General features: G+C 41.8%; 1 protein-coding gene and 1 pseudogene across 4 annotated transcripts; both read left to right on the forward strand.

Annotated features, from left to right (window-relative positions):
* The first annotated feature begins 593 nt into the window (after positions 1-593).
* LYPD6 (LY6/PLAUR domain containing 6) lies at positions 594-124,958 on the forward strand. Of its 4 annotated transcripts, XM_059166825.1 has the most exons (7): positions 594-813; positions 19,033-19,123; positions 91,725-91,779; positions 97,068-97,256; positions 105,793-105,891; positions 119,884-120,014; positions 121,953-124,958. In XM_059166825.1, exons 4-7 carry the CDS (start codon positions 97,139-97,141, stop codon positions 122,118-122,120), a joined length of 516 nt encoding a protein of 171 aa, XP_059022808.1. In that variant the 5' UTR covers positions 594-813; positions 19,033-19,123; positions 91,725-91,779; positions 97,068-97,138; the 3' UTR covers positions 122,121-124,958. The 4 variants fall into 4 exon arrangements, with proteins under 4 accessions (XP_059022808.1, XP_059022809.1, XP_059022810.1 ...); XM_059166826.1 differs by lacking the exon at positions 91,725-91,779; XM_059166827.1 differs by lacking the exon at positions 19,033-19,123.
* A 109,499-nt stretch (positions 124,959-234,457) lies between these two features.
* Positions 234,458-247,311, forward strand: LOC131827917 (tRNA selenocysteine 1-associated protein 1-like; annotated as a pseudogene).
* Positions 247,312-250,475: the final 3,164 nt, after the last annotated feature.

Here is a 250,475-nt window from a genome sequence, read left to right on the forward strand (position 1 = left end):
TGCCTCCCAGGCTTTCTCCCACCGCTCCATCACCCACCCCGCGGTCTCGTCTTCTATTGCAAACGTCAAGCGGTCTAGATCTGCCCTGGGTTCGGAAAGGGACTTGATTTTCAGCTCTTTAGGTGCTGAAAATGCGGCCCTGGGGATGGCCAGGAGTAGGATTTGGCTGGGGCCATTTCACAATGCCAGGTTTCCACCACTCAATTGCTAGCCAGGGTGCAGCGAGCCGCCTAGGGGGTCGCTCACAGGAAGGGATCGGTGCAACCTGAGCAAACACTGCTGGTTTGGAACGCTCACTGGGAACGGGCTTCAACGGCAGGTCTCAAATCCTCTCTGTTCCGCCCGCCGAACGCGGACCCCACTGCCCGCCGGAGCGCGGAGCTGGGAGCCCCACCTGCAACCGGCGGTCTGCTCCTGCGGGCTGGAGTTTGCAGACTTGGCGCTCAGGCCGACTCTCCCGGAGTTGGGTCGAGCGCGCCCGGCCAATAAGCGCGCCCCGCGGAGGGCTCGGCTCCCCCCGCGCGCGTTGATTGGTCCCGCGGCCCGCGAGGCAGGGCTGGCCGGCCCGGGCTGCGGGCGAAGGCGAGTGCCCGGCGCGAGTGGGAGTGGCGCGCGCGCCCCCCGCCGACCCCCGCCCCTCCCCGCCGCGTTCTCTCTCCTTCCTCCTCCCTCCCTCCCTTGCTTCCTCCCCGCACTCCCCGGCTCCGGCCGTGCGCTGGTGGGGCTCCGCATTGCACACTCTGGGGGCGCCGCAGTGTTCGTGGGATGGGGAAGCGGGCTGCCGCTGGCGGCCGGAATCCGCGCGCAGCCCGGGTGAGTAGAGGCGGGCTTCCCGGGAGAGCACAAAAGGAGACTGGGTTGGTGCCAGCGGCCCTAACTAATGCGGGTTCTGGGCGCCCCAGCAGTGGGCTTAGTCCCCGGAACTACCCAGTGCTAAGACACCCATCCCCACCCCTTCCCGGGGCCCGCGGAACTGGGGTCCTCGCCTCTGCATCCCGCTCCGGTATTCTGTCCCCGAGTGGGCAGCCAGTACTGAGCGCAGCCTGGGCAGGTCTAGAGGGGCGTGTGCGTGCGAGTGTGTAGTGCGGGCGCACAGGGGGTGGCATGGAAATATGTCAGTAGCTGCCAAGTTCAACGCCGGAGGAATCTTTCCCAAGAGTAATTCAGCACCTTCTCAGGGCCAAGTGTACGTCCACCAGGAACTCCAGCTGGAGGGAGTTCCTGCGGCGGAGTGGCAGCGCCCCACATGTTGCTGCGGAGGGTGGGGGGGTGTCGATGGCCTGGCTGCGCCCACCCGGGGCCGCTGCCCAAGATGCGGTAAGCTGGGGCGCCTCCAGCCTTTGCGGGAATTCTCCAGGCCCTCCGACCACCCACCCGGGCGACCCGCAGAAGGGGCCGTCCACCCACAGAGCCAGGGCTTCGCCTGGGCTTGACTTGGCGATGTGTTTTTCTCTCTGGTAACAGCAGTTCAGTTGATTTACATTTGGCTAAATAGTCAGTTTTAGCCTAAAGCTCTCTATCTGTGGGTCTGTCTGACCGGTTCCGACCCCCACCACAGTATCATTATCTCCCCCCCGCCCCCCCCCCCGCCCCGGGCATCTACCCCTCTCCTCACTTGGCCGTACAAAACTTGATGTTTCTACATGATGGCATCTGGCGTGGTCTCAGGTATCTTAAGTGTCACAATCATTTGCCATTTCCTTGGGACTACGAACACTCGTATAATTTGGGGGGGGGTGCTGTTGAGCGGGCAGCAGATCTTAGGTAGCGATTTGTTGGTAGGATAGCACTGACCTCCCAGAGCATATGACAAAAAGAATGTTAAGCTTCTCCCTCTGGTAACCTACCCAAAGTGTGACCTCCAAAATTCAATTTTCTTTGTGGGAGACTAGGGAGTTTAGATTCTCCAGGGAGCAGCTTATTTCTTGTTAAATTGAACTATGGTGACATACACTCTGTTCTGCTCTGCTCTGGCCAGCCATTGCAGATGCCATGATATTATTAGAGCAATTCCCTTAAAGCCATTACATTTTCTTTCGAGTGAGAGGACTCAAGATAGCTGCTTAAAATTTTGGATCTGCACCTTATTTCTCTGGAAGACATTAATGGTTACTGTATATGTGCTCACGTGTACCAAGTTTGCAAAAGATATTTGTGCAATCGTCCATGAAATGGCTTAATGCACATTTATGTTAAACCCATTTAAATGTAAAACATCTATCTGTTTTCAATTTTAGTTTCCACCTTGACCAAAGGCATCAGACTGAAACAGGACTTAGAAGAGGCTTCCTTGTTTAAACAGAGATTGTAGAGAACTCTAGTCCTTAGAGCACACAATAAGCTCTTTGAGCTTGTAGGTATACAAAGGCTGTAAAGATTGTGAACTGGTTCTTTGGGTTAAAAATATCAGAAATGTATCCAGACCAAAAAAATGTAGATAGGATTCTTGGGTCTACATTTTGAAGCTGTTGACAATCTTTTGAAGATGAATGTTTATATTACAGAATGCATAAATGGAGCTGATTACAGGCAAATAATGTCAAGGTATCATGGTATACAGTTTACATAGCACACTGAGATCTGCTATTGAAGTGTCTGTGAGGAGGTTGTATTTTTGTCACCCCCATTTTACAGGTAGGGTAGCTAAGGCTGTTGGAGATTATGATTTTTCCAAGGTGAATAGTAGAGTTCATGTTTTTTCCTACCTTCTTACTTTCATTGCTCCCTCCCTTCCTTCATGTGGGCTACTTCTTCAGTGTCTTCCTAGTTCTAATTTCTGCATCTCTTTTTATTATTCAACCCATGGCTTTAGGACCATTGTGTACCAGTTCCAAAAAACTTTGCTCTCTGCTAAATATCATTTAAGTCCCACTAAGATGTAGGCTGATAAGGATTTAAGGAGAAAGCTAATGTTTTTAAGGAACTATCCTCTTCAAAGTGTTATATAATTTTTGTTAATGAATAGTTAAATATACAAGTAATCAAATCCCTAAAGAATGATGTCCTGATGGTAGTGTTTCAGGAAAATCATGGGACCGGTAGTGATAAAGATGTTTGTAATAGTGACAGAAATATGTAAGTCTTCCATTTTATAAGCAGAAGCTCCTCATAAACTCTATAGACTATTACAAGGAAACCCTAATAAATGATTATTTCATTAGTGCCATTCTTATGTTAAAAAGAATTGACAAAACAGATTACTTAAATAAACCCAAAACCAGTCAGGGAAAAAAAACCAAAAACGCATTTATCAAGAAGTCCCAAAATCCTCATTAACGAGTGCACAAATGCAACAGAAGTATTGATTAGAAGGAAATCCTATTTTTAATTGCATGGTTAGCAATAAGGAACATAGAGATGCCTATCTGCCTATCTGATTATTATTAAAAACCCATCATTTTCAAATCTTTTTTTGGGAAATTATTGCTCACAATATTGATTTGTAACATTGTATAATATTTGTTAAGATAAATAGAATTAATTTTGTTTGCCTTAATGTAGAATGTAGGTAGGTATTGAGTTTCCAAGTAATAAGTCCTAGTTAAGTATCTGGGCTTTGGAAGTGAGTCTTGGCTTCACATACTAACTGTGGGACCTCAGAAAGCAATCGAACCTCTCTGTGCTTCAGAGAGGCACGTAGGAAAATATATACGTTTTCTTGTGTGTAAAACATGTATAGTAATGACACCTATCTCATGCAGTTTTTGAGTTTATCTTTATGGCAACATTCAGTGAGCATCTACTAAATGCCAACACTGCTGTAGGTGCTAGGGATACATGGACAGACTCCTCGCCCCTGTTTACAGTCTAATGCCTGAGAATTAATGACACGATGCTTGTCAGATACTTAGTGTGGAACGTGACACCCAGTAAATGTCCCATGATTGTTACCTGTTGGTATCTTATGTTCATCCTGGAAATGTTCACTGAGTGAGTACTTTGCAGATGCGATGCAGATTGGAGCACATAATAAGGAATATATATATTTCAATTTAATTCGATACTCTAATGGGAGAGAGGACTCCAAAGAAAGACATCAAGTACGTAATCAGTTCTCTGAAAGATAATTCAATGCAGACATGTAAGAGGAAAAAATGGAGATAAATACTTAATTAAATTATCCATAAGAAAGTGGGGAGTAGAATTTCTTTATGATAACTTATGATTAAAAAAAGGGCTTGTTTTCAAGCTATTTGAAAAACTGATTACAAAGGAAAAAAAAACTAAAATGAGCTCTTACTTAGATATATGTAATGAAAAAGAAAATTTTGAAGAGTCAGATTACTGATTCAAGCTTGCAAAAGGTGACAAATCCCAGGCACACAAAAATAAGAAAGCCAATCATGAATTTGAAAAAATCCTTGCAGTGGATTCCTAAAACAATAGGGAAAGATTCTTAAATACTGTGAAATGAGAATTGTGGAAGCACCTGGCCTACATCGTACCAAGTATATACTCACAGATTTAAAAAAAACAAAAAACAAAAAACGGTGTAAATGAAATCCTTGCTTCACCTTTCACTGAGTAATATTCTTACACCCAGACTTTCCCAAGCAATAATCATATAGGAGGAAACAGACAAAATGATAAATGCTCAGGACATTACAGACCTAATCCACAGACTAGATAAAGAGAAATCACTAAGACCAGGTGGCCGTTACTTTAATTTGTTGATGAATTTAGTGTGGAAGTGACAGCTCTCTGGGGCTTTGGCTGGTAACCTTAGGATTCCTGTCAGCAGAAAGGTTGACTTTTTTTTTTTTTTTTTACCCTTATCAGGTTTCTATAAAAGAAGAGCTAGACGGATACTGGAAGTCAAATTCTCAGGCACACATTACACATAGAGTGAGCAGATTGTTTTTCATGAAAGTGGAAACATAGAACTAGAAAACATCTATTGACATTTGAAAGTAAGAGACTTGGGACAGAAAGTAATAAGCCCAAAGACTATGTAATTCCCCTAACCCCCCAACCCCCCACCTGCTCAGCCTCATTCTCTCTCTTGCCAAGAAGGCATGCAGGCTAAAATTAAAAATAGGTTCAAGAAATGTGTAGGTATATGTGTGAGTGATTGCCACATAATAGGTTTTTAGGGGAGACAGAAGTACTAGGCAAGGAATTCTCATCTTTTGACAGACCTTTCAGAAGCCATAGATGTAAGAGTTCTTAAACCCAGGATTGTCCTGCCGTCTCTGCCATGAAGAAGAAAATCAAGATTGTTACCTGAATTATCAAAACAAGTATCTTTAAGCAATTCTAAATGATTAACAATATAGTTATTATGTTTGAGCGGCAGGATATTGGGTGACTATTTTCTTTCCTTTTTTTTTTTTCCAAGATTTTTAATTTATTTATTTTACAGACAGAGATAACAAGTAGGCAGAGAGGCAGGCAGAGAGAGAGAGGGAAGCGGGCTCCCTGCCGAGTAGAGAGCCTAATGCGGGGCTCAACCCCAGGACCCTGAGACCACAATCTGAGCCAAAGGCAGAGGCCCAACCCACTGAGCCACACAGGTGCTCCATGGGAGACCATTTTCCAAAAATGTATTTCTTAATGTTTTTATGCATAGAAGGTAGGAGAAATAAAGATTGCATTATTCTCATCTCACTTTTTCCTTTTCAGTACTGAGTTGTATAGTAAGTTAGAAATGTATTTAAGTTTCCATCAAGACATCTAGAAATACTAGTTCCTTTATGCCATTAAAGCAATTTAAATAATTATACATTTACTTGCACTTACAATAATGGCATTTATTACCCTCTACTTTTGTTTATATGGCTTTTTATCTACTGCGCTCTATGTACTTGGCAGGATTATGTTAATGGTCCATTGGCAGAGAAGCAGAGCCCAGTAAAGTTTAGGGGTCTAGGTTCTCCTGGGTTGTAATTCTGCCCCACCAGTTTCCAACTCTGTGACCTTGGGAAAGTTATTTAGTTTCCTCCAGTTTAACTGGTTGCCATTAACTAGCTGGGTGACCTTTAGCAAGTTAGTCCCCCACTGTCTGGACTTCATTTGCTTCAACTATAAAATCAAGGGGCTGCTCAAATTAAACTTTAAATTCCCAGGTGAGTAGGTGAGTAGGAACCAACACTTTTTTTTTTTTTTTCCATTTAAAACTACCCATTAATGCTGACCTACTAAAATAGTTTTGAGCAACTGAAAGTGTGGCATAATGTTGGTATTTAAACCAAACAAAGTTAAACAGAGTTTTTGGCTTCTGAGAGCTGAAATCTATAATCAATAATTTAAAAGATACAGCACATCTTCCTGGAATTTGTTCTTTTCTTGCTTTGTAGATCTTCACTGTTCTTTGACTTGATTATTCATGCAGAATACATTCAATTTCTTAGAATTTTTCTATCTGGAAGAGGAAAAAATCCCACTTTCAAGTGTTCAAAAAATATTACTACTTAAAAATACTGGCTTTAATAGAAGTAATACTCTGCATTTATGTAGTATCTTTCCATGTAAGATCAAAGGACTGGTATTAGAAGTACATGGTTTTTCTTTTATGTATAACTTCATAGAAGAATTTTCTTTTATGAAATTCTTTTAATTCATATTCCCAATCACCCAACTGAGTGAATTTCCAGAAACTTTTGTAGCAGTCTGACTCTTGGTCACACATGTCCTTGGTTAGGATGTCCTTATATCCATTACTTCCCAACTGACAATCTTTTCACCCTTCAGGTCCTAGTTCAATGCATGCTTCCAACAGACGCCTTTTCTCCTGATTGTCCTCTCCTCAGTAAAAATTTTACTCTTTTACTTATGCTTGTATTTCAAACCGACATGTTTCTTACATGTAGCTTATTATTTTCATAATGTCTTATTTCTCTTGAATGCCAGCAGAAGCATATTGTCTTACACAGAGTAATCCCTCAAAAGTATATGGAGGAGAATTAGGACTTTCATAGAGAAGAAGCTGTAAAGATTGGATGGGAGCATCACAAAAGATTGGTTGAGATGGAAGGGATGGATTGGTTTGCTAACCTTTACTTGGCTTCACTTCTCTGCCAATGGAAAATCTAGTCTCTGGATGTCCATGAAGAACAAATACTACAAGCCATGACTGTTCTCTTCAGAGACGCTTCCCTACTTTTGTTTCCCAGAAACACCTTCTAGTATTGAGGTTTATATGGAACAGACTCCAAGCTGCTAGTCACCATGACGGAAGGCTTGGGAAAGATAGGTATGCCATCTTCACAGGTGGATATAAAAAACTGGCTGATCACACTTTCATACTAAGATGTACTGTGCTTTTTAAAGTTCACAGATCATTTCAGTTCAACAAAAACAACAGAAATACTGACAGAAGAAAATAATCATTCTCCTTCCTATCACCCAGATTTATTATCCATATGTCATTTCTTAACCCCTCAATGGTGTTGTCTTTAGGTTACATGGTGGCTCCCTAACTATGCATATCGCATATGTTCAGTGTGTTTGAGTCTTATTCTAGTAGAATAAACTAGGGGACAATATATCACATGTGCTATATATAGCTAAAGATATACAAAATCATTCTACGCTATTGAAAAACTCTTTTACAAACCATCTCCCATATGGCCTGCTTCTCACCAGAGACCGTCACTTGCATAGTTAGGGCTGCCACTTTAAAACGGAGACCTAGACAAGGCAAGATTCAATCTCTGATAGCCACTCTTCTTCTTTCCTGTTCCATTGTCATAGATTGGAATCACAGCCAGCTGATTTACAATGTTGTTTTAAGGAGCCCCAGGTGAGATGTGGCAGGATCAACATCGACTCCACCCAGTTCTGAGAAACAACTGTGGGTTCATCTTGCACTGTTGCTGGTGTTTGTTCTGTGGCATAGCCAAGCCGGTAAAGGGATGAGCAACAGGATGCAAAAGATATTTTTCCCACCAAAGCTATTTAGAGGCACAGCTTTCTAAATGAAGGCCAATAGGTAGCATCTGATGGAATAGCATTAAAACAAAGATACATTTTGTAATGGTACTTTCTTCTCAGTGTGGGAACTCTCTGAGAAGGACCTTTGCCAGAATGGGTTATTTCTAGCTAGGCTGAGCAAATTCAGGAAATGCTGAGTGCTATATAGCAAGCCTGTGGGGGAACTCATCTCCCCCAAGGTCACTCTGACACAGCAGGAGGGTTGCTGAGCTCTCTAAGGTTGACTATGGAAGAGGAAAAAGGAAGAGTGAAGAAAAGGAGCCAAAGGACTGAACAATAAGGAAAGGGTCACCTACTTTATGATCAGTTTGAGAAGATGTTCCCTAGCTGGTCTGATTCTAGTCTTATCTGGGGAATCCCTAGAATAAATGTGAATAAATTTGAGGAGAAACACAAAGCCCTATCTGCCTTAAATTATATGCTGTGTTCCTGCCATGGCCTCCATGAAAGCCGCTCCCTGGTAAGTCTTTGTTAAAAGGCTTGGGTGGGGGGGTTGGGAAGGACACAGTCACTAATGAATGAATCTGAGCCCGTTAACAGCTACACACATTGGTCAAGTAGACAAGCAGAAGTTGAGGGAATGTAAGGGGAATCTGAGGGGAATGAGATAGAGACTCAGGAGAGGCGACCATTTTGCAGTGAGATCTGAGTGGAAAGCAAAGGTGCTGGGCTCTGTGCTTGTTTCCCCGTATTACCTAGACTCCAGTCATGCTATTCTGGCTTATCAACCACGAATTAATTACCGGATCTGGGCCAAACAAGTTAACTTTGAATGTCTGTTTCCTCATCTGTGAAATTATTATACAAGATCAGCACTTCTCGAACAGGATCTGCAAGAAGAGTCACCCGTTCTGTGGAATGTTGAAGGCAGAAAAAGGGGAGTGATGGCGCACTATGTTTGGGAAACAGTGGGTTGAATTGTAATTTTTTTTTTTTTTTTAAGTTGCAAGACTTTGGAACATTAGTGGCTGAATATCATCCGAAATGTCTGAAAGGAAATGTACTACTCAGTGAACCCCAAACCTCGTTGACAATAGCACCCCTTTTGAAGGCATATCTTGAGGGTCAGTGTTTGTTATGACATACTCTATTGGATTAGCTGATGTCTGAGCTTGTTCTGGGTTTTCGATTCTCTGAATCTATAGTTAGTTTGTCTCTCTTCTGTTTCTTTTCTAGCTAGCCCCTTGCTTCTTACCTAGAAGAGTTTGTGTGTTGTTTATAAACCTTTTGATAAAAAATGTACTCTGTTAGAAAATCCCTGCATCTAGTTTAAGAGTGGAGCACACTGAGAGAGTGCAAAGCTGCAAGGTATGCAATTTCCTCTTTCCTTTTATATTTTAGACTACATAAAATCACCAGCAGTCAAAACACAAATAACGACTTTCCCAAACACACCCATACCTACACCCACACACCCTTAACAAAAATATTGAAACATTTATGCTAATAGAGGGGATAAGATTTCAGAAAAGCACAATTTGCACAAGACCCAGATTTTATTCTGGCAGAGGAATTTCTGAGCAAAGCAATGCAATTAATCACAGAGCTGTAACAGCGAGTGAAAGGCAAATACTGAATGTATACAAAATGTGCACTGCTCTTCCCTTCATCTTCGGGATTCCAGAAGATGTTTATCTTACCTTGCCCCACCAATACCAATCTTAGATTTTATTTTATTTTTTTTTTAAATTTGGCTCCTGCCAGATTCACCCTTTGGTTGATGAGGACCTGATAAAGAAGCTGCAGTGTTCTGAGGAGGGTGGGGCAGCCCTTACGGATGTCCACGGGATAGCATGGCTTGGTCTGGATTTCCGCCTTTCCCTACTGAAAACTACCACCTGCAGAGGTGGTAGAGGGCGGAGGAATAGAGGGTGGCCATTGTAATCTCTTGCGCAGGAAGAGTAAGGATTCCCACTGGTTGTTTTTCACATTGTAATCACTGCACTTTGTGAATTCTCTAACATTAGGCTAATCTGAATCTCTGTATGTTACCGTCTAGGTAATTTACAGCAGATGATTTACAGTGGCCTATGCGTTGGATTTCCTTCAGATTTTTTTTTTTAAGATTTTTTATTTATTTGTTAGAGAGAGGGAACACAAGCAGGGAGAGTAGGAGAGGGAGAAGCAGGCTTCCCGCTGAGCAGGGAGCCCGATGTGGGGCATGATCCCACGACCCTGGGATCACCCCCTGAGCCGAAGGCTCAACTGACTGAGTCACCAAGGCACCCCTTCAGATCTTTAAAAAAAAAAAAATTATGAGGCAGTGTTAGGATATAAAGGCCAAAATCTGATACCAGTTTCACTTTACAATTGAATTTACATTTTCTGCTATTTCTAAGTGTTAGTTATGTGTCCTCCTCCATTCTAAATTTTTAAGAATCTTCGTCAAATGTTCTGTTGTTTGAACCCAAGCTTATCTCTGAGGAATCATCGATATTCCCATTTAATTATTCCTGTCTTGTTTAAAAAAAAAAAAATTGGGATTAGCTGTATCCATTTAATTATATTTTTAAACTCTAAATCTAATTTTGAAATCGGGTGGACAATTGGTAAGTATTTCTGTTGCCAAATGATAAAAGGCATAACAATATTGGCTTAATGTGGAGGGCTCATGTTTCCTCACCTCGAGTTGTCTTGACAAGGATTCCAAGCCACGCTGTGCTCTGGTTTTTTAATTCAACACTCATTTTTTAGAAGCCACCTTTCCTGTTCACTTAAACATATGCATGGCTCCTTAGTTCATCAGTCATTGCAAGCCCTGGCACAAAGTACATAGATACTCACTAGATTTTTGATGGGCAGAGACTCTCCCTACTCTGTTTGCCGAATAAATGAGCAGATCCACTCATGAATAGTGCTCTCTGTAATTGTCACCACTGTCCCAGTCATGTAATCATTATGTGACATACAACCCTGTGTTTGTTAACAATTGAAAGTACATTTTTATAACCTGCAAATAGGATACTAGTGTCTAATGTTTATTTTCTGTTTTTAAACAAATACACAGGTAAGAGAATTCTACTTAGTGGTTCCCATAGAAAACAGAAGCATTGTATCTGAGCAGTTGATTCAGTTCTTCAGCAGCTCAGTGAATTTTGGAGGAGATGCAGGTCCTCTCACGTAGGGGTGAGATGCTCCCTATGGGCCCGAACCTCAGTGCCGTAAAAACGTTAGGTAGGGTTTGTTTTGGCATGTGATAGCATTCCCCTTTTGGGATGCTCAATCATTTTATGGATGAAAGATTTCCATAAAATTCTATGCTTAGTCTTCAAATTATCTTATGTGAAAAAGAATCTAGTGTGTAGTTGGTCTGTAGTTGGTTATTGATGTTTTTATAGGAAACGCTCTGGATGTGTAGAAAGATTGAACCATTCCTGAGACTTACTGACTAGTCAGTCTCCCTTGTTAAAGGCTAGTTGTTCAGGAGATGACAGGGTGTGTGCAGGGGAGGGGAAAGTCTCTTCCTTTCTCTGTTGAACTGACCCAGTTTTGTAATTCCCTAACAGTTCCTCTCCGTCATCACCATTCTCATTGCTTGGCATTGTTGATTTATTAAAAGCACCTGTCCATTTTAATAACCAACCTAAGGGAGAAAACCCCCCCAAAACCAAATAGCTTGTTTTGGGGGTTGGCACTGAAATTTTATGTGCTGTAATTTACCTGATAAATTATAGCATTGAGATTTCCTCCTCCCGTCTTTTTTGGGCAGGTAGTTGTATCGGTATTTTGGCAGCACTTAGGAAACTGTCTCTTATTGGTGATTTTGAGAATTGTTCATACTTGAATAGAGATTATGAGCTTAAGTTTAAATAGCTTTGAAATCTTTTAAAAATGGTTACATCTTAATATTGCATCACCACCGTCTACATTTAACATGTCCAACACTTTGAATGACCTAACATTTTACATTTGCCAATGTAAACATAGCAGTAATCAGGCAACAAGTACTTTTCTCTGGGCCCTATCCAGGGATATAAAAAGGAACGGTAAGGCATGGCAACTGTCCTTACAGGACTTGTAATTGGTTTCTGTCTTTCGCTTTAAATATTTGAGGATCAATTTGTGTCAGTCACAGTTCAAGGTGGAAACACAATGGCGAATTAAACATGCAAAATCTCTGGGGAGAAAGCAGTGACTAACGCTCACAGAATCCCTGTCCCCTTAGAGCTTACATATTACAAGGGCGGAGGCAGAAAGTAAAGAAATAAATAAGAAAATATGCAGTATGTTAGATGGTCATAAGAGCCTCGGAGCAACTAAAGAGGGGAGGAGGGAGTGTCTGAGGTGGACAGGAAGCAGTTGGTAACTTGGAATATCGTGGTCGTAGGAGACCTGATGGGGAAAGCTTTACATAGCACCTGGAGCAGGGAAGGGAGGGAGCCTTGGGCACCTCGGCAGGAAGAGCCTTCCAGGCAGAAATGCAAAAGTGCTGCCTTAGCATCATGCCTCACCCTCAAAACAGCAAGCAGACCTGTGTCAGGAATGAAGTAAGCCAGAGGGAGAGTAGTAAAAGCTCAAAAGCCTAAGGTGGCAGGCCGCCCATAGTGCAGGGCCTTAGTGGTTCTGGAAAGATGTTCCCTCCTCCTCTCCCTCCCTCTCTCCGTCCCTTTCTTTCCTCTTTCTTTCTTTCTTTTTTTCTTTTTCTCTCTTTTGGGACTGCGTCAGTTGAGCTATTAGAAGAATTTACATCAAGGAATGACCTGATTAATTGTATGATTTTAAAAATCACTGGCTACTGTTGGAATAAATAATAGAAGGGAGGGGAGGGGAGGCTGGAAGGAGGCTGTTGCAATCCAGATGAGGTTGGCTTAGATCCACATGGTTGCAGTGGAGGTGGTGAAAGGGCCTCTCTGTTTGGAAAGAGTGCAGGAGGTAGGATTTACTGTGGGTAGGATGCAGCGCATGAGTCAGAGAGCAGAGTCAGATGGCTGATACCTGGAAGGGCAGGGCTGTCATTTACTGAGATAGGAAACTTGAGGAGGAACAGATTCGGAAAAGGATCGGGTCAGCTTTAGACATCTTACATTCGAGATACCTGTTAGGCTTCCAAGTGGAGATATGGAATAGGTGTTGGGAATATGGATGAGTTCTGGGGAGAGGTAACTGGGAGCATCACTGTCACTGTAAGAGCCAGGAAATGGGAGCAGATCCGTGCACATGAAGGGATTAGATCAGAGTGTCAGAGCAGAAGGAGGGCAATTAAGTTGCAGATGTATGATCCTTTATTATGTGCTGTAAGTACAGAGAGAAGTAGGAATTTGTGGACTAGAAGGCATGAAGCCACTGTCATAGAAAGTGTGAGAATTGAACTGATCTGTGAAAATGGGCAATATTTGGATGGATAGGAGAATGAGGGGAGGGCATTTTGGTTAAGAGTCTCCAGAATTAGCAAACTGAAACCACAATAAAATACCACTTCACACCAGTCACCATGGCTTGTATCAAAAAGACAGCAAGTGTTGGCAAGGCTGTGGAGAAAAGGGAACCCTTGTGCACTGTTGGTAGGAGGGTAAATTGGTACAGCCATCATGGGAAACAGTATGGAAGGTCCCCCCAAAACGAAAAATAGAAATAGCATGTCATCTAGTCATTCCACAACTGGATATTTACCTAAAGAAAATGAAAACAGTAATTTGAAAAGATATATGCACCTTTCTGTTTATTGCAGCATTATTTACAATAGTCAAGATATGGAAGCAGCCCGTGTCCATCAATAGATGAATGGATAAAGAAGAAATTGCTATAGATAGATAGGTAGATAGAAATCTATCTATATCCATCTGTATCTATTTTACCTATGTATCTGTCTATCTATAAAATGGAATATTACTCAGCCATAAAAATGAAAGCTTGCCATTTGCAAGGACATGGATCGACCTAGAGGGTATTATGCTAAGTAAAATGAGTCAGAGAAAGACAAATACCATGTCTTTCAGATACCACAATTTCACTTACATGTGGAACGTAAAAAAAGACAAAGAGACAGAGCCATAAATATAGAGAACAAACTGGTGGTTGCCAAAGGGGAATGGGGTAGGAGGGATGGGCAAAATGGGTGAAAGGGAGTGGACGGTACAGGCTTTAGGTTATGGAATGAATAAGTCACAGGGATGAAAGGTACAGCACAGGAGATGTAACGGATGGTATTGTAACAGTGTTGTGTGCTGACAGATGGTAGCTATGCTAAAGGTGAGCACAGCATCACATATAAACTTGTCAAATCCTTAGGTTGTACACCTGAGACTAATGTAACATTGTGTGTCAATTACACTTCAATTTAAAAAAGGGTACCAGAATTAAACACATCGTAGTTCCTTAATAGGAATGTAATAAGGGAAAACATACCAAGATCACAGTAGAATTTTCTCTTGTGGAGAAAGTGGAAGGGGTAGGATTTCTAGTCTCTGGTCTGTTTCCTAGGATCGTGATATGCAAATGGTAAAGAGACTTGGTCCCAATTAAAATCTTGAACATTTCCTGGCACTTTGCTAACAGCTTTTCCTCCTTATCCCTGCAGCTGGTGCTGCCTTATATTTTGTAGTAACTTGAAACTGACATGTGGGGAATTTTAAGTACATATGTTATCAAAACAGATGTTCCCCAGACTTTATAGACTATCAGGAGGTCATCTCATCTTTCAGAAAGCAGCCTGGAATTTGAATTTAGTTACTCTCATAATTTTACATTCTCCAAAGTAACTATGTGGGAAATTTAAAATTTATTAGCAAGGTTCTCTTGTTCTTAGATTTTAGAGATATGGCAATTTCAGTAAACCTGAGAAAAATTATATGCTGTGCCAACCAGAGGCAGATTATTGACTGACTTCCCCTTGCCTGGTGATAAATCTAAGCCACATAAGTATTTTTTTTTTTTTTTAAACAGTGGAATGAACCAAGGTTCAGACTCTTTTTTTTTTTGTTTGTTTGTTAAAGATTTTATTTATTCATTTGACAGACAGAGATCACAAGTAGGCAGAGACAGAGAGAAGCAGGCTCTCTGCAGAGCAGAGAGCCCGATGCGGGACTCGATCCCAGGACCCTGAGATCACGACCCGAGCCGAAGGCAGCGGCTTAACCCACTGAGCCACCCAGGTGCCCCCTAAGCCACATAAGTATTTTAATGCTTTCTCAGGAACTTTGGAGTCCTACTTTATAAATGAAAGATGTCCCACTCCCTTTTCCATGCAAAATGATAATTAAACCAAAAATGAACTTCATAAAATAATAAAAGGATGCTGAGTTCAGAACAAGTAGAGACATTTTGATCCTGGTCCCTGTCCCCTACTTTTTATTAGACTCCAGATGAGACTCTGGCTTCTTTTTTATTCTGTGTACAAGTTTCTCATGGATTGCAAAGGCTGGGGACTTTGGCAGAACTCCCTGAGATAAGAAAAATTATGTATTTCTTTTTATTTTATTTATTATTTTTTTAAAGATTTTATTTATTTATTTGACAGACAGAGATCACAAGTAGAGAGGCAGGCAGAGAGAGAGGGAGAGAAGCAGGCTTTCCACTCAGCAGAGAGCCCAATGCAGGGGTTGATCCCAGAATCCTGAGATCATAACCTGAGCTGAAGGGAGAGGCTTTAACCCACTGAGCCACCCAGGCACCCCATCTTCTTATTTTTAATTTTACTTAAAGAATACCTTCACAAAAATGTGGTGTTAATTATTTGGCACTACCAGGTGTGATATTTCCAGACCCCACTTTTTCCTTTGGGTTTCAAGGAGGTACAGAGTACAGCTCCAGGAGGCCTTGACCGTTTACCAGCCAAGCCTCATACGTGTTGGCTAGAGAGCGGCAATCACTGAGAAGTGCACTGGACCCACTAGTGCTGTCCAGTAGAACTCTCTAGTCTCTTCTGGGGTGACAGACATCCTCTATCTGCACTGGCCAACATGGTGGTTGCTAGCCACATGTGGCTTCTGAGTACTTGAAAGGTGGCTAGTGTAGTTGAGGAACTAGATTTTAAATTGTATTTATTTTTAACTAACTCAGATTTAAGTGGCCACAAATGGCTGGTGTCCACTGTCCAATACAGTAGACCTGATGGTTTGTCTTGGGCTTTCTGGAGCGTGGAATGGGTAGGTACCTAGCGTCCCCTTGCTGCGGCGTCTCTACCCCTAAACGAGTGCCCCCAAGTAGGTCTTTCATGGAGAGACTCCACATCTGGTATTACTGCTGAAGAGTGCACGTGAGACAGGACTTTGTGAAGTATCTCCTTCCTGTTCTTCACAGGGGTGGGGGGAAGGAACATGAAAAGGTAAAGTGACATTAAATGAAACGAGATATTTGTCCTGGTCTTAAAGACTCTTTTCTCACTAAGATATTTAGGGTGGTGGGTATTATGGAGGGCACATTGTATTGCATGGAGCATTGGGTGTGGTGCATAAACAATGAATTCTGAAACACTGAAAAGAAATAATAAAAAAAAAAAAGATAGCCTATTTGAATATTTTACGATTGATTGTGAAAGAGAGTGATCCTGGGGAGTAGAGTTTAGAGGTAACATAGTGAGAAACTTGTTTTACTTGTGCCTTGAAGAATTCTGTGAGGGACCCAGTTTCTTACCCCGAGGAGAATTCCTTGTTTATAAGAAGCACTCTCAAGATTCTTATTGATTTCTTGAGTTTGAGAGTGGAATACCGAAGGCCTACTGTGTGCTTGTGCATAAATACTGACAGTATAAGTGTGGCTCTGGGGTAGTGATTATTAAGGAGAGGGATAAAAGCACAGGATATGAAAATGACTGAGATAAGGCTGCTGTAAGGTGGGGGACCAGGACAGACAGTGGGCCTGGCCTCCCAATGCTCAGCTGGGATGTTGGTGTTACAGTGTGCCACGTTACAGTGTACCACACCAGAGGGTGCCTGGGTGGCTCAGTGGGTTAAGCCTCTGCCTTCAGCTCAGGTCATGATCTCAGGGTCCTGGGATCGAGTCCCGTGTTGGGCTCTCTGCTCAGCGGGGAGCCTGTTCCTCCTCTCTCTCTCTCTGCCTGCCTCTCTGCCTACTTGTGATCTCTCTCTGTAAAATAAATAAAAAATAAAACCTAAAAAAAAAAAAAAAAAGAATTTCCTTCAACATTTCTTTAAAAAAAAAAAAATTCACACCAGAATCCTGGTGGGTGGTAGAAGGTAGAGAGAGGAGGCCTTCTGCGTCTCAGAGATCAGTCTTTATATCTGAGGAAGCTTGACACACCAGCAGTCTTGCAGCGGCTGTGGTGAGGGGGCCACCTCCTACATGGGAAGCCGTCCCCGCTGAATTTGCGGAGAAAGGTGTTTAAAAAGATTTGTTGATTGATATTTCTGTGGTCATTCTGCCACTCTCACTCATAAAACTAAATGGAGCTTATGTGCCAGGGACTATGCTCCACTTGCCGTCTAAATGAAGAGGAAAAAATGTGTACATGGAAGAAGAAAACTAACAATAAAAGCCTCGTGAGATGGATCCCACGTGAGTGGGGCAGACCGTAAATGCCGTATCCCACAGTTGTCTTCCAAAACAGAGGCCCTTCAGGTGGGAGAGGTATTAGGCTTCCTCTCTGGGGCTCCAGAAGGCAACACTGGTGGTATTGTCTTTAGTTAAAGAAAAGGGGTTTTGGAAGGTCTGTTTCTGCAGGGCACTGTGGGGTGGGAGAATGGTTGAGGAGTGGGCAGGTGCCCAGAAGATGAAGGTGTGACGGTGACTGCTGGTTACGGAGGGATTCCTTGCAGCCAGTGGAAGGGAAATCTTCACAAAAATGGAAGAGGCTGCTCTGAGGGGACTAGCCTTCTTCACGGGAAACGTCGCCAAAGAGGTTCCCTGGACCCTGTGTGGGAATAGGGGACTCACACTGGTAGAGCAGGGGTCAGAGAATTACCAACTGTGGGTCAAACCCAGCTTCCTGCTTCCCTTCGTAAATATTTTTATCAGCGTCCAGCCATGCCCATTTGCTTAAATCTGGTGCAGGCTGCTTTCCCACTACAGTGGTAGAGGTGGGTGGGTGTGATGACATCCTATGGCCCACAAAGCCCGAATTATTTACTATCTGGGCCTTGGAAGAAAAAGTTAGCAGGGCTCTAGAAAGGATTGGGTCCAGTGATACATAAATCCTTTCTAATTTTCTGACTGTAAGGGATTGGGAACAGAAGCAAGCCTCATGGGAAGTGTGAAGGGTGCCTTGGAAGAGATGAACTTCAGTTGGACCTTGACGAAAACTGGCAGGTCCTAGCAGAGGATGCCCATCCAACATGACCCCAGGGCCAATCTCATGGGGATTGAGTCAATGTTCCTTGGATGCCGAGGACAGACTCATTCCAACATTCATCCGTTCATTCATTTATTCTTCATGCCTTCAGTGTATCCTTGGCCAATATAGACAATGCTCTAAAACACTTCTCTAGTGTTTACTGGTAAAGTAAGCCCAAATTCTGGCACGAGCTATTGGCACTTCGAGAATAACTTCGCTACTATGGAAATGCTCCTTCAGTTCAATGTTTATAATTGAGTTTTATGGACTTACTTTATTTTAAGTATAATGGTCTCACCTAGACACAACTTAGAATTTATGCACGTGTTCAGCTTAATTGTAGGACATAAGAAATGATCGTTTCAAAATGAAAACCTCACTGTATTTGCGGGCGATGCAGCTCGCTGTGTTAAGGGTAGGATGCACATTACTATTCATGCCTTTTTAATTGATTAGCCTTTAAGGCTTCTGAAAGCCTTTAAAAGTTGTTTTGTCAACATTAGACCAGCTGCTGTGTAATTACGGTAGCTCTTCTTGCAGTTAAATTCTTTTAATAACGTGTTCCATCTGCCCATGCCGAAGTGCTTTGAACCTGTGATATATACTATGGAGAGCTTTTGTTTTTACTTACAGATGGTTGGTGCCGTTTTCTGGGCAACTCTGTAGAAATTTCACAGAAATTTCAAAGATGAATTACTTCAAAATGGGAGGCAAATGAATTTGAACATCAGGTTACTCCTCCTCCTATAAAAATTGTTCATATGTGACTCGAATTTTGAACTTGACTCGTAACAGCCTAAATATGCTCATTAAAAAGGAAAAGAAATCTCCACCCTGAAACCATTTTAAGGCTCTTTTCTCTCACTCTCCAGCTTATAAATCAAAACTTCCTGGCACCGGTCAGACGGTGGTGAAAGCAGTGGGGCTGTGATAAAGATCGCTGCTTAATGAGGAGCCGGACAGGTAGGTCTGCCCTCTGTGCAGGGGCTGCTGAAGGTCTGCTCGGAAAACTGAATGCGACCTTGGCGGTATAGTTTGCTATATTTCAAAGGAGACTTGTCCTGAAGTCGGCCGTAAAAAATTATAACTAGGGACAGGAACTGGTGTCAGAAAGAGGCAAACAGGAGATCCTCTCTGTCCTTCCTTCCCGTCTCCCCACTCCCCAAGCCCCTCCGTGCGCATAGTCGTGTCTACGTGCACAGTTGGCGCAGCTTTTCTATGGACAGGCTGCACAGTGATGAAGGTAGATAAGAGGTGGGAGCGGTGGCCATGGCGGCTGTGGAGGCTGCTCCTGGTAGCTCCGTGACTTAGCTGACTTCTTCCCTAGAGCATCTCAAGAGAGAAAGGCAAGGCCGTTCAAAGTAGAGGCACAGAACATGGGGCACCTGGAGGAGCAAGAGACTAGATGCGGCCTCAGCGGGCTCTCTCTGGCCCTTGTCCAACTTGTAATTAAGAAATGCATCTATGTTGCTGGGAAACCATGAAGGGACACTGTCAACTGCTTGTGCTCACCTTTGCTCTCCGTTTTGTGGCGTATAAGGAGGTTGGGAGAGAAATGGACTTTTTCCTCATGAGGAAGCCAGTCTATTTCAAGTTTGAATAGAAGCTCGAATATCAATGATCTGCAAAATCTGGGGAAGAAGCTAACCTTGACGGTGTTGGCAGGGCGGGCTGAAAACGGTGCCTCTTACACCTGCTAACTCCCAAAGTACAGATCTATGTGCCTTGGAAGCTCTTGGGCCCTAAGAATTGGGCATTTGGGAGGAAACATGGACTTGTCGGCATCTACTTGTGGTGCTTACTAAGTGGTCTTTAAGACACGGATATGAAGAGAATAAGAATTTATTTAAATAAAAGATACCTAAATTAGTTAATATTTTATTCTAAAATATTACATGAAGTTATATAATTTATCTTAAAACTTATATGAAAATCTTCTACATAAAATTAATAATATATTTTTCCCTGTGGGACAAACTTGTTCCTGGTAAATGGCTTAATCTTTACAAAGTTATATTGAATGTTAATTCAGATGTTTTTAATATTTCAGGCTGGTAGAACTGTCTACTTGGATAAGGCCAAAAAAACTAGCATGAATCTCGATGTTTGGTAACCAAATATCAAAACCTGTTAATACTATCATACAATTCTTGGGACCATCACCTTTTGCTCAGGTGCATTCTTTACATTGATATGATAGAAATTTCTACCTTCAGGTGTCAATTATAAATGCTTGCATGAGACCTGGTCTTCTAATCAATCTTATAATATAAACTTTATATATGCTTTCACATATAATGCTTATCACATTGGCATTTTATATGCTTTCTCAAAGTCTTGCATATAGTTTTAGAAGATTGGAAACTGTCAAAACTTCTCTGAGGACTGCAAAATTGTCTTTATCACTCCCCCACAATAATCTTACATTATTTTGAGATGTACTGAATCAGGGAGAGGACATATTGATCTTAACCTCTGGTGCTAAGCAAAGGCCCAATAGCCATAAACTTATGTATACATGTATGTACATATATCAATGTATATGAGGAATCAGTTTCCAAAGAACTCCAGGACCAACAAGGTGAAGGACTGGTGCACACTCAGATGGCAAATGTCATGGAGGTCTTTGCTTCTCAAACAAATCATCCGCTAAATCCCCTATTATATTGGCAGGGACTTAGGTATAGCATCTTTTTAAAAAATCAAGTATTTAGATTTTCTTGTCTATAAACAGCCAAAACCCAACTCAAATTAACTTAGGAAAATTTATTTTTAAAGGATTATCTCATGTGTGGCACAGAATTTATCTTTTTCTTGACCCTAATTTCTGTATTCTATAAAGATTGGCCTTTGCACGCTGGGTCTGTGTACTTAACTAAGAGTAAATTCCTTTTTAAATTTTTAATTTATTTATTTTTTATTATCTTTTAAAGATTTTACTTATTTATTTGACAGACAGAGATCACAAGTAGGTAGAGAGATAGGCAGATAGAGAGGGGGAAGCAGGCTCCCTGCTGAGCAGAGAGCCCGATGCAGGGCTCGATCCTATGACCCTGGGATCATGGCCTGAGCTAGAGGTAGAGGCTTTAACCCACTGAGCCACCCAGGCGCCCCAAGAGTAAATTCTTATAGTGCTGGACTGCACCACCCTTCTCTTACATGATTATATGTAGAATAATTGAAGGAAGAGTTAGACAGTAAACTGCTAGAAGACCAGGGTCATAGCTGGGCCTCACTATGAAGGACTTGAATGCATCTGATAGTGTCTCCCTATCTCTTGATTTCTCTCAGCTTGTCAGTTTAATTTTTGCTTATTGCAGACCAGGTACAGATAAACTGAGAAAGATGACTTCCAATCCTCCTGAGATTTATACATCTTACAGTTTATGCCACTGCACAGGACTGACTCAGGCTCTTTGGTCCCAGACCAACAGTCCTGGGAAAGAGAGCTGATTGACTCAGCCCAGGACAGATATCAGCTTGGACCAGTCAGTTGTGAGGGTAGAACAACATGTACTTGTCTTTGGTGGTCCTTTTTCTGGATATCAACAAAAGGAGAACTAGTGTGGGTTAGAGAAGGTTGATACTGGTGAAATGTTTTTATTTCTCATACATGAACACATCATGTTTCTCTTCCCAACCGTGATTACCTGGCCTCTGCCAGATACCTTCTTTCTGCCCCTCCTTTCTACTTTGCTTGCTATTGCTTTTGATGGTTTGGTAAATAAATGTCTTGCCCCAAGTTGCTAGGTCAGCAATATAGAGCAGGTCACTTCTGGTCTTTTCCCTTGAACCCCAGTGATGCTCATTTTCCTTTTTATAATTTAGGGAGCAGTGGCAGCTCAAGAGAAGGCAAATGAAAAGGTCAAATGATGAAGCTCACAATTTGCTTTAGGTCCGGGAGATAATGCCCTTTTCTAAAGGCTAAATATTTTCTTGGGATGAATGGATTAGTCATGAGTCCAAAATTTCATGACTGCCTTAGGAGATATTTGATCCTTTATGTATGTATAACATGTATAATAGCTGGAAGAAATGCACTTTTGATTTTTCTTATTTTCTAATTTGTTTTCACTATCCAGACTCATTTGCACATACTTTTTAGGTGAAGAAAAATTTCCAAACTCATTTAACCTGTAACTCTTCAAAGCTTTACTGGGATTCTATAGGTGGTTCAAGGCAGTGTAGGAAGATTATGAATTCCCCTCCTCCAAAGGGCACAACAAATCTACAGCTACATGTGAGAATACTTTCCCTGGAAAAGGTACTAAAAACTAAATGAATTGTGTCCCCACAACAAGGGATAAAAGAGCCATATCAAGATGGTTAGAAGAGGCAGAAATGTGCTCTTGCCAAGAACCCCTTCCCAGGCACAGCAGAACACAACCAGGAGGGATCTCCACAATATGAATTTTTTCCTGAGCAGTGAGTGATTTGTGCTCATATCAGGAACTCTAACTCTTGGTTCTTCACTGGACAGACCAGCCCCCAAAACATAAAACCATTAGGGTTCCCTCATCCCTTCCCTCACCCCTGCACTAAACAAAAAAAAAATATTTTTTTTTTTTTTTTTTTTTTTTTTTTTTTTTTTAAAGAGAGCATCTTAAAAGCAGCAAGAGGAAACCAAAGTTACCTACAAGGGAAAAACTCCCATAAGGCTATCAGTAGATTTTCCAGCAGAAACCTTAAAGGTCTGAGGGGACTGTTATGACATATTTAAAGTGCTGAAAGGAAAAAACTTTCAACCAAGACAATTCTACCCAGCATGATTATCATTCAGAATAAGAGTGGTAAAGAGTTTTTCAGATAAGCAAAAGCTAATGGAGTTAATCACCACTAAACCAGCCTCCCAAGAAATGTTAAAGGAACATCTTTAAGCTGAAAATAAGTAGCACTAATTAAAGATAAGAAAACATATGAAAATAAGAATCTCATTAGAAAAGGTAAATATTTAGTAATGGTAGTGGATTAATCACTTATAAACCTAGTATGAAGGTAAAAAAAATATTTAATTACAAAATAAACTAAAACTACAACAGTTACTTAAGGGATCCATAAAAAAAAAAGATATAAAATGTGACATCAAAAACAAAACATGGGGGGGCGCCTGGGTGGCTCAGTGGGTTAAGCCTCTGCCTTCAGCTCAGGTCACGGTCTCAGGGTCCTGGGATCAAGCCCTGCATCGAGCTCTCTGCTCAGCAGGGAGCCTGCTCTCTCCACCCCCAGCCTGCTGCTCTGCCTACTCGTGATCTCTCTCTCTGTGTTGAATAAATAAAAAACAAAAATCTTTTAAAAAATGGGGTGGGTGATTAAAAATGCAGAGTTTTATAATGTATTTAAATTTAAGTTGCTATCAACTTAAACTAGACTATTATATACAAAAGTTGTTATATGTGATCCTCATGGTAACTCCAAAGCAAAAAATTATAATAAATACACAAAACAAAATGATAAAGAAATATATAAAAAAAAAACTAAAGAAAATTATCAAACCATAAGGGAAGAGAGAAAGAAGAGAAAGTAATAGAAACTATAAAAACAACCAGAAAACAATAAAATGGCAAAAGTACATACCTATCAATATTACTTTAAATGCAAATTTATTAAATTCTCCAGTCAGAAGACAGTAGCTGTCTTTGGATTAAAAAAACAAGAGTCATATATATGTTACCTAAAAGAAACTCATTTCAGAAGGACTCATACAGACTGAGAATGAAGGGATAGAGAAAGATATTGCATGCAAATGAAAACAGAAAGCTTGTGTAACTGTACTCATGTCAGGCAAAATAGACTTTAAAACAAAGACTGTAACAAAAGACAAAGAAGGGCTGTACCTAATGATAAAGGGCTTATCCAGCAATATAGGATATTTATAAATATCTATGCACTGAACATATAAGCACCAAAATATATCAAGCCGCTATTAACAGGTAACAAGGGAGAAATTGACAACAATGCAAAAATAGTATGAGACTTTAACACCCTGCTTATATTAATGGGTAGATCATGCAGACAGAAAATTGATAAGGAAACAGCAGCCTAAATGACACATTAGACCAGATGGACTTGATATTTACAAAACATTCCATCCAAAGGCATCAAAATACATGTTCTTCTCAAGTGCACAAGGAACATTCTCCATGATAGATCCCATGTTGAGCCACAAAATGAGTTTTACTATGTTCAAGAAGATTGAAACTGTATCAAGCATGTTTTCTAACCACAATGTTATGACACTAGAACTCAATTACAAGGAAAAAACCTGGGAAAACCACAAAAATGTGGAAATTAAACAGCATGCTCTTGCTCCTGAACAACCAGTGAGTTAATGTAGATAATCAAAGAAGAAATTTAAAAAATTGAGACAAATAAAAATGGAAATATACCATACCAAAATTTATGGGATGCAGCAAAGACAATTCTAAGAAGGAAGTTCATAGAAATAAAAGCCTGCATCAAGAAACAAGAAAAACTCAGGGTACCTTGGTGGCTCAGTGGGTTAAGCCTCTGCCTTTGGCTCAGGTCATGGTCTCAGGGTCCTGGGTTCGAGCCTCACATTGGGCTCTCTGCTCAGCAGGGAGCTGGTTTCCTCCTCTCTCTCTGCCTATCTCTCTGCCTACTTATGATCTCCATCAAATAAATAAATAAAAACCTTAAAAAAAAAAGAAAGAAGAAAAACTCAAACAACATAAATCTACATCTCAAGGAATAGGAAAAAGAACAAAAAAGCTAAAAGTTCGAGGAAGGAAAAAAATAACAGAGATCAGAATGGAAAGAAATACAGACTAAAAAGATAATAGAAAAGATCAATGCAGCTGAAGAGCTGGTTTTTTGAAAAGATCAACAAAACTGACAAAACTTTAGCTAGACTCACCTCACCAAGAAAAAAATGAAAACTCAACTAAATAAAATCAGAAATGAAGAGGAGACATTACAAGTGATATCACAGAAATACAAAGGCTCTTGAGAGACTACTAGGAATGATTACATGCCAACAAATTTGACAACCTAGAAGAAATGGATAACTTACTAGAAACATACAACTTACCAAGACTAAATCATGAATAAAGAAAAAATCTGAACAAATTCATCACTGGTAGGGAGATTGAATCAGTAATCAAAAACCTACCAATAAAAAAAGTTCAGGACCAGACTGTTTCACTGGTGAATTCTACCAAACATTCAAAGAAGAATCAGTACCAATCCTTTTCAAACTCTTCCAAAAAATAGAATGTGAGGGAATGCTTTCAAATTCATTTTATGAAGCCAGCATAACTCTGAAACCAAAACCAGACAAGGAAACCACAACAAAAGAAAATGATGGAACAATTCCTATGACGAATGTAGATGGAAAAATCCTCAACAAAATATTAGCAAACTGAATTCAACAATACATTAAAAAGGTCACACACCTTAATCAAATGGGATTTGTTCTAGATATGAAAGGATGGCTCTAAATCCACAAATCAATCAATGTGATATACTACACAAAACAAGCAATAAAAAGCATATGATCATTCCAGTAGACATAGGAAAAGCTCTTATCAAAATTCAATGTCCATTTATGATAAAAACCCAGATAAGTGTGTTGTGAGGGAATGTACCTTGACATAATAAAGCCATGAGTGGCAACCCTATAACTAGCATCATACTTAGTGGTGAAAAGCCAAACACTTGTCCTTTAAATCAGGAAGAAGACAAGGATGTGTACTCTCTCACTTTTAGTCAACATAGTACTGGAAGTCCTAGCCACAGCAATTAGGGGGAAAAAAAGAAAAGTAAAGGGATAGAAAGCTGTGGAACGTCTTCAAAAACCCTTTCTGGAATGGCGGTTCTCGACTGGACGCTGGGTGGGCTCTTGGGGGACTTTTGCCCAACCCCAGGCTTCACTTCCCTTGGCTCTCCTGAATCAGAATTCCAAAGGATGACAAGAGATGGAGTACCCCACTACACACACACACACACACACACACACACACACACACACACACACAGTGATGAGACAGAAAGAATGGCTGTTCTCCACACAGCAAGAAGTAAAACTGACACTCTGTGTAGATGACATGATATTATATATAGAAGACTCCATTAAAAAAAAAACTGTTAGAACTATTAAAAAATACAGTAAAATTGCAGGATAAAAAATTAATACACAGAAATTTGTTGTGTTTCTATATGCTGATAATGAACTACCAGAATGAGAAGTTAAGAAAACAATCCCACTTACACTTGCATTAAAATCTAGGAATAAATTTAACCAAGGAGGTGAAACTTAAAAATAGAAAACCATAAGATATTAGTGAAAGAGATTGAAGAAGACACCAATAAATGGAAAGATATTTCATAGTCCTACACTGAAAGATTTAATATTGTTAAAATATCCATACTGCCCAAAGCTATCTAGAGATTCAGTGCAATCCCTATCAAAGTTCCAATGGCACTTTTTGCAGAACCAGAACAACCACTCCTAAAATGTATATGGAACCACAGAAATCCAGACTAGAAAAGCAATCTTAAGAAAGAGCAAAGCTGGAGGCATCATGCTCCCTGATTTCAAGCTGTATTGCAAAGCTATCATATTCAAAATAGTATAGTTTTAATATAAAACAGACACAAAGATCAATGGAACAGAAGAGAGCCCAGTAACAAACCCACACATGTATGGTCAGTTAATGTACTACAAAGAAGACAAAAATACACAATGGGGGAAGGACATTCTCTTCAATAAATGATGTTGGATAAACTGGACAGCTATATGTAAAAGAATTAAACTGGACCAGTGTCTTGTACCATATACAAAAATCAACTCAAATAGGATTAAAGACTTGAATTTAAGACCTGAAACCATAAAACTCCTAGAAGAAAACAAGTAGTAAGCTCCTTGACATTGGTTTTAGTGATTCTTTATTTTTCTGATCTGACGCCAAAGGCAAGGGCAACAAAAGCAGAAATAAACAAATGGGTATGTTAAACTGAAAAGCTTGTGTACGGTTAAGGAAAACACCAATGAAATGAAATGGCAACCTACTGAGTGGGGAAGGCTTTGCAGTTCATATATCTGATAAGGATTTAATATTCAAAATATATACAGAATTCATGCAATTCAACAACAACCTAACATATGAGCAGATCTGAATAGACATTTTTCCAAAGAAAACAGATGACCAACAGGCACATGAAAAGATACCAGCCATCACTCATCATCAGGGTAATGCAAATCAAAACCACAATGAGATAGTACCTTATGCCCATCAGAATGAACTATTATCAGAAAGACAAAAAATACCAAGTGTTGGCAAGGATGTGGAGAAAAGGGAACCCTCCCACACTCGAGGCGGGAATGTGCATTGGCGCAATCGCGATGGAAAACAGTGTGGAGGTTCCTCAAAAAATTAAAAATAGAACGAATATACCGTGCAGCAATTCTAATTCTAAATCTGAAGAAAATGAAAATATTAACTTGAAAAGATACATGCACCCCCTATATTCACTATAGCATTATTTATAATAACCAAGATAAGGAAACAACTTTAGTGTGCATTGAATGGATAAATGTGTGTACATTCACACACACACACACACACGACTACTTAACCATAAAAAGAATGAAATCTTGCCATTTCTGACAACATGGATGCATCTTGAAGGTATTATGCTAAATGAAATAGGTAAAAGAAGACAAATACTATATGATTTCACTTATACATGGAATCTAAAAAACAAAAACAAAAAAGGAAAACAAAACCCCGGCTCATAGATACAGAGAACAGAGTATTGGTTGCCAGATGGGGTGGAAGTTGGAAGGCAAAATGGGTAAAGGGGATTAAGAGTTACATACATACTTTCGGGGTGCCTGGGTGGCTCAGTTGGTTAATGTTAAGCTTTTGCCTTTGGCTCAGGTCATAATCCCAGGGTCCTGGGATCAAGCCCCGCATCGGGCTCCCTGTTTAGTGGAGAGCTTGCTTCTCTCTCTTCCTCTGCCACTCCCTTGCTTGTGCTCTCTCTAGCTCTTGCTCAATCTCAAATAAATAAAATCTTTAAAAAAAAGAATTACATACTTAAAATTATAAAAGAAATAATGTGTGGGGAACATGTCCAGTAAAATTGCATTAACTTTGTATGGTTGCAGTAAGCAATTAGACATTGTGGCAATCAGTTTGCAGCACCTACAAGTGGCAAGTCACTATGTTGTACACATGAAACTAATATAATATTGTATATTTATTATTGTTCAGGAAAATAAACATAAAAATGTACTGGGATTCTATCTGTGTTCACTGAAACAGGAGTCATTCTTTTTTTCCCAAGTTAATGGTGCTAACTCACTTAGTTCTGCTCTGACAGCCATTCGGTAGTAATGCATTCCCAAAGGAGTTGCGGTTGATTTTTAAAATCTTGTATTTTCAGCTGCTGCCTTGTTATCCCACTGTGATTGGCATTTGACCATTGAGTTAGATTTTTCTCTGCTAAAGAGGGCTTTATGAGCTTTAACTTCAAGTGCCTGTATCACAGTCTGATGTTTGCATTATAATTGACATGAGTAAGCACTTTTTGCTGGAAAAGGCATTGTCTCCTAGGATTGAGGGAGGATTTGGGCAGAGTTACTGGACATTCTTTTTTAGGGTTCAATTTAGTGTCCTTCTGGGTGGCTGCATAGGTGAGCACATTTATAAGAATCTCACCTGGCTCATGTTAACATGCTTATTTTATTTCTGCCGTTAGTGGTGATTATATTCCCTAAGAGCTTTTTCTCTGGGCTTATTGACAGATATGGCCATAAATATATCCCTGAAGGGGAAAACTGTAGCTGCTTCAGCACAGATGGAACAAAAATAAATGTCCCACTGCTTTAGCATTACAAATGGTAATCCCACTGCAGCGTGAAATTTAAGGTGGTGATCGTTCAATTTCTGTTGTGGTTTTTTTTCTTTTTTTTGACATAATGGCAGAATAAATCGAATTTAAACAAAATTAATCAAGCAGTTTTTTGCTAAACATACTGTGTGCATGGTTCATCCTCTGGCCCCTTGGTTGATGTATTATATTTCGAAAATAGATCTGATATTCTTAACCCACTGAGCCACCCAGGCGCCCCTTAAATCTGATATTCTTTTGTTATGTTCTTTAATTACTGAAAATAAAGAAACAAAAATTGTCATTTCTAGGACCCTGTGGGGGTGTCCAGGCCAAGAGGGAGAAGCAAGTGGAAGAGAGTATGGCGGGCATGGTTCCTGGTGCATAGTAGGCATGCAGTCCTTGTTAATATGCACTTGCCCTTCCTTTTCTAGCTCTTGCCCTTTTGTTAGAAAATCAGGACCTGTCGGATTTTCTGTTAGTGGCTGGATGAAGCGATTGACACTTCTGAGAAGGAAATAATGACTCTGATATTAGACCCATGTGATGTTAGAATGGGAGAGGAATCTCATGATTATTTGATACCCCCTCCTTCTCGATTCACAGATGGGGAAACTAAGACCCCAAGGGGTTGAGCAACTTCTCCAATAATCACAAAGCCAATAAATGTCAGAAAAGGACCTGAGCTCGGGTCTTCTGACTTCAGATATTAGTTCTATTTGGATTCGCAGACACACAGATGTCATTTTTGCATGCTTTTCCAATTTGCTAAACAATCAGAGTTAGTACCCTTAAGGGCTCTAATGAGCGTATTCAAACACATCCCTCCCTAACCCACCCCCTCTTTCTCTGTTCTGGGTATCAGTTAGTGGCATCAGCAAACACCAGTTGCCTGAGGTAGGCATCTCAGCATCACTTTTGTCTCCCTCTTGTATTCAGTCAGTCACTTGGTCCCATTGATTCCACTTTGGAAATGTATCTCAAATCCATCTTTGTTTTCATTTCCTGCATTTCTTTCTCAATTTAGTCTTTCTTCCTTTTTTCCTTGCACTATTGAAGTAGCTCTTAAATTGGGTTCTGCCTTCTGCCATTCATTTTCCTCACTGCCTCTGGAGTTTTCTTTGTAAGGCATAAATCTGAATGACCAGTTCAACAGCCTTTGGTGGCTTTTCAGTCTGTCAAGTCCCTCTCGCCTATTGTGGTTCTTCATGATATGAACTTAACATCCCTCTTCAACATTCTCTTCTGTTGTTGGCTCCTCCCTTTGTCTCCCTGGTTGTAGTCATAGCCACCCATTGGGTACTCCCAACCTCTCCTTGTGCTTTCCCAGGCCAGCCTTCATCACCGCCAGTTTAAGCACACACCAATGACCGGTTCTCTGCACGTCATATCTTGTTCTTCATGAGGCTTCTATTCCTTTTCTGCTTGAGAGAAATGGATCCTTCCTCTGTTACCCTAGAGTACTTTGGTGATATTTCTCTAACAGCCCTGAGTGGTGTAGTCTGATGTGCACTACAATTAGTTCTCTTAAAAAAAAAAGTCTATTTTACTCACTGGTCTGTGAACTTCTTGAGCTCAGTGGTTTTATCAAATTCATTTTTGGATCCTTGGCACCTGTGGGAGACTGAATTATGCCCCCAGCAAAGATGTCCATGTCCTAATCCCTGGAACCTACAAATAGTACCTTAGATGGCAAAAGGGATTTTGTAGGTATGATTAAGTTAGGGATCCTCAGATGGAGATTATTCTGATTATCCTGGTGGGCCCAGTGCAATCACCAGGGTCCTTTAAAAGGGAGGCAGAAGGGTCAGGGGCAGAGAATGTGATGTGATGAGGGAAGCAGGGGGCAAGAGGAGATAATCCATAGATGAAGAGATTGGAATGATGTGCTTGAAGGGGGAGGAAGAAGTCATCAGCCAAGGCCTGGCAGGGGGCCACAAGACACTAAAAAAGGGAAAGATCCTCCCTCAGAGCATCCAGAAGGCACACAGCTCTGCTAACATTTGATTTTAGCGCAGTTCAGACTTCCGACCTCCCGAACTATGAAATAATAGAGTTATGCCATTTGATGCTACTCAATTTGTGATTTGTTACAATAGCAATGGGAATCTAATACAGCACCTAACACACACCTGACATGAAGAAGGAGTCAGTATGTCTGCGTCTTAACTTGAGTAAGCAGAGAATTGCTCCCGATCTCAGTCAGTGCCCTTCATTAGCATGGTGGCTAACAGTTCTTGAACCTTTTGCTATGTGCTGGTCACTGTGCTAACCCTTTATACAAGAGCCTCGTGGTCACCCAATGGCGGAGTGCTGGGACTATCCCTCCCTAGCAGGAAAGGAAACTGACACACAGGGTGCTTTTATTAATCTGCCCCAAATCCTGCTGCTACAGATGATGGCGCTGGGACTTGAAGTGAGCAGCTAGGCTCCTGGATCTTGGTTACAAGACCTCTATCTTGTCTGATCATGTACTGAAATCACATATGTAGCATCTGTGTGTGCTAGCCCCAGTGTGAGGAAAACTGGAAGAGCTAGATCTGAGCATTGGTGCCTTCAGCAGTCAGTTGTCTCTGTGAATGCGCTCAAGTCAGCTCACTTAGAGCTGCACCCGTCTTTTTCAAATCTTTGCTTTTCTGCTTACTTCCCGGAGTTAATGCAAGGATCAAATGCTAAACCATATGCTCTGGGAAGTATCAGATGAGACAAACATGCTACTTACCCATGTATATACACTCACCTGTCACCAAAAGATTCTCTGTATCAGGGCTACTTGGCTGATAAGCTATGATGTCTGACTCATTTGGTAAGTAGGTGCTTAATAATACCTGATAAATGCATTTGATAAAGATGCTCTTTGGCTGTCTTGGTTCTCATTCTTATATTTTGGATCACTGATGCTAAAAATTGGAGCTACAATTGGGTCTTCTGCATAGAACTTCACTTTCTCACCTTTTATAATGAATCCTTTTCATTGCCCTCTGGAGAGAATATTTGTATCTTGTAGCTCTCAAAAAGGTAGGACTTGTAGTGGACTTATAGTGATTTCAGCACCTTTTCAGTAGGATTTTTTGGGATAAGGGAACAATTAGTCCCTTGAGAATGCTTGTTGTTTGTGGTGGAGACTTAGGCTGGTGATGAGTTACAAATCTGGAAAGTCCTGACTCAGGAAGATAGGGAGTTTGAAAAGAAAGCCAGTAAGATGAGTTGTATTCTCTTTCTCCCTGCCCTGCCTTAGCCAGCAACGTTACTTCTTCCTTTAAGATGCTTTAATTGCTAATTGTCTGCCGTTTTGATTTTGAGATTAGTTGAGATCACCAGGATGATGGGAGGCTAAGATCTGACATGACTGAACCTGAAATGGTTGGCAGGTTCTCAACTTTTTGAAATATTAATAAGCTGCAGGGTAGCTGGCTCTGGTTAAGATGCTACCTGATTTTTTGTAGTATCTTGTTTTGATTTATTGTTTCTTTTGTTTACTTGTCAGATATCCCCACCCATAACATACAGTCTACTGAACACAAGTGTTTTAAGCCTGTTCAATGCAAGTGGAGCTATCTGGAATTGTATAACATCCAAACATAAAATGATACTGTGATAGGAATCCTTGTGGTAATGTTTCTGTTTCTCTTTTGGATTATTTCCTTGGGATGGGTTCTTGGACATAGAATTAGGTGACCAAAGGCATGAACTTAAAAACAGAATTTTTTATTTTTTATTTTTTATTTATTCGTTTGAGAGAGAGAGAGTGCATGAGAGAGAGAGAGAGAAAGAGAAAGAACACAAGCAGTGGGGAGGTGCAGAGGCAAAGGGAGAAGCAGACTCCCCGCTGAGCAGGGACACCCCCTGCAAGGGGAACTCAACCCTAGGACCCTGGGACCATGACCTGAGCTGAAGGCAGATGCTTCACCAACCAAGCCACCCAGGTGCCCAAAACAAAAACGAAATTAAAAACCAAACCAAACAAAAAGTGGAGATACATATCTGTAATAATAATAATAGACTGCTTTCTCTGAAGATGTACTAACTTCCACTCCCATAGTCCTCTATGGGATTACTTACCTCACTGCAATCTTGTCTGTGCTCATTTATTCAATAAATATTTATGGAATTCTCCCAATCTTCCAGGTTTAGATATTTTTCAGAAGTTTCTAAAAGCATGCTGGGTGATTCAAAGTGTGTCTGGCTGAGAATCACTGGTTTAGTTGGGAGAAAGATAAGAAAAAAAGGTTTTCTCTCATACTACTTTTCTGTGGTCTGAGTATCTCTTATTATCCCCTTAGACTAGATAGTCACATTAGGTCACTCCTGTATTTTTTGTTTTGTTTACATAGGATGCTCATTCTTAGTGAGCAGTCCCTATATACTGAGTCTACTACCATTGCCATCTTGAAGCAGCAATTCATAGTAGTATCAGCCGTAGGCTTATTAAAGCAATCCTGTGCCCATGCAGTGTTTTCCAAGGTTCAAGTAATTCTGCCTGTGCTGTCACCTTTTAACTGAACAGTGTGTTCTTTTTTGCAAAGTTCTTAACTAATATTATCTCATTTAACTATTGCAGTAACCTTGAGAATCTGACATTTTCATTCTTTTTACAGAAAAGGAAAAAGAGAATAATAAATGACTTTTCTCTAAGGCTGCACAGCTAGTAATCATGGATTAGGAGCTGACTCAGATCAGCTCTTCTGATTTCAAGGTCAAAGTTTCTAATTCTGTGTTGTAACCTGCCTTTGGGATTTCTCTAGTTCTGCTCCTGTTATAATACACAAGTGCATCCGGTTCTTAGATTGTTATTAAGGCTATTTCATTTAGTGTCTGCTGGTTTTACTGTGCCTATCTTATGTTCATTTTATGCTCATCTAGAATTCTAACCACCTAGAATAGCATTTCTGAACTTCTTTTTTCATTATCTCTTCCTCCCCAAGGGAAAAAAATAATTTAATTTAAATTCTTCCTAATGAGAGAAATTAAATACAGAGGAATAAGATCTTGTCAAGTAGGATGAGCTTTGGGGAGTCACAAATTAGTGGTATGTATAAGATTTTTGTGTGTGTCCTAACAAGCAATTTTCATCTTGGGCCTCAAAAATACTGTTAATGGGCAAACCAGCTGAGGTGACCTTGCCCCGGCAGTGCAGAGAGTTGGGTTGTAGAACTTACAGGTGGAGCTGGCACATATGTGTAGCTAGTGGTACACATATGAAACTGACATTGCTCTTTAGCTGAAGGCTATTTAGAAAGCCAGAAACCAATAGCTACTTGCAAAGAATCAGTGCTTTGATGTGAATTGCTAATCATTTAAATATGCATTCCACATGATTGAACCACTGGGAATTTCCATCTTATTTTTGTTTTCCCTATACTGTATGGGTCATATAGATTATGTCTTTCCCTTCCACCCACTGACTGTTTTGTTTGTTTGTTTATTTAAAAAAAAAATTTTTTTTTTTAATGAGCTTTGTATGGAATCCTATCTAATTGTCACAACTCTGGGCTGAACTTTTAGATTTACTAGTATCAGATTTGTGTCAGTTATACATTTCCATTTATAATTTTAGAGAAATAAATGCTGGCATGTTGAGAGATAGAAAAACACTGCATTGGTAGATAAGCGCTGTCCCATGCTGGGTTTGACTGGCTGCCACCAACTCTGACATCCTCTGACCCTTGGCACAGAAAGAATGTAAATGAGCAGGAATCAGGGGCCCCAGGTAGCTTCTGTTTGTTTTTGCAAGAGAGCCAGATATAAGTGATTTGAGAGGATGCCAGATTTTATGGATGTGGAGCCAAAGAAAAAAACAAGGGTGACAGGAAGGGGCCCAGGAATTGGGGGGAGGGGAGTACTTTCAGGGAACAGAGGACAGTGGACAAGGAGGCTTTCATTCATTTCTAGGGGCAGAATTTTTAAGATTAACATGCTAATTTCTTTATTGAAGTCAAACAAGATTTTAAGTCATTTATCAGAGCTCATAGAGTGCCTATTTATAGAAGTCAGAATAAAAGTAAATGAACCATGAATGCTAACATGCATCTAGCAAATTTAATAAGATTTAAAAGTTAAATAAACCAATGGAGCCTGCAGTTTTCTCCAAAGCCCCTTTACGAGTTTTAGCATTGTTTCCTTCCCCACCCCCACTTCATTTTACACAGTGTTTTGTGTGGATTCTTTTAGCTTCATCTTATAGAATGCTAAAGCTTGTTTTTAGAGGGTATTTCAATTTTAGTTAAACATTTATTTGATGACGGAATTCTATTCAACCTGTTAAAAAATGGAATCCCCCCCCCAGGTATCTGTATTTCAGTAACGATAAAGAATATTGTATTAGTTATCCTTCATTTCATAACCATCTGCCACATGTGGGTGACTTCAATCATTTTCTGTGGGGTATGACTTGGAAGGGTTTCAGGATCTCTTATGAGGCGGCTATTGATTGTTCAGCAGGGCTGGAATCTTATCAGAAGGCTCAGCTGGGGAGAGATCCACTTCTAAGCTCCCATAATTCAGGTTTTTCAGAATTTTTGGACTGAGAACTTCAGTTCCTACCTGCTTTGGAGGCAACCTTCAGTTCCTTATTACTTGGGCCTCCCCAACTTTTCAATGTGTTTCATCAAAGCCAGCAAGAGATACATTCTACTAAAAAGACATCCCAGCATCTTTGTCATATTTGGTTGGTTGGAAACACACCACTAGTAGTCCTGCCCACACTAAGGGAAAGAGATTACATGGGACATTAAAATGGATGGGGCCACCTTAGGATACTCTGACAAGAGATATATTGCTCCATTCAACAACTCTTTAAGATCTTGGGTTCCTTTTTCTTGAGGGAAGGGACTTTGTCCTTTCTGAGTTAAACAGAACCTTTACTAGGTGGTGACCAGCACTTTCTGCTGAACCAAGTTTTGCAGCCTTTGGCCAGCACTGTGCATGTAGGACAAGACCACTCTTGAAATAAATGTATCTAGAGAACTACCCCCTTGAGATATCTCAAGCAGGGGAAAGAAAAAGCCCCATAGCTTTTTCAAAAACAATGGCAGAAAACATACCCTCATCTTTTCCATCTTCATTTCAAAGCTGTAACAGAAAGAGGACAATGTATTCTGGTTCTGGAGAGTCTCTGTCTCTCTCTCTCTCTCTCTCTCTCTTTTTTTTAATCTCTCACTGATTCCCTGCTGGGTGCTCTAGAACAGGATACCCAGAAAATGTGTCTTGAATGGCAGCACTGTGAATACAAATATAAGAAAGACATTGTTTCTTCCCTTAAGGAACTTACAGTGTTGTGGACAAGTTACAGATAGACCACCAGATTACCATTACAGATTACCAAATGGCCTATGGAAAAGTTATGCACAAGGAGCTGTGGGAGCCCAGAGGCTGTAAACCTGATCCCACAGCACAAGTAGGTGGATATTAAGCAACATTCAAAGAAGTCTTCCTGGAAGAGGTGGTGCTGAATTTAATTAGTTGTTAGGCTTTAAAGAAATGTGGACAGGCTTTGCAGGGCAGGGGACATTGGGTGTGAAGGCTCAGTGGTTGGGGGAAGTTTGGGACTTCAGGAAACTGCAAGTTACTCAGTTTGACAGAGTTTAGGTGCCCACTGGAAAGTGATAAAAGGTGTAGCTGACAAAGTAGGCAGGAGTCAAATCATCATTAGGGTTCTTGGAGGTTTTTTCAAGGAATTTGGACTTTACCTAAGGAATCAGGGTATAATCCAACCAGGTAGAGTATAAAAGGGATATTGGGTGATAAGAAGTCCAAATAGAATGAAGTATGGGAATCTAAAATACAGTGAAGTCAGAATGGAGGGAGAGGGTATTGGAAGAAATGCTAAGGGTATGGAATTGCTAAAAGACAGGGATTGAGTCAATTGTAGAGGGTGACTCAGAGGGAGAAGTGGTTGCCTCCTCTTGTTGGCTTAGGTGACTGGGTGGATGATGGAAGTGATTCATCAGTCTAGAAAAATTGAGAAAAACCATAGGTTTGAGCTCAGTTTTATAAATATTCATTGTAAGGGGCCTATGGGATATTCCCCTGCTTCCCCCTGCCCCAGAGATGAGCAGTGTTTCAGGATATATAGGTCAGGAACTCAGAAAAGAGGTCTAGCTGGGTGACAGATTTCAGAGTTATCTGCCCAGAGGTGGCAGTCTAAGCTGAGTGTATAGAGGAAATCACCAGGAGAGAGTATACAGACTCAGAAGAGAGCTGAGAGTGGGATCCTTTGACACCTGCCATTAGGGGAAAGGGGAAACCATAAGAGAGGAGGCATTCAAGGAGGTGGAGCTAGGGACCACAAAATTGCAAGGAGTCCAGCAGGACTCTGTCACTCTTAGTTTCTGGTATCTCAGCAAGGCTGTTTCTTTTTTCTATATAAACACCATCTTCTTCTGCTCTTCTGTGCACTTGAGAAACCCATAGCTCCCAAGGTTAATTAAACCTCCCCTAGAGAGGAGATCACCAATCTGATTAACTGCTCCTCACCCCCAGTGCCAGTTTTGTGGGAGAGTTAACCTAGTTTCTCTTTCTATCTGGGGAATGTATCCATGATGCAATAGAGTACAAACATGGCTAACAAAGGCCCACTCCTGCTGGGACCAGCCTCTAGAGAAATGGGAGTGTGGTAAAAATGGTATGCATTGTGAAGTGCCCCAAAGACAGGAAGACAACTTGAAGAGGGTAGGGGCAGAAGGGCCACAACAGGACAAAGCTCTGAGGAGAAGTGATGGTCCCTGGTCTTTGATGCCATTGATCCCATAAAAAGGTAGAACTGAGGAGGAGTGAGGACAGGGAGTTGGTGACATTGAGAAGCTAAATTTGTGAAAATAAGGGATGAATCTTCTGTTGGCTGGCTGGTGTTTGTTTAGATGAGGAAGGTATAAATGTACTTATCCATGGAAGAAGAGGGAAAAACCATCAATGAGGTTGAGAAGATACAGCTGGAAAAGGGTTGAGGTTCTTGAGGAAGTGGGAGCAGATGGAGCATTGAACCCAGACAGGGAGGAGACCATAGTCTCACCAAGGTAGGAGGGAAAGAGGGGTACAATGTAGATAATTTGGATTGTGGGGGGAAGAGGATGAGCTGCCAAGAAATTAAGTCCAGGAATTATTCACACTCTACAAAATAGGTTCTTCTCTCACGCCTTAAATATATAACAAAAATTTTGGTGTTCCATACACCAGGGGACTGACACAGGGAGCTGCAGCTAAGACTGGGGTGCCTTATAGGAGTTTCCAGTTGGTTCCAGGGTCCCTGTCCAATGTAAATGCTTCTACATTCCTCTGCAAACCCAAGAACATCTTATGAGGAGCAAACATAAAAATGTTAGTCAACTAATGAACTATCAGTCAAGGGTCTATTGGAATTGTACAAGTTAAAAACCTTAAAGTGTGTATTTCTCCTATCTCCACACCATGGTTTTTCCTCCTCACTGGGCTGATTTTGGGTTGTGTGAGGGCAACTGAGGGTTGGGATCCTGTCTTAGGTCGCCTTGCTGAAGAACATAGCTGAGTATGTCTGCCCTGCCTGGGACCCCCACCCCACCTCCCAATCATCACTTTATTTAGCAAAGGATCTTGGGAGGCTTTTTCCATGCATCTTCAACCAGGCTGGATGACATTTACTTGCATAGGGTTCAAGGAAAATTTAGGCAGATAAAGGAAGAGAAAGTAGGTTTATGCTATATGACATAACGTATTTTAAAGAAATATATATTTTTCATCCTCTGGAAAGTCTTCTGCTCATCAAAAAGAGAATGGGCTTATGGTGATTTTACCAAGATTGTTGACTTATCCTCTACCACCCTCCACCCTCTCAAGACTTCAACTGAATAATGAGCAGTTCTTTTTCTCTTTTATGTTTACGAAGCCAAACTATGGTTTGTAGGAATTCCTTCATGGTAACAGTCCCGATATTTTTTAAGTGCCTTGCGTGTACCAGGAATTGCACCATCACAAACCATGCCTGCCACGTGGCCAGCCAGCATCAACAAGCGTCACCAGCCAGTATGCTTAGCAGATATCTAACTGTGTTGCCAAAGGGTGCAGAGAGCAAGACTCTCTAGGAACAGAGATGCTTAGTGAGACCTGTTTTGTGAATTCTTCTAGACTTTGGTAAAATCTCCCAGTTGATTCTAATTTTATATTTAGGATTTCTTTTCTTGATGCTAGGGAGGGGGTATTGGACCATCAAGAGAGCAGAATAAGTCCCTGGGCTCCTGCCTCTGTCCACCCCTACCCCCCCCCCCCCCCACCAAGCCCCACGCCCCTGGCCCAACATAGGCTCAGAAATTCCAAACCCTGGGGAGATGTCTGTCTGGATTTCAGGTAACAGAGTAAGCTCTCAGAAACGGCTGATGCATTCCAGGGGCTGGACTTCCCTCGGCTCTTTATTGGAACTGACCCTTATTCTGGACAGAGGGACATAATCAGGGACTGTACTTTGAAAATAGAGACTCGATGGCCTTCTTCCAGGGTGAGGTTATAATGGTGAATGGGTGCAGGTGAGGCTTTATCCAGCTTTAAGCTGGTCCCCCACAGCCCATCATTAATTCCTAATACTTGGAACTCAACTCTCCTGGTAAGACCTTAATCCTCATAAAGTCTCATTCCTCTATTAAGTCGGTAACTATATACTTTGCTCATGCTGTCACTTCTTTGTCACCTTGAAGCCTTTGTTTGAATCGAAAGAGTCCTTTCCTTGAATTTGCCTGGAAGATTAGTTCTCCAGATTGGTTCAAAGTCTGTGAGCAGAAGTAGTAGTCCCTGTGTCCTCTTAAATATTTAGGAAAAATTCATGGGAACAACTTAATCTGGAGTGTTATGGGGATTTTGTTCTCACTTGTTAATTAACAAACTCTTTTGGGGAGTTGAGACCTGAACACCTGATTTCAGATGACTCCAGGATGTTATTAAACTTAAAGCTGGTTTAATCATTAATTTGCAGGAACATTTGAAGAGTTTGGTTTCGTTGAAGTGTGTAAACCTGGTGATTCACAGACCTGTACCCCTGGGGATAAAAATATATGTTTATAAAAAATTAAAAAATTTTAAAAAAGAGAAAAAAAATGTATTCATTTCTATAAGCCAATTTATATGATGATCAAGAACAGACAAAACTCATTCACTATAATAAAGTCCAGAAGAGTGTTTACCTCAGGAGAGGGTGGGTCAGGGCAGAGGCATGGATTTCCTGGAGTACTAGAAATGTTTCATATCTTGTTCAGGGTAGGAGTTGCATAGGGGCAACATTCACAGAACTCTACATCAATGAGAAAGAAAAAAATTCTTATCTAGTTTATATTGTCATTTTTCAAGATTATAGACTTTGTTTTAAATCCTTGGTGTAAACCTTTGGAGGGTTTTAAGACAAAATGGGGAATCACATGGTCAGATTTGAACTTTGAAGAGCTCTCTCTGGAGGTTCCTAGAGAAAGGATGGGCAGGGACAGGATTGAGACAATGACAAAGGTTCTGGAGACTGATGCAGTGGTCCCGGGAGAGAGAGTGTGCCCTTAGGAGAGAAGACAAAGGGTGGGTGGGCTATCGGAGAGGAGGTGTCGAGGATGACTCCCCAGAGTTCAGTTGTGTGGATGGAGGGGCCATTGCCTGGAGATCAAGAAGCCAGCTACAGACAAGGTAATTTTCAGATGCTTGTGAACCAGCCTTAGTGATGACAGTGGGTAATTAAATTAATGAGTCTGGAGTTAAAAAATAGGTCTGGGCTGATGTTATAAATTTGGGAGTTGCTGGTGTGGTAGTTAAGGAAGTGGGAGTGCATGAGGTCACTTTGGGCGAGAGCACAGAGTTGGAAGACGACAGATTCCAAGACTACCCCCCTGGGAGGTGCTACTTTTTGCTGTCAGGCAGGCAGAAGTTGGAACAGGAGGCCACAAAGGATTGGAAGAGAGGTAGAAGGACAGCAAGGACACTGCAATGCCGTGATGCCACGGTGTCCAAGGGAAGAGCGGGTCTAGAAGCAGAGTACTCAACTGTGGTGAATGTTGCGGTAAGTCAAGTCAGTTGAGGACTGAACTCCTCAGGTGGAATGAACAGCATGGAGGCCGTTGGTCACCTCAGCCCAAATGGTTTATGTGGAGGTGTGGTGGTAGAAACCACACCAGTGTGAGACAAAAGCAGTTTTTTTTTTTTTTTTTTTTTTCCTCTGCAGGGTATTTATTGCTTTAGCTGTATATTCGGAACATCAGTTCTTTATGTAACTTTTAATTGTGTAACAACATTTAAATTGATGTTTAATTCTACAGCACAGTGCAAAAGGGATTAATTGGGGTCCCAGTTTCTTTGTTGTTCTCATCAAAGAAATCGAATTTAGAAAATGCTGTGGGAAATTATTTTCAAGTCCATATATTTACTCTGTAGGATTTTTAAAAAGATTTTTTTCATGGTCCCTTCCTGTTCCGATGCAGAAATGAGCCACATGATACTTGATTCATGTTGCTTTAAAGGGCAAAGTATTGAATGAACTTTCTGGGGAAATTTAGAATTTCTCTAGCCAATATTGAGACTAAGTATCCCTCTAGGCTAAAAGACCAGCATCTTTTCTTAAATGTATTACAGGAATCCCAATAATGGGCAGGCAGCGCTCATGTCATGTTTTTCAGAAATCAAATATACTGTTTTTTGTTGACTTAAATACATAGGTTGGAAAAAGGTACAGGGGGTGGGGGGAAGTCTCACAATTATGCTCAGCTCTTTGGTGTATGAAGAGTTTTGTGATTATGATTCATCGTGTTGTTTTGGTCAACAGCACTGGAAGTACACAGTGGAAGTGTGACTTTTATTTGCTGGAGAGTAGTGGTGACCCCCAGATCCTGAGTGCTCCACTGGCCTGGGAATGAAGGGGCTATCTGAGTCCTACCTAGAGCCCAGCAAGTAGTGGATGCCCAAAGGATGTTGAGTAATACTATATTGAATGGAAAATCCATCCCTGATAATCTCCTTTTTCTTGCTTGCTTTCTGAGTCTTAGGCTCTTAAGGGAAATGATCTGTATTAAATTTCTTATTCCACTTAGGAGATTCTGCTGAGAATTGCAAGGTCAGATCCATAGTGAGGTTCTTTACACAGTCATGTCAAGGGGAAGATGGTTAACATCTGCTTAATGGAAAGGTGGCACACATGAGACTTTTATTATAGGAGGTTAATATTTTAGGATCAAATTTGATTGCGTGACATAGACATGTTTAAAAAATACTGTATATACATTTGTTTTTTCTTTTTAGCAAGTGCTGGGATGACCAAAGAGGGGAAATAATGAAGAGCTTCCTTATTTCTGGCACTCTGCCAAAGTCTCCGGGAAGGTTGGATATTCAGGTTGGTCCATGCCAACTGGAGGCTTCAAGGGTCTAGAGAGACTTGGGGGAGTGTTTATGACCCATTAGAGAGCTGTTTTCCAGACTGAATTTAGGGTTTGCTTTAGATTAGCATCAGAGGGGTCCTTTGCACATTTTTTTAAAAATGGGGATGAGATAGGTGTGGATTTATTTTAGAGGTGGTCAAAACAGCACTTGCCTTGATTTCTTGAGAATTTTTCATCAGTGTGAACGAACCTTGTACATAAGTGTCCGTGTATTTAGTGTGTGTATTTTCGTGTATTTTTTACATAGAGGTGGTGTCAAACTGAATTTTTCTGAGACTTGCAAGGCTGAGTCCTGGAGCTATTGGAGGTAGAGGTGTCTGTGAGTGGGGAGAAAGTTGAGTGAGAGGTTTCTTTTCCTCTGAAGGTTTGTCGATGAGGAGAAATGAGGAGTCCTGGGTTTGGGGCACCTGCTGAAATGGGGGCCTGCTCTCTGTCTTGGCATGAGAAACATCAAGCCCAGAAAATCCATGTGTTCTTGACTCCAGAGTCCCAACAATCTCAAATGAGATGTAGATTGTATCTTTTCTAACCAGGATCAGGAAGGTGGAGTTCTCCTGTTTGTTTTCTTACGCTCTTTTGTTTCCCTGTCTCTTGCCCCTTGCTCTCTTGTAGTGTCATGGTTGTAACAGATCCAACACACTGAAATTTCCTCCCAAGGGCCCTGAAGGGACCATTTTGTTACTATTATTGCTGTTGTTATTATTACTATTACTATTGTTGCCGAGGGGCAAGGAATTAGCTTTGGCAGGTGGCGAGGGGGACCCCAACAAGAGAGTGTGGCTGGGCTGATGGGAAGCCCTTGCTCTGAGATACGAGAGCATTATATAGGATATTACTAATGAGAACAATGTCATAAACATGCAAAGCATGTGGAATTGGGTGTTTAGTTCCAAAAACGCTTCCACTGCAAAATTACAGTGACAGTGTTTTCTTAGTGCAGAAGCCTAGTGTTATTTTAGTCTGAGAGGAGGCAGCTGAGCTGGAGATATTGAGCACACCTAAACAAATGTGACCCTGGACAGAGCTGCAAAAACACAAAAGGGCTGCTTGCAGGCGTGGAAATCCCCTCAGGGCTGAAACAACAGAAACTGAGGTTGAGCTCCGCCTGCCCTAGTGTGTGGCTTGCCCTGGGTCTGTTTTTGGAGGCCTTGGGAAAACAGCCCTACAGACGGACTCTGGATTTGGGATCCAAAACCCACAGAGAACAGCTCTCCTTAACATCACAACATTGAAGAGCTTTCTGGCTGTGAGCTTACATTATGCAATGTAGTTGTATGCCCCGTCTTTCATGTGAATACTAGCAAAATAAATAGAGGTAGTGAGTCTTACCAGCCCCCCCCCCCCGGCTTTTTCCTCCACTGCCTCGGACCTTCTCCTCAGTTCGTGCAGCCCTTCTAATCTGGAAAAACCATTATAGGAACGGGGAGAGAACAAAGCTTTGGGGCCTTGGAACCCACACACCCATCTGTAAAAGGCTGCTAATCCTACTACTGGGCAATATTGTTGTAAGAAGTAAGTGCAACTAATTTAAATGCAATGTAAACATGTATTAGTCTCAGATGCCATTCATATGTAAAGGGTCTAATAATAGTACATGACTCCACTTACTGTGTCCTACCTACTGTCCTACGGGCCTTATATGCAGTATCTCGTTGTGGTAAGCAACTTGATCCAAGTTCTCACAGCTCGTCAGGAGCAGAACTGAGATCTGAAACCCTTAGAAGTGACATAGAGCCTCTGTGTAACCAGTGCTACTGTCTCTAATATTTAATATACTTGTTTGATAGGTGCAATACTGAGTAAATTCATTTAATTAAATACAGAACAGTCCAAAGCTTGTGTGTTCTCTTGGTTTTATGGAAACTGTCCGCTGTGCTTACTTACTTACTCTCTTGGTTTTGTGCAAACTGTCCTTACCTTCCATCTCCTTTGTCACACTGATGCCAGGAGAGGGCATTAAATCAGACCTCTCCTGTGTGTGGTCATGTGGGTAAGAGCCATCTACTCTAGGATTCCACTGTTTTAACCAGGTTTTAGACCACTGCTGCTAAGAGAAATGGTGGCCCCTTGTTTACGGCTTTGCCTACAAGAAAGATGAGGAGTCTATTCTGCTTCGATTTAGGCAAATGATTTTTCTGTGGCAAAGTAGATGATTTGCTGTTTCTTTCTTTCTTTTTTCCTTTTTTGGGGAAATATGCTGAAACATGGGGGCTCTTGGGTTTGGTGTAAGTTTCGGTGCATGGGGACATGCAGGAATCTGCCTCCTTTGCTTAATGACTTGAGAAATCTGCAGTTTCTTTCTTTCTTTCTTTCTTTCTTTTTTAAGATTTTATTTATTTATTTGACAGACAGAGATCCAAGTAGTCAGAGAGGCAGGCAGAGAGAGAGACAGGAGAAAGCAGACTCCCCGCTGAGCAGAGAGCCTGATGTGGGGCTCGATCCCACCCTGAGATCATGACCTGAGACGAAGGCTGGGGTCTCAACCCACTGAGCCACCCAGGCGCCCCGAAAGCTGCAGTTTCTAACCAAGTCCTAGGCTGCAGTGGATACCATCAGACTTTGAGCTGCTCTCTCAGACTTTGAGGAGCCCAGCAGGAGGTGAGAGCACGGTTCTCAGGCTCATTCCAGGCTCTTTCTTTCTTTCTTTCTTTTTTTTTTTTTAATATAATTTTTTATTTTTTATAAACATATATTTTTATCCCCAGGGGTACAGGTCTGTGAATCACCAGGTTTACACACTTCACAGCACTCACCAAAGCACATACCCTCCCCAATGTCCATAATACCACCCCCTTCTCCCAAACCCCCTCCCCCCAGCAACCCTCACTTTGTTTTGTGAGATTAAGAGTCACTTATGGTTTGTCTCCCTCCCAATCCCATCTTCTTTCATTTATTCTTCTCGTACCCACTTAAGACCCATGTTGCAACACCACTTCCTCATATCAGGGAGATCATATGATAGTTGTCTTTCTCCGCTTGACTTATTTCGCTAAGCATGATATGCTCTAGTTCCATCCATGTTGTCGCAAATGGCAAGATTTCATTTCTTTTGATGGCTGCATAGTATTCCATTGTGTATATATACCACATCTTCTTGATCCATTCATCTGTTGATGGACATCTAGGTTCTTTCCATAGTTTGGCTATTGTGGACATTGCTGCTATAAACATTCGAGTACACGTGCCCCTTTGGATCACTACGTTTGTATCTTTAGGGTAAATGCCCAATAGTGCAATTGCTGGGTCATAGGGCAGTTCTATTTTCAACATTTTGAGGAACCTCCATGCTGTTTTCCAGAGAGGTTGCACCAGCTTGCATTCCCACCAACAGTGTAGGAGGGTTCCCCTTTCTCCGCATCCTCGCCAGCATCTGTCATTTCCTGACTGGTTGATTTTAGCCATTCTGACTGGTGTGAGGTGATATCTCATTGTGGTTTTGATTTGTATTTCCCTGATGCCGAGTGATATGGAGCACTTTTTCATGTGTCTGTTGGCCATCTGGATGTCTTCTTTGCAGAAATGTCTGTTCATGTCCTCTGCCCATTTCTTGATTGGATTATTTGTTCTTTGGGTGTTGAGTTTGCTAAGTTCTTTATAGATTCTGGACACTAGTCCTTTATCTGATATGTCGTTTGCAAATATTTTCTCCCATTCTGTCAGTTGTCTTTTGATTTTGTTAACTGTTTCCTTTGCTGTGCAAAAGCTTTTGATCTTGATGAAATCCCAATAGTTCATTTTTGCCCTTGCTTCCCTTGCCTTTTGCGTTGTTCCTAGGAAGATGTTGCTGCGGCTGAGTTCGAAGAGGTTGCTGCCTGTGTTCTCCTCAAGGATTTTGATGGATTCCTTTCGCACATTGAGGTCCTTCATCCATTTTGAGTCTATTTTCGTGTGTGGTGTAAGGAAATGGTCCAATTTCATTTTTCTGCATGTGGCTGTCCAATTTTCCCAGCACCATTTATTGAAGAGGCTGTCTTTTTTCCATTGGACATTCTTTCCTGCTTTGTCGAAGATGAGTTGACCATAGAGTTGAGAGTCTATTTCTGGGCTCTCTATTCTGTTCCATTGATCTATGGGTCTGTTTTTGTGCCAGTACCATGCTGTCTTGATGATGACAGCTTTGTAATAGAGCTTGAAGTCCGGGATTGTGATGCCACCAACGTTGGCTTTCTTTTTCAATATCCCTTTAGCTATTCAAGGTCTTTTCTGGTTCCATATAAATTTTAGAATTATTTGTTCCATTTCTTTGAAAAAGATGGATGGTACTTTGATAGGAATTGCATTAAATGTGTAGATTGCTTTAGGTAGCATAGACATTTTCACAATATTTATTCTTCCAATCCAGGAGCATGGAACATTTTTCCATTTCTTTGTGTCTTCCTCAATTTCTTTCATGAGTACTTTATAGTTTTCTGAGTATAGATTCTGTGTCTCTTTGGTTAGGTTTATTCCTAGGTATCTTATGGTTTTGGGTGCAATTGTAAATGGGATTGACTCCTTAATTTCCCTTTCTTCTGTCTTGCTGTTGGTGTAGAGAAATGCAACTGATTTCTGTGCATTGATTTTATATCCTGACACTTTACTGAATTCCTGTGTGTCCTAGCCTCAGCAATCAGACAACAAAAGGAAATTAAAGGCATCCAAATCGGCAAAGAAGAAGTCAAATTATCACTCTTCGCAGATGATATGATACTATATGTGGAAAACCCAAAAGACTCCACTCCAAAATTGCTAGAACTTATATAGGCTCTTTCTTTAATGCTCTGACCTTGAAGGCCCAGTGGCTCTCATGGGCCATGCAAGAATGTGAGTGTAGAAAAGCCAAGCAAGGAAGCTCTGCTAGGGCCCCTCTTGTGCTTCCAGTCTTCCCACCCTCATCTTTGCTCACTGGCTCAGTCTTATTCTTGCCCCGGAGCCTCCCTCGGCCTCTGCCTCCATTTTTCACACATGCCCAAAGCCTCCCGTGTGCCCGGCCCTGGGCGGGAGCCAGGGGTCTGGTAGCACACCGCTCCTGTCTACATGTACCGTGCACCTTCTGAAGCTGGTGATACCGGTTTTACCCATTCTTGGAAATGACTTCCCTAGCTGGACCTAATTCATAGGCAGAATCAAGGGAGCTTCTATGATCAAACTTTCAATAATAGTACTTGTGCAGTCTCTTTGCTTTAGTTCTCTTGTTTTTAAGTAGTCAGTTGAGCTTCATTCTTCTCTACTTTTTCTAGTAGTTACTAACTTATCAACAACTATTATTTGAAAGCCTATTATCTGCAAGATACACTATGGATACCATTATTGATGAGTGGTTATTTTCAGTGGTACAGAACCTTTTGCAGAAGGTAGAAGGGAAGTCTTGCATTCAGCAACTTAATTTAATAAGCTGGCAGCTCTTCTGGGTTTCATAGCTCCTCAGCTCACCCCACAGCTGCAACGCGAGACCATGTGGGACGAGCCCCATAGAGAGAGATGCAGCCGCCTCCATCCCTCAGACTTGCTCTCCCCACCTCTGCATTATTGGTTTGTCTTGCAGCGGATGTGTGTCCTATTGCCTCATGTAAGAATCTCGTGCCTATGCTTGGTTTTCCCCACAGTATTTACCACAGTGTCTTGCAGAGAATATAGAGACACATAAAATACCGATTGCACGATGAGCTGATTTTTGTAAGAGAGTGATTTTATTTGGGCATCCTTGTTATCAGCAGACAGTTTTTCTGATGATCTTGGGCTATTTGAGGAAGATATTTGATCATTGAATTGACTGAAACCTGCTCTCTCAGGAACCTTGGGGGTGTCATCAAGAAGTTTGTGTTGGGTTGCACAGGTGGGAGGATGAGCGAGTGTGGAACTGGGGCTCCTTCAACTCAAGAGTCAGTATCATCAGAGAACATACTCAGGCTATGGCTGGTTTGGTATCAGAGAAGCAGCTGGAAATCGGGAGTGGGTGGGAACTAGAGGACTTCAGCCTGAGAGGAAGAGGAGGGTGAATGAAGCAGAGACCATCGGAGATGCTTGGGACCTTCGGGAAACTGGTGAGCCATCAGAAACCTTGTCTTTACAAACTGATTACTGTAAATGTTTGGCAGTAAGAGTATGGGAATAAAAAAATATCTTACCAAAGGCTGCCCAGTGCCTGGTGGGCTAGAATAGACCTCCATTTGAAAATTAATATTTGGCACCTGGGTGGCTCACTTTGGCTCAGGTCATGATCTCAAGGTCCTGAGAGCAGCCCCCTGCTCAGCTGGGAGTCTGCTCCTGCCTCTCCCTCTGCCCCTTCCCCTGTTTGTGCTCTCTCACATGCTTTCCTTCAAATAAATAAATAAATAAATAAAATCTTTAAAATTTGTTTAAAAAATAAAAATTGATATTTGAAAGAATTCTGGATTGGCTTCATATCAGGCTTAACCCCAATCAGCGGCAGGAGAGTTTATGCTCATATGCACGATTAAGCTTCCTTGTACTGCATGTCTGAATTTCCTCTGTTTGAGGAGGACACCCCCCCACTCTCCCAACCCCCCTCCCCCATCAGCTGTTCTCCCAAGCCCTCCACCCCCATCAGCTGTGCTCCTTTAGAAGTAGGAGTACCCTCTTGAGGTCAGTTATGTCTTCTAGAATACAGGAATTCTGTCTTTTTACCTACCTCAAAATAAGAGAATTAACCAGATATCTGAAATTTATGGCTAATATCTGTGATTCAATAATTTATTAATTCAATACATATTTATCAAGCAGAGACTACAAAGTGCCAAATACTGTTTAAGTGTCAGGTATGTAGCAGGAAACAGACTCCCTACCCTTGAGAAGCTTATATTATATGCAGGATAAGGGGAGACAGACAATAAGCAAAATAAATCTGTAAATGATACTGTATATTAGAAGGTGAAAAGGAAGTAATATGAGGTATACCTAGAAATAAAGCAGAGCAGAGGAATGGGGAGAGATTTGCACTTTTAAATAATGTCAGAAAAGACATCACTGGAAAGGGGACTGAACAAATACTTGGCAGAGGTGAGGAGCAAACTGTATGGATCTCTGGGAAAGAGCATGCCTCACAGAGGAAGGAGCAAGGGCAAATGTCCTGAGGCAGGAGTTGTTGGCAGCTTTGAGAGACAACAAGCAGTGGTGCGATCAGGGGAGAGTGACAGGAGATTATATAAGATCAGAAAAGTAATGGGAGCTTTTGCAACACCTCTGGATTTTACTCTGAGTGAGAAATAGAGCCACAGAAGGTTCTAAACAGAGGGGAGGACTTTAAGCGATGCATCCTTTATAAGAATCACTGCCTTTTGTGCTGAGAAGAAACCAGAGGGGCCAGAGAGGAAGCAGGGAGAACTGGTGGGAGGTTATTGCAATATTCCAGGTAAGAGGGGGCACTGGAGTCCTGAGAAGAGGTCAGGATCTGGATGTATTGTGAAGATTTATAGATGGATAAGGTATAAGTGTGAGACCAAGAGTGGGGTGAAGGCAGCACAGAGTCTAGCTGGTGGGTAGAGGTGATAGGAGAGTGTGTGGAAGTTCTTTTCTGATTTCTTCAGATTTCTCAGTGCAGTGAGAAAACAGATCACCAACAGAGAGTGACGCTAGGGTAGAGAATGGTAGAAGTTTGAGGAGAAGAGAAAAGGAAGATATAATCTTGTCATCCAGGAGAACAGGGAGCATGAATGACTTAATGTCTAATGCTGTGGACCAATGTCTTGGACCAATGTCTAAAGCTGCTATTGGTCTTTATTATCGGTAGGCATGTCCCTTCGTCAGTGCTATTCCATTTATTAAGTGCTTTCTTGTAAGCTGATGGTCCCAGGAAACCTGCAAGGTATCAGAGAGTGGATGTTCTAATATCCCACGGCTTGAAGTCAAAGTGTGGTTCTCAAACCCAGGGCCTCTGAACTGCAGTCTAGAATTACCTCTGTCAGGCTTCTCTTTTTTAATGAGCATTAATTAGCAATGATTTCCAGTATTAAAGTACTTCATGGACTCTTCTTTACCTGTCCATGTTTTGCTGCTCTGAATAGTCCCCATAGAGAGATCAGACTTCGTGTTCCTTTTCTATCAAGTGTTGAGTTCTATCGTTTTAGGTCACAGTCCAGGGGAAAGCAAGTTTAATGGTGAGAAAATCCTTGCAGAGCTTAAAAATGAAATCTACTTAACTTAATAGGAAAAACATGGCCTTGTTAATGGAAATTCTGGTTGTTTTCCAGACCATAAATACATTTTTAGAAATACTTTTGTTAACATGGGAAGTTATAAGTTCCTTAAGTGTACAGTTTTATAAATAGGAATTAAGTATGAAATTATTCTTCTTACTCTGCAATCACATCTCCTATGATCCTAATTGTACCATATGCATAGTAATATTAGGGTAAAATATCTCTCATTTTCCCTTAGGTATGGATAGAATTTCTAAGGTTGAATTGATTATTTTCCTATTGCATTAGAAATGGCTTAATCATTTTCAATTGCTATATCTCTTCCTTAAAAATTCCAGCTCTTTCAAGGAACACTTCACCATACTGTAGCTTCTGAATTTTACTCACTGCTTTTCACCCTCCTTGAGACCCGATTCTGTGGCCCTAAATCGTGTTTGTGAAACTCATGTCAACAGCAGTCAGCATCTTGGTTCGGTGTTACTGACTATACCATAAATCGCTGGAGTTTCTAAATCTTTCAACAACTTGATTCAAATCTTGTATAAAATTTAGTTAGTGTCAGAACAACTTAACTATGCACAAATTTTGGCCACACATATAAACTCTAGGAACTGGAATCATTTCAGAATGTCTACAGAAAGGTAGTAGATACCTAAATCGATAGATAGCCTGGTGTAATGCTGCTACTTCGTTAGTTTAAGAGGAAGGTATAGAAATGTTGTGGCATGACCTCCTCTAGAATTCTTTAAGATATACTGCTAACATTTTACATATGGTTTTGCCTGGATATGAGGCAATGGCTTTAACTAGAGAGTCTGTGATGATCTTTCAGGACATTTTCAAGGAAATGGTAAGAAAAAAAATTTTTGAATGTTAATACCTGGTTTACAAAGAAAATATTTCAGTGAGTGCTTTGGGGATACTTTTTATTGTGGTAAAATATGCATAACAAGAAATTGACCATTTTAACCATTTTAAAGTGTACAATTTAGTAACATTAATTACATCTACAGTGTTGTACAATCATCGCTACTATTCAATTTCCAAAGTTTATTATTATCCCAAGCCCAGTAAGTGCTTTTTAAATTATGTGAAAGTACTAAAAATTTTCTGTACCAGCTGACTCACCTTGAATATTGCCTCAAGTTTTAATAGGTCAGTAAGTGAGTTTTGGGTCAGAAACTGTTCAATCTGAGTGTTCGTTTTGTAATGTGATCATTTTTTATTAGGCTGAACTTAACCACATCTTTGGACTCATTGATAATTGTTAAAATTCAGTTTCTCAAGTAAAGTGATTGCTTTCATGAGCATTCCCTTAATCCTTTTATCAAAGTGCCACAAAATTAAACTCGACATCTGTTAGTTTCACATCAAAGAGATTTGATGATCATGTGTATTGCTGCATGTACAGTCCAAAGATTAAAGTCAGTTCAGTTTAAAGAGACCCCAAATAACAGAGGACTAAAGGAAGCCATACAGGGAAACTAGAATGAAAGAGAACTAATCTCACTAAGGTATTGTGCGTCAGAACCTTCCATGAGCTGCATAACACCATAGGAAGGATCGGTTTGGCAAGTTACGATGAACTGAGTATATACTTTGAGCAAATTTAGAACTTTTCTATTTAAAGCCTTGATGCATTTGATTTTAGGTAACAGTGGTAATGATTAGGTCCTGGGACCTAAATATGTACATCAGTAAATAATATAACTGAGTTTCCCTGCTTATGTTGTGTTTACTCTGACCTGGCACTTCTTTCTCCATCTATAAAACGTGTATTCATCTTTATGGATTTAAATTAAATGCCATCTCTTTTGTGAAGACTTTCCAGCTCCCATAGACAGTCATTGACTCTTCCTTTATGGCCCAGTGATACTCACCAAAAAAAAAAAAAAAAAAAAGAAAAAAAATCCATATTATAACAAACATGACATTACATTCTCATTTCTTCTACCCCGTAAGCTTCTTGGGATAGAAGCTGTGGTTTATTCCTACTTGTATTCCCACGGCAGTTCCCAGCATAAAATGGAAACCCATTGAATATTTGTTAACTAAATGTGTGAACTAAACAATCTAAATGTATGACTAAGTGTATGAACAACTCAATCGAAGCACCCATACTAGAATTTTCATTTTTTGACGGCACCTCAATGATAAGATATTTGCATTTTACTTACTGAAGGAATTGGCAAGATATATGTGGGGTCTAGTTTGATTCACTGAAGTAGCAGGCATTTCCATTTGTGACATAAACTGAAGACGAAGCATTTTGATCACAAACTCTTGGATATTTGCCCTTGGATGTAGAAAACTCAAGATGACATTCCCCATAGGAATTCCTAGATGATTGTGTTCATTTGTCATGGGAACTGAGAAGTTTGGGGGACATATCTCCTTCAAGTCCTTTGTGCCAGAGTGTGACATCTCCATCATCTGCTTTGTTCTGGGTAAAGGTCCAACATTGGTCCCAGTCACGGGTGTTGGTCGGACAAACATTCCACTTGACATGGCACTTGCCAAAGTTGGGTGCTGGGAAGAGCACAAAGAGAACAGCCTCTCTCCAGGTGTCACTATGGATTTCTGTGAGGAGACTAAGGGACTTCCCTCACCCCTTATATAGCTCTGTCCAGGTGCAAATACAGCGACCTTCTACCTTCAAGTGGCTTCCTAGGACCCATCCTTTAATTTTCTCTCCGTTTTGCTTCTCTTTTGATTCCTCTGCTCTCTGAAGGAGAGCTCATGACATTCTAGGTGGCAAAGTATGAATAAATACCTCATTTTATTCCCCCTGCATAAACCCAACTGACTGATCTCCCTGGCCCTCTCTGCATGCAACATTCAGAGCAGAAGCATCTGAAAGGCACATTTCTTTCCCCAAGCCCCCAGGAGGATAAACCCAGCAAGGACATATTGGATTTATCTGAGTTCAACAGTCTTCATCAGAGATAAGCCCTGACGTGCAAAAGAAATTGGCAATTTGGATAACTAGCAACAGAGTCCTAATATCAGTCATGTCTGCATAGGGCTACCTTGGTGACCTGCTGTTTAACAATCCGGGGACTTAACTGGTCTTCTCAGCCAGGCAATTGAAGAGATTTATTTTCTTGGACTGAAATGCCCAACGAATTCAGTGAAAGCAATTAGACTGGGTCTGTACAGAAATTGAAATGTTTCCTTTTCTCTGATTATCAAATGGAGAAATCAAAGCTTGTTTGTTTGTTCTCTTTCCAGAACAGCTACAAGAAAGGAGGAGGGAAAAGGGTTGATTTTTCTCTGGCACTTAAAAAAAAAAAAAAAAAAAAAAAGGACAGATTTGTCTTTATATGTACAGAGGAGGCAGGGGAGAGGGAGAGAACAGCACTACCTGCTTTGGGGAATGGGGTGAGGTTCAGCTCCCTTTCCAGGAGTTGGACAGTTAAGGCAGTGCTTGGGTCTAGAACATCACCACTATTCCCCAAGTTACTATTTGCCAGGTACAGTGGAATGCCTACGTTTTGGCAAAGGATCAAGAATTTCTTCCCAAACCTGTAATTAACCATTATAATTACCTATGTTTTCCAAAATGAAAATGTCCTTAAAACTTAATCCATATATTTTAACCTTTTGAGTCTTCTGTAAAAAAATAAATAGCATGTGGGCAAACTTACCCCCTCTTGAAGAATGAAGACTAACCTGAATTTCGTTGTAATTATAAGGAAAGGAGAGTCTTCAGATCAGTAATGGGAGGGTAAGAGATTTTGCTTCCTGATGCACTTAGATCTGGAGTATTTTTGTTTCCACTGCAGCTGCCTAGAATTTCCCCCTCTTTGTAAGATGATTTTCCAGATTTCTCATCTACCATGTGCTTTACATTTTAATAATGCTTACTGACATGGAAGGGACTGATTCTCCGCTTCTCACGGATGTCATCCTCTTTCCTTCAGCTGCTAGAAACTCATGTCTCTTGCAATAGCGAGGGTAGAAACGGGTCCTTTGTGATCAGATGCAGAGTCGGACTTGAATACCTGCTTTCCAGGTAGAAACTGTGGGGTTGTGTATGCACCTATTCTGGTGCAAACAAGGAAGCAGATAATGCAGAACCCTGCCTTCTTTTTTAGCAGAGAGCAACAACTCAGAAAATAGACAACTTAGACCACATCTGAAGCCCAAAGGAATTTCTGAAAAGGGAGAGAATGGATGTAAGATGCACTGTAGTCAGCCGTGAATGGAGGGTTCTGGGGGACCAACACTAACGTCCCTCTCTGTAGGTCTGTGTGCAGTGCTGCTGCACTGTGGCTGCCTGTCGAGAATGAGCAATGAAATGCATTGAGAATGTGGGCAGATGTATTTTCTCAAGACTTAGTCTCTTCTAATCACCTTCACATATAATGCACAAAATGGAGGCTTTTCTTGCTTCGGGAACTTATGTGTCCTGGCAAATTTGGGACTGCCGTGGTGAAAGATGAGACCAAGTGGGAAAGTTTCAGTAGACCCAGCATGACAGTGACACTGTCCCTTTAGCAACATTGAAGTGCTCTTCCAGAAAGCCAACCAGTTCTTTAGAGATTCTCTATTTGAAAAAAAAATTAGTTCCAATACAGCTAACATACAATATTGTATTAGTTTCATGTGTACAACTACCAACCTTCCCTTTGGTAACCATCAGTTTGTGCTCTATAGTTAAGAATCTATTTTTCGGCTGGTCTCTTTTTTTCTTTGTTCATTTGTTTTGTTTTTTGAACATCATATATGACTAAAATCATATGGTATTGGCCTTTCTCTGACTGACTTATTTTACATGGCATTGTACTCTCTAGCTCTATCCACGTTGTTGCAAGTGGCAAAATTTCACTCTTTTTTATGTCTGAGTAATACTCCACTGTATATCTACATACATCTTTTTTTAAATTAAGTTTCAAAATTTTAATTTTAATATGACATACAGTGTTATGTCAGTTTCAGGTATACAATATAGTGACAGCTATTCTATACATTGCTCAGTGCTCATCGTGATAAGTACACTCTTAATCTCCTTCCCCTATTTTAATCGTCTCCCGAACCCACCTCCTCTCTGGTAACCGTCAATTTGTTCTCTATCGTTAAGAGTCTGTTTCTTGGTTTGTCCCCCCACCCTTTTTTTTCTTTGCTCATTTGTTTTGTTCCTTCTACTTATGAATGAAATCATATGGTATTTGTCTTTCTCTATCTGGCTTATTTCACTTAGCATTATCCTCTTTAGCTTCATCCAAGTTGTGGCAAATGGTAAGATTTCATTCCTTTTTAGTGGCTGAATAATATTACACTGTATATATACCACTTCTTTATCCGTTCATCTATGGATGAACAGTTGGGTTGCTTTAATAATTTCGCTATTGTAAATAACACTGCAATAAACATGGATTTCATGTATCCCTTTGAATTAATGTTTTTGTATCCTTTAGGTGTACCCTGTAATAGAATCACTGGCTCATATGGTAATTCTATTTTTTGAGACACCTTCATACTGTTTTCCACAGTGGCTACACCAGTTTGCATTCCTATCAACAGTGCATGAGGGGTCCTTTTTCTGCACATGCTCACCAGCCCTTATTGTTTCTTATGATTCTGATTTTGGCCATTCTGACAAGTGTGAGGTGATATCTCCTTGCGGTTTGGATTTGCTTTTCCCTGATGATTAGTGACATTGAGCTGAGATTCTCTATTTTTGCATTAACTTTCAGTTCTAATAGGAGCACCTGAACAAAATGTCTCTTCACAGGAATTGAAACAAGGACCGATATTCGGATTAAGTGTGGTTAGGGGCAGCGGGAAGAAAATGTTTTAATACTTCTGTGAATTTAGTCTTCTCCATGCTCCTCTCTTAGGCCAAATCATTTTGAGTAATAGAGGTCTTTGACTGGGTTGCAGATGGAAGGAAACCAACTGGTATCCATTTCCATTCCTTTTCTCACCTTGCCCTTTATTCAAATAGCTCCGATTAGTTTAAGTTAATTTCACTAATTCAGTCTTTCAATTCCTCAATAAATATTCACTTCAGATTTACTAGCTGGGAGGCACTGTGTTAGATGCTGGTGATGCTGACATAAATAGGCCCGGCTGCCGGCTAGAGGAGCTCCTGGTTGTGTGCTGGGGCAGGCATGCTGGTAGGGACTTCAGCACTGCCTCTCTGAGAATGGTCCTCAAGAAGCTAGCAGGAGGTGAGCAAATCAATGGGAAAAGAGTGAAGGAGAGTTCTCTTGTGGGAACCTGCTGGGGCTGAGATACAAGGATGAACATTCACCAGGCAAATAATGGGAGGAGACACTCCCAGCAAGGGGAACAGGTCAGATAGTAGTAGGTAGATAGAGAATAAAGAGGGAGCTATAAGTACAAATGATGAAGTAAATTGAGAAAATGGGAAGACATCATTTTTCAAGCATCTTTGAAGTGTCTTCCTAGTGATCTTTGCATGCCGTGTACAAGACCGAGGCTCATCCTTTAGTTACCCTTGACCCATGGAAGGTGGAGTCTAGAGGGCAGATGGCCTGCGTGCTACACCAAAGAGTTTGGATTCCTTCTCAGTATTTGATAGGGAGTGTTGAAGGATATGGAGTGAAATCACATATCCATATTTTCATTTTGGAAACTCTAAGTTATAGATGGCTGAACCTAACTTGAACTACCTTATGCCCAAAGAGGATTTTTTCCCTCTCTTAAGTGGGAAGTTCGAGGGGAGCATTCTGGCTTCAGGTACAGTGAAATCTAGGGGTTAAAGTGGTGTCATCAGGGCACTGTCTCTCTGTGCCTTTCTCTCCACATTTCTCCTCTTGATTCTTTTGAGCACCTCTTACACAAATTGGCTTGATTCTTAGGCACCTTCTTTTTGTGTTAACAAAGACGGACACTGATATTTCTTCAGGTATTTCATATATATACACATATAGTGGCAATATAGGGGAAAGAACTCTGAGCAGAATTGCTGGGGAGTTCTCTGGCTTGGCTGAGATGCCCATTCCTAAACCAGTCTTTGTAGCTAAGGAGCTGTGTATTCCATGTAGGTCTGGGTCAGATGCCACCCCATTTATAGGCGGGGGGTGGGGGGGGAAGTAACCTAACCTGTAATTCCCTAAACTACTTGGAATGGGTTTCCCATTTGGCATAGGAATCTGTTAGCTACAGGGGAAAAAAAAAAAAAAGGCAGTAGGACAGTAGCAAAAATTCTACTACTGCATTCCCCTAGAATAAGGAGGAAGAATGGAAGAGGAAAGCGGGAAAAGAATAATATTGAAATACTCTTTCTTCTAGATGTTTCTAAACAATGACTTCAATTTTATTTAAATAATTAAATATGCCAAATTACTTTTCTCTCACCCCCTTGTTTTTAAGCTGCTACACAAAGACAAAGGGGATTAAAAGTTTGAGTGAACTTCTTCGGAAATAGAGGGCATGTAAACTGACAGTGTACCAAACACACAAACAGGATTAACCTGGTGCAGCTCCCTGCAGCATTCGTTTCACATGAGTTCAGACAACACCCTGGCTTGATATGAAAACAGAGGAATATATTAAAAAAATAGAATGAAGTTGACACTTAAAAAAATGAAACGTGATATCAAGGGAATTTAGACTCTCTACTTTGTTCTGGATAGCAGTCCCCCTGCGTAGGCATTTGCTTACTCTACAGTTGAGTTATTTAAGAGGACAAGGTTGAGAAGTCCTGGATTCAGGAAAGCCACCCGTGGATGAAGTCCTCATGCAAATGATGTGTCGGGAGAACATGTCTGGGAGTTGGGTAATGCCCATGGAACTTTCACAGCTCAAGGGAGGGATTAGGGGGTGGGGAGGCGGAGGAGTCAGGGATGTGATGGGAGGGAGAGTCCTGTAATTTTTGCCTGAATGTTTGGGAGTCTTTTTATAAGATGATTGGCTACATTTGAAGTCAAATACTTTTTCTCCTTGTCTGTGTTGTTATTTATTGAGGAGCTCAACTAAATCTGTTTTCAGTAACATTCAAGTTAACGGTGCTATGATTTACATTAAAAGAAAGATTGAAATTTCTCAACAACCTGGTGATGGAGAAAGTTCCAGAAATTTCCTTGCCCAACAGAAAGGGTTAGCACTCTACTGCTTACTTTGTTAAGCTTCACACTGGACGTTGTCAGATCGAGTTACAGCATAGGACTTACAGGTCAATTATGCCATGATTTTAGGGGGAAGGGAGAGTGGCTGAGAGGTTAAAAAAAGAATACCCAAAGCCTTAGCTTTTAAAGACTTATGAAATTGTAGTTGCTTTGTGACATTTGATCCATCACTCTTCTTAATTTTCATTCTGATAACAATCTCCCTAGGCTTTTCCTAAGAAGCTCTTTCATGGCAGAAACACTGTCCTGTGTATGCCTGAGAGAGGCAGAGCCAGTTATCCAGGCTGGGGGACAGTGGTGGGTACCCCTGTCTCTTTGAGTTGACTTGCTAATATTTTCCTAGGTTTACTGAAATCAAGATCCATAAAGTTAAAATTTTAGGGCATAAGAATGTTACAATCACAGCTAGGCATGGAACTGGCTTCAGAAAGAAAGACTGAGTCAGACTTTTGGAGGATGAGAACCAAATTAGAGAAATATGAATATTAGAAATAGAAAAACCAAAATGGCCCCATGCATTAATGAATGGCCTGAGGGAACATCTGTGATTGTCTGCTTCTTGGCTTACAAACTGAATCCAGGCACATTTTCATCACAATGGTTTCATTTGAAAGCAGTGGAGGTTACCAGGATTAAGGGTTTTGACCTGTCACTGCAGTGGGGTTTCAGTTTGGTGTCTTTAGTTTTGGTCTATAAAGTCTTTTGTTCAATGCAAAATTGATCTTTCCCTGAGATGGCCTGGAGTGGAAGTGGACCAGCTTCATGTTTCCAGTGAGTCCCTCCTCTTGTTCCTGACCGCCTCTGTCCTGTCACAATGGGAGCTGGAAGCCCTCTCTCCCAGGCTGCAGTGCAGGGTACCCTCCATTACTGGGTGGGTATATTTTTGAGGGTAGCATAATGGTGTGCTCTCTTGGGATCAAGCTAATGGACCCCCTGCCTATCCTGGGCTCTTGACCATTGAGTATTGAACCTCCTAGTGTTTTCCCAAATCGAGTAGTATATATGTGAACACTCTGAAAGCATTATATCCTGCTTGTTGATTAAATGCAATTGATTAAGATTATTTTGCTTTGAATTCCTTGTCAGGAGTATTCTATCCAGGTAGTTTACTCATACGTTGGACCTTGTGTAATTTTCAAAATGCTCGATACCTTAGATTTGTAAGAAGCTATGGCCAATTTTGAAAATCGGCACCCTTGTAGTCCTGCTGTTTAGTCTAGCTTTCTGACCTCTTTCTCTTATCACCTTCTTATTTCATTTCTACTTTGAATACTTTCTTGTCCAATTCCTGGAAAGGGGAAGAATACCCTTGTCCCTCAGGAGAGACCCAACCCATGTTGTAGCCACGAAGCTATATGCTGTCGCTTCTCACTGCTGTGGGATACTCGGGGCTGCCTGGCTTGTCCTCTCTTCTTGTCTTCAACTCATCTAGTGCTTCCTGTGGCTCTGTTTCATTGCAGGTTTTCATGTTGGCTTGTTCTTACCTTGCTTGGAGGTCCTCTGCCCTAGTCAGAGACGACTTCCTTCTTTTGCCTTTCTGGAGAATCTTGGGGATGTTGCTACTTGGAATTGTTGCAAGAATTCAGCCAGCCAGGCAGACCCTGTCCCTACTGCTCGGTCCAGGACAGCAGGGCATATGTCCCAGCTTATGCTTTAAAATCTCAGGATCTGAAGTCTTATGAAAGCCAATTCTGTCTTCTAAATAACAAGCTGGAAGCCCTCTCTCCCAGGCTGCAGTGCAGGGTACCCTCCATTACTGGGTGGGTATATTTTTGAGGGTAGCATAATGGTGTGCTCTCTTGGGATCAAGCTAATGGACCCCCTGCCTATCCTGGGCTCTTGACCATTGAGTATTGAACCTCCTAGTGTTTTCCCAAATCGAGTAGTATATATGTGAACACTCTGAAAGCATTATATCCTGCTTGTTGATTAAATGCAATTGATTAAGATTATTTTGCTTTGGGGACGCCTGGGTGGCTCAGTTGGTTAAGCAGCTGCCTTCGGCTCAGGTCATGATCCCAGCGTCCTGGGATCGAGTCCCACATCGGGCTCCTTGCTCGGCAGGGAGCCTGCTTCTCCCTCTGCCTCTGCCTGCCACTCTGTCTGCCTGTGCTTGCTTTCTCCCCCTCTCTCTCTGATAAATAAATAAAATTAAAAAAAAAAAAAAAAGATTATTTTGCTTTGAATTCTATGGCTTATTGATATCCAGAAAAAAGTATTACAGTCCCTTAGGTCAGTGGGCAGTAGTTGGATGAAGTATTGATAGAGTGGTTTATAGATGATGAGGGGGTGTGACAGGATGTAGTGAATGCAGTTGAATTCATACATAGACTCCTGTTTGGAGATATTCATCTGTGATAACTACCTTTATTTGCTGAGCACATACAACATATTAGACAGTGCTTTAACTGTCTTAGGTGTATTTTCTCTAACATTCATAGGAAGCCTGTATGGTAAGCATCAGAATTCCCATTTCACAGATGAAAGAATTGAGACACTGGCCCAATGTGAGTGGCAGAATTAGTATCCTTGTGTAGGTGCATTTGATTTCAAAGCCAGAGCTTTCCATTAGGCTGTACTGCTATGTACTGACAAAGAAGAATCCTAGGGTGATCATTAGTAACCCGCTCTCAGCAGGAGAAAACACTTTCGAGGATTCTCTTGAGTGTGGCACCACATTGGTTCACTGAATGATTGATTGATTGATTTTTTCTCTCTTGCTATGTGTCAGGCAACAGAATGGACTCTGGAGTTTTAAAAGTGAGTGAAACTTGACCCTTGTCCCTGAGGATACCACAGTTTAGTGGGGGAACCTCTTGTTCAATGTCATTGAATTTGTGTCTGGAATAGAAACTGTGTTTGAGCTTTCTTTTGTTTCAAACCATTTTTTTCCCCTGATAATGAAGAAAGGTTCTCGCCCTTAATTTAGGGGATGGCATAGACTATTTTGGATCTTTGTATGTTTGTATGGGACTTTATAAACTAATTTTGTTACTGGAACTGTTACTGGCTTTTTGCTAATAATCTGGAAGTTTCATTCCCCAAAATGTGCTAAGACAGCATGAGATGTTTCATATATTTATATGGTCCCTCACAGTCTATAAAATACTTTCCAGGTACATTGATTTGATTCAGGTTGAATCAGGTTGATTTGAAACAGGTTTTGATTCCTGTTTCATAGAATTGATTCTCAGAAGCCACTCCTAGTGTGTGATGAGCCTGATAAGACCCTGTGTTCTCTGCCTGTGCCGTTCCTTACCACTTTGCAAGGGGGAGGAAGAGATTTGCTGGCAGAAAGCTTTCTAAAAGAAGAGAAGGTATGTCAAACAGAAGGAAATGCGGTTATAAATAACCTAACTTTGTGGGGAAGTAGAGAACAAGGAATGTGCATTTAGCAGGACAACAATGGGAATTAGTCAGCAGTTTGACAGACTATAGTCAAGCAACTGAGCAGAGGGAAGCCCTGGGTGGAGGGTGTCCTGTCAGCTTGGGGCTGCCATCCCAAAATACCACAGCCTGGGTGGCTGAACTGACAGAAATGTATCTCTCAAAGTCAGGGCTCAGTGTGTGAGTGTGTAATGTGGACATAAAAGGCACCGTCAATGTGGCTGTGGAAAACAATTTCTTGATGGTCGTCTGGACTGAAGTGGGGGAGAAGAAGAATCTCTGAGGGCTCAGCATACCTCAGCCTTTCTTTCAATGTCTTGGGAATTCACGCAGTGACTATCAGACCCCCTGAGGAAAAGGGAGGTTGTGATTGCACAGCAGTGAGTGTCGTTCCCATTTATATAAGCAGGATGCTGCCATACAGGGGTGGTATATTCCTTCCTTCCTTTCTTCCTTCCTTTTTTCCTCCCTTTCTTCCTTTCTTCTCTACAAAAGTCTTGAATATCTATTTTTTGAAATCCTTCAGATCCAAATTTAACCCCCAGGAAGGTTCTCTGTCAATGAAGACTATCACACTAGGTAGGACCCCACTAGAAAATAATACTCCTTGCACATTGGCTCCAGTGCGTGATGAAAGGTGTAGGGTTTTGTGTTCTTTCACTCTGCCTGCCTCAATCAGGTATAGCTGTGTGTAAGTCTTTTTTTCCTTCTGAAGTTTGGATGATTCAGAGATGACTATAAAGCCCTTTTTCATGGTAATTATAATCAGAGTTCTGAGTACATTTATGCATCTATAGCTTTTCAGTTTTACACTTAAATGGATGCCATCCAAAGTATTTTGAGGGCTGATTTTACTTGAAGAGTTTCCATTTAAAACCCATTCTTGTGTTTCTAGCATTTTCAGCGGCAAGGTGCAGGAGTTGATCTGGTCATAAATGACTGTGGTGAGCAGACGAATTCAAAGCTCTTCACTGTGTGAAGACAGTATTATTTCCTCCTCTCCACTATAGAAGCATAGATTTTCACAATAAATAGCCTCATACTTGCTCCTTGTAGGATATTAGATGGTACTACATAACCAGTGTATCAGGAATGAAGGCTCGCGGAGTTAGCCGGCATAGAGGTTGGAGGGTGGACAGGGAAGGCTCACCAGGAAGAGGTTAGAGCCCAGTGTGGTCCCGTTTGCCTTGTGTGGGCGGCTGTCAGGCTGCAGGCCCAGGGGTGCGGCAGGGAGCCGTCTTTTTGGACACAACATTACTTAAACATCAGAGGGCATTACGTGCAAATCTGAGCAAGATTAAGGGATCGGGGTTGCACTGTACCATGAGAGAAGATGAGATTAGCTTTCCCCAGCTAGAAAGACTGGATACATTTTAAAAAGTATTTTAACTGCAGGGATTTCTAAGTTCTCCTGGAATCTATTACCATCTATTAGCTCCTGGGGCTTTGAAGCACTGACTGCTTGAAGATACGGCTGGAACAGGGTGACCTGCTTTCCTTTGTGGTGGGGTTTGAAGACCAAGGTACCAAAGGGGCCTGGAAAGCCTCCTCCAGACCTGATGATGGAGGTAGGAAGGTATTGCCCAAAGCCACTTGCAAATCAGGTGGCTCGGAGGTCTAGAATAAGTAGTGCCGTAATCAGCTTACACTGTTAGGTTTCTACCCAGATGACAAGAGCACTTAAGACCTTCTGTTTGGAAAGTCAGAAGCAAATGTTTCTGCTTCAGCTCTTAATTCACGATGACGTCATCTCCCCTCGCTACGCAGTTGTATTGAGGAAATCAGCCGATATTCTTTTTCTGCCTGCATGAAGGTGATATTAAAGCCATTAGTGATTCTATGAGCTTCCCTTCACTTGGGTCATACTTTTGCTACAAGACAGATATCAACGGGTTGACCAAGACAGAGGTCAACGGCTGACCTCTAAGTGTCTGGAAATAATGACAGTAGCGGTCATTATTCTGTATGTCACCCATGTGCTATGGGCTTGCATTCTCCACCTTATTTAAAATTCCACACAATAATATGAGGACCCTCTGACTTGACATCCATTGAAAATATATTTTAAAACCAAATTTATACCATAAATTTGTATTTCACAATTTGAACATTTTGTTTCTTTAGTAATGAAAATTACTTTTTCCTGATTATGTAAAGGAAAAATCGCCTGAAATTCATGCCTTTGTGATAACCACCAACAACATTTGGGTGACTATACTTTCATCTCTCTCTCTCTCTCTATGTATCTCTTCCTCTATACAAACACAGTGCGGGGTGTATGTGTGTATGCAAATAATTCTTCATAAATTAGATCCTTATAAATATTCTGCATTTATTGTGGATACCTTTTAAAAAATAATGTTTGTTTCTGCCCTCCCTTCACATCCACAACTCCCCCACTCTACTGTTGAAACTAAATGTTGAACAACCTAGTTGATTTATCTGTGTATCTCCACATTTCTCTTCATATGTTATATAGACATTTACAAATATATATATTTATGTTTTGTTTTGTAAGAAGAGACATCCTCCAAAGCAGTGTTAGTCATCAGAATCCACATTATCCCAAACTCTAAATAGTGGACAAGACATTCCGCAGAAGGCTTGCTGTAATATACTTTGGATCCTCCTTCTCTTACTGAGCAGTACCTCACAGACTTCGTTGTTGAGATGGCTTATCTCACTCATTCTCTTTAGTGACTTCATAATAAGATGGGGGTTAGCAGCTGCACCTCATTCTTATTTTCCATTTGTATGATATCCCACTGTGCATGTGCCATTTATCAGTGAGATGTTCTCTCCACAATGGATCACAATACTCACTTTATCAAATAGAAGCTTCTATCTATGAATATTGCCAGTGATCAATGGTTGGAGGGTTTCCTCCAGAAATGATGCTGGGATTCCTTTCTGGGCTCTCTATTCTGTTCTGTTATTCAGTCCTATGCCATGTTTTTTTTGTTTGTTTTGTTTTCTAACATTTTATTTATTTATTAAAGAGCAAGAGCAAGGGGGAAGTGGCAGAGGGAGAAGCAGACTCCTTGCTTAGCAGGGAGACTGCCACGGGGCTTGATCCTAGGATCCTGAGATCATGACCTGAGCCCAAGGCAAATGCTTAACCAACTGGGCCACGTAGGTGCCCATCCATGCCAGGTTTTGATTTTATTGGATTTAAGTCTGGTATGGCCCTTCCCTCATTATTCTTCCTCAAAAATTTCTTGCTAGTCTTTGGACATTTAATCTTGCCTAAACAGATACTATATCTACTTTAAAAATTTGGGACTCTAATCGACACTGCATTAGATGGCTGTATGAATTTTGAATTTCTGTTTTTATCTCTAATCTTTCTCTGCCTTTTGGATGCTATTATAATGCTATTATATTTTCATTGCAAATATGGAGAAAAGCTCTAAACTTCCAGCCACCTGATCAATCTCCTTCATTGATTCTAGTAGTTTTTATTTTTGAACCAGAGTAGGAATTTCTGGGTATATAAAGGTATCATTGGCAAAAAAAGGAAAATTTTATCTCCCCATCTACTCTGTTTATATAGACTATTTTCTTTTCCTCGGTGCACTGCTGAAGTATAGCAGTAAGAGCAGGTATCCCATCTTATTCCTGGCATTGTTTAGAATGATGTTTGCAGTTGATTTTTGATAAATAGATATTTTTATACTCAAAAGGTTTCTTTCTATTTAATTTTACTCAGAGTTTTATTAAAAATGGCCGTTAGATTTTACCAACTATTTTTTAGAAGCTATTGATGTAACCAGCCACTTTTCCTCCAGCGTTTGTTGCTATCATGAAGGATGTGGATGGATTTGCTGGTGGAAACTCTACTTGATCACTGGTGGTATTCATTTCATCTACTTTGGGATATGCTTGCTAATATTTTACGTAGAATTTTTATAAGTAGGATAACAAATAAGCAAAAATTTCTAAGTGGGATTGCTCTGTGGTTTTCTTGTATTGTACTGCTTTTATCAATTTTGGTTTAAAGGCTAAACTAGTTTTATAAAATGGATTTAAGGGCTTTCTCTAGGTTTCTATAGTCTTGAATAATTTAAATAACATTTTTATTCTTTGTAAGCTATCTGGAACTGACTATAAAATCACCTCTTTCTGCTCTCTCTCTTTTTTTTTTTTTAAGATTTTATTTATTTATTTGACAGAGAGAGATTACAAGTAGGCAGAGAGGCAGGCAGAGAGAGAGAGGAGGAAGCAGGCTCCCTGCTGAGCAAAGAGCCCAATGCGGGACTCAATTCCAGGACCCTGAGATCATGACCTGAGCCGAAGGCAGCGGCTTAACCCACTGAGCCACCCAGGCGCCCTGCTCTCTTTCTTAATATTAGGAATTTAACCACTTGCCCAATTTCTCCTATGATAATTGGTCTATTTGATTTTCTACATGAATCAGTTTTGATTTATGTCTTACAGAAATCCATATCAAGAACTTCAGAATGCATTTGCTTCTCCCCCCCCCCTTCTCTTTCTTTCTTGTTTTCTTTCTTTCTTTCTAAAGGGAGAGAGAGAGAGGGAGGGAGAAGGAGAGGGAGAGAGACAGGTAGGGGCAGAGGAAGAGGGAAAGGGAGAATCTTTAGCAGGCTCCATGCTCAGCATAAGCTTGGTGCGGGGCTTGATCTCTCAACGCCAAGATCATGACCCAAACCAAAATCAAGAGTCGGAGGTCGAATGGACTGAGCCACCAGGTGTCCCTTCTTCTTTTTCTTTTTCCTGCCTCTAGCCTTGCTCCTTCCCAACTCCTGCATTTCCTTTCCTTCTTGACTATGACCGCTACCCTTGCAGTCTGTCTGTTCTTTCAGAAGGCTTTCCCATCTAGTTAACATGCTCTCAGTTATGGTATCCATAGTATCTTAAATTTCACAATATATTTGCAAGATCTACTTCTTGTCGCTATTCTTTCTACTTTCCCTTTTCCTCTCCCTGGAGGTCTCTGCTCTGATGCATTTTTGTTGCATTGGAGTCCTTCCCAATATTTTTTACATATGAAACATGGGGTTTATTTATTTTTGAAACGTTGCAATTCTCCAAGAACTTTCTTTCTATCTGTGTAAGCCTTGGAAAGTTTAACTTACCTGGGATTTTATCTCCTTATCTGTAAAATGGCAGTACCAATAACAGTAGGAATAGTGTAAAGATTAAACACGTTAGTGTCAGTATTCTGGTCATATACTGCTATATAATGAACTACCCCAAAACAGCAGTACACACAACAACTTATTATCTTTTTTTAAGATTTTATTTATTTATCTGAGAGAGAGAGAGAGAGCAAGTGAGAGAGAGAGCATGAGCAGGGGAAGGGACAGAGGGAGAAGCAGGCTCTCACTGAGCAGGAAGCCCAACCCTGGGTGTGATCCTGGGACTCCAGGATCATGACCTGAGCCGAAGGCAGACATTTAACCACCGGAGCCACCCAGGCACCCCAACAACAACATATTATTATCTCCTGTGGTTCTGCAGGTTGGGCTTGGCTGAGCCATTCTTGTGTAGTCAGAATCAAATAGCAGCAGAGGCTGGAATGGTCTGAAGATTCAGCTATGCTTCGTGTCCAACATGACTTTTCTCACCCACATGCCTGTTTTCCTCATACAACCTCTCCCTTCATCAGAGAAGCCTGACTTTCCTACATGGAAACTCCAGGAGGCAGAAAGTGCCAGTCTTCCTGTTTCAGCTCAGAGCTGGTTCAGTGACACTTCTATCAGATTCTGTGAGATGGGAGACTAGACCCCATCCTGAACTGGCATGAATGAGAGGAAGGGAAAGAATTAGTGGGGGCTACCACGTAGACAAACTATCATGGTAAGTGAAATGTATAGAATTGAACCTGGGGCTGAAAAAGTGCTATATGAATGTTAACTCAATGGTACTGTTGTTGTGGTTATTAAATTAATTTCAATATTTCCTGTTACTGTGGGAGGTAAAAAGATATCTTGGATGGTCCCAGAATTCAGGGAATGTGATTCTTACCTCTCGGTAGTGTGCACATGAAGTCTGATGTTAATCCAATTCTCTTTCCCTCATAGGTAACTTGTTATTTTTGTCTAGAAGCTTTTAATATTTTTCATTAAGATCAGAAATAAGCCAGCTATTACTTTTTTTTTTTTTTAGATTTTATTTATTTATTTGACAGAGAAAGATTACAAGTAGGCAGAGAGGCAGGCAGAGAGAGAGGAGGAAGCAGGCTCCCTGCTGAGTAGAGAGCCTGATGCGGGACTCGATCCCAGGACCCCAAGATCATGACACAAGCCGAAGGCAGAGGCTTTAACCCACTGAGCCACCCAGATGCCCAGCTATTACCAATTTTAACAGACTTTTGGGGATTTTAGAAAATATGAGATAAGAAATGACAGGAGGAAATATTAAAAAGGAAAAATAAAATTTCCTCTTTGAGCTCATGATTATTTTTAGAAAACCCAGGAGGCTCTATTAAGAAACACAAACTAGAATTAAAGAGGGAATATAGTAAGATGAGTGATTATGAGAGAAACACATAAAAACCATAGCTTTTCTTTATTCTAGCCAGTACCAGGGTTTGCATTGAAATGTGTCTTTTGTAATCATCCTTAACTTGGGACTGGACAAGCTCTTCCAACCTGCCAGCTGCAGTCTTTTTACAAGGTAGGGGCATTTTCCTCTAAGATTTCTTCAGTGTTTGCCTTTCCTCCATCTGCTCCTTTTTCTCTGCATGTTCTTGTGATTTGTATGACTATGATATGCCAACTTCCTTTTCTTGGGGGGTAGATTTGCCCTTTTACTATAAGGTTCTGAGCTCCCTGTTTTGGAAGACTATCCTCTATTTTATTATAGGATGGGGACGGCTGTGGGTATGTGTGTGTTGGGGGTGGGTCAGCGGTGTTACTTTGTCTCACCGCTCTCCTAGAAGTGCTACCAGTGGAAGAGAGAGAGGCTGCTTTCTTCTACCTTTCTACCTGGGAGGCTGGAGAAGGAGTATGCAGGGAGGTTCTTCTGGGGACCTCAATGGAGGACAGACAGGTGATGTCGGCCCACTGGACAAACCTCAGGCGCATCAAGTTGTAGCTGTTCAAAATGTCCTATAGCTGGACCTGTACTTTCAGGGGTAATAAAGCAATGAATAAGCTACGGACAATCAAGATAAAAGGACCCAGGCACCAAAGAATAGTAAGCAGAAGATTAGAGAAATTTGTCAAATAGAAGAATGGAGGAGAATCCCACTGCAAAATAAAGTTATCTAGGATTTAAAGAAAATGCCTTGTAAATGAACAATTCCATAGACATCAAAGAATTGTTGGCAGTTTCAGTTTTTGCCTCTGGAGTGGGGTCAGGGGGATGGCTGGAAGACCAGGGTGAGATCACTTCCTTTTCCTTGATACTTAGCGCTGCATCACTTTGACACATCCTGTATGAATGTAGTTATATAGTTGGGTGTGGAATGGATTGGGCTATTAAAAAAAAAAAAGTAGTGGTGTTGGGGTAGGTTGGAAATTTTCTGTTTCCAATTTATAGGAGAATATAACATTTAATTTGGAAGGAAAAATGCACCTTTATTTTTATTATCTTCTAATGAAACCACAAGAGGATTAGTGGTGCCTGTGACTCTGTCATCAGTAGAAATCTAAAATATTTTCAGATAGCATTAGAGTGGTTGCACACATCTTAAAATATCATTTACACTCATCACTGCTTGAAATTATGATCATTTTTAGCATCTCCACTAGAGCTTGATATGTAATGTCATAATAAAGAAGCATATGTATTGCTGTATCACAAGTTTGTGTATTTTAATATTTTATATTGATATTTAAATATAATTGGTTTGGTTTGTGATGCTATGTATTTCACTTTATGCATTTAAAAATACTGCCTTGAGGGGTATCTGGGTGGCTTAGTTGGTTAAGCATCTCCCGTTGGCTCAGGTTCTGATCCCAGGGTTCTGGAATCGAGCCCCACATAGGGCTCCCTGCTCAGCAGGAAGTTGGCTTCTGCCTCTGCTTCCCCTCCTCTCTTTCTCTCTCTCCCAAATAAATAAATAAAATCTTTAAAAAAATATAAAAATACTGCTTTGGGAATAGGTCCGTTGGTTTTCACTAGACTGATGAAGGGATCTATGTCCCCGCAAAATTCAAGAACTTTTGGAATTGGGACTGTTGGGATAAACTGGTCTGGACAATCAAGGGGAAAAACATTTCAAAATACAGAGCAAAATATATGAATAAAAGGTAAAAAATCATTTGGAAGATACTAAGAGACTGGGCAGATAGCCTGCCACTTATAAAATGGGCAGAATGGAATCCTTCACCAAAAAAGGATCCATCTGGGATGCCTGGGTGGCTCATTTGGTTAAGCGGTTGCCTTCAGCTCAGGTCATGATCCCAGCGGTGTGGGATCGAGTCCCACATCGGGCTCCTTGCTCAGCAGGGAGCCTGCTTCTCCCTCTGCCTCTGCCGCCACTCTGCCTACCTGTGCTGGCTTTCTCTCTCTCTTTGGCAAATAAATAAATAAAATCTTTAAAAAAAAAAAAAAAAAAGGATCCATCTTCCCAGTAAAGTGTGGTTGGGAACATTATGTCTGTTTTAACTTTTATTGTTGCTTTATTTGTTATGGTCTTATAAAGAAAAATGCAACGTTGGCAAAACATTGTTGCAATGTAGTTTTTTATTCTCAAGTTGAATTTTACTGGTCAACAAAACCCCCTAGAGGTTTAGAATAACTGATACAGGTCAACCCCCTTACTGCCCAGGTAGAGAAGCCCGCGTGATTGTCCATGGGGAACAGTGACTTAGGGAAATAGCCAGGACTGGAGCATCAGCATCCCACACCTTCAGGCCAGTCCTTATCTTCTTCAGCTGAAGAGGGCCTGGAGGTGCTGATAGGGAAGTCCCAGGACAGCCACCTGATGCCTTTAGACCCAAAGGAACGTGGAGTGATCTGTGCTGGGGGTGGGGGTGGGGTGCGGTGTGGGGAGTGCTGTGGTTACTCTGCTTACTCCACCCTCAGAGGGTATCTGGCTCTTAATATATTCCTCCCCTCCCACCCGTAACAAAGAAACAGCCTTTATAATGTTGCAAGGTTTTCTGCTGATGATAGGTTTCAGCTGCTGTTTCTGTAGCAAAAGGAAAGCAAAGTCTGTGTTTGAGACTATGAATTATGTGATTGTGATTGTGTGTAAGAAACCAACAAAAGGCAGCGTGTGTGTGTGTGTGTGTGTGTGTGTGTGTGTGTGTGTGAAAGAGAGAGAGGGAGAGGAAAGAAGGAGGACACGGAGGGAGAAAAATTTCATAGTTCTTTTTCTGGAGGATAAAAGGAAAAAAATCTTGTCTAAACAAATTGTATTTAAGCCCAGGGATTATGTCTTCATGTGATTTTTTTCAAAGGAAACCGCACATGTTATTGGCCATTGAAATCCTGTTTTATTAGCTCTGGATTTAATATCATATTTAAACTTTCTGCTAACACAATTGTTTTTGTTTTTAGAAGGATAGTTTATTTTTCTTTTCTTTTCTTTTTTTTTTTTTTTTTTAAGATTTTATTTATTTATTTGACAGAGATCACAAGTAGGCAGAGAGGCAGGCAGAGAGAGAGCTGAGCAGGGAGCCCGATGCAGGGCTCCATCCCAGGACCCTGGGATCATGATCCGAGCTGAAGGCAGAGGCTTTGACCCACTGAGCCACCCAGGCACCCCTGCTAACAAAATTGTTAATAGTGTTTGCTGCTTCATTATAACAGCACTTTTTTTAAAGTGCCAGGACATCCTTAATTTCATGTTTTGGTAAAAGTGAAGGATTCAGGAAGGTTGCTTTTGAATGTTAGCGTTTTGCTCTAAGATTTGCAAGCAAAACAAATAGTAATGCATCAAGAGTCTTGCCTATGTATATAAAATGGGGTTCTGTTTGCATCCATCTGGATGCATCAACAGTCCAGGGGCTACACCTAACAGGCACTGTCTTTTCTCATTAATAAGAAGACTGGAAGCTGGCAATCCAGGGCAGATGTGACAGCTCTGAGACCACTTTGTTCCATCTTCCTACTCATTCCCCAAATGACACTCACACCTCTGGGCTTCTCCTCTGTATTGCAGGCAGCTAGAAGACCACAGGTGAGGTATCAGCTTTCCTCCAAGCCCTACTGTGGCTGTCATTTGCATCTCATTATCCCAGACTGTGTCACATGATCACCGTGGCTGTAGGAAATTCTGGGAAGTGTATTTCCAGTCCGGCCAGATGCCGCACAGAACAAAATTGAGTTTCTGTTTGTAACAAAGAAGGAGTGATTGGATTTTGGGTATGTAACCTTCAGCCTAGCCCAGGGTCGTTGGCCATTCCCCTCTGTCTTCATTGCACCTGTCTCCTGCTCTCCTGTCAGGTCTCTGTCTGTATCTTCAGCCCCAGGAAGCCCCCTGGGACCCCCCTTGGAGAGGTAAAGTGACCATTCATTCTCTGTGCACTGTTTAGTTATACAGCTAATATTACACCTAAACTATCCCCGTCATCTGGAATGATCTGTTTTATGATGGATCTTGTAAGTATTGTCAGAGTAGGGTTTCTGTACAACTTTTAATCCCAGTTCCTGGAAACAGTACTTGGTGCACATTAGGTGCTTATTTAAAACACCTGAACTGTTGAAAACAAGCTTACTGAAATTTGGGGATCTCAGAGCATTTTTAGTTTTTTAAAAAGTGTTCTTTTTTAAAAAAATTTTTCCCTGGTTGAGGTATAATGTATACATTTATAAGAGAATCTGTTGGATATATTTTTAGGTGTTTTTAATCTTGTCAAACATATTGGTTGTTAGTATCATTGTACATGCAAATGTCTGTGTGCGTGTGCGTGTGCGTGTGTGTGTGTGTGTGTGTGATCTTTATCTGAGTGCAGCTGGTAAGTGCACCAATTATTTCCTAAGGCACTGAGTGCTTTGGGATCCATGAACCAAGTAGGGATCAGAGACAGAGGCCTCAGACATAGAAATCCAGTGCTATAATGAACGCACAGCTTACACACCACTACTACCTGCACTGCCCGCCCCCCCCCCCCAACCCAAGGGTAGTGGAAGATAAATAAGGTTGTTTATCTGAAAAGTATTTTGAACTCTTAACTCTCCAGGAGAAAGGAGAAAGGTCCTATGTTAATTCCTGGTACAGTTAATCCTCTATTCCCTGTGTCAATAGGGGGGAAAAAAAAGAGTGCAGATTGTCTAAAGGTCATTGATTCTTGATTTTGGAATTGAATGATAATATATTTTGGATGTTGGCAGGAGACCAGTCTCCTGTGTGGATAAAATGAAGCTATTGCTAATGCCAGTCATGAATTTGCATTATGAGTTCCTGTCTAAGCCCTATCAGGGGCATGTGATGTGGAATGAATTTGTATTTAGAAGACCCAAGTCATGTGCAATACATTTATGTCTATAGCTGTCTTGATTTCCATCTTTGTTTTCTGATTAGATCATAAGAAACTGGGTGACATTTCAAACTTCCACTGGAATGCTTATGTGAAGAGCATCTCCAGATCCTCAGTAGAACTACTGATGAAGTCATTAACCATTAAGGGCTAATGAATGAAGGGTTGGTCAAAGATCTCTGTGCCCAAAGTACAGTCTTGGAGTTAGCAGCATCAGCATCACCTAAGAAACCTGTTAGAAATGAAAAGTCCCAGGCTCCACCCATACTTACTCAATCAGAAATCCTGTGAGTGAAACCCCGAAATCTGTGTTTTCACAAGTCCTCTGGGTGATTTTGATGCATGGTCAAATTTGAGAAACTAAGGCCATAAAATCCAGATGTTTTCAAAGTGCCTTGGATCATGGCTCTTAAAATTCAGCACTAAGTAAAAAAAAATCTTTGACAAACAGGCATGAAATCTTTTTCCAGGCAATAAGAATGACATCAACCATCGTGTTTCTACTTTGGCCTTTTTCTTTAGGAAATTTGGAGCCATGCTGACTGCTCAGTCATAGTCAATACATTTGCTTGGGCTTTTTATTTCCTCTTCCTTCCCATGAATTTTATTTGCTTCTTTTATTTAATAGCCTTACTATGAGTCTTTTATTATACGCCTTCTCAAATCCATTTTTCTAGTAAGTGGGTTGGCAGCGTGGGTGGGATATAATCTGAAATAAATTGACTCACTCACATAGTGATTGACAGAAGTATTTGACTAAGATATGTGCTAGAGAGTGAGGGAAGCCAGCATGGAATTAAACAGATCTTGCAGAAAACTCCATGCATGCCCTTGATTCTCTGTACGTGGTGAGAAAATACAAACAGTATAGAAACATATAAAATGGAAGTTAAAACTTCCCTCACTTCTCCGGTGGAGTCCCTTCCCCCAAAGATAATTGTCAATAATTTTTTTAGGTATCTTCAGAAAATAAAGACTACATGTAGAGCTCCTGTGTGTGTGTGTGTGTGTGTGTGTGTGTATTTATGCATTTCCTTTTCTGAAAACACAAAAAGGATCACAATGTACATTCTTGTGTGCGTCTTTTTTTTCTTCATAATATAGCATGTAGATCTTCTATTTTTATTAAAAGTCACGCAATATTCCTTTGTATGGTATTACAAAGGAATGTTATTATTAGATATTTAGGTTCTCATGAACATTCTCCCCTATATTATCTTGGCACACTTGAAATATATCTGCTGGGTAAGTTGTTGGAAACGGAATTTTTGGATTAAAGAGGACAAAAAAATTGATAGATACTTTTTAATTACCTTCCAAAAAAAGATAAACTAATTTACTTCTCCAATGAGATTGTCCTTTTCCCATACACCCATTAATAGAGGGTATTATTAAATGAAAGTATTTTTGCCAGTTTTATAGATGAACAAATTATATTGTTTTGAATCATTGTTTTGATTCACTTTTCTTTAAGTCAGGTAAGGTTAAACATTTTAAAAAGATGTATTAGTCCATTTTTATTTCATTTTTTGGGAACTGCTATTTAGGGATGATGTTTATCCATGCTTTTTTTTTTTTAAAGATTTTATTTATTTATTTGATAGAGAATAAGAGAGGGAACACAAGCAAGGGGAGTGGGAGAGGAAGAAGCAGGCTTCTCACTGAGCAGGGAGCCCAATGTGGAGCTCCATCCCAGGTCCCTGGGATCATGACCTGCGCCGAAGGCAGACACTCAACAATTAAGCCACCCAGGGACCCTATCCATGTTTTTCTTGATCTAATCCCAAACCTGAAAATCTTTAAACCCCACAGAATTTGTATTTGGTGCTGTTCTTGTTTTAATACAGATTTTCTGATTTTACCTTAGACTTCCTGAGTTTTTTCTGCAATAGTCTACTTTTTCAGATAATGTTGATGATTGGTCGCATTGGGACCATAGTCTGTAAATGCTATAAACACACTACAGTGTCCAGAGAGATCTCTTAAACCAGCAGTGTCTCTTTTCTTTTTATAAAGTTAACAGGGAATAAATATTCAAGACTGCATTGTGAGCACTGTGATAATTAGGAGCCAAAATATTGTCAACTTTTTCCATTTTTTAATCTAAAAAATTGTGGATAAAAATTCATTTCATATTAGGATCCAAACTGTCTCATGTGGTGGGAATGAAAATGAAAGGTAGGTAATGTAGATAATAAATACTTCCAGGAGAATTTCTATTTGTGAATTACATGCCAGTGAAATTTACTTCTTTCATAAGCATGAACTCATGCTCCCCTTTGATCCAGGAAGCCCAGAACTAAATTTTAAGATGAAACATAGTAACAATATCTTGCTAGGTTTCTGGTATTCTTAATTTCCCTTGCGTTTCATTGTTTTTGACAATGTCACACTCATCTCCAAAGATCTCTCCCGTGGCTTGCATTTTCCTTTCTCTCTGACTTTATAAAAGTTTAACATATCATTAAGCATCATCAAACAGTTGGTTTTCTCTTCACACAAGGCAAACTGAGAATATTTAGGCGATTGTCCAGCAAGGTCCTCCAGATATCCTCTGGTGCCCAGTAATCCTGAACCCAGCATCCTTGCCTGTCCCCTTTCCTTGCTCAGGTAAGCCTGGACTAAGGGAAGGAAGAGGTCAAATTTGCAAGTTCCCGGTACGTTTCCTACCCCCTCATTTATCACATTATACAGGAAAATAGATGAAGAGAATAAACCTGCCCAAATTTTATCATGTATAAAGAAAAATAAAACCTGATTTAAAAAAAAAAAAAAAAAAGAATCAGGAGGAAAAAAGGATTTCCTCTTTCTACTGTGTTACAGACTTACCAAACCATGGTTTCTGTGGCCCGAATTCTTTCAGTTGTTCTATCCCACTTATTTTATTCTCCTTTCCCACTCGTTTCTCTGAGATTTGCACTTTCCATTTGTTCTTGAAATCAGCTAACAGTTAATCTATTCTCTGGCATGAGCATTTCCCCTGGGAGTTTACCATTTGATTGGCCTTTTAATCCAGTTGTTAAAATTCTCCCAGTACTCAGAGACACAGAGCAGCTTCAATTTGTGAGTTTCAAAGTGCTGGCCAGGGTTATTAGGAAAGTGAAGTTCAGATATCTGCTTTGTAGCACTGGACTGGTACTAGGCAATTGATTTGCAGTGTGATTGGGGACTTGAAGGAAAGACGGAAAGAAGTATTTGGAACATTCTTCAGGTTCACTCTAATTTAGGGCTCCATCCATACACCACATCTTACCACATGATGAGAACACAATTTGGACTGGCTGAGTGCAAATGTGCTTAAGTTAGGGACAGGGCCAAGGGTAGCTAGTTTTATCTTTACAATGTGCAGATAGGTCTTCAGCAATCTCAGAATCTATGGCCAAGTCTCCCTGGAACTAGCTGTTGTATTCATGTTTCTTTACAAATTTACATCATTAGAAATAGGATTTAATAAGCAATGGAAACTTGATAGTGTAGATATTCAGTTAAGAAAATTGTATTATACTTTTTGTCTTCTTCCCCAAATTAATTTATATTTTATGCCACTATTCAGAAAAATAAATTTCAGAATGTAAGAGTGAGAAACCGTTTTGAAGTGATTTTATTAAAGCATTTTCTACCAGATATTTATTAATATTTTCTAAATCCTCATTTAGCTTATAAAACTTTAAAATGAAAAGATTTCTCATCCATTAAAATCTTCCAAATAGCGAAGTTATGGTTTAAGATGTTTCTTGAAACACCTTATATACATGTATACATATATACATATATTTGTGTGTGTGTGTATAGTTTTACTTACATATATTTTTAAACATATATTTTCAATATATAATTTGTTTAATTACATATGTAATTTATTTTAAATTTAATTTAATTTTTTAAAAAATTTATTTGACAGACAGAGATCACAAGTAGGCAGAGAGGCAGGCAAAGAGAGAGGAAAGGAAGCAGGCTCCCTGCAGAGCAGAGAACCAGATGTGGGGTTCGATCCCAGGAACCTGGGATCCTGACCTGAGCCAAAGGCAGAGGCTTTACCTCACTGAGCCATCCAGGCGCCCCTATTTTTAACTTTAAATATATATAATTTATTTGAAAAGATAATATTTTAAATATATATTTATATAATAATATAAATATATATTTAAAATATTATATTAAAAATATATATTAATAAAATATATATTAAAAATATATTTATATTATTATATTAAATATATATTTAAATATATATTTTTTATATATTTTCTCTTTTATTTTTTATTTGAAAGATACTAATATTCCTTGAAAGATCAAGATATTTGCCTTTAGTAGAGAATAAATATATCAATAAAATCTCAAACAACAGAACATTGTATCCTCTACATCTCTGTCTCTTCTACTTAATTGTGATTTTTCTCAATGAGAAGGGCTCGATTATTCAGGTCTGAACCTCCAGGCATAGCACAGGGTTTACCCATGTTAAGTCCTCAAATATTCGTAGAGCAAGACAATGAATTAGTTGCCTCTTTGGTGAGGCTAATACAGTCTGCGGTAGCATGAAGTTATGAAATACTCCAGGAATTAAGAGTACAAAATCTAAAATGTACTGGTGAAGTTCCTTAAGAGAGTACTGCAGCTCTTGGAGACATCACTGTGCGCTGAGCCTCCAGCATTCAGACCTACGGGGACCATCCATAAGGGTGATGGTCGCAGTCGTTCTTGTGTTGAAGAGTGGTGGGCAGGAGCCGGCAGGAATAACCATAGCTGTCAGTGGATAGTCTGTGTGTGACCTCCTGTTGGGTTTTGTTTAAATTTTGAATCACTTATAACTTTTAAAATACAGCACTCACAATGAAAATCTGAATTTCAAAGGTTTTTCAGAAACGCAACACATCTTGCCTTATGAGGTCTCATGTCAGCATTCGGCTGGAGCTGAGTAGTGACTGTTCCTTACCAATGGACGCAGTCTGGAGTCGATCACTGTCCAGCAGGAGAGACACTTTGTGGGACGCGTCCCATATGGGATAAATATATGAGGCTCTCCAACTTGGTATAGGATAGGAAGGAAGCTATATTCTGTAGTCAGGCAGATCCCCTTGAACTGGTCATGCAAAACCAGAAGTAGTGAAAACAGGGCCAAGGAGTGTTCCTTATCCTGGCTGCCAAACCTTAGTCCCCTGAGAGAAAGAAAACGGGGAAAGGCAGTCTAGACAAAGAGAGTCGAATAGATTTTCCCAGGTTTGGATGAAGAAAGCAGCATGTTCATTAGTGGTGTCTGTGGAGTGCACAGCGGGCTGGGGGCTTGCTGGGAGCAAGGAGGGGGTGAGCCTAGAGAGATGGTAGAGGCAGATCATGAAGACAGTGAAGCAGGTGCAGAGATGGGATTAGATGTGTAAGAGATTTATTACATACCTGTGAGGGGAAGAGAGAGGGACTGGGGAGGCTGGGAGAGTTGGCAGAAGCAGTTGAAAGGCCCATCCCTTGGGAGGGAGGGAGAGAGGGAAAGATGGAGGACCTTAGCCTGTAGTCCATTCCCAGAAAGTTTAGTGAGGAAGATGGGGCACCCTCCAGCCAAAGTCACTTAATGGAGGAGTCTCCTGTATTCCCAGAAAAGGAGCCAGCTTTAGGATCCCTGCCATGCTCATTGGCTAGGAGGAACTTTCTGGAAGTGTGGCCTCAGTATGAACGTGGTGATAGATTTGGGAGTGCAGCTAGGGCTGTAGGTTAATTGTGCTCCCTACAATCAGAGATTATGAGGTTTATTCTCATGCTGCTACAGTCTGCCTTTCATGCCCCACAGACCTCCTTCTCCATGTAAGTTCAAGGAGGAGCACCCCTCTGGTTCCTGTATGCTGCTTTTCCTGAGAGGAAACTCAGAAGATGAAGGTTGGTTGGACAAATGATACCCCATCCTCGCTGCAATTGATTTGGGGATTGCAATGGGTGCTTACCCTCTCCCTCCTGCAATATCCATTCTGAGTTTCTCACATCCTTGATTATCTCTTTGGTAGGTCTTCGGTCTTCATGGTTTTCCTAGTGGTGTAACCCAAATCTTCATTCGTGGGGGTTTGGAACCTTGATAATCTTCCCTTTTTCAGACTGGGACTGCTGCATGTGTATTTTCACAGCCACACTGGGGTAAGGGAGTGCCAGGAAGCACCTCTAGGAATCACGTAGGTTTCCTGCATTCCTCTCTGCCTTCACAGTGTAAAAGTAGCCTTGCCTCCTCCTCCTATGTGGTACCAGTTATCCCTGCCAGTATGGCATTCTGTTGGTCTCTGGACACAAAGAGTCCCAGGTGCCCAGGTGTGAGCTGAAACTTGTGGTTTGGTGGGGTCTTGCCATGTCCTTTGATAAAATTGTGCCATTTGGTAAATGAGGACTTTGAAGATCTCAGAGCTCAGAGTTGCAGGTGGCAAAGGTCAGAGAGACTGCTCACTTGTGCTTTTACCCCTTGGTCTTTGGACTCATGTATTCTTCCTAATCAGAACACAGCATCATATGGAGGACCCTGACCTGATGTATACGCTGCCTCCTGAGGCTGGCACCCCATCCTTTCAAAGTATTGCCTCTGAGCTGGTGCTTCAGCCCTACCTTCAGCATTTGGTGGGACCAGCTCCATAGTCTTGGGCTCTGTGCCACACCCCTTTTCTGGCAAGTGGGTTCTGGTTAGATGCTGGGTTGTGCAGGATTCCATGCGTGTGCATCAGGCATTTCTTAAGGCCTCAGGTGATGGTGCTGGCTGAGGTTCTGGTAGATAAAATTGCCTTTATGAATGATTAGATCAAATAGAACCCAGTTTATAACAGGCAGTTCTGAATGCATGATCACTTGCTAGCAGACGCAAGCATTCTGCCTCTAGCAGGTCTCAGCAATATGCCAGGGGCTGTTTTTCAGAAGGGGTGCACTTTTCTTGTACAGATGGCCTTAATGCAAAATCCTGGGGCTTATTTTCTCATTTTCCCACTAGAATACTGTATTTCCTCATATGTACTGATAAAAAAAAAAAAAATTCAACTATATCCTGCAAGCAGTGAGAACCATTCAAGGTTTCCAACTGTAGAACTATAGGCTCAGATCTCTGTTTTGGAAAATTGTAAGACAGAAGTATTGAAATGAAAAGAGACCGGAGGCAGGCAGACCAGTTTAGAAGCAATGGCAACATTCCAACCAAAAATTAAGGACCTGAACTGAAGCTCTGGCCATAGGCATGATGAAGAAGATGGGACCGATGTGAAAAGTATTTTGTAAGTAGGATCAAAAAACCTGGGAAGGGACGCCTGGGTGGCTCAGTTGGTTGGACGACTGCCTTCGCCTCAGGTCATGATCCTGGAGTCCCGGGATCGAGTCCCGCATCGGGCTCCCAGCTCCATGGGGAGTCTGCTTCTCTCTCTGACCTTCTCCTCGTTCATGCTCTCTCTCACTGTCTCTCTCTCAAGTAAATAAATAAAATCTTTAAAAAAAAAAAAAAAAAACCTGGGAAGATATTACATATCAGAAAAGAAAAATATCCGGAACAATTCTGGGGTTTCAGGACCTGGTGAGTAACAAAAACAAAAAAAGTTCATGTGTTACATTTTTGTTGTTTCCTTTTGGAGTAGAGAGTTCCCAAGCACTCTATTACTGAAAGAAACTTGAACTGTGCTGAGGTGACAGTGTTAATGAGCTACCTTTAATGAGCTGGATCTTAAATTGAACCTGAGTATTAATTTTTCTTGAATCAGTTTCTTTTTCCAAAAATACTAAGATGGAATAAATCAGAAATATATTGAGCCAGAACATCAAATATTGTTTTCATCTGTTTTCTTTACTCTATAATCCCAGAATGTAGAATACCCAATAAATATTAGACACAGTAAGTATATATTAAATTAATGAATTCTTCCAAATAAACCAGTAATTAATTTGGAGTTTATGACTCTTTCTTTGGCCATATTTAGAGCGTGCATTATTAGTGGGAGATGTTGAATTTGCAGTGTAAATTAAGGTTAGAAAAGATATCTTGTTCACGAGTCTCACATGGTAAAAAGAGATGGGTTGTATTTTCATGGGAAACTCAAATGTTTCCTTATTTTATCTGGACTTGATATTTTTGGCTTAATCAGTCCTGCAGGAGGGAAGGACCAAGAGAGATTCTTTTCTTTCCCTCTTGAGTGAGAGCAGAGAAAAACAAAGGATCCCAGGAAATACTTACATCATAACTTTATGACACAATTCTAGGGAAAGGAAAACCCCACATTCTTTCTGGGCTACGCAGAGGAAGACAAGGTCTTTTCATTTTCTTTTTTTCCTGCGTCTGAGTTTATTCTAAGAAAATAATGGGGAATAGAGCACGTGCTAGAGTAGCAAGGATGCTACCCATGGCATTATTTAGAATACAGAAATCTGGAACCCTATGGAATGAGTAATAATAGGGATTAAAAGTGGGGGATAGCCCATTACAATTACCTACATTTGATTTACAAGGTTAAGATTTTATAGTTCAAGCAAACGGAGTTGGAGACTCTCAACATACAATAGAAGCAGTTTTTTCCTCTAATTCTTTCAAGACTTGCACTATGTTTTACACCTCTATCTGCAGTCTTGCCATTGACTTTAATGACTTGAAAAGAAATCAGTAGATCCAGAGAAGGTCTGAGGGAGAATGGTTGGCAAAGTGAGTCCTGTAAAGCCCCTGGTCTCCCTGTTTGCATCTGTCTCTTCACCCTCTTCCTTCAGTGTCCAGTGTTCCCACACTTCCTATATACTTCTCAAAGTTGAAATGACCACTTCCCCTAAAATGTCACAGTCTTAGGATGTCTGGGATACATTGAGCAAGGCTGCTTCCTTTCAAAGGCATTTCTTCTAGTCGCTCTAACTTCTAAATTACAGATGAGTGTTTGAAACATGATGTATGAATCCAGATGACTGAATTCAAATGTCCACCCCTGTGCTTTCTACCCAGGGGATCTTGGAGCAGTTGACTTATCCCTTCTGTCCCAAACTGGGATTAAAAAATAGTAATAAAAAAATAATAAAGATGGGCAAAACACTTTTGTGCAGTGAAAGAAATAGCACGGGAATGGATATTCATAACCCAAAGCTTTAAACCAGTGTTAACTAAGCAAAGTGTATATATCCTGCTGCAATCTAATGTTGAATGCATGTTTAGTGAGAATGTGGCAAGCAAGATTAGAAGAATTTGGACTTTGGCCTCTCTGTTGTTTTGTTTTGTTTTGTAAAGTACATAGTGCTGATGAGAGAACAACAACAAAAAGTCATATTGACCTCATAAAATAATTGACAGGATCAAATATGAAGCATATAGGATGGGCGCCTGGGTGGCTCCGTCAGTTAAGCGTCTGCCTTTGGCTCAGGTCCTGATCCCAGCGTCCTGGGCTCCAGCTCCACGTCAGGTTCATTGCTCAGAGAGTAGTGTGCTTCTCCTTCTGCCCCTCTCCATGGCTCATGCTCTCTCTCTCTCAAATAAATAAATCTTTTAAAAAATCAAAGCATGTAGGATGATCCTTGTCACATATAATAAGCTAACATTTTCAGGCATCCACTAAAAACAAAATAAAGGTAGGGGCAGAGTGATTGTTTGTGGAACTTCTGAAAAATGATGCCTCAGTGTAGTTAGTTTCCTTTTTATCTCCTTTCCCCCCAGCAATGATGAGCAGACTGAGTACCTTCCACAGAAGCAGTTGCATGATGTTTTCTGGCTTGATTTAATTAACACTGATGTGTTGGTATTTAGCTGGGTAATAATTATGCTACGTCTCCCTAGCCCTAATTGGTCCTGGGGTCATAAGTTGGACTGTTTTCTGTTCACTGATCATTAATGTAGAACTCCACTATCCAGAACTGTAGCCAATGTTCATGTGTCTATTTAGTTTAAATAGTTAGGTAAAACTGAATTCAGTTCCTCAGTCACCTATGTCCTTTGCTCAATAGCCACATGTGGCTAGTGGCCCCCAGCCTGGACAGTGCCAATGTAGAACATCCCATCATTGCCGAAAGACCTAACTGACAGTGTGGGTTTAGACCCTTATGTTTGCTGTATACATAGAATCATTGCAGCATTTTCATCACTATTGACAGGACTTTTGTGCACACACAGGCTGGCCAGAAACTCCAGATCCTTACAAACATGAAAACAGGAAACCGAGCAACCAGTTGTCCTGTATCAAATCCCAGTCCTTTTAGGATCTTTGGTTCAGTTCCTTTGTCTCTTGTAGGATTATTTTCTATTATATATGCATGTTTTCATTTTCATTTTTGTTTTGTAACTTCTATGAAAAAGACCTGGCAGGAGCCAATGCAACTGCATAAAGTATATGGTTTTGATATTGGAACTATGTTACTGTAACTTTACAAAGTGAAATCAGGATGAATGTATTACTACCTTTCCTGTTTATTCCCAGCGATTCTTTTCTTTTTGCTTTATTCTCAGCCCAGCTTTCCTTCTATGAATAACATCAGAATGAGTGACTAGACAGTCAGTTAAGATGGAAAATTTGCCAGCTCTAACGGGACGGAGAGGGTCCCTTCTTGATCAAGGCTCGGCTTCACAACTGTAGTCACAGTGGAAATGGCGGTGTGAGGGTCCTGATGAATTGAAGGCATCCTTGTGTGTCAGAGCAGACAAAGAGACCGAGCCACGGGGAGTGTAGTGTTCTAGTTCACATGGCTCTTTGTAGCATACCGAGAGTTCAAGCTCAAGTCTGTAGTCTGCAAAAGCCATTCCCCTCCCAACACTCCATGCTGCCTCTGAAAATGTTGGTCTGTTTCCTTTCTCAAAAATGTATCCTTCTTTCTGGCTACCTGAAGAGTAATAGTTGTAAGCATTTATTTGTCCCCGGAGAGGCCTCAAGACATTTTCTCTTTTGTTGTAAAATTAAGTGTGCAGGTCGGAAAGGTAGAGTGCACTTTACCCTTGAGTCTTTCAAGAGCAACATGGGACAATCACTTCATCAAGAAGATGAAAACCATTTTGGGGAAGTCATTACCAAAGTGGCCAAGAGAAGACTATCAGGTTTGGAGCCAGAGTACTGGAGAAGCCAGCTTGGAAGTTGTGGTCATTTTATAGATCACAGTCCACTCATTTCCTTTCCCGGGTACTCTGAGGAGCCCAGGAAAGATAGAGAGGAGACCTAGTGGAATACATAACATTATTTGGAGCTTCTTACTAGTTCCTTAATTGAATTCTCTGGGGAACTTTCAGCCCAGTTTGCCTATGCCTTAGAAGAATGGAATGCACCTCAGAGCTGTTTCCTTTCACTAGCACTTGAAAAGGTAGGATAAAGCTTTCCAAATACTGCTGCAAATGAGAATCACCAGGAGTGATATTTTGAGCCTCATTACTGAGGTCACACCCCATACCATTGGCCCTGTAATGCGTGAGAGCCATCGTCAGTCGGATCTTAGGATCCCAACTGATACTAATGTATGGCAAATTTGACAATCTTGGCCCTTCTTTGACTCCTTCCTTCTCTCTTCCTCACCCTCTGTCCACCTACCTTCCCCCTGTTTCTCCTCTCTCGAGGTTTGCACCCGGACTCTTGCTCCCCAGGGGGGCCAGGACCTCTCTTCCTCGGAGTCCCACTCAGCAAGGCCCTTCTTCTGCCCCACCCAGAACACACACCAAAGGGCAAGGTGGTCTTCTATGGGTGGTACCTGCAATTCAGCATCCCCATCTTGGTGTCCTTCCAGTGCTCTCTGGCTGACCCAAACCTTTCCTGGGTTTGGCTCTTCCTCCATCACCCCATCCCCAGGTGCTATATGCCTTGTAGGTCTAGGCTTCCCCAAGTGGCGTCTGCTCGCTCCTGGGCACCTGCCAGTTATGTAGAAGATTAAAAATGTGTGCTTTTTTCATTGGTTCATGCCCCAGTTTTCTCATCTGTAAAATGGGGTAATCATAGTGCCTACTTCACAGTGCTGTGCGGGGCGGGGGGGGGGTGGTGTTTCAAGAAAGGACTTAGAGTGTGCTTTGCACATGGTGGGTTGAACCACACAAGACTGCCATTTCTGTAGGTCAAAAATGATCAAATAGTAGTGATTTCATACTGTTCAGCCCTATATTAAGTGCTCAATAAGTGCTAGTCATTACTGTTATTTTTCATTTTATTTCATTAGTATATTTAATTGGAATGTAATTTTATTTATATTTGGTAATTTTGTTTAGCTTTAAAGCTATTATGTGGGTTTTAAACAAGGGAGCTTCGTTTAGTTTTCTGTGTGTATATAAGAAGCATTATAATTATTATAATTAGGATTAATTATTTGAGAGTAGGGATAAATGAGATGCTGTCCATGAGACTTTTTTCTCTTTAAAGGAGAAAGCGTTTTTCAAATTTGGGAAATCCCTATCTTGGGCCTTCCGGATCTGGCTCACTTAATTCACTTGTCCTGTATTATTATCCCCACCTGAGGCTGCTGCTCTGTGTTGGGATCAGCTAGAAAATCTGGCAAGCAACCTGGACTTTTGATTTCTCCCAGTAGAACACAGGATTCCATAAAAGATTCCTTCCTGGACTGGGGAGCAGAAGGTTCTGAGCCAGCATCTTGCCCCCAACTGACTAACCCGTTGCCTTGTTAGGACCCTCGGGGCTTGTTTTGAGAGTTATCTCAGCTAGCAGGCATGTGCTAGGTATGGTTCAAAGTGCCTTATGTGTATTAACTCCTTTAGTCCTCCTAAAGGCCCTATGGCATAGGCGGTATGATGGCCCCTATTTTGCAGATGAGGAAACTGAGGTGCTGGGATTAAGAAATGGGCCCAAGGTTATGCAACACTCAATGACAGAGTCAGAATGAGAGCCTGGACTGGCTCCAGAACCTGCGCTCCTCAGTCTTTCCAGGCATGATCTGTTTGCTCTCGCAGTAATCCTAGGAGGTAAGGAAAAGGGTCTGGGATTGCCTGGCCCTGGAGCCCGTACTTAATGCCCTTTCTCCTCGATGAGCTGGGGCCTGACCAGCGCTGCCGGGACTGCTGGGTGTGATCTTGTTGCTCCCTTTATAGTGGTCTCCTCTCCAGTCCAGTGATAAGATAAAGTGGCTCCTTTGGCTCTTCTTAAAATAGTTTTAAAAAACTAACCAAACAAAAAACGGGTGTTATCTGAAGGTTGGTGTTTTCTCTCGGCCTTCATTTCTCCTTTGTCTTAGGGGCGCCCTACCTTCCTTCTCCATTCAAGGGTCCTGCGAGATTTGCTCATAGGTGGTGCTGGAGGGGGTCCCGAGGGACAGAGTTATTTGGTTGGTGGATTGTTTTCTCCAGCTATAATTCCGGTTCCCCAGTTTGGATGTTGGCCTTTGTTAATGTGCTTCTTATCTACTTTTTTTTCTTCCTTTCCATGAAAGTAGAATAACAGCATGTATTTCTGTTTATTAACCTAATGCCTTTTGGAGAAAAGGCAAGAATATTATTACTCATAACAAAAATTGTTTTTGCATTACTGTGGCTAGGGATGGCTGATCCAGGTTTTTAGGGAGGAGCTCTTTAAGGAAATCCTGAAGGAATTAATAATCCTAAAGTGAGGAACAGGGCCTTGGGAGGGGCCCCTACAGTCGGGGACCCTGAAGCTTACCTTTCACTACATAGTACCTCCAGCTCTGGCTGTGATACTTTGGAATTTAAACTTCTCTTGTTTCCCCTAATCCCTCGTATCCCTGTCTTATGACTGGTGTAATTATTTGCTAAGTCATAGGTACCTAGATGTTAATTGGGCCTCTATGAAATGTGATGGGTCCTCCCTGTCTCCACTTCTTCTTTTCTTCCTTCTTCCAGATAAGCTGCCCTGGTTGACAGCAAGAACTGTGGCCCTCAGGTTGGGTTTTTTTGGAAACATCTGGTGACCTCCTTGAGGGCCTGTGTAGGGCTGGTGCAGTCACTGTGCTATCTGCCTCTTCTACCTGGCATCTCACAAGTGTGTGGCCTTAGTTGTAAGGGCAGGAGGTCAGCATCGCCCTGAGATCACTCTTGACTAAATGACTCAATGATGTGTCATCTCTCCCTTGCATACAAGGCAAATCGGCCTTTCCTCCCATGTACTTAGCAACCTAAAAAGGATTTTTAAGAATTACATCAATGATTTTAGTTATAGGGTTCAATAATTTGAGCTTCCAGCTGGCACTCTTAATGACAGCATGCATAACAGATAACACTATCTATACCTGCCCTGTAGAGGATGATGAATGAATCAATGAGCTAGTAAGATACACAACAAGGAGGACAACCGGCCAACAGAGATAGGAAAACTCAGTAATGAAGAAGGGCGAGGAATAGACCAATTTCCTGTTGGCTCTTTCAGTATCAGCAGTCAGGGAGTGGAGTCTTCTTAGATATCTACATTTCCTCATCCACAAGAAGCTACTCAGTATTTTGTCTCTAAGAACGCAGTTAATTTAAATGCAAGAATAAAAAGTTTCTATTATCAAGGAAAATGTTCTTTTATTAATAACTCCTACATCTTTTTCTGCCTGGATGAATACTACTACATGAAATCTTATTATATTCTGTTTTGCTACAATAATAGACTTCTTTAATAACCAGTATTTATGGGGGCTTGTAAATGAAGATGGTGCACTACAAAGGAAGAATTCACACCCCAGTGATACTGAGTCAGGAGGTCATCTGAAACATTCCTCTGCCTTCACAACCCAGGGTGAAGAAATAGTCAAGTTATAGTTTAGACCAGGAGTTTTCACAGACTCCTGTACTCTTTCATCAAAATGAAACTGTAATGGTCTTTGCACTCTGATGTGTGTAGCTCAAGGTATTGGTTGATCAGAAATTTGGAGGGTGAGTGCATGGACAGATTTGTTTTGGGAAACATATTCTTCATTACATGAGAAATATCAGTTAAGATTTAGTACTTAGCTAATAAGGAACCCAGTGATTTGAAAAATGATAGCCGTAGAATTTTTAACTAAGCCACTGTTTTGATGTTAGCTATTTGATCTTAATTTTTCATTTTTTCTCTCACGAAGAGAGAGTACAGGCTGGCTTTCCAACCCTGTAAGAAATTTGGAATGGGATCTCCATACCTATAAAACTAGTAACTACAGTTTTCTTGAACTTGAGTTATAAATGGCTAACTGGAAACAACTTGAGGCCTTTGGACAAAAACTTGGTTAGGATTCTTGAAACCATGAGCAAAACCCTACTCCATGCAAAATAAGAAATAATATTTAATGTGAATTGGTTCTTCTCAGTCCTGGGTGAGAATCAAGATTAGGTGGAGTGATTGTTAATAAGTTGGAAATGGGAATTAATAATAATATGTTCAAACAGTTTGAACTTCCAGTTCTTTTGGAAGGTCTCTAGGATGATAATTCCTAGAAAAAATAAAATGAAAATACGACCTTCTTAATCCTATGGAATCATTTAATAAAAGACACTGAAGCAAAAATTTCTCCAAGCCACCACTCCCTTCCAGGTAAATAAAAATGGCAGGCTGGAACTGGAATGTACCTAGTGTTCCATTCCAGCCTGAGTTCTTTGACTCCATCCCCTTGTGGGTCTTTGTACTTCAGAAAGCCTTCTCATCAGTTCTCTAGAAACTTCAAATTGATTGAGGAAGCAAACAAGCAAGTAGCCAACAAGCAGAAGAGAGTTAATATAACATCTTTTAGAAATGGGAATATACTGCTGGGCATACTTGGCCAGACATCATTAATCCTTCAGGAATTGAAGCCTTTTTGATGCAATTGACCTTTAAATCAGATTGGGAAAGGTACAAAGGCAGCTTTTCCCTATAACTCTAGCCTTGTCAAGGGGTTCCAGAAAAAGAAATACACATTTTTTTAAAGCATTGATTTTTATGCAAGTAGATCCTCAATTCATATTGGAATATGATCATGTAACTCCCTATAACTTATGGAAATGCAACATCAGTGTCTAAGAAGTCTAAAAGAGGTAATCTCTGAGTAGTTCTCCATTACTGATATCTTTTAAAACCTTTTTTTTTTTTTTTTTTTTTTCAAGTAGGTTCCACACCCACCATGGAGCCCAGCACAGGGCTTGGACTCATGACCCTGATCTCAAGACCTGTGCTGAGATCAAGAGTCAGATGCTTAACCAACTGCCCCTATTATTAATATTTTTAAAAACTAGCTCTAACCTTTTTTTGATAAGCCTTAAAGAAGTATTAATGTCGGGGCACCTGGGTGGCTCAGTGGGTTAAGCCGCTGCCTTCGGCTCAGGTCATGATCTCAGGGTCCTGGGATCGAGTCCCGCATCGGGCTCTCTGCTCAGCAGGAGCCTGCTTCCTCCTCTCTCTCTCTCTGCCTGCCTCTCTGCCTACTTGTGATCTCTCTCTGTAAAATAAATAAATAAAATCTTTTTAAAAAAAAGAAGTATTAATGTCAAAAGCATATATGTGTTACAAAGAGAAATTTACGCTGGTGACTGGCCCCTTTTAGAAGACTCTTGAACTGGACAGAACTCCTGGTTGCAAGGGGCAGGAAGCCACCTCAGACTAACTTGGGCAAAAATGTTTATTGGAGGTGCCTTATGTTTTGATCTGTAAAGTTGTAATGGCATGGCATTCTAGTTTTAGAGAAGCGAATCCTGTCAACAGGAACTTCCCCCACCTTCTGGCATTTGCAGAAATACTCATTTTGGCATCATTAGCTTCATTTTGCACTTTCAGTTTAATGAGGTTTCTAGAAGTTAGTATTGTTAATTGTAGGGACTTCTGTGTGATTTTGCTGGGCCAGCATTCAGTTCTCCTTCTCATGACAGTAGTACCTAGATTTTCCTTTGGGAAACCAATACATCCCCTATTCTCAAACCATGTGATTTACATGAACTTGACACTATGTGTTTGTCCAAGAGACATGCTAATGACCCAGCTCTGGCCAGTTGGAATGCCACATTCCAGCGCATTCCAAGCATTTCGCCAGTTGTGGTCCAAGGATGGAACACCTTTTTTTTCCCCCCGCTGAAACTGTTGGGAAACAGTCTGGGAATGCTTCTGAAGCTGCTGGTGGCCACAGTGTGGGAAGACCTGAATGAAAATAAATGCAAATGAGAGGAGTAGAGTTGAGGGCTAGAAGTTCCTGAAAAGAGGATTTAAAGTCCAGTCCAAGCTGGACTGTCAGATGAGGCAGTAAAATTCTTTCCCTTCTCCCCTTACCCCTATTTTGGTTACAGTCTGTTTGATTTGGATTTCTGTACCTTGCAACCAATGTGAAAAATGGCATCATCTTCATGAGTGGTGTTATAATTCCTAGTGAGCTCTCCTGCACCAGTCCCTCATATTCCGGATGTCTATTGCTACATAACAGATCACCACAAAATGTAGTAGCATGAAGTAGTTATGATTTTATTGATCTCTCATTGTTTATGTGGGTCCAGAATTGGGAAGGGCTTGGCTAGGCAGATCTCACTTGGAGTCTCCATGCAGTTGTAACTAGACCGTGGGCTGAAGCTGGAAGGGAGCAGGCAGTGGGGCGGGAGGAGCCGGGGGCTAGCAGCACAGCACTGTCTCTTCATGAAGTCTGGGGAGCTCTGTGTCCACTACTTGGGCTTCCTCACTCAAAGTACTCAGATTGCTTACATGGCTGAGTGTTCCAAAACACTGGGTATAAGTTGAAGTACCTCCTATAACCGAGCTTTAAAAGCCACAGGTGTTATTTACACCATACTCTGCTCAGCTGGGGAGACCCAGTGAGACCCTACCTCTCAATGGAGACATGTTAACGAATTTGCAGACATGTTTATAAACCACCACCATGTTATAAGCAATTCTCACATTGTGAGAAGTTACTATAATCGGAATGATGTGTGTAAGTAGTCTTAGTTTTGTGAAGACATGTCTTTAATTTGTACCTTTGGGAGCTAGATTAACTTTCTCAAGTTATTAAGGTGCCACTAAGCCTAGATTATACATATTTAAAATTAAGTCAAGATTTCTTGTGATTTCAGGCTTCAGAATTTCATTTTGTTCCCATATTAGGCACTTCAAACTTCAAAATGAATAGCATTGGAAAATACTTAGATTTGTGTTAATTCTCTACTTCATCATTGTATATTGATTTAGTACTGAGGTGTGGTCATTTTGTAACTGGTAACCTCAGTCATTGTGGCCTCCAGAAGTGCTTAATTGTCTTAGTGACCAGTTTAAGGAGTTGGGAGTATCTTATTTTATGCACTCTATATGAAATAGCAATTGGGGTGTGGATTTGTAAAACCTGACCTGGGTTATGGGTTGATCACTTTGCCTCCCTGACCAGTATTAGAAATCCTCCTCTATGCCAAGTGTTACCATGGAGTAAAAAATCAGAATACAACTCTTTTCAACTTTCTCCCAAGTGGAAGAAGTCAAATAGATCTCAAACTAATTTTTTTTTTTCTGTTTCAGAATGTAGCAAGTAATCCTTTGGAATAAAACCGGCAGTTGAGTAACTCATGCAAAGGTAATTTAGAGCACAAATTAAATCTGTCAGAGTGGTATTAGATTTGCAAAAGCTCATAAATAACAAATGAAAGGTCACAGAGCTGTGAAAATGAGAGTGTACTTCTTCATAAAGAGAACTGTAGTCAGGGATGGGATCCTCAGTGCGTATTCAAATAGCAGCACATAAAATGGAAACGCAACATCTTTTCTAAATGTCTAGGACAGTCCAAAGGCACAGTGGACTCCAGAGAAAAGTGTCAAAGTCTTAGAAAAGACCCTTCATATTATCCAAGCATGTCCAGCATCATATCTGGGAGGCTTAGGGATTAAAGCTCCATTGCCTGCTGAGAATCTGTACAGGAAAAATACATCCCTGTCAGGAGAGCCTGTATTTCAGTAATGGTTAGACTAATTGTGAATGCATGTACTCATCTTTCATATTTTAGTTCCTAGAATATACTAATAGAGTGAGTAGTTTTTCATGATTTATTATAAGAATGTAAGCAATTGGTGGTGATATTAATAAATAGTTTTGCCCATTCTGTTTTTCTTATGGGAAAGAGAGGTGGAAAATATAGCCCTGGCTACTATAAAGTAAACAAACTCTTTTACAGTGCATTGTTTGCAGAATTTTACTTATTTATTTATTTAGTGCTATGTTGGGCCTGACTTGTACAAGGGAAACAAAATCTAGATTTATAAAAAGCAATGTGTGGGCTGCATCAAAATTAAAAATTTTTTATGTTGAAGGGCACCATCAACAAAGTGAAAAGTCAACACAGAGAAAGGGAGAAGATATTTGCAAATCATTTATCTGAAAAGTATCCAGAATCCATAATATAGAAAGAACTCTTATAACTCAACAATAAAAAGACAGTAACCCATTAAAAAATGAGCAAAGAATTTGAATTGATGTCACTCCCAAGAAGATCTACAAATGGCCAGTAAATACATGAAAAGATATTCAGCATCATATCACTTGGGAAATGCAAAACAAAATCATAATGAGATACCACTTCATGCTCACTCAGGTATAATTCAAAAAATTAATCAAAATAAGGATTGGTAAGGATGTGGAGAAATTGGAACACTGGTATTTTACCAATGAGAATGTACTGTGGTGCAGCTACAGTGGAAAACTTTGGCAGTTCCTCAAAAAGTTAAACTCAGAGTTACCCTGAAGCCGAGCAATCCCACTCTTAGGTATATATCCAAGAAAACTGAAGACCTATGTTCACACAAAAGTTGAACATGAATGTTCCAGCAGCATTAATCCCAGTAGTCAAAAAGTGGAAGCCACCCAAATGTTCGTCAGCCAATGAATGAATAAAGAAATGTGTTATATCCGTATCATGAAGTGTTACTCAGCTGCAAAAAGGAAAGCTGTACCCATCCATGCTACCCCATGGATGACTCTTAAAAATGTTATACCAACTGAAAGAAGCCAGACACAGGAGGCAATATGTTGTATGGTTCTGTTGACACAAAATATTCCCAATAGACAAATCCATAGAGACAGGAAGTAGATCAGTGGTTGCAGGTGTTAGGGAGAGAAGGGTATTGGGAATGGCTGCTAATTGTGCAAGAGTTCTGGAGGAGTGCTGGAGAAGTTCTGGACAAGGGGCTGGGTTATTTTTGAGCCTTCAAGTGAAGCAAAAAGAGGAACTTTAAAATTATCAGGAATCCTGGACGCCTGGGTGGCTCAGTGGGTTAAGCCTCTGCCTTCAGCTCAGGTCATGATCTCAGGGTTTTGGGATCAAGCCCCTCATTGGGCTCTCTGCTTCGCAGGAAGCCCGCTTCCGCCCCCCCACCCCCGCTCTGCCTGCCTCTCTGCCTACTTGTGATCTGTCAAATAAATAAATAAATAAATAATCTTAAAAAGAAATTATCAGAAATCCTAAACCACTTTGGTGTCTACCCTTTCAGTCCTTCTTCTAACTATATATAAGCCTAGGAAATACATATTTCCTTTTTTCTTTTCTTTTTTTTTCATATTTCCTTTTTTCTAAAGAAGAAACAATTTCATGAGTAAAATGTGTTGGAGTCTTATAGTTTTAGCTACTTTAAGAATTCAGAAATTGTCCATTAAACACATGTGTGAGGAAACATTTACGGAGACATGCAGCTTCAGAGGGATATAAGATGCTGTGCTCATGACCTGTGCTCTCTCGACATCTTCATAAGTAAAATCTAACGGATTTTGTAAATCCGTTATGTAAATAGTATGTGGATATATAAAGGTAATGGAGATGGAGCACAGGCCTTCCAGGATAGGTTTTGGGTGACATGGACAGAGTGTGGATGGGCATTAGCCATCCATTTGCTTCATTGCCTAAGGATGGCAGGAAGTCACCCAGGTCTGCAGGAGCCTCTGCAACATGAAAATGGCAGTGGCAGGAGATACCCTCGCCCTGTCCCCTCCTGATTTACCCCTGCCTGGCTAGTCATGGGCCGGCTGTTGGGGTCAAAATGTGTGGATTTCCAGTAGTTCTAGATATTGTTATATTTTTTCTGATTTAAGGAAAGGGAGCTGTGTGTTGGACCCGAATTCATGGCACCATATTCACTTTCACTTAGAACACATTTACATCATAGTTACCCTGACTTAGAAAACTATATTGACTCTAAAACTATTTTTTGAACAAAATGATAGTAGTAAAAATATTGGGAAATATTACACAGTATTTTCTATGTGACAGACACTGTTCTTAGTGCTTCACTCTGTTACCTCACATCATTCTCATAATAAACTTTGAGATGGGAAGTATTATGATCCTCTTTTGCAGATGAGAAAACTGAGGCACAGAATGGTTAAGTAACTGGCTCAAGTTTGCATAACAAAAAAGTATTGGAGCAAGGTTTCAAATCCAGGCATCTAGCCATTATCTCTGTACATTACTTACATATAGTAGTACACACGTGCTATTCAATGAAGGCTGGGTTTGTTTAATTTCAGGGGACATGAAATAACATGTACTGCTTAGTGCAAGTACCGTGCAGAGGGAGCTCTTTTGATTGGTAATTGGAAGAAATACGGTGGTTCACAGAGGCTTTGATAAAAGCATGCCCCTTGGATTGTTTGGTGCATGGGAAGTATTGGTGCTGACACTGAATTTCACATTACAAAGAACTTAGTTGACAGCTAGTTGATATTTAATGTTAGGTTGTATCAAAAGAAAACCAGATGGCTTTTCTCACCATCCCTCACACCCTGGGCAGGGCTGCAGACTGTGAGGGGCTGGGGGCTGCGGAAGCAGGGGAGAGTCCTTCCTCAGCTGTGTGTAAAACATAGCACCACTGCATTCACTGAAGATGAGATTATGTTTCTCTCTGTCCCCTGGCAAATGAAAAATATCTTTAACATTGGTCTGTTTCCTCATCATATTTTTTAAACAAGTGCCTAGTACAGTGCCTGGCAGTTGCACTTGTTAAGGGAACAAGCAGCTCATTCCCTTCTCGAATGCACATTTGCCTGGGGAACCAAATGTAAACAGAAGATGGGGAGTGAGCGTGAAATTGGCCAGGCTGGCATCAGCAAGCTGCTACCGGGTGATAAGAATTCCACTCTTATTTCCTAATAGTTTGTCTATTTTAAAAAAATAATGAATGCATCAGTCTATCTGGAGTTAATTGCAGTGTATTGTACATTGGTTTTGCTTAATCTTTCCAGTTTTTAATTAAGTAATCAGAATAGTATTCAGTTAATATTTTCCTGTTCTATAATTTTGAAAAATTATTTATATCGTGTCATTATTTGTGCATATTTCTGAGCTCCTTAGAGTGTTCTATCTTCTGTATTCATTTATATACTTTCTATCCTGCTGTCCTAAATATTAATTAATATCTGATCCATTCATATTGATTTTCTCTATTGATTTTGTTTTGTAATCTATTTACTCTTGATCTATTTATTTTGAAAATAATTTTATAATTATAAATTAATCACATTAATCTATAAAATTAAATATACTATTAATTAACTAATAATTATAAAATTATTTTGCCATGATTTTTAAAAATCTCATTGAATATTCATATTAAAATTTGTAAACAAAATGTCCAACTGGAGTTTTTTCCTGCCAGTTTAAAATAAAGTGACAATCTAATGTGACCCCTTGTGTGGGCAATAGAATGATGGCATTTGCAAAAGAGTAGAACATGAGGAACAGATTCTATGGGAAAGCAGTAAGATGGCAAGCAAATAGCACGTATAAATTAAGATATATATCCACATTCTTAGTGAGCTGGACAGTTCAACCGTAGTAAAAGATTTTATTGCTCTGAATTTTAATTGAAAAGGAGAGAACCAGAATGAAGGGAACAATGATGATTGGTTAGTGCTACCGTGATACTTTTACCTCGTTTTATCAGTTTAAGTTGATACACTTTGAATCAGTCTTTGGAAGAACAGAGTAACACCGAGCATTTACAAACGTGGATTCAGTGGCCAGACTGTCTTGGTTTGAACCAGCTCCTCTCCTTATTTGCTGGACTTCAGTTTACTCAAATGGGGTGGTAATAGTGCTACCTCATAGGGTTGCTGGGGGAATTAATTGACATGTGGAAAGGGCTTCAGCAGCACCCAGCCAATACTGTTAGTTATGTAAAGGAGATTTTGAACTGCAAAGATCCTTTTTCTTTCGGGAGAGGCTAAGTTACCTACATTCATTTCTTTCTTTCTTCCTCCTTCCCTCCCCTCCCCACCTCTCCCCTCTCCTCCCCTCCCCTCCCTTTCCCTTTCCTCCCTTCCTCTTTCTTTCTTTCTTTCTTTCTCTCTCTCTCTCTCTCTCTCTCTCTCTCTCTTTCTTTCTTTTTCTTTCTTTCTTCCTCTCTCTCTTTTTCTTTTTTTCCCAAATCTGAAAGTCTACACTCTATAGGTTTTTGGGGGCACCATGACCCAGGAAGGCTGCACTCTCATACCTGGCCTTCACCATTATCAAGGAAATGCTCTTGAACTCTTGTACCTGACTTGCTCATTGTTGCATTCTGGCAGACATCCCCTGGCCTCCTGGCAAAAGTACCTGGATTTCATTAAAATCCAATCTCTCTTGATACCATCTCTGCTGTATATGAGAAGAGACTCCAGCCCATGGAGCTTTAGCTACTTGATTAAGAATAGATTGGGACTGGACGGTTCTACGTGCTCTAAAATTACCGTGTACAATGTTTCTCTCCGTGTCTACCCACTTCCCGGTGCCTTTGGCTCCCTGTCTGCCCCGAGTCCGTGCTCCCAGCACAGGAGCTCTGCCAAGTCTCCCATGGTTTCCTGGAGTTGGACACTGAGATGAGTCTTGCTTCATATTTCAGGTGCGAATTCCCTCCCGTGGTCCCAAGTTCTGGCTCCCAGGCCCTCTGTATGAGTGACACCTCAGTCTGCCATGGAACCTGGCCCTGCCCTGGCCTGGCTCCTGCTCCTGAGCCTGCTGGCAGATTGTCTAAAAGCTGCTCAGTCAAGAGACTTCACAGTGAAAGACATTGTCTACCTCCATCCTTCAAGTAAGACTCTGTTCTCTTTGCTGCAGAAATGTCATTTTACTTTGAATAAGATGTGAGTTGAGAAAAGGACAGGAGAACTCAGCCTTCTGTCCCCAGCATTCTGCAGGAGAAATATTGGCTGACTTAATTGGGGGGTACAGGTGCTCCCAAAGATGTTGCATGTTTTACCCTCCCCTTTTTATAAGGTTTTGTTTTTTATTTCTAGGCAAATCGTTAAGGCCTGTTTCTCTGTTCCCAGAACAGTTGCTCTGATTCTGAATACTCTTCCCTTTAACTTGTGCCAGCTCTCAAATCAGTTATCAAAGTGAACCGGCATGTCCCAGGACAGAGGTGTTTGTTAAAGATCAGTCCTTTGTAGGCAAGATAATAGCTGGTCTTCCTGTCTGTGCATCTGATTCTCCATTTCAGCGTGATTGGCCTCCCACAACTTCCTAGTCCCTATCCCTTTTGGTTTCCTGTGTTCAAGAATCACCTAGGGAGTGCATAATAATGTCAGTGCCCAGATATCTCGGCGTGTCTGATTGCACATATCTGGGGCTCTACTCATGAATTTTTGCTTTCAGCAAGAATTTCAGCTGCTCCTGTTACTGGTGGTGTTCTAAGGATCACACTTGGGGAAAACAGCAGTTTTACTTCCTCTTTTGGTCTCTGTCTCTGTATTTATCTTCTCTCTTCTATCTGAGTCGTCTTCTGCATGGCCCCTGTGGAGGTGAGAGCTGGGTCTGTTGGGTATATTTTGACCATAGCATTGGCCCTGAGGTATGTAACTCTTTGGAAATGTTTTGTTCAGCAAACATTTTTTGAGTGTCTACTCTGTGTCAAGCATTGTGATAGGCATGGGAGGTATTAAGGCAAAAAAAAAAAAAAAAAACATAGTTCTTGCTTTTGAGGATCTTGATAGCCCAAGTGGAGGCAGATACACGGGCTCCTTCAGCTCCACACAGTACAGTATTTAATGTGTCTGTGTTGTGCTTTAGATGAGAGGTGTTCTGTGGAATGCACAAGGGCTTGGATCTTGGGTGAGTGGCTAATTCAAGTGCTTTGTAGCCTTCTGGCTTACAATAAATTCCCTAATTTTGTGAAGGTTAAATAAAGGGAAGTGTGCAAAGCACTTAGAGTAAATGCTCAATGAATGGTAGAGGCATCTTGTTAAGTGTTGAGTTCTACATTTCTAGAATGGATAAGATAATACACACCCTGTTGCATTATTCTGTGGACCAGAAAGAATAGCCATAAGATACTAGGCACATATATAGTAGGCATTTGGATGTTCATTGCTTATGATGTTGTGGTAATTGACTTAGGTGGTCAACTGAGGTTGCTGAAAATATGTCACTCTAATTTTTGAACTCCAAATATACGTTTTACAGGCAGCAGATAGTTCCTTTGGACTTAATGCTTTTGTACATTCTCACCAGTAAAGGCTGGTGCCTACTGGTTAATTGTGTGGAAAGATTATCTGGCTCCTTGTTTTTGTAGGACTGTTGATTTTTGCAATCATGAAAAGAAGGTGCTTGGATACTTGCTGTGTTTTCTAGGATTGCATTTTGTTCTTTTCCCCAAAGAGTCATGCTTTTTTATTAGACTTGGTGAACAAATACCTAGATTTCAGTCTCGGTTGTGATTGCTAAAACCTTTGGTTTCTATGGGATTCTTTGTTCGCTTCAGTGATAGACTCAGTAGTCACTCGGCCAAAAAAATAGGCCTCCCCTGAGGCTGTCATTGTCCACACAGGGTGGGTAGGAAAATCAAGGGGATTGGATTTAAGTGTGCAAGAATAAAACACACACACCACTCCTGTGCCAGTGTTGTAGTGGGCCAGTGCCTGGGCTGAGTGGACCCCTATCTGAAAAGGCCATTTCAGAATGGGATCTCTGAAGGATGAGCTCTGCCAGGCTAGAGAAGCAATCACTCCCGCTCTCTGGAAGATGGCAAGAAAGTTCTGCTCATGCGGCCTGTTTTAAGTAAATAAGGCCATGGCCTAATTAGAAAGAATTCACCATAGTGAGGTGCCTGAGTGGCTCAGTCGGTTGAGAAGCCAACTCCTGGTTTCAGCTCAGCTCTTGATCTCAGGGTCACAAGATTGAGCCCCACGTTGGGCTCTGTGCTCAACATGGAGTCTGCTTCAGATTCTTTCCCTCTGCCCCTCCCCCGACTCATGCTCTCTCTTTCTCTAAAATAAATAAGTCTTAAGAGAAAAGAATTCCCCATATAGAAAGAATTGGTAGCATTTTCTGATTTGATCTTCAGATATGGAGGCTAGAAGTTGTCTTTTCTAAGCTATATTATACATAAATGATTTACCAACAGCTCTGAGTTGAGTTCTGAGTCTCTGCGACTGGTCACAGAAAGTAAAAATTCTTGCTGGATTGAAGTTACTGCCAACAGTTCCCACTTCACAATTCTCTGCACCATTTCAGAAGTTTCTGATGTTTGTTTGCTTGTTTTTAAACTTTGGTTTTTTAAAAGGTCATATTCTTCTGCCCCTGAGCAGTACCCACTCGATCAGGTTTAGAAAGAGTGATCTCTCTACAAATAAGCTGGTATCTGTAGAACATGAGCATAAAAAATAGAAGGAAGAGTGGGACTATTTTGACTTTGAATTATTAATATAATTGCCTCATTTTGTAGATGGAGGCACAAACAGCTTTCCTGGGGTCGGCAAGTGAGACAGATTCCATCAAGGTTAGATACCGCTCAGAACCTATCCAAGGAGAAATCAGTGATGCCAGAGATGTTGAGAAGACACATGAATTTCCTGCACCGGGCAAACAAACTCATTTCCCATGGGCTGTGAACAGCCCTCAGAGATCATAAGTGGGGTGAGGTTGAAACTCTGGTGGGGAAGGTTCAGCATCCCATGACTAATCTCCTTTGATCTCTGGTTCTCTAATTTTTCTGTTTTCTGTTTGTTTGTTTTTAAAGATTTTATTTTTGAACAATCTCTAAACCCAGCGTGGGGCTAGAACTTGCAGCCCTGAGATCAAGAATTGCATGGTTCACCAGCTGAACTAGCCAGGCACTCCCTGGTTCACTAATTTTTGAAGTTTCTAACCTTTGGGGAAAAAAGAAAATCAACTTTATGGCTTTCAAACTTGAGGCACTGTCCTCAATAGCATTCTTTTCTATAATTTGTATGCTTTTCTTTTCTTTTTCATTTAAAACATGGTGGTGAATTTCTTCCCACCCTATGATTAAAATACCAAAGACCAATAAAACCTTCAAAACAGGGGTTAGCATTCAGAGAAATGGAGTGACTTATTTGGGTTCCAGACGTCAGAAGAGTTAACATTCTGAGTGGTTGCAACCTGTTCTTGGCCTCCATTTCTTTACTCATAATAGAAACCTTTCCTGAGAAATCCAGTTTCCCCTCTGGTTGCATATTCTGAGTCTTAATCACATCTCTGAAGGGGGCTTGCTTATGCCCAGATAGTGAGCCAACCAAGTTTCTTCATAATTCTATGTTATGTAGGTCTTAGGGAGTAAAGGCACTCTCAAGAAAGGTACCAGAAAATGCATTTCTGTCAGAAATATGTTCATAGTCTTCAAGTGATACTGTAAAATTTTGTGGCTAGATGGACTCAGAGGGAAGATCGATTTATTAGAGTTCTAGAAATTTTAAGTTTGCATCCAGTTTCCAAAAACAATGGGAATTGATTTGGCAAGAATAACACAAGTTTGGATGCATTTCGTAGCAGCATGCCTCTTACAACAAGATTCTCTTCTCACCACAGTTTTGATAACTGAAGGCCTTTGTCCAGGCAAAAGTTCCAAGAGATGGAAACAAAGATGAAATCTCTTCCATTGCCTTACGAATGAATTATAGTCGGTTGAGCCACATCTGACCATGGGACTCTAATGGACAGATTAAATTACAGGAAGTAACTAGGCACTTTGACGTTTCTTTTTTTCTTTACAATCACCTACTCTTGAGGGACCAAGGACTTATGCCCTGAAATACAGAATACTAAGCTTATTAACTCTGTGATCAAGAGCCAAATTAGATTCATTCACAGCTGAGCCCACAACGATTTGAAACTCTACTTGCCCTGCAATGCTTTGAAGTAACAAAGAAGAAAATAACACATCTCTTAGGAATCTTTTTCCTTCCTTTTAAAAAAAGAACTTCTTTATCAGATGCAGTATCAGTTAGCAAGTTACTGGAGACAGTTGCTCATCTGTAGACCTCAGTTTGGGTTAAATATTTCCAGAGGGAAGAATTTAACCATTTACTTGGTATTATGCTATAATTAACCACTTAAAAAACGGAGGCTCTTTGAAAAGATTTGTCACTGAAAAGAGTTTGATTATTCACTGATCAGTACTACCAACCAAGATGCAAACACAAGTTCCTATAAGCAAAAATTAGTGATTGAGACACACACAGAAATGAACTTGCAGATTTAAAAGTAAAACTCACTGAAAAAGAGATCATTTAGTTAATCATCAGTGGTATGTGCTGATAAACACGTTCAGAGATAAATGATGTGAAACAAAGTGTCCTTTTGCTACCATAGTGTGTTAGCTCGTATTCCCATTTAGATTTTGATGTACTCTGGGTTAAATTCAGAGTCCAGAACTCCTTGTGTAAGTTATTCCTAATAACTTAGTATTTAATGCAATATGTCACTAGTCTTACAAAAGGTCGTTTTGAAGAGTCTATTAAATAATCCAAATTTGGGAACACTACAACTTATTAGTGCGAGGTTCTCAATAAGTTTATTCTTGCAGTGGCTCGATCACTAATCCTCATTCAGAATTCTTAATTTATCTCTTTGATGGGAAAGTTTCCAGGAATAACTAATCCAACATTCCAGTGAAAAGTTTTACTGGCTGTAGTGACAGATAAAATTGGATGCTCTCGTGAATTAATCATGCAGTTTGAAGGGGAACGGCTAGCTTGCAGTCATAAACTTAGGTGCATATGATGATAATTTTTTGAGAAATACTTTTCTGTGACAAATCATTTACATCTTTTCCCCCAAAACACTTACTTTGATAATTCCTCAAATTTTACAAGCTGTTTTAAAGTTCTTCTTCTTTTTTTTAAATACTTTTTTAAAAAAAGATTGTATTTATTTATTTGACACAGAGAGACACACAGAGAAAGAGGGAACATAAGCAGGGTGACTGGTGAGGGAGAAGCAGGCTCCCTGCTGAGCAGGGAGCCCTATGTGGGGCTCTATCCCAGGACCCTGGGATCATGACCTGAGCTGAAGGCAGATGCTTAACTGAGCCACCCAGGCGCCTCTTAAAGTTGTTCTTCTTTTAAACTGACTTATAGATTACACACTTTTAAATTGATAGTGAAGCTAGTTTTTCCACGTACCCAATAGGACAATTTCCTAAAATACTATGTATGGGTTTTCTCATAACAGTATTTGTCAAAATGAGCTAATTTGAGTGTCCATAAGAATATGGAGTGGCTTTGGAATTTAAGAACCTGTTTGTCAGGGAGCCTAGGTAGCTCAGTTGGATAAGCGGCTGCCTTTGGTGCAGGTCATGATCTCAGGGTCCTGGGATTGAGCCCTGCGTGGGGCTGCCTGCTCAGAGGTTAGGATGTTAACTCTTCTGACATCTGGAACCCAAATAAGTCACTCCATTTCTCTGAATGCTAACTCCTGTTTTGAAGGTTTTATTGGTCTTTGGTATTTTAATCAGAGGTTCTCCCTCTCCCTCTATTCCTCTCTCCACTCATATAAATAAATAAAATCTTAAAAAAAAAAAACAACAACAACAACCCAAACCTGTTTGTTTTAAATTCTTCGGGCATGTACTTATCTAAGTAGCATCTTTCAATTCAAATGTAACTCACCTATCTAGACGGCAAGATGTGGAGATGTAAACATTATTTGTGTGTAGTTTTACAAAATAGTTTACTTCTGTTTTATCATAACTGTACAATGGGGAGAGTGTGTCTCCCTGTGGTGAAATTTCCGTGGTGAAGTGCGGCCATCCGTTGTAAAGTAGTTCATGCACTCACAATCATTGTTTCGGAATTTGAGTCACCAACTACCTGAAGGAATGTAGTTAGCTTCTAAAGAGGTCGAGTTCCTTCTTTTTTAGACAGTTGTGAGTTTGGATCCTGTCAGGTTCTTGGATATTGTCATTCAGCTCCGTGACATGTTGCAAGCAAGTACAAGGATGCAGCCATTCCACGCAAGGTGAAAATCAAAGTTAAAGCTGGCCCATAATTTTGGCCTTAAGCTGCTGCCTCCTCCTTCATTTATTTTTGATAACATACTTAATTGGTTCCATGTGGGCAAAGCAATTTACCCTGAGATGATGATTTCCACCAGGGGGATACGCAGGCTCAGCCATCTGCGAGGGAGAACAGTTGGTCCTGCAGATGAACTGTCTGAACGTCTGTAGTTTTCAAAGAGGCCAGGTAATTTTACAAATTAAAAAAAAATGCAAAAGTTCTGTTTATGAAAGGCAAAACTCTGAGTTGATAAGCAGCAAGGTAAAGCACATCAGTGAAAAGGACAGAGACACCCAGGCGTTCCGGGCACCCTGACACTGGGGAGGCTCGTCCTTAGATGTCCGCTGGGCTCTGCGTGTGCAGGGTACGGTCTGCAGCGTGACTCTCACCAGGCACCTCACTGCCTGAGCGAGCTAAGTGAAGGCAAAGATACTCATACCTAGAGGACAGTCTCTTCAGAAGGTAGGAGGGGGCAATTGGAGGGGGAGGGGAGAGGAAAGGCTAGGAAGGGATTCCTGGAATCACCCGTTCCTCAGGTTCGAGCTAGAGGCCTTTAGTGGCTCCACATCCACCAGGTGCCCTCAGCAGGCTGCCTGTGGATGCTGGAAACGGGCCGAGACAGCCCTTGGGACCATCACCTCTGCACAGCATAGATTTTAGTAAAGAAGATTCTTTTCTTAGCTGATACTTACCATCTCTAAGGGTTTTTTTTAAAATATATATAAGAATTTATTTGATAGAGACAAAGAGAATGAGTGGTGGGAAGGGGCAGAGGTAGAGGGAGAGAGAAAAAAAAAGAGAGAGAGAAGCAGACTCCCGGCTGAGTAGGGAGCCTGATGCAGGACTGATCTCAGGACTCTGGGATCATGACCTGAGCCGAAGGCAGTCGCTTAACGTACTGAGCCTCCCCGACACCCTTTCCATCTCTAGTGATTCTTAACCATGTCAAGTCAACTAGATAAAAATATGAGATTGAACCAGAGATATGGCCAGTTTTATAGTTCAAAAATGGTCAAACCCAAAGAAATTTTTAATGATTCAACCTAATATTTATATATACATATTGACATGTCTATGTAATTGAAACAGAAGAGTGAATCATTGGAAATCTAGAGCAACTAGTTTAAAAAAATTTTTTTTATTAACATATTATATATTATTAGCCCCAGGGGTACAGGTCTGTGAATCGCCAGGTTTATACCCTTCACAGCACTCACCATAGCACATACCCTCCCCAATGTCCATAACCCCACCACTCTCTTCCTACCCCCCTCTCCCAGTCAACCCTCAATTTGTTTTGTGAGATTAAGAGTCTTTTATGGTTTTTCTCCCTCCCAATCCCATCTTGTTTCATTTATTCTTCTCCTACCCCCTAAACCCCCCACGTTGCCTCTCAACCTCCTCCTATCAGGGAGATCATATGATAATTGTTTTTCTCTGATTGACTTATTTTAGAGCGGCTATTTTTAATTGGAATTTTGGGGGGGATAATTGTACATTTATAAGCAGTTCTAAGAAGTAACACAGGGAGATCCCATGTTCACTTCACTCACTTTCCCCCAATGGTAACATTTTGAAAAACTATAGAATAAAATCACAACCAGGTCATTAACATTGACATAATTAACCCGCCTGTCTTATTCTGATTTCCCCAATTTTATTTGTGTTCATGTGTATGTGTGTGTATTTCGTTCTGCACAGTTTTCTCACATGTGTAACTTTGTGTACCTGCCACCAAGTCAAGACACTAAACAGTTTCAGCAGCACAAGAATCCCTCCTGTTGGCCTCCCCTCTAGCTTCTTCTGACCCTGGCCCCAACCACTCCCAGCCCTAACTCCCGGCAATCACCAATCTTTCCTCCTTTTCTAAAATGCTGGCATTTTTAAAATGTTCCATAAATGGAATCATACAGTATATAACCTTTGGGGATTTTTTTTCACTTTGCATAATTCTCTGGAAATTTATCCAAGTTGTCGAATGTATTAATAATTCACTTTTATTGCTAGTATTCCATAATATGGAGGTACCACCGTGTGTTTAACCATGCATTCATTGAAGGACATCTGAATTGTTTCCAGTTTTCAGCTATCACAATCGAAGTTGCTGTGAACATTTTCATAGGGGTGTTGTGTGAATATTAGTTTTCATTTCTCAGAGATAAATGCCCAAGAGTACAATTGCTGAGTAATGGTAGTTACATACTTATTTTTTTTTAAGAAACTGCCAGACAGGCTGTTTTGAGAATACTTTCTGAAAAATAAAAAATGTCTAGTTTCAGTATTTCGTACCCAGTCTAAGAAAAAATTAATCATTTTTCTTGATCCTTTTTCTAGCCACACCATATCCTGGTGGATTTAAGTGTTTCACCTGTGAAAAGGCAGCAGACAATTACGAGTGCAACCGATGGGCTCCAGACATCTACTGTCCTCGAGGTAAACTCTCAGTACACAGACTGGGGTGCCCCGAGCTGCCCATGAGTGAAAAGCCTTGTTGACTTTGACGTATAGATAGAGGCATGCTTGCAATTTCAACCACTTCTCTTGTCTAAGGCTATTAGTAGATCTTTCCTCATCAACTTATCATCAGAGGCTTTTAGAGACATAAACTAATCATAGGCTTGTCCCCTTTCTCAAGAAGCATCACTGGAGTGCCAAAAGAGGTAAGAGATCCTTCCCGCCCCCAGGCTCAGCCAAATGCAGGACAGGAAGAGAACCACCAGCCTGTTGGCCACTCTTGGAAGCATTAGTCATTGCATAGTAACTTCTTTTATGTGAAGTATGAATTGATGTTCATATAAAGATCCCATTTATTACATATCTTGCCAGAGGCACCTATCCTGAGAGTGTATGAAAGCTAGAATTCTAAATGCCATCGTTGCACAAAAAAACCTGAGCTTTTTAAACCATTAAGTTCTTTTTGAAGGATGAGATGGATGCCCAATTAAAGCATGAAATTTTGACCCAGAGGCCCATTTCAAAATGAAGTAGAGGCTTCACATTCACATTTATATCTCTTTTATTCTCTCGAATAAAGAAGACAGTTATATTTGACTATGGAGTGACTATTAACTGGCTGTTTTAATTTTGGAGGAAAGTTCATTTGATGGGGAGATGATGAGAACAGAGCATTTTATTGACAAATGTTTGAGTAGTTAGATGGGTTTCGCTGAGACTTAATCCAGTTGTTAAAATGACTGAATACACCAACACCAAATCTATCATTTTTTAACATAATGCAGGAGTTCTCATGCTCACCCTAGGGAAGGCCCTCTTTCTCCCATGGAGGACTAGACATCAGGAGAAGGTAGAAAATGAAATTAAGACACAGGTGCCCACTGAGTAAGACAGTACTATTTAACCCATCAACTTTCACCTAAGCTGCCCAGTAGAAACACCTGTGGATCTCTTCAAACTCACTGGAACCTGTGTCCTCCCTAGGCCAGTGGTCCTCAAACTCTATCATGATCAGCATCCCCCTGGAGGGCTTATTAAAACAGATTTCTGTGCCCATCCATGCTCCATTCCTGATTCAGTAAGTCTGTGATGGGGGCTGAGAATTTGCATTTCTAAACAATTCCCAGGTGATACAGATGCTGCTGGGCTGGAGACCACATGATAAGAAATGCACGTTTTACAGAACTTGAGCCAGCATCCTTGAGATCGGGGCACTGCACTGGTAGATTCAAATAGCACAGGTGATACTAATGAACAGTCAGGGGCAAGAACCACTGGGAGCTCCTCTCCCCACTAACAGAAAGTGAAATGTACTGTTGTCATTTCCAACCAAGTTCCTCTTGTTTACTTTTACGTAGAGATGCTAATGGGGTCCCAAATGACGGTAGGGAAGAGAAAAGCGTGGAGATGCTGAAGATTAGCTTAATCACAAGCTAGATATCCCACCATCCTGGTAATCAGGGCTAAAAAGTTCTGTCTGCAGTGCCTTCTGCATTCATGTGCTTATTTTTGGACTAAGCCAGTGTTTTTCTAACGTCACCCCTACACTTGGGTAGACTGCTTCTCAAGCTTGGTGGCACATTGAAATCACAGAGGGAGATTTTAAAACACTGAGGCCTGGGTTCGTTCTCAGGGATTCATATTTAAATGGTGTGGGGTGTGGCTGAGCGCAAGGATATTTGAAATTGACCCACGTCCTTCTACTAGGTAGCAAAATTTGAGACCCACTGTAAACAGTGACTTTGGACAAAAACAGGATGGTTTGCTTGTGTAGCCAATAACCTTTGGGATGGTTCCAGCAGGGACAAAGCTGGCAGGTTAGCTTTTGAAACAGCTGCCACGAGTCGGATGTACCACAGGACACGTGGGGATGCTTTCTCAGCATTGCTCTAGCAGAGAGAATGCAGAGGACAAGGAGGGATTGTGAACTGGGCCAGATTTCACAGAGGCCCAGTCCAAGTCTGATGGTGGGCAAGTATATCCCTGCCACAAAGGAAAAACAGGTGACCGGTAGCACTCTGCTTGAATTCCTCTCAGGAAAGGAGAACAATCCCTTTTGATGCTTTCTTCAAAGGTCAAAATCTATTCTTCCAATGTACAGATATCGGAAAGCATCGCAGTGTTCACACAATTTCTTTTTCCCTTCTTTCCTCCCACTTTTATCTTTTTGTCCTTAAATTTATAAGGATAAGTGGAAAGTGATGCCCTGAGTTCATGACACAGAACCACCCTGCCAGGCTTTTTAGGGGATTAGCCAGAGAAAGATAGGAATCTGGTTTCTTCTTTCTGGGAGCACCCAGTTAGCTGGGGAGATCAGATCTGAATGCATCAAATGTCAAAAATATCAGGACAAAAGCAAGTTGCCAAGTGAAGCATGGCATTCAGTGCCCTGAGAGCTCATGGGAACAACTGCTATTTGGGGGCTGAGGAGGTTAGGGACTGCACTGTGAACCAGGAAGAGGCGAAAGCCTACAAGTGGGCAGCCTAAGGGCAATGTGGAGGGGGGCGTGGCTTCTGGAAAGTCACTCACAGCAAAGGTGTGGAGAGGGGATTCGCAGATATGCTCACCGGACAGCAAGAGACCGAAACTGGGCAGAGCAACTAGTTCATGTCGGAGAATAGTGGGACCAAAGAAACGCAGCTTGATTATTTTTGTGGGGCCTTGACCCTTTCAGGGAAGGAGTAGAGACTGAAGCTGTAACCAGAGAAGAGACGGAGCCACACTTAGCTTCCTTCTTAACCACCCCCACTTCCCAGGAGTCATTCTCTTTCCTCCTGGGTTTTCTCCAAATTTTTCTCACGATGGAACAGCGTCATAATTCTTAAATTGAAATCTGAGTTGTGTCTAATGACTAAAAACAACTGACTAACCCTGGACTTATTTTTTTGGTTGATTATTAGTTGAAAGCAGCTGAAGGACTACCAAGAGACTTAGGGAAGGCTCGGTAGCCGCCACGGAAGAAATCCTGGCTTTCTGTGATATTCCTGGGTTTTTGTTTGTTTCATCACATGTTTAGCTAGGTTTTAATTATCACATGATGTGAAAATAACTTGTTGAAAGTGAAAAAAACCATTTCATGTAAGTATTTAATCTTATCTCTATGGAACAACCCCCCATTCCAAATAGCTTAGGGGACCACCTGGGTTTCAAGAATTTTTGAAAACCGAACTCGGTCAAATGGATATACACAGAGATTATTGTATTTTAGCAGTTGAGGTAAGCTTGCTTATAATTAAGCAGACTTGTTATGAATCATCATTTGGCAAAAATAAGCATCAAGAAAGCCTTGTCCTAACTAGAAACACTCTGTCGGGCAATGGTGGCATCAGCCAGTGACCTCTAGCTAACTCAGGTTCCTTATCACTCTTACCTTTGACATGTGTGTTATGTAAGGATTTTCTTCTCTGTCAGTTTGTTATTGCCTCTGGCTCTAACAGATTTGTGCTACCATATAGGAGAATTTAAGAGCCCTCCATGCCTGGCTTCTGTTTAGTCTTTGGTCTCTGAGTACTTCCTGGGCAATAACTAGAGTTGGAAAGAATCTTGAAATCATATTATATGAGGGACCAGTTAAAGGAACTGGCAAAAGAAAACAAGAGTTAATGGTACGCATTCAGATCCAAAGGTTTTGCCTGTGTGCAAGGTTAAAAACTCTTTGAGAGAGGGGCTGTCTTGTATTAAGAGTCTGTGGAATTGAATGTCAAATCAAAAACATGACTGTTTTCATAAAGGCAAATTCTTTTGAGGATGTCTAAGCACCAAAGGCCCTTAGGTTTCTTCTTGAATATGAAGAGCCAGTGCCTCTCTTTAAGGTGAAATCTTTACTTGAAATTACCACCAATGCAAAATCAGACCGGGAGAAATACTGAGATGGAGGAACACACATCCTTTAGGGGCAAGCTTCTATGCTGCTCATGGTTTTTCTGTGGAAGTGAAGAAAAAGCTGGGCATGACACTGAGTGACTCTTTTTATATCCATTACCTGGTATAAGCAGGGAATATACCTGTGGTCCCCAGCATAACTGAAGACAAGCTCCATGGTTACAAATTTTCAGGAAAGACTTCTTTATCATTTACTTCTTTCAGATGGAACCCAGGCTGAGACAGACAGCCTTTCTGTGTTATTTCACCTATGGTGAATTCTTTTTTTCTCTTTTAGGCAATGTTAGGATATAGCCCTTTAAGGTTTCTATCATTTTAAAGGGGTCTTTATTCTAGCTCTAAACCCCATCACGACCCCAGGCTTCACATCTTCTTATGGCCTATTAACATCTCCCAGCCCCCATCTCTATCCTGGGTAGAGAACTCAGAACAGAGCACTGGCCCTTAGAATTTCTCTTAAGTTCAGCAGAGTTCGTTTGGTATGTCTACAGATGGTATTGGCTACGTGTTATCTGACATTCCTGGCTTCTGTGTAATGAAGTGGTGTTTAGCAATCTATCTTGTCATATTGCTAAATGGAAGTCTTAGACTTCCTTTTTCTAAAGTAGAAATTTTAAAATTAAAGTGTAACATCCATGCCAGAAAGTGTATAGATCACAGGTGCTGAGCTCATTGAAATTTTACCATGTGAACAGGCTGTGTGTCTGTCACCCATGTTAAGTAACAGAACTTCATAAGGCCACTAGGGTCCCCCAGTCACTACACCCCATCTCCCGGAGGTAATGCAATTGTGACTACTATCACTGAGCTGTATATAAATGGAATCACAGAATGTATTCCTTTCTTTGTCACATTTTCTGTGTGAGAGTCATCCATGTATTTGAGCCACAGAGTTAGTCTCACGGATATGTATGTACTGAAATTCATCCATTCTACTCTTGATGGACTTTTGGATTGTCTCCAGGTTTTGACTGTCGTGAGCATTCTTGTACATGCGTTTTGGTACATGTATGTCTTCATTTCTGATAGGTCTAGCCCCGGTTGGGGGGTTGTTGGGCACGTGCTATGTGTGCTTTGGCCTTACTGGATTCTGTGTGGCAGTTTTCCAGACTGACTGGACCAATGTATGCTCTCCCCTTGGTGCCTAAGAGTGCCAGCTGCTGCACAACCTTGCCAATGCTTAGTGTTGACAGAAACAGTAGAAGCTCGAGGTTAATGGAATGATATTTTTAAGGCACTGAAAGTAAATACCACCAGCCTTAGAATTCTGTACTCAGACTGCAGCCTAACTTCTCTGCATTTCCCTTCTCTCCCAGATACCCTGCTGCCTCTGATTTTCTGTTCATGCCTCCCTGTTCCGTTGAGAGTAAACAAGGTTCTGTGTAGCTTCCCTACCCCTTAGCAGGATTTTCTGCTTGGTTTCTCAGCTTCTGCGTGTGCAGTTTTGGAGTCCATAAGTGCCTTGAGGGGAGAACAGGTGTAGAATGTCAGGCCCAACTCAACGTGTAGTTCATTTCACTGGTATCGCTCTTCAAATCCTATCTGCCTTAGTAGCACATCGATGCTTCCACATGGATTTCTATTGTTTTAGTTCCATCTGGCTATTGTAATTTTATTTTATTGTTTTTTGGTAAGAAGGTACAAGCTAGTTCATTTCAGCTGACATTTTAATTCCCAGATCTATTCTTTAATTAGAACTTTTTAACCCACGTTCTAATAGCCTAAACAAGATAGGTTTTCTTTTGACAACCTGGATTCATCTAACCTGCTCCATTTTACAGTGGTTTAGCCCAAGTATTTTCTATTAACATAATTGCCTCAGATAGGAAGCATCTGTTTGATGCTTCTTTCTTATCACTTTTATTTTAACTACTGTTCACGGGAAGGTCCTCTTTATCCTTATTACTTTGACATACATTCCCAGCCACATTTTTTGCAATAAGCACATAGCTTTCTGAATTTCAGTGATTTGCCTTAAAAGAGAGTTTCCTCAACTTACCAAGTCACCTGTCCTTAGGAGGTATGGATTTTATTTATTTATTTAATTTTTTTAAAGGCAAGACTAAAACAAAAACCAGTAAAGTATCTGTTTGGCAGTTTCTTCAGGTGGTGTCAACTGTAGGGTAAAAGAGGACATTTATGACTCAGTGAAGTTAATAAGTATTCATTTATTTTTAATTTCTGCCTTGAAGAATTTTTTACTTGGGGCAAGAAAAGAAAAGAGTGTCTTTTAGGGGTCTGTGGAGAGTGATTGATAGGACCAGGAAAGCCAGGAGATTAATCAGATGCCTGGGTATCAGAGACCATGTGATAATTTCTAATTGGGATACACTTTAAATAATTGAGCTTATCTACGACTCAGTTTGTAGCTCGTTCTTTTCATAAGTCTATTTTCTTTTATCTTGGATTCTTTTTTCTTTCACTTTCCATTTCACTGAACTTATAATTGAGATGTAACATACACAGTATAGTGAACAGCGTGATGAATTTCCACAGATTGAACACATTATGGAAGCAGCACCTTGATTAAGAAATTGATTCTTTTCAACAGCCCAGAGTCTTCTTACATGATAGTTTGGTTACTATCTCTTCCACCAAAGATCCTGTTATAGGCAGCTCAGTTGTGTCCTCCCAAAATTCACATGTGAAGTCCTGACATCCAGTACTTCTGAATGTGATTGTGTTTGAAGATAGGGTCCTTAAAGTGGTAAATCAGGTTCGGTGATAAAGGGGAGATTAGGACATAGACACACACAGAGGAAAGAACATGTAAAGATGTTCACAGATGGAAAGTTGCCCATCTGTGAGCCAAGGAGATAGGTCTCAGAAGAAATCAACCCTGCTGACACCTTGAACTTGGACTTTCAGCCTCCAGAATTGTGAAAAATAAATTTCTGCTTAAAGCCACCTAATCTAAGGTATTCTGTTGTGCATTTTATCTAGAATCTATAATTACCCTGAATCTAAAAACCAGACTAAGTACCAAAAACAATAACAACAACAAAAACCTGCAGTCTAATATTCCTTATGAATATAGTCTCAAACATTCTTACTATAATATTAAACAAATAGAATTTATCAATATTTAAAAATAAGCCTGACCAAATGTGACTTATTTCAGGGATGCAGGGCTGGTTCAATATTTAAAATCAATCAGTATAATCCACAGTATTAACAGGCTAAAGATCATAAAGTCACGTGTTAATATCAACTGAGGCAGAAAAAGCATTTGGCAAAATTCAATACCATTCATGTTCAAAAACTTTCAGAAAAAACCAGCATGTGAGAAACTTCCTCAACCTGATAAAGAGTATTTATTTTAAAAAACGGTAGCAAACATTATACCTACTAGTGAAAGACAAAATACTTTTCTGGTAAGATCAAGGTCTGGGCAAGAATGTCTCTTTCACCACTCTTATCCAACATCATGCTGAAAGTTCTACCCAGTGCAATAAAGCAAGAAATGGAAATAAAAGGTGTACAGATTGGAAAGGAAGAAATAAAACTGTCCCTCTCACAGATGACATGATTTTCTAAGTAGGAAATCCCAGCAAATCTACACAAAACTCCTAGAAATAATAAGTTCAGCAAGATTACAAGATACTAAGACTAACACATAAAATTCAATTTTGGCAAAATTCAACTTATATATACTATCAACTAACACGTGGTCATTGGATTTAAAAATATAATACCATTTACAATTGTTCGAAAGAATTAAATACTTCAGTGTAAATCTAATAAAACATGTAAAGACTTGTATGCTAAAATAATAAATGCTAATGAAAGAATTCAGAGAAAATTTAAGTAAATAGATACCATGTTCATGAATTGAAAACTCAGCATAGTAAAGATGTCATTTCCAAACTTATGTGCAGGTTTTACACAATTCCTATCAAAATTCTAACAAAATTGTTTGTAGTTATAGATAAGATTATTATATAATTTATATGGAAAGATAAGAAACTAGAATAGCTAAAATAATTTTGATAAAAATTAAAGTGAGAGGAACCAATCTACCCTCTTTCAAGATTTCTCATATAGTTACAGAAATCAAGACAGTAGTATAATCAGAGGGATAGCAACACAGATTAATAGAACAAACAGAGATCTCAGAAAGAGACTCTCAAAAATATGCCCAACTTATTTCTGACAAGGATATAAAATCTGATTCACTAGAGGAAAGAGCCTTTTCAACAAATGTCCTGGAGAATTTGGACATCCATGAGCAAAAAATGAAATTTAACCTAAGTATAATAACCTTTACAAAAGTTAACTCAAAATTAATCACAGACTTAAATGCCAAATATAAAACTATATGACATTTAGGAAAAAAACACAGGAGAAAATCTCTGAAATCTAGGGGTAGGCAAAGAGTTCTTAGACTTGCTATAAGAAGTGTGATCTATAAAAGGAAAAAGTGGTAAACAGGACTTTATCAAAATTAAAAACCTTTGTTCTACATAAGACCCTATAAAGAGGACAAAAAGACAACAAACTGACATAATTATTTACTAATCAAATATCTGAAAAAGGACTAGGACTAAAATATATAAAGAATTCTCAAAATACAATAGTAAAAAAAATAATTAAGAAAAGGACAAAAAACATAAATAAATATTTCACCAAGGAAGATAAATAGATGGCAAATAAGCACAAGTTCAACATCATTAGCCATCAGGAAAATGCAAATTAAAAACATGAGATATCACTGTACATCTATCAGAATGGCTAAACTTAAAAAAGAAAAATAGGAACACCATCAAATGCCAGTAAGAATTAGGAGAAACTGCATCATGTATATATTGCTGGTGGGAGTATAAAATGGCACAGCTACTCTTGAAAATAGTGTGGCAGTTCCTTAAACAACTAAACAGGCATGTACCATATAACCTAGTAATTCCACTGCTGAACATTTATCCCAAAGAAATGAAAACCTATGTTCACACAAAAGCCTTAACACAGGTGTTGATTGCAGCTTTACTAATAATATCCCAAACCTAGATACCCTTTCAATGGGTGAATGGTTAAACCAACCTTGATACATCCATGGCATGGAATACTACTCAGGATCAAAAATTAGCAAACTGTTGATACAACAATCAACAAACTGTTGATACAACAATCACTTGATAACTTTCAAGTGAATAAGGCTAAGTGAATATGACTAATCCTAAAAGTTTACATACTCTATGAGTCCATTTATACAACATTCTTAAGATGACAAAGTTACAGAAATGGAGCACAGATTAGTAGTTGCCAAGGATGAAGGAGCAGTTGGAGGAAGGTGGATGAGGATGTGAGAATGAAAAGTTGACATGAGTGATCCCTGTAGAGATAGAAATGTTCTGTATCTTGGCTGCATCAATGTCAAAATCCTGGTTGTGACACTGTACCATAGTTTTGCATTATGTTGCCATTTGGGGAAAAGTGGGTGAATTATTAATATAATAAAAGTGGCTGTATTATTTCTTACAAGCTCATGTGAATCTCTAATTATCTCAAAATAATAACACACTAATTAAAAAAAAATCAGTCAGTAAAAACAAACAAAAAAAACAAACTTCAATTGTGCTCATGTTGAGAAACTGATTAGAAGGAAAGCCAGACCTACCAAATGAGGAAGCTAAGAAGGTCTGTGAACCTGGTTGGGAAGAAAATCAAGGAAGGTTCCACAGAATTCATCACATTTAGATTGAACCCTGAAGAACAGGTTTCCAGGAGCAGAAGATGGGGGAAACTTTTTGTTGTGAAGAACAGTCAAAAGCTGTAACGTCCTGTCTCAACCAACTGAGCCATCCAGGTGTCCTGTAATGTTGTGTCTCAAATATCCAGCAAGCATTCATGAGGTAGTCTGGGCCTAGATCAAGGGGAATATTGAATAATAAGAAGTGCTGAGTTTCAAGATGTGAGTTATAAATGTAATCGGTTCCTTTAGCAGTGAAGCAAAGTTACTCTTACACTCTTGACACACAGCTTTAGGAGCAGGGAGAAAACAGTGGACCACCTACTGGCCACTCCAGTAGGCTAAATGAACCTGGCAGTAGGCAGCTGAGGCTCCTCGACAGGTGGGGTTCACTTAGACTCTCATAGGCAGTGAGAGGCATTATCCGACCTTGGTTCCAGTAATATATCTGGTGGTTGTCCAGCATCTGCATTAGAAAGGAGAGAAGTCAGAGACAAAGAAGATAGGAAATGATGTGGTCCCGCACTGGGAAAATGGAACAGGAAGATTAAAAGGATAATGGAGACATTTCAGGGGACTTGAAGACACCCAGCTTGGGAAGAGAATTCTGAGCAGATTCTGAATTTTCTAGTCCAGGATGGAGGTGCCACATCTCAGGATCTCCCTTCCTAAGATAGAAACACAAGAAGACAAACAGCAGGATTTGATTTGTTTGAGATACATGAGGTGTGAGGTGCTGCTGACAATGTGCAGGAGATCACTGGAGATTAGTTCTATAGTTTGCAAGAGAGTATCAGACTGAAGATAATGTCATCAGAGGTTGAATGAAGTCACTTAAGTGAGAAGACGTTCAAGAACAGAACATGGAAGAATATCAATGTTCAGGTTAAGGAAAGTATAGGAAAAAAAGAGACCAGAGATGCAGGAGAAAATCTAGATGACAAAACTCTGAAGCCCAGGGAAATCACGCAGAGGACATTATACAGAGTAGATTCCAGATCTACATTATACAAAGTAGATCCTTTGGGGTCACAAATGGGCAAAGGGCAAACAGTGGGACACTTAGGCAAACAGTCATTGCAGAGGAGGGCCTGGGCTGAGGGCACAGTCAGGAATCAGGCTGGGAGTGGCCAGCAGCTGCTACTAGACTTTTATTTTTTCAATATAATTTGTAATACTATGATTAAAGCTATATTCCTCCTGTTAATTTTCTCACACATGGTGAGTGGTTCTCTAGCATCCCTTTAATCATTATATATGTTTGTAAAAAAAAAAAAAAAAAAAAAGCAGAACTAGTGGACCCATAGGGAATAACTGAGTAGCAAGGAAGTCTTACCAAAGAGTTGGTCATTTTTTAATTCAAGTCATTTGCCGTATATTTTGTTTAAATATAGCTTCTGTTATTAGAAACTGAATATTGGTGGGTAAAATGGAATTGATAGTTTACATTTTAACTTTGAACATTTTTTAAATTTCAGAACTAGGTTATGGAACTTCTGTGTGTGTGTGTGTGTGTGTATTTCACAAAAAATTATATATTTTGTATTTTCCACTCGTTGATTAAGCCCTCTTATATCCAGTTCTGCTGCTTTCAGTTGCATGCCTGTGAGTCTTAAAGTGAAAGACTTTTGTTTCACAACCTCTGGGAATACCTTGCAGTTGCAGAATATGAGATTTTAGAGGCTGAAACTAACCTGGTAGAAATTCAAATCCATCTTTTATCTTTTAGATAAAAGCCTTTGAAATCCTTTTAGTGTGAAGTTATCAGCAGGCTTGATTCTCCTGTAACCTCATTACTAACCCAAGGATTATTCAGAATGCATGGAGAGCAATGCTTTGTGGCTGAAACTCCTTTTTTATCAATTCTACAGCCCCATGATAAGCCACATGTGGTCCACCTCGTCCTGCTTGGGAAATGCTGCCTGCGTGCCCCCCCCCCCCCACCTTGGAGATCACCATACACATTCAAGGCTCTCCTAAGTTGTGTTCTAAAGAAATCTGTTCAATTTTATTTGAATATTTCCAAAACTTATTTAACTGTAGAACCTTTTTTTTTTTAACGTTAACATTTCATAACTCACCTAGGGGGTTTTATAAGATAAGAAGTGGAATGGATTAATGCTTCAGATCTAAGGTAGCTGCTGCTAAAAGTAATGGGGTGTTCTTAAAATATCTTTGTTTCATGGGTTAGATATGGCAAGTGTAAGAAAATTTTTTATCTAGCCTCATCGCTGATCATTTTTCTCTCCCCAGGATGGCAAGAATTAGCTTATTAGGTACTGAGCTTTTGCATATTTCCCTGGAAAAAAAAAAAAGTTCATTAATTATCTCTGCAGTGGAATAAATTTCCAATTAATAAATTAAAAGAGAGTTTATTATGGACACAAAAGTAAGAACAAAAAGTAGTTATATCAAGTTCACTAATTCTTATTCAGGGCTTACTTAAGACAGCAGAATTTAATGCTTGGGGAACAAACCTAATTTCCAAAACTGAAACCATGTAGTGGTTTACTTATTCCATAAATGTTTGATCTTATCTGCTTAGATTTACCTTTGGAGCAATAAAACCTCTGGCAGCTCCTCCTGGTTGTCTGCGTGAAGAGGAGACAGGAGATAAGGGCATTCCTGTCTTTAATGGTTTCATGAACATCTGAAGGTGCGCCGGGTGGGAAAGGTGTACTTGTCATGACCGAAATGTCCAAGTCTGGTTCCAAAGAGGTCAATCAGTCCGCTTCGGGAAATATGGTAAATCTCTTAGGCTACTGGTCTCCATTTGCTAAAACCTATCATGGGCTTAAAAAATCAGAGATCTGCCACCTCCTTGGCATAAAAAAAAAAAAAAACAAAAAAAAACCAGTCACTCCAATTTTAAAATATTGTAGGACTTTGGGAGAATCATTGCCTGGTACAAAACTTCCAACCTTTCCTGTAAGCTCATAGGGTTGCCTTACATACTGCACTCACAAAGAGCTCCCCAGGAGCCTGAGCTAGCTAGGGCTCCTTGAGCTGATTCCCACTGACAAAATTCTGGTCAGGATACACTGTGGGGATAGCATTTGGGGGAGGGCATTGACTAAAGTCAGCCCAGGCACACTCCCCAATAGTGTACCCATCAAGAAAATCTCTGTCCTTGGCAAGACTCAGTCAGAGGTCACTCAGGTTCCTGTCACGTGGGAGTGTTTGGGAAGATTGTTAAAAACCCTGAATTTTCCTAACTCTCAAGATGTGTCAGTGTGGTCTGTATTAGCTCATTCTCAAGGCCTGAAATTCTTAAGTTTCTTTCTTTGGACTTTAGTACTTTGGTTCAAAGCTGCCAAAATTGTGACAGAATCTGGTGGGGGGGATTTTTATTGCCTAATAAATAACATCATAGAAGGTCATAATTCCACATTAGCTACTAAATATCCAAAATGTATAAAGCATGCAAAATTGAGTCCAAGATATGGATGAAAAACAGCTCGGTGACATTTCTTAAGAATTATTCATTTTCTTTTTCCATCTGAAAGTGGAGCAGGAACATTTTCCTAAATCCCAGGCTTAGAAAGCTGAACACTGCCTAGAGGCCTTAAAGAATTACTTTGACAAAGCCATTTTTCTTTGGTCTTTAAATTAGAAGTAGAAAAATTCTCCATGGTAGTTTGGGAGAAATCTTAAGTTTTTGGATTTCTAAGACTTTGAGGGATGTCTAGAAACTTACATCATGATCCGTCTACATCTGCCATCCTAGAAATCATACTAGGGAGAAATGATTCTCCTTCATTTGCACACCTTCACTGTGGGGTTAAATTCTAGGATCCAGCTATGCTTATTGTCAAGAAGTTCTTTCTTTTGGATAAAGTCATTTTCTCAAGATAAAATGAATCTACTTTTAATTGTTCAGCCCTTACTGGGAATAGCTATTTCCAAAACACACACACACACACATACACACACAACACACACACCCAGCTTCTGCTATAGCCTTTTAATTCCTTGAAGACCATTTTTACCTGCCTAACTTCTTTTTTCTTTAACCTGTATTCATTGAACTTTTTCACCCTTTATCTTCCTGAAAATTGCAGACTCTTGCATCCTAATCATCCCTCCAAGCCTCTCATCCCCCAAAATAAAGATCAATACAGTGGGAAAATTTTTTTGAAAGACAAAGAATGACACCATTATATCTTGACTTATGGGGATGATGACAGGCAGAGAGACCAGTGTCCTTCAGAAGGCTCTCCTTCTACCGTGCAGAAGTGCATCTCTCCAAGGACGTCTTTGGGATTGGACAGAAACTCAACACGTCTCATGTGCTATTAAATCTCTTCAAGACTTGTAGTGTTGACACTCCTGTTGTTTCCCTTCCAGGCAGGTTGGGCTAACATTTCCCATCTCAATTGAAACATATTTTCTCTGTTGACAGAGACCAGATACTGCTACACTCAGCATACAATGGAAGTCACAGGAAACAGCATCTCTGTCACCAAACGCTGCGTTCCACTGGAAGACTGCTTGTCCACGGGCTGCAGAGATTCTGAACATGAAGGCCACAAGGTCTGGGCAACAAAGCAAGTGATGGGTACAGCACAGTCAGCCTTCCTCTGCTGCAGATGTGTGTCAGTCAGGGCTCTTGAGCAAATTCTCACTCCGTGATGTAGCCTGGCTTTTGACGGTCTTTATACCATGATGAGAAGATTCTCCTTTCCTGTTTGCTCTAAGAGGATAAATTTATATCAGAGCATAGGAAAGCCCATATAAATTATGTAAACACAACACCAAGAGGGTATTGAAAACTACCATAAGCTCTTTCTTTACTCAGAAGAAAGTAATCAAGTCACCAGAAGGATGAGGAATTAGGGAAGTGTTATGTCCTCAATGGTAAAGCAGATGTAGCAACAATTCATTCTCCTGAGGATGGCCACAGCAGTTTAGCTTTGATAACTATCTGTGAAGTGAGGCTCATGTCTTCATTGGAATGCTGACTTGGGGAAGGCATCCCTGGGTCCTGAATCATTTGAGTAGGTGATCAGAGAACCATCTCCTTGCGGGTTTACTCCCATCTGGTGCCTATACAGAAGCACTGAGTGTTAAATGAACTTCAAGTGCAGCCTTGATGGAGAATATGAAGGACAAGAGGAAGGCAGCCTGACTGTGGTTGGAATGGGGAATGCCCCTGACTCTTCCTGCTGGCTGTTCACATCTGGCTCCACATATAATCTTGTATATCAGGCCTTGGCCTTTATTTGGAGTTGGCTCGCTTCTCCCCTTCAGGCTGTCTTCCTGGTGCTCAGAGGCAACTTCTGCTCTCAAAACTCTGGAACGCCATGTTTAGTAGCATTTAGTAGAAGACACCTGATTTTGAAGCAACTTGTGAAATACACTAGGAATTCAGATTTCAAATATAATCTGTTGACTTGATCCTGGTTTGAAATGTAAAAGGTAAACCAAGGGTTTTATCTCACACTCCACCCCACCACCAGCAAGCTAGGCTCTCAGGCTTTATTGTGGCTAGTTTACCATGGGAAAATTTAAAGATCAGAGAAGTGACATCATATGCTCGGGTCACAGAGCTGGCAATTCTGACAGCATTCAGGCTCACTTCTGACCTTCAGTTTCTCTCCTCAAGATTATCAGTTTCCCTCCTCAAGATGTCCTCCTAGCCCATGTCAACTGTGACCAGCCTCAGATCCTTGCAGGATAATGACTAAATAGGATATTGACCGTCAGAGAATTTTTTGAGTACTACTGTGCATACGGATCAGTTGGGGGTCTTGTTAAAATGCAGATTCTGATTCACTAAATTTGGAGTGAGGTTTGAGATTCTGCATTTCTAAGAGCCTTCCAGGTGATGCTGAAGCTACTGGTCTGCACTTTGTGTAGCCATGGCCCCAAATAATTTCAGCCAACAATCCTTTTAGGTTTCTTTCTTTCCTACAGTCTATGAATAAAATAGTATAAAGCCGGAATAATTCCATTAATGAAAACCCTCCAAATTTTAACTCATGCACAAGAATGGCAGTGGCTATATAGACAATTCTAATGAAAGTAAATAGTTAATTTTAAGTTGGATTTTTTTTCACTTCACTTACACTGTAGAAATTTGACAAGTGAAAGTTTACCCTCTGAATGGTGTCTTCAAGTAGTCAGAAGGGGTTTCTTTGAGATAGTAGGGCATTCTAATCGACATTTCACAGATGGAAAAGCTGAGACCTAGGAAGGTTGTAGAACCATGTAATAACCACCTGGTGGGAGGTCAAAAACAGAACTCGTGTTCCTTGAAGCTTCATCCAGAGGGTTTCCATGTTGATCACATTGCTTCCAGATGAAATTTCATCCCACTTCCTTAAATGCAGGGTTGGTGCCTCTTTAGTGGAACAGGTAGTTCTCGTTTCAGTCTGACTGTGAGAGAGACCATTCCTTCTAAAAATCCTTGCCTCCTTCCAAAATCTGCCAGCTTCTCATCAGCCTTCTGTTTCTCTTCCTTTCTTTCAGGTCTGCACTTCCTGTTGTGAAGGAAATATCTGTAACTTGCCACTCCCCCGAAATGAAACTGATGCCACATTTGCCACAACGTCACCCATAAATCAGACAAATGGGCACCCACACTTCATGTCAGTGATGGTGTCCTGCTTGTGGATGTGGTTGGGACTCACATTATAGCAGCTCCAAGGTGCCATGTATAGTAGCAGTCCATGCAGATTTCCATGGTCCATGGTCCAAGGTCATTGCATGAGTCGTTGGCTTGACAATACTTAGACATGTGAAAACATGACACTCACAGATGTCTTCACAGCCAAACATTTCCACCTACCATGAGGAACAAGCATTGCTTCAGTGTAGTCATTCCAAGCCCAAGACCTCATCAAAGCCAGCCTGCCCCCAAACTGATCCTGAGTCATACCACAAACCTTTCTTTTCACTCCAGGAAATAATTCTGCATTTATTGAGATCTGAGGCTCTTAATTTGGAATACATGCATGATCCATAAGAGGTCCTGGGATCCTCTGAGATGTTAGACAATACATTATACAGACATGCATAGATATGTGTTCTTCAGGAGAAAGGTAAAGGACCACTGGTTTAAATATAATCATGAATTTATTTATAGCTTTAGAATTATAAAACTTTGATTCTGAAATGAATGGACTGTTTCCTTGGAGATTCTGACTGAGTCAGATTCTCTGGAAAAGTAGTAAGCAGTTGTCCAACTTAATTTTCCCAACATTCTTCTCCCAATGGTGGAAATCAAAGCCCCTCTGCTCTGTGCAAGAAATAAAAGCCAATCATAAGTTTGTTGCATAGGGGGAGGGGTAGCTGGAGAAGGTTCTTTCCCAACTTAATGGAACTAGCATCCACAAAGTAACTGTGTATCCTTTCTTTATAATTGGTGAGGTTGGCCTTGATTTGGAACCTCATTGTGCTCCATGAGATCCTGAATTCTACCTGGGCCAAAGGGTATCCAAAGAGTCCTAAAGCAGGATGGGGTTTTCTCTGCTCATGGGGTTCTATTCAGTCATAGCTAAAATGGACATAGGATTTCAGAATGAAAGGATAGAGATATGTGGAGGTTGACCCAAGTTCGCTACGAGGGCCCAGTCAGTGGCTTAGCCAGATCTCCCATCTGCACATCATATTGCCGGAGAGTCCTCCCGGGTTCTTCCTCTTTCAAATCCCCAGTGGCTTTAGGGAGAAGGTCCTGTATCACATTATCTCAAGATTGATAGGGAAAGAAGACATAATATCCTAAGACAAGAAGTAGGTGGCAAGTCAGGTGATGGTGAGACTAGTAGGAAGACCCAGTGGGATTTTTCTTTCATTTGGGTGATTGCTTTTGAAGTAGATGGTAAACTTTTGCCATCCTTCCTATACTTTTGACCTGAGTTACAACTTGTTCTTCTTCCTTGTAAATCATTTATACAATATTTATTTTTGTATGGCATAACTAGAAACTTAAATATATTGTAAAATATTCTTTATTCTGAATGAAAAGACTAAATGAGAATACTTATTTTCAACAGTAGTAGAGCTTATGATGTATGTTTTTTCAAAGTTATCTATAATACTTGTACCAGTGTTGAAAAACAATTAACTTATGTTTGAGTGAGAAGAATGCATTGGCCTTAAGGGTTTTTGCTCATGGTTTCTTCCATGGTATTGTCCCGGAAGTGTTCAGGTAGTGATCATCACTTGGTATGAGTGTCTCTGCAGAGTTATGGAGTATATCTGCATGAAATTCGGTGGAGCCATCATTGTCAGGGTCCATCTGCCCTACATAGGAAAATGTGTGTGGCTTATGAGACCCCCTCAGGGATTACCAGATATAAACTGACAATGGTAACTCTGATATAAAATAATCTAAATTGCATCAAATGGCCTTAAATCAGAGTTTGGTAGGCTTATCAATACATTGCTTATAATTGGGGTGAGGGAAGTAGAGGGAGAGAAAATAAGACACTTACTAAGCACCTTTTATGTGGCAGGCACTATGCTAAGCACTATACATATATAGTGCATATATATATATATATATATATATATATATATATTCATATAAAACCTGCAAGCACCCTCTAGGGAATATTACTAGTATTTTCATGCTACAGATGAAGGTACTAAGGCTCTAAGAAGCTTAAAAAAAGGAAGACTTTTCCTTCCAATTTAGGTCTTCTAGGTTGAAGTGGGGTTGAGGAGGGAGGGGAAGATGGAATTACCACCCCTAGGAAAACTTCCAGACCTGACCACAGAAATCTGTCCATCTGCTCATGTGGAGTTTGCCCAGTCCTGCTTCTAAAGGACACCATTTGTGTGTGTGTCCACTAGATGGTGTTTTTTCTTCCAGGGGTGGAGGGTACAGCTTCCTAGTTCATTCCTCTTGCTAAAAGAGGTGGCAGGTTAACTGCTGTAAATGCTCTAAGACAGTGAAACTTGACGTTGTACATATCTACAAGTACCATTTTTGCACATGACCGTTCTCCACTGATAACTGCCAAGTACTGCATGCAATGCGGCTAAGAGACAAAGGCCAAATGTTGGTTCTTAATGAGAAAGCGACCATGCCAGAGCCTCCCTGTCTGGTGTGAAGGACCAGGTCCCCAGTGATGCGAACTCATCTGCCACCCGAGGGAATCACTACAAACTCTGCACAGATGTGACCACATGCACCTCGTGTGCCTATCACAGTGGTGGGTGTTTCATTCTCTTGAAAGAAAGTGGTTTGCTCACCATCCCCAGCCTCAAGGAGCCAAGGAAGGGCCATTCATGTGGAAGGCCCAGGACTGGTCATCCGTGTAACTTTTCTACTACATTAAACTTTCCATTAAATCCCACGGTTGGTGACGGCTTGAAGCGCAAACAGCCGTGATATGTACATTAACCTATGTGCCACTTATTTATTTTCAGAGTCCCCATTGCATTTGTGTCAATACGGGATGAATGCCTAAACTTTGTAAATATTGTACATTTTGTAAATCAATGAATAAAGGTTTTAAGTGTATCTCACCAGGCTCCTCCCTGCAAATGTTTGTGTCAGCCAGTGATTAAGGCACTCGGGTTATGTATAAGGCGTAGGGCTCGGGATCACAGGGAACTTCCTTCCAAGAGTTCATTTTCTTGTTGTGTAGGCAAGAAATACATGCATGAGAAGATACAAGACAATTCACTCACACCAAATGATACATGTAGGCAGTAAGTGCCCAGAAAATCAAAGAGGGAAAGATTACCAGACTTTCTAATCAGGTCTGCAGTTCCCCTAGAGCATTTTCTTTGTTAAATCAGGAAAAATAAAAGTGTTTGTGCATGTATGTTTCTAAATACTATCCCATTAACTCTTAATTTTTAAATCTCCTTCTGTTCTGTTAGTGATGATAAAAATAGAAAGTATTTTCTGTTGATGGTCTCTTCTGCAACAGGAAACAAACATCTGAATAGTATAAATGTTTATACAGCGAATTCATTTTATTTTTCATAGTAAAATTATAGATATTGAAAGTGACTTTGAAAAACCTCAGTTTGTGGTCTCTGGTCATTCTTATTTATTTATTTATTTATTATTTAAAAATTGAGGCATATTGACATATAACATTTTATTAGTCTCGTGTCTACAATATAATGATTTGACATTTTTATACATTGTGTAATGACCACCATAATTCTAGTTAACATCTATCACCGTACATAGTTAGAAGTGCTTTTTTCTTCTGATAGGAACTTTTAAGATGTTCTCTCTTAGTGTCTTTCAAATGTGCAGTACAGTATTATTAGCTATAGTCACTATGCTGTACAACCCCATGACTTACTTATTCTATAACTAGAATTTTGACCCCCTCCACCCGTTTCCCCATGCCTCTCCACTTTTGGCAACCACATGTCTACTCACTGTACTATGGGCTTGGTTTTTTACTTGTGTGTTTTTCAGATTCCACATATAAGTGAAATCATATGGTCTTTGTCTTTCTCTGATTTATTTCACTTGGCATAATGCCCTCAAGTTCCTATCATGTTGTCACAAACGGTAAGATTTCATTATTTTTATGGGTGGATAATATATATATTTTATATTTATGGGTAAATAATAATATATATTATATATGTATCTTCTTTATCCAGTTACACATTAATGGCCACTGAAGTTGTTTCCATATTTTGGCTATTATAAATAAGGTTTCAGCGATCATGGTGGGGGCAGAGGGAGGAGGCACAAAGTCTTTTGGAGTAAGTGTTTTTATTTTCTTTGGGTAAATACCCAAAAGTCAAATTGCTGAGTCATGGCATTTCTATTTTTAAGTTTTTGAGGAAATTATATACTGGTTTTCCACGTGGCTGTACCAATTTACCTTCCTACCAGCAGTGCGCAAGGGTTCCCTTTTCTCTGCATCCTCGCCAACATGTGTTATTTCTTGTCTTTTTGATAATAGCCATTGTGACATTTACAAGTTGATATCTCATTGTGCTTTTGATTGGCATTTCCCTAATGATTAATGATGTTGAGCATCTTTTCATGTGTTGGTTGATCATCAGTATATTTTTTATGTAAATATGTCTATTTAGGTCCCACCATGCCCCATTTTTAATCAGATAGGCTTTTGGGGATTAAATTGTATAAATTCTTTATATATTTTAGATATTGATACTCCTGATTGGAAGTATCCTTTGCAAGTAACTTCTCCCATTCTGTAGTCTGCCTTTTTATATTTTGATGGTTTTCTTCACTGTGCAGAAGCTTCCTTGTTTGATGTAGTCTCAACTGTTTATTTTTGCTTTTGTTGCCCTTGCCTGAAGAGACTCACCCAAAAATATATTGCTTAGACTGATGTCTAAGAGTTTATTGGCTATGTTTTCTTTTAGGGGTTTTATGGTTTGGTGTCTTACATTAGGTCTTTAATCCATTTTGAGTTTATTTTTGTGTATGGTGTGAGGCAGTGATCCAGTTCCATTCTTTTGCATGTAGCTGTTCAGTTTTCCCCGTATCATTTATTGAAGAGACTGTCTTTTCCCTAGTATATAGTCTCACCCCCTCTGTTGTAGATTAATTGACCATATGGGCATGCATTTGTTTCTGGGCTGTCTTTTCTGTTTCATTGATTTATGTGTGTCTTTTTGTGCCCTTACCATACGATTTTGATTACTATAGCTTTGAAATCAGGGGGCATGATGCCTTCAGCTTTGTTCTCCTTTCTCAAGATTGCTTTTGCTACTCAGCGTCTTTTGTGGTTCCGTATAAATTTTAGGATTGCAGGTTCTATTTCTATGAAGAATGCCACTAGAATTTCGATAGGAATTGCACTGGGTTTCTAGCTTGTTTTGGGTAGTATGGACATTTTAACAATATTAATTTTTCTAATCCATGAGCACAGAATACCTTTTCTTTTTTGTGTGTGTATTCAATTTCTTTTATTAATGTCTTGTAGTTTTCTCTGTATGGGTCTTTCACCTCCTTGGTTAAGTTTATTCCTAGGTATTTTATTCTTTTTGATGCAGTTGTAAGTGGGATTGTTTTCTTAATTTCTCTTTCTGATAGTTCTTTATTAGTGTATGGAAATGTAATAGATTTTCATATGTTGATTTTGTATCCTGCAACTCTATTGTTTTATTCTAAAAGGTTTTTTTGTTTGTTTGTTTGTTTTTTGTTTTTGTTTTTGGTGGAGTCTTTAAGGTTTTCAATATAGTATCATGTCATCTGCAAATAGTGACAATTTTATTTCTTCCTTACCAATTTGGGTGCCTTTTATTTCTTTATCTTGCCTAATTGCTCTAGCGAGGACTTCCAGTACTATGTTGAATAAAAGTGGGGAGAGTGCACATCCCTTTCTTGTTCCTGATCTTAGAAGAAAACCTTTAAGCTTTTCACCAGTGAGTATAATTTTAGCTATTAACTTGTCATATATGGCCCTTATTATGTCAAATTACATTCCCTCTCTACACACTTAGTTGAGAGTTTTTATCATAAATGGATATTAAGTTTTATCAAAAGATTTTTCTGCATCTATTGAGATGGTTATATGAGTTTTATTGTTTATTTATTAATGTGGTATATCACATTGATTGATTTGTGGATATTGAATCATCCATGCATCCTCAGAATAAATCCCACTCAATTGTAGTGTATGTTCCTTTTATTTTATTGCTGAATTTGGTTTGCTAAAACTTTGTTGAGGATTTTTGCATCTCTGGTTCTTCAGAGAAATTGGCCTGTAATTTTCTCTTCTTGTGGTATCCTTGGATCTGATATCTGGATCTGATATTGGGGTAATGCTGGCCTCACAAAATGAATTTGAAAACATTCTTTCTTCTATTCTTTGGAAGAATTTGAGAAGGATTGGTATCAGTTCTTTGAATATTTGGTGGACTTTCCCAGTGAAACTACCTGGTTCTAGATTTTTGTTTGTTGGTAGATTTCTGATTATTGATTTACTCTTCTTACTACTAATTGATCTCTTCAGATTTTCTCTTTCTTTATGATACAGTCTTGGTAGGTCATATGTTTCTAGTAATTTCTCTATTTCTTGTAGATTGTCAAATCTGTATAATTATTCATAGTAGTCTCTTATGATCCCTTGTATGTATGTGTTATCAGTTGTAACTTCTCTTCGTTTCTAAATTTATTTGAATCCTTTCTTTTTTCTTGGTGAGTCTAGCTAAAGTTTTGTCAAAATTGTTTATCTTTCTAAGGAACAGCTCTTGAATTTATTGATCTGTTCTACTGTCCTATTACTCTCAACTTCATTTATTTCTCTCTGATCTTTTTTGTTTCCTTTATTTTCCCAATTTTGGCCTTTTTTGGTTCTTCTTTTTCTAGTTCTTAGAGGTATAGAGTTTTTGTTTTTTCTTGTTTCTTGAAGTAATCACTTATTTCTATGAGTATCCCTTTTAAAACTGCTTTTCTGCATCCCATAAATTTTGGTATATTGAATTTCCATTTTAATTTGTCTTAAGGTATTTTTTATTTCTCCTTTGATTCCTTCTTTGACACATTGGTTGCCCAGTAGCATGTTGTTTCATATATACATTTTTGTGGCCTAATATATTATATATCCTGGAGAATGTTCCATGGGCACTTGAGAAAAATGTATATTCTGTTGCCTTTGGATGAAATGTTCAGGATGTATCTGTTAAGTCTATCTGGTCTAACTTGTTCTTTAAGGCCAATGTTTCCTTATTGATTTTGTCTGAATGATTTATCCATTGATGTAAGTAGAGTATATTGCAGCCCCTACTATTACTTTGTTGTTGTACATTTCTCCCTTTAGGTCTATTGATATTTGTTTTATATATTTAGGAGCTCTTATGCTGAGTGCATAAATATTTACAAATGTCATATCCTCTTGTTGGATTGACCCCTTCATCATTAGGACATGCTCTTCTTTGTCTCTTATTACAGCCTTTGTTTTAAAGACTGTTTTGCCTGATAGAGATACTGCTACCCTAGGTTTCTTCTGGTTTCCATTTGCAAGGAATATCTTTTCCATCTCTTCCTTTTCAGTCTGTGCATTCTTACCTGTGAAGTGAATCCCTTGTTGGTAACATACAGATGGGTCTTGTTTCTTTGTTCATTTTTTAATGATTATTCATTCTACCATTCTATGTCCTTTGATTTCAGAATTTAGTTTATTTACATTTAAAGTAATTATTGATAAGTATGTGCTTCCCGCCATTTAGTTAATTGCTTTCCAGCTGTTTTATAGTTACTTTCTGTAGTTTCTTCTTCTCTTACTCCCTTCCATTGTGGTTTGTGATTTTGTTTGGTGGTAGCTTAGAATCCTTTCTCTTTATCTTTCATGTATCTACAATAGGATTTTGCTTTGTGGTTACCATGAGGCTTACATATTAAAAACTTACATCTATAACTGTATTTTAAGTTGGTGACAACATAAGTTTGATCACATTCTGAAGTTCTACATTTTTACTCCCCTTCACACCATATTTTGTGTTTATTTTTGGTGTCACATTTTACATTTTTTCTTACATTTTTTCTTGTGTATCCCTTAACTAATTTTTGTTGGTTTTTATGCATTAAATGAAATAACTGCCTCTCTTAGTCTTGAAGTAGTGGTCTTGTGTAGGAGATGAACCTTGTTCAACTCTGTTCTAGCTCTTGGCTCTCTCTCTAGCCTCTGATTGTCCACATAGCCTATTATATTTTAAATATCACCCACTTATTGAAGGTATGCCAAGACCTGTCAGTGTCCTAAAGGAGAGGACCTCTGTTAGCATTTAGCTTCCAGCTAATTGGAAGCCAGACGCTCTGGGAAAAGCTTTTATAGTATGAACATATATACACTTCTGTGGGACTACAAGCATAAACCCTACTGTCCCCCAGAGCCAGGTAATCTGGAAGGTTCCCCTAGGTGACAGTCACAAAAATCAGGGAGCAAGGGAAATGCATAAGTTTGTTTTTGGGAAATACCAGTGAGCAGGAACAAGGTAGAGAGAGCACAGAGATGGCATCCCCTGATCCACATTCCTAGCAAATGCCTCTGTAGCCTCTAGATATGTGCAGTCTTGATGCCTTCCCCTTAAGCCAAAATCCAGGACAAGCAAAGAGGTCTCTACAAAAAACTGGGTGGGGATGCCTTAGTTTGATGTCCATACATTGCTCTTGTGGTGTTACCCTGCCGAGAATGGTATTTCTGATTGTTGCACTGCTATGGGATCCAGGAATACAAACTGTGTTTGCCACTAGAGCAAGGTGGTTAAGGGGTGTTCCCTTGGTGGCAGCCCATAAAAACTGGGATACCAGACATGAATCTATGTTCTTTTTCAATACCCCATATTTTGACATTTTCAAGGAAATACATGTTTTCCTTAAAGTTAGAGGTTTTCTATTAGGTTCTATATCAGTGACATGGTTGATACTTTTAAGGTGCCATACTTCCATGAAAATAACTCTTATCACTAACCTCTGTGAATAGCCCTGGGTGTTTAATGTAAACAGAACTGCAGGTAGACTGTACTTTCAGAAAATTTGATTTTTAAAAAATAGACTAATATGATAAGGCAACTTAGTGGTTTAAAAGGATTCTTCACTTTATAAAGGCATTTTATATGTCTAACTCATTTATAAGATTTTATTTACAAACAACATTTAGGGCATACCATGTATGAAAAGCCAGATGTTGTACCTTGGTCACAATATGATAACTTTTATCTAAAATACCTAAAGTACTTTTACAAATGTTTTTAATAAATTACCTTTAACTTACCTACTAGGAGTGAAATGTACAAAAGCTCCTTGAGCATGTAGTATTAATCTACACTGTAACTGGGAGAGCTTAACCTTAGACATTCAGCCATTTTCCTAAGTTTGCCTAGCAACTTGGAAGCACTACTAAGACATGAATATGAAGTATCATGGGTTTAGCCTAGAATGTTCTCCACTAGAATCTACTAGAAAGTAGCTCTCAGATTTTTTTAAATATGAAAATTTCTAACCTAATTTGGTATTGCAAAGCCAATGCAGATTTCCAAAATGTCTTTCAAATCAAGCCTTTATTTTCAGCAGTTGCTCTCCTTAGCTAATTTTAAAAGCATGGATTTTCCCATTAGCAAATTACTATTGTCTTGCTATTCCTTTGGCAAATTTTAACTCCACTGTGGTTGCTGAAGTTGGATGGGGAGTGGCATCTCTGTGTAGCTATATTTTAAGTTGATTAGAGACCTAAAATTCAGAGGCTGGGAAATAATTTCTGAAGGACCTTCTTTGCAGCTTTCCTAATAGCAACCCCTGATTCTTGTATTTGATTTTATTTTCAAAGTACTTTCACATACATTGCTTCAGTTGATCAACATGATCCCATTTATAGTTTTCACAGCTGAAGCTTTGAAGTGGATCCAGGACTCTGTTACACCCCCACCAGGGTGACATGCATGGTGACTCCACCTTTCCTTGACACTTGTATTAAAAAGGCATTTCTCAAGCCACAGAGTTAGAGGTTAATGGGAACTTAGAAAACTTCTAGTCCATCTCCTTTATTTTGTACATAAGGAAAAGGAACCCCAGAAAACCCAGGCCATTTGTCTCTGAGAAAGTACATTGTTTGTGTTAAGAAAAGGCAGAACCATCAAACTCTCCCTTCTTTGATGTTCTACAACATCAGAAATGGACAAGAGTTTACAGGTTTCCTCTTCCTTTGCGCTCATTGTGTGCTTAGCAGTATCACACGGATTGTCAGTATAGGAAAGGGCACACAATAAATGTGGAGAAAGCAAGCCAAGAAAGGAAGCTAGCCTTCAGGGAACATAGTTGTTCATTCTAATTTGAGAAGAAAATCATTCAGGGAAATAAAAATTATCAGAATCGTGGTCTAGAAAGAACAGAATGATTTGTGTAAGTTAGAGGTTATAAACTATTCAGAAATAGTTTTCTCAGGGTTTATGGCTTGTCCATTCTCAGAAGCCAACCTCAAAAGCCAAGTTCAGACCTGGAATTCAGGCTTCCATTTGAAGTACTCCTGTGGTGATGGGGATCATTTTGTCAAAGTCTGGAAGGTATGTATGAAAAGTAACTCTGTTGAGTTTAGGCAAAATGAACAAAATATCACCAGAATACATCCATGATGCAAAAGGAAGCACTTAAAGTAACTTATACCCTCTTAAATCCATTCATCTTTGAGAAGAATTCAAACTGACTCACTGTCTGATCCCTATACTCTCTACAATGAAACCTGGCTGTTTGGCTCATGGAAGGTGTACCCATCCCTTATTCTGCCTGCCTTCCCCCTGGTGTTCACTGGGTGATGGCTACCGGTCCAGCCTCACAGCTGCCCAGCAGCTTAGCTGCTTCTCCACCCCAGCCACTCCCAGCAATAAAACAGGACAGAGTGAGCAACTAGAGACCTGCGTCACACAGTGATATATGAAAATGAATCATTTAAGGACAGGGATCATGCTTGCAGTGTTTAGAGTGAAAAGGTGCTGTGTACTCCATGGTCTGAGGGAAAGGTACTCCATAGTCTGAGAGAACATATTTGGGTTCACTTGTGACTCATTCAGTCAGGCTTGTTCCTGACACCTGTCAGAACTGGGCTTATCCCTACCTTTAAAGACTTTCTATCTGCTTAAAGTGTTGGGTCCAGCTCTGACGTTAATATCATAATTAATTAATTAATTAATTACTCTGTATGTGTTTTGCCACTAACCTGAATACCACATGTGTTGCATAGAGACACACCCTTCTTCATGTGCGACAGACCAAGACCAATGTGAAAATGTGATCAGACCTCCCAGGAACTGTCTCTTAAAAGTCTATTCAGAGTATTGAAAGTGGGAGAAAAGCATAGCTGGTGTGTTTAGGCCAGCCTGGGGTAGAACACGTTGAGAATAGTCAGCTTGAGTATCTAGTCAAATAGCTGGCCTATGGTCACCTTCATTTTATGGGAAGAGGACAGTGAGGACAGTGAGGACCTCTCTGTGTGTCTACCTCAGGAGCTCCAAGCTTTTCAGACTGGTGGCTGGGACACTTTATTCCTGGTACTTACACAAAAGGAACGACCAAGGTGAAGGAACAGAGCAAAGTTTGGAAGGCCTAAGAGACTAGGTTGCATGAGAGACTGTAGATCACTGTAAATAACAAAACTCTTTCAACTTAGGGAGCTGTGGAGAAAGCATCAGCAAGAGAACAGCTGAGGACATACCACCCACCCACCGGGTGGCAAAGGAGACAGTGACAAAGGTCTCTGCAGGGAAAGGAGGAGAGGGGAGGGGTGGAAGGATGGTTGGAGTTCCTATGAATCATGTAGGCAAGGAAATAAAGCCAAAATTACTGAGATCAGTGCAAATCTTACACACACACACACACAAATCTTTCAAACTCAACATATGTAAGAATTAAATCTCTCAGACCTGGTGGAAGCAGAAATGTACTTGAAGGAAGAAGGTAGAGTTGTAAGAGCATTCTAATTCTGCACCCTCACTCTGAGACCTGAGACCTGATGTCCTGAGAACAAACCTTAGCACCCTCGTGGCTCCCAGAGCCCCACAGCAGGGGGTCTCCACACCAAGTACTTATCAGAACTACCTGGGAGCTTTTTAAAACTAATAATGACTAGGTTCCATGTCCAGCAATTCTAATCTACTATTTCTGGGTGCTTTAAAACAGTAGACAGTTAGTAAAACTCCTCCTATCCCAGGTGACTCTAATGGACAGCCATTGAGTAACAAACATGGAAGTCTAAACATGTATCAGGGATGATCAATAATAATCACAGACACAACCTTAGTGAAGACCAATCTAGAAAAATAAATCACGAACTAGTCCATAGGCACCCAAATTTTCAGTTATAGTCATCTACAGCTAATTACCCACTTCTCCCAAAACTGACTTCATAGCTTTCCCCAAATTCGACATTCACAGCCCCTTGATACCATTATACACTAATTCTTTTCATTAGCCAAATACTTACCCAGTTTTCATGTTTGGATTGCATTCATTTTCCCAAGGGAGTCTTCGCTTACCTGTAAAATAAAGTGGAACCCTCTTACTATTAACTGCTACAGAATTCTAAACTTCTCCTTCATGATTATTATCATTTAGAATTATTTACTTAGTTATTGTTATGACTCCCCACTATGCCAAAGCTCCGTGAAGATGGGTAATATCTTTTTTCATCTCTGCTTTATTCTAAATATCTGGTACACAGAGGACACAGAATAAACATTTATTAACTTACAAGACCAAACTAATAGAACAGGACCTTGACTATGTGATATTCCCTGTGGGTGTAATTCCTCCAAAAATGCTAATGTTGGCCAGATTATGTATGAGAGCTGGACAGCTATCCTCCACTAGCTGATCCTGTCCTGTGATTATACTGTGCCCAGAAAGAAGTAACTCATTTAAGCTGAGTTGTTGAACAACAGGTCTAAAAATTAGGCTGGGAATGAGGAGGGGATTAGAAATCTTTCTTTCCCTCTAGTGCAAACTTCTTGACCAAGAGGTCCTTCCCTTACCAGGACCATTCTGAAAACCCATCTCTTTCCTCAGTTTTCACCAGCACTGCTTTATGAGTGCCTTGAACTTGGAAACTGAAGGCACTTTGGTCTGGAGCACTTTACACAGTATTTGATCGAACCCCTTAACTTCACTGTCTTCAAAGCTTGCAAGCCTTCAAACTTTCCCCTCATTCTCCACAAATAGCACTCCTCCTATTTACATGCCATTAGAAATAAGCAAGAGAGAACACTTCAACCTTCTTCTACCAAACCACGTACTAAGGCTGTCTCTCTCGAGACAAGGGTGAGGTTGCTCCCGCCTGTGCACAGGATCCCTTTGCCTCCGCCCTTCTGAGGGACCTCACAGTACCGAAGGCTTCCCACATCTACATTTTCAGCTTCTTCCACTGCCCTCTATCTCTCTCACCCACATTCAAATACCATAAAGGCAAAGCAAAGCAAAACGGACGTGACCCCTAGTTTTCCCCTCCAGCTACCCCCTCGTTATACACTCTGCAACCAAACTTCTTGAACGATATCTATGCTCACCATGCTCATTTCCTCGCCACCCAGTCACTTCCCACCCACTCTGCTCTGCTAAGCCCACAGAAAATTTCCTGAATTCACTAATGACAGACAGGCCACTCAGCCCAGGGTCACTACTCAGTCCTCCTCTCGCCTAACTTGTCACTGTTGGTCTGTACGTGGACTCATCTCTCCACGCTGAATCACTAACCTTGACATCTATGAACCGCCCTCTCCCTTACTACCCTTGCTTTTTCAATCCCCTTAGGTGGATTATCCTTCACTATGAAATTTAAATGTCAAGGTTTCTCAAGGTTTGTCACTAGCCTCTTTCTCACTCTGTAATCTCTCCTAGTTGCTATCTTCATGCCCATTATTTAAATTTCCAGCCATTTCCCAGTAGCTGTCAAATGTCTATCACAGACTCCTGTGAATGTTAGAGAGCTCTCCGCAGATTACCTTCTCAAGATATTATTTGTGTGTCATTCAAATTCAAGAGAGACTAAAACCAAACGTGCTTTCTGCCTCCCTCCAGTGTCTTCTCCATCTCCGTGAACATCACCAATGCCTTTCAGCTGTATAGGCCAAAAACCTAAGGTCATTTTTCATACTCCCAAACTCTACTTTACCTCCCAAATTGAATCCACTGCCAAGTCCTATTAATTTTATCTCTTTCAAGTTCTGTCTGCTTTCCATGTCCACTTGCACTACTATGGCCTAAGCTATGGTCCTAATTTGTCTCTCCCATTTGTTCCCCCCCCATTTTAATCCACTTATCACAACCAGAAATACTTCTAATGTATAAATCTGATTATGTCACCCATGTTCGTAATACTCTTCAAAGATTTCATATTGTTTATGGTGTGGAAAAACAATATCCTCTGCATGGCCTAGAAAGTGTCCCTGAGCTAGTCCTAGCCTTCCCCCTGCCCTCATTCAGGTCTCATTCCCTTTGACTCCCTGCACATCAGCCACTCTGATTTTCTTTTCATTCTTCGAAACATGTGCTCCCTCCAGGTTCGGTTCTTTGCACGGCATTCTTTTCTCTAACACATGCACTCTTCCCTTTCTCTTCCATATCCCAGCTCTATAATACTTACTCAAGGGTTCTCTTCCTTGAAACCCCCAGGTGAGATTAAGTCTCCTTGCTCTCTATAGTCATGGGACACTGAGCTTTTCTGTCACAGTGCTTTTCAGTTTGTCCTTGTGTGAGTTTGTGTGTCATATCCATGCCTATTTATCTCTCTTTCATGGGACAAGGACAATTATGTTTTTCTCACCACTTGTAGTACTGTTGTGATGCACCACCCTGATTTCCCTGCAGGGGATAAAGACTTATGTCCCCAGCTGCTGGGAGCATTGCCACCCACAGCCCTCAGCTTGTACTCCTCCTCGGGAACTGACAGGGCTGAAGACAGTTGCCTCACCCAAGGTCATGTCTGCTTCCTCATGCAACGAGCATCCAGTCTCTGAATAAAGTGAGGACATAAAGACCCTACACTTCACCCCAATTCGGGGTACTTTGGAAGGCATATCTCATCTTCACAGCTGCACATGGGGTTAGCTGTTGCTTCACTGAGACTTTGTGGCAGCGCTCCTCCTCCCTCTGCCCTATCTTGCATTTGTCATTTCCTTTCCATATATGTTGATCGGAAAGCACTCTGTCATCACTCTCTTGCATTGCACTTTCTTGCAATGCACTAATCTCCGTTTCAGAGTCTGCTTCTCAGGGATCCCCAACCTACAACACCAGTATACTCCCAGCCTGAGCACAGTGCCTGGATCCCAGCAAGTATTCAGGAAGAATTTGTTGAATAAATGCAAGAAACAATGAAGAAAGTTTAAGGGAAAAATCTCAGAAGTCACTGCTAGTTAGTGACAGAATAAGAGTTAAAATCAAACTTTCCCTTCTGCCAGCCCTGGCCTACTTCTGATACATTTTTCATATACTAAATTTGCAACAAAAAATTTATAATGTCAAAAGCTGCAAAACTAGGATCTCTTGCTGATTGCAGCATATATGGTTAAAGCTTTTTAGCAAAGCAGTTTGGCATTACCAGTTGAAGGCTATGAGCATAGACATATCTTGACCCATAACCCTACTCTTGTAAATGGCCTGAAATAGGAAACACTGCTAAGAGCATATTTCTTCCCTGCAGCAGTATTTGTAATTAAAAAAAAAAAAAAAAACACCTTAAAATAAATAAAAATTCAAGACAACTAAAGGGTACAAGCATAGGAGAGCAGTTAAATCAATAACAGCATATCTACTTGGTACAGTTTCATCAAAAATGATTGCTCTGAAGACATTTAACAATGTCAAATGAAAATAGCAGCACTAAAGTCATATGTTCAATGTGTCATACTATCTAGGAAGTGAATATATACATTAAAAATGCTTGGAGGAAATAGACTAAAATGCTCTTATTGCATATGTTACAGTAATAACTTTTTCTTTTCAAAATATTTCCCAGTTTTTACATAATGTGCTTATATTGCTTTATAATGAAAATCATAAATATAATAAACAGTTGAGATGATAGATGGTTAAAGTAATGGTTGTTATTAATTTGGAGGTTACTTTTCAGTGTTGTTGCTCACCCAGGGCAGACCTCAGAGTCCTAGAATCTGATTCTCAGCTCTGACCTCCCACTGTGGTCCCTCGGATTCTTTAAAATCTACTGATGCTGGCATCTTTCCTGCAGAGATTTGGATTGTACTGATCTTAGATGAGATCTGGAAAGCATGATTTTTAAAAACTTTTTATTTAGCTGTTTATTTCAAATTAATTCCAAACTTACAGAAAAGTTTCAAGAAGATTCATTAATTTTTAAATTTTGCCCACACTCGGTTTATCATTCTTTCTCTCTAATAATATAATAATTGTTTTATAATCAAACCATTTTAAGGAAGGTTGCATACATACATCATACTTTTTTACCCCTTAATCCTTTAGCATTTCCTAAGAAGATGTTCTCTACTAAAACCACAGTGCAGATATCAAAGTCAAGAAACTTAATATGGATACAGTACTGTATGCATACTCTAATTCTGAATAAGCATGCCACAAAGAAAGGAGTTATGGAGGAATTGGCTGCCTTCTGATTGTAACATGGGCAACAAAATCCAAAAGCTGCAAAGCAAGAGGAGCCAGCTCTGTCCTTTTACTTATTCTTTTTTCTTTTTTTGCTTCCCCATCCTCTCTTCAACCCGTGAGCTCCTCTCTATTCTTTCTAAGCAATTCCCGTTTATTCCAGTAAAGTCCCTACGTTAGCTGAGATCACTTTCTGTTGCTTGCCAACTAGGAATTCTGCTGGGTCAGAATAGTTGAGCTGGGACTGTTTACAGAGTACTTGGGTCCCTTGTTGGTTTCTTTTGGCCTTTATAGGCTATTCTAGGACATTTCTCTCTCTCCTTTTTAAAGACACCAAATGGTCCATAAATAAAGAACAGGTAGAAGACTGTGTTATAAAGAAACTGGTAGAAGGCAAGAGTGATACCTATCCACAGGAGAGCACATCTGACAAATCCTGGCTCAAGAAAAGTCCTGACAGGCTAGGGCTCTGAGTGGGCAGAAAGCATGGCTGAAAGCCTGTTTCTTTCAACACCTGAGGAAGCCATGACCCAGGACTTCCTCCAGACACAGGAACTTTAAAGAGCACTGCACCCATTCCCTGTGCGTGGAGACCTTGCCAGATGGGTAGCATCTGAGAGCCCGGCAGAGAGCTGTCAGATCTAGACCTGTTACTAACAGCCCCTCTGGTCTGAGTTGCAGGGAAAGCAGTGTCTGTGGGCCTGGGGGATGCATCCTGGCCTCCAGGCAAGATGCTGGAGACTGCCAATGTCTGGCATTCTGGCATTTAGGCATTCAGGTTCAGAACTCTTGCCTACTCTGTGATAAGGGAAGATTAGATCAGGGAACTTGTGTCTCAGGATATCTGCTCATCTCCTGGAGTTGTGAGCTGTTTATTTCCCTGGAGAAGGAAAAATGCTTAAAAATTCATTTCTTGCCTCTCTACTTCCCTCTCTCCAACTTATGTGGGTTGGACATACAGGGTTATTGTGTTAAGAAAGAAGGGAGGTTTTAAAGCTCCCATTGAATTCTAAAACATTGGGAGGTTTCTCCCTCCTCTAGACTCCTCCTTCTCTCAAAAGTTTGCAGAGGCACCTTGTTGGCTCAGTAGGTACAGCATGTGACTCTTGATCTCTGGTTATAAGTTTGAGTCCAACACTGAGGGTAGAGATTACTTAAAAATAAAATCTTTTTAAAAATGTTTACAAACCACTGGACAAGAGTGATTCTGAAGATTCATTGAACAGAAAGAAAGAAGGGTTGGACTCAAACTGTACAAATAGAATATAGTTCAAGGGATAAATGCACACTATTTGCAATTGGTTTAGAATGTTATTAAACCAACGGTACATCTTACAGTCATTGCTACAAATCCAGAAACTATAATACATACTGCAGTGAAAGGCAGAATTGTGAAATGGAAAGAGCAATAGCTTTGGGTCAATAGGCTTGGACTTAAGTCCCAGCTCAGCCACCAAAAAGCTAAAGCCTCGGACAAAGTTCTTCACATTGTTTTGAGAATCAAAAGAGATCCTAGAAAGCTCTTAGTGTTAACCTAGCACACAGTGAGCTTACAACACAAGTTATTAGATTTTTGTAGGTGCTGATCTCTCTTAGCTAGCTTCTTGAGGATGGGGAACATCTATCCCTTTGAACCTTCTGCATCTAGCATCTAGCTCAGAGTAACTGCTTATTAACTTTAGTGGACATAAACTGAGTAAACCTATAGTAGTATCATCTGATTTAGGTTTTAAGTTCATCAACTATTTATTTGACTTTTTTCAAAGAGTTGGGAAATGAATTCAAATAGGAGAGAATCTGACCTTTCTCTTCTGCTGTTAAGCGGTTTTAACATTTGTTGCTAACAAAATGATCTGTTGTCAATGCTGATTATCTGCATTGGAGATAGACTGTGGTATATTTAATGTTACACAAGAGTTTTCATGAGCCACAGCTTCTGCCCAATGGGGAATCTTGTTTCAGAGAAGATACCAAACAGAAGTCTAAAATTCCTGGCATGGGCACTGAGAACAGAAAGCTTAGATTTTATGGAAAGACCATTAGTGACAGAAAAATCAGATACAAATACAGAATCGCAATAGATCCACAGCTACTGTATAATCCATGCACACCAACCCTGCAGAACATGGTAAAGCCATCCTTAAAAATCAGTGGATCAAGAGTTTCAGGTTGTTCTTTGAGAAAGTGTATAAGAAAAGGTTGAAAATGGATTTAAAAGTAGATATTCTAAGTCAGGCCAATCCTAATGACACAAGAATAAATTAGGATAAGAAGAATCACATCTAAACCAAACCAGTTACAATGAACAAATGAGTAGTTTATGGGAAAATGTTGTAAACTACAAAAATACTGGTTTTTTAGCATTATTATTTTCCCAGGTTCCTCTACGAATACCTTAGATTGCCCAGACCACACATGTCAGGGATGATAGTGGTAAAAAAGTAAAAGTAGGAAACTCAAAAATCTAGCAATATCTAGTTAACCTCAAAGTCTTATTCTGGTTTGGGGAAAAGGCATATTGTTTTGGGATATCCAATATCCTGCCACAGTGTTTTGTGCCTTGTATCAGATCTATAGGAAGGAGTGTTACTAACTGGATCCTCACTAGGTCCATGAGCTAAAATCCAAAGGGCTCATAGTACAAGTAATCACATTCAAGTAGGGAGAGAGGAAATGCTTGCACCTCGGGCTAGAGAAAAAGAGTGCATTTTTTATGTTCCTGAAGGGAGAAAAACTTGTGATTCTATAATGAAATAGTGAATTGGTAGACTAAAAAAAAGCAACAATTTTCACATAGCACAAAACTGAGTAGGGCGACATTGGGAAAAGCACTTGAATGGGTCTTTTCCTGTGGCTTTAATATACTTATTGAGATGAAATACGTACAGTTGGAGCAAGAATTGTAGTTGAACAAAGAATTGCTTTCAGGTGCCTGGAGGACAGTGATGCTAGATACTCCATAACTACTCATTATCATATCACATGGCTAATGTTAGGCCAGATGCTTCTCTTCCTACCTGTGGTTCATTTATGACTTGGAAACATTCTTGTTAAGACATCAGCCTTGGAATTCTCACTTCCCATGGCAGGAAACCTGCTTTGTTCACCTGATTCCGAGGCAGTGACTTTGGATCTTGCCAGAATTCACAAGCTCATCCTGTATTGATAGCATGGTACATTTTAATGTAGTAATTTAGTAACATGGAAGCTTCCATATTTATACATATATTATCTTCCCTAGTAGCCTTGTCAGAAAGTTGAGCTCAGTAGGATTAATTTTGAAGGATGGTACTATTAAAACACAAAGACTATAGTGGGGAGACACAAGGTGTAGTCAGGTTTTACAGACACAGATGTTATTGTCTTAAAGGAGCTATCTAATCCCTCTAGACCTCAGGGCTGTCACCTGATGAAGGAGATGAAGTTGAATCGATAGTTTTAAAACTTTTCTGGCTGCAATTTATATTAATACTTTGTAGTTCAACTCAATGCATAAATTTCTATGTATATAAAACATAACTGAAATTATGTTTCACAAAAATATGCATTATGTCTGATTTTCCCCCATATTTCATTCTGTTTCAGTTCACTATTTTTAAAGAAAAATCTGAGTTATGACTCACTACATGATTTTAGGATTCACTAATGGTTACAATTTACATTTTGAAAAACAGTGAAAGATGTGATCAAAAAGAATCTTTCCAGTGCTTATTTCTCATTGTATACCTCAAGTCAAGAAATCAGGAGTCAACACCTGATCTAGGACCCACTTCCCCTCTCTTGCTTAGGTGCTGTGAAAGGGTAAGGATTTCTCCCTGAACCATGAGTTCTCTATTCACTGCTGTACCTATCCAGTCTGGTGTTAGTCTTATAATCTTGCTGTGATTCATTCTGTCATTCTTTGATTTGATTAATTTATTCCACAAACCTTTGGGTTTGGGAAGAAAAATCTGGGTTTGAATCCAAGCTTCATTTGTTAAACACCCTCCCTAATCTTCAATCCAAGCTTGTTGTGAGGATCAACAATAAAGGATGTAAACCTGTAGCACAGTGAGGGCACAAAATGCACGTCAGATTAGTGGTACTTTTGAGACAGGTGTGCTGGGTCCTGTGCTGGCACGGATGTTGTAAGAACTCAACCTAGAACATGTCCTTGGGAGACTAACTGTTCTCTCGCTCATCCTCCTGCTCTTTTTGCTTTGTAAACTTCTTTTAAAATTTAGCAATATGTCTTAAATGTTTTTCTGCCAGCAAATATAGTTGTAGGAAATAATTCCTCATGCTTGGTTACTATTACATTTTATAGTTGTATCATCATTTATTTCACATTTTAAAAAGGTATTTCTGGTTTTTTGCTTTGAAAAGGTTTTGTATAAAGGTGAAGGTAATGCATGAGCATTGAAATATGAAGTAATTAAGTAAACAAGTTTTAATTTCTTTTCAATGTTCCAGAATTCATTGAGTAAACAAGTTTTTAATTAGAAAAGCAAAATTCTTCCTTCTACTCCCTCCTCTTTTCCTTCTACACAATAACCTTTATTAATAACTACTTGAATATGCTTTTGTGTTTTCTAATGCTTATATAAACAATTTTAAATATATTCATACAGTGATGTGAATGGTTTCACATACACTTGTAGAAAATGAGTTCTGCAACGTATCTTTCATTTTTTTTACATGTATGATTATGCATTTGTCATATTCTTATGTTAATCAGTTTATTTATGATAAGGATCACTCATCTGAAAATTTCCTGAAGTTCATTTGAGGTGCAGATCATTGCAATGTAGCTTTTATTTACTTTATTTCTTTTTATTTTTTATTTTTTTTGCAATGTGGCTTTTAAAATGAGTATCTTTGGGGTATCTTTTGTTGTCAGAACATGTAGATCTATCATTCTTTAAGTGGCTGTATGCGTTCCATTGTATGGATGGATCATAATTTATTTAACCCATCCCCTATTGATCCACATTCAGCATATCCTAAAAATTGTTTCTAGATTTTGCTGTCATAAACAATTATGCAATGAACACCTGTGTACCCTCTTGAGATAACTCTAGGATAACTAATAGAAGTGGAATGTCTTTATGCATTTAAAATGTTGATCTATATTGCCAATGTTGATCTATATTAAATGTTGATCTATATTCATAACAGTGTTATGAAGAATGTCCAAATCTGTATACCCTTTCCAAAGTTGGTTTATCAATACTTTATTTTTGTGAACTTTTTTCTCATTAGTAAATAGTAACAAGAATGTTTATTTTTTTTTTAAGATTTTATTTATTTATTTGACAGAGAGAGATCATAAGTAGGCAGAGAGGCAGGCAGAGAGAGAGAGAGGGAAGCAGGCTCCCTGCCGAGCAGAGAGTCCGATGCGGGACTCGATCCCAGGACCCTGAGATCACGACCTGAGCCGAAGGCAGCGGCTTAACCCACTGAGCCACCCAGGCGCCCGTAACAAGAATGTTTAAATTAATTCAGTAGAGGAAAGAAGGAGATGTGTGGATAAGAGGAAGTAATGGCCTTGCCAATCCTGGAGTAATTTGGGGAGGGGGATTTGGGGAGTTGCATATGGGACAAGAGAGATTTGACTTCCAGGAGAGATTTGTCTGGCCATTGGCTCTCTGCAGGACAAACTGTTTTGTGAAGGCTTTCAGCATCAACCATGTGTCAGATCATAACTCAAACAGCATAAAACAAGCCTGGTTACCATTTCTCAGCTCTGCTAGACACAAGCTATGTTGACTCTGGTGTGACTGATTTTATTTCTTCTCCTTTATTCCACCAGCTAAGAGGTAAATGTAACACCACCACCTTTTGTTGCCTAGGACTTGGCTTATGAAGCAAAGAACTTTGGGAGTACAAATGGAAATCAACACTTTTGCCTTTTGCAGAGCAGATGCTGGGATTCTATTAAGAGTAGCTTATGGTCCTCTGGCAACTTAGATTAACTCACTTGCCATTTCCTGGCAGAAGAAAATACCCTACGACTTTCTATCCAAGGCTGCAATCCTGTATTCTGGACTTTCTCTTTAAATCTACAAAGTAGGAATATCACATTGAAACAACTGATGTTCCATTTAAATATAAAAGGGAAATGTTGGATAATGCAGAATACCTATTTTCAAAGCCCAAATGTCAGTAATAACAAAAAGAAGTGGCAAAAATGGCTTATGAAAGCTTAAGCAGATTCAAATATCCAACCAGTAAATATCCAAGCAAGAACACCCATATAACTGAAAAATTCATTATGTGGATGAGGACAGAGGGGTACACAGAAAGCTTGTGTGACTTATCTCACATCACTCAGAATGTTGGTGACAGCACTGGAACTCAAACCTAACTCCCATGACTCTAAGTTTAATGCCCCTTCTGCTGCACCACTGTCCCTCTGTTGAGAAGATCAGGTAGATGGTGGAGGTAGGAAATGGATACTGAGAAAGGAGATTGCACTTGTCCAGAGCAGAAGGTGGGGGACAGGAGAGAAGGAAACGAAAGAAGAAAGGTTGGGGTCGGGGGGCAAAATAAAACACTTGGTTGGGAGAAGTTAAAAAGAAAGTTGATACCAAAGGCAGATGATTTACTGCACAAGAACACATCCTACTGTAGCTTCTTAAGAAACCAAGAGGCTGTTTGTTACTAGTATTAGCTAATATTTCAAAAATAAAAAGCCATCATTATAATGGCACCTGAATGACTTAGTTGGTTGGGCATGTGACTCTTGATCTTGGAGTTATGAGTTAGAGCCTCATATTGGGTGCAGAGCTTACTTAAAAAGAAAAAAGCAATTATTGTAGTCATGTGTCCTGTTTTTGTATTAAATACATGTGTAGGACAATAGCTAATAGGAATGGCGTGTTGAAGTCTCAGAAGCATATACATGGCGTTGAGAGTTATTTTCATATGCAGACCGTTCCTATGTGTGCTGAATAAAATGATGGACTGATTCTACTCAATTTAAATGTAGACAAGGTTCAATTCAGTACATGTTTCCAGTATTTATAGAGCATTTTTTTTTATCACCTTCTTTAGTCGATTTGTTTCCTCCAGAACAGCACCCCTGCCAAGGATCATGTTTCTGTGAAACTACTTTTTTTTTCCTCTCTCTTTCACTCTCTCCCTACAAATATAAAATTCCAGTTTAGCTCCTATACAGTGGATGGCCACAGGCAGGCTCTTGGCTACACCCACATCCAAGGAATATTTAATGAAAGGTCTTCTGTCTTCCTGGAGAAACAGGTAAGAGTCATAGTTGTGAAATCAATAGGAGAAAAATTACTGCTGGTTTGGGAAATTCTAGTTTTTCCAACCAGTGATACAGAAAAGATAGAAAACAGTCTGTTCTATTCAATCAGTCATGCTCACTTGCAACCGATGAGAAATTTGTTAAAGCTCTCCCTAGGAATTTAGGTAGAATATTGGAACTTGTTGTGAACTCAGAAGACTCTTAGTCTTTGGGATGAACTGGCGTAAGAAGAAAGGAAGGAAGGAAGAAAAAAGGAAGAGTGGAAGGAAAACGGACGGAAGGAAGGAAAAGGAAGACTGACCTAGGAAGCTTTTTGCCAGTTTTTGTGCCAGAAAGAGAATATTTGCTACAGCTGGCCTTGCAGAAGAAGAGTCTGGCCTAATGGCAAAGTTCCCTTTCACCTTCGACAGATCTCCTGCTCTCAGTGGCAGATAGGAGGCTGACCAGCAACCTGGTGCTGACTGTGTAGAGCGTATTTCCAGTTTAATCTGATTTTAAAAATTCTCTATCAGTCATCTTTCAGTAGGTTATGATACAGTAACCAACAACCTTAAAATACTAATGGCTTCAAAAACAAAGCATTTCTATCTTGTTATGTTTCTCCCCTTGGCTCACATTATGTATCAGCGGCAAGTTAGCTCCATGTATCTGCTTGATTCTGGAATTCAGGCTAAAAGAATCTACTAAGGAGAGAAGTAGATCAAGGATGCTGGGAGAAAATCACCATGCCTCTTTGAACTTTCTGCTGGATAGGGCGACTTTCACTTGCGCTCACATTTCACTGGCCAGAACAAGTCATATGGCCAAGTGCTGCTCCTAGGGAGGGCAGTGCACCCTCCAGCCAGGCTGTGCAGCATCAGGGGCAGGTAGAGTGTGGGAAGGGGCAGAGAACACTCAGCCATGGCTACACAGCCTACCACAGGATCCTTGAATCAGCGGTATGCGTGGATCCTCAAAGATCAGAATGGAGTTCATGTCCTTTGACATGTTCTGACCGATAGCTCTCAAACCAAGGGACAGCAAGCAATATTAAGTTTTGATTTTAAAACTAGGAATGGGTTAAGGTCGAGCTTGATGGGTGTGTGGTTTTCACCACCCATGTTTTACCCAATACTGAACAATGGGTATAGCTGATATGGTTCCTACATATTTAAGAATTTAGCAGAATGGCAAAAACAGGAAAATATCTATAGGATGTTTTCTGTAGGGCCAAGACTTGACTTTTTTATGTAGAAAACTGTAACATGGGGGATTCTGAGTGGAGGTTATAAAAGAAAAAGCCAATTTTGAATCATTTCTGAGCCAACTTTAACTATTTGTGTATTTAAATAAAGCAAGGATGAAAAGCATCAGTGAAGATCAGCTGATTTTTAAACATTGAACCTATCCCCCCGCCCACCTCACCTCATGAAAATCAGCTTCAGACATCAATGATTCTGAAATGCAAAGTCCTGCCCCAGGCAAAGGGCTCTCAGTAGATTGTTTGTCTTGAAAATTTCCTACTGGCATCTTCAGGCCATCAGTACCCTCCTTCTGCCGCTGCCAGCAGAGAGCCCCACTGCAAACCATGTCTGGCTGAATCTGTAAAATTCAGCAGAAATGTGGGAAGCTTGTAGTTAGGGCTGGGAACCAGGCCAGCAAGAGCTCTCACACAGCCTAGGGAGCCAACAGTCTCACAGGGGAGACAAACCGGTAAACAAGAAATTGTAAGAGAGTTATACTGCAAGGAGGAAGCGCACACAGAGAACTTTTCCAGTTCAAGGAAGGGAATTACAACTCATACACTGATACAAGATGGAAAATACTTCCTCCAAAGAAGGATGTGTAAATTAAGAAAGGACATATTTGGTGGAGTCAGCCAGGTGACCTGAAGGAGCGGAAATTCACTCTGGGGCTCAGGTGCAGACTCCTAAGCAGGAATGAAATGGTGAAGGGGCTTAGGGTTCACTCCCTGCCCTGTCCCTGCCCTGGGCATGACTTTATTAAGATTTTTATGATGATAAATGCCACCCTCTTAATGGTCTTTAAAAAACCCAACTTACCTTGTTTTACTATTTTTTTAAATTTAGAAACTGTCATTATTTATTTATTTTTATTATATCCAATTAGCGAACATATAGTACATCATTGTTTTTGATGTAGTGTTCAGCAATTCATTAGATGTGTATTAACACCCAGTGCGCATCATGCCACATGCCCTCCTTATTTTAAAAAATAATTTGAATACCAAAAGTTTTTTAAAAAGATAATAAAATAAGTGCCCATGTAGCTATAACCCAGAATTAACAAGTGTTAATATGATATCATATTTTATTGTCTATATTTATCAATCTTTTAATAAATTATTACCATTAAAGTTGAAGTCTCCTATAAGCATTTCCTGGGTCGCATTTCTCTTCATCAATCTGTTTAGAGTTAAGTGCTAATGTGAATTTTGTGATTCTGCCCTTGTTCTTATGTTTCTAAATATATGTTGATAAACAACATAGATTGTTTATATGTATGTAAATTTTATGTTAATGATTTACTGTGCTATAAATAATCTATAACTGGAATGTTCTTGATATGTCACATATATATAATGGAATAATATGGAATACATATATATGTATGTGTGTATGTATATATATATGTACACACACCACATCTTCTTTATCCATTCATCTATTGATGGATACTTCCATAATTTCGCTATTGTAAATGATACTGCAGTAAACATAGGAGTGTGTATATCTTTTTGAATTAATGTTTTCATTTTCTTTAGGTAAATATCAAGGAGTAAATCATATGGTAATTTTATTTCTAATTTTTTGAGGAATTTTCATATTGTCTTCCACAGTGGCTGCACCAGTTTGCAGTCCCATCAACAGTACCTAAGGGTTCCTTTTTCTCCATATTTTTACGAATATTTGTTGTTCCCTGTGTTTTTGATTTTAGCCTTTCTGACAAGTGTAAGGTGGATCTTATTGTGGTTTTGATTTGCATTTTCCTAACAATTGGTGAGGTAGAGCATCTTTCCATGTGTCTCGTAGCCATCTGTATATTTTCTGGAGATATGTCTTCTCATATCTTCTGCCCAATTTTTAATTAGATTATTTGTTTTTTGGTTTTATGTAAGTTCTCTGTATATTTTGAATACAGACCCTTTATCAGATATGCCATTTGCAAATATCATTGCAATCAATAATTATTCTGGTTTTAGGTCTCACATTTAGGTTTTTAAATCCATTTTGAGTTTATTTTTGTGTATGGTATAAGAAATGGTCTAGTTTTATTCTTTTGCATGTAGTTGTCCAGTGTTCTTAGTACCACTTATTGAAGACACAGTCTTTTTCAAATTGCATATTTTTGCTTCCTTTGTCAAAGATTAATTGACTACATAAGCATGGGTTTATTTCTGGGCTCTCTGTTCTGTTCCATTGATCAATATGTCTATTTTAGTGCCAGGACCATACTTTTTTATTGCTATAGCTTTGTAGTATATTTTGAAATCTGGGGTTGTGATACCTCTGGTTTTGTTCTTTTTCAAAATTGCTTTCTTGATTCAGGGTCTTTTGGGCTTCCGTACAAATTTTGGGATTTTTTTGTTCCAGTTACATGAAAAATGGTTTTGGTATTTTGATAGGGATTGAGTGAAATTTGTAGATTGCTTTAGATAATATGGTCATTTTAACAATATTTGTTCTTCCAAACCATGAGACTGGAATATCTATCATTCCACTTGTTAGTATCATCCTCAATACCTTTCATCAGTGTTTTATACTTTTCAGAGTTTAGGTCTTTCACCTCCTTGGTAAGGTTTATTCCTAAGTATTTTATTATCTTTGGTGCAATTGTAAATGGGATTGCTTTCTTCATTTCTCTTTCTGTTTCTTCATTATTAGTCTATACATATATCACAGATTTCTGTACATGAACTTTGTATCCTGCAACTTTACTGAATTTATTTATCAGTTCTAGTAGTTTTTTGGTATAGTCTTTAGGGTTTTCTGTCTATAGTACCATGTCATCTGCAAATAGTGAAAATTTCATTTCTTCCTTACCAATTTAGATGCCTTTTATTTCTTATTGTCTGATTGCTGTGGCTAAGACTTCCAGTACTATGTTGAATAAAAGTGGTGGGAGACAAGATGGCGGGGAACTAGGAGGAGGCACTGTTTCAAAAAAGTGAGAGCAGATATCCTTGTCTTGTTCCTGAACTTAGGGGAAAAGCTTTCAGTTGTTTTTTTTTTAATTAATTTTTTATTTTTTATAAACATATATTTTTATCCCCAGGGGGTACAGGTCTGTGAATCACCAGGTTTACACACTTCACAGCATTCACCAAAGCACATACCCTCCCCAATGTCCATAATCCCACCCCCTTCTCCCAAACCCCCTCCCCCCAGCAACCCTCAGTTTGTTTTGTGAGATTAAGAGTCACTTATGGTTTGTCTCCCTCCCATTCCCATCTTGTTTCATTTATTCTTCTCCTACCCACTTAAGCCCCTATGTTGCATCACCACTTCGTCATATCAGGGAGATCATATGATAGTTGTCTTTCTCTGCTTGACTTATTTCGTTAAGCATGATACGCTCTAGTTCCATCCATGTTGTCGCAAATGGCAAGATTTCATTTCTTTTGATGGCTGCATAGTATTCCACTGTGTATATATACCACATCTTCGTGATCCATTCATCTGTTGATGGACATCTAGGTTCTTTCCATAGTTTGGCTATTGTGGACATTGCTGCTATAAACATTCGGGTGCACGTGCCCCTTTGGATCACTACGTTTGAAGCTTTCAGTTTTTCTTCACTGAGTGTGTGTTAGCTATGAGTTTTTCATACATGGCCTTTATGTTGTTGAGGTATGTTCCCTCTGAACCTATTTTGTTGAGGTGGGGTTTTTTTTGTTGTTTTTATCATGAATGGTGGTTGTACTTTGTCAAATGCGTTTTCTGCATCTATTGAAATGATCATATGGTTTTTTATCCTTTCTCCCATTGGTATGATGTAGCAAACTGATTGTTTTGCTAATATTGAACCAGCCTTGCATTCCAGAGATAAATCTCACTTGATCATGCTGAATGATTTTTTTTTTTAATCTGACAGAGATAGAGATCACAAGTAGGCAGAGAGGCAGGCAGAGGGAGAGGTGAAAGCAGGCTTCCCACTGAGCAGAGAGCCCAATACAGGGCTCAACCCCAGGACCCTGAGATCATGATCTGAGCTGAAGGCAGAGGCTTAACCCACTGAGCCACCCAGGTGCCCTGCTGAATGATTTTTTTTTATAAGATTTTATTTATTTATTTGACAGACAGAGATCACAAGCAGGCAGAGAGACAGGTAGAGAGAGAGGAAGGGAAGCAGGCTCCCCGCTGAGCAGAGGGCCCGATGCGGGGCTTGATCCCAGGACCCTGGGATCATGACCTGAGCCGAAGGCAGAGGCTTTAACCCACTGAGCCACCCAGGTGCCCCTGAATGATTTTTTTTTAATGTATTATTTGGCTACTGAATTTAGTTTGCTAATATTTTGTTGAGGATTTTTACATTTATGTTTATCAGAGATATTGGACTTTAGTTCTCTCTCTCTCTCTCTCTCTTTGCGGGGGGGGGGGTTTAATGCTGGCTTCATAGAATGAATTTCTCTCAGCTTTCTTTCCTCTTCTCCTTTTTGGCATAGTTTGAGAAGAATAAGTATAAACTCTTCTTGAAATGCCATCTGGTCCTGAACTTTAGTTTGTTGGGAGGGTTTTTTTAATTAATTATTTTTATTAACATATAATGTATTATTTGCCCCAGAGGTACAGGTCTGTGAATCTTCAGGCTTACACACTTCATAGCACTCACCATATCATATACCCTCCCCAGTTTCCATAACCCCTCTCCCCCCAGCAACCCTCAGTTTGTTTTCTGAGACTGAGAGTCTCACAGTTTGTCTCCCTCCTGATCCCATCTTGTTTCATTTTTTCCTTCCCTACCCCCCAAACCTCCCACCCTGCCTCTCAAATTCCTCATATGAGAGAGATCATATGATAATTGTCTTTCTCTGATTGACTTATTTCGCTCAGCATAATACCTTCTAGTTCGATCCATGTCATTGCAAACGGCAAGGTTTCATTTCTTTTAATGGCTGCATAGTATTCCATTTTATGTGCATACCACATCTTCTTTATCCATTCTTCTGTTGATGGACATCTAGATTCTTTCCATAGTTTGGCTATTGTGGACATTGTTGCTATAAACATTCAGATGCATGTGCCCCTTTGGATCATTACATTTGTATCTTTATGGTGAATACCAAGTAGTGTGATTGCTGGGTCATAGAGTAGTTCTATTTTCAACTTTTTGAGGAACCTCCATGTTGTTTTCCAGAGTGGCTGCACCAGCTTGCATTCCCACCAACAGTATAAGAGGGGCCCTCTTTCTCTGCATCCTTGACAACATCTGTCATTTCTTGACTTGTTAATTTTAGCTATACTGACTGGTGTGAAGTGGTATCTCATTGTGGTTTTGATTTATATTTCCCTGATGTCAAATGATGTTGAGCACTTTTTAATGTATCTGTTGGCCTTCTGTATGTCTTCTTTGCAGAAATGTCTGTTCATGTCTTCTCCCCATTTCTTGATTAGATTATTTGTTCTTTGGGTGTTGAGTTTCATAAGTTCCTTTTGGATATTAGCCCTTTATCTGATATGGCATTTGTGAATATCTTCTCCCATTCTGTCAGTTGTCTTTTGGTTTTGTTGACTGTTTCCTTTGCTGTGCAAAAGATTTTGATCTTGATGAAGTCCCAATAGTTCATTTTTGCTCTTGCTTCCCTTGCCTTTGTTGATGTTTCTAGGAAAAAGATGCTGCAGCTGAGGTCAAAGAGGTTGCTGCCTGTGTTCTCCTCAAGGATTTTGATAGATTCCTATCTCATATTGAGGTCTTTCATCCATTTTGAGTTTATTTTTGTGTGTGGTGTAAGGAAATGGTCTAGTTTCATTTTCTGCATGTGGCTGTCCAATTTTCCCAAAACCATTTGTTGAAGAGACTGTCTTTATTCCATTGGACATTCTTTCTTTCTTTGTTGAAAATTAGTTGACCATAGAGTTGAGGGTCTATTTCTGGGCTCTCTATTCTTTCCCATTACTCTATGTGTCTGTTTTTGTGCCAGTTACCATACTGTCTTGATGGTTACAGCTTTGTAATAGAGCTTGAAGTTTGGAAATGTGATACTGCCAACTTTGGCTTTCTTTTCCAACATTCCTCTGGCTATTCAGGGTCTTTTCTGGTTCCATATAAATTATTTTAGGATGATTAGTTCCATTTCTTTGAAAGAAAATGATGGTATTTTGATAGGGATTGAATTAAGTGTGTAGATTGCTTTAGGTAGCATGGATGCTTTCACAATATTTGTTCTTCCAATTCATGAGCACAGAACGTTTTTCCTTTTCTTTGTGTCTTCCTCATTTCTTTTCATGAGTATTTTATAGGTTTTCTGAGTACAGATTCTTTGCCTCTTTGGATAGGTTTATTCCTGGGTATCTCATGATTTGGGTGCAATTGTAAATGTGATTGACTCCTTAATTTCTCTTTCTTCTGTCTTGTTGTTGATGTATAGAAGTACAACTGATTTCTGTGCATTGATTTTATATCCTGACAGTTTACTGAATTCCTATATGAGTTCTAGCATATTTGGAGTGAAGTCTTTTGGGTTTTCCACATAAAGTATCATGTCATCTGCAAAGAGTGGGAGTTTGACTTCTTTGCTGATTCGGATGCGTTTTACTTCTTTTTGTTGTCTGATTGCTGAGGCTCAGACTTTTAATACTGTGTTGATTAGTGGTGATAGTGGACATCCCTGCCCTATTTCTTTCCTTTTTTTAAGATTTTATTTATTTATTTGACAGATGGAGATTACAAGTAGGCAGAGAGGCAGGCAGAGAGGAGGAAGCAGGCTCCCTGCTGAGCAGAGAGCCCAATGCGGGGCTCGATCCCAGGACACTGGGATCATGACCTGAGCTGAAGGCAGAGGCTTTAACCCACTGAGCCACCCAGACACCCCCCTCTGCCCTGTTTCTGACCTCAGGTAAAAAGCTCTCAGTTTTTCCCCATTGAGAATGTTACTTGCTGTGGGGTTTTCATAGATGGCTTTGATGATGTTGAAATATGTACCCTCTATCCCTAAACTTTGAAGAGTTTTGATCAGGAAAGGGTACTGTATTTTGTCAAATGCTTTTTCAGCATCTATTGAGAGTATCATATGTTTCTTGTTCTTTCTTTTATTAATGTATTCTATCACGTTGATTGATTTGTGGATGTTGAACCAAACTTGCAGCCAGGAATGAATCCCACTTGGTCGTGGTGAATAATCCTTTTAATGTATTGTTGGATCCTATTGGCTATTATTTTGGTGAGATTTTCACATCTGTTTCACCAAGGATAATTGTCTGTAATTCTCTGTTTTGATGGGGTCTTTGGTTTTGGGATCAAGGTAATGCTGGCCTCAAAAAATGAGTTTGGAAGTTTTCTTTCCATTTCTATTTTTTTTTTTTTTTGGAACAGTTTCAGGAGAATAGGTATTAATTCTTCTTTAAATGTTTGGTAGAAGTCCCCTGGGAAGCTATCTGGCCCTGGGCTCTTGTTTGTTGAGAGATTTTTTTGATGACTGCTTCAATCTCCTTACTGGTTATGGGTCTGTTCAGGTTTTCTATTTCTTTCTGATTCAGTTTTGATGGTTCAGTTTTGGTCATTTATGTCTCTAGAAATGCACCAGTTTCTTCCAGATTGTCAAATTTGCTGGTGTATAGTTGCTCATAATATGTACTTATAATTGTTTGTATTTCTTTGGTGTTGGTTGTGATCCCTCCTCTTTCATTCATGATTTTATTGATTTGGGTCCTTTTTCTTTTCTTTTTGATAAGTCTGGCCAGGGGGTTATCAATATTATTAATTCTTTCAAAGAACCAGCTCCTAGTTTTGTTGATTTTGTTCCACTGTTCTTTTGGTTTCTATTTCATTGATTCCTGCTCTGATCTTTATTATTTCTCTTCTCTTGCTAAGCTTAAGCTTTCTTTGCTGTTCTTTCTCCTTTAGGTGTAGGGTTAGGTTGTGTACTTGAGACATTTCTTGTTTCTTGAGTAAGGCTTGTATAGCTATATACTTTCCTCTCAAGACTGCCTTTGCTGTGTCCCACAGATTTTGAACAGTTGTGTTTTCATTTTCATTTGTTTCCATGATTTTTTTCAATTCTTCTTTAATTTCCTGGTTTACCCATTCATTCTTTAGTAGGATGCTCTTTAGCCTTCATGTATTTGAATTCTTTCCTCTTGTGATTGAGTTCTAGCTTCAGAGCATTGTGGTCTGAAAATATGCAGGGAATGATCCCAATTGGTTGAAACCTGATTTGTGAACCAGGATGTGATCTATTCTGTATACTACTCCATGTGCACTAGAGAAGAATGTGTATTCTGTTGCTTTGGGATGGAATGTTCTGAATATATCTGTGGTATTCCTCTGGTCCAGTGTGTCATTTAAAGCCTTTAGTTCCTTGTTGATCTTTTCCTTGGATGATCTGTCCATTTCAGTGAGGGGGGGATGTTAAAGTCCCCTACTATTATCATACTATTGCTGATATGTGTCTTTGATTTTGTTATTAATTGGTTTATATAGTTGGCTGCTCCCATGTTAGGGGCATAGATATTTAAAATTGTTAGATCTTCTTGTTGGACAGACTCTTTAAGTATGATATAGTGTCCTTCCTCATCTCTTATTATAGTCTTTGGCTTAAAATCTAATTGATCCGGTATAAGGATTCCCACCCCAGCTTTCTTTTGATGTCCATTAGCATGGTAAATTGGTTTTCACCCCTCATTTTAAATCTGGAGATGTCTTTGGGTCTAAAATTAATTTCTTGTAGACAGCATATTGATGGGTTTTGTTGTTGTTGTTGTTTTTTAATCCATTCTGATACCCTATGTCTTTTGATTCAGGCATTTAGCCCATTTAATTCAGGGTAACTATTAAAAGATATTAATTTGGTGCCATTGTATTGCCTGTAAGGTGACTATTACTGTGTATTGTCTCTTTTCCTTTCTGTTCTACTACTTTTAGGCTCTGTCTTTACTTAGAAGACTCCTTTTAATATTTCCTGTAGTGCTGGTTTGGTGTTTGCAAATTCTTTTAATCAGTGATAGCCTAGCTGGATATAGTATTCTTGGCTGCATGTTTTTCTCATTTAGTGCTCTAAATATATCATGCCAGCTCTTTCTGGCCTGCCAGGTCTCTGTGGATAAGTCTTCTGCCAATCTAATATTTCTACCATTGTATGCTACAGACTTCTTGTCCTGAGCTGCTTTGGGGATTTTCTCTTTGTTACAAAGAAAAATGATTTCTTCTTTGTCACTAAGACTTGTAAGTTTTACTATTAGATGATGGGGTGTGGACCTATTTTTGATTTTGAGGGGGATTCTCTGTGCCTCCTGGATTTTGATGCTTGTTCCCTTTGCCATATTAGGGAAATTCTCTATTATAATTTGCTCCAATATACCTTCAGCCCCCCTCTCTCTTTCTTCTTTTTCTTACTCTTTTGTCTTATATCACTTATCTCTCAAATTCTCCCATTGTGATCTAGTAGTTGTTTGTCTTTCTTTTGCTCAGCTTCTTTATACTCTGTCTTTTGGTCTTCTATATCACTAATTCTTCTGCCTCATTTACTGCCTAGTGGTAAGATCCTCCATTTGATTTGCACCTCATTAATACCTTTTTTTATTTTAACTTAGTTAGATTTTAGTTCTTTTATTTCTCCATAAAGGGATTTTATTTCTCCATAAAGGGATTCTCTAGTATCTTCCATGCCTTTTTAGAGCTCAGCTAGCACCTTAAGAATCATCTTTCTGAACTCTAGTTCTGACATATTACCAATGTCCATATTGATTAGTTCTCTAGCCATTGGAACAGCCTCTTGTTCTTTTTTTTTTTTTTTTTTTTTTTTGGTGGTATGTTTTTCTGCCTTGTCATTTTATCCAGATAAGAATATATGAACAAGAGAATAAAATACTAAAAAGGTGGCAAAGACCCCAGAAAAATGTAAACTAACCAAGTCAGAAGAGACCCAACACTGGAGGGAGAAGATGGGGGGGGGGGATTAAAAAGAAAAAAATAAAAATAAATAAAAAATTTTTAAAAATGTATATATATTAGACTGGTGAATAGAACAGAGCCACCCATTTGATTTTGGGTGTATTCTGGTCTCTTAGAAGAAACCACCTCCCAAAATTTTAAAGAAAGAAAAACTTATTTATATACAAAAATAAGGGTAAACACAATGAAGGGATGGACCATGACTGTAAAGATGAAAAATTTTAAGGAAGATTCTAAAAAAGGAATTGATAAGATGAGTTGGTTGGGGGAAAAAAAAAAGGAGAGAATGTGATCAGGTTGGAGACTGAATCAAAGCCATGTGCTAGATTTGGGGTGTATTTTGATCTATTAGAAGAAATTGTATCCCAAAATTTTAAAGGAAAAAAACCTTATATATACAAAAAATAAGGTTAAATACAATGAACGGATAAGATATGACTATAAAAATGAAAATTTTAAAAGTTTTTTCTTTTTTTTTTCATTATATTTTATTTCTTTTCAGTGTTCCAGCATTCACTGTTTATGCACCACATCCCGTGCTCCATACAATACGTGCCCTCCTAAATACCATCACCAGGCTCACCCAACCCCCCCCCCCCACAAAACCCTCAGTTTGTTTCTCAGAGTCCACAGTCTCTCATGGTTTGTCTCCCCCTCTAATTTCCCCCAACTCACTCTTCTCTCCATCTCCCAATGTCCTCCGTGTTATTCCTTATGCTCCACAAGTAAATGAAACCATATGATAATTATTTCACTCAGCCTAAGGTAGTGTTAAGATAAACTAGTTAAAAAATGTTAAAAGAGGAAAGAGGAAAGGTTAAAAAAATAGAATATGAAAAAAATAAAATTAAAAAATTTAAGTTTACAAGAGTAAAGGATCATAGCTTAAGGTAACCTCGAGCTGAAAAAGCCATGAATTCTATGCATTGCTTTCCCCTAGCTCTGCAGTTCCACCATTATCATTGATTGGTGAACTTGATCTTGGCTGGATGTTATTGCTGACCTTCTGTGGGAGGGATTGCGGCGATTCTCAAATGTCTTTGCCTGAGGTGGAATTGCACCATGCTTGCCAGGGGCCAGGCTAAGTAACCTGCTCAGCTTCTCTCTTGGTAGCTTTTGTTCTCTGAACAATTTCCGTAGAGCTTTGGAGGACAGGAATGAAAATGGTGGCCTCCCAATCTCTGGCCTGGAGAAGTCAAGAGCTCAGGGCTCCACTCATCAGTGCATCTCAGAGAAAAGTAGTCAATCCCTCCATTCTCCCTGGTCTCTGGCCGCACTCTGATCTCACCCAGTCTGTGACTGAGCATTTCTATCTCTGGTGCACGACACTGTTTGGAGTCTCCAAACTGCAGATTCCAGCCATGTGCTCCCGTGCCACTCCTCCCAGAGGAGGAAGGGGAGGGGTTTCCTCTGGATTTGCCACTTGTGGGATCCCTGCTTGAAGAGGAGTGGCCCAATGGTGCCTTGGATCACAGTTTAAGGTAACCCCGAGCTGAGAGCCCACACCACAGCTCTGTCTCTGTAGTCAGCTTCTCTGCTCTGATACCTAGGATCTCTGCCACACTCAGACACTCCTAGTCTTCCTGTGACCCTGTGGGACCTGAGACCACATTGGCTCTGTGAGGGCTCCACCGCCACTTAGCCTCTGGAACGGTGTCCCTCAGTGGAACAGACTTCTAAATATTCTGATTTTGTGCTTTGCTGCTCCACTGCCTGCCAGGAGCCAGCCCCTCCCCCCATGGTCTATCTTCCCATCGCTTTGGATTCACTTTTCTGCATGTCCTATCTTCTAGAAAGTGGTCAATTTTCTGTTCCTAGAAGTGCTGCTCTTCTTCTTCTCTATCTCCTTTTGAGTTTATAGGTGTTGTGAATGGTTTGATAACTATCTAGCAGAACTCCTGGGAGCTGATGTCATTTCAGTCTGCTACTCCTCCACCATCTTGCTTCCTCCCCCACGTTGGAAGTTTTTTGATTACAGATTCAATTTCATTTCTGGTGATCAGCCTGTTCAAATTTTCTATTTCTTCCTGATTCAGTTTTGGGAGGTTGTATATTCCTAGGAATTTATCCATTTCTTCTAGGTTGTCCAATTTGTTGGCACATAATTTTTCATTATATTCCCTTATAATCCTTTATATTTCTATGGTGTTGGTGTTATTTCTCCTCTTTCATTTCTGGCTTTGTTTATTTGAGTACTCTCTCTCTTTCTCTCTCTCTCTCTCTCTTTATGATGAGTCTGCTAAAGGTTTCTCAATTTTGTTAATGTTATCAAAGAATCAGCTTCTGGTTTTATTGATCTGTTCTATTGTTTAAATTTCTATTTTATTTATTTCTGCTCTAATCCCTATTATTTCCTTCCTTCTGCTAGTTTTGGGTTTTGTTTGTTCTTTTTCTAGCTATTTTGGTATACGTTTAGGTTGTTTATTTGAAATTTTTCTTGCTTCTTGAGGTAGGTCTGTATTGCCCTAAACTTTCCTCTTAGAACTGCTTTTGCAGAATCCCAGTGATTTTGTTCTGTTGTGTTTTCATTTTCATTTATCTCCATGTATTTTTTAAATTTCCTCTTTGATTTCTTGGTTGACCCATTCATTGTTTAGTAGCATGCTATTTAACCTCCATGTATTTGGTCTTCTTTTCTCTTGCAACCCTCCATGTATTTGTGTTCTTTCCAGATTTTCTCTTGTGGTTAATTTCTAGTTTCATAATGTTGTGATTTAAAAAGATGCATAGTATGATTTCAATCTTTTTAAATTTGTTGAGACCTGTTTTTTGGCTTAAATATAATCTATTCTAGAGAATGTTCCACGTACACTTGAAAAGAATGCATATCTGCTGTTTTAGGACAGAATGTTCTGAATACACTGCTAGATCCATCTGGTCCAATGTATCTATCAAAGCCACTCTTTTCTTACTGATTTTCTTTTTGGATAATCTATCTCGTGATGTCAGTGGGGTGTTAAAATCCCTTACTATAATTGTATTACTATTGGTTACTTCCTTTATGTTTGTTATTACCTACTTTATTATGTATTTGGATGCTCACATGTTGGTGCATAAATATTTACAATTGCTATATCTTCTTATTAAATTGTTTCTTTTATGATTACATCCTTCTTTGGCTCATTATAGTCTTTGTTTTAAAGTCTGTTTTGTCTTAATAAGTGCTGCTGCCTCAACTTTCTTTCACTTCCATTTGCATGGTAAATACTTTTCCATCCCTTACCTTTCAATCAGTATGGGTGTTTAGGTCTGAAATGAGTCTTGTAGGTAGCGTATGGATGGGTCTTGCTTTTTTATCCATCCTATCACCTTATGTCCTTTCATTAGAGTATTTAGTCCATTTACATTCAAAGTAATTATTTATTGGTGTGTGCTTATTGCCATTTTATTTGTGTTATGTTGGTTTTTTTTTTTTAAATAATTCCTCTCTGTCCATTTCTTCTCTTGCTATCTTCTCTCAAGGTTTGCTGGCTTTCTTTTTATTTTTTGCACATCTACTACTGGTTTTTGATTTGTGGTTACCATTAGGTTTTTATATGACATCTTATGCATATTGCAATTCATATGAAGCTGATGATTGCTTAATTTTGAAATTCTTTAGTTCTTTCCCCTCAGTGTTGCAGTTATTTGGTATCATATTTTACAACCTTTGATTTTGACATATTTTTACAGATATACTTGTTTTTGTATTTGTGCTTCCTATTTTTCTTACTCTTATTTATGATTTTTGTTTTCCACTCATAGATGCCCTTTAACATTTCTTATAGGGTTGGTTTAGTGGTCATGAATTCATTTAACTTTTTTCTGGGGGGGGGTTGTCTCTGTCTCTCCCTCTATTTTGAATGATGGCCTTGCTGGGTAGAGTATTTTTAGCTGCAGGTTTTTCTCTTTAAGCATCATGCAACTTTCTTCTAGCCTATAAACTTTGTGCTGAAAATCAGCTTATAGACTTATGGAATTTCCTTTGTATGTAACTGTCTTTGCTCCTACAACCCTTCAAATTCTTTCTTTATTACTATTTTTCTTTTTTTTTTTTTTTTTTTTTTTTTTGCCAATTTAATTACCATTGCCTTGGTGTGTATCTCCTGGGATTGATTTTGTTGGGGGCTCTGGATCTAGATTTGTGTTTCCTGCTCTAGATTTGGGAAGTTTTCAGCTTTTATTTCTTCAAATAAATTTTCTGCTCCCTTTTTTCTTCTCTTCTGGAATAACTAATGAGAATGTTATTATGCTTGATGGTGTTACTGAATTATCTTAGTCTACTTTAAATTTTTATTATTTTTTTCCTCTCTCCTGTTCAGCTTGATTAGTGCTTTCCACTACTCTGTCTTCCAGGTTGTCGATCTGCTCTTCTGTTTCCTCAGTGTACTATTTTCCATGTAGTGTATTTTTATTTTAAATTATTGAGTTCTTCATTTCTGATTAGTTTTTTTTTCCTATTTCTTTGTTGAGGTCTTTGTTGTTTATTTCTCACTGAAGTCCTACACTCTTCCTCAAGTCCATTGAATATTACCATTACTTTAAATTCTCTATCAGGCATATTACTTATATCTTTTTGCCTTCCTCCCCAACCTCCTCATATCCAGAATCAAGAATTTGAAGGTAATGGGCAATTAAGCAGAGCTTATAATTTTCATTAAGATGTTTGCTTACCCATTTCTTGAAAGCTACTTTCAGAAATGTGAGGTTTTTGTGAAAGTAGGTTAATTCTGAAGTTCACTTATTTTATGATTCCAGGTTTGAACTGAATGTGCTTACATGGTGATAATGTGAAATGGCAGGTAGCACTTTCTGGGGAGACATGCTGTGATCCTGCTTGTTTGTCCCTCCTCACCCCTACCCCCAATTTTAAATATAATGAGTCTGTCCTATGAATATATATGACAAGCAGAGACACAGTCTCTTCTAGGCTTTGACCCTGAGAATTCCTCCAGCAGTGGATGCATTTCTATAGCTGGGGGACCCAGTTGAGAGAGCGGCAACTCATTCAAGGGGAACAAGCTCTGCTCCTATAATGGGTCTGGAATGTAGATGTGGGATCTGTCAAAAGAGCTACTCTCTTCTTCATATTGACAGCTTGTGCTCACTCCATGACACGGGTACTGCAGAAACATGACCTGGAACTGATATATTCTGGCAGAAACAAGCTGGGAGATTTTGGGATTTCTCTTACTTTTTTTCTCTTTCCTGATGGTACTGAATTTTTGAAGCAGGAGGGGGCTTGTAGCTGTCTGAGAGGGTTTCCAGCCTCACCATTGAAGCCAGCTCTGTGGCCCACTAAATCTATGTGGAGACCATTCCTGGGATTCTTGGAAGATGACACTATTATATGCATATGAAATTGTACTATACATTGCATAAAATTCTAAGGTGGGCTATCTGTAAAATAGGGACTAAAAGAATAGAATAAACAAAACCAACTTTTAGACAGGAGAAAATGGAAGTAATATAGAAAAAGGCTATGATGACCTGTTTTTTCAATTCTATATACACAATCAATTTTGATATTGGAATATAAAAAGTCTATTATGATCAGGCTTCATTGCCTACATAAATAAATTTAAACTTTTTCTGTGTAACTTTAAAATTTATTTTTTTGGATGCAGGGCAAATGAAACTTTGCTTTTGAAAATTCTACCCAAGTCGTCAAGCATATGTTAATACATTTATTCAACAAATATTAAATAATATTTACTGTGTGTTAGGTACTAAGGATGCAGTGATGTAGAGGAGAAGGATGATTCCCCCAAGGCTTATCTTTATCAAAGACAAATATCCAAATAAAATATTTACAAAATCTGATAAGCATATGAATCAAACCAAAGAGGGGCTGAGAAAGAGAATATAAGTAAGGATTAAGGAGTATCTTAAGTGGATGTTTAAGATGAGATTCAAAGAATGTGAATGAGATAGTCATGTGGAATGGAGGATGAGCATATCAAGTAGGGGGAAAAGTAAAATCAAAGGCCCTCTCAAGATTTGTTCAAAGAACTGAAAGAAAACATGTGTGGCAGAAGTTGAGAAGGGTGTAGAAGGATAAAGATGGTTGCAAAAATGACCAAGAGAGTAGTAAGGAATTTGGATTTTGTTAAGTGTGACAGGAAGCCCATAAAAAGCTTTTAGCAGGGAAGAGACATAATCCAACACACACACACACACACACACACACACACACACGCTTTTAAAACAATCTCAGTCTTAAAGTACAGCTCTTCCTCCAGAACCAGAGAATAAGTTTAAATTCCTCCAGAGAATAAGTCACTGTATGATACCCTGTGTTTGTTGTTTATTGCTGTGTAACAAATTATCCCACAATTTAGTGGCTTAAAACAGCTTTATAATCTCAAAATTTCTGCAGGTAAGAATCTGGGCATGGCTTAGCTTGTTCCTCTCTCTTGTAGTCTTTCATGGGCTACAATAAAAGTGTTGAGAGGGCCTGTAGTCTTACCTAACACTTGTCTGTAACAATTCCAAGTTTGCTCAGGTGGTTGTTGACAGGATTTGCTTCCTCATATGTTACTGACCCAAGGCCTTGCTGAGGACTCAGTTCCTCACAAGCTACCTTACAGGTCTCCCTCACTTCCCTGCCATGTAGCTCTCTCTCAAGGGCATCTCACAACATGGCAGCTGACCTGTTGCAGGGTGAGTGAGCAAGAAAAGGAGAAAGAGCAGGCAAGGTGGGAGACACAGTCTTGCTATAACCTAATCTATTAAGTGCTATAACCTAATCTATTAAGTGCTATGCTATCACTTCTGTTGTTTTCTAATAATTAGAAGTGAATCCCTGAGCATAAATATACTCGGTGGGAGGTGATTAGGCATGGATATCAAGAGGTGGGTATCATGAGGATCATCTTAGCATCTACCTATCACATGACCCATCACACCAAGCACTTTAAAATAAGGATGTTCTACTAACCAAAATGCAATCAGCAAAATTTAAAAATCAAATCAATACTGGCCTCAGACCCTACTCAAGTTTTACCAGTTATTATAGTAATGTCCTTTATAGCAACATGATCTAGTGCAGAATTGTGCTTTTCTTTTAGTTGTCATGTCACTTTAGTTTCCTTCAATCTGCCTGCTTCCTCAATCCTGTCTTAACAGTCATGGTCTTGACATTTTTGAAGATTTGCAGGCTCGTTACTTTGTAGACAGTCTCTTGGTTTGGGGTTTTCCGATATTATTTTATGGTTGGATTCCAGTTATGCTTCTTTGGCAGCAATATCATAGAAGGGATGCATTGCATCCTATCAGGTGGCACATGGTTTTGATTAACTCATTCATTGTTGGTGATTTTAACTTTGATCTCTTGATTAGGATGATATCAGGTAGGCTTCTCACCTATAAGTTTAGTTACCTTTCTCCCTCCCTTGTAATTAATAAATATTTTGTGAAGAGTGCTTCCCAGCTTTCCCATCCCCATAGAAACATCCAATCTATTCATTTATTGATTTGTATCAGTATAGATTAGTCAGTATAGTTTTCCATCTTATTACTATCATTATTAATTTTGATGCTAAATAGTTTCAGATTTGACCCATGGGAGATCTTTCAAATTAGCTTCTATGTTTTTTGACATGTCCCTATCATTTTTAAGCACTTCCTTAGTTTCTGACATAAAACATGTTCCAGGCTCAGCTTGTACTATCCCTACCCCAGCCTTGGGATTATCCATTTCACTAAGAAGTCCTTTGTTTTTTTTTAGTGGAGAATGGTATTTAGAAACCAAGATATGCATGTATTGCTACTGGGGTGTTATTTCTCCCAGGCTTTCTCAAAGGATAGAGCTAGGGAGGTATACATGTACAGCTATATACATGTGTGTATACATGTGTGTTTACACACATTTATATTTATGTTTATGTTTATGTTTATGTCTATTGATGTATATGGGGAACTGTGAATTCACACTGCTATCTCCAATTCCAATGCAACACTACAAGGCAAATTCTATTTTTCTACCTTTCTGTATTTGTAACCCCTTTTCCCACAGTGAGAAACCTGACTTCCACTATACTTGATATATTTACTTGTTTGAACAGTATCCCTGAAAGCAATCAACCTCCAATTTCTACTACCAATCCCTGCTCCCCTACTTCCCAGTATGGATGATCTCCTGATGACACTCTGGCTCCAACAGCCATGCTGGGTTATTACCGTATCCACCTGTACTGTGTGGATATCCTTCTCACTCATCCAGGCTTGGCAATATGTACCATGACATCACCCCATGTAAATGTTCTCCTCAGCCCTGCTTTGGTTTTGATCCCCAGTTCTAGGCCATTGTGGTTAATTCCCCACTACATGGATGCCTCCTTTATTTAGCACCAATGAATGAGGGGCTGAATTGGGGTTTTTTTTCCCTCCTGTTTTATTAAGATATAATTGACTGATGGTACTGTATAATTTTAAGGTGTACAGTATAATAACTTGATATATGTATATTATAAAATGATTACCACAATAAATTTAGTTAACATCCATTAATTCACGTGGATACAAAAAAAAAGAAATTTTTTTTCTTTGCAACAAGGACTTTCCTAAAAACATTCAAATGTACCATACAACAGTGTTAACCATAGTCATCATGTTATACATTCACCACAATATTTATCTTATAACTGGAAGTTTGTACCTTTTGAGCACTTTTATCCAACATTCCCTACCCTTTGCCTCTGGTAAACACAAATCTGATTTTTTTTTTTTCCTATGAGTTGTTGTTCGGTTTGGTTTGGTTTTTTTAGATTCCACATATAAGTGAAATCTTCCAGTATTTGTCTTTCTCTAACTTATTTCACTTAGTGTAATGCCTTCAAGTTCCATCCACATCATCACAAATGGTAGGATTTCCTTTTTTATGGCTGAACTATATCCAAAGGGCTGAATTTCTGAGGAGAGGTAAGAAAGCAAAATAGAAAAGAAGAGCCACGGTATATTTCAGCCAGTATCTCTTATTGTTTTATGGAGCATAGATGAGAGAAGGCAGGAACTGGAACAAGAAGACCAGTTGAAAAGGTACTCAATGTCTCAATGACTCAACAATGTCAGCTGAGAGATGATGGTGAAAGATTTAAAGGTCAGGTAGTGGAGTGGAAAAAAAAGAAAACCACTGGGGAAGTTGGAATCATTTTCTCTCAGATGACAGTGGGAGGAGCAGGAAAGAAAGAAACCTAGTCATCTTGAGCAACTGATTGAAACATGGTGCCCTCTACTAAGATAGGAAGGAATTGGGGTTGAGAGTATAGTGTCCTGAGAAGAATCAATCATTATTTTTAAACATGTCCAGCTTGAGATATATATGAGACATTTAAGAGGAGATGTTAAGTAGGTACATGGACATAGGAGTGAACTCAAAGCAGAAGTCTGGGCTGGCAATATAAATTTGGGAGACATGAACATAGAGAAGGAGTTGAAAAAGGGAGAGCATCCAGGACTGACCCTCAGAAAGTCCAAAAGTCAAATGCCAGGAAAAAGAGAAGGACCTAGCAATAGAGTTTGAAAAGGAGAGGCCAGTGGGTAAGAGAAAAAACAGAAAAACAAAAGTGTTACTACATAACTAAGAGAGGAGCATGCTTTAAGAAGGCAGAATTAATTGATTATATCAAGTGTGCTGAGAAGACAAACATGAGAATTCAAGTGTCCATAAGCTTTACCTATGAGGACGTCGTTGGTGATTTTTACAGTGTTGCATTCAATGGAATGGCTGGGGAAGAAATCAGATTGTAGTGGATTAAGTAGATAAGGAGATACAAGCACATATAAATGTGGTGGGATGCAATGCTTTTGAGAGGTTTGCTCTGAATGACAGGAAAGATAGTAGCATCACTAGAAGAGTATTTAGGGTTTAGAGCGAATCATTTTAGGATGGGTGATATTGGAATCTGTATTCTAAGGGCAGTAATCTCAGAGGAAGACACTGATAAGGCAGAGCAAAGGGGAAAGCCTGAACAGAGAAATCCTTGAGGTTGGTGAGGGTTGTTGTCATAGGACAATTGGAGGATTGGCCTTTGATATGATTGTTATCAGTGGTAAGGGGGAAAAAAAAAAGAGACTGTGGATTAACAGATCTATCTGTAGTGTAGTAAATTGGATATTTAAAAAACATATCTTGACATATTTTTTCCTTCTTCCTCATCTGGATTTTTCTTCCCTAGCCTTCTACTATAAGTCTAAATCATAAACCTTCTTGCCCCAGGGAAGAAGTGGAGGATATTGCTTTGAATAAAGTGTAAAGAATAGAAGGAAATGATGCAATGGGAGTTCCTGCCTGGCAGACAGGGAAGTAGGAAGTGAGGAGATGCTAGAGAATAGAGGAGATGTGAAAGAAAGAATCCTTTTGAGGTCCAACCTGAGTGTATGTCATGTTGGAAAGTTCCAGATAGATTTGCAAGAAAAGAATCCGGACAGCTGGTATTTACTCTCCTGGGGGCTAGCCTGAGTGGCTGAAATCCTCTCAAATTGCCCTGCATTTGACTTGGCATCATGTCCAGCAAGGTGCAGGGGTGGCAATGAAATCAAACTGAAAGAGATGCATGAGAGCTGCCTCGCAGAGCCTCTCTATCAACACAAACCCACTCATGGGAGTGGGAAAAAGCAGCTATTTCCAGCTCCCTGGAGGGATGGAGGTGCCGAGAGGAACAGAGATTCATAATAAGTTTGAGCTTGTGATGTGACAGGAGAACAGGACATCATCTGTGGACACCACAGGACAGCCAGGAGGTGATTAGAATGAGCCAACCCCTAGCCAGAACTGGTGAAAACTCAAAGGACAGTGCATGGACCAGAAGCTTCTCTTTTATTTCCGTAAATGCATGTGAGCTTTCACTATGTCCAGATGCTTCCAGGGAGAGGATAAAGAAAACAGGAAATGGAAAACACCTTGAAAGATTATTTACAACAAGGAGTATATTTAACCAAAGCCTCTTTTAAATGGCAAGAAACTAAGTTACTTTTAATGAATTTGTTTTCATTTTCCCCATGGAAGTAGGAACACCAGAGAAAGATGAAGTCAATGAGAGAAAATTAAATTCACCATCTCCCCAAACCTGGGCTGCTCTGTCTCTGTGGACAGTGAGTTGGTAGGTTCGTTGGTGTGAAGATAAGAGAGGTTGCATCACAAGGCTTTCATTGTGCCTATGAAATGTGAAGTGAGTGTTGGTTGAGAGTGGTAGTTAAGAAAGAGATCTGGGAATTTGAGAAAAGGAGAGAAGGTATAAAAGTGTTTCAGGGGGATTCCAAATGCACATTAGTATCTTAGAGTGTATCAGAAGTCTTGTTTTAGAAAAGAGACACTTGTTCAAGATTATATACAAGCTAGGATAGGTCCAGTTTTGGTGGTTCCTGAAGTTTATTCAATTTGAAAACCCTTTTAAGAAAAGGAACACAAGGGATGCCTGGGTGGCTCAGTTGGTTAAGCACCTGCCTTGGGCTCCGGTCATGATCCCAGAGACCTGGGATCATGTCCTGCATTGGGCTTGTTGCTCAATGCGCAGCCTGCTTCTCCCTCTGCCTGCTGTCACTCCCCCTGTTCCTGCTCTCTCTCTCTCTCTGACAAATCAATCAATCAATCAATCAGTCTTTTAAAAAAAAAATTGCAAATACAAAATCCAAAACAGCTTGGCAGGGACTCATGGAAACAATGGTTTCTGAAGTTCCAGGTTTAGTAGCTTTACAGTAAATCCACCTCTACTATGCATTAAATGACCATATTTGCATATGAAAAGACTTTTTCACTTCCACACCTACTGATGAGGAGCAGAATAGGCTACTTAAAATCAGGGTAGGATGTGCTGACACAGCCTTTTGTGGATTCTCCAACTTGCCTTCCTTCTCTCATCTGTCACCTTTCTCACCTCAAACATACGGTTGATCCTTGAACAACATGTTAGGGGCGCCAACCCTCCACACAGTTGAAAATCCATATGTAACTTTTGACTCCCCTAAAACTTAACTACTGATAGCCTATTGTTAACCAGAAGTCTTATTGATAATATACACAATCAATTAACATCTGTTTTTGTATGTTGTATGCATTATATATGGTGTTCTGATGATAAAGTAAACTAGAGAAAAGACAATGTTATTAGGTAAAATCACAAGGAAGAGAAAATAGATTACAGTACTGTATTTATTGAAAAAAAATCTGCTTATAAGTGGACCTGTGCAGTTCAAACCCGTGTTGCTCAAGGACCAGCCATACATCACTCCATAGCTGCTTGTTATTTTCCTAAGAACACCAGTGTCATATCCACACCACATCTCTCTACAGCTTAACTCTTCCAACCTCTGTAAATGGGTGCCTTTCAAACTTCTTATCCCACAACCCATAACAAGAAATATATTTTATTTTGTAATCCAACACCCACATATATCACTGAGAAAACTTTCACAAAATGCATCTTATTTTTTTATGTGCAATGTACTGTAATATTTTCTAGTTGATGTCGTGCCTATTTAAAAATAATTCTGGTTTGGGGGCATCCTGGATGGCTCAGTTGTTTAAGTGTCTGACTCTTGGTTTTGGCTGAGGTCATGATCCCAGGGTCATGGGATCAGCCCTGAGCTGGGTTTGCAGTCAGCATGGAGTCTGCTGGAGATTATCTCCCTCTGTCTCTGTTCCTCCCCTGCTTGCACTCTCTCTCAAGTAAATACATGAAATCTTTAAAAAAAATCTGTTTGGGCCACACTAAAATGATCTCACAACCAGCAGATTGAGACATACTCTCTAGCTAGTACTGTACCTCTCTAATGCCATTCTTTGCTCTGTGGCTCCCTTACCCTGGATCACCCTTAACTCCTGCTATGATTTTGGAGATCATTTTCATCTCTCTGGTTTAAAATAACACTTTACAAACTTTTATATAAAGCCATCCACTTAATCCTCTGCACTCTCATGGATTTTGCATTCATATCTGTATGGTAGATATTTTATTCTGCTTTTGATTATAATTAATTATTTAAAATCCAATACTCTTCACTTGATTGTGAATTCCTTCAGGGTGAGATTATATCTGGTTCTGGCATGGTAATTTCTATGACTCCTATAGCATATAGCTCCCAGTACCTTGCAAATTTGTAAAGCTGGAAAAAACAGTAGTGGCTCATAGGGTTGTTATGAGGATTAGATGAGAGAATACATGTCAGAACTAATGGTATGTATAACACCTCCTGTACTTGTTTTATAGCTGAAATAATTGGCTTAGGGTCACACAGGTTGTAATTGGTATAGCCAGGACACAAGCCAAGCTAAGCCCCACATTCCCAGCCTCCATGCTATTCTCCTAGTGAAGTGCTTTACCTGTAGGAAGCACTCAGTAATTGGTGACTACTATTGTCACTTAACAAAAGGGTGTTGGATCAAAACTGAATGAATGATTTGGCAGAAACTGTAGATTATCTGTAATAGCCTTTGTGCCTAGGGATAATTTCATCCATCATTCTGCTATTAGCTCGGTATTTAATCTGCTGTTTTATTTTTCTGTGTGAGTGGCTATGACTATATGATTAAAAATCACCAGATCAGGAAAATGAATTTACTGTCTTTAGTAGTCTTAATGACCACATCAGATTAACTGCAAGACTGATTCAACTATGCACAAATTAGATATTAAGATAGATGAAGAGAATCCAATTTGACCAAAAAATGATTTTGAGACTGCATAGGTCAAACTAATTTTCTTCCTTTGTGCAATTCAGTTCAATTCAGACCTTCAAATATTCAGTGCAAAGCACCACAGGGCATAGCAGGAAAATAAGCATCATCCCCTGTTACCAGGGATTTCACAGTCCAGTAGGGCTGCGGGTAGAAGGAATAAGATGTCTATATAAATAACCCTAATATAAGGCAGGGTAAGATCTGCTTCATGAGGTTTCAAAGAACCCTGAGGTCCCAAGGAAGAATAGATTTTTTCCCCAGGCAGACAGTTGTGGAGTGGAAGAGACATCTTGAAAGATGAGATGGACAAGTGTGATTCTGGTTCTCAAAACGAAGAAGATGTGGGATTTTCCTCATGGCAGACCAGTGGCGATTTCATAGATTTTTAAGTAAAATTCTAGGATTACCTATTAACAGGGTGGTGGGGAGGTCAGGTTTATAACAGGAACCTGGGGATTAGTAAGTATCGTCGAAGAAGTCATATCAAACTAATTTGATTTTCAAGGTGGGGGGGGGGGGTCATGGTTATTTAACTGTTACAAGTGAGAAAAGAGATATATATGAAACAGCCAAATCTCAAGGATAGCCTTGGGGACAAAACAGAAGAAAAATGAGGTACATTAAAATTGATGAATTGAACAATTGTATCCAAAAGATGCTGATTAATAGATAGATGTTATCCTGAAGGACACTCTTTAATGTCTTTTCATAGGCCTCTAACTTGAATACTGTTTGATTTGTATTTAATCAGAAACTTAACTAAAGATATGGAAGACATGTTCATTAATCTGCAGATGAACCAGAGCTGGGAAGGATGGCAAACAAATGGTGACAAAATCAGGACCTAAAACAATCTTCATTAGATTGAAATGATGGCTCAAATCTACCAAGATAAAATTCAGTCTTCCTTGGGGCGCCTGGGTGGCTCGGTGGGTTAAGCCTCTGCCTTCGGCTCAGGTCATGATCTCAGAGTCCTGGGATCGAGTCCCGCATGGGGCCCTCTGCTCAGCAGGGAGCCTGCTTCTTCCTCTTTCTCTCTCTCTCTCTCTGCCTGCCTCTCTACCTACTTGTGATCTCTGTCAAATAAATAAATAAAATCTTAAAAAAAAACAAAACCTCAGTCTTCCTGATCATCATCTAAAAATCTAATAGCACATGAAAAAGATGATAGAGATATGACTTAGTAGCAGCAAAACAGGCTTCTAACTTTAATTAGTTGACTATGATGGACTAGGAATATTACAAGATCAGTGAAACTATCATCTAATAGTGTTTATTCCACTGGGCCTAGGCTGTGGTAGAATGACCAGCATCTGGAGTTATGTGGCTGTTCGTGGTCAGATAGAGACTTAGATGATATCTTGTCCTTTGTCAAATGTGATGTACCCTAACTGAGGGTTTTGGAAGGGAGAAGGGTGGGAGGTTGGGTGAGCCTGGTGATGGGTATTGTGGAGGGCATGAATTGCATGGAGCGCTGGGTGTGGTGCATAAACAATGAATTCTGGAACACTGAAAAGAAATTTTAGAAATAAATAAAAATTTTAAGAAATAAGGAAGAGAACATTAAAAAAAAAAAAAAAAAGTGATGTATCCTAAGGGATACATCTTTTCTCTGCAGTTTCATGGGTGGTGACGTCAGACGGTGAGTCTTTGGGAACTCTCCTCGATGGAGGCTTGCTGGTGGCTTCAAAGGGCTTGGTGTCAGGAACCCTGGGGCGAATTTCTGTAGCTGCTTGCCTGACACTGGGTGAATCAGGTTATCCCACAGGCTTTCCTTTTCCTCCTTAGGAAAGTGCTGGCAGGAAATGTTCTGCTTAAAACACAACCCTCCTGAACTGTCAGTGAGCTTGAGGATTGTTGCAGCCACTCTGGAAGAGTACGGTGGTTCCTCCAAAAGCTAAAAACTGAACAACCCTAGGATCCAGCAATTGCACTCCTAGGTCTCTACCCAAAGGACATAAAAATGCACATTCAGTGGGGTACAAACACCATGATGTTTATAGCAGCATTATCAATAATAATGAAACTATAGAGGGAGTCCCAATGTCCATTCACTGATGAATGGAAAAAGATGATGTGAGATATATATATATTTTTTTTTTTAACATACACAATGGAATAGGACCCAGCTTCAAAAAGAATGAAATCTTACCATCTGCAAAGATGTGGATGGATCTAGAGTGGATTCAGCTCAGCAAAATCAGTAAGAAAAGACCAATACCCCATGACTTGACTCCTGTGGAATTTCAGAAAGAAAACAGATGAACATAGTGAGGGGAGAAAGATCGGTCAATGAGGAAACAGACTCAACCTTAGAGCACAAACCGAGGGTTGCTAGAAGGCAGGGGTGTGGGGGAAAGGGTTAAATGGGTGATGGCTATTAGGGAGGGCCCTTGTTGTGATGAGATCTGGCTATTCTATGCAGGTGGAGAATCCTGAAGTCTTACCCCTGAAGCAAAGGAATTACCACTGCATGGAAATGAATTGGAGTTGAAGTCAATGAAGAAAAGAAGACCACATTCTGCTTCCTGAAGAGTGAGGTTAAAATGGAATGATTTTCGCTCTCCTGTTCTGTGGATGATCATTTTCAAACACACTGTGAAAGGATATGCTAGTTTCTTATTGCTGAGGAGTCCTCAGGAAGCTGCCAGGAAAGATTCAGATGTCAGAGTATGTACATGTTCCATTGATTTGTTACTTACAGTTTGCCCGGGTAGAAAGGAAAGTGGAGAGAAAAATGACAGAAGAGGAAAGGAGGTGTTAACCATTCAGGAGGTAGCCTTCTTCCTTTCTCATGAAAGATCTGGGCCAGAGTAATTTTGGAAGGGGGATGGGGGATCCTAGAGCTGACAGACAAGGGAGTTCCAGGTCTGCCTTGAGCTGACAGGGGTCCCAGAGGAGAGGTGAGCTAGAGGCATGACAGATTCTATCTGCTGACACTTAGGCAGGATCCCAGGGGGGCTGAGTTGAGGGCGGGTGTCAGAAAGCTGGTCAGACTCTGAGTTTATGGCCAAAGGGGCCGTCAAAAGTGTGGGTGGCCTCTGGGGTGGGGGTGGGGGGCGGGGGGCATGCAGGTTTCTCCTGCTGAGAATTCTACACAGCTTGGAGCAGCACAGCTTCCATTTGCATTGCAGGCAGAGTTGTGGGATGTGTCTCAGGGGTCCCCAATCTGAAGGGCTTGGGGGCCAGACCTATGGGGATGGAAGTCTGGAAACCAAACCTGGGGTTAGACTTAAAGACTAGGGGCATGGAAGGCCCGATCTTCCAGGGCTGAGGCAGATGACCGTGGGGGTTGAGTTGAGGGCAGGGGTCATGTGCCAAGTCAGACTCTGGGTTTGTGGCCAGGGGAGCTGCAGAACATGGGGGTGGCCTCTGTGGGAAGGCATGCAGGCTTCTCCCTCTCTGAGTGTTCTGTGCAGCTCCGAACAGCATAATTCCTCCTGGATGCCAGGCAGAGTCCTGGGGTGTGGCCAAGAGGTTCCCAATCTGGAGGGCCTGGGACCAGGTCTCTGGCGATGGAAGCCTGAAAACCCAAGCTAGGGTTAGGCTTAGGGCCTGGGGCATGCAGGCCGGATCTGCTGGCACTGAGGCAGGATCCCTGGGGGGTTGAGCTGAGGAGAGGGGTCATGCGGTGTGTCAGGGTCTGGGTTTGTGGCCAAGGGGACCTCTTTGGGGTGGCCTCAGAGAGGCATTCCAGTTTCTCCCTATCTGAGGGTTCTGCACAGCTCTAAATCACAGTGTCCATCTGGGTGGCAGGCGAACTCCTGGTGTGTGGCTCCAGGGTCCCCAGTCTGGAGGGGCTTGGGGATAGGCCTTTGAGGACCGAAACCTGAAAACCCAATGTAGGGTTAGGGTTAGGGCCAGGGGCATGGCAGGCCTGATCTTCCAGTGCTGAGACAGGTACACCAGGTGGCTGAGTAGAGGGAGTGTTTGGCCATGTGTGAGCCTGGTTTTTGGAGCACTTTCTCTCAGGGTTTGGGCTGAGACCACTCAGGACCATGGGCCAGGACCAGGTGGCTCGTCTGAAGGCCCGCACATCCCAAAGCAAGTTTGCTGGCGTTTTGGGCCAATTCTCACGAGCTTTCTGCCCACATCGATATCAATTTGGCAGAAAGCTCATGAGAACTGTCTGGTGTTGTGGGGCGATGCTGGTTGAGCTCACACCCACTGTTTAGAGCGCTTTCCATGAGTGTTGTGAGCATACGTGAATGTGGACCAGAGCCATGCGGCTCCACTAAGGTCCCTCGTCAAGGGAGCTTTTCGGGGACAGAGTTGAGGAAGGTTGTCAGGGTGAGCATCAGATTCGTGTGTGTGGCCTGGTGAGGTGCCAAAGGTGGGAGTGGCCTCAGGGTGGCATGCGGGTTTCTCCTGCTCTGAGGGTTATGCAGAGCTCCAAAGGGCATGGTTTCCTCCTGGGTGTCGGGAGGAGTCCTGGGATGTGGCTCAGGGGTCCCAAGTCTGGAGGGCTTGGAGGGTCAGACCTCTGGGGACCGAAGCCTGAAAACTCAATCTAGGGTTAGGGTTAGGCCTAGGGTCATGGCAGGCCTGATCTGCCAGTGCTGAGGTGAGATTGCCTGGGCACTGGGTGGAGGGTGGGGGTCTGATGGGGCATCAGGCTCCAGGTTTGTGGCAAGGGGGGGACATAATATATATGTATATTAAACAGCATATTTTTTAAAAATGCATTTATTGGAAGCAAATGTTGGAACAGGACATAAATATTATTAATTCCCATTCAGAGTTAATAATTCTATCAGAGCTAAGTTTAAATATCCCTTTAACATATGAATGAATATACTTTGCCCAAAGTGCTATGATTAGCAGTCTCCGAGCTTTCTGTTATGTTCCATTGATTTGTGTGTCTTTTATGGCAGTAACATACTGTTTTGATGACAACAGCTTTATAATCTAGCTTGAAATTGGAGTGTGGTGACTCCAGATCTCTTAGTCATTTGTACTCTTTCTTTTTTTCTTTCTTTCTTTCTTTCTATCAATGAGATTATTTATTTATTTTTAGTCGGTTTACATTTGTATTCCAAATGTTTTTCTTTCACTTCTTTTTTATTATGATCATATGATCTTTTTGTTTCAGGGGTACAGGCGAGATCCTTCTGTTTTACAGAGCACAAGTGCTCACCACAGCTCGTATTCTCCCCATGCCCATGGCCCAGCCACCCCATTCCCTCACCTTCCTCTCCTTCAGAAACCCTCAGTTTGTTTCCTGAGATTAAGTATCTCTTTTGCTTTGACTCCCTCTCTGGTTTCATCTTGGTTCCTTTTTTTTTTTTTTTCCTCATACCCTGTGATCTTCTGTTTTGTTTCCTAAATTCCACGTATCAGTGGAATCATATGATAATTGTCCTTCTCTGATTGACTTATTTCACTTAGTATAATATCCTCTAGTTCCATCCATGTCATTGCAAATGGCAAGATTTCTTTTTTATTTTTTTAAATATTTTATTTGTTTATTTGACAGACAGAGATCACAAGTAGGCAGAGAGGCAGACGAGAGAGGGGGAAGCAGGCTCCCCGCTAAGCAGAGAGCCCGATGTGGGACTCTATCCCAGGACCCCGAGATCATGACTTGAGCCAAAGGCAGAGGTTTTAACCCACTGAGCCACCCAGGTGCCCCAAGATTTCATTTTTTGATGGCTGCGTAATATTCAATGGTATATATATCCATCTATATACATTCATCTCTGGATGGACGTCTGGGCTCTTTGCATACTTTGGCTCTTGTGGGCATTGCTGCTCTATAGGGTGCAGATGACCTTTGGGCATTGCTGCTCTATTGTGGTGCAGGTGACCCTTCAGATCACTAAATTTGTATCTGGGGTAAATACCCAGCAGTGCAATTGCAAGGTTGTAGGGTAGCTCTATTTTCAATTCTCGAGGAACCTCCACACTGTTTTCCAGGGTGGCTTCACCAGCTGCATTCCCACCAACAGTATAAAAGTGTTCCCCTTTCTCCACATCCTCTCCAACACATGTCATTTCCTGACTTGTTCATTTTAGCCATTTTGACTGGTGCAAGGTGGTATCTCATTATGGATTTGATTTGTATTTTCCTAATGTCGAGGGATGCTTAGCACTTTTTTATAGGTCTGTTGGCCATTTAGATGTCTTCTTTGGAGAAATGCCTGTTCATGTCTGGCCTATTTCTTGACTGGATTATTTGTTCTGTGGGTGTTGAGTTTGGTAAGTTCTTTCTAGATTTTGGATACGAGCCCTTTATCTGATACGTCATTTGAAAATATCTTCTCTCATTCTTTTTGTTGTCTTTTAATTTTGTTAACTGTTTCCTTTGCTGTGTAAAAGCTTGCTATCTTGATGAAATCCCAACAGTTCATTTTTGCTTTTATTTTCCTCACCGTTGGAGATGTGTCTAGCAAGAAGTTGCTGTGGCTGAGGTCAAAGAGTTTGCTGCTTCTGTTCTCCTCAAGGATTTGGGTGAATTCCTGTCTCACATTGAGGTCTTCCATCCACTTGGAGTCCATTTTTTGTGTATGGTGTAAGGAAATGGTCCAGTTTCATTATTCTGCATATGGATGTCCTGTGTTCCCAGCACTATTTATTGAAGGCACTTTTCTCCCCATTGGATATTCCTTCCTGCTTTGAAGAAAATTAGTTGACCCTAAGAGTTGAGGGTCCATTTCTGCTTACTCTATTCTGCTCCATTGATCTGTGTGTCTGTTTTTGTACCAGGACCATCCTGTCTGGATATTACAGCTTTGTAATAGAGCTTGAAGTCTGTAACTGTGTTGCCATAAGCTTTGGTTTTCTTTTTCAACATCCCTTTGGCTATTTGGGGTCTTTTCTGCTTCCATACAAATTGGGGATTCTTTATTCCAGTTCTGTGAAAAATGTGGATGATATTTAGATAGGGGTCACCTTGAATCTGTGGATTGTTCTGGGTAGCATAGACATTTTCACAATATTTGTTCTTCCAATCCATGAGCATGGAACGTTTTTCCATTTCTTTGTGTCTTCCTCCATTTCTTTCATGACTGTGGTATGGTTTTCTGAGTACACATCCTTTGCCTCTTTGCTTAGATGGATTCCTATGTATCTTATGGTTTTGGGTGAAATTATAGACAGGATGGACACTTTAATTTCTCTTTCTTCCATCTCATTGTTGCTGTAGACAAATGCAAGTGATTTCTGTGTATTGATTTTATATTCTGCCACTTTATGGAATTCCTGGATGAGTTCTAGCAATTCTGGGGTGGAGTCATTTGGGTTTCCCACAGAAAGTGTCCTATTGTCTGCAAAGGGTGAGAATTTGGTTTCTTCTTTGCCAATTCAGATGTCTTTTATTTGTTTTTATTGTCTGATGCCTGAGGCTAGGGATTCTAGTACTATGTTGAACAGTAGTGATGAGAATGGGCATCTCTGTCATTTTCCTGACCTGAAGGAGAAAACTCTCAGTTTTTCCCCACTGGGAATGATATTATATGTGGGTTTCCCATAGATGGCCTTTATGATGTGGAGAGATCCCTCCACGGTGAAGAGTTTTGATCAAGAAGGGATGCATTAATTTGTCAAATGCTTTTTCTGCATCTATTGAGAGGATCCTATGGTTCTTGTTCTTTCTTCTACTAAGGTAGTGGATTCCATTGATTGATTAGTGGTTGTCAAATCACCCTTGCAGCACAGGAATAAATACAGATTGTTTGTAGTGAATCATCTTTTTAAAGGGCTGCTGGATCTTATTGGCTGGTGTGTTGGTAAGAATTTTTGCATCCATATTTATCAGGGATAGTGGTCTGTAATTCTTTTGGGTGGGGTCTTTGTCTGGTTTTGGGATCAAGGTAATACTGGTTTTATCAAAGGGTTTGGAAATTTTCCTTCCAGTTCTATTTTTTGGAAAAGTTTCAGAGGAAGAGGCATTAAATCTTCTTTAAATGTTTGGTAGAATTCCCCTGGGAAGCCATCTGGTGCTGGGCTCTTGTTTCCTGGAGGATTTTTGATGCCTGCTTCAACTTTGTTGCTGATTTTGAGTCTCTTCGGGTTCCCTTTTCTTCCTGGTTCAGTTTTGGTCATTCCTGTTTCTGGGAATGTATCCTTTTTTTTTTTTTTTTTTTGAGACTGCCTGATTTGTGGACATAGAGTTGCCATCCTATGTTCTTATAATCATTAGTATTTCTTTAGTGTTGGGTGTGATCTCTCCTTCTTGATTCATGATTTTATTGATTTGGGTCCTTTCTGTTTTCTTTTTGAAAAATCTGGCCGGGAGTGTATCAATCTAATTAATTTTTTCAAAGAAGAAGCTCCTAGTTTCATTGATTTGTTCTACTATTCTTTTGGTTTCTACTTCATTGATTTCTGTTCTAATTTTATTATTTCTCTTCTCCTTCTGGTTTTAGACTTACTATGCTTTTCTTTCTCCAGCACCTTTAGGTGTAGGGTTAGGTTGTGTATTTGACATCTTTCTTGGTTCTTAAGAAAGGCTTGGAGTGCTATATTCTTCCCTCTTAGGACTGCCTTTGCTGCATCCCAAAGGTATTGAATGGTTGTATTTTCATGCTTGTGTGTTCCCATGAATTTTCAAAATTCACCTTGAATTGACTGGTTGGTTGATCCATACATTCTTTAGTAGGATGTTCTCTAGGCTCCATTTATTTGAGTTCTTTCCACCTTTCCTCTTGTGACTGAGTTTCATTTTCAAAACACTGTGGTCTGAATATGCAGGGAATGATCCCAGGCTTTTGGGATGAGAATGAACGTGGCAGCCTCCCTATCTCTGGCCCCAGAGTTGAGAACTTGGGGCCTCACTCCTCAGTGTGCCCTCACCAGAAAGTGGTCAGTCCTTCATGTCTCCCCAGTCTCTGTCTGAACTCTGTGCTCACAGGACCTGTGACCAAGTATTTCTGTCTCTGGCACCCAACCCTAATTGGAGTCTCCAAACCCAGCAGACTCCTGTAGCATACTCAAGCACCACTCCTCCTGGGGGAAGAAGGGGGTTCTCCCCAGTTGTGCTGCTTCTTGGACCCCTTCTCAAAGAACAGTGGCCAGACTGTGCTGTGGATCACAGTTTCTGGCAATCTCCAGCTTAGAGCTCACTCCTGGCCTCACTCTTTGCAGCTGGCTTCCCTGCTCCAATACCTGGGAGCTCTGCTGCCCTCAAGTTCCCCTGGTCTTCCTGGGACCCCAAGGATCCTGAGACCACACTGCCCCATCAAGTGTTCCATTCCCTGCCCAGCTGCCAGAGTGATATCCTTCACCAGAGCAGACTTCTAAAAGTTCTGATTTTGTCCTCTGCTGCTCCTAGCACTTGGCAGTAACTGGCTGACAGAGGTTTCCTCTCCCTAGGGTTTATCTTCCCACCTATAAGCTCACTTTTCTGTACCCCCTACCTTGTGGAAAGTGGTTGCTTTTCTGTTTGTAGAGTTGCTGCTATTCTTTTCTCAGGTCTGTGCTTGAATTTGCAGGTGTTCAGCATGGTTTGGTAGCTATCTAGCTAAATTCCTTGTGCCAGATGAAATGAAGGTGTCCTGCTCCTCTACCATCTTGGACTCTCTCTCATTCTTCTTGTTCCAGATTGCTTTGGGTATGGTGGACATGTTAACATTATTAACTCTTCCAGTTAATGAGCATGGTGTATGCTTCCATTTATTTGCACCTTCTTCCAAATCTTTGGTCCATACATCACCCACCAACACACACATCTTTTCCTTCCTTTTCCACCACGCGTGCAGTATACCAGATCTTTCTCTTTCTTGGCTACTTTTATTCCTAGATTTTTTTTTTCTTGAAGCAATTGTAATGACATTGCTTTCTTAATTTCTCTTTGTGAACTTTGGTCATCCATATATAGAAATACAAGTTGGGGCACTTCGGTGGCTCAGTCGGTTAAGTGTCTACCTTCAGGTCAGGTCATGATCCTGGGGTTCTGGGAATGAATCTGCCATTGGGCTCCCTGCTCAGCAGAGAGTCTGCTTTTCCCTGACTCTCCTCTGATCCCCCTGCATATGCATTCTCTCTCTGTCTCTCTGTCTGTTTCTCTCTGTGTCAAATAAATACATTAAAAAAAAAAAAGAAATGCAACATGTCTCTGTATATTGACTTTGTATCATGCAGCTTTACTGAATTTATTTATTCTAATATATTCAAATTCATTTATTTGTTAATAAAACAATTTAATTTTTTTGTGCGGACTCCTTAGAGATTTCTACATATAATATCATGTCATCTGCAAATAGTGACCATTTTCTTTTCAATTAGATTTCACATCTTTTTTTTTTGTTGTTGTTGTTGTTGTTGTTGTATAAATGGTGTGGGGAGGGCTTTCAATACAAAGATGAGTGAAAGTAGTAAGACTGGGCATCTTTGTCTTGTTCTTGCTAGTAGTGGGAAAGTTTTCAGCATTTCACCCTCAAGTGTAATGTCACCTGTGCGCTTTTCATATAGAGCCTTTGTTTAGTGGAGGTATAATTCCTCAGTACCCAGATGGTTTAGAGTTCTTACCATACATGTATTGAATCTTGTCAAGTGTTCTTTATGCATTTATTGTAACAATCCTAGGGTTTTTGTCTTTTGTTTTGTCAAGGTGGTGTATGCTATTGGTGGATGTGCAGATGTGGAATCATCCCTGCATCCCTGGAATAAATCCCACTGGGTCATGTTGTATGATTCTCCTGATGTATTATTGAATAAATGTTGCCAATAATTTGTTGAGGATTTTTGCATCTCTGTTCATGAGGGATATTGGCCTTTCTTTTTCTTCCTTGTCTTGTTTTGGTAGCAGAATAATGCTGCCTTCATAAAATGAGTTTGGACATATGCCCTTCTCTCCTTTTTTAAAAACAGTTTGTGAAGGGTTGGTATTAATTCTTCTACCTCTGGTTGTACTTGTCAGTGAAATTATCTGGTCTTGGGCATTTGTTTCTTGGGAGGATTTGATTATCGAATCAATCTTTTTACTAGTGATGAGTCTGTTCAGAATTCTTTTTCCCTTCAAGCTTCATTCTAGGTTGTTGTTAGAAACATATCCATTTCTTCTAAGTTGTCCAAGGTGTTGGCCTCTACTTGCTTATAGTACTCTCTAATGATCCTTTGTATTTTTGTGATATTCATTGTAATAGCTTGTGTTTCTTTTTTTTTAAGTTTTTCAAATTTTTCTCTTAAATTCAGTTAGCTAAAGTATAGTTTTTGATGTAATGGTCAATGATTCATTAGTTGCATATAACATCCAGGGCTCATCACCACATGTCCCCTTCTTAATACCCATCACCCAAATACCTCACCACCCCCAACCTACCTCTTCTGCAGTTTGTTTCTTTCATATGATTAAGAGTCTCTCATTGTTTGTCCCCCTTTTTTATATCTTCCCATTTAGTTTTCCCTCCCTTCCCCTGTGATCCTCCACACTATTCCTTGTGTTCCACATATGAGTGACACCATATCATTATTGTCGTTCTCTGCTTGACTAAATTCATTTAGCATTACCCCTTCTAGTTCCATCCATGTCGATGCAAATGGTCGGCATTCATCCCTTCCGGTAGCTAAATACTATTCTATGATATGTATGTACATCTTCTTTATCCATTCCCCTGCTGAAGGACATGTCAGCTTCTTCCACAGTTTAGCTCTTGTGGACATCGCTACTGTGAACATTGGGGAGTGTGTGCCCCTTCTTTTCACTGCATCTGTATCCTTGGGGTAAATACCTAGGAATGCAGTTGCTGGGTCATAGGGCAGCTCTACTTTTAACTTTTTGAGGAACCTCCATGCTGTTTTCCGGAGTGACTGCACCAGCTTGCATTCCCACCAACAGTATAAGAAGGTTCCCCTTTCTCCATATCTTCATCATCTTCATCAACTGTCTTATTAATTTTAGCCATCCTAACTGCTGAAAGGTGGTATCTCATTGTGGTTTTGAATTCCCTGATGACAATTGATGAGAAGCACTTTTTCATGGACTATTAGCTATTTGTGTATCTTCTTTGGAGAAGTGTCTTTTCTTGTCTTCTGCTCATTTCTTGAGTGTTTTCATTGTTTCTTGGGTGTTGAGTTTGAGCAGTTCTTTGTAGATCTTGGATACCAGACCTTTATCTGTCCTGCCATTTTCAAATATCTTCTCCTGTTCTGTAGGTTGCCTTTTCATCTTGTTAACTCTTCCCTTGGCTATGCAGAAGCTTTTTACCTTGATGAAGTCCCAATAGTTCATTTTTGTGTTTGTTTCCCTGGCCTTTAGAGACATGTCTTGCAAGAAGATGCAGTGCCCAAGGTTGAAGAGGTTGTTGTCTGTGTTCTCCTCTAGGATTTTGATGTGAGACAGGAATCATTTATCTTTCTTTCCTGATTGTATTTGAGCCCTCTCTTGTTCTTAGTGAGTCTAGCTAACAGTTAATCAGTTTGGTTTATCTTTCCAAAAACAGCAGCTCATATTTTCATTGATCGTTTGTCTTTTTAGTCTCCTTTGGATTTATTTCAACTTTCCTTTTTTTTTAAGATTTTATTTATTTATTTGACAAACAAAGATCACAAATAGGCAGAGAAGCAGGCAGGGGAGAAGAAGGGAAGCAGGCTCCCTGCTAAGCAGAGAGCCTGATGCAGGACTGGATCCCAGAACCCTGGTATAATCATCTGAGCCCAAGTCAGAGGCTTTAACCCACTGAGCCACCCAGGAGCTCCTCAACTTTCCTTTTTGTTATTTCCTTCTATCTACTGATTTGGGGCTTTGCTTGTTTGTTTGTTTGTTTTTTCCACTTCTTTCCCATGTATATTAGGTTGGCTGCTGGAGAGCTTTCAGATGGATGGATGAGGACCTGAATTTCTATGAACTTCCCCCTTAGAGCTACTTTTGCTGTATCCCATGACTTTTCATAGGTTCTCTTTTCCATTTGTTTCAAGGTACATTTAAATTTTCTTTTGATTTCTTATTTGACTATTTGTTGTTTACTAGCATGTTGGTAAATTTCCACATATTTATGACTGTGCCATTTTCTACTTGTGACTGATTACTATTTTCATACTATTGTGGTTGGACAAGATTTGAACCAGAACATGAAGGGAGCTTCAGTTTAAAGGTTATTTTCCTGGGGTATTTTCTAAGGGCACAACATGACTTCTATGGGGACAGAAGAAGGTTTTGTGAGACTGAGGGGGAGGTGCACAACACTTTTTAATAACTGATTACTACCATGAGAGGTGTACTTCTGTTCACACTGTAGCCCTGATGGACATGTAATTCCTTAGAAACATTTTCCAGGAGGTGCAGGATGGCCTTCTCTAACAGAAGGGTGCCATGTGGGTTTATGGCATGGCCCCAAGTCAGCAATCAGAATTTATGGTAAGTTGGGGGATCAGAACCTGACTTTCTGTAGGAGGTAACAGAAATAGATCATGGTGAGTTTCATAACAATAGCTGAGGTCCCGAGTAACCCAGTGCATTTTTGTCGTGGATGATGTAGTAGGGCCTTTGGATTTGTCTCATCAGAAACTGTAGAATTCAGGGACACACTCCTGTCTGTTGAATTGTGTGGAGATAGGTAGATAGCAGTCTCTGGCCAAGCATGAGGGTCACACTAGACCACCACCAGAGGGGTAGTGTGTGGTGGGAGCCAGTGCTTGGTTTCCATGAAAACCAATTGGGACCTGGTGACTGTGATTCCAGAAGCATGTGGAGAGGAGGAGGGTGGTGGTGTTCACTTCCTAAGGTTGTGGTCAGCAGTAAACTGGAGTCCACTGAAGTGAACTGTGTCTGGCACAGAAGGTGCCCAGTCACTGTAGCTGTGGGCACTGTGCCCATGGCACTTTCATGTCAGAGTCTTTCATGCTGCCACCTCCAGCTTTTTATCATCTGCATGATCATGAGTCTATGCTCTTGCCCCATGGCCCCCTGGGGTGTTTTCCTCTCTCCCTCTGGCCCTCATCCTCTGCCTTGTGCAAGCCAATGCCAAAGTAGCCTTCTCAAGAGGTAGCTCTTTTGATCCCCTGATGGAACACTTCCTTCTGTCCCCTGTGAGGTAAGGATGATGCCCTGTCCTGGAAGGAGGCTACAGGTCCCCAATCAGGAGACCCATGTCTTCCTTTTCAGTTTTGTCAGCCCTCCCCTCAGTCCTCTTCAGGGAAGCTGTGCCCACTTCCTCAGGTGACAGCTCTGACCTTAAAAACCAATATTGTTTTATGTATCTCCATGCCTAAGTTCATCCATGGCATGTCTTTCAAACCTCTCAGTGGGTTTTCAGCAGTCCTGCAGGGCTGTCTGCTCAAAGAGGGGATGACCTCAGAGGGGCAGCCTTCCCTGCCATCTCCCTCAACATGTCACTGAGTCCTGGAGCCAGCTGCCCCACTGAGTGCTGAGGGACCCAAGCCAGCCCATCCTGAACCCAAGCTGTGTCAATAGTGTAGACTGATGTGTGCCAGGAGTGGTGGCCAGGTGGCATGGGCCAGGTGCAGGCAGTTTTTTGTTCTTATTCCTTCCCTCCTCTCCATCCCAGAGGTAGCTCAGAGCAGCCCCCACAACCCATATCACAAGATCCCTTGACCTGTGCCTCCTGCATTCAGCTGGTGTGCTTGGTGGCTTCCCATTGCTTCTGTCTCCCATAGTGACACCCATGGCAGTTCCTGGATCAGGGGAGGGATTATACCCTTGTCTGTACTTGACCCTCTTCCTATCCTGCACTGAGCCCACCCACCTTCGTGTTTCCATGGATGTGCTTGGAAGTAAGCTCATCCACAGGAAATCTATAAGCCAAATGGTCCAGGGAAAGATCACTGAATTAGTGATCCAGGATAGAGAACAAACCTGCTCTGAAACCTGTCCCACACTCTGTGACCATCTCCTGCTAAAACAGAAACAGTAATAGCTTTCTGGATTATGACTTGGCATCTATCTCTACTTACACTCTCTTGAATGCATAGGTGCTGATCCTGGATGAAAAGGGACCATGGCTCCTGTGGGCTGGGATTAACAGGTCAAATATAAGAACTCAGTGAAATTTGAATTCCAGGCATAGAGTGAATAAATATTTTCCAGGAAATACTCCCAAGTAGGGTATATGATCATTGTGTACGAAAGCTTTTTCAAATAGGTTACTGAAAGAAAAATCTTTTTTATTGTTTATTTTAATTCTAGTTGAGTTAACATACAGTGTTATATTAGTTTCATGTGTACAATAGTGTGAGTCAGTAATTTTCTATATACTCAAAGCTCTTCAAGAGAAGTGTACTCTTAGTCTCCTTATTCTGTTTCACTCATCCCTCCATTTGCCTCCCCTTTGGTAACCATCGGTTTGTTTTCTATTATTAAGAATCTTTTTTTCTTTTTTTGGTTTGTCTCTTTTTTCCTCCTTTATTTATGTATGTTTGTTTCTTCAATTCTACGCAAGAGTGACATCATGTGGTATTGTCTTTCTCTGACTGACTGATTTCACTTAGGGTAATCCTCTCTAGATATCCATCCATGTGGCTGCAAATGGCAAGATTTCATTCTTTTTATGGTTGAGTAAATTTCCACTGTGTGTGTGTGTGTGTGTGTGTGTGTGTGTACATCTCTCATCTCATTTAGCACTTTATCAGTGGACACTTGGGTTGCTTCCCTATTGTGATCTTGTATATAATGCAGCAAGAAACATAGGGGCACATGTATCCTTTTGTGTTATTGTTTTTGTATGCTTCAGGTAAATACCCATTAGTGTGGTTGCTGGATCCTAGAGTAGCTCTATTTTTAACGTTTTGAGGACTCTCCATACTGTTTTCCAGAGTGGCTGCGGCAGGTTGCTTTTCCACCAACAGTGCATGAGGGTCCCCTTTTCCCACATCCTCCCAGCACCTGTTGTTCCTTGTGCTGCTGATGGGAGCCATTCTGATAGAATATGCTAATATCTCATTATACCTTTTTTTTTTTAAGATTTTATTTGTTTATTTGACAGAGATAGATCACAAGTAGGCAGAGAGGCAGGCAGAGAGAGAGAGAGAGGGAAGCAGGCTCCCTGCTGAGCTGAGAGCCCGATGTGGGACTCAATCCCAGGACTCTGAGATCATGACCTGAGCCGAAGGCAGAGGCTTAACCCACTGAGCCACCCAGGCATCCTCATTATACCTTTTTTAAAAATATTTTATTTATTTGACAGACAGAGATCATAAGTAGGTAGAGAGACAGGCAGAGAGAGAGAGAGGGAAGCAGACTCCCTGCTGAGCAGAGAGCCCAATGTGGGACTCAATCCCAAGACTCTGAGATCAAGACCTGAGCCAAAGGCAGAGGTTTTAACTCACTGAACCACCTAGGCACCCCTCATTATACTTTTGATTTGCATTTTCCTGAGGTTGGGTATTGGTGAACATCTTTTCATGGGGCCTTTGGCCATCTGTATTTCTTCTTTGGAGAAATGTCTGTTCATATATTCAGACTATTTTTTAACTGGATTTTTTTTGGGGGGGTGGGTGTTGAGTTGTATCCCCTCCACACATTTTGGATGCTATCCCTTTACTGCATAGGATATTTGCAAATATCTTCTCCCTTTTAGTAGGTTGTCTTATTATTATTACTTCTTCCTAGTTCTGCTGTGTGGCAACTTTTTATTTTGATATAGTCCCAGTTGTTTATTTTTGCCTTTAATTCCTTTGCCTCAGGATACAGTCTAGAAAAATGTTGCTTTGGTCCATGTCGAGAAGTTATTGTCCATGCCCTCTTGTGGGATTTTTATGGTTTTAAGTCTTTCATTGAGGTCTTGAAATTGTTTTGAGCTTTTGAGTCTGTAGTGTAAGGAAGGAGAGTAGTTGCATTCTTGTGTGTGTGGCTGTCCAGTCCTCCCAACACCATTTGTTGTACAGATTTTTCCTTTTCGATATTCTTGCTTGCTTTGTGGAAGACTAATGGGCCACACAATTGTGGGTTTATATCTGAGCTTCTCTCCTGTTCCCTAGGTCACTGTGTGTATTTTTGTGCCAGTGCCATCCTGGTAGGATGAATACAGCTTTGAAATATAACTTGAAATCTGGAATTGTGACTCATCCAACTTTGTTTTTCTTTCTCAACATTGCATTGGCAGTTCAGTACCTTTGGTAGTTCCATATAGATTTTTAGAAGTGTTTGCTTGAGTTCTTTTTGTTTAACTGAATGTCAATGAGCCAACTTATAGGACAGGATTAGTTTCAGATGTAGTGTTCAATAATAGATCAGGTGTGTATAACCCCCAGTGCTCAATGCATCACATGCCCTCCTTAATGCCCATCAGCCAGTTACCCCATCCCCAATTCTCTCCCCTCCAGCAACCTTCAGTTTGTTTCTGTAATGAAGACGCTCTTGTGCTTTTTCTTCCTCTTTGATGACTTCCCATTCTGTTTTCCCTCCCTTTCCCTCTGACCCTCTGTGTTGTTTATCTTATTTCACTTATGAGTAAACCCATGTGCTAATTGTTTTTCTCTTATAGACTTATTTTGCTCAGCATAATACCCTCCAGTTCCATCCAGGTGGATGTGATGGTAAGTCTTCATCCTTTCTGATGGCTGAGTAATATTCCATTGTAGTTATGAACTACATTTTCTCTATCCATTCATCTGTCCATGGACATCTGGGCTCTTTCAATAGTTTGGCTGGAGTGGATAATACTGCAATGAACATGGCAGGGTGCTACTACTTTTCACTCAATCTGTATCTTTGGGGTAAATACCTAGTAGTGCAATTGTTGGGTCATAGGGTAGTTCTGTTTTTTAGGATTTATTTATTTGATACAGAGATCACAAGCAGGCAGAGCAACAGGAAGAGAGAGAGGAGGAAACAGGCTCCCCACTGAGCAGAAAGCCCAATGCAGGGCTCGATCCCAGAAGCCCAGGATCATGACCTGAGCTGAAGGCACAGGCTTAACACACTGAACCACCCAGGTACCCTGGGTAGCTCTATTTTTAAGTTCTTGAAGAAACTTAATAACATTTGGCAGAGTGGCTATACAAGCTTGCATTCCCACCAGCAATGTAAGAGTGTTCCCCTTTCACCACATCCTCACCAACATTTGTTGTTTCCTGCCTTGATAATTTTAGCCATGGCAACTGTTGTAAAGTGGTATCTCACTGTGGTTTTGATTTGTATTTCCCTGATAGCTATTGATGTGGAGCATGTTTTTGTGTATCTGTTGGCCTCTTCTATGTCCTTTGGTAGAAAGATGTGTTCATGTTTTCACCTATGTCTTAAGCTAGGATAGGGGTAGTCCCAGGAGCATGGAAGTCATGATGCTTAGGTGTGGAGACCTTAAGAGACATCTGAATTGAGGGCTAGAGTTAAGGAGAGTATCAGGCTCAGGCTTTGTGTTCAGTATGGTATGAAAGTATAAATAGACAGGGACTGGTTCAAGATGCCATTCAGATTTCTCCTGCTCTAAATCCTTTCTGGAGTTCCAAAAGGTATGATTTCTGACTTTGTTGTGGGATGAGCCCTCTGCTTTGCTTAGGTGTCCCCATTCCCTGGGGATTTGGAGCCAAGCCTCTGGGCATGTTCCTTTAAAAAGCCAACCTACAGTTAGGATTGGGGCCTAGGATCATGGCAGGTTCAATCTGCCAGCTGTGTGGTAAGACTCCCAGAGGGCTAAGTTGAGGGCATGGGTCGGGGTGAGTATCAGGCCCCAGGTTTGTGTCTAGTGGACCAATGAATGTGGGGGTGGCCTCAAGTAGGCATACAGATTTCTCCTGCTCTGAATCATTTCCAGAGTTCCAAAGCCCTGGTTTCCTTCTGGGGGGAGGCAGAGTCCTATGGAATTTCTTGGATGTCCCCAGTCCCTGGGGCTGTGCTGCCAGGTCTCTGGGAAAGACCCCCCACCTTGAGGCCAACCTAAGGTCAGGGGTGGGGTCAGGTTTAGGGTCCAGATTTAGGGTCATGGGTTAGGGTCATGGGTTAGGGTTAGGGTTCAGGAGTTTGCTAGGGTTAATTTATTTGCCTTTAATACAAGATATACATGCTTAAATAACGTTTTCTTAGAGTATTTTAATGAATAAAGTTTAGCATACAACACAAATAGTTACAGAGAAGAACCAAATTTTCCAAAGCAACACTTAAGGCAATATTTCTTAATATTTATGTTTTATGGTCAAATAAATAAAAATTGAATTTCTCTGTGACTCTTCTCCTATATGAACTCACTGGCCCTGTCTTTCTGGTCTTGGCTAAAAGCATCTTCTCAGTGGGCTTCCTTAATGGGCCTCTCTGAATACAATGGCTCTCTTAGCCCTTACCCTGCATTCCTTCCAATCATTAATCTATTGATTATATCCTGAGCTCTTTGCAAGCTCCCAGGTGGAACTAGAGCTATATACATTTGCACTAAGTAGATACTCCATAAATATTTATCAATTCAACAAGTATGGCTTTCTTTTTTTTTTTTTTTAAGATTTTATTTATTTATTTGACAGAGAGAGATTACAAGAAGGCAGAGAGGCAGGCAGAGAGAGAGAGGAGGAAGCAGGCTCCCTGCTGATCAGAGAGCCCGATGCGGGACTCGATCCCAGGACTCTGAGATCATGACCTGAGCCGAAGGCAGTGGCTTAACCCACTGAGCCACCCAAGAGCCCCTATGGCTTTCTTTTTAATAAAAAATATCCATGTTTTATCAGTGAATTTTTTTACCATATCAGAATATATTTGGAGAAAGCTATTGCTCCATGAGTATACATCTGTCAAGGCTGTGACTTTATTATGTCCTGTGTCACGCTTCCCTGAGCTAGCCAGGGTGCTCTTGACACACGTATGAATCTCAGCTTCAAAGCTTAGGAGTGAGTTCTGTGAAAACACTAGGGGGGACGTTGGGGTATTGCTCTGCTGGATACCACTGTGTCATGTGGGGCCAGATGTGACATGAGCACCCCCTCTTTCCCTAGCTTTTTCTATCATCTTCTGCCATCTGTCAATATGTGTGTTTCCCATCAGCCATATCTTTGTTGACAAACTATGAGATAACCTATGGCTTGGGACTCCATTGATATTACAGAGTCTCATTATAACTAGTGCCAGAGGTTTCTGTGGCACTGACAGGACTTTGGTTCCCAGAATATGCCCCATGAAAAGTCACATGAGATTCTGGAGGTCCAGAAAAGGTCGATGGATGATTGTGGCTCTAGCTAAAGCCACTCTGGGGGATCATGCTGGAAGCCACCTCCCATCTCAGTCTGGCTCTTTTGATGATTTCCAATACAACCTAGGAGAGTCACTTCATCAGAGCTTGAGGCTCATCATTTCTAAAATGAGGAAATGTTTTTAGATTAATTGATTCATGCAAGATAATGAAATGAACTCCTAGGAAGTTCTGGGCAGTCTCCTAGATGGATTCTACCTCAGGAGTTCTGACTCCCATCCTTCCCACTCCTATTGAGTTCTCCTATTGGACACAGTGGCTGTTCCATGGAAATTCCCCAGGGCAACACTGGACTAGCAAGTGCCTTCAGGGTGTGCCCCCAGGCCATCTGATGTGGCTGTGCTGCTTTACTTGCACAAAATAGCAGTGCCTGAGTCAGGCCTTCACTGCAACAGCGGAGCCGGGTTGGTGAGGACCTTGCCCATGACACTGTGAGGGCTTTGGAGTCTTCAGTTAAGTCATGCAATGCAACAAGTGATTCTACATCAGGTAGATGACGCGAGGTATAGTTTTACAGCAAACATGACAAAAGACATTTAAATGACAGAATAGTAAGTAGTTAAACATAATCTATATTATGGCAGTGATGGGAAAAGTGAACAATGGGGTCAGAAAGGGGGAATGGGAGTTCCAAGAATCAGGCTGGAGTCCTCAGGGGGGAGGGGTGTTTCGTGAAGGAAGGGACCAGGAGACTTGTCACGGGTTGTAACAGTGCAGCATCAGGTTGTGTGCTCTGCTTGACCCACGACCCCCAGGGGCATTGGGGATATTCTAGCTCCAGAAGATCTATGGACTGCAAGTTGGCCTGAGCAGAGCTTCCGTGGTATGCCTTCCTTTTTCCTGGGTGTGCCTATTTTTCTGCTTCTGGAGGCTGTTGATTCTCCTTTTGTTTTCCTCTGAGATGCACTATTTTGTGTGGATTCAGTGCTGTTAGATGACACAAATTCTTCCTGAAGAGAAGTGGAAAAGTAGTCATCCTTGTTTCCTAAATAGACCTGAGTAGATTCAACAGTAATAGCCTTTTCCCAGGCCCCTGGGCTTCATCTGCTCGCCAACACAAAGATTTTTGAAAACATCTACTATTCTTAACAGGTTGAAAGAATTAGTTTTGTTTTTTAAAAATTCAGCAAAGTCACACTTTTCATAATCTATAGCATAATGTGCAAACATTGAATGAACAATGTTTGACAGGATGAAGGAAGAATTGGCTTTGCAGTGCAATTTGGGGCAATGCTTACTCACTGTTGCTCCCGTGTGGCCACTCTCCAGATAGCACGCGGCCTAATGGGTTTGAATTTACCAGACTGGAGGGAGAATAAGACAGAAGAAGGTTGGTCCCTGCATTCCTTAGCTCCTAAAAACTATCCTCTAATTTATGCAAAAAATTCTAAATCAAGTATATCTTAACTAGATACTAGGGTTTGGGCCAGGGTCAAGTTGCATACATTAACTATGGACAAATTTTTTTGTGTGTCAATCTTACCTGCCTAAAGTGTTTTTAAAACATAAATTGGGAGAGGATTTAGTTACCAAAGCACTGAGCAAATTACCTGCACCAGGAAATAGGTAACTAACATAATTATTGTTCATCTTAGCTGAGGCCAGGAGTTGGTCCTACAGGTACTTGGCAGGTAGCATCTGTGGCCAGCTGGCTATCTCCCCCTGACAGCCACACCCAGCTCAGCACATCCTCTGTTCTGCTCAAGGGCAGCAAACAGACAGACCAGATGCAGGTGGGACTCCCTTCTGTCAAGCTTGGCTTGCTTCCGACAGATAGAGAAGTGGGCCAGCTCACATGCACATGACGTGTTCCTTATAATTCCTTGCTATTGGTCTCCCCCTTCTGTCCCCCGGGTCCTGAACCTTTAGCTCCTGTGAGAACTTGGGTTTGCAGATTTCTGTGGACATTTCGAAGTCCGTATCTGTGTTGCCTTTGTTCCATGTCCTTGGGTCAGATATGAAGGCAGGTAAGTCGTCATACTCTGAAAGCAACAAAAAGAAATATCAAGTGTGCTCTGCCTCCCAGCACCTCAGGTTTGAAAGCCATGGCCAATGACTTACTTCATGTTCTACACAATCAGCTTTAGGGATTCATGGATGCATGTGACATGAAATTGTACTGAAAGAAATCTCATTACCAAACTTCTGCTTTGCAGAAGACAGTTTAAGGACACCACTCCTTGCTCACCCTGTCATTTCCGGTCTGGCCAATGCCCAGTCACATTGACACGTGTAGCCATATAAGGGCACAACTGTGACATCCTCCAGGAGCATTCCCGGTCTCCCTGTCCCCTGGTCCCCTGGTCTGGCCACCCAGTCCTCCTGAGCATCCCTCATAGTGACACAGCTCTCATCACTCTCCTGGAGCATTCCTGGTCCCCTTACCTCCAGGTCTGGCCAACCCTGCACACACCCAGTCTTCCTGAGTATCCCCTTTCATGACACTTGTTAAACAAGGCTGTCATTTGTTGTCTCTTGGTCTGTCCTTTCTCCTTGGAGTAGATCTCTCTCACAGATGACAGGGCTAGATGACAGGCAGATGAATGGTTTCAGGATCTTTTGTCCTGGAACAGCAGGCATCCCTCAAAACCCTGATGGGCATGGGGAGTCTCTGTGTGCCTCCAGCCTCAGTGAAACCTGGTGTCCAGCACAAGGGACTTGGGGGTCCTCCCGATGAAGTTTGTTCTATGAAGTTAGCTTCCTTCCAAGATCATTATGGACCCACATAATGGCTGTTCCTGTGGGACAGAAAGCACGCTACTGTATTGTATTCTCCTTGCACACTGTGGCTAACAAAGAGGAAACACATGCTCACACTCATAAGTTCACACTTACACCTACATTTCTGAGCATCAGTACCATGAAAAGGACAATGAATTCCCGTTGGGCTGCAGACATGTAGATGTGCATTTCAAGGTGTAGAGGAGGATGGAGATGGCGTTGTGGTTAAAAGGATGGATGTCTTTGCCTCTGAAGAAATTAAATTTGATCCAGAAGTGCTAATGTTCTACTCAAAGAAGGGACAATCCTAGGATCCATGAGACTAGGGATCAGCACAGACTTTTCTGGAAAGTCTTCTGAAAAGATTTCCTGTGAGGTGTTGCAGTCCATGTGATATCTCTGACAATGACTCCACTCTTGCACTCTGGCTTGATAGCAGCCACAGACTGTCCCTAACTAACGTTCCAGCCACACTAGATTGAGAGAATATGGGAGGAGGTCCTATTTGGCCCATGGGTGGTAGTTTCCCACACCCCAGGTCTGCAACATGATAGATGGTGGGGGAGACGGCTCTTCTTTTCCAGTGGTAGAGTGGGAAGACACTGGGATCTATCCTGCCTGACCCTGGCCCCTCCACTTGAAATGAAAAAAAAAAAAAAAAAAAAAAAGATGATAGTGAGATTGGCCAATTAAGACCTCAGGAATCCCCCCGCCCCCATTTCTCTGTAGGCCTTGAGCTTCCCACAACATGTTTGTCTGTGTAAGTCCCCATTTCCTGGCAGGTATATCTTGCAGGTTATGTACCATACAGATGGTCATCTTGTCCAGGCAAAGACCATGAATACATTTAGGGTTCTTCTGAGTTAGTGGACGATCTAGCATGTGTGGGCTTCAGGTCGAGTCTGATTCAGCTTTAAGCAATGTTGTGGAGTGTCTGGCTTCCTGGGCCATTTGTGGCACTGGCATGGGCCTGGCCTAGGCCACTTCCACAGTCATGATGGGAAAACACCTGGCCTGGGTGTCCACCCCATGCTTGGCTCTGTAGGCTCAGACCAGAGGTTCCTCCCACTTCCTTGGCTGGGACCAAGTCACATGCCCATGGACGAGCCAATCCCTGGAGCCAGGTTGTGGAGCCATGGAGATTGGCACATGTTGTTAGGATCTCTGTTGTAATGACTTTTCTAATGGCCGTGGTAGCAAGATCTTCTGGGATGCATCTGTTAATAAAACAAATATTAATTTCTGATAGTAATTGGGTCCAAGGTGCTGGCTGAGCACCTAGTACCTCAGTTCCTCAGTTCCAGCACATCAGTACTACTTTACAGAGACAATGGCTGAAAATGAGCAAGGTGGATGGAAACTGGTCTGGAGTGCATAAGGGAAGGGTGTGTGTGTGTGTGTGTGTCTGTAGAGGGTTGGGGATAATAGCTCTGGCCAAGCTGTATCTCTAACTTATCTAGGCTCAAGATGATGCAGGGAATCCATGATGTTATACCATCCATCATTTTGTAGATGAAAAATGTGCCTTTTGCATGGAGCAAGCAAGACTTGTTCTAAGTATTCTCAAGTTGGTATGGAAGTCGGGGAGAGCAGCACCTTCCATCTGCTAGTATAGGTGTGAGAGGCTGAGTGCTCTCAAGAAGATGTCTAGGTTTTGCAGGGCTCACTGTGAGCCTGTACACAGGACTGAGGAGGACAGTTCACGGTTTTGTTCTGAGGATGGAGTATTGGAAGAATGTGGTGCCCCGTGTAATCCCGGGAAGGGGACAGACCTGGAATCCACTGTAGAATTACTTCGTGGGAGTGGTGGTGATTTGCAGCATCTGCTTCATGAGATGTCTGTCCTTTATTGAGTTCTGGGTGTGGTTTCTGTGATTTTGTCCTAATGTCTGTGATTTCCAAGGAGTGGGATTTTTTTGGCTTCACTGTAAGAATTGGTCGACTGGGAGTGGGCAAGTCCTGCTCTCATGGAGAGAAGTGTGTCTCTAGTGGTTGGAGTGTGTATTACAAGCCTAGAGTTCAATGGTGAGGTGGTTACATTGGTCAGCAGGCTATTGTTATTGATGATTTTTATGGGTGAATTCTATAGGATGAGATGTTAGATCTTATGGTTAGGGAACCTTATTAAGTGCCCATCAAGGGTGCTTTTTCTGAGCTTCATATTCTATATCTTTTTATTGCTTCTAATAGCCCTCTTTCTAGTTGGTATTCCAATGAGCAGTGCATTACAACATTGCCTGCATTTTACCCATGTGTTGATGAAGATTTGAGAAAGGAAAATGTTGTCAGTGCTTCCACAAATTGTACACTGGAAAAGACAAATAATAAAATTTTGTTTTGACACAACATAGGAAGTATCCTGCTGTGATTCTTAGTTTAAAGCAGGGGAGGGGGCCCTATTTCAGTACTGGTAACAAGTACCATAGGCCTTCCTAGGGAACATACTGTTTTCCATACTCCATACTGTTTTCCAGAGTGGCTGCACCAGCTTGCTTTTCCACCAATAGTGTAGGAAGGTTCCTCTTTCTCCACATCCTCTCCAACATCTGTCATTTCCTGACTTGTTAATTTTGGCCATTCTAACTGGTGTAAGGTGGTGTCTCATTATGGTTTTGATTTGTATTTCCCTGATGGCAAGTGATATTGAACATGTTGCCATGTATCTGTAAGCCATTTGCATGCTTTGGAGAAATGTCTTCTTGTGTCTTCTGCCCATTTATTGGTTGGGTTGTTTCTTTTTTGGGTGTTGAGCTTGAGTTTCTTTATATATCTTCGATACCAGCTATTTACATGACAAGTCATTTCCAAGTATCTCCTATTCCATGGGTTGTCTCTTTGTTTTGTTGACTGTTTCCTTTGATGTGAAGAAGTGTTTATCTTGACTACATCCCAATAGTTCATTTTTGTTATTGTTTCCCTTGCCTTTGGTGATGTGTCTAGGAAGAAGTTGCTGTGGCTGATGTTGAAGAGGAGACTGCTTATGTTCTCCTCTAGGATTTTGATGGATTCCTGTCTCTCATGGAGGTCTTCCATCCATTTTGAGTTTAACTTTGTACACACAAAGTTAAGAGAATGTTTTGTGTTTACTTTTGTACACACAAAAGTAAGAGAATGGTTGAGTTTCAATCTTCTGCATGTGGCTCTCCAATTTCCCCAGCACGATTAATTGGAAAGACTGTCTTTTTTCCATTGTATATTCATTCCTGTTTTGTCAAAGATGAGTAGACCATAGAGATGAGGGTCAATTTCTGGAGTCTCTATTATGTTCCATTGATCTATGTGTCTGTTTTTGTGTGAATACCATGCTGTCACAGCTTTGGAATGTAGCTTGAGGTCAGGCATTGTGATGCCTCCAGCTTTGGTTTTCTTTTTCAACATTTCCCTGGCTGTGTGGCGTCTTTTCTGGTTCCATACAAGTTTTAGGAATGTTTGTTCCAGCTCTATGAGAAATGCCAATGGTATTTTAACAGGGATGGTGTTGAAAGTGTGAAGTGCTCTGGGCAGCATAGACATTTTAACCATGTTTATTCTTCTGATCCATGAGCATGGATTGGTTTTCCATCTTTTGGTGTCTTCCTCCATCTCTTTCATAAGTGTTCTGTAGTTTCTAGAGTATAGATCCTTTGCCTCCTTGGTTAGGTTTATTCCCAGGTATCTTACAGTTTTTGGTGCGATTGTAAATGGAATCAATTCCCTAATTTCTCTTTCTATGGTTACATTGTTAGTGTATAGAAAAGCAACAGATTTCTGTGCATTGATTTTGTATCTTCCACATCACTGAATTGCTGTATGAGTTCTAATAATTTGGGAATGGAGTATTTTGGGTTTTCCACATAAAGTGTCATGTCATCTGGGAAGAGAGAGTTTGACTTCTTTGCCAATTTGAATGCCTTTTATTTCTTTTTGTAGTGTGATAGCTGAGGCTAGGACTTCTAGTACTATGTTGAAAAATAGTGGTGAGAGTGGGTATTGAATATGTATTCCTGATCTTAAGGAAAAGGCCCTCAGCTTTTCCCCATTGAGAATGGTATTCGCTGTGGGCTTTTCATAAATGTTTTTTATGAAACTGAGGAATGTCCCTTCTATCCCTATTTTCCGAAGGTTTTAATCAGGAAAGGGTGCTTTATTTTGTCAAATGTTTTTTCTGCATTAATTGAGAGGATCCTATGTTTCTTGTCTTTTCTTTGATTAATGTGCTCTATCATGTTGATTGATTTGCAGATGTTGAACCACACACTTGCATCCCAGGAATAAATTCCAGCTGGTCATGATGGATAATCCTTTTAATGTACTGTTCGATCCTATTGGTTAGGATATTGTTGAGTGTTTTGGCATCCATGATCATCGGGGATATTGCTCTGTAATTCTCCTTTTTGATGGGGTCTTTGCCTGATTTTAGTATCAAGGTAATGCTGGCCTCATAGAATTAGTTTGGAAGTTTTCCTTCTGTTTCTATTTTTTTAAACAGCTTCAGAAGAATAGATATTATCTCTTCTCTGAACGAGAGCCTTGCTGGATGAGGTATCTTTAGCTGCATGTTCTTCTCATTTAGCATCCTGAATATGTCTTTCCAGCCCTTTCTGGCTTGCCAGGTCTCTGGGGACAAGTCTGACATTATTCTGATGTTCCTCCTTCCATCCATAAGAAATCTCCTCCCCCAGGCTGCTTTGTGGATTGCTTTCTTGGTTCTAAGATTTGCAAGTTTTCCATTTTTAATTCTAGTAGTGTATTTATAGATATTTTATATTTTCTATGTACACCCTAATATTATCTGTGTATAGTCACAATTATCCCCTCAATTCTTATTCTTTTTGTTTCTCTTGCTTTATAACACTTGGTAGATTCTCCAATGCAATGTTGACTAGAGTAGCATTGTTTGAACATTTTAATATATCTTTCTCAATATCTGATAGAAAAAGCAGGTGAAACATCGGTAACAAATGTGACCTAATTGACACATATGGAACATTACACATTAAGTACAGAATATATTATTTTCAAGTGGTCCTAGGATATTTACCCATGTAGATGAAATGTTGGGCCATGAAGCAAGTCTACACATTTTAAAGCCTGAAATTAACTAGATTATATTCTTAGACCACAGGAGAATAGAGCCATAGTCATAATGAAAAGAAAATCATGAAGTCCTTCAGTGTTTAAAAATTAAATGTAACTTTGCTACATATCCTAAGGGTCAGAGAGGGAATCACAAGGGAAATCCTCAACCTTTCCTACATCAGAGCTTGCAGACAATGGCAGAGCAGTATAATTAGATAGACAAGAGTTGAGCCTTGGCTAAAACGACAGGACCCATCCATATATTGTCTACAAGAGACCCATTTTGAACCCAAAGATGCACCCAGACTGAAAGTGAAGGGATGGAGAAGCATCTTTCATGCCAATGGGCCTCAGAAGAAGGCTGGGGTAGCGATTCTCATATCAGAGAAATTAGATTTTAAGCTAAAGACTGTAGTCAGAGATACAGAAGGACACTACATCATTCTTAAAGGGACTATCCACCAAGATGATCTAACAATTGTAAATATCTATGCCCCCAATATGGGAGCAGCCAATTACATAAAAAAACTGTTAATCAAGATAAAGAGTCATATTGATATGAATAGATTAATAGTAGGAGATCTTAACACACCTCTCTCAGAAATAGATCATTGAAACAGAAAATCAATAAAGAAACAAGAGCATTGAATGACACATTGGACCAGATGGACCTCATAGATATATACAGAACATTCCACCCTAAAACAACAGAATACTCATTTTTCTCAAGTGCACATGGAACCTTCTCAAGAATAGACCACTTACTGGGTCACAAATCAGGACTCAACTGATACCAAAAGACTGAAATTATTCCCTGCATATTCTGAGATCACAATGCTTTGAAACTGGAGCTCAATCACAAGAGTTGAGCCTTAAGTCAGAGTTCTGCCTGCCCCAGCCACACCTGGCAGCCTTGGCCTGTGGTCTCCCCACAGCTGCCCTTTTCGGTAGCCCTGACCTAAGAGGTACAACATGGCCATATGGAAATAGGAAGCTCCCACCCCCTAGTGATGATGGTGTTATTGTATTGTCCTCACCAGTCCAACAGCATATTTTCTGAGTGAAATACGACACAGTAACAGGTTCTTGACCTTCCTTAAGGTCTGAAAATCATCTTGTGAGTTATCTATTAGAAATATGGATTCATGGGCGCCTGGGTGGCTCAGTGGGTTAAAGCCTCTGCCTTTGGCTCAGGTCATGATCCCAGAGTCCTGGGATCAAGCTCTGCATCAGGCTCTCTGCTCAGCGGGGAGCCTGCTCCCCCACCCCTGCCCCGCCTTCGTCTCTGCCTACTTGCGATCTCTTTCTGTCAAATAAATAAATAAAAATCTTAAAAAAAAAAAAAAAAAGAAAGAAATATGGATTCAACATGTGTTCTGTCTTCTGGAAAAGAAGTAGACCCCAATAGTAATCATGGCTTCCTGAGCACCTGGTCTTAAGAGCCATCACACCGACTCTGTGGAATTCTCCCTCTCAAACTTCCAAACTATGATGTGGATATTATTAGTCACATTTTCTAGATGGTTATACTGGCGCTCAGAGATGATGTGAGTCACAGAGGATTTTAGTGTCAGAAACCTAAGTGGGATCCCCAAACTGACTCCAAATCCTTTGTCATTCCATACGCGGAACTATTTCCCTCTTATCTCTGGTCTTCTCAATCTGGAAACATCTCAAGTCTTAAGATTTCCTTGTTGTGTGATCAATCAGAATAAATTCAGCTGGCCTTTTTACCTCTGTTAATCATGATCATTAAGCATGGAGGAGCTCTGAGTAAGAGATGCAAAGATCCCTAGGAATAGAGACATTATAATATTTTTCTGATATTAAAGTTACTGAAAGAACTATCTTTTTAAAAATTGATTCAGAGTATGCTGTAAGACAGGTCTGAAATAGTGTTTAAAAACACTCAGCTCAGCCTCTTCTACAAAGTGAGACAATGCTTCTAAACATTCTAAACTATTCCCTTGCCCATGATTACTTACTTCCCAACCATCGTAGTATTTATATGGTATGACCATGACTTGCATTAGTCAACATCTGCAGGGAAAGAACTAAAACAGTGTACCCAAGCTTTAGGGGGCTTCATGTTTTATTTAGCGTTGTGACAATGAGCTACTCTGTTTTATTCTGTAGTCCAAGGGAATGGTGCCAGACATCTCTAAGATGTTGGAAGGTTCTAAAATTCTGACTTTAAATAATCTGTGTGCTTCAGAGATTTGGGCAGGAGAAAGGGAGGAGCCCAGCTTCTGTGAACACCTCTGTTACCTGCGTTGACCATAGAACAGGTAAACTTCTGTAGGCATCATTTTGATTTCTTAGTAGTATTATTAAAAGTGCTTTTGTCTCAATTTCCTCTCTTTAGTAGTAATTAGAATGATAATGGAAATTTTTGCCTTTTACCATCCATGGGTCCAGATCCTGGGCTCCCAGGAAAGCGATCCTTTAACATTCTACCAAGCTCAAAGTGACTGGGAAAAACCTCAGAGCATGGATCCTTTTTCTGCCCCAAGCACATGTTGTACATCTCCTTCAAGAAGAAAAAGAGAAACAAACAAACAAACAAATGCCATTGCAAACACAAAGATGAGAAAAACAAAAGAACCTCTCCTGCTCCCACAAGATTAAAGTCATACTGACTTGCACATAGTGAAAACATAGAAAAAGTCTCTAACTTTCTGGGATGTTTTTCTTCATGGTGATGTGTCACTCTGTATGTAAAACAAAACAGAACAAATATAGAAACCTGCCCCAAATGTTTCTCCCCCAGAGCACTCCTTTCCTTGTGAAGATTCTGTCTTCCAGGCAGTTATCTTGACTTGGGTTTGAATAAAACTCTCTTCTTTTCTCCCTAAAATGTTTAAAAGGGTTTGTTCCTTTAGTGTTGACAATAACAATGTGTTTTCTTTTAAGTGAAAAATCAGTGTTCCCGGCTCGCAACTCCAACAGTACAGAAGGATGGTTGTTCTTGTTCATCCTGGAGCTTCCTGCAGAGCCAAGCATATGTATACATAAGCCCGCACAAGTGGACCCATCCTAGAAGGAGGCTTGGAAGGTCTGAGAAGCACTATCCACTCCATGGGTGAGACCAGAAGATGAAGCTCCTCTCACTTAGAGCATTTCTTTTTGGGGTCTTAAAATTGCCTGGAAGTGTGGGAAACCACTGCATTTCCTTTTCTCCCCCTAAGATTTTATTTGTTATTTGACAGAGAGAGACACAGTGAGAGAGGGAACACAAGCAGGGGAGTGGGAGAGGGAGAAACAGGCTTCCCACTGAGCCCAAAGTCAGATGCGGGGCTCGATCCCAGTACCCGGGGATCATGGTTTGAGCTGAAGGCAGAGGCTTAATGACTGAACCACCAAGGTGCCCCAACCATTGCATTTCCTAAAGCCCAAGCCTGGGAAGATCTGAGAGCAGCAGACCTCGCCAGGAGCCAGGAACAGCTCTACGGGCAGGGCTGGTGAAGGAAGGGAAGGGGCAGGGCTCTGAGGGTGGTCTGCAGCCAGAGGGGTCTCCAGAAGGTGCCAGATGTCTGGGGGAGAGGGGCCTTGCCCACGACCTGCCCATGATTGCCCTGCGGAGCCAGGTGTTTCAGCAAGGAGATGCCACCTCCAGCAATACCTGCAAAAGCAGGGAGGTGCTGGTGTAAGGGGGGCTCACCCAGTACAGGCAGGCACAGCATCCAGTGGGCTCAGGGCACCACCCTCCAACCATCAGCACGTGGGAGTGGAGCTATGTCCCCTGTGGGCAGACCCAGAGCTGCCTTAGGACGCAGAGGCAGGTCAGGCAAAGGGATGCTAGGAGAGATGGGGGGTGGGGTGGGTTGGCAGGTTCTGGCTCGCTGAGTGTGGCCTCTCCACTGTTGTGGGGTTCCCGGGGGTAGGGTCCTTGAAGGGTGCATGAAGCGAGTTCATTGTGAGGACTCAGATGGGTTTTCTTTTCCCCTTGAAAGTCTCTTCTGCCCAAGGTCCATCAACAGGCCCTATCCCCCACACCCCTGAACTCCAGGGAACCTTCTCACCCAAATTTTTGTGGGATGGGTTGCAGACATTTCAGGGTTTCCTGTGTTCCCCAGGAAGAATGCATGTAAAGACAGCACACAGTCCCCAGCTTCAGTGCGTCCCATCCCCTGGCACAGTGCAGGTAATGGACCTTGAGCAGCAAGCACCCAGAGTTCAGCAGGATGTCCCCTGTTCCTCACCCCCCACAGGCACGGTGCTAACAAGCCCCAGAACCATCCCCCAGCTTCAGCATTGTCCCCCGTGTCCCCGGGGATGGTAGTAATGTGCTGTCAGGATGCCGCTGGAGGGTCCCCCAGGTTCCTGCCGCCCACCTCCCCAGCACAGGTGTGGCGGTAGCAGCCCCAGAGCCATCCCCCAATTTTAGCATTGTGCCCCATGTCCCAGAGGATGGTGGTAATGGGCTGTCAGGATCCTGCAGGAGTGTCCTCCAGGTGGGGGCCTGGAAGCTGGAGGAAAACAGATCCCACTCAAGCTGCATGAGGAACAGGTGAGTTGAGGTGTTCATTTGGAAGGATAATTTCACTTTTCCAAAAAAGACAAAGTCATTGGTCCACTTTAGAATGTTGATAATTACTACTTAAGAAAACAAGCATGTGTTTCCAAAAAAGAAAAAAGAAAAATAAAAGAAAACAAACAAGCATGAGTTTTCCCTTCACCCAAGAACAGAAGCAGGTGTGCCGGCCTTAGGTCAGAGGTGCCTTCTCAACCACACCTGACAACGCTTCTCTGATCTGGCTCCACGAGACCCAACATTTTGAACAGCGTCTGAGTCAGTCATGCAGCTTGTCACAGGATGTCAGTGTTCCTGACATCAGGTACAGGTACAGGTACAGAAAACAGCAGGTACATTGGGCGCAATGTCACTTACATTTCAGGACTGGAGGTAAGATTTCTTTTTAACCCAAAACCTCCTGGGCTTTTCTCTTTTCTCTAGTTGAGTCACCAAGTAAAACTGAAGTAGCTGTCTGCATTCTGGATTAGGTGCAGGAGTTACTTAGGTTCCCTGCAGGTAGAACATCACAGGGAATACCATTTTCTCTGTTCATTTCCTGCTTACAAAATGTAACCTGCACAACTGTTTCCCAGGAAATCACTTGTATTAGAGAAGGAAGAAGAGACTTACTCTTTGTGTGTTTTTAACATATAATTTGATCCTTCATCTAACAGTGTTTATTCACTTGGGCCTGGGGTATGGTCGAATGGCCACCATCTAGAGTGAGGTGGCTTTTTGAGGCCTGATAGAGACATGGATGAGTCTTGTCATTTGTCAAAGGTGATGTTTTATAACTGTTTAGTGTCTTCATCTAAAGAGTTATAATTAAGGTATAGGGAAAACTCAAAATTATTCAAAGTAGTCTTTTACTGTTTAAAAGTAAAGCTTGACTTTCTAGTTTACCTAAATGTATCATCTAGATATTTTGATGTGCTGTATTTTCTCTGTAGTTTCTTTGGTTGTGGAGTCAGAAGGAGATTCTTTGGGAATTCTCCGGGATAGAGGCACACTGGTGGCCTCAAGGGACTTGGCAGACTTCAGCCTGGGGTGAATTCTGGAACTGCTTGCCTGATGTTGGGTGAGTCAAGTTATCCTCATGAAATTGCTGGAAGGTAATATCTATGGAAAGGCTTTTTACACAGAAACTTTTGGGCTAATGAAGAGCATCTAACAATGAGGTAATTTGGGCTGTATTATTCTGTAAATAATAGTTTTATAGCCCCTGTCCTAGGCTATGGTATTTCATTGCATAAGGAGTCCTCAGAAGTCTACAATGAAAGACTCAGATCTCAGAGCGTATTCATGTTCCACTGTTTCATTACTTATAGTTAGCCCAGGTAGGAAGGGGAGTTGAAAGAAATATGACACATTTATGAAAGCCTTGGGCCAGTGTAATTTTGACAAGAGGGGGGAATCCTGGAGCTTTGCAGCAGAAGGGGAGTTCCAGGATTGGGTAATACTGGCAGGGGTCCCGGAGGAGAGCAGAATGCATTCTGCAGGAGGGTGTGGGCAGGGCTGGCTTTAGGGGTGGCTGTGTGTCTCCCATGTGACAGTTGTAACAGGTCAGGGCTGTGAGCAGGTTCCTGGTTGAGGACAGGGGAGGTCCAGGAGGAGAGCTGACAGAGCACCTTCTTCTGTGCCACCAGCCTTGGCCAACACACACGAGCCCTTCATCTGTCCCTGTCCCTCCAATTCAGACTTCACCTTGCCAGGCCAAGATGTTGGATTGTGTTTCCTCCTCTTCTTTTTATTTAAATTAAAAAGTTTTGTTTATTTATTTGACAGAGAGATAGAGATCACAAGTAGGCAGAGAGGCAGGCGATGGGGGGTGGGAAGCAGGCTCCCTGCTGAGCAGAGAGCCTGATGTGGGACTTGATCCCAGGACCCTGAGATCATGACCCGAGCTGCAGGGAGAGGCTTAACCCACTGAGCCACCCAAGCGCCCCAGGCTTCTTTCTTTGAGTGTGTGTGGAGTTTCAAAACCTAGATGATGGAAATGATGGGTCATCCGAACATCTGTTCCTCTTGTATTTCCTGCTCTCCTTTAAGTCTCCACAGTGAATTGTATCTGCTAGTGGAAGGGGCTATCTGTGCATTTTTTTTCTTGTTTTAGTTAAACAATGGGAAGCAAATCTTCTGAAATATTAAAAGAATTCTTTGTGGGTGTTCGTGTTTTTCTCTTCATGAACCACATTCCAATATTAGAAAATATTTTTTAAGGTAAAACACAGGCACGGGGCTCAACAGGTCATAGTGGCCTTTGTGAGGAGGACAAATGGAGAAGGAGAATAGGTTGTTGAATAGTTTAGGGAGGGACTCGTTGTGCTCCCAGAGAACATCTACCCTTCCCTCGGTGGGGAGGGGTAGCTGCTTACTTGGTGGCCCATCCTGGGCTCTAAAACCTCACCCAGTGAATCCCTTGTGACTAGAACTGGGGAATTTCTGAAGAAAACAGAATGAACCCTGGAGGGTGCCTGCATCCTTTGCACTCGGACAACTCCATGGAGCAAAGGAACTTATCACTCATGAGGCATGTCAGGATCCCTGAGGGTGTGGGCTTTGTTTCCTGGGAAAAGGTTCTGTCTTCATCCTTATCTGAACCAGAGCCATGTTGTCTGGTTTTGGAGACCCAGACCTTTACGTGACCATGTCACTATTTTTCTTGTTATTTTAAGAGAGCAATATAGACATTGACTTTGAGATCCAAATATCAAAAGGAAAAATACAAAGCCAAATATATATAAGAGGACTGAATTTGTGGTATCTCTCATTAGTATGGGCAATGTAGGGCTGCCCATATGAGAAGGAACACGGAATTCTATTTGGATAGAAGTGTGCTGTGCCCACATAGTGTTTTATTCTATCCTTTCCTGACTTCTCTGAAGGGAAATTAGAGTGGTGACTGGAGCTTGGTTTCTGATTTGAAGAAATGGGAGACAAGAGATTTGAAAGAGCAGTGTTCATGCTGACATGGTACTCCATGCCCAGTGAGGGAGGGTTTGAAGTTTGGACTTGGAAGCGTTGGTGGTCACGGAGGATGTGGAGTTTCCCACACACAGAGTCACTCAGCTGGTCTACCTAAATGGACCCATTCCAGCCTTTTGAATGCCTAATGCGTTTCTGAGCCTGGAGTTTGCTTCTCTGTGAGTAGCATTGCGCTGGGGTGGAAAGCAGTCTCTGGGTCCTAGGAGTCACCATGTCAGCAGATGTGAGCTGGGCAGGGCAGTCTGATCAGATAGCTGTGAGGCTGTGAGGCTGTGAGGCTGTGGCAGTGGCCTTCACTGTTGATACACAGGCCAGCTTGCTCCAGGGACAGGGCTCTGCTCCCCAGCCAGCCCTCCTGCAGATGTGATAGGAAACTTGCTTCCTCTTTGGCTCTCCAGCCCTCATCTCAGCAGGGCCCTTGGTGGGAAGGAGCCCACAGGCAGCATTACGGATTCTTGCCCAGTGTGTCCCTTGCCTCCTCGGATGAGGCACTACAGGTGTCCTCTGCCTGGGGTCTGTGAATTCAGCCAGCAGAAGCTCTTCTTCCAGTACCACACCCCTGAGAAATCCTCCACTTTCCTGTGCTGCGTGGAAGAGGCCAGTGTTCATTTGGAACTCAAATCTCAGCTCCTGCCATTGGGTTCCAAGGCGACACGGCACACCAGTCTCCTTGAATTTCTAGTTCTACACGAGGCCTGATGTGCGAGGCTAAGACTGAACCTGGGGGGCCTGCTGCTGCTGCTGGTTCCTTCCTGAAAACTGTGCAGCAAAGCCTGGTTTGTGATGACATCCCAGGAAAGAGAGACAGGTGCACCATTCTGCCCCAGCATAGGAGGATGCCGGACTTCAATCACTGGTGGTTGGTGCAGGGAAAACAGATGTCTGTTTCCCAGGGCCTTGGCCAGAGGGAGACTTGGACCCTGGGATGCTTCTCTGCTCAGCCTTCTCAGATGAGCACATCAGGCAAGGGGAGGACATGTGTGTGCTCGCCTGGAATCAAGGAAGGTGTCTGGTTTCAGGTTTCATGTGCAAGTGGATTCCTCTTATGGGTCACTTTCCTGATGGTCTTCAGGGTACCATAAGGGGACCCATTGTCCCAGGCATCCTGACTGTGTAAGAGCTCTAGTCATCTGCCCCCCGCCCAGGGCTCTGGACTAGGAAATCGAAAGGAGTCAGCAGTGAAACCATCTGAGTAGGGCTCTGTTTCCTCCTTGCTGAGATGGCTTGGTGATTGTGATAACTGCCCTGGAAATAGAAAGCAGGAGACAGGGCTGGGATGCTGAAGGGGAGGTGGTGGTGGTGCTTGCTATTCACATAGGGGCCAGGTGGGACTTCACTAGGAAGGTGACACTTGAGTCAAGTTCTAAATAAGGTGAGTGATATCACACCAAGAGCCTTATAAATGGCAAGGAAAGCATATGCAAAGGCCCTGGGGCAGGAGCATACCAGGTATGTCCAGGAGCAGCAAGCCCTGTGACCACAGGAGACAGCTTAGGACATGACCTCAAGAAGGTGACAGTAAGGTAACAGAAAGCCATTGCAGGGCTTTGAACCCATGGGACCTTGTTTCACTGAGCTATCCTGGCTACATTGTTGAGAACAGATGACACATGGTTGAGGATGGACAAGGGATGTCAATGATGAAGATTTTCCTGGAACTCAGGCAAGAGATGGGCTCCAGTTTGGGCCAGACAGGTGGCCTTGGAAGGAGGGGTTAATGCTATTCTGGGTACCTATTGAAGATGGAGCTCACAGGATTTGCTGATGGGTTCGATATTGGGTATGGAAGAAAGGAGGAATTGAGGTACCTCCGAGCTCTTGCTGGTTGCCCCAATCAAGGTGAAGGAGGAGGTTTCTGGGGGTAGGAGGTAGTCTTTGTTCCACCTGCTGAGGAAGGTGCCTTTCACAGTGGACCTGCTGATGTTTGTGTCTGGGAAAACTCTGAACTTCTACCCCCTTCAACATCTTTCAAGTACAAGTCTTTCCCACTTTTCTCAAAGTTAATGGTAAGACACTTGACTTTTTCAAAAGATCTATGTTTTTACCCACCTCCAGTAGCAGGAATAAACCTGAAGAGGATTTCTCTCTTATGAAAAAAGTAAAAAAGTGGGCATTTCATTTAGCATCTGTATGGTGAAGAACCACTACACAGGCAGTGTGCACTCCAGCCAGCTCTTTCCTGAACACTGCTCTCTGCGTCTAGCCGCCAGTGCTTTGAATTGTGTCTGTGAGCATCTGCTGTGCTTTATCTCCATTTACTTTGGGCATCCGTTAGGATGTTGTGTCCTGAGGTCCAAGAAGAGCCAAAGAGAAGGAACTTTTGGTGTCTGAACATGCTCACTCATTTTTCTGTAGAAATGAATGGTAATTCCTTTTTCTGTTTACACCACTTCTGCTGTGAAAGGTTTCCTAGGGGCACTGTACTTTCAAGAATGAGGGAGCCTGTACCCCATCCTGCAGGGTTAGCCTTCGTCTCCATGTTGCACAGAACACTCCATGACTTGCTGATTTTACCACTCAAACACGGCACCTTTGACTACCTTCACCCGTTTCTCCTCACCAGCTCCGAATCTGGCAACTAGCCATCTATTCTCATTATCTCTGAGTTCAGTAATTCTTTTTTCCATGTGGAATGTCCATGACAGCCTCTGGTGTTTGTCTTTCTATGTCTGAGCTACTTAACATAATGCTCCCAAGGTCGATGTTTCCATGTTAGGTTATTGTGAATAATGCTGCCATGAACATGGGAATGCATCTTTCTTTTGGAGGGAATGTTTTTGTGTTCACCAAAGAAATACTCAGTAGAGCAATTACCAGGTCATGTGATAGTTCTATTAATTTTTCCTGGAACCTCCACAGCATTTGTCATAGTGGCTGCACCAATTTCCATTCCCACCAACAGTGCACAGGGTCCCCTGATGTACACTACACACCTTTGACCACACCTGGTGTCTGTCTCTGGGACAATTGCCATTTCCACAGTTGTGAGGTGATAGCTGACTACAGCTTTGACTTCTATTTCCCTGATGACAATTAGTGATGTTGAACAACTTTCTCTGTGTCTTTTGGACACATGTATGCCATCTTTTGAAAGATGAAATGAAAGAATATGGCTATTCACATATTCTCCCCAGTTTTTATTCATTTTTTGTTTGGATTTTAAGGAGTGTTTTGTGTATTTTGGATGTTAGCCTCTTCTTACACATAGGCTGTGCAGATATTTTTTCTCATTGAGGAGGTTGCTTTTAAGGGTTTGATGGTTTCTTTTGTCATTCAGAAATTGCAGTTTGATGTCCTTCCACTTGTTTATTTTTGCTTTTGTTGCCTTTGCTTTTGGTGTCTGATGTCAAAGTCTCTTCCCCAAAACCAGTATTGAGAAACTTACTGCCTGTGTTTTCTTTTTGGAGGTTTATAGATTCAGTTCTTATGTTCAAGTCATTCATCCATTCATAATTTGTATTTGAGGTATAAGAAAGTGATCCAGTCACATTCGTCCGCATTTAGTGTCCAGTTTTCCCAGTACTGTTCACTGAAGAGACAATCCTTTCCTCATTGTGTATTTTCTGCTTTGTCATAAGTTAAGACTATACATGTGTGGGTTAGTTTCTGATCTGTTTTCCTTTCTTTCTTTCTTTTCTTTTTTCTCTCTCTCTCCTTTCTTTCTTTCTTTCCTTCCTTCCTTCCTTCTCTTCTTCCTCCCTCCCTCCCTTCCTTCCCTCCTTCTTTCCCTCTTTCTGGTCTTATAGTTTATTTATTGGGAAAATATTTTTCCTGTCAGAATATATGCATTGTAGACTTCAAAGGCGGTGCCTTCATACTCTTTGTTAGAACTTTTCTCTCATATCTGCGTTTTGTAAATGAGTAGCTGGATCTATAGTTTTCAACAGGTTGAACATTTAGGTAGAACTACTTAAATAGTATCTTGTTCTTCCATCAGATACCAGATTGTGTCTGATTGTCTTCTTTGTGATGTTCTCAGTTGTGATGATGGATATCTATATTTCCTTTTCTGTGGTAGGCTTATTAAAGTTAAATTAATTTTTCTTCAAAGTGTGGATTTTAAATCATCTGTATTTTATAATATATGTTTATATAAAACAGTATCATTTAAAAAATGCATTTGTTAGAAGCAAACATTGGAACAGGACATAAATATTAATTCCTGTTCAGAGTTAATAATTCTATCAGGGCTAAGTTTAAATATACCTTTATATATGAATGAATAAACATTGCCAAAAGTAATATGGTTATCAGTTTCTGAGCTGTCTGTTGTGTTCCATTTACCCATATGTCTGTTTTTATGCCAGTACCATACTGTTTTGATGACAACAGTTTTGTAATCTAGCTTGAAATTGGAGTGTGGTGACTCCAGGTGGCTTAGTCACTTGTTGGCTTGCTTGCTTGCTTTCTATCAGGGAGATTATTTATTTATTTATTTTTACATAGTTTACATTATATTCTAATTTCTTTTCTTTCACATCCTTTTTATTATGCTCATATAAAGTACTGATCATTTTAAATGATCATTTAAGTAATTGATCATTTATTATGATCATATAAAGTGTTATTTGTTTCAGGGGTACATGTTTGTACATTTTACACAGCACATGCCCTCCTCATGCCCTTCACTCATCCACCCCATTCGCATCTTCCTCCCCTTCACAAACCCTCAGTTTATTTCCTGGTATAAAGTGTGTCTTTTGCTTTGACTCCCTCTCTGGATTCATCTTCCTTTTTTCTTCTCTTCCCCTATGATCCTCTGTCTTCTTTCTTAAATTCCAATTATCAGTGAGATCGTATGATAATTGTACTTCTCTGATTGACTTATTTCGCTTATCATAATTCTCTTTAGTTCCATCCATATCATTGCAAATGGCAAGATTTCATTTTTTGATCGCTGCAAAATATTCAGTGATATATATACCCATATATATCAATTCATCTGTTGATGGATGTTGGGCTCTTTGCATACTTTGGCTTTTGCAGGCATTGCTGCTATAGACATTGGGGTACAGGTGCCCCTTCAGATCACTACATTTGTACCTTTGGATTAAATACCCAGTAGCACAGTTGCAGTGTTTAGGGTAACTCTATTTTCAACTTCTTGAGGAACCTCCACACTATTTTCCAGGGTGGCTTCACCAGCTTTCATTCACACCAACAGCATAAAAGGGTTCCCCTTTCTCCACATCCATAACAACACCTTTTGTTTCCTGACTTATTCTTTTTAACCATTCTAACTGGTGCAAGGTGGTATCTCATTATGGATTTGTATTTTCCTAATGTCGAGGGACGTGGAGCACTTTGTTATAGGTCTGTTGGCCATTTAGATGTCTTCTTTGGAGAAATGTCTGTTCATGTCTTTGGCCTACTTCTTGACTGGATTATTTGTTCTGTGGGTGTTGAGTTTGGTAAGTTCTTTCTAGATTTTGGATACGAGCCCTTTATCTGATACATCATTTGAAAATATCTTCTTTCATTCTTTTGGTCATCTTTTCATTTTGTTGACTGTTTCTTTTGCTGTGTAAAAGCTTGCTATCTTGATGAAATCCCAACAGTTCATTTATGTTTTTGTTTCCCTCACCTTTGGAGATGTGTCTAGCAAGAAGTTGCTGTGGCTAAAGTGTTGGAGGCTATGGCATGATTGGAGTTGAGGACCAAACCAGGCCCTGACTTGTGTCTCCTTCAAAGTCCGGACACCTTGACAAGGTTAAGGACAGGAAAGTTGAGTGCACTGAGAACAGGGTTTGTGCTATGTGTTATGTGCTCACCTACATGACTTCCCACACACTCTCCCTACAGAAGGGAACAATGTGGCCGGGGTCCTGAAGTCTTAGTTAGTCCTTGTTGTTCTGTACCTCCCATAACCGCCTCCTGGTTGATTGTCTTGCTAATGAGTTTAGCCGAAACTACCTGGCTTCATGAGGTTTGCTTGTAGTTAATGTAGACTTGTTATAGGAACTTGCAGTCATCTGGCTAGGTATTGATGTATTACTCCTTCTATTGTGATCTGCCTTATAAATGCTTGTAAGATGTGAAATAAAATTGGCACCGTTGGACATCATCTTCAGTGTCCCTCCTGCCCCTATTTCTTTGTCTCTTAATTTCTTTTCACCATCCTCTTAGCACTCACGGTTTTCCTGGCCGATTCGTCACGCTGGCCGCGACACTAAGGTCAAAGAGTTTGCTGCCTCTGTTCTCCTCAAGGATTTGGGTGAATTCTTGTCTCACATTGAGGTCTTCCATCCACTTGGAGTCTATTTTTTGTGTATGGTGTAAGGAAATGGTCCAGTTTCATTATTCTGCATATGGCTGTCCCGTGTTCCCAGCACTATTTATTGAAGACACTTCCCCCCCACCCCGATCTTCCTTCCTGCTTTGAAGAAGATTAGTTGACCCTAGAGTTGAGGGTCCATTTCTGGTTACTCTATTCTGTTCCATTGATCTGTGTGTCTCTTTTTGTGCCAGGACCATCCTGTCTGGATATTACAGCTTTGTAATAGAGCGTAAAGTCTGCATCTGTGTTGCCATCAGCTTTGGTTTTCTTTTTCAACATCCTTTTGGCTATTTGGGGTCTTTTCTGCTTCCATACAAATTTGGGTATTCTTTATTCCAGTTCTGTGAAAAATGTGGATGGTATTTAGATAGGGTTCGCCTTGAATCTGTGGACTGTTCTGGGTAGCATAGACATTTTCACAATATTTGTTCTTCCAATCCATGAGCATGGAACATTTTTCCATTTCTTTGTCTTTCTCCACTTCTTTCATGGCTTTGATATGATTTTCTGAGTACAGATCCTTTGCCTCTTTGCTTAGATGGATTCCTAAGTATCTTATGGTTTGGGGTGCAATTATATATGGGATAGACTCCTTAATTTCTCTTTCTTCCATCTCATTGTTGCTGTAGACAAATGCAAGCGATTTCTGTGTATTGATTTTATATTCTGCCACTTTATGGAATTCCTGGAGGGGTTCTAGCAATTCTGAGGTGGAGTCTTTTGGGTTTCCCACAGAAAGTGTCCTATTGTCTGCAAAGGGTGGGAGGTCCAGATATCTTTTACTTCTTTTTGTTAAAGAGAATGGGCATCCCTGTCATTTTCCTGACCTGAAGGGAAAAATTGAGTTTTTCCCCATTGGGAAAGATATTCTCTGTGCATTTCCCCTAGATGGCTTTTATGATGTGGAGGTACCGTCTATCCTCTATCCTTCCATGGTGAAGAGTTCTGATCAAGAAGGGATGCATTAATTTGTCAAATGCTTTTTCTGCATCTATTGAGAGGATCCTATGGTTCTTTTTTCTTCTACTAAGTTAGTGGATTCCATTGATTAATTAGTGGTTGCCAAATCACCCTTGCAGCCCAGGAATAAATTCCATTTGGTCGTGGTGCATCATCCTTTTAATGGGCTGTTGGATTTTATTGGCTAGTATGTTGGTGAGAATTTTTGCATCATATTCATTAGGGATAGTGGTCCATAATTCTCCTTTGGGATGGAGTTTTTGCCTGGTTTTAGGATCAAGGTAATGCTGGCCTTATCAAAAGGGTTTGAAAATTTTCCTTCCAGTTCTATTTTTTGGAAAAGTTTCAGAGGAAGAGGTATTAAAACTTCTTTAAATGTTTGGTAGAATTCCCCTGGGAAGCCATCTGGCACTGGGCTCTAGTTTCCTGGAGGATTTTTGATGCCTGCTTCAACTTTGTTGCTGATTATGAGGCTCTTCAGGTTCCCTTTTCTTCCTGGTTCAGTTTTGGTCGTTCCTATGTTTCTGGGAGTGCATCCATTTTTTTCGAGACTGCCTGATTGGTGGACATAGAGTTGCCATCCTATGTTCTTATAATTGTTTGTATTTCTTTGGTGTTGGGTGTGATCTCTCCTTCTTGATTCATGATTTTATTGATTTGGGTCCTTTCTGTTTTCTTTTTGAGAAATCTGGCCAGTGGTGAATCAATCTAACTAATTCTTTCAAATAAGAAGCTCCTAGTTTCATTGCTTTGTTCTACTATTCTTTTGGTTTCTACTTCATTGATTTCTGCTCCAATCTTTATTTCTCTTCTCCTTCTGGGTTTAGGCTTACTATGCTATTTTTTTTTCCCCAGCTCCTTTAGGTATAGGGTTAGATTGTGTATTTGACATCTTTCTTGGCTCCTGAGAAAGGCTTGTGTTGCTATATACTTCCCTCTTAGGACCACCTTTGCTGCATCCCAAGGATATTGAATGGTTGTGTCTTCACTCTCATGTGTTCCCATGAATTTTCAAAATTCACCTTGAATTAACTGGTTGATCCATACATTCTTTAGTAGGATGCTCTTTAGGCTCTGTTTATTTGAGTTCTTTCCACCTTTCCGCTTGTGACTGAGTTTCATTTTCAAAACATTGTGGTCTGAAAATAGGCAGGGAATGATCCCAGTCTTCTGGGATGAGAATGAACATGGCAGCCTCCCTATCTCTGGCCATAGAGTTGAGAGCTTGGGGCCCCACTTCTCAATGCTCCCTCACAGAAACGTGGTCAATCCTCTGTCTCCCCAGTCTCTGTCCAGACTCTATGCTCACTGCACCTGTGACCAAGTATTTCTGTGTCTGGCACACAACCCTGTTTGGAATCTCCAAACCCAACAGACTCCTGCAACATACACAAGCACCACTCTTCCTGGGGGAGCAAGGGGGCTCTCCCCAGTTGTGCTGCTTCTTGGGCCCCTTCTCAAAGAACAGTGGCCAGACTGTGCTGTGAATCAAAATTTATGGAAACCTCCAGCTTAGAACTCACTCCTTGGCTCACTCTTTGCAGCTGACTTCCCTGCTCCAATACCTGGGAGCTCTGCTGCCCTCAAGTGCCCCTGGTATTCCTGGGACCCCAAGGATCCTGAGACCACACTGTCTCATCGAGGGTTCCACCCCCTGCCCAGCTGCCAGAGTGACATCCCTCACCAGAGCAGACTTCTAAACATTCTGATTTTGTGCTCTGCTTCTCCTAGGACTTGGCAGTAACTGCCTGACAGAGGCTCCCTCCCCCCAGGGTTTATCTTCCCACCTATCAACTTAGACTCACTTTTCTGTACCCCCTACCTTGTGGAAAGTGGTCATCTTTCTGTTTGTAGAGTTGCTGCTATTCTTTTCTCAGGTCTGTGCTTGAATTTGCAGGTGTTCAGCATGGTTTGGTAGCTATCTAGCTAAATTCCTTGTGCCAGATGAAATGAAGGTGTCCTGCTCCTCTGCCATCTTGGACTCTCTCTCATTCTTCTTTCTCCAGATTGCTTTGGGTACGGTGGACCTGATAACATCATTAACTCTTCCAGTTAATGAGCATGGCATATGCTTCCATTTATTTGCCTCATCTTCTAAATCTTTGGTCCATAAATCACTCACCAACATGCACATCTTTTTCTTTCCTTTTCTACCATGTGTGCAGTATACCAGGTCTTTCTCTTCTTTGGTTACTTTTATTCCTAGATTTTTTCTTTTGCCTGATGCAATTGTAATGGCATTACTTTCTTAATTCCTCTTTGTGAACATTGGTCATCAGCATATAGAAATACACGTTGGGGCTCTTGGGTGGCTCTGTCGGTTAAGTGTCTACCTTCAGGTCAGATCATGATCCTGGGGTTCTGGGAATGAGTCTGCCATTGGGCTCCCTGCTCAGGAGAGAGTCTGCATTTCCCTGACCCTCTGCTGCTCCCCTTGCTTTTTCTCTTTGTCTCTCTGTCTCTCTGTCTGTCTCTGTGTCTCTCTCTCTATGTCAAATAAATACATTCTTTAAAGAAAAAAAGAAATGCAACATGTTTCTGTATATTGACTTTGTATCATGCAGCTTTGCTGAATTTATTCTAATTTATTTAAATTCATTTATTTGTTAATAAAAGAATTTAAATTTTTTGCGTGGACCCCTTAGAGAGATTTCTACATATAGTATCATGTCATCTGCAGATAGTGACCATTTTCTTTTCCTATTTCGATTTCATATCTTTTTTGTTTGTTTGTTTTTTGGTTTCTTTTGTCTAAATGGTTTGGCGAGGGCTTTCCATACAATGATGAATGAGAGTGGTAAGACTGGGCATCTTTATCTTGTTCTTGCTGGTAGTGGGAAAGTTTTCAGCATTTCACCCTCAAGTATAATGTCAGCTGTGGGCTTTTTATGCAGGGCCTTTGTTTGGTGGGTATGTTCTGTCAGTACTCAGATGTTTTAGAGTCCTTACCATACATGTATTGAATCTTGTCAAGTGTTCTCTTTGCATTTATTGTAACAATCCTAGGGTTTTGTCTATTGTTTTGTCAGGGTGGTGTATGCTATTGGTGGATGTGCAGATGTGGAATCATCCTTGCATCTCTGGAATAAATCCCACTGGGTCATGTTGTGTGATTCTCCTGATGTATTGTTGAATAAATGTTGCCAACAATTTGTTGAGGATTTTTGCATCTCTGTTCATGAGGGATATTGGCCTTTCCTTTTCGTATAGCATCCTTGTCTTTTTTGGTAGCAGGATAATGCTGCCTTCATAAAATGAGTTTGGACATATGCCTTCTCTCCTTTTTAAAAAACGGTTTGTGAAGGGTTGGTATTAATTCTTCTTCTACCTCTGGTTGAAATTCTCAGTGAAACTATCTGGGCTTGGGTATTTGTTTCTTGGGAGGTTTTGATTATCGAGTCAATCTTTTTACTAGTGATCAGTCTGTTCAGATTTTCTGCCTTTTTCCAACTAAGGTTCATTCTAGGTTGTTTTTAGGAACATATCCATTTCTTCTAGGTTGTTCAAGGTATTGGCCTCTACTTTCTCAAAGTACTCTCTAACAATCCTTTGTATTTTTGTGATATCCATTGTAATTGTAATAGTTCATGTTTCTTTCTTTTTTTTTTTTAGTTTTTCAACTTTTCACTTAAATTCAGTTAGGCAAAGTATAGTTTTTGATGTATTAGTCAATGATCCATTAGTTGCGTATAACCCCCAGGGCTCATCACAACATGTCCCCTCCTTAATACCCATCATCGAATTACCCTGCCCCCCCCAACCTACCTCTCCTCTAGTGGGTTTCCTATGAATAAGAGACTCATGGTTTGTCACCTTCTCTGATTTCTTCCCACTAAGTTTTCCCTCCCTACCCCTGTGGTCCTCCACACTATTCCTTGTGTTCCACATATGAGTGACACCATATGATTGTCATTCTCTGCTTGACTGATTTCATTTAGCATAACCCCCTCCAGTTCCATCCATGTCAATGCAAATGGTGAGCATTCATCCCTTCTGATGGCTGAGTATTATTCCATGGTATGTATGTACCACATCTTCTTTCTCCATTCCTCTGTTGAAGGACATCTGAACTCCTTCCACAGTTAAGCTCTTGTGGACATTGCTGCTATTAACATTGGGGAGTGTATGCCCCTTCTTTTCACTGTATCTGTATCTTTGGGGTAAATACTCAGGAGTGCAATTGCTGGGTCATAGGGCCGCTCTACTTTTAACTTTTTGAGGAATCTCCATGCTGTTTTCCAGAGTGACTGCACCAGTTTGCATTCCCACCAACAGGGTAAGAAGGTTCCCCTTTCTCCATATCCTCATCAACAGTTGTTGTTTCCTGTCCTGTTAATTTTAGCCATTCTAAGTGCCGGGAGGGTATCTCATTGTGGTTTTGGATTTGCTGATGAAAATTGAGGTGAAGCATTTTTTCATGGACTGTTGGCCATTTGTGTGTCCTCTATGGAGAAGTGTCTCTTCCTGTCTTCTGCTCATTTCTTGAGTGTTTTGTTTCTTGGGTGTTGAGTTGAGCAGTTCTTTGTAGATCTTGGATACCAGACATTTATCTGTCATGCCATTTGCAAATATCTTCTCCCATTCTATAGGTTGCCTTTTCGTTTTGTTAATTGTTCCCTTTATGGTGCAGAAGCTTTTTACCTTGATAGAGTCCCAATAGTTCATTTTTGCTTTTGTTCCCCTGGCCTTTAGAGACATGTCTTGCAAGAAGTTGCAGTGCCCAGGTTGAAGTGGCTGTTATCTGTGTTCTCGAGGATGTTGATGTGAAACAGGAATCAGTTATCTTTCTTTCCTGATTGTATTTGAGCCCTCTCTCTTTTTTGGTGAGTCTAGTTAAAAGTTTGTCTGTTTTGTTTTTCTTTCCAAAAAAGGCAGCTTGTATTTTCATTGATCTTTTGTCTTTTTAGTCTCCATTGGATTTATTTCAACTTTTCTTTTTGTTATTTTTTTCTATCTACTGATTGGGGGCTTTGCTTATTTTTTTGTTCTTTCATTTTTTTCCATTTCTTTCTCATGTATATTAGGTTTGTTATTGGAGAGCTTTCAGATGGATGGATGAGGACCTGAATTTCTATGAACTTCCCCCTTAGAGCTATTTATCCTGCATTCCATAACTTTTCATAGGTTCTCTTTTCCATTTGTCTCAAGGTACTTTTAAATTTTCTTTTGATTTCTTACTTGACTTTTGGTTGTTTACCAGCATGTTGTTAAATTTCCACATATTTGTGACTATCTCATTTTCTTCTTGTGACTGATTTCTACTTTCATACTATTGTGGTTAGACAAGATTTGAACCAGAGCATGAAGGGAGCATTCAGTTTAGAGGTTAGTTTCCTGGAATACTTTCTGAGAGCAGACCCGACTTCCATGGGTACAGAGGAAGGTTTTGTGAGACTTGGCGGGGAGGTGCTAAACACTTGTTAGAATTATTTATTACTACCATGCAGGCTGTGTACCACTGTTCACACTGTAGCCCTGACGGGCATGTATGTCCTTAGAAACATTTTCCAGGAGGTGCAGGGTGGCCTTCTCTAACAAGTGTGTCATGTGGGTTCACGGCATGGCCTCAGGTCATAAATCAGGACGTATGGTAAACTGGGGCATCAGAATCTGACTTTCTTTTGAAAGTGACAGAAACAGGGCATGGTGAGTTTCATGACAATTGCTGAGGTCCCAAGTGACCCACTGGGTATTGGTGGTGGGTGGGGTCATGGAGTCTGCGGATCTGTCTCATCAGAACCTGTGGAATTCAGGGACACCCTCTTGTCTGTTGAGTTGTATGGAGACAGGTAGACAGCAGTCTCTTGCCAGGCACGAGAGTCACACTAGACCACCACCAGAGGGGCAGTGTATGATGGGAGCCAGTGCTTGCTTTCCATGAAAACCAATCAGGATCTGGTGACTATTCCTAGCAGCATCTTGGGGAGAGGAGGGCGGTGGTGATGCACAATTCCTAGGGTTATGGTCAGCACTAATCTGGAGTTTGGTGAAGTGAATCATGCCTGGCACAGAAGGCACCCGGTCACTGTAGCTGTGGGCACTGTCCCCATGGCACTTTCATGTCAGAGACTCCCATGCTGCCACTTCCTACTTTTCATCATCTTCATGATCATGAGCCTATGCTCTTGCCCATGGCTCCCCAGGGTATTGCCCTCCGTCAATCTGGCCCGCATCCTTTGTCTTTTGCAACCAGATGCCATGGTAGCCTTCTCAAGAGGCAGCTCTGTCAGTCCTCTGATGGAACACTTGCTTCAATCCCCTGTGAGGTGAGGATGATGCCCTGCCCTGGAGGAGGGCTATAGATCCCCAATCAGGAGAGCCCTGCCTTCCTTTTCAGCTTTGTCAGCCCTCCCCTCAGTCCTCTTCAGGGAAGCTGTCCCCACTTCCTCAGGTGACAGCTCTGACCTTAAAAACCAATATTGTTTTCTGTATCTCCATGCCTAAGTTCATCCATGGCATGTCTTTCAAACCTCTCAGTGGGTCTTCAGCAGTTCTGCAGGGTTGTCTGCTCAGAGGGGATGACCTCAGAGGGGCAGCCTTCCCTGCCACCTCCCTCAACATGTCGCTGAGTCCTGGAGCCAGCTGCCCCACTGAGTGCTGAGGGACCGAAGCCAGCCTATCCTAAGACCAAGCTGTGTCAGTAGTGTAGACTGATGTGTGCCAGAAGCAGTGGGAAGGTGGCATGGGCCAGGTGCAGGCAGTTTCTCTTTCTTATTCCTTCCCCCCCACTCCCAGAAGTAGCTCAGAGCAGCCTCCACAGCCCACATGATGAGATCCCTTTACATGAGCCTCCTGCATTCAGCTGGTGTGCTTGGTGGCTTCCCATTGCTTCTGTCTCCCATAGTGACACCCATGGCAGTTTCTGGATCAGGGGAGGGGTTATACTCTTGTCTGTACTTGACCCTCTTCCTATCCCGCACTGAGCCCACCCACCTTTATGTTTCCATGGATGTGCTTGGAAGCAAGCTCTTCTACAGAAAATGTATTAGCCAAATGAATCCAAGTAATGACCACTGAATTAGTGACCCAGGATAGAGAACAAACCTGCTCTGAAACTTATCCCACACTCTGTGACCATCTCCTACTAAAACAGAAACAGTAATAGCTTTTTGGATTATGACATGGCATATATCTCTACTTACACTCTCTTGAATGCATAGGTACTGATCCAGGATGAAAGGGGACCATGGCTCCTGTGGGCTAGAATTAACAGGTAAGATGTAAGAATTTAGTGAAAATTGAATTTGAGGCATAGAATGAATAAATATTGATGAGGAAATCCTCCCAATAAGGGCATATGAACATTGTGTACCAAAGCTTTTTCAAATAGGTAACTGAAAGAAAAATGTTTTTTATTGTTTATTTTAATTCTAGTCGAGTTAACATACAGTGTTATATTAGTTTCATGTGTACAATAGCATGAGTCAGTAATTCTATATATTAGTCACTGCTCATTAAGAAAATTGTACTCCTAGTCCCCTTTATCTATTTCACTCATCCCTCCATCCACCTTCCCTTTGGTAATCATCAGTTTGTTTTCTATTGTTAAGAACCTGTATTTTGGTTAGTTTCTTTTTTCTCCATTATTTATGTACATTTGTTTCTTCAATTCTACACAAGAGTGACATCATATGGTATTGTCTCTCTCTGACTGATTTCACTTAGGGTAATCCTCTCTAGATATCCATCTGTGTGGCTGCAAATGGCAAGATTTCATTCTTTTTCTGGCTGAGTAATATTCCACTGTGTGTGTGTGTGTGTGTCTCTGTGCGTGTGTGTGTGTGTACACATCTCTCATCTCATTTATCAGTTTATCAACAGACATTTGAGTTGCTTGCATATTGTGATCTTGTATATAATGCTGCAAGAAACATAGGGATGCATGTATCCTTTTGTGTTATCTTTTTCATATACTTTAGGTAAATATCCAATAGTGTGGTTCCTAGCTGGATCCTAGGGTAGCTCTATTTCTAATGTTTTGAGGACCCTCAAAATGTTACTGTTTTCCAGAGTGGCTGCAGCAGGTTGCCTTTCTACCTACAGCGCACGAGGGTCCCCTTTTCCCACATCCTCCCAGCACCTGTTGTTCGTTGTGCTGTTGATGGGAGCCATTCTGATAGTATGTGACAATATCTCATTATACTTTTGATTTGCATTTTCCTGAGGTCGGGTGATGGTGAACATCTTTTCATGGGACCATTGGCCATCTGTATTTCTTCTTTGGAGAAATATCTGTTCATGTCTTCAGACCATTTTTTAATTGGATTGTTTGCTTTTTGGTGTTGAGTTGTATCCACTCCACATATTTTGGACGCTGTCCCTTTACTGCATAGGATATTTGCAAATACCTTCTCCCTTTTAATAGGTTGTCTTATTACTTCTTCCTAGTTCTTCTGCTGTGTGGGAACTTTTTATTTCAATATAGTCCCATTTATTTTTTCTTTTATTCCCTTTGCCTCAGGAGACAGTCTAGAAAAAAGTTGCTTTGGTCCATGTCAAAAAGTTACTGTCTATGCCCTCTTGTAGGATTTTTATGGTTTCAGGTTTTGCATTAAGGTCTTGAAACTGTTTTGAGTTTAAGTGTCTGCATGGTGTAAGGAAGCAAAGTAATTGCATTCTTCTATGAGCAGAGGTCCAGTTTTCCCAACACCATTTGTTGTAGAGACTGTCCTTTTCCTTTTTGATATTCTTCCCTGCTTTGGGGAATGCTAATTGGCCGCACCATTGTGGGTTTATATCTGAGCTTCTCTCTTATTCCCTAGGTCGCTGTGTATATTTTTGTGCAAGTGCCATACTGGTAGGATGACTACAGCTTTGAAATATAACTTGAAATCTGGAATTGTGACTTGTCCAGCTTAGTTTTTCTTTCTCAACATTGCATTGGCAGTTCAGTACCTTTGGTAGTTCCACATAGATTTTTAGAAGTGTTTGCTTGAGTTCTTTTTGTTTAACTGAATGTCAATGAGCCAACCTATAGTACACCATTAGTTTCAGATGTAGTGTCCAATAATAGATCAGGTGTGAATAACACCCAGTGCTCAATGCATCACATGCCCTCCTTAATGCCCATCAGCCAGTTACCCTAATCCTTATCCACCTCCCCTCTAGCAACCCTCAGTTTGTTTCTGTAATGAAAAGTCTCTCATGGTTTTTCTCCCTCTCTGATGACTTCCCATTCAGTTTTCCCTCCCTTACCTTCTGATCCTCTGTGGTGCTTCTCCTATTTCACATATGAGTGAACCCCATGTGCTGATTGTCTTTCTCTGATAGACTTATTTTGCTGGGCATAAGACCCTCCAGTTCCATCCAGGTGGATGTGATGGTAAGTCTTCATCCTCTCTGATGGCTGAATAATATTCCATTGTAGATATGAACCACATCTTCTTTATCCATTCATCTGTCCATGAACATCTGGGCTCTTTCCATAGTTTGGCTAGAGCAGATAATGCTGCAATGAACATTGGGGGGCAGGTGCTACTACTTTTCACCCAATCTGTATCTTTGGTGTAAATACCAAGTAATACAATTGCTGGGTCATAAGGTAGTCTATTTTTAAATGTTTTTAAGTTCTAGAGTATCTCCAAGATGGATTCTCTCTCAGGAGTTCTGACTCCCATCATCCCCACTCCTATGGAGTTTCCCCACTACACACAATGGCTGTTCCATGGAGATTCCCAGGGCAACACTGGACTAGTAAGTGTCTTCAGTGTGTGCCCCCAGGCCATCTGATGTGGCTGAGAGGCCACGAGCAATCCTGAACCGAAACCAAGGTTTTGGCTTTGCTGCCTTACTTGCACACAAATAGCAGTGACTGGGTCAGGCCTTCACTGCAACCGCTGAGCCGGCTTAGTGAGGACCTTGCCTAGAACTCTAGCCTCCTGACACTGTGAGGGCACAGCGACGTCAGGCAATGCGACAAGGGATTCTACATCAGGGTAGACAATGCAAGGTATTGTTTCACAGCAAACATGACCAAAAACATGTAAATGACAGAATAGTAAATAGTTCAATGTACACTATATGAAGGCAGTGATGGGAAAAGTGAAGGATGGGGTCAGAAAGGGAAATAGAAGTCCCAAGAAGCAGGCTGGGGTCATCAGGAGGTAAGGGGTGTCTCACGGAGGAAGGGACCAGGAGGCTTGACACAGGTTCCCACAGGGCAGCATCAGAGTGTGCACTCTGCCTGACCCACGGCCCCCAGGGGCACTGGGGACATTCTAGCTCCAGAGGATCTACAGAAATGCCAATTGGCCTGAGATGAGCTTCGTGGGACATCTTCTTTGTTCCTGGGTGTGCCTCCTTCTCTTCTTCTGGAAGCTGTTGATTCTCCTTTGTGTCCCTCTGAGCTGCACCATTTTTGCATTCTTTTATTGGTGTGGATTCAGTGCTGTTAGTTGACACAAATTCTTCCTGAAAAGAAGTGGAATAGAAGCCTTCCTTGTCTCCTAAGTAGACCTGAATAGATTCCATAGTAATAGCCCTTTCCCAGGCCCCTGGGCTTTCACCTGCTCTCCAAGTCTAAGATTTTAGAAGACATCTTCTATTCTTAATAGGTTGAAAGAATTCATTGGTTTTTTAAAATTTTACCAGAGTCACACTTTTCAGCATCTATGCAATGACCTGTAAACATTGAATGAACAATGTTTGACAGGATGAAGGAAGAATTGACTTTGCAGTGCGATTTGGGGCAATGCTTACTCACTGTTGCCCCCGTGTGGCCACTCTCCAGATAGCACGTGGCCAAATGTGTTCCCACTCACGGGATTCAAGGGAGAGTAAGATTGAAGATTGTTGGTTCTTGAATTCCTTATCTCCTAAAAACCATCCTCTAATTTATGAGCAATATTCTAAATCGAGTATATATTAAGTAGATATTAGGGTTATGGTCAGGGTCAAATTACATATATTAACTATGGACAGCTTTGTGTATGTCAGTTTTACCTGCCTAAGGTGTTTTCTAAAAATACAGTGGGAGAGGATATACTCATCAAAGCACTGAGCACATGACCTGTCCCCAGAAATAGGTCACTACACATAATGATTGTTTCGTCTTAACTGAGGACCAGGAGATGGTCCTATAGGTACTTGGCAGGTAGCATCTGTGGCCAGCAGGCCATTTCCCCCTGACAGCCACACCCAGCTCAGCCCATCTTCTGCTCTGCTCAAGAACAGCAAACAGACAGACCAGGTGCAGGTGGGACTCCCTCCTGTCAGGCATGGCTTGCTTCTGATAGGTAGAGAAGTGAACCAGCTCACATGCACATGACATGTTCCTTTAGTTCCTTGCTATTGGCCTCCCCTTTCTGTCACCCAGGTCCTGAAACTTCAGCTCTTGTGAGAACTTGGGTTTGCAGATTTCTGTTGACATTTCACAGTGTAGATATGTGTTGCCTTTGTTCCCTATCTTGGGGTTGGAGATGAAGGTGGGAAAAGTCTGAAAAGTTGCTGCTCTGAAAGCAACAAAAAGAAATATCAAGTGTGCTCTGCCCCCAGCACCTCAGGTTTGAAAGCCATGGCCAACTACGTACTTCATGTTCTACACAATGAGCTTTAGGGACTCCTGGATGCATGTGACATGAAATCGTACTGAAAGAAATCTCGTTACTGAACTTTTGCCTTGCAGAAGATAGTTCAGGGATACCGCCCCTCACCCGTGCTGGCATTTCCCATCTGGCCAATGCCCAATCACACTGACATGTGTAGCCACCCAAGGGAACAGCTGTGACATCCTCCTGGAGCACCCCTGGCCCCCCTGCACCCCGGTCTGGCCAACCTTGCACAGCCCCAGTCCTCCCGAGCATCCCGTGTCATGACACAGCTGTGATCACCCTCCTAGAGTGTTCCCTGTTCTTCTACCCCCAGGTCTGGCCAACCCTGCACACCCCCAGTCCTCCTGAGTGTCCCTTGTCATAGCACTTGCCACACAAGGCTGTCATTTGTTGTCTCTCGCTCTTTCCTTTCTGCTTGGAGTAGATCTCTGTCACAAATGCCTGGCTGAGTGACAGGCAGATTAATGGTTTCAGGATCTTTTGTCCTGGAACAGCAGGCATCCCTCAAAACTCTGACAGGCATGGAGACTCTCTGTCCCTCTATGTGCCCCCAGCCTCGATGGAACCTAGTGTCCAGGACAAGGGACTTGGGAGTCCTCCCAGATGAAGTTTATTCTCTGAAGGTGATCTCCTTCGAGATCATTATGGAACCATATTGCATGGCTCTTCCTGTGGGACAGAAAGCACACTTCTGTATTGTATTCTCCTTGCACACTGTAGCTAACAAAGAGGAAACACACACTCACAAGTTCACACTTATGCATCCATTTCTGAGCATCAGTACCATGGAAACAATAGTGAATTCCCATTGGGCTGCAGACCTGTAGATGTGCCATTCAAGGTGTCAACCGAGGAGGATGGAGATAGTGTACTCGCTAAAAGGATGGACGTCCTTGCCTCTAGGGGTGAAGAAATTAGATATGACCCAGAAGGTGCTACGTTCTACTCAAAGAAGGGACATGATCCTAGGATCTTTGAGACCAGGGATCAGCACTTTTTCTGGGAAGTCTTCTGTACAGATTTTCTGTGAGGTGTTGCAGTCTATGTGATGTCTCTGGCAATGACTCAACTTTTGCATGTGGCTTAAAAGCAGCCACAAACTATCTATAACTAATGTTCCAGAGACACTTGATTGTAAGAACATGGGGGGAGGTCCATTTGGCCCATGGGCGGTAGCTTTCCACACCCCAGATCTGCACCATGATGGATAATGGGGGAGAGGGCTCTTCTTTTCCAGTGGCAGACCGGGAAGACATTGGGATCTATCCTACCTGACCCCAAGCCCTGCCCATGAAAGGAAAAAAAGATTATAGTGAGAATATTCCCCATGAAGGGTCCCATGAGAGTCTGGGAGTACAGGAAAGATCTGCAGGTGCTGAGGCAGGATCGCTGCGATGCTGAGTGGAGGGCAGCTCTCAGACGGGGCTTCAGGTTCTGAAGGTCAAGGGGCCATGGAAGTTGGCGGTGGCCTCAGGGGGAAGGCTGTTTCTCCCATTCTGTGGGTTCTGCACAGCTACAAATGGCACAGTTTCCTCTTTGGGAGCACATGTTCTCTTGGGGTATGGCTCAAGGGTCCCCGATCTGAAGGGGCTCAGGGCCAAGACTCTGTGGAGTCTCTGTATGAGAACCTAACCCAGGGTTGGGGTTCAGGTCTAGGGGCCTGGCAGGGCCCACCTGTTGCTGCTGAAACAGGCTCCCTGGGGGGCTTAAGTAGAGGGTGGGTTACCCTGGCATTCAAGGAAACCTGGACCACTCCTACAAGTGGCATTTAGAGCACTTTCTGCAGGCTTCCAGCGACACCACACGGGACCACAGGCCAGACCAGGCAGCTGCACCAAAGGCCCCTGCTGCCAGAAACGAGTTTGATGGGACTTTCCAGCCAATTCTCAGGGGGGCTTCTGCCCAAATCGACATCGATTTGGGCAGAAATCCCCCTGATAATTGGCTGGCATTGGTCGGCAATTTGGTCCACACACCATCCCCGTGCTGAGAGCGCTTTCTCTCTAGGAGCGTGTTGCGGCCATGCAAGACAGCAACCCGGGCCCACCTGCTCCTGGAGGCCCTCCACAGAGGCGAGGTCCCTAGGTGCAGAGTTGAGTTAGGTTGTCAGCCTGAGCCTCAGGCTCCAGCTTCTTTTGGCAGAAGGGGACTCCAAAAGTGAGGGCTGCCTGATGTGGGCATGCAGGTTTCTCCCACTCTGAGTATTTCCCGAATCTCCCAATGGCATCTTTCCTCCTGGGTGGCAGGAGCAGTCCTGTGGTATGGCTCAGGGGTCCCCAATCTGGAGGGCTTGAGGGCCAGACCTCTGGGGACGAAAGCCTGAGAACCCAACCGTGCATTATGGTTTGGCCTAAGGGCAGGCCACACCTGCCAGTGATGTGGGCTCCCCAGTGGGCTGGGCAGGCATTCAGAGGGTACCTGGCTTCTGGCTGGCTGTGCATGCACCTAGGGTTTAGAGCACTCTCTTGCAGGCTTTGGGCGCAACCACGCAGGACCCCGGGCAATGCCCAGGCGGCTCCCCCTGAAGGCCCCTGCTGCCGGTAGCGAGTCTGCCGGGGCTTTCCAGCCAATACTTACGAGCTTTCCACCCAAATTGACATCAATTTGGGTGGAAAGCTCGTGAGAATTGGCCGGCGCTGGGCAGTGATTCGGGCTGCAGCTGGTATGGTGTTGGGAGTGCTTTCTTGCTAGATGTGTGTCGGGGCCATGCAGAACTGCAAGTTGGGTCCGCGGGGCTTCATGCTGGCCCCCGCAGAGGAAAGCTCCCCAGGGGCAGATTTGAGGAAGTGGGTGAGCAATAGTGTAGGGCTCCGACAGAAAGGCGTACCGAAGATATAGGTGGCCTGAGGTGGGCATGTAGATTTCTCCAGCTCTGAGTGTTTCCTGCAGCTCCCAAGAGCACGGCTTCCTCCTGGGTGGCAGGCGGAGTCCTGTGGTATGGCTGAGGGTTCCCCAATCTGGAGGGCTTGAGGGCCAGGCCTCTGGGGACAGAAGCCTGAGAACCCCACCCAGGCATAGGGTTGGGGCTAGCGGCATGGTATGCCCCAGCTGCCGGTGCTGAGGCAGCCTCCTGGGGAGCTGAGGGGGGGTGGCCGACATTCATAGGTGACTCAGGCTGCACATGCATGAGGCATGTAGAGCACTTTCTTGCAGCGTTAGGGCCGCGACTACGCGGGACCTCGTACCAGGCCCAGTCAGCTCTCCTGAAGGCCCACGCAGCCAGAAAGGAGTTCACTTGGGGTTTCTGGCCAATTCTCACAAGCTTTCTGCCCAAATCGATATCGATTTGGGCAGAAAGCTTGTGAGAATTGGCCAGCATTGTGCAGCGATTCAGGCCACACTCACACCTGCTGTTGAGATCACTTTCTGGCTAGGTGTGTGTTGCAGCCATCCAGGAACTCAGGCCAGGAACACCCAGTTTTATGGGCGTTGAAATCAGAAGGAGAGTCTTTGGGAATTCTCCTGGATAGAGACATGCTGGTGGCTTCAAGGGGCTTGGTGTCAGGAACCCTGTGGTGAAATTCTTGCCTGATGCTGGGTAAGTCAGGTTATCCCACAGGTTTTCCATTTCCTCCTTAGGAAATTGCTAGCAGGGAATGTTAAATGGCTCAGGGTTCCCCAATCTGGAGGGCTTGGGGACCAGACCTCTTGGGATGGAAGCCTGAAAACTTAGAATTAGGGGCCAGGGACCTGGCAGGCCCAATCTGCCAGCACTGAGGTGGGATCCCCAGTGGGCAATGTTGAGGATAGGTATCACGGGGACCATCAGGCTCCAGGTTGGTGACCAGGGGGGCCACTGAATGTTGGGGTGGCCTCAGGGAGCCATGCAGGTTTCTCCCCATCTGAGAGTTCTGTGCAACTCCAGATGGCAGTTTCCATCTGGGTGGCAGGAGGACACCTGAGGTGTGGGTCTGGGGTCCACAATCTGGAGAGCTTCGGGGACAGGCCCCTGGGGACGGAAGCCTGAATACCCAACATAGGGTTCTGATTAAGGCATGGGGCATGTCAGGCCCGATCTCCTAGCACTGAGCACTCCAGGGGACTGAATAGACGGGGCTTTTGCCCACGTGTGCACATAGTTTTTAGAGTGCCTTCTCGTAGGCTTCTGGCAACACCATGCGGGACCCTGCACTGGGCCCAGGCGGCTCCCCCGAAGCACTCTAAACACTGGGTGCATGCATAGCCCAGGACACTCCAAATGCCTGCCCAACTTGCCCTCGACTCAGCCCCCCATGGATTCCGCCTCAGCACTGGCAGGTGGGGCCTGCCATGTACCTAGGCCTGAACTCTAACCCAGGGCTGGGTTCTCAGGTTTCCGTCCCCAGAAGCCTGGCCCTCAAGCCCTCCAGACTGGGGACCCCTGAGCCATACTGCAGGACTCCTCCTGCCACCAGGAGGAAACCGTGCTCTTGGAAGCTGCAGGAAACACTCAGAGCAGGAGAAACCTGCATGCTCACCTCACCTTCCGTGACCCCTTCTACCAACAAAAGCCAGAGCCCTATGCTAATGCACATCACTTCCCTCAAATTTGCCCTGGGAAAGCCTTCCTCAGCCAGGGCCAGCAGGGAGATAGATGCATGGGCCCTGCTTGCAGTCCCTCATGACCTCAACACACCCCTAATGAGAAAGCGTTCCCAGCATGGAGCCAGTGAGGGACCCAAATTGCTGCCCAGCACCAGCCAATTCTCACTTCTTGCTGCCCAAATCGGTGTTGATTTGGGCAGAAAGCTCATGACAATTGGCTGGAAAACCCCGGCAAACTCTCTTCCAGCAGCGTGTGCCTTTGGGGAACTGCCTGGGCATGGCCCAGGGTCCTGTGTGGTGTTGCCCGAAGACTGCGAGAAATCACTCTAAATGCCCGGTGCACAAGTGGCCCGGTTAGCCTCCAAATGCCGGCCCAACCGGCCTTCTACTCAGTCCCCCAGTGAGCTCACCTCAGTACCAGCAGGTGGGCCTGTTATATCCCTAGGCTTGAACCCTAACCCAGGGCTGGGTTCTCAGGCTTCCATCCCCTGAGGCCTCATCACTGGCAGGTGCTGCAGGAAACTGTTAGAGTGGGAGAAACCTGCATGCCCACCTCAGGCCATAATGCCCTTTGGCACGCCCTGCTGCCAAAAAACCCAGAGGCTGACGCTAATGCTCACACCCTACCTCAACTCTGCCACTGGGGAGCTTTCCTCTGTGGGGACCCTCAGGGAGCATCGTGGCCCCGCTCGCAGTCTCGCAAGGCCACTACATGCAACTAGTGAGAAAGCGCTCCCAGCACGGGGTCGGCGCACCATCTGAATCACCACCCAGCGCTGGCCAATTGGTGCCCAAATCATTGTCCTGTGTGGTGTTGCCCAAACCCTTTGAGAAGGTGCTCTAAAAGCCATGCACACACATGGCCAAACACTCCATCTACTCAGCCCCCTGGAGTGCCCGTCTCATCGCTGGGAGACATTCCCCAGCCTTAAGCCGGCCTGACATGCCCCTATGCCTTAATCAGAACCCTATGGTATTCAGGCTTCTGTCCCCAGGAGCCTGTTCCACAAGCTCTCCAGATTGTGGACCCCAGGCCCACACCTCAGGTGTCCGCCTGCCACCCAGATGGAAACTGCCATCCGGAGTTGCGCTGAACTCCAGAGAGGGAGAAACCTGCATGGCTCCCTCAGGCCACCCCAACCTTCGGCGGCACCCCGGTCACCAACCCGGAGCCTGATGCACCCCGAGATGCCTGTCTTCAAAACCGCCCCTAGGTATCCCACCTCAGCACTGGCAGATTGGATCTTCTATGTCCCTAGCCCCTAACCCTAATTCTAAGTTGGGTTTTCAGGCTTCCGTCCCAAGAGGCCTGGCCCCCAAGCCCTCCAGATTGGGAACCCCTGAGCCACAACCTGGACTCTGCCTGTCACCCAGGAGGATACCATGCTGCACAAAACCTTCAGAGTGGGAGAAAGCAGCATGCCCCCAGAGGCCACCCCTCCTTCAGTGCTGCACCAGGCCACCAACATGGAGCCTGGGGCTTGGTCGGAGCCTATCCCTCAACTCTGGCCCTGGAAAGTTCCCCTCAGCTGTGGCCCTCAGGGGAGTCGAATGGGTCCAGCCTGTGTTCCCAGATGATCGCAACATGCTCCTAGCAAGAAAGCATTCTAGACCACTAGAACCAGCACAGCCCAAATCATCGCCCAATGCCAGCCAATTCTCATGAGATTTCTACCCAAATCAATATCAATTTGTAGAAATCTCATAAGAATTGGCCAGAAATCCCCTGGCGAACTTGCTTCTGGCAGCGTGTAGGGCACCCCCTGGATCTGGCTTAGGACAGGAGAGGTTATGGACCTAACCCTGTGAGAAAGCCCTCTTGAGCCAGGTGCACATGAGGCCAATGGCTTCCACTAATCAGCACCCTAGGGTGTCCGCCCCAGCGCTGATGGACTGGCCCTGTCATGCCCCTAGGCCCTGGCCTTGGCCCTAACCCTCAGCTGGGTTTTCAGGCTTCTGTCCCCAAGGGCTTGTCCCTGAAGTCCTCCAGATTGGGGACCCCTAAGCCATACCCCAGGACTCCACCTGCCAACCACAAGGAGACTGAGCCTTTTGGAGCTCTTTAAAACCCTCAGAGAATCATGCTCCCCAATGCCAACTCTTATCTTTGGAGCCCCAATGGGACACAAACACAGAGGCTGATGCTCAACCAGACCTCCTCCCTCAACTCTGCCCCTGAAAGCTCCCCTGTGGGGACTGAGCCATGTGGGCCCAGCCCGTGTTCCCAGATGGCCATGACACACACCTACCAAGAAAGTGCTCTAGACCACGGGCGCCTGCACCGGAAGACTTGCCACCCATAGCTGGCCAATTCTCATGAGCTTTCTGCCCAAATTGATATTTATTTGGGCTGAAACCTCATGAGAATTGGCTGGAAAAGGCCTGGCCAACTCGCTTCTGGCGGGGCAGGCCCTCCTGGGCCCAGCCCAGGGTCCCAAGTAGTCACAGCATTAACCCTTCAAGAAAGCTTTCTACAAGGTGGGCATACATGAGGACAAATGCCTCCCACTACTCAGCCCCCTGAGTGCCCACCCTGGCACTGGCAGTTCGGGCCTAACATACCATTAAGCCCTGTCCCTAAACCTCAGTTGGGATTTCAAGCTTCGTCCCCAAGAGTCTGTCCTTCAAGCCCTCCAGATTGTGGACCACTGAGACATACCCCAGGACTCTGCCTGCCACCTAGGTGGAAAGTGTGCCGTACGATTCTGCGCAAACCTCACAGAGTGGGAGAAACCTGCATTCTCAGCCTGAGGCCACCCACACCTTCAGTGACCCGCTGGGCTGCAAACACGGAGGTTGACGATCAGCTGGCACCTCTCCATCTTCTCTGCCCGCAGAAAACTGTCCTGTGTGGGGGCCCTTGAGAGAGCCGCGTGGGCCCAGCCCTTGTTCCCGGATGGCCGCAACATGCATGCACCCAGCGAGAAAGCGCTCTAGACCACAGGCTCCAGCAACACGAATTGCCGCCCCAAGCCAGCCAATTCTCAAATCGGTATCGATTTGGGCAGAAAGCTCTTGAGAATTGGTCAGAAAATCCCAGCGAACTCGCTTCCAGAGGCAAGGAACCCCAAGGACTCTGTGTGTGCCTGGCCTGGAGTCCCAAGTGGTAGTGGACCAAACCATGCAAGAAAGCCACCACGTAGGAGAACAATGACTCCCACTACTCAGCCCCTTGGGGTGCCCGTCCCAGTGCTAGCAGATCAGGCCTGCCACGTGCCTAGGCCCTGGCTCTAACCTTTGGTTGGGTCTTCAGGCTTCCGTCCCCAGGAGCCTGTCCCTCAAGCCCTCCAGATTGGGGAACCCTGAGCCACACCCCAGGACTCTGCCTGTGACCCAGGTGGAAAGTGTGCTGTTTTGGATCTGTACACGGCACCCCCCCGAGGCCACCCCCCACATTTGGCACCCCACTCGGCCAAAAACACGGAAGCAGGGGTCCTCACAAGAGACACATGGGCATGGCCCATGTTCCCAAATGGCCATGACACGCACTTGGTGAGAAAGCACTCTAGACCGAGGACACGAGTGCGGCCCAAATCACCATCTAACGCCGGCCAATTCTCATGAACTTTCTGCCCAAATCGATATCAATTTGGGCAGAAAGCTCTTGAGAATTGGCTAGAAAACCCCCTGCGAATTTGCTTCCGGAGCGTGGGCCCACAGGGCTAACACCTGGGTCTGGCCTGGGGTCCCGAGTGGTCACGGTCTATCCCCGCAAGAAAGCCCTCCACGAGCCAGGCACACACCAGGCCGGTGCCTTCCACTACTAAGCCCACTGGGTTGTCCGCACTAGTGCTCACAGATCAGACCTGCCATGCCCCTAGTCCCTGGCTCTAACGCTCGGTTGGGTTTTCAGGGTCCATCCCCAGGGGCCTGTCCCTGGAGTCCTCCAGATTGGGGACCCCTGAGCCACACTCCAGACTCCACCTGCCACCCAGGAGGAAACCAAGCCCTTTGGAGCTGCACAAAACCCTCAGAGTGGGAGGAGCCTGCATCTCCCCCTGAGGCCATCCCCACTTTTGGCACCCAACAGAGCCACAAACACAGAGACTGACACTCAGCTGGACCCCCTCCCTCAAATCTGTACTCGGAAAGCTACTTTCTCGGGGTCCCACATGGGAGCCGCATGGGCCCAACCCGTGTTCCCAGATCGCCGCAACAAGCACCTAGCAAGAAAGTGCTCTAGACTGTGGGCGCCAGCTCAGCCCAAATCGATGCCCAGTGCGGGCTAATTCTCACAAGCTTTCTGCCCAAATAGATATCGATTTGGGCAGAAAGCTCATGAGAATTGGCTGGAAAACCCCCGGTGAACTTGCTTCTGGCAGCGCGGACCCACATGGTTGCCGCCTGGGCCTGGCCCAGGGTCCTGAGCAGTTGCAGCCCAAACCCCGCCATAAAGCATTCTGTGAGGCAGGTGCATGCGAGGCCAATGCCTCCCACTACTCATCCCCTGGGGTGCCCATTCCGCCGCTGCTGGATCAGGCCTCCCATGCCCCTAGGCCCTCACTCCAACCCTAGGTTGGGTTTTCAGCCTTCTGTCCCCAGGGGCCTGTCCCTGAGCCCTCTATATTGGGTACCCCGGAGCCACACCCTAGGAGTCTGCCTGCCACCGAGGAGGAAACTGTGCTGTTTGGAGCTGTGCAGAACTCTCAGACCAGGAGAAATCTTCTTGCCTCCCTAAGGCCACCCCAAAATTCGGCAGCTTTATTGGTCACAAACTCAGAGCATGATGTGCCTCCTGACCCTTGTCCTTGACTCACCCCCGAGGGGAGCCTGCCTCAGCGCCAGCAGATTGGATCTGCTATGCCAATAAACCCTAACCATAACCCTACGTGGCGTGGCCAGACTTCCATTCCCAGAGGCCTGGCCTCAACCCTGCCAGACTGGGGATCCCTAACACTCATGCTGGAACTCTGATGGCCACCTCGGTCACAATGTTGCCATTTGGAACTCTGCAGAATCCTCAGAGAGGGAGAAACCTTCATGCCCCCCCCCCAAAACCACCCCCACCACCCGTGGCCCCCTGGCCACAAAGCCACATCTGGTGCGCTGCTGAACACATGTCCACAACTCAGCCCTGGGGGGAGCCTGCTTCAGCTCCAGCAAATCGGGCCTGCCATGCCCCAAGTGACTAACCCTAACCCTAGGTGGAGTGTACAGGCTTCCTGGCCCACAAGCTTGCCAGATTGGGGACCCCTGAGTCTTACCCCAGGACTCCACCTGCCACCCAGAGTGAAAGGTGCCTTCTGGAGTTGGGCAGGACCCTCAGAGTGGGAGAAACCTGCATGTCGCCTGAGGCATCCCCAGCTTCTGCAGCCGCTCTGGACACAAACCTGGAGTCTGTCGTGCCGCCTGATGCCTGCCCTCAACTCAGCCCACCATGGAACCGGCCTCAGAACCGGCAGATCGGATCTGCCATGGCCCTAGGCCCTAACCCTAACCCTAGTTTGGGTTTTCTGGCTTCAATCCCAAAAGGCCTGGCCACCCAGCCCCACAGATTAAGGACGCATCAGTGATACCCCAAGACTGTGCCCGCCACATGGGAGGAAACTGTGCCATTTGGAGGAGGAAGAAACCTGCATGCCACCCTGAGGCCACCCCCAGCTTCTGTGGACCCCCTGGACACAAACTCAGAGTCAGACATGCTGCCTGATGCCCAGCCTCAAGTCAGCCCACCAGGGAGCCTGCCTAAGTCTAACCCTAAGTCTACCTTCTGTTTTCAGGCTTCTATCCCAAGAGGCCTGGTCCCCAAACTCCCCAGATTAAGGACCCCTGAGTGACACCCCAGGAATCCAACCGCCATGTGGGAGAAAACCGTGCCATTTGGAACTCTGCAGATCCCTCAGAGAGGGAGAAACCTGCATGCCCCCCTAAAGCCACCCCCACCATCAGCGGCCCCCCTGGCCACAAACCCCAATTCTGCCACACCTCTGGATGCATTCCCTCAACTCAACCCCGAGGGAAGCCCGCCTCAGCGCCAGGGGATCAGGCCTACCATGCCCCTAGACCATAACCCTAAGTTGTGTTTTTGGGCTTCCTTCCCAAGGGACCTGTCCCCCAAGCTCTCTAGATCGGGAACCCTGGAGCCACACCATAGGAGTCCGTCTGCCACCCAGCAGGAAACCAGTCCATTTGGAGCTGTGCAGAGCCCTCAAAGCCAGAGAAACCTGCATGCCCCCCCCCCCGAGGTTCCCCCATGTTCTGCAGGCCCCGGCAACAAACCTGGAGCCTGATACACTGCCTGACCCCATCTTCATCTCAGCTCCTCAGGCAACCCACCTCAGCACCAGCAGTTCGGGCCTGCCACATGCCTGGCTCAACTCTCTTCAGGAAACCCTGTAGACTCTAGACAGACCTCTAGACAGACAGGAACTCCCCTGTCTGCCACAAAGTTCTGGGATCCTCCTTCCTTCTTCTAAATTTACACTGGCCCAAGGCTTTCATGAGAAAGGGAGAAGGCTACCTCCTGAATGCTTAACACCGCCTTTCCTCTTCTGTCCTATTTCTCTCCACTTTCCTTTCTACCTGGGCAAACTGTAAGTAACAAATCAATGGAACATGTACATGTTCTGACATCTGAATCTTTTGTGGCAGCTTCCTGAGGACTTCTTAGGCAATCAGAAACTAGTGTATCTACCACAGTGTGTTTGAAAATGATCATCCACAGAACAGGAGAGCGAAAATCACTCCATTTTCACCTCACTCTTCATGAAGTAGAACATGGTCTTCTTTTCTTCATTGACTTCAATTCCAATTCGTTCCCATGCTGTGATAGTTCCTTTGCTTCAGGGGAAGGATTCCATGATTCTTCACCTGCATAGAACACCCAGAGCTCATCATAACAAATACCCTCCCTAGGAGCCATCACACATTTAACATTTCCCCCTACACCCTGCTCTCTAGAGCTTGTGCTCTAAGGTTGAGTCTGTTTCCTCGTTGACCTTTCTCCCCTCACTATGTTCATCTGTTTTCTTTGAGAAATTCCACAGCAGTCAAGTCATAGGGTATTGGTCTTGTCCTACTGATTTTGCTTAGCTTAATCCACCTAGATCCATCCACATCTTTGCAGATGGTAAGATTTCATTCTTTTTGAAGCTGGGTCCTATTCCATTTAGAAGATGTGGGAAATTATATATATATATATATATATATATATATACTCATCAGTGAATGGACATTGGGATTCCCTCCATCGTTTCGCTATGTTTGATAATGGTACTGTAAATATCACAGTGTTTGTACCCCATTGAATGTGCATTTTTGTGCCCTTTGGGAAAATACCTAGGAGGGCAACTGCTAGATCCTAGGGTTGTTCAGTTTTAAGCTTTTGGAGGAACCACAATTCTCTTTTCCAGAGTGGCTGCAATAGCCCGCAAGCCCACCAACAGTGCAGGAGCATTCTGCTTTAAGCAAAACATTCCCTGCCAGCAATTTCCTAAGGAGGAAATGGGAAACCTGTGGGATAACCTGACTCACCCAACGTGAGGCAAGCAGTCACAGAAATTCACCCCAGCTTTCCTGACACCAAGCCCCTTGAAGCCACCAGAATGCCTTTATCCAGGGGAATTCCCAAAGATTCTCCTTCTGACTTCACCACCCATGAAACTGCAGAGAAAAACTGAGTGAAATTAGAAAGTCAAGCTTCCCTTTTAAAGCTCCCAAGGCTCCTTGGAATCCTTTTGAATTTTCCCTCTGCCCTCATTGGAACTCTTTGGAGGAAAAGAAACTATTAGGATACATCACCTCTGACAAAGGACAAGACATCATCCAAGTCTCTATCTGACCACAAACAGCCACCTAATTCTAGATGTCTGCCATTCCACCACAGCCTAGGCCCAATGGAATAAACGTTGTTAGATGAAGAAAACACACACCAAGTCAGTCTCATCTCCCCTTTCTAATCCAAGGGATTGGCTAGGAAAGAGGTGTTCCAAATACCTTTGTAAGCCAGAAATAGAGAAAATGGGATCCCCTGCCATGGGCTCCCTGCAGGGAAACTCAGGAGCTCTGGCACCCACTCTAGATTGCTTCAGTTTGACTTTGTGGCTCCACCGGAGACAAGAAAAAAGCCCAGGAGATTTGGGGTGAAAGAGAAGTTTTACCTCCGGTCCTGGCACGGATGTGACATTGCGCCCATTGCGCCTGCTATTTTCTCTGAACACTGACGTCCTGGGACAAGCTGCACGACTGACTCAGACGCTGATTTCAAAACTTCAGGTCTTGAGGCGCCTGGGTGGCTCAGTGGGTTAAGCTGCTGCCTTCAGCTCAGGTCATGATCTCAGGGTCCTAGGATCGAGTCCCGCATCGGGCTTTCTGCTCGGCAGGGAGCCTGCTTCCTTCTCTCTCTCTCTCTCTCTGCCTGCCTCTCCGTCTACTTGTGATTTCTCTCTGTCAAATAAATAAATAAAATCTTAAAAAAAAAAAACTTCAGGTTTTGTGGAGCCAGAGTGAGGAAGGGTTGTCAGGCGGGGATAAGCAGGCTCCTCCCACGTGAAGCCTGCACACCTGCTCCAATTCCTGGGAGGAGGAGAGACACATGCTTGCTTCTTAAGTGGTCATTAACTCACTTCTAAAGCTGACCAATGCCCTTGTCCTTTTTGGAGAAGCAAAAATACTCTTCCAAACAAACACTCAACTCCTCACTTCCAAACGCTGCATGAGTCGGGTTTGATGCCCCCCTCCCCGCCCCCGGATCCAGAGCCCCACCGGGAGGACCCTCCTGAACCATCCTGACTGCACATTACTTCCAAACCTGGGGAAACAGGGCATAACGCTGAGTGGGGGCCTGGCTCCACGGTTTGTTACCACCACTCCTCAGCCTGGAGAAGCAGAGACTGTATAGCTCACCACTCCCTCCTGTAAATACAAGCTGCAGTGCCTCACCTTTCAGGGTCTTTCACCCAGCACCTCACCACCACCGTCGTCAGACCCGACAAGCTGCACTGACTCCTCTTAAGGCTTGTTTCCCACTGCAGCTCGACACTGCCTCCAGTGGTGGCAAGCAGCATTGCCATGCCGTCCAGGGACTCTCGCACCACAGCTCACCACTCCCTCCAGTGGCCTGAACCGGCACTGCTGGGCCTTCCATAGACTAATGCAGCTCCCAACCCCTCCACAGGTCTAAAGCCACATTGGCACTGTCCCTCCAGATTGGGGAATACTGAGCCACACCCCATGACTCCACTTGTCACCCAGGAGGAAACATGCCATGTCAAGCTTCACAGAACCCACAGCAGAGGAGAAAGCTGCATGACCCCCTGATGACACCCACACTTTGGTGAACACCCTGGCTCTAAATCCGGAGCCTGACACCCAGTCTGACCACTGCTCTTATCTCAGCTACCCTGGAATCCCGCCTCAGCACCAGCAGATTGGGCCTGCCACGTCCCTAGGCCCTAACCTTGCCCTAGCTTGGGTTTCAGGTTCCTGTCCCCAGAAGCCTGGCCCCCAAGCCTTCCAGATTGGGCACCTCTGAGCCACACTCGAGAACTCTGCCTGCCACCCAGGGCAAAACCGTGTCGTTTGGAGGTGCGCAGAACCCTCAGCGTGGAATAAATCAGCATGTGCCATGAGGACACCCCCAACCTCAGCAGACACACTGGCTACAAACCCAGAGTCTGATACTCTATCTGAACCATGCCCTCCCCTCAGCCTCCCAGGATCCCAGTTCGGCACCGGCAGATCCACCAGCTATGCCTCTAGGTCCTAACCCTAACCCTGGGTTGGGTTTTTAGGCTTCCATCCCCAGAGGCCTGGTTCCCAAGCCCCTACTTTGAGGACCACTGAGTCACAGCATAGGAGTCTACCTGCCACTCAAGAAGAAACCATGCTGTTTGGAGCTGAGCAGAACCCTCAGCAGAGGACAAACCTGCATGAGACATGAAGACACCCCCAAATTGATGGACACACTGGCTACAAACCCAGAACCTGATACCCTGTCTGAACCACACCCTCCACTCAGCCCCCCTGGAATCCCACCTCAGCAATGGCAGATCTGGCCTTCTATGGCCCTAGGCCCTAAACTTAACCCTAGGTTGGGTTTTCAGTCTCTGTCCCCAGAGGGCTGGCCCTTAAGCCCTCCATGAGGACCCCTGAGTCACACCCCAGGAGTCTGCCTGCTACCCAGGAAGAAACGGTGCCATTTGGAGCTATACAGATCCCTCAGGTCAGGAGAAACCTGCTTGTACCCCTGAGGCCACCCCCACCTTCAGCAGCTCTCCTGGCTATAAACCCAGGCCTGACACCCCAACTGAAACCCTCCCTCCATTTAGCACTCTTGGGATCCCATTTCAGCACCAACAGATCAGGCCTGCCATGCACCTAGTCACTAACCCTAATAATCCTAGGTTGGGTTTTTAGGCATCCATTCCCTGAGACCTGACCCCCAGGCCCTCCAGTTTGGGATCTCTGAGCCACATCGCAGGATTCCACCTGTCACCAAGGAGGAAACTGTGCTGTTTGGAGCTGCAAGGGAGAAACCTGCATGCCCCCCTGAAGACACCCCCACCTTCAGCAGACACTCTGGCTCTAAATCCAGAACCTGACTACTCCACTGATCACTGCCCTCCACTCAGCCACAGGGGGATACCGCCTCAGCATCATCATATCGGGCCTGCCATGCCTCTATGCCCTAACCCTATCCCTACATTAGGTTTTCAAATTCCATCCCCAGAGACCTGGTCCCCAAGCCCTCCACATTAGGCATGCCTGAGTCACACCCCCAAAGTCAGGCTGCCACTCAGGAGGAAACGGTGCCCTTTGGAGCTAAAAGAAAAAAACACAAAAAACAAAAAACAAACAAACAAACAAAAAACCCAACAACCCTCAGAGTGGGAATCATCTATCTGTATGCCCCCTGAGGACACCCCCACAATCAGTGGTGACTCTGATCATAAACCCGGATCCTGATGCCCCATCTAACCCCGACTTCCACTCACTGCCCCTGGGATGCTGCTTCAGCACCAGCAGAATGGGCTTCCCATGCCCCAGGCACTAACCCTAAGCCTAGGTTGGGTTTTCAGGCTTCCATCCCCTGAGACCTGACCCCCAGGCCCTCCAGTTTGGGGACCTCTGAGCAATACCCCAGGACTCTGCCTGCCACCAGGGAGAAACCATCCCTTTTAGAGTGGCACAAAACACGCAGCGAGGGAGAAATCTGCATGTCCCCCTGAGAACACCCTTCACCTTCGGGAGAAACCCTGGCTCTATATCTGGAGCCTGATGTCCCTTCTGACCCCACTCTCCACTCAATGCCCTGGGGATCCACCTCAGTACCAGCAGATCGGGCCTGCCATGCCCCCAGTCCCTAATCTTACCCTAATTTGTGTTTCAGGCTTCTATCCCCAGAGGCCTGGCTGTGACGCCATCCAGACTGGGGACCTCTGAGCCACACTCCAGAACTCTGCTTGCCACCCAGGAGGAAACTGTGTCATTTGGAGCTGCATGGAACCCTCAGCATGGGAGAAACCTGCATGCTCCCCTGAAGCCACCCCCACAATCGGTGCTACCCCCTGGACCAGTAACCCCAAGCCTAAAGATCAGCCTGACCCCCTCTCTGAACTCTGTCTCTGAGAGCTAGCCTCAGTGGGAGCCCATAGGGCAGCCGCGTGGGCTGGCCCTTGATCCAGGACAGTCGCAAAACACACCTATTGAGAAAGCGCTCCCAACACTTGGTATGCTCCTGGCCTGAATCGCTGCCGAACGCCAGCCAAGTCTCATGAGATTTCTGCCCAGATGGATATTGATTTGACAGAAAGCTTGTGAGAATTGGCCAGAACCAGCAGCAATCTCACTTCCAGTGGTAGGTCCTTCAGGGGAATCGACTGGACCTGGCCCGTGGTCCAGAGTGGTTGCAGGCCAAAGCCCTGTGAGAAAGCAACCTAAACACCAGCCCACACAGGGCCCAGATCGCCTCAAATGCCGACCAACATGCCCTCCGACTAGCCCCCAGGGGAGCCCACCTCAGGGCTGGCAGATCTGGACTGCTATGCCCCTAGACCCTAACGCTAACCCTGGGTTGGGTTTTCAGACTTCCATCCGTTGAGACCTGACCCCAGGCCCTCTAGTTTGGGGACCTCTGAGCCACATCCCAGGACTCCACTTGTCACCCAGGAAGAAATCGTGCCTCCTAGAGATGCACAAAACCCACAGCAAGGGAGAAACCTGCATGACCTCCGAGGAGACCCCCAACTTCGGTGACACCCTGGCTCTAAATCCAGACCCCGATGCCCTGTGAGACAAGCGCCCTCCACTCAGCCACCCCAGGATCCCACCTCAGCACCAGCAGATTGGGCCTCCCACGCCCCTAGGTCTTAACCATAACCCTAAGTTGGTTCAGGCTTTAGTCCCAGAAGCCTGGCCACAAGCCCTCCAGACTGGGGACCTCTGAGCCACAGCAAAGACTCCACATGCCACCCAGGAGGAAACCATGCCCTTTGAAGATGCACATAACCCTCAGCACAGGAGAAACCAGCATGTGCCCTTGAGGACACCCCCAACTCGGTGGACACACTGGCTACAACCCCAGAGCCTGACGCCCTTTCTGAACCACTCCCTCCACTCGCCCCCCTGGAATTCTGCCTCAGCACTGGTAGATTGGGTCTGCTATGCCCTTAGGCCCTAACCCTAACCCTGGGTTGGGTTTTCTGGCTTCTGTCCTCAGATGCCTCCCCAAGCCCTCTAGATTGAGGACCCCTGAATCACACCCGGGAGTCCACCTGCCAAATAAGAAGAAACCATGCCATTTGGAGCTGTGCAGAACCCTCAATGAGGGAGAAATCTGCATGTCCCATGAGGACACCCCCAACTTCAGCAGATGTACTGGCTACAAACCCAGCGCCTGATGCTCTGTCTGAACTATACCCTCAAATCAGCCCCCTGGGGATCCTGTCTCAACACTGGCAGATCAGACCTGTTATGCCCCTAGGCCCTAACCCTAACCCTAGATTGGGTTTTCAGGCTTCCATCCCCTGAGGCTTATTCCCCAAGCCCTCCAGATTGAGGGCCCCTGAGTCACACCCCTGGAGTTTGCCTGCCACACAGGAAGAAACTCTGCCATTCAGAGCTGCGCAGATCCCTCAGTGCAGGAAAAACCTGCATGCACCCCTGAGGCACCCCCACCTTCAGCTGTCCCCCGGCTATAAACGCAGGCCTGACACCCCATTTGAAACCCTCCCTCCACTCAGCACTCCTGGCATCCCACATCAGCACCAACAGAACGGACCTGACATGCCCTAGTCACTAATCCTAAACCTAGCTTGGGTTTTAAGGCTTCCATCCCCTGATACCTGACACCCAAGCCCTCAAGTTTGGGGACCTCTGAACCACACCTCCGGACTCTGCCTGGCACCCAGGAGGAAACCATGCCATTTGGAGCTGCACAAAACCTTCAGCGAGGGAGAAACCTGCATGCCCCCAGAGGACAACCCCAACTTTGGCGGACACCCTGACTCTAAATCTGGACCCTGACACCCCGTCTGACTCCTGCCATCCACTCAGCCCCCCAGGGATACCGCCACAGTATCGGCATATCCAGGCCTGCCATGCCTCTAGGCAATAGCCCTAACCCTTGCTTGGGTTTTAGGCTACCGTCCCCAGAATCCTGACCCACAAGCCCTCCAGGTTGGGGACCTCTGAGCTACACTCCAGGAATCTGCCTGCCACCCAGGAGGAAACCGGGCCATCTGGAGTTGCGCTCAACCTCATTACAGGAGAAACTTGCATGCCCCCCTGACAACACCCCCAAATTCAGTGGATACACTGGCTACAAACCCATAGCCTTACACCCTTTCTGTCCCATGCCCTCCACTCTGCCTCCTGAGGATTCCACCTCAGTACTGCAGATCAGGCCTCCTATCTCCCTAGGCCCTAACCTTAACCCTAGGTTTGGTTTTCAGGTTTCCATCCAGAAGTCCTGGTCCCCAAGCCCTCCAGGTTGAGTACCCCTGAGTCACACCCAAGAGTCTGCCTGCCACCAGCAGAAACCATGCCATTTAGAACTACACAGATCCCTCAGCGCAGGAGAAACCTGCTTGCCCCTTGAGGCCACCCTGCCTTTTGTAGCCCCCCGCTATAAATCCAGGCCTGACTCTCCATCTGAAAACCGCCTTCCACTCAGCGCCCCTGGGATCCTGCTTAAGCACTGACAGAATGGGCCTGTCATGGCCCTAAGCCCTAACCCCAACCCTAGGTTGAATTTACAGACTTCTGTCCCCAGAGACCTGGTCCCCAAGCCTCCAAATTGAGGACCCCTGAACCATACCTCAGGAGTCCACCTGCCACCCAGGAGGAAGCTGTGCCCTTTGGAGCCATGCACAGCCCTCAGCCTGAGAGAAATCTGCATGCCACCCTGAGGCCACCCCCACCTTGGGCACCCCCTGGGGCCACAAACACAGCCTGATGCTCAGCCTGACCCCCTTCCTCAACTCTTGCTGCCTAGGAACTCGCCTCAGCAGGGTCCTCAGGGGAGCTGCGTGGGCCAGCCTGTGGTCACAGAGGGCCAGCCTGTGGTCACAAAACCCAAGGTTGGATTTTCTAGGTCACACGCACCTAGAAAGAAAGAGTGAGTAAAATATCTATCAAAATTCTAGTGGCATTTTTCATAGAAATTTTAAAAATCCTATAATTCATCTGGAACCCCAAAGGAATGTGAATTAGCCAAAACAATCTTGAGGGGGAAAAAAAAGTCCTGGAGACATTATACTACCCGATTTCAAAATACGCTCTAAAGCCGGAGAAGTCAGAACAGTATGGTGTAAAAACAGACACTGGGCAAATGGAACAGAATGAAGAGCCCAGAAATAAATCCAAACATTTATGGTCAATTGATCTTTAGCAAGTTACCAAGAACACACAATGAGAAGGAGAGTTTCTTCAATAAATGCTATTGGGAAAACCAGTTAGCCACATACAGAATTATGAAATCAAACCCTATTGAGAACTCTATAAACAAAATATCAACTCAAAATGGGTTAAAGACGGGCATGTGGGTGACTCAGTCAATTAAGAGGCTGCCTTCAGCTCAGGTCATGATCTCGAGGTCCTGGAGTCCAGCCCTGAGTTAGGCTTCCTTCTCAGTGGGAATCTACTTCTTCTCCCTCTGCCCCTTCCCACCATTCATGCTCTCTCTCGTCCTCTCTTTCAAACAAATAAATAAAATCCAAAATGTGTTAAAGACTTAACTGCACTACCCAAAACTATAAAACTACTGGAAGGAAACATGGGGGAAAACTTCTTGATACCCCTCTTCTCAGTGATGTTTTTGGACATGACACCAAAGCACCAGCATTAGAAGCAAAAAACAAATGAGATTACACCAAACCAAAAGCCTTCACAACAAAGAAAACAATTACCAGAGTGAAGAGACAACCCATCGAATAGGAGAAAATATTTGCAAACCACACATCTTATGAAGGGTTAATATCCAAAATACATAAGGAAGTTAGACAACTCAATAGCAAGAAAACAAATAATCCAATTTTAAAATGGACAAACAAAATAGAGAGCCCAGAAATAGACCATACAAAAATTGACAATTAACTTATGAAAAAGAGACAAGAACATACACTGGGGAAAGGACAGTCTCTTTAGTAAATCGTGTTGGAAAAACTGAGGAGCCACATGCAAAAGAATGAAACGACTACTATTTGACACCATATACAAAAATTAGCTCAAAACAGATTATAGACATGAGGGATAACTGGCTGGCTCAGTTGGTGGAATATGTGACTCTTGATTTCAGGGTTGTGATGTAGAGCCCCATACTGGGTGTAGAGATTGATAGCAAAATCTAAAGAAATGGATTGGAGATTTTTTTTTTTTAGATTTTTTTTTTTTTTTTAATTTGACAGACAGAGATCACAAGTAGGCAGAGAGGCAGGCAGAGAGAGAGGAGGAAGCAGGCTCCCTGCTGAGCAGAGAGCCAGATGCGGGGCTTGTTCCCAGGACCCTGAGATCATGACCTGAGACAAAGGCAGAGGCTTTAACCCACTGAGTCACCCAGGTACCCCTGGATTGAAGATTTGATGTAAGGCTTAAGACTATAAAACTCTGAGAAGAAAACACAGGCAATAAACTCCTAGACATGCATCTCAACAGTGGCAAAAAAGCAAAAATAAAGAAGTGTGAGTGCATCAAACTAAAAAGCTTCTGCACAGGAAAGGAAACCATCAGCAAAATGAAAAGGGAATCTATGGAATGGGAGAAAATATTTGTAAATAATATATCAATAAGGGGTTAATATCAAAATATATAGAGAACACACACAAATAAATAGGAAAAAACTCAAACAATATGATTAAAAAGTGGGTAGAAGATTTGAATAGACATTTTCCAAAGAAGACACATCATTGGCCAACAGGTACATGAAAAGAGGCTCAACATCACTCATCATCAGGGAAACGCAAATCAAAACCTCAAAGAGATCTTACCTCACACCCAAGAAATAACAAGTGTTGGCAGGATATGGAGAAAAGGGAACCCTTGTGCACTGTTGGTGGAGAAGTAAACTGGTATAGCCACTCTGGAAAACAGTATGGAGGGTCTTCTAAATCTAAAAAATAGAACTATCCAACAATTCAGCAATTCTTCTTCTGGACATTTATCCAAAGAAAATGAGAACACTAATTCAAAAAGATAACTGCACTTCTACGTTCTGTGCAGCATCTTTTCAATAGCTAAGATATGGAAACAACATAAGTGTTCTTCAGTGACAAAGAAAATGTGTCTCACACACACACACACACACACACACACACACACGAATACTATTTAACCATAAGAAAGAATGAAATCTTATAATTAGTGACAACATGGATGGATTTTGAGGGTGTCAAGCTAAATGAAATAAGACAGAGAAAGAAATACCTTATGATCTCATTTGTTATGTGAAACTAAATAAAAACAAACCAAGCCTATAGATACAGAGAATGGATAAGTGGTTGCCACAGGCAGGGGGCGGAGTGTGGGAGAAGTAGGTGAGAAGGGCCCAAAGTTACCAATTCCAGTTGTAAAATAAATAAGTTATGGGGGTATAATGTACAGCATGGTGATGATAATGAAATACTGTATAGCATATTTAAAGTTACTAAGAGTCCTTAAATATTTATAAAATTTATAAATATGTTTATAAAATATACATTATAGTAACAATGCATGCTGACAGATGTTTACTAGACTTAGTATGATGATCATTTTGCAATATATACAAGTGTCCAGTCATTATGTTGTACACCTGGAACTAATATAATATAAATGTCAATTATACCTTATTTAAAAAAAAAAAAAGAAACAAGAAAGAAAGAAACCAAATTCATCTACAGAATGAACACAATCCTTACCAGAATCTGAGATGACTTCTTTGTAGAAGTTGACAAACTGATTCTAAAATTCACATGGAGTTGCATGGGACCCCATATAGCCAAAACAGTCTTGAAAAATAAGAATAAAGTAAGTAGATAGCCTCGCTGGCATCCCAGCTGGCTATTGCTCTGTAGAACGCATAGATTTGGTCACAGCTGAAAAAAGTTTGCATGAAACTAATGGGAAACGTATTCTAGGAGACACACCTGCAAAACATTTTAAACTAAACTCTGCCACTTACAGAAATAACCAGATAATAGCCCTGGGTACTCCCATTTTGGGGTGGGGTTGAGGGGGATAGTGGTATGTGGTATGGCTGATCGCCAGCATCCGCCTGTCCTGTTGAAGAGACAATGTGGTTTTGAATCAGACAGGTTATGTCTAAGGGTTTTGGTTTTATGGAGTTCATGGATGAACTTGTACAGAAGCAAACCCCGACAGGATGCCAGGGAACAGTGGGACTGGGGTCCAAACCAGTGCTTCTGAGTGCAGCAGTCACTAAAGGGAGCTATGTGAAGCCAGTGAAATATAATCAGTTGTCCATTTGTAGCTACAACCAGTGTTTCCAGCAGTACCAGACTACCATGCCTAGTGGAGTTATGACTAGAACACAGGCAACAACAGCTACAGTTACTCCTCAAACGACTATCCCCAAAGCTGGACATGGACATAGGAAGAAGTTGAAGGTAATGCCCCCAGTGACCCCAGGCCAGAGCTCAGTGTGGCTGAGGCCAACAAGGAATTCATGGAACAGAGTAAGGAGCAGTGTGTTCACTGGTAGTCTCTGTACAGTGTGTCTTCAGAGACCCCACCATGACATAGCCACGACAAAAGACTAGCCAGAATGAACGATGTAAGGGAGAAGACAGAATCCTTTTCAAATAAATTGTTGTGAGAACTTTTACCTTTTTCAGAAATACAATTTTTGAATAGTCAGTGATCAACTATTCCTTAAATTATGACTATTCCTGCAATACTGCTCTTTTCATTTGATATTGAACCATTTCATTTGAGTTTGAAAGCCAAAGGACCACCCACTATTGAAGAGGACTGAGCAAGGATGATATTTGTATTTTTTAGAACAAGAATTATTTAACCAGATAGGGCTACCCACATTCCTGGGGATAAAGACAGTTTAGGATTATTAGCCAAAATGGATCATGTGATTCAAACAGTTACTAATACTCAGGTTTAGAGCCTTCTCAGGTGACAGGCATTGTAAATCATTAAGATTACCGTCAGAATACCTGGGTTACGTGCCATATGTCAAAGAGTGGGCAATCTCATCTGTGGCATTTCAGGTAACCATCCATGTACAAGCTCCTCCAACCCCACTCTTGTGTTTCTTGTCCTTAATTATATAAATTCATTAAGCAAGTATAAATTTATAAAAAGAGAATTCAGGAAACCAGGACTTGATGATTTGCAAAATTCTCAACATATCTAGATTGTGTGATAAAATAATGAGGCTCATCCGATGACCAAAATTGAATGGACCTAGGAGAGGATGTGGAGTGGGTAAGGTGAAGAACTGAATTTGGAATATTAGAGGTGAGAAGAAGAGCCCATCTCTGTATGGTGGGCAAACCACATTCTCGGGGCTGTTACTGAACCACTGCTCCACTGCAGCTGCTTTAGTGTTCCCTTGGGAGGCTAGAGCTTTCCAGTGGGAATAAGGTGAACTTAATTACCACTATGTCATCTCTGTTACTTAGGAATCACTGAGTACCTGTGGGATGATTGAAGAAAAACCCTTGAGTTTCAATTTGTGCCAGTAATTTAATACCACACAGTGGTGAAATGCTTGGCTTTGGTTTAGTATTAAAGGTTTTAGATAAAGTCAACACTGGTATTACTAAGAAAGTGGAAACTCATTATTCTTTAATAAAGTCTTCCCTTTCATTTCCTCACTAAAGTATGCTGACAAATTCAAAATGATTCACTTGTCTGTCAGGTGATAATATCTCTGAATTTTGAAAGTGCTTATGTCACTTATAATCTCAACTTTGAACTGCACTGTTCAAAGATGAGAAAATTTATAAGATACCAACTTTCTTAAAATGCTCCATATCACTCAGCATCAGGGAAATACAAATCAAAACCACAATGAGATATCACCTCACACCAGTCAGAATGGCTAAAATTGACAAGTCAGGAAATGACAGATGCTAGCGAGGATGTGGAGAAAGGGGAACCCTCCTACACTGTTGGTGGGAATGCAAGCTGGTGCAACCACTCTGGAAAACAGCATGGAGATTGCTCAAATTGTTGAAAATAGAACTACCCTATGACCCAGCAATTGCACTACTGGGTATTTACCCTAAAGATACAAACGTAGTGATCCGAAGGGGCACGTGCACCCGAATGTTTATAGCAGCAATGCCCACAATAGCCAAACTATGGAAAAAACCTAGATGTCCATCAACAGATGAATGGATCAAGAAGATGTGGTATATATACACAATGGAATACTATGCAGCCATCAAAAGAAATGAAATCTTGCCATTTGTGACGACGTGGATGGAACTAGAGGGTATCATGCTTAGCGAAATAAGTTAATCAGAGAAAGACAACTATCATATGATCTCCCTGATATGAGGAAGTGGAGATGCAACATGGGGGATTAAGGGGGTAGGAGAAGAATCAATGAAACAAGATGGGATTGGGAGGGAGACAAACCATAAGTGACTCTTAATCTCACAAAACAGACTGAGGGTTGCTGGGGGAACAGGGGTTGGGAGAGGGGGGTGGGGTTATGGACATTGGGGAGGGTATGTGCTATGGTGAGTGCTGTGAAGTGTGTAAATCTGGCGATTCACAGATCTGTACCCCTGGGGATAAAAATACATTATATGTTTATAAAAAATTAAAAAATAAAAAGATACCAAATTTCTTGTCTCCCATGGGAAATTTACTATGTATCTTACACAAGATCAAAAATAATTTCTATTATTCAGGTGGAGAGCATAATTCTCCAAATTAAGTACTACTAGTATATATCATTTAATACTTTTTGTGAATAACCCTGTAGTCATTAATTAATATTCTGAATACAAAACTGGCTAAAAAGTAATCCCTAAAAGCTTCCATTTTGATACTCTAATATCTGAAAAGTGATATAGAAGTTAAAATTAGTTACTTTGAATAATTTTTTTAATACCATGAGGGTAAATTACTGTATAAAGTTCAAGTTCAAAATCTAAATGCTCCTTTTATTAAAACACCACCAATTAATGTATTTGTTACTTTTCAGGAAATAAAGCTGACAAGGGAAGTGAACCAGGGTGCAAAAGGAAATTAAACCACGTAACTCTAGGCAGTTCAGAACAGTTCAGAAAGTGAGTTATCCACTAGATAGTAACAAATCAATTTTATATAAAGGGTCACTAGGAATGTAGGCAGTCTTGCACAGCTGAAAGCACATGGAACTAAGAATTTGAATATATAAGCTTCAGTTCAAATCCTGCCATTACGAATTTGGACAAAAAATGAACTCTGGGCATCATTACCAGTATGTAGGGGTGAGGTAAACCCTTTCTTTCTTTAAGATTTTATTTATTTATTTGAGAGAGAGAGAGAGAGCCTGAGAAGGGGGAGGGTCAGAGGGAAAAGCAGACTCCCCACCAATCAGGGAGCCTGATGTGGGACTCGGTCCCGGGACTCCAGGATCACGACCTGAGCTGAAGGCCGTTGCTTAACCAACTGAGCCACCCAGGTGCCCCAGGTGAACCCTTTTTAACTTGCAGTTTTTAGCTGTTGGACCATGATGCACATAGATAGCGTTTTTGTGATTGTCATGTTTAGGGTTCACTGAGCTTCCACAACTGTGTGGTAGCTACATTTTACCAAATTTGACAACTTTTTTATTTCACGTTAGTCTGTCTCCATATTGACCCAGTGTCACTGAGGCCATTTATTTTGTAATCTACACCACTAGCCCCTGCC

The sequence above is a fragment of the Mustela lutreola genome, chromosome 3, assembly GCF_030435805.1.
Source record: "Mustela lutreola isolate mMusLut2 chromosome 3, mMusLut2.pri, whole genome shotgun sequence".
Classification (NCBI taxonomy): domain Eukaryota; kingdom Metazoa; phylum Chordata; class Mammalia; order Carnivora; family Mustelidae; genus Mustela; species Mustela lutreola.

Bases quoted from the DNA above. Each gene is read 5' to 3' on its own strand.
- LYPD6 (XM_059166825.1), top strand. From the start codon at position 97,139: ATGGAACCTGGCCCTGCCCTGGCCTGGCTCCTGCTCCTGAGCCTGCTG. The intron at 97,257-105,792 runs GTAAGACTCTGT...TCCTTTTTCTAG, and splicing joins TGTCTACCTCCATCCTTCAA to CCACACCATATCCTGGTGGA. The intron at 105,892-119,883 runs GTAAACTCTCAG...CTCTGTTGACAG, and splicing joins AGACATCTACTGTCCTCGAG to AGACCAGATACTGCTACACT.